At 45.7% G+C, this 288,358-nt stretch overlaps 1 protein-coding gene across 2 annotated transcripts; it reads right to left on the bottom strand.

The window, feature by feature from the left end:
* Nucleotides 1–96,127: 96,127 nt before the first annotated feature.
* On the bottom strand, nt 96,128–279,361 carry SLC68A1 (solute carrier family 68 member 1). 2 transcript variants are annotated; one of them, XM_086922687.1, is made up of 9 exons: nt 279,265–279,361; nt 224,975–225,242; nt 213,586–213,665; nt 202,573–203,022; nt 191,834–191,951; nt 163,187–163,283; nt 134,470–134,641; nt 119,444–119,637; nt 96,128–102,890 (listed from the first exon to the last, which is right to left on the bottom strand). In XM_086922687.1, exons 2-9 carry the CDS (start codon nt 225,137–225,139, stop codon nt 102,634–102,636), a joined length of 1,533 nt encoding a protein of 510 aa, XP_086778813.1. In that variant the 5' UTR covers nt 225,140–225,242; nt 279,265–279,361; the 3' UTR covers nt 96,128–102,633. The 2 variants fall into 2 exon arrangements, with proteins under 2 accessions (XP_086778813.1, XP_086778814.1); XM_086922688.1 differs by lacking the exon at nt 279,265–279,361 and having other exon boundaries at nt 224,975–225,411.
* Nucleotides 279,362–288,358: the final 8,997 nt, after the last annotated feature.

The raw sequence follows: 288,358 nt of genomic DNA, 5'->3' as shown, positions 1-288,358 counted from the left end.
TATGTTGGGGCCACGCTTCATTGATTAGATGAAGGACTTGTGTTTTTTTCTTCCTGGTACTCATTCGAAAAGTAGTTTCTGTTGATGATAAACTGGCTGCTGTGTTTAAGATGAGGTCATTAAAGCGAAGGAAGAAAGCAAAATCCTCGTTTCTGGTCCCGACTTAGAATCTGGGAATTTTTTTTAACACCTGAGAATGATGGCTCGCAGTGACGGATCCTGGTTTTGAGAACGTCTTTGTGAAGACAATCCACATTTAATATCTCAACATCAAAGAGGAGTATTTGCATATGCGGATGAACAAACCTTTGATTTATGGTAGGTGGCACACATTAACAATTCATTGTGTTGTCATTCAGGGTTTTGAAACCTCACCATAGGCTTTTATGAAATGTTTGGGAGTGTTGGCAATTCACTTAATCGGCAAATCCGTATATTGCCATATATAGTCACAAACTAGCATTTGCCCTCGGTGTGAAGACATCACATCGGTAACTGCAGCATGCACAAACCTTTCTTAGGTTCTCCTGGTAATAGAACCAAGTCAAAAACCTATTTCACAAAAGTATGTGTGTAAGCATTTGAGAGAAGAATTTTCCTGTACAAGGCATCTCAATCTCTGATAGTGAGAAAAGTCATTCATGTATTAGGAATGAAAGAGTTGTGCTGTTTCCCTCTGCAAGCCTATAGGTATGTCTATTACAACAGTATTCAGTGAGCCAGTGCTCTTGGGCCATACGACAACTGTAATACGTTTTCTGGACCTTCCAGAACATACCCTGGGAGAGGGTTGTTTAGACTTGGTCAATGTACCAACTTGAGACGGAGAACCTAATAGACTCAAACCTCCCCCAACCCATGAAATTTTTACATGACTGAGCTGTGTATTTCGTAGTGATCTTCCAATTTAATTTCACAGGAACAGTTTGTTCAACCCAAATCATCTTTCATCATGAGTAGATGCACTCAGAACACTAGGAAACTAGGAATGTATTTTCAAGATTTTTTTTAAATCAAAGGCATACCCTACTGCACACAAAATGAATAGTAGTTAGTGTAACATTAAGCATATTAACGGTAATGATATTGACTAGCAGGCAAAACCACAAAAAAGATTGTAGCATAATGAAGATATAGGACTTTCCTGCATTTTCCAGCTGCTTGTTTTCCATAGCTGACTAGCTGAACTTAATACTGAAAAGGGGTATATTCAAGTCTCATATATTGCTCACCCCACATACTTTTTTGAACAATGGAAGTAGTGTTCAATAAACAAGCAGCATTTATTGCGGTCATAAAATAACCAGGTATAAACCCTGCTTGATCTGTGAAAAGTGTAAAAGTGTGCCCGGCATGTAGCATGGCTACCAGTATTGATAAGAGAGAGTGGTGTGTACGAAGAGCATTAGGTGTGCTTGCTTGCCAGGCTCTAATAAGGTGCTTGTAGTTGCTTAGAGGAAGTTTGGAGTATCTCCACTTCACGTGCTTCTTCAAACATACTTAGGAAATGTGGTGCTGTCACTTCACCTTAATTCTACTGTGAGGCCATTTCTGTCTGGGGAGCTGCTCCCTGCAAGGGATCCTGTGGGTTCTTTTCATTTGTCTACATTAATTGGGAGCAGCAGTGGGTCTTTCCGATAGTTATCGAAACATGCCATTGTCATTTTCTACCAGGGTGTTTACATAGTGCAGTACTCACTGAATTCCCTGGTTGTGTCAATATGTCACAGCCCATTAGGCTTTCGGTGTCTGACTTTCAAGATATTATGTGATCTGAGTAATCTGGCGAGAGTCCTACCTGGGTCAACTCCCTCACAATAGTGTCTAGTTTGACTTGTATTTAATTTCACAATCCACTATTCTCTGAATTGCAACAGAAGTTTATTCAGGGCAGCTAGTGTTTCTGGTGAGCAGAAATACTAGCCTTCTAGATGGCAGATTCATTCCTGTAGTTGAGTCATAGTAGACCTTAATGGTTTCTGTACCACTGCTTGTTTGACACTATGAATGCCTCATATGTAGGCCCTAAATGTATCCCATGCAGTATTTGGACAGGGTACTGAGTCCAGGTTCACTTTAAAATATTCCCCTATCACTTGTCGAAGCTCGAGTACTGAGAAATAGGTGTACCTTCTTGTCGTTAGATTCCTCTGGAGCCAAACATCTATCTGATGATGGTGTGGGATAATGTTTAATATACCGGATGCCACTGACTGCAGTCTGAATGTGATGGTGGACGTATTCAGGGTTGTATCTAGTATTGCATTAAAATCAGTTTCCTAGATAAAGTGTGCCTCAATGTCAATCTGAATGTAAATTACCTTGTTGAAGAATGACCTGTATTGGGCCCATAAACATTAAGGGCTTCTGGGACCTCTCCAAGGAGACCGTCTGCCACCAGATATCTACTGCTGCACATGTATGTCTGACTGGTAGGTTCCTATGAATCAAAAAGACAACCCCCTCAATTCTGGATATGTATTATACAATGAGAAGTATCTGTGCGATCCAGAGATTTTTGTGAAATTCCTGTCTGTACCAGCAGCTGGTGTTTGTTTGAGCAAATAGCCTACACACTTTTCTGAGGGTATGTAGATCTCTAATATTCTAGGACATTAAACAGATTGAGTGAGTCTGATGACCGTAAGCTGCCATTAATCAGCACTATTGAACTAAACCTAGATCACTATTCACCCTCCATATCCTCCTTGTTGCCGGAGTGTGTTTATTGCCAGGCAATGCATATACATTATGTGCATACATTGTCATATATCAGTTACCATTGATATTCCTTCCTACACCAGTAAACCCAAACTGCTGTGATTATCACCTACTAAGATCTGGTAATCAGCAAAATGAACATTAAACTATTTTAGGGCCTGTTTTGGAGTTTGGCAGACAGGTTACTATGTCACGGTAAACAGACATAATGTTGAATCAAAAATATAGAATAGTCATGATATCGAAGTCAAAATATAGAATGGACAAAATATCGAATAGACAGAATATAGTGGCTAAAAATATAGAATTGAAGTTAGGTAATGTAATATCGATTTTTTTAAAATATAGAAAGTCAAAATATCGAAGTATATAATATAGGTATTAAAATATGTCGAATTTTTAATCTCGAATTTTTTTAAGTGTTTTTGTAATGTTATTTATTTTTTGTGTAATTTAATTCTGTAGCGGGTTGTGGGTTTATAGGGGAATATGGTGGGAAGTAATTTAATTGTAATTAATTAAATGTTAATTTATTGGTATTCATTTTGAATAAATTGTTAATTAATGTTTAATTGTTAATTAATTAATTTTTTATTTGTAATTCATTCATTTGTAATAGGTAATTAATTTGTATTAATTGATAATTATGTTAATTTTATTAATTTATTTTCCGTAGCAGGTTGTGGGTTTATAGGGGTACTAGCTTACCCGCCGCGCGTTGCTGCGATCTCAGAAGAAAGGAAACTTATGGTAACATTCAATTTACATTGTGTCATTTTTATTGAAACATATTCGTTTTAATATGAAAAACATTTTAAAGTGTTGTTTTAATTCTGTTTATTTATTAGAGTGCTTGTGGATGCACAGTATTTTTTGTTTTTGTGTCTGGTGCGTATACGAATAAATCAGAAGGTTTTCCGACGCGTGAGCTGGCCACGTACAGTTGTCAATGTGAGAAGCACGGATTTTCCAAATCTAGTCCATACACTTGCAGCGATTGTCCTTGTACTTTGTTGATGCAAAAGCGAGTTGCACCGGAAACTGTAAACGTTCAGTATTGGAAAGATTATAAGGGCCCTGTAGGGTCCGGGGAGCCGATATTTAACAAATGTTTCTTTTTTAAAAAATGGTTTTGTTTTTTTTGCCAGAAACCTTTGCGGGAGTGTACTCAACAACTTCCCAAAGTTTCATGCCGATCGGATGAATGGTATATTAATGCATAAAGGACAAACAGATATACTTTCGTTTTTATATATATAAAATAGATAGGGTGGGAAGTAATTTAATTGTAATTAATTAAATGTTAATGTATTTATTGGTATTAATTTTGAATTAATTGGTAATTAATTTTTAATTGGTAATGAATTAATTTTGAATTGGTAATTAATTTTTATTCATTGATAATTATGTTACTTTTATTAATTTATTTTTTGTAGCAGGTTGTGGGTTTATAGGGGAATAGGGTGGGAAGTAATTTAATTGTAATTAATTAAATATGTTAATTTATTTATTGGTATTCATTTTGAATTAATTGGTAATTAATGTTTAATTGGTAATTCATTAATTTTTAATTGGTAATTATTTTTTATTAATTGATAATTGTTACTTTTTATTTTCTGTAGCTGGTTGTGGGTTTATAAGGGAATAGGGTGGGAAGTAATTTAATTGTAATTAATTAAATATGTTAATGTATTTATTGGTATTCATTTTGAATTAATTGATAATTAATTTTTAATTGGTAATTCATTAATTTTTAATTGGTAATTATTTTTTATTAATTGATAATTATGTTAATTTTATTAATATTTTTTCTGTAGTGGGTTGCGGGTTTATAGGGGAATAGGGTGGGAAGTAATTTAATTGTAATTAAGTAAATCATTTTTATTTATTTATTGGTATTGATTTTTAATTTATTGTTAATTTTTATTAATAGGTAATACATTTTAATAACTAATATTTATTTGTATTTCTAATTGATTAATTATTACATAGTATTAAATTGGTAATTTATTTTAATTATTTTTTTATTGGTATTGATATTTGATTTATTTTGTATTAATCTATTAAATATTTACGCTATCCAAAGCTTTCCCTACTGTTGCACTCTGTGGAGTGGGAATAGTAATTTTTACCCCTACGCTATCCAACACTTTCCCTACTGTTGCACTCTCTGGATTGGGAATAGTCATTTTTACCCCTACGCTTTCCAACGCTTTCCCTACTGTTGCACTCTCTGGAGTGGGAATAGTAATTTTTACCCCTACGCTATCCAACGCTTTCCCTACTGTTGCACTCTCTGGAGTGGGAATAGTAATTTTTACCCCTGCACTATCCAACGCTTTCTCTTCTGTTGCACTCACTGGAGTGGGAATAGTAATTGTTACCCTCTCGCTATCCAACGCTTTCTCTACTGTTGCATTCACTGGAGAGGGAATAGTAATTTTTACCCCTACGCTATCCAAAGACTTCCCTACTGTTGCACTCACTGAAGTGCGAATAGTAATTTTTACCCAACCACTTTCCAGCGCTTTCCCTACTGTTGCACTCTCTGGAGTGGGAATAGTAATTTTTACGCCTACACTATCCAACGCTTTCTCTACTGTTGCACTCACTGGAGTGGGAATAGTAATTTTTACCCCTAAGCTATCCAACGTTTACCCTACTGTTGCATTCACTGGAGTGGTAATAGTAAATTTTACCCTCCTGCTATCCTACTGTAAAAATATTGTATATTTTTTATTAATATTATGTTGATATATATATGTGTTTTAAAAAAATTATGTTTATTTTTTAACTTTAATTATTTAATAATTGTAAGGTTATTTAAGTATTTTTAAGTATGTTTTAGTTAATTATATTTATTATTTCATTCATTTTAAATTACTTTTAAGACATTTAAAAAAATTATATTTTGACAATTTTTTTTAACTATATTGTTGATTCAATATTTTTGTACTTACCTGTTTGTAGATAGTAATTCGATATGTTTGCATTCTATATTTAGGGTATTCTATATTATTGTATTCGATATTATGTCAGTGATTCGTCACAAACATGCTAAATATCCCGTCCTCTGTATTTCAAGTTCATTATATCCAGTGGAACTTGTAATATGGGGGCTGGGATATCAGTCACGTTTGGACTGGAGTAACCTAAGTGCCAAGCTCTAAATCAGGCTCATAATCCAAACAATTGTGATGCATGCATGCATGTGACAGAGCCATCTAACCCTCCTTAAGTCTGTACAACTGAAGGGGCAGCACCTTGTCTACATAGTAGCATGAGATATGAATCCTCATAACAAGCAAGTTTGGGTTTCATACCAGGGATATGAACCGCCATATATAGTTTAGAATTAGATATGTCACTCTACATCCTTTGCTCATGCATGAAATCAAGACAATTCCTGGGTAGGACTATCAATCAATATATGGGAGCAGCTGTACCAATATGTTGCCTACCATATCATCCCCCACCTAGAGGCTTTAGTATAGTTCCTTTGTAGAAAGGGATGCCATCTGTCCTATTCCTTTAGCGGGGTCATGCAAACAGACTGTAGTCCAATGACCACATATATATCTAAGGCACGTCTTAAGTCGCCACCACACCATCTGACACACAAACAGCAAGTGGAAACAAAGCATATAAACAGATAGAAAAAATGCATATTACATCACCAAGTGAGGCATCTGAAACTGTTCATCGTCCATGAACCCTGTGATGACTTGCCAGTTCTGACATTGTATTTAATGAATTTGGATAGGATCTGAAAAGATGCAAGTTTTACCTTGTACTTGTTTCTGAACTTGCTGGGTAAAACACTGCATAGAATATCTGTAATTGCTGTAAACTACTACTTCACTCCCACAAAGGTTTCCTTGCCACATACATTGATGTTGTGATTGGTAAAGACTTTCATCCATATTGAAGGTTTCATCTCTACTGTGCTAGGCCTACGATTACACCTCTGTCTCTGTAATTGAATGGACATGCCACTGTTGGACAAAGCTGTGGCCCTGTTCTGTGCACTAGGTTCAGCATTTTTTCAGCATTCAGCTCCATTCTTCCGGTGTTAGTGGACTCGGGCAGGCAGGTTAAGCATACGTTGTTTTGGCTGGTGTGGTCCTCTAAGTCCTATTTTTTTATTTTAGCATGTTTGACATCAGGAAGGATTATTTCCCCTTCATTTTCAGGAGTTTTTACCCCACTTCCATCATCTTCAATATCAGATGTATGCCTCTCAGCGAAGGAGGGTCGGAGAACGCGAGAGAGGGTCGGATAAACCGATGGATGGTCGGAGACAGCGAGAGAGGGTCGGAGACAGCGATAGAGGGTCGGAGACAGGGAAAGAGGGTTGGAAAAACCAAGAGGGTCGGAGACAGCAGAGAGGGTCGCAGAAACCTACGGAGGGTCGGAGAAACTGAGGGCTGGTCGGAGACAGAAAGAGAGTGTAGGAGAAACCGAGGGAGGGTCGGAGACTGGGAGAGAGAGAGTCGGAGAAACCGAGGTGAAAGATAGGGTCCGTTCATCTCGTCGTTGATGCTTTTCCTTCCTGCTACTTGCAGTTTGATTTTTCCATTACAAATGCAGAAGTGTCACAACGCAAGTAAAGACCATGGCACAACAAGCCTCGGCAGGACCAGGTTGACTGTAAAGAGAACTTATCTCACATATTTGAGTCTAGCAATTAGGGGGGGTTGGATCAGGATTAAAAAATAAAAACAGCATTCCTTAGTGGTTTCCGTGGGCAGGAGAAAGGAATCCGAAGGGGGAATGGAAGTGAGACAGAAGAGGAAGAGGAGGAGTGTGGACTCAGAGGGAGCAGATTCAGAGGAGTGAATATTCAGGGGGGAGGTCAAAGAAAGGGGAAAATCAAGGTGGGAAAAGAAAGCAGATCAAGCAACGAGAAAAGGGGAGAGGATGGGAGGAGTAAGAGGAAAAGGGGAGCTAGGAATGAGCAAGGAGAAGGGAAAGGGGGAATGAGTAAGAAGGAAAAAAGGATACGAAAGAATATACAAAGAGAAGTAAAAGAGGGTGAAGAAGAGAGAGTCAAGATAAGAAGCAAAGAGAGGGAGAATGGGTCATTAGGAAAAAGGAGGGGGCAGGAAAGGATGCAGTAAGAAGGAAGGTGTTTCCACTCCCCTGTTGGCGCTCATCCCCCCCCCCCCACATATACCCGATCTGCCTTTTGCCTGCTATTTGTGGTCCTGCTGCTGCTTAGCTCCCTTTTCTTTTGTTACTTAGAGGAATGTAACTTGCTTGTTGTACAACAACACGCCCTGCTGAGTTGGGTGAATTGGTATGTTGTTGCTTTGACTTCCTCCGGTGGCTGGACATCAGATGGGCAAAAGTTATAGAAAAAAGGAGGAGACACCCAGCTCATTAGTGATGGTTTAACTATTTCAGTACCCTTCTCAATGGATTATGGGATATATGTACATTTTGACACCTGTCTTGTACTATGTTTTTTTGTAATAAAAACATGTTAAAAAAAGAAGGAAGGAGTCAATGGGGAAACCTAGTCCCGGTGCAGCATGCAAGATCAGTAAGGCATAATGAGATATGTACAATCTGAATAAATACCTTTTAGGAGTTTGTTGAAAGATAGTAGCATAAGTTAAGTTCTTAAGTCTGCAGGAAGCATTCTAAAGAAGGGAGGGTGCTTCTGAGAATGACTGGGATGATCCCTGCATCTCGCTCTAGCATGGAGTATGGAGTGTGTACTTCTCACACTTCTATTTGAGCGATATCTCACACTTTATGTGATAAACATATTTATATCTCAAACATGTACATTATGTATGGTACATGCACCCAGTACCGTAGTACGTCAATAACATACGTTCCACTAACGTGCACATAATTTCTGGCATTGTTCTATGTATATATGCAAGGTAACACTCCCAGGCATACACCTAAAGTAATGGCACAATAGACTAAGCAAACAAACTAGTTCAGTTTAGAAAATATACATTTTTAATTTGATTAAAAAAGAATAACAAAAATCAGTACATTGATCAAAATTGATAAAATGACATTATATTGATACATGTGTATTCACAAAAGGTTAAAAAGAGATTAATGGTATCCTGTCGACGCGTTTCGACTATGCCTTCATCAGGACTTTTACCATCGAGTTTCTGTAAAAAAGATCATAAAATATTTTACTTATTTAGTTTCCTCATCGTGAAACAATGTAACAGAACTAGTTTAGTGTTTGCCACAACATTCTATTGCCAATTAATTATCAGAAACATGATATATCGCTTTATATTTAGAAAACTTATGTCAGACACCTATGTATATTATAGTCAAAACCACTGATACAGATAAGAACATAATAATCTGTGTTTTGCATTTACAGGAAATAAAATACGATGCAATAAACTTCTTTATGTTACCAAAAAACAACATGAAATTCCTTCATCTTCTTTTTGTCAGTTGCACAAAAAACCTTTTTTATATATATTGCCATAGACAAAGAATACTTTCATGGTCATATTACCAGTTGTATTATTCGGTACAGAGGTTATTTCTTATTTTTCTTATTACATACTTTCATCATTAACCATAGATCATCATGACTTGAATTACAACATTAGCTTATAAGTTTAAAAGTTTAAAGTATTTCATCATGTTCTAACGTAAAACCTACAAGAGATTAATTGAGATAAGAAAAGTAGAAAAATAGAAAGAAAAGGGAGATAGTATTGAGATTGCCCTTCTGATACTTTATAAATTTATTTGCTAATGACCGTTTTTTAGAAAGATTATAGTACCTCTATAGTCCATTTGAAAAAGCGTTTTTAATTTTCAATTTCTCTGTTGATTATGTACTTATTCCAAAGAAAACAACGTGTGAATTTCTAAATCATCCAATATTTCATTTGCGAAAAAACCCATATCTTATTTTTGACCATTTTATGCTCTTACCTAGCTGTACTCATGTGCAACGGCAGTACGGCTCTCATGCAACACGGCTGTACCGCCTGGTATCTAGCTGGATACTCTTATTTAAATTTTCTATAAAACGAGATTAATATTTTATAAGGATTCAGGTAATTGACCTATACTCTGTTTAGTTTCAACATTTACGTTTATGGTACCACTAAATACGTGACGTATTGGTTCTCACCTTACGTAGATAGTTCTATATCTGTTGTAACTTTCAATTATAATATTCAAATCACGGGGTTATTTAGGTCCATTAGACGACAATTACCTATAGGCAAAAGAACATCCTTTTATTAGTGACTTTTTTACTGTTAACTGTTTTAGAAAAATTCGCACAATGGATAGAATCCGTCTTACCCCAAAAACTTGGGACACTGTCTTTCTCTGGGTTCCTGCTACGTGAAAAACCGTCACAGCGGTATCCTGATTTTAAAAAGGGACTCTAACATATGAAAATAGAACAAGCAGGTATTATAAACTAAACTCCATGTGGATTATCAGTCAAGTGCGGTTATTTTATAGTTTTGCGCTTACCTAAAACAACAGGGCGTTGTTTAATAATAGTCCAAATGCTTCCTCGTGGCTTGATTTAAACGTATGCGGCGGCGGCGTGTCGTTTTTTTGATATTTTATATTCTCTTTTGAAGCCGTGCGCACGCTACATCTAATAAAAAGTACAAAACCCTTTATATTAGTATATTAGTTACCCTTGTCTAACTTTATTTAGATGGGAAAAACAAAAGCGGTCTCTTACCGACAAAAGTACACGAGGGTTTAACGATTCAGGATACACTGCTGGCGGGTCGGTTTTCAAATCTAACAACCTCGCGCTGCAGTTCAATGATCCATATATAAGGGCAATTTCTATTGGTTTAACGGACAGCCTAATTTCTTAAAGATAAATACCCTATTTTCAAGTAACACGCTTTTAAGGGAAGGACAACCATTTACTTATTTCCGTGTAGCAACCTAATTTCTTAAAGAGAAATACCCTATTTTTAAGAAACACGCTTTTAAGGGAAGGACAACCATTTACTTATTTCCGTGTTACAGATCTATCAATGTTTTGCTGTTTATATTTAGGAAATGAATCAAGGATTCATATTTTTCATGTAAATCCTATTTTATATTTTATTTCTAGATAAAACGAACTTATTAATTATAAGTGGCATCTTATTACATTTTAATTCAGATATTTTAGGTTACCTCATAGGATCGCATTTTCCCATGGCAATTCATTGTTCAAGCCATGGCTGAAGGTCTTTAAAGAAAAAATCCAAAAAACTTCTCGTTTTTTTCTTATTTTCTCACCTCCCTTGGTACTGGGTATATGGATCTTTTCCAATATGCGCCATCTGATGTCTGATGGAGCATGTTGGAAATCTATGAAATGTGCGACCAGTGGGGCTGCCAGTTTCTTTGTTTTAATAGCTGATCTGTGTTCGGTTAAACGAACTTTAATTGCTCTAGAAGTGTCACCCACATATCCCATATTACATGGGCATACGAGCAAATAGATTACATTACAGGTATTGCATGTCCAAAGATCATTTGCTTCAATATTATATCCATTAAATTTGAAAGTTTGTCCTGATATAATGCCATCACAAGAGTGGCAAGAACCACATTTTGAGGTGCCTTTTACAGGGTTCACTCCCTGTATAGATTTTTGCATAAAGGGAGGTTTTGCAGAGGTGCCAGTATATCTTGATCTCACCACTAAGTCTTTTAGGTTTTTATTTCTCCGATGTGCATACATCGGTTTCTTAAGCTTAGGTTTAGATGGTTCTATGTTTAGTAAGTGCCAGTTGGCATTCACTATCTGTCTAATTGTTGCATTTAGTGTAGAATGTCTTGTGACACAGACTAATTTTGGTTCCTGGACTTCTTTTTTTGATCTTAAAAGTGCATCCCGATCATAATATCGAGCCCTTTTATATGCCTCACGAACAAGACGGTGAGGGTATCCTCTATCGAGGAATTTCTGCTTCATTTTTACAGACTGGGTATCGTAGTCCTTGATATTAGTGCAGTTTCTTCTCACCCTAAGAAACTGCGAAAAGGGGATGCCATCCTTTTGATTTCTGGGGTGATAACTCGAAAAATGGAGCAAAGTATTCCTAGATGTGGGCTTCGAATATAGGTCCACTTCCAACTTGTTACTTTCATTCTTAATATATATGTCCAAAAACTCAACTTGAGTAGCATTGATATGGGCAGTGAAATGAAGATTTTCATCCGCAAGGTTGATCCACTCTAAAAATTCTCCCAGAGTCTGTTCCCCACTAGTCCAGATGAAGAAAATGTCATCAATGAACCTGTACCAGTGGGAAACAGACTCGTAGAATGGGGCCATCTCATTATGTATGTTACGTGATTCAAAAAGGGCCATGTATATATTAGCTATGGACGGAGCCATGGCTGCCCCCATGCTCACGCCCTTTATCTGTTGGTACATGTGGTCTCCGAACTGGAAGACATTTTCCTGCAATACTATTGAAAGGCTGCCATCATTCCATTAGGATTACGTGTTAGGAATATCCCGGGTCTATTTGTAGACATAAAATCATTTCTACACAAATGGAGCATGATAGCCAGCAGGTGCTCCAGGGACCTAATGATCCTCATTATAGCGACATCCAAGGAGTTAGCTTCAGATATAAAGAAAGAAATAGAGGAACTAGAAAATAAAATAAAAACATCTACAGTAATAATAGAGGCGGACAAGCAACTTGAAGCCCTGAATAATGATATTTTATCCTTTGCGGAATATCTTACCAAAAGAAAACAAGAAAAATTCACAAAGGATAAAAGATTTTATACTTTAGAACGCACATAACCCCGTGATTTGAATATTATAATTGAAAGTTACAACAGATATAGAACTATCTACGTAAGGTGAGAACCAATACGTCACGTATTTAGTGGTACCATAAACGTAAATGTTGAAACTAAACAGAGTATAGGTCAATTACCTGAATCCTTATAAAATATTAATCTCGTTTTTTAGAAAATTTAAATAAGAGTATCCAGCTAGATACCAGGCGGTACAGCCGTGTTGCATGAGAGCCGTACTGCCCTTGCACATGAGTACAGCTAGGTAAGAGCATAAAATGGTCAAAAATAAGATATGGGTTTTTTCGCAAATGAAATATTGGATGATTTAGAAATTCACACGTTGTTTTCTTTGGAATAAGTACATAATCAACAGAGAAATTGAAAATTAAAAACGCTTTTTCAAATGGACTATAGAGGTACTATAATCTTTCTAAAAAACGGTCATTAGCGAATAAATTTATAAAGTATCAGAAGGGCAATCTCAATACTATCCCCCTTTTCTTTCTATTTTTCTACTTTTCTTATCTCAATTAATCTCTTGTAGGTTTTACGTTAGAACATGATGAAATACTTTAAACTTTTAAACTTATAAGCTAATGTTGTAATTCAAGTCATGATGATCTATGGTTAATGATGAAAGTATGTAATAAGAAAAATAAGAAATAACCTCTGTACCGAATAATACAACTGGTAATATGACCATGAAAGTATTCTTTGTCTATGGCAATATATATAAAAAAGGTTTTTTGTGCAACTGACAAAAAGAAGATGAAGGAATTTTATGTTGTTTTTTGGTAACAAAGAAGTTTATTGCATCGTATTATATTTCCTGTAAATGCAAAACACAGATTATTATGTTCTTATCTGTATCAGTGGTTTTGACTATAATATACATAGGTGTCTGACATAAGTTTTCTAAATATAAAGCGGTATATCATGTTTCTGATAATTAATTGGCAATAGAATGTTGTGGCAAACACTAAACTAGTTCTGTTACATTGTTTCACGATGAGGAAACTAAATAAGTAAAATATTTTATGATCTTTTTTACAGAAACTCGATGGTAAAAGTCCTGATGAAGGCATAGTCTTTATGTCGAAACGCGTCGACAGGATACCATCTAATCTCTTTTTACCCTTTTGTGAATACACATGTATCAATATAATGTCATGTTATCAATTTTGATCAATGTACTGATTTTTATTATTCTTTTTTAATCAAATTAAAAATGTATATTTTCTAAACTGAACTAGTTTGTTTGCTTAGTCTATTGTGCCATTACTTTAGGTGTATGCCTGGGAGTGTTACCTTGCATATATTGTTTACCCTGTCCCAGGATAAACAATATATGTTATGTTTCTGGGATATGAGACCAAGCCTGGTCTCATATCCCAGAAACATAGGTGAACCAGTCTATGCCACCCCAAAAGAAAAAAGGCCAAAATTAAATCCTAATGAGCCACTAACCTGTCCGGCGTTGTCTCATTGCAGGACCCGAGCTTCGTGGGAGGCAAAAATGGCTGCCCACAGGAAGCTTATAAAGGAGATAGGGGCGGAGTATCACGTACTCTCGCGGGATTCGATTGAACTACAGAGTGATGTCACAATCCACTGTGTTGTAGTTCACCCAAGAACTACAAGATGACCAATTGAGAACACTTGATCTACATACCTATTTGACGGGAATCCAACACATCTCTGTACAGGTCTTACCAACAATCTCAGTAGGTCCTTCGACAGGTTTGTCCTGGCACACATTCTAATATAGAGACTTCTATAGCTCTATTAGCGCTTCTTAACTCACTTATGTAGGAGTTTTGCAGCAGCTCGGAGTACTTGAAGCTCTGTTATAGACCCCCGGTTCTTTTGTTGTTAGGATTACAGTTAGGGGGATACGAACTGGGCAGGTCTTTAAATTTCCCTCAGACCCTTCTTCAATTGTTTGTGTTTTCATGTTTTGGCTTTGCCTCAGCTGGCGTGTTTTTGACACGCCGTTGTGCTTGCTCTTCAGAGCCGGCAGTATTGCCTGCTCTGAGCCGGAGGCAGCACTGGTGGTTTCGGCTGTGAGACGGGAGGAGCGATGCCCTTCTGCCACCTGCTGACAATTGTGCCAGGAGGTGTGAAGCACAGGGGAGTCTGAGCACGGGCTGGAGGTCCCCTCAGTGCCCCAAAGGACCCTGTGGCCACCAAGCATGGCTAATACGAGGTGTAATCCCCTGTAACTGTTCTTCCAATAGTAAAGTAATTAATGCGTGGGATGATCCCTGCATCTCGCTCTAGCATGTAGTATGGAGTGTGTACTTCTCACACTTATATTTGAGCGATACCTAACACTTTATGTGATAAACATATTCATATCTCAAACATGTAGATAATGTATGGTACATGCACCCAGTACCGTAGTACGTCAATAACATACCTTCCACTAACGTGCACATAATTTCTGGCATTGTTCTATGTATATAAATATCATGTACACCAACACACAGATAACGACTGAAATCTGCACCATCTACATTAATATATTCAGAATGCATAGGATCTATACCAGCATGTTGCCGATGCGTGGGATCTCTCCCGATGCCTCGCGCAGGCTCGCGTGGCCAGGCCACTCAAGAGAACTGTGCAACACTCTAAACAGAAACGCAATGCTGCTTTGAACCTGCACTTTCAGAAGATTTCTATTTGTTTCACGCAGAAAAGGTTACTCGAGCCTTCCTCCTTTCGGCTGAACGGTCCACGAACCCCTGGCATTCGTGTCTGAGAAGCCAATTACGCTGCACCCTATGGAATTGGGGGTGACCCGGTCACCTTTTCCACGACACAAGCACGCACAAACCAACGTTCTGCTTGCGTACATTCCCAAGTGCACACAGGCTGGGAACGCTGCTGTTAAATATATCAGTAAAGCTCTGTCTATGTGTGAGTTTTCAAAGGTTCTGCCAGGGGCGGCTCTAGGCTCATGGTGGCCCTGGGCAGGGAGCGTAGGTAGGGGGCCCCGGAAGAGGGGGTTCGGGTGGGGCGGAGCACGGAGGCCAGTGAAGGGGTGGGGGGGGTAGTGTCAGGGTGTTTGGAAGTGGAACAGAGCCGGTGACCGCAAAATCCCTGCCAGGTGCCGCCACGCAAATATGTATCCATCCTCAGAGGATTATTATATTAAGGATATATATTGGCGTGGTGGCCCCTGGGGTTTGGTGGCCCTGTACAGGTGCACAGCTTGCACATGCCTAAGGCAGCCCCTGGTTCTGCGATACCTAACCCTTTTCCCATCCCCTGCTAGGGCAGGTGGGACGCTTACCAGGCATCTGCAGGTTTGATTCTCTCATTTTTGAGCAGTGTGTAATTTGCTGTGTTTGGGCCGGGAGGACTGGGGCAGCAGCACTGTGGCAGGGTGCAAGGCATGTTTGGGGACTGGTCGCTTGCGCAGGGGTGTTAGCGCGCAGCAGCAACCATTGAGCCTCACACGCAGTGCCAGTCGGAAGTGACGTGCCCGAGTGCACGCCTTCCATTTATTCAGCCCCGCAGGCCACGCCTGGCCTGCGGATGTAGGGATGCGTGCGACATGCGTCAACTAGAGTGCTAACAGCACTACATCCCTATCCAACTATATAAACTTTTGCAGAATGTCCAGACCTTGGATGTCCATTACATACAACAACTTTTAATAAGGTGCTCTGTACTTGCGTGTCCCTTTGATGACGGCTTCAGGGTCTCAGCTGACAGGCGTAGTCTTTTAGTTTCTGACTTGGGGGTGGATTGGGCCGCAGGTTGTACCTCGGGATGTTATCCGGGCCGTGCTCTCTGTTGCGGGATGGATTCCTGATGGGTGTGGACATGGTTGGGGATCCACACTCTGACTCAGGCACTAGCTCTCGGGTCCCTGCCGGTGAGTTGCCTCCATCCTCTTGTGTCACGGCCCGGGGTGGCTCGCTGATTCCGTCCGCATCTCCTGTGTTTGTCCTCGGCCCAGGGGATACCACATTGAACCAGGATGTGTTCCTCAACACTTCCTCCACCTCTTTTCTAGCGGTCACCATGGTCCCTTTCGTGGCAGTTACAGTCCATGGGCCTGGTTCGTAGAAGGTCTGGAATTTTCCTCCGGGGCGTCTGTTTCGTATGACTACCTGATCTCCTTGGCACAGCCGCAGTGGTGCTGCTCTACGCCGCTGGCTCGCTCTCTGATTGTTTTGTCGTCTCCGTTCCTGAATCTCCTTCATGTTATCCGGAACCGGCACTGGCTCCGGGGCAGCAGGACGGAGGTCTCGGCGTCGGCCTTGGAACATGAGGGACCACGGGCTCTTCTGGGTGGTACAATGAGGAGTCCCTCTGTATTCCCTTAGGAAATCATGTAGTCTTTGTTCAGGATCGGCCTCCTCTACCACCGCTATCCGGAACATCTTGTTGAGGGTCCGCATGAATCTTTCTGCTTCCCCGTTAGCTTGCGGCCATTGGGGTGTGATGCGCCGGTGCGTGATGACTCGGGCCTTCAAGAACGTGGCGAACTCCACTCCCTGGAACGGTGGTCCATTATCGCTCTTTATCTCCTCAGGGTAACCAAACATTGAGAACAGTCTTTCTAGCGCCGGCCCCACATGCGTAAATGCCGTGGAGTGCACTCTCTCAACTAGGGGGTACTTGGAGTACGAGTCAATAGCTACCAATGTGTGTCCCTCTCCTGGGAAGCTGCCGAAGTCCAAACTGACTTTGGTCCAGGGTGTCGTGCATGCTTCGTCAGTGATTATCGGGGCCGGCCTCTCGGGATCACTCGTCAGTTGGCAGGACATGCAATTCTTCACATAATCCTCCACCATAGCTTCCAGCTCAGGGAACCACACTTTCTCTCGCATGCGTGCCTTCATCTTCATGGTGCCTTGGTGGCCACCATGAGCAAGTTGCGTGGCTCGGTACCTAAGGCGTTGTGGTATCACCAGGCGTGTTCCTCTTAGCAGCACACCTTCTTCCGTAGCGCTGAGTTCATGGCGAACGTGCCAGAACTTCGTGAGGGCCTCTTTGTCTGCTGCTGTCCAGGTGTTAGGAGGATGTAGGTAGTTAGTCCAGGATCCTTCTTGTACGGCTTGTAGCGACCTCATGTACGGGTTATCATCAGCGGCCGCTTCCTTGATCTCCTCAATGGTCATGCATTGGGGGCAGGATGTGAGTGCTACCCACTGAGCGTACTCCTCACAGTCATCATCAATGGGCACTGGCTCTTGAGGCAGCGGGTGGCGCGACAGATAGTCAGCTGGATTTTTGGCTCCTGGTCTATACACCACTTCCATGCCATATGCTTGAAGCTGAATCACCCACCTCTCAATGCGTGGCGGTGGATGTGGGGCGGTGCCCTTGAAAAGAGGTACTAGGGGCTGATGATCTGTAACCATGACGAATGAATGTCCTTGTAGGTATAGGTGAAAATGACTGCAGGCCCACTTGATTGCCAGGGCCTCCCGCTCGATCTGAGCGTATCTGGTCTCAGTTGGGGTCAGCGCCTTGCTGGCAAAGGCTAAGGCCGTCCATTGGCCAGGCTCGTGCTCTTGAGTCAGAACTGCACCTAGGCCCACCGGGCTGGCGTCAACAATCACCTCGGTCCGTTTGGCGGGGTCAAAGTAGGATAGTGTTGCATTCTCCAGGAGAGCATCCTTTATCCCCTGGAAGGCTTCATTTTCTTTCGGGCCCCACTGCCACTTGGCGTCTGTTTTCGTTAACGCTCGTAGGGGTTCACTGCGGTTTGCCAGGCCTGGTATGAAACGGCCGCAGTAAGTGGCCATCCCGAGGAAACTCCTCACCTCCGTCGGTAATTTCGGCGCTGGAGCATCCTTTATGGACTTGGATTTCCTTGGGTCAATTTGAACTCCTTCTTGGTTAAAAACGGAACCAAAGAACTCAATTGAGGATTGAAAGAATTGGCATTTGTCTCTGTGGAGTGTCGCTCCGTGTGTGCTCAGTCTCTTCAAGACATCTCGCAGATGTTTCTAGTGTTCGGACGCGGTGGCAGAGTGAATTAAGATGTCATCACTGACATTAATTACCCCCGGCAATCCCGACAGAAGCTCCCTTATTGTGTTTTGGAACACCTCCACTGCCGAAGATATTCCAAAGTTGAGGCGTTTGTATCGCCGGAGGCCAAGATGAGTACTGAACGTAGTGATGAAACGGCTCTCCTCTGCGAGGGGTAGTTGATGGTAGCCTGCATTGAAATCGATTTTCGAGAACCATCTCGAGCCATTTACATCGGCCACTATGTCGTGCATTGTGGGCGTCAAATGTCTTTCTCTCCTGATGGCGGTGTTCGGCAACCGCATGTTGATACACAGGCGGATCTCGCCTGGCTGTTTGGGCTTCTCGACTATGACCATGGGAGAAACCCATGGGGTGGGTCCTGTTACCTTTTCAATAACTCCAAGGTTCTCAAGTTTTTCGAGTTCTTTCTCCACTAACGGCCGGAGGTGGAATGGTATCCGCCGGTGGCGTAAGGCTGTGGGGGTGACAGATTTGTCTATATGGAGTTTGATGGGGGCGCACTTTATGCAGCCTAATCCTTTGAACAGTTCAGGGAAGCGCTCTAGCAGTTCATCCACTTGGTGGGCTCTGATACGGTTAGCAAACGCTATCAGTTTTAGGTCCTCAGCCGTGTGGCTGCTTAGCAAGGTGTCGGCTTCCGGATCGATTATGTGAACTGTTGCCATTATTTCCGCCTCATCCGCCCGGATGAGTATCACAATTTTCCCCTTGAGAGGTAATGGTGTATCCGCTCCATAGGCGAAGATTCTTGTTTTTGATCGTAAGACCTCAGGCCGAGGGAGTAGTATGTTAAATTGTTGTAGCCCCATGACATTGACGGTGGCGCCCGTGTCGATGATGGCTTTTACCTCATTCTTCCCCATTTGTACCACGCATGTCGGTTGTGGCCGTCGTCTCTGCTTCAGTTCCCGGGCAAAAGAGACTACATATGCTTCCTCGTCTTCCGAGTCCGAATCGTCATAGATTGTAGGTAGGTGTTTTTCAGTCCTCTCCGGGGGTGGGTCAGTTAGTGATAGCTGGCGGACGGCTTTTGTGGGCGTCCATGACTTCTTGGGATTCCTGGGTTGGTTCTTCCTACGGCAGACTGACGCAAAGTGGTTTGGGATTCCACAATTCCCACAGGTTTGTCCTTGGGCCGGGCAGTCTTTAGCCACATGGGGTTCATGTCCACAGTACCCGCAGCGGGCTTGAGGTGATTCCCTCCGGTATCCTTTCTGTGCTTGGCTAAGTGTCCGGGGTCGCACCGCGTCTGCACGTTCTACTTTGATGGTTTCGGTCTTAATTTATTTATTTTTTTTAAATATATTTTTATTGCAGGAATTAGCCAAAATCACATAATAGACCAGACACATAACTTCAAGGGAAAAGAAAAACATCAGATCCCCCGTGAGGGAATACTTCTCGTACACAGCCATTCAGCCCACAACCCAAGGGTCGGGCGGCGTCTGCGGTAAGGTCGCATATGGGGATCTGTTAGTTTGCTGGGGTCGATCTGAATAAACGAGCGATCTTCGTCTGCTTTTCTAAATCATCCTAAAAAAACTCCCCCTAACACCCACCCAACCCAACTTCCCCCGGAGGAACGGGGACTGACCACGTAAATGTAAATGTAAATGTGTTTCGATTTATATAGCGCACTTTAACCCAGGGGTCCCAAGGCGCTTGCTTAGGGAACCCGTCCTGGTATTCCCCTGTGAGATATCCCAGCCGGGTATCCACAAGGTGAAAGCCAGGCATCCCGCCGCGAGGGGCCGTAGTGGAGATTAAGCAAGCTATTGCCCAGAGTCGCAGAGTGTGACCCCGTGAGTCGAGTAGGCACCGGAGTGAGAATTGTCGACTCCGTGGAATTTTTGAGCCCGAGACCCGCCGAGGCGGGGAATCGAACCCTGGTCCACGGCCGATCTCAGCTTCCGGGTCTGCCGCCTCTAACCACTGAGCCACGCTTCTCCACGTAGTATGAAAAGGACCTAGAATGGTAGTGAAGTGAAATGAAAATGATCTACGCTCCCCTCTACCTCCATCCACCCCCCTCCCCTCGCCAAACCCCGCCATCAGTGTGTTGTGTGTGTGAGAAGAGCTTGTGGAGAGAAACCTTTATCTACTGTGTAGAAACCAGTTGTATTTATGTCTAACGGGACTCAGGTTGTGCTGCGTCATCACTCTCGGAATCGCTGGAAGCGATGTAATCTCGCAAGACCTGCACCAATGTCTCCCATTCCTGTGTAGCTTCTAGCGCCCTCTCATTCTGTTGTCGCCTCGCCAGTTGGTATCGCAAAGTGCTCTCCCCCGTAGCCCATTTCAGAAGTTCATTGTGCCATTTAGCGCCTGTTGGACCAACCCGTGCCTTCCAAAGCCTGGTTATCTCTCTCTTTGCCAGAATGAGCCCTAGGTCAATGAACTTACTAGAGATTTTGTTTTTAGGGGTATGAGGGAACCAATGTAGGATCCCCACCGCCGCGTCAAAGGTCAAGGATCTCCCAGTGACCCCCCTGAGGGTGTCCCCTATCAGGAACCAGTATGAGGACAGCGCTGGGCAGGACCACAGCATATGTATGAGGTCCGCCGCAAGTGATCGGCATCTGGGGCAAGCCGCTGTGTCTGAGGCGAAGTATTGTTGAATTTTCGCTGGAGTAAGGTAGGCCCGGTGGAGTACGAAAAAGTGAACCAATTGAAACCGGGCGTGGCGCATGCCTTTCCAGGCACGACGCATTAGTTGTGCCCACGCCGTTTCCGGAATATCTTTCCCAATGTCGGCCTCCCATCGGTTCCGTAGTACGTCGAGCGGGGGCAGTCCCTCACTGATCAATCTAGTATATAAACACGTCACCGCCTTGACCGTCCCCGAGGACATCATGACATACTGGCACACCGGTGATGTTGGTGGTTCCTCTACACCCTTCTTCCAGTGCGTCTGAATTGCCCGAGTAACTGCTGTGTGAAGGAGGAAGTCGCCTCGGGGAACGTCAAAGCGGTCAAGAATCTCCTGGAAGGGCAGTAACACTCCATCTTCATAGAGGTCTCCCACCAATTGCAACCCTGCATCTTCCCAGTGCCTTAAGCGCGACCAGTCTCCACCGTGCGGCAAGGCAGTGATCATCCCCAACGGAATCTCCGGAGCGTACGGGAGTTTCAACTCCCCCCGGCCATGTGCCCGGTTCCAGCACAGACGTATAGTACGTTCCTCGAGCGTAAGGTCTTTCAGGGCTAAACGCTGGCGTAACGCAATGTAGGAGATAATGTGTCGGGGCATACCCCTGCCCCTCCTCTCCTCCTGGCCTCGTAACTCTCTCGCTATCTCTTGAGAAAAGGTTTGCAATTGAGCCTCTAGATAGTACTTTTCGAAGTCCGGCACCGCTAGGCCGCCCTCCGATTTTGGTCTCATCAGGGTTTTGAGCGCCACCCTACGGCGGCCCGATCCCCAGAGGAACCCCTCAAACATGGATCTCAAGAGCCGGAAGGTGGCCGGCGGAATCCAAATCGGGAGCGCTCGGAAATAATATAACAGCCGAGGGAGTGCCACCATTTTCAGCAGTGCTATACGCCCAGCCACTGATAACGGCAGGGTTGCCCAGAAGTCCATACTGCCTCGTAGCGCACGAATACAGCGGGTTTATTTTGCCGTCTAGGAGGTCGGCAGGGTCATGGTACACATACACTCCCAGGTACTTGAGGCAGCTAGATTCCCATCTGATCTCTCTAGCGGTGTCGGGTCTGGACTCCCCTTTGCGAACCGGAAATAGGCAAGTTTTGGCCCAATTTACCTTGAGGCCCGAGATCTCTCCGAATGTCGTGAGGGCCGTATCAGCCCCAACCAGGGCATTGCTCGAATCCTCGAGGAAGAGCAGCAGATCATCGGCATAAAGAGAGATGTATTGTTGTCCCGATAAAGTCTGCAGCCCCCGGAAGTAGGTTCCAGTCCGGATCGCTAACGCTAGCGGTTCTACCGCGAGCGCAAAGAGCAGGGGGGATAACGAGCAACCTTGTCTCATGCCTCGTTCCACTGGGTATTGTTGGGAGACCAGCGGGCCCGTTCTCACTCTGGCCGTCGCCGAGGCATATAGTACCATGGTCCATCTGACAAATCCCTCTCCCAGACCGAAGCGCACTAACACTCTACGTAAATATTCCCATTCCAGGCTGTCGAAGGCCTTTTCCAGGTCAATCGAAAGGATTAAGGGGCACGGGGCCTCTGTGTGGGATTCCTCCAGTAAACGGAATAAGCGACGAATGTTCATAGTCGTATTGCGTTTAGGGATGAATCCTGCCTGGTCTTCATGTACTAAGGAACTCATGTGACCCAACAGTCTCGACGCCAATATGCTGCTCAGAATTTTATAATCAACCGTTAGCATCGATAACGGTCGATAAGACGCTGGGTCATCGGACTCCCTACCAGGTTTGAGGAGGGGGACTACCAAGGCTTCACACATCGAGCCGGGGAGGCGTCCCAGGTGTTTCGCTTCCCTATACACCACTAACAGTCGGGGAGCCAAGAGGTCCACATAGGCGGAGTAGAATTCCACCGGGAGCCCATCGAGGCCCGGGGTCTTCTTCCTCGCCATCCCCTTTATGGCGCTACGGATTTCTCCAATCTCTATGTCTTTGCCCAAGTCCTTCGCTATTTCGGGTTCCAGTGCGGGGATCTGTAAGGGTTGTAAGTAGTCATCAATCAGGGCAGGGTCATGAGTCAGTCTACTACGATATAGCCTTTCGTAATACCTCAGATAGCAGTTGAGTATCCCCGGTTGAGTGTGTACCTCAGTTCCCTCCGCGGTGCGCATGGACACCGTCGGGATGGTTCGTCTCATGGGGTTGGCTAGCCAGTCTAGGAGTGTGCCCGATCTATCCCCTTCTGTGAGTGATCTGGTGACATAGGCCTTATAGTCGAAACACCGCAATCGTTCGACCTCCACCGCCACCGCCTCCCTCGCTGCGGAAGTTCGTTCCTGAAGTTCTGGGTGGCCGGTCTGCGTTGGCTAGGTCGTCGCGGATGACCCTTCGCATTCCCACCTTCTTGGATATACAATAGCCTCTGACCACCACTTTGAAAGCATCCCACTCTGAGGCCCTCGACCCAGCTGTGCCCTCATTCGTCGTAAAATAGTAAACAATTTTATCCTCTAGGTCCGCCTTGAACACTATATCTTCCAATATCTCGGGGCGCAGTTTCCATGTGGGTACACTAGGGACCCCTGGAAACCATCCGAAATCCACTAACATGGGGTTGTGGTCAGAGATGGTTCTAGTCAAGTATTCAGACCGCACAGTCGCGGACACTAGTTCCGCCGACCCCAGAAACCCATCTAGTCTCACATGCAGTTCATGCATACCAGAAAAGTATGAGTAATCCCTAGCACAGGGGTGCTGCGCTCGCCAAATGTCTGTCAGCCCCCATTGAGTCTGCCATTCCTTCCTGCCTTTAGCCACCCGTCGGACTGGGGAATCCGGAAGGGGGGGGGGGGGGTGTGAACGATCGATGTTGACATCCAACACCGAGTTAAAATCCCCTCCCATCAGGAGGGTCCCCGATAGGAAATGGGCCAAGGAGCCCGATAACGCGGTCAGGAAGGCGAGTTGGTCCACGTTAGGCGCATAAATGCAACAAATATTCAGAGCCCTACCCCCCAACGCGCCAGAAATTGCCACGTATCGTCCCTCCGGATCCACCACAGATTTGGAAACTTGCAGGGGCACCCCAGCCCGTACCCAGATCAACACCCCTCTCTCGTAAGCTGAATATGTGGTGTAGTATACCTGCCCTCTCCATCTACGCTGTAGCGCCACCCCTTCCGCTTTAGTAAGATGTGTCTCCTGTAGCAGCGCTATCTGCACCCCTCTACGCACCAGATAAGCGTGAATTTTGTGCCGTCTGGACATGGTGTGAAGGCCTCGCACATTCCAAGTGACGCATTTCAGATTAGTGAACTCAACCATTGTCCCAAATTGTCTCATCCAGGTTCCCCCAACAATGCTCAGTTATGGATCGTTTTACAGTCAACTCAACACCAATGGCGACCTCCCCACCCAAGAACAACAGAACTTCCCCCTGGAACAAACTCCCTTCCACCCACCCCAGAATAGGTCCCAAATATTGCCATCTAGTTCCCATCCAAACCATATCCTCAGCAAACCCCCCTTTCCCAACTAACCCTACGGTAGCCACCGCAGGCATGCCTTAAGGGCCGAGTGGGGGTCGGGCGCCAGCAATGGGTCACCGAGTCTCAGGCTACCGAGACTAGACTGAGCCCCAGATCATGAGTACCAGGCACAACGAGCCACCCCAACCCCTCCTGTGATCCATGGCCCAGCAGCGACTTCCGTAGACCTTTCACCCCCCGCCATATTCCCCCACCCAAATGGAGTCAGCTCACCCGAGTTCATCCCTGCCCATCTAGCAGGGCCTCTGCCAAGTCCGGAGTTACCACAGGTAAATTAACACTGTCCGTTTCCGAGTCCTCAGTGTCTGATTGGACCCCATCTCCGCCGGGCTCCGAATCTTCGACGATGGGTTCGCCCTGGGAGCCAGATAAGTTAGAAACCATTTCCAGCACTCCGCGTCGCTCGGCCATAGTCTCTAACATCGAGGGTTTGCCGGGTTTACCGCGGCGGCTACGAAGTCGTTTGGATCTCCGTTGCTGTCCAGTCTCCGATGTCGCTTGGGAGGAGGAACCAAAGCCATCTTTACCAGCTCTGTACAGTTCAAGCCAATTGCAAACGTCCTCCGGAGAGTCGAAGAATTTGGTCGTATCATCAAGGATGATGCGGAGCTTCGCTGGGAAGAGCATGGAGTACTGTATGCCCTCACTCCGCAGTTCTCGTTTGACCGCTAGGAAAGAGGTCCGCTTACGCTGGGTCTCATACGTATAGTCAGGGAAAATGTTCACTTGACTGTTCTCCACCTGGTACGGGCCGTTGTGTCTGGCGGCATTGAGGAGAAGATCTCTGTCCCGGAAATGTAATAGTCGCGCCACTACCGGGCGTGGGGAATGGCCTTGTTGAGGAGGTCTGGCCGGTACCCTGTGTGCTCGCTCCAGGGTATAGAAGGAGGAGAGACCTTCCGGTGCCACTATAGTCCGGAGCCAACTCTCTAGATAGGTCACCATGTCGCCATTTTCAATCTTTTCCGGTAGGCCCACCACACGAATATTGTTTCTCCTATTACGCCCTTCAGCGTCCTCTGCCCGTCTCTCCAGTTCACCGATCCGGGTCAGGGCATCTTTTATCGTAGCGGCCAGGGTCTTTTGCGCTGGTTCTAGGACCTTCACCGAGCTCTCCACTTCTTTGACTCTGTCCGAGAGCTTACCGTGGTCCGCTCTAAGAAGGCCCAAACTTGTTGCAACTTGGGCAATGTCTTGCTGTATGGCCGATCGTGTGTCTGCGATTGCCTCTAGGATCCTATCAAATTGCTGCTGTAGGTGAGGGCTTCCAGATCTCTCCGTGTCATGTCGATCATCTTTATCTGGAGCCTCCGTGTCTGAGGCGGCTGGAGTGGTCCCTTTAGGACCCCTCGGTTTCCCCATGGCGGCCGTGCTCTGTAGTAGGAGGCTCGACAGACGACCCGCCAGGAAGGGGCTTCAGCTGCTGATCTTCCGGTGAGCGGCCGTAATGATACGAGCCTTCTACCGTACCCAGCGTAGTGGTGTAGGGTTCTTCCACTGATCAGACCTCTCGGATGAGCCACAGCCGAGTCCCCGGAAGCAACTAGGGGGGAAGTAGGGGCGATCACCGCCAGATTACGTAGTCTCGTCGGACCGAGTGAGGCCTCGGTCTTCTGCCACCGTTGAAACCGGATCTCCGACAGGGCAATCAAGTGTTAAATTGTCGCTTGCAAAGGTCCTGTGGGTCCGAAGGGGTCGGATTCACGGCGTCGGGCACCCTCACCAATAGTTACAGGATCTCGGCGGAGTAAAGTCAACCGTCTCGGGCGGCTCGGCGTCTCCGGCCACCAGGGTCCATCCAACGCCGAAAAGTCGACTAGCAATCTTCCGGGAAGAACTTCGGTGTTCGGAAACTCCCGGGTCGTCGGATGGGCTGCCGTTTCTCCGAGAGAGGAGACGTGGAGAAGGCAAGCACAGAGCCGGCAGCCTCTTCCGGGCCGGGGTTCTCGCCAGTTCTATCGAGCTGGACCGGGCGGGTTTCGGTCTTGATGGGGGTTTTTTGTAGGGCCTGTTCCATAGCCGTCGCTCTGGCATCTGAGAGTTCGTAAGACCTAGCAAGGATGAGGATGTCTTCCAGGGAGATCCCCGGTTTGCGCAGGATTTGGCCTCTTAGCGTTTTGTCTCGGCACCCCTGGATCAGCTGTCTTCTTATGGCCCTTGGCTGATCCTCATCGGTGGAACTAGCCAACTCCCTCACTCGGGTGTGGAACTGGTCCATGGATTCCCCTTCCCGTTGGTGGGCTTGCCCTAGCTTGAATACTTCAAAGTCTACGTTTAGCTGGGGATCAAAGTGGTTGTTGAGGGCGGTGACCGCGGCGGCATAAGTGGTGGGAAGATGTTTGAAAAGTCTGAAGATCTCGTCCCCTGCGTAGTGGAGAAGTAGGGACCTTTTAACTGCGTCATCCGTCTCCCTTGTGACCACAAAGTAGTTTTCTAATCTCTCCAGCCAAATTTTCCATCGAGGCGAGGCTGTGGATGGGCCACTCGCTTCGCTGAATGGTGGTAGTACCCCAGCTGTAGCGTGCTGGAATGGAATGTTAATGACAGGCGCCACAGCATCTCCATCCCCCATGGCGGCGACTCCCAAGTATAGTTAGGGTAAGCCTCCAGTTCATACAAGTCCCCACGTGAGGTCGCGGCAGCGTGTGTACCTGTGCAGGTAGTCGCTCAGCTTGTCCTCCTTGCGCTGTGTTTGCCGCCAAAAACCACGTGCCTCGTGGCCGGTGAGGGAAGGGACGGTCAGGGCTGCTCCAGGGTTCCTTTTCCAGGCCACCAGCGTCTGCAGTGTCTTCTCCAGGTGCCACCAGGCTTCCCCAGGTCTCAGCAGGCCAGAAACACGTTGCACACGGTATGTGTGAGGTTCTACCGGGCGTTTTTTCCGCTTCTCACGCGAGAAGCGTGAGAAATGGCAGGGTGCGGTGGCCTCTCGTACCACGCAAGATGCGTGGCAAACAGCACTCGGTCGCTGAGTGTGTTTCGGCGGTGACATACGCTCCCTCCACGGAGCAGTATGGTGATAGACAGGCACTATTCAGCAGGTGGGAGGCTGGCAGGGAGGAGCACGCCGGCTCCTGTGAAGGAGGTGGGACCGCCGGGTCATACGCTGTATGCACCGCGGGAACAAGCAGACCACTCTGCCAGGTCTAAGGTGTACGGGCGAGGGTTGGGCCCCCTCCGCTCGTCGCCAATGTTGTGTGGCAGGGTGCAAGGCCTGTTTGGGGACTGGTCGCTTGCGCAGGGGTGTTAGCGCGCAGCAGCAACCATTGAGCCTCACACGCAGTGCCAGTCGGAAGTGACGTGCCCGAGTGCACGCCTTCCATTTATTCAGCCCCGCAGGCCACGCCTGGCCTGCGGATGTAGGGATGCGTGCGACGTGCGTCAACTAGAGTGCTAACAGCACTACACTCTGAGGATTATTATATTAAGGATATATATTGGCGTGGTGGCCCCTGGGGTTTGGTGGCCCTGTACAGGTGCACAGCTTGCACATGCCTAACCCTTTTCCCATCCGCTTACCAGGCATCTGCAGGTTTTATTCTCTCATTTTTGAGCAGTGTGTAATTTGCTGTGTTTGGGCCTGGAGGACTGGGGCAGCAGCACTGAGCAGTCATTAAACAAATGTGTGTCATTACCACACGGATGTGAGCTGTATCAAAGCCAAAGGTTTCACATACGTCACTTCCTTGGCTGCTCAACTGGTGCTTGAAAACAGGGAGACACAAAGTGACGGAAACCACTAAGGAATGCTGTTTTTATTTTTTAATCCTGATCCAACCCCCCCTAATTGCTAGACTCAAATATGTGAAATAAGTTCTCTTTACAGTCACCCTGGTCCTGCCGAGGCTTGTTGTGCCATTGTCTTTACTTGCGTTGTGACACTTCTGCATTTGTAATGGAAAAATCAAACTGCAAGTAGCAGGAAGGAAAGGCCTCAAGGACGAGATGAACGGACCCTCTCTTTCACATCGGTTTCTGCGACTGTCTCTCTCTCCCTGTCTCCGACCCTCCCTCGGTTTCTCCGACCCTCCGTAGGTTTCTGCGACCCTCTCTGCTGTCTCCGAGCCTCTCTTGGTTTTTCCAACCCTCTTTCGCTGTCTCGACCCTCTCTCGGTTTTTCTGACCCTCTCTCGCTGTCTCCGAACCTCTCTTGCTGTCTCCGACCCTCCGTCAGTTTCTCCGGCCCTCTCTGGCTGTCTCCGACCCTCTTTCGCTGTCTCTGACCCTCTCTCGGTTTTTCCGACCATCTCTCGCTGTCTCCGACCCTCCTTCGGTTTCTCCGACCCTCTCTCGCTGTCTCCGACCTTCCCTCGGTTTCTCCGACCCTCACTCGGTTTCTCGACCCTCTCTGCAAAGGGGTTTACCTATTCTTTGTGAATAGGGAAATGCATTGAAACATAAGGGCCTTGATGTTTATGGCTATGTAATGGCATTGAGCTATATGGAGGCCTAGAAAGCGTTCATTGTGATCAGCATGTCAGGAAGTGCCCGATCCAGAGTGCCCTCGTCCAGATGTATCGTCCGTGTTGTATCTGAGGAAATCTGATTTTGCGTGTAATAAACTACTGGCCTGTTCAGTATAAGTTAGCATTGCTCCTAGAATGCCTTCTTGTAGAGCCCCTGTTTAATGTTCAGATGGACTCTGCGTGCAGGTGGGAACTGAGGCAGGGCTTAACTCATTGCACCGTGCTCTGGTCGTACCGAAGGGAACTCTATATGTATGAAGTGGCTTGGCCATCTATGCAGCGCCAAGTGAAGACTTCAGTGAGCTGAGCGGGTGGAAGGAGTTAACTCTGCGGGTTGTGGGGTGAGTAACACATCCGGATCATACTTTTGAAAAGCAGGTAAGGCAGTGACGGAGAAAACTTATGTTGACTGAGAACTATAGCGCTTAGAAAGCATAGTCCCTATGCTCTTGATTACATGCAGAAAATACAATTTGGGAAAATTAAACCTCGTGGAGCAACAACGAAAAAAAATGTCCAGCCCGGGGGAATAAACAGTTTGGACAGATCAAAAAATCACGGGGGCAAAGAGTAGCCAACAGCTTAAAATAGAGAAAAAAGCGAAACTGACAATGTTAAAAGAAAACTTAACTAAACTAGATAGCAAATGGTAAAGCAAAGAGATAAATGCCCTGATTTTGAGGCGGTAGGAGTTTTCTTCCGACGCCGGTGTATACTCCTGTTTGTGCAGTCAAAGTTATATTTGCACATTTGCTTTCACTTTTTTTATCTTGTTCCTGTCTTTATGTTGTTTGGGCATGTTTTGACTTTGTCTCATCTGGCGTGTTTTTTGCACCATCTAAATTATTGTATTCAGAATGCATAGGATCTATACCAGCATGTAGCCGATGTGTGGGATCTCTCCAAATGCCTCGCGCAGGCTCGTGTGGCCAGGCCACTCAAGAGAACTGTGCAACACTCCAAACAGAAACGCAATGCTGCTTTGAACCTGCACTTTCAGAAGATTTCCATTTATTTCACGCAGAAAAGGGGCAGAAAGCACTAAGGAATGATGTTTTTATTTTTTAATCTTGATCCAACCCCCCCCCCCCCCCATATGTTAGACTCAAATATGTGAAATAAGTTCTCTTTACAGTCAACCTGGTCCTGCCAAGGCTTGTTGCACCATGTCCTTTACTTGCGTTGTGACACTTCTGCATTTGTAATGGAAAAATCAAACTGCAAGTAGCAGGAAGAAAAGACATCAACGACGAGATGAACGGGCCCTATCTTTCACCGCTGTTTCTCCGACCCTCTCTCCCTGTCTCCGAACTTCTCTCGCTGTCTCCGACCCTCCGTTGCTGTCTCCGACCCTCTCTCGCTGTCCTCTTACCTCCCTCAGTTTCTGCGACCCTCTCTGGCTGTCCCCGACCCTCTCTCGCTGTCCTCGAACCTCCCTCAGTTTCTGCGACCCTCTCTGGCTGTCTCCGACCATCCCTCAGTTTTTCCAACCCTACCTGGGTTTTTCCGACCCTCTCTCGCTGTCTCTGACCCTCCCTTGGTTTCTCTGACCCTCTCTCGCTGTCTCTGACCCTCTCTCGGTTTTTCAGACCCTCCCTCACTGTCTCCGACTCTCTCTCGGTTTCTCCGACCCTCCTTCGGTTTCTCCGACCCTCTCTCGCTGTCTCCGACTCTCTCTCGGGTTTTCCGACCCTCTCTCGCTGTCTCTGACCCTGTCTCAGTTTCTCCGACACTCCCTCGGTTTCTCGACCCTCTCTGCAAAGAGGTTTACCTATTCTTTGTGAATAGGGAAATGCATTGAAACATAAGGGCCTTGATGTTTATGGCTATGTAATGGCATTCAGCTATGTGTAGGCCTAGAAAGCATGCCAGGAGGTGCCCGATCCAGAGTGCCCTCATCCAGATGTGTAGGGCAAGTGAATGTTTATGCTCCTTGGAGCTGTGTGCTGACGAGCTTGGGACCCCGCACCTGTGCGCCTTTGTGTGGTGCTATACCTGGTAATATTTGGCAGCCACGCAGCAACCCCAGCAGATAGCCTAATCCCTGCTGATGAGGGGTACATACCCCGAAACACGTGTACAGGGATGGCGAAGATTCTGAAGATTCGCGAGAACTCGAAAGAAGATGCATCGCAGAAAACGGAAATACAACTACCATGGTCCTTAGGGGCGTTCCCGCTGGTGTGTTAGCAGTGTGCGACCCCATTGGCAGATCTGTAGGGCAGACGTAATAGTCAATGTTGTATCTGAGGAAATCTGATTTTGCGTGTAATAAACTACTGGCGTGTTCAGAATAAGTTAGCATTGCTCCTAGAATGCCTTCTTGTAGCGCCCCTGTTCAATATTCAGATGGACTGCGCATGCAGGTGTTGGGAACTGAGACAGGGATTAACTCATTGCACTGTGCTCTAGTCGTACCGAAAGGAACTCTATGGGACCGATTCCGATCTCGGTCGGTAGGGTACTGAATCGGGTTCAGAATCAGCGGATCCGATTCGGATGCTGAATTTCCAAACGATTCGTACACGCGTCCGGGCGCTGTAGTACGATGCGAACAAACGCAAGATCTCCGTCTGAATCTTCTCCGAGTCCGAGCCGCTCTGACCAACTCAGTCGCAAACACACCGTGACGCGCAATGGAGATGAATCTCGACCGAGCCAGTACGATGCTCGAATCGGACAGCTGGATCGAGTTGAAGCCTCCGGCTCGCAATAGCTCCCAGGGGCTGACTTTGGGGGTCCGCTTCGGACCCCTGCGACCCGCAGCATTATGACTCAGACACAGGGGGAGACCCATGGGTCTCCCCTACATAGGCATGTACGGTGTGGATGGCACTAACACGTACTCACTGTAGGGGGCGCACTTTTTCGCGACGTACCCATTCAGTCAATGGCAGCCCATTTACGCATTGTACGACCAGCTCCCTTTGACTTCTATGGGAGTCCGACCGAACCGAGTCTGACAGCATCCGGCCGCATGGTACTCGCTTGGTCGGACTGCGGGAGTCCAGATCGGTCGGAAATCACTCCCAGATCGGAATCGGCCCCTATATGTATAAAATGGCTTTGGCCATCTATTTGGCGCCAAGTGAAGACTTCAGTGAGCTGGGAGGCTGAAGGAATTATCCCTGCGGGAGTAACACATCTGGTTCATGCTTTTGAAAAGCAGGTAAGGCAGTGACGGAGAAACCTTATGTTGACTGAGAACTATAGCGCCTAGAAAGCATAGACTCTATGCCAATGATTACATGCAGAAATTAACATTTTGGGAAATTAAACCTCCTAGAGCAACAACAAAAATAATTGTCCAGCCCGAGGGAAAAACTGTTCCACAGAACAAATAACAGCAGGACCAAGAGGAGCCAAAGGCTTCAAATAGAAAGAAAAGCAAAACTGATAATGTAAAAAAATAATCAAACTAGGTAGCGAACGGTAAAGCAAAGAGATAAATGCCCTGATTTGGAATCGGTAGGAATTTTCTACCGACGCCAGCGCATACTCCTGTTTGCGCAGTCAAAGTTATATTTGCACATTTATTTTCAGTTATTTATTCTGTTCCTGTCTTTATGTAGTTTGGGCATGTTTTGGCTTTGTCTCATCTGGTGTGTTTTTGACACGCTGTTGTGCTTGCTCGTCAGAGCAGGCAATATTGCCTGCTCTTAGCTGGAGGCAGCACTGGTGGTTTCGGCTGTGAGACAGGAGGAGCGAAGCCCTTCTGCCACCTGCTGGCAGTTGTGCCAGGAGGTGTGACGCACAGGGGTGGCTGGGCACGGGCTGGAGGGGACCCCTCAGTGCCCCAAAGGACCCTCTGGTCTCCAAGCATGGCTAATAGGAGGTGTAAACCCCTCTAACCAACTGTTCTTCCAATAGTAAAGTAATTAATGCATGGGTTGGTAGGATCCATGCGTCTCGCTCTAGCATGTTAAAAGTGCAACACTCTAAACAGAAACGCAATGCTGCTTTGAACCGGCACTCTCAGAAAATTTCCATTTGTTTCACACAGAAAAGGTTACTCGAGCCTTCCTCCTTTCGTTTCAACTGTCCACGGACCCCTGGCATTCGTGTCTGAGAAGCTGATTACGCTAAACCCTATGGAATCAGGTTGATCCTGTCAACTTTTGCACGACACAAGCACACTTACACCAACTTTCTGCTTGAGTACATTACCAAGTGCACACGGGCTGGGAACGCTGCTGTTAAATAAAGGCAGTAAAGCTCTGACTATGTGCGAGTTTTCAAAGGTTCTGCAATACCTAACCCTTTTCCCATCCTCTGCCAGGGCAGGTGGGACCCTTACCAGGCATCAGCAGTTTTTATTCTCTCACTTTTAGGTCTCACCTGATCCAGCGCATGCGCTGGCCTGGCCGAGACATTTAGTAGCTGCTTTTAAAAGTGCTACCAAAGCGGCCAACAGCTTACTGTCATGCGCACAAACGTTCGTGCGCAACCCTAGAGTGCTTTAGCACGTCATCGCAATCACTTTCACTTTCAGAGTGATCGCAATGACTTTCGCTTTTACTGCTGCACGGCCAATGCTTGTTGTTTGCTCAGCATCTGCTACAGTTCTGGCCATGGCGCGAGAGAGTCCTCGTTCAGCCACAGTGTTTCTCAATCCTAACAATTAACTTCCGTGGGCAGGCATGCCGCCAACTCCATCCAGACTCACAGTAGGGAAAAGCCCTTCAGGTAAATAGTGTGATAAGCTAAACTGCAGAAACTAGACAATGTTTTAGACTATGAGGCAGTTGTTATGGAGACAGTTGCTAATTAACTGCATTCAACGAAAGAGAACAAAGAGCTTAAAGGCAGACAGGACGCTGTATCTTCGAGTGAGCTATGCCTAACATCTTATGCAATCTGCACATCGTTCATATCTGGAATACCGGAGTCTGGGCTGCAAAATAACTCCGGGAAAGACAACACTGCACACAATTCATTCTTATCGGGCGAATCTTGTAAGTCGACAGCTCACCCGTGCGAAAAACAACAAACAAACTTGTGTTTTAGACGCTGGATATTAAATGAAAACGTCCGATGACATGCCAGGTGCAGTGACAAAGACACGTTTTTATAACAGCATCTTTTTCTGTGCAGTCCACCTGAAATGAGGTATTATTTAGATGTCTGTATGGGTGCCGTTTGTAAATAATACGACCATTGCCTGAGCTTGCATACTGGCTCCAACCACCCTTTGGAACACAGGTAATACAAAAACTGCACAGCCATGTCATACAGGACTTCAGGACCAACATGACATATACACATATGTGCATGCTACAGAGTGCAACAAACCATGAAATCGGTTTTGCTTTGGTACATGCCACGGCATGCAGCGAATGCAATAAGCGGCAGCCACAACCCAACTTTATTCTGTAGTTCACAACCAGTATGTATTTACATTTATCCCACGGTACAGATCACACACTCACTCTGAAAATATAGGCTGGGTATACTGCTTTTAATGATGTTTGTGAATGCATTACAAAACAGAGAAATTAATTGCTGGTGAATGTGGCGGAAACATATTTTGCATTAGCGATAAGTACCCTCAGGCACATTTGCTAAACAATTCCATTCACTCTCCATGCGATGCAAATAGAAACAAATAGCCAATAGGTCTCTCTTTTGGGACTTTATAAGTATTAACTTATGCAGCCAATATTCTTGGTGCAACAACACCAACTGTTGCATGGCTAAACACTTATAAGGTACAAGGTTTAGCCATGCAACAGCTGATGTTGTTTCACCTAGGATATTGTGCTGCAAAGCAAAATACTTATAAGCTCCCAAAAGCGAGACATATTGGCTATGCCAATGCTTGTTTTATTATCAACCCAGCTCAGCAACCGCGCTGCTGTACAACATGACTAAAGCACATTGTCAAAACCAAATACTAGAGCTATTTGGCTTTGTCATAGTTTTTTATCCATATTTTACACCAGGGTGGCTGTTGTCCAGCCTTGTTGAAATAAAACAATGCTACAATGTGGCCAACGTTGACCATATCATAGCTGTGTTTCTTTTTTACAGTCAGCCTCGCTGCTGTCCTATATGGCTAGAAAAAAAAAAAATTTACAAATCTAATAGGAATCAAGTTGGCGAGGCATGTTGGCTTTGCCAATGCTTGTTTCATTTTCATTCTGCACTCTATGAGAGTGCTTTTTGTGCTGCTTCATCCCTCAAATGCACGCCGCGCCTCCCAGCTGCTCAGTACAAGCACAGCAACAGGGATAATTGTTCCGGGATACAGCTGAAAAAACAGACTTTAAGGGGTGGTTGGTTTTGTTTAATCTTCTATTGCATTAAAGCGCAGGCTTTGATGCACAAAGGCTTTTGTGGCGCTAGCCCATGGACCATCTCCTGCCGTCCCTTAGCTGATGTTCTGGAGGTCAATAAATCTGCTCCCTGGGCTAGTGCAAAGGAGCAAATTGCTGGATTCTGTGAAAAGGAAATTCGATGTTGAGAAAGCAAGGGAACAAGGCGGGGGTACACGCGGGTAGACAGCTTCCACCCACTATTTTCACCGACAACAAGTTGAGCCTCAGTAACATAGACTAAACTTGTCCCAGTGTAATTTTCCGACACAGAGACACATTCAGCAGTGCCAGCATGTTCTCTGCTTTCCTTTCAGAGCAGCAATGTCCAGGCAGCAGGGATTTTGCATTTTAGATTCCAGATGGGCAGCTGGCTGGGCCCAAAACAAAGGCCTACGTTAAAGGGCAATCAGCCCTCCGTCTGTACCAGTATGATCTTGGCTAGGAGCTATATAAGCCTCACACACACATATATGCTAATGCAATGGAGGGGAAACAAAGGAGCACAGCTTATCACTGAATCTCTTCTCAGGTACTTAAGATAAACAATGATTTGGCAGCAAGCTTTGGACTTTGTTTAACCGCTGCGTATAAGAGATAGGCATGCACTGTAAGAATGTCAGCTGTATCAGTCTGTATGAGTAATTTGTGTATTTCTTTTATAATGCTACACATCCCATTGAGGGGTGTCAGAGCACTTTACATCATGCACACACATTTGCCATTGATAATCATACAAGCGTGTAAATAAATGAACAGGAAATGTTATAAGGTTTAGGAATCACATTATATTAGAAAGATTGCAATTTATGATCTGCAAGTAGCAAAGGATCTTCGTGCCAAAAGCAGTAACCCACCTACCTATTTACATAAAATAAAAATCTTTCATCTAGATGTTACACGAAGTGCTTTGCAGGAGACACAATAACCCTTTATACTATTTTGAGTCGAAACTGTGACTAGACCAACACAGTTCTCGGCAGCAAATGCATTAACCACCAGAGTTATCGAACCATTATTTTCTATTCCCTACAATTTACTGAGCACACAAAGAACAAAGATCTCTGCAGCAGGTGCTTTAACCCCATAAGATATCTTACAATGCAGCCTTTGCACCCAGTTAAGCCAGAACAGATTTACTGTCATGTTCCTTCATGTCAATTTTTTTGAGACAGAGTTAAAAAAAAAAGTATAAATTGAGGCCTAGATTTACTAAGATTGTGCATCTGGGTTGTGTCACTTTTTGGTCACCACCTGGATGCAAAATCTTTTTGGGGATTTACATTGCCACGTAAATTCCCGATTTGTTTGACGTTGGAAATAAAGAAGTAAGGCAACGCAGTGTACAGCTTGTGTTCTCTTGCGTCAAGTAGGCATCACATGGGTGGTGCATTGGCGTTCCCGTGTTTCCACCCATGCATTTTGACATAAACCCATATTTACAAAGACTTTTAAACATGGGTTTAAACAAGGCTGGCATAACTAGGAAAAAACTCTTTATTTCTCATTGTTATTTCCACTTTGCAAGTGTGCTGCATAGTCTCAAATAAATGCTTTATGCAGGAAAGTAGTCCTACCTTCGGATTCTGTCTACCTGGTCGCTGTTACTGTTCCTGATTGCTTCACAGGACTCAGCCTTTCAACCTCTACTGGAAGGCGGGCTGCAAGTTTTTACGAGGGAGTGGAACCAGCAGGGCTGCGAGCACGTTGCTGGCGCAGGACTACCTGTCCCAGGAGCGCCAGCAACCACCCCCAATTGGGACCAGCTGGGGCGCTCTCCCTGCCGGCTCCTCCCTCGCTCTAGGCGCACTGAAAAACTCTTTGCCTCAGCCTACCTTCGGATTCTGTCTACCTGGTCGCTGTTGCTGTTCCTGATTGCTTCACAGGACTCAGCCTTTCAACCTCTACTGGAAGGCGGACTGCAAGTTTTTACGAGGGAGTGGAACCAGCAGGGCTGCGAGCACGTTGCTGGCGCAGGACTACCTGTCCCAGGAGCGCCAGCAACCACCCCCAATTGGGACCAGCTGGGGCGCTCTCCCTGCCGGCTCCTCCCTCGCTCTAGGCGCACTGAAAAACTCTTTGCCTCAGCCTACCTTCGGATTCTGTCTACCTGGTCGCTGTTGCTGTTCCTGATTGCTTCACAGGACTCAGCCTTTCAACCTCTACTGGAAGGCGGACTGCAAGTTTTTACGAGGGAGTGGAACCAGCAGGGCTGCGAGCACGTTGCTGGCGCAGGACTACCTGTCCCAGGAGCGCCAGCAACCACCCCCAATTGGGACCAGCTGGGGCGCTCTCCCTGCCGGCTCCTCCCTCGCTCTAGGCGCACTGAAAAACTCTTTGCCTCAGCCTACCTTCGGATTCTGTCTACCTGGTCGCTGTTGCTGTTCCTGATTGCTTCACAGGACTCAGCCTTTCAACCTCTACTGGAAGGCGGACTGCAAGTTTTTACGAGGGAGTGGAACCAGCAGGGCTGCGAGCACGTTGCTGGCGCAGGACTACCTGTCCCAGGAGCGCCAGCAACCACCCCCAATTGGGACCAGCTGGGGCGCTCTCCCTGCCGGCTCCTCCCTCGCTCTAGGCGCACTGAAAATCTCTTTGCCTCAGCCTACCTTCGGATTCTGTCTACCTGGTCGCTGTTACTGTTCCTGATTGCTTCACAGGACTCAGCCTTTCAACCTCTACTGGAAGGCGGACTGCAAGTTTTTACGAGGGAGTGGAACCAGCAGGGCTGCGAGCACGTTGCTGGCGCAGGACTACCTGTCCCAGGAGCGCCAGCAACCACCCCCAATTGGGACCAGCTGGGGCGCTCTCCCTGCCGGCTCCTCCCTCGCTCTAGGCGCACTGAAAAACTCTTTGCCTCAGCCTACCTTCGGATTCTGTCTACCTGGTCGCTGTTGCTGTTCCTGATTGCTTCACAGGACTCAGCCTTTCAACCTCTACTGGAAGGCGGACTGCAAGTTTTTACGAGGGAGTGGAACCAGCAGGGCTGCGAGCACGTTGCTGGCGCAGGACTACCTGTCCCAGGAGCGCCAGCAACCACCCCCAATTGGGACCAGCTGGGGCGCTCTCCCTGCCGGCTCCTCCCTCGCTCTAGGCGCACTGAAAAACTCTTTGCCTCAGCCTACCTTCGGATTCTGTCTACCTGGTCGCTGTTGCTGTTCCTGATTGCTTCACAGGACTCAGCCTTTCAACCTCTACTGGAAGGCGGACTGCAAGTTTTTACGAGGGAGTGGAACCAGCAGGGCTGCGAGCACGTTGCTGGCGCAGGACTACCTGTCCCAGGAGCGCCAGCAACCACCCCCAATTGGGACCAGCTGGGGCGCTCTCCCTGCCGGCTCCTCCCTCGCTCTAGGCGCACTGAAAATCTCTTTGCCTCAGCCTACCTGGTCGCTGTTACTGTTCCTGATTGCTTCACAGGACTCAGCCTTTCAACCTCTACTGGAAGGCGGACTGCAAGTTTTTACGAGGGAGTGGAACCAGCAGGGCTGCGAGCACGTTGCTGGCGCAGGACTACCTGTCCCAGGAGCGCCAGCAACCACCCCCAATTGGGACCAGCTGGGGCGCTCTCCCTGCCGGCTCCTCCCTCGCTCTAGGCGCACTGAAAATCTCTTTGCCTCAGCCTACCTTCGGATTCTGTCTACCTGGTCGCTGTTACTGTTCCTGATTGCTTCACAGGACTCAGCCTTTCAACCTCTACTGGAAGGCGGACTGCAAGTTTTTACGAGGGAGTGGAACCAGCAGGGCTGCGAGCACGTTGCTGGCGCAGGACTACCTGTCCCAGGAGCGCCAGCAACCACCCCCAATTGGGACCAGCTGGGGCGCTCTCCCTGCCGGCTCCTCCCTCGCTCTAGGCGCACTGAAAATCTCTTTGCCTCAGCCTACCTTCGGATTCTGTCTACCTGGTCGCTGTTACTGTTCCTGATTGCTTCACAGGACTCAGCCTTTCAACCTCTACTGGAAGGCGGACTGCAAGTTTTTACGAGGGAGTGGAACCAGCAGGGCTGCGAGCACGTTGCTGGCGCAGGACTACCTGTCCCAGGAGCGCCAGCAACCACCCCCAATTGGGACCAGCTGGGGCGCTCTCCCTGCCGGCTCCTCCCTCCTCCCCCTACAGTTCAGTTGGCTTATCTATAATTGAAGAGCCCCGCTACGCGGGAGCACGCGGGAGGGCGCCGGGAGAAGCCCGGGACAAGGGCGGGACCGACTGTGACCGACAGAGACAGATAGAGGCTGGGCTGGGCCACATCCCTTTAGTTTCTCATTTGTCCAGATTGCGGTAGTATCCAGTATCTCTTTTATTGTTGTTAATTCATTGGACTCTATCGTGATCCACAGTTGTCCACTCCCCTCTCTTACAAAATGACTACTAAGAAATTAAGATCCGGGCGAGTGGTAGTTGGTAGAGCTTGTACTAAAACAAAATCCAACCCTTTGCGAAATAGAAATGGCCCAGCTCTACAAGTAAAGAGTACATGCCAATTATATTCTTTATGGGATAAGGGTAAAGATAAAGTGGATCGAGAAGAGGTCCTTATCGAGGATACTATTATTAGCACTAAAGAACAGATCCAAGATCCCCATATTAATAGAAGAGATAGTGCTTTACTGGGTGTTACCGCCCCTCTTCATTCCGATGTTTTAATTCATAAGAACCAAGAACATGATACAGTTTTCATTCCTGAAGCCCAAAATACGGCAACAAAAGTGGTAGATCAAGGTTCCCCAGTAATAGCTATAGTTCATAACTCCTCCCTCGTTTTAAACAATGATCAAAAAAGGTGTCCTAGTTCGTCTACCCCACTGCATATCCCTCTAGAGGACTATACCCTCCCTGATCTTGAGCCCCAGAGAGTATTAATTCAGAATCTTATCTCTCGACAGGATACTATGGCCACTCCTGTGTTACATCTCTTTAGTAGCACACCCTCAAAAAATTCTGACTTTTCCACCCCTGAAATGAACTTTCTCGTTAGCCCTTCCCAAAATCAACTCCAAGATAATGAACGTCAAAATTTATATGTACGAGAAAATAATGTAATCTCTGATTCTTTAACTACTCTAGAGCGCCTTATTTCATCTATATTAACGCTTTTGGAAAAACTAGTCAATGGGTCAGATAACGTATTTGATACGGTAACCTTGATCCTAAAGGCCCTCTTGAGTAATCATACAGGATTAAAAGATACTTCTTACCCAAAAATAATAACTTCTCCAAAAAATTTAACTAAGGAAGAACATAATGAAATAAAGGATAAAATAACTAGTGATCTATCTACCAAGTCCGCTCCCATGTATAAGATAAATACGGACTATATAGTTCCGATTCCATCTCTCACCCAAGGGAACGAGATCCCAATTAAAAACAATTGTGCTGTTCCTATTAGTCAAGAGATCAAGTTATCTCCATCCATGGAGTCTAATACCTTACCCCCCATTTTTCCCATTTTTTTCCCCCAAACTATTAAAGAAACACCAAATCAACCGGCTTTATCGGATAAAGTTTCTCTATTAGAAGAGAACAAATCCGAAATAATAGTATCAAAAAAACAACGATGTAAAAAAAGAAAACCAAATCGTAGATTTTACAAAAAGAGGCAACGGAAAATTATTTTTGAAAATGATAAAGATTCTCCAGTGAATGATTCCAATCTTGTGGATTTGGATCCTAACTTATCTCATGAACAAGTGGTAAGTCCAAAGGTGATTTCCACAGTAGTACAACAAGAATTATTTTGCCATATAAATCAGCAATATCCTGATGCTCAGCGTACTTCTTTTCATGATCAAAATTTAATACCCGCCCTTGATTTAATTCCAAGAGTGACTCTTAATCCCTTGGCTATCCCATTTTCACAAGTAGTTGCAACTGAAACCACATCTAACACAGGCACCAAGACAAGTGAAAATGTAGATACTCTCTTTCTTGATTTTATTCCCATCTTTGATCCAGATCTTATTTTAAATAGATCCGCTTTAGTTAAGTGTTTTCAGGAAATAGAGAGTTTAAAACTGATACAATCGGTAGACATAGATGTTGTAACACTAATAAATTCGAAAAATGGAAAGATAGCACGTGTAAAATTCTACTCTAAATTGGTACTAAATCACATTTTACAGTGGGTAGAAGAATTTCAAATAAGAGGAATCGATGTCGATCCTTTTATACCTGTCAAAATAGACGGCCAAAATTGCCAAAGGTTGTTAACTAATCAGGGTCCAAATGCATATCTCTCAGGCAGTCTCCCAGTTAAGACTGAAGAGTTGAAAATACGTATATTAAAAAATAAGCGGCAGGTGACAGTTAATAACCCGCTTCCGATAAAACAAGTTAGGGTAAAAGACGCAGATTTCGAGTGGAGTTGGCTACCCGCTATTCTCTCAGATAAATCTGGTCTTACATCTAGAATAAATTCAGATTTTTAGCGATAACCTAAAAATAATATCATGGAACATTGCTGGATTAACCCAGAGTTCGGAAAAGCTGTTATTTTTAAACTCTTTAGATGCAGATATCATCTGCTTACAGGAAACCTGGATGATAGGGACTTTGCCGGCTGTGAAAGACTATTATGTGTTGGACAGTAATGCCACTCCTTCTGTAAGAGGTCGAGCGAAAGGTGGGTTAGCTTGTTTGTTATCAAACAAAGTTAAATGGAACTATACCCACTTTATTGATCCGAATAAACTATTTCAGGCGATCACCTTAACAAATCTTGTTAATGATGGCTCCAATAAATCAGTCATAATAATAAATGCTTATGTACCGCCTGACCTAAGTCACAATAGCGGAATTAGAAAGATCTGTTCCTTTATACTCAATTCACAGGAATCCAGTCCCCCCCCTATATTATTTTGGTGGGTGACTTAAATGGTAAAATATCCAACGGAGCATTAGAGTTATTTAGAAATAAAGTAAAGGAGGAAATGTTCCAGATACCTAAGGCTATATTCCCAAAGAATATAAAAACAAATAAAAGAGGGAAATTAATCCTGGAGAGTTTAATCGAGGCAGATTGTATCATAGCCAATGGAAGGTTTCCTTCAGATAGCCCTGCCCACCTAACACATAAATCAGGGAATGGTGGTTCAATTTTGGACTATGTAATAGTCGATAGCACTTTTTTTAGCTCTCTGAAGGATTTGGCAGTATTAGTTACAGATCTTAGTGATCATAATGTTTTAATGGTAAAATTAAACGTATCATCTTCTCAAAGAGATTTATGGAAGATTGGGGATGATCTTTTGAATTTCAATATTAAAAAAAGGAAGTGTCACTGGAACTCCGGGACTATTAAAAACCTGATCAATTTATTAGAACATACGGTAGATAACATAACCGTATGGGAAGGCAGAGAGCTACGTTGCTTTATGTCATTCCTGCAAACCTTAAAACTAAAAGCCCGAAAGCCTTTTTCTGTTAAGAAAACGCCCAAAATTCCCTTTGATCTTCGTAATCTAAATAGAGAAATAAACAAACTGGTCAGGGCCCAATATCTTTTCCCCACTTTAGACCGTAGACAAAAAATTTTACTTCTGAGGCGAAGAAGAAATCGGTTGAAGGTTAGACTAAAACGTGAGAAAGAAGATGCGCTTTGGTGTAAACTTCGTGAAGCAGTTAAGAGTGGCCAATCTAAGACCTTTTGGTCACTGATCGGGGAGGGATGTGGGGTAAGATCCAGACCTTCCCCTATATCAATAAATGAGCAAACCTGGGTAGATTTTGTTCAGAGTTTATACAGCAGTAATGGTGAGGAGTTTGACTCTAATAAATTGCAGGAAGACTTATTCCCTTACGATCCTCCTTCTGAATTAGAAATTGCTGATGCAATTAAAACTCTTCGCTCGTCTGGTGCACTAGGACCAGATGAAATACCAATTTCAGTATTGAAAGCCCATAGTACCCTATGGGGAAAAATTTTATATCCAGTCTTTAAAGCTTGCTATACCAATGGCATCGTCCCATATTCTTGGAAAGGGAGTTTGTTAATCCCTATTTACAAAAAGGGCGTTAGGGATTTACCCCAAAATTATAGACAAATAGCACTCCTAGATGCCATAGGCAAGGTTTTCACCAAATGTTTATTGAACTCCATAAATGACTGGGTGACTATGTTCGCAATTCTCCCACTAGAGCAGACCGGTTTCAGAAAACAACACGGTACCCTGGATAATCTTACCGCTCTACAAATTTTGGTTGAAAAATACGTCACAGTCCGTAGAGGAGGTATTTATGGAGCTTTTATCGACTTCTCTACGGCCTTTGACAAAGTGGACAGAGTTTTGCTTTGGAGTAAGTTAACAAAGTTAGGGATGCCCCCCAGCTTACTGAAATTAGTTATCGCTCTTCACACAGACACCTGGTGCAGAGTTTTAATGGGTGGTGAGAGAGGACTTTCTAGGATAATACCTACAAATAATGGGCTTAAACAGGGCTGCCTATTGGCGCCCCTTTTATTCTCCTTATACATTGCTGATCTTCCCAAAGTCATATTATCCATTAGCAATGGTATTGCACCTTTATTAGGGGGATCACCCATCGCATGCTTAATGTATGCTGATGATATCTTAATTCTGGATCTCACCCCAAAGGGATTGAATCATCGTCTAAAAGCTTTGAACTCCTACTCAGAATCTCATTTTTTAAAAATTAATAGTTCAAAAAGCAAAATAATGTGCTTCTGTGGAAGGAGAAAACCTAAATACGATGATTATTACTGGTCCGTTGGGGGTGAAAGACTAGAAGTAGTTAAATCCTATCCCTTTCTCGGGAAGATAGTCACGAGCAATCTATCCGAAAAATCCCACATTGAGAACAGTAGTAGGAAAGCTCTTGCTCAGGGGAAGAGTCTCATTTCTTTATATAAAGCAACAGGTAGGAGGCACTTCTCTATATTGCTCGAGGTTTATCGGGCAAAAATTCCCGCATCCCTAATCTACGGATTGGAAATAGTGGATATGGCGTGCTGGAAATTTTTAGATTCTATTGAGGGAAGCATTTTACGTAATCTAGCCTCAGTAAATACTGCAAGTTCTACGTCTTCGTTAAGACAAGAATTTGGCCTGCGCAGTGCATGGTCTCAGGCAGTCGCGAGTGTGGCGCGTTGGGTTTTTAATATAGCTGAAGGAAAGCCAGGCACTCTGAGGTTCCAAATAAAGAATGAGTTACTGGGCACCTATAATGTCCATTTCTCCATCGTAAGGAACTTCAGACAGGCAATCATTCTATTACAGTTAGATGAACAAAGTTTTTTCTCATCATCAACTGCCCAATTAAAGTTATCCTTAAAGACCACGTCTTGGGAGTTGAGCTTTAGAGTAGATAGTAGGACTCGTAAAGACAAGCGAGGAATGTTTCCTTATGGCAACTTGTGTGAAATTAAAAAACTTCAGCCATACTTAGGTTGGAATCTTCCCCATGCAGTTAGGCGATTTATTCTTTTGTTAAGATATGATTTACTTCCATTGAACTGCCTTTTGTCAAAATGGCATGGCGGTATTGATATTTGTGATTTTTGTAATCTAAATTCCCAGGATTTATACCATGTTGTTTTTGTTTGTCCAGCCCTTATGGTATACAGGCGCAAATGGTTAAAACCTATGTGTTTTCAGTTGGGAATTTTCACCGCGTATGATTTTATTGTAGCCATGTTTGATCCCCCAAATGAAATGTTTTGTTTTAAATTGTTTTCTTTCTTTAAATGTTTTTTAACATTGTATTAATATTTACATCCATTTATGTAACTATAGCCGTTTTTCTTTTCTGATAAACTGTTATGTGGATCTCTTAAGAGTTCCGTCATCATAAATAAATAAACTTGAAACTTGAAACTAGTCCTTACTGCACAAAACCTAACTGACTCCCCCACACCAGCATCCTTGCACCATGACACAAGGGTGCCTATACTGGTGCTAGGCAGCTACAATTTCACGCATTGCAGCAACTTCACTTGCTGCACTGCGTGAAATCTTTGTAAATCTGGGGCCCAAATCGCAGATTCTTTTTTACTACTCTACCCCTTGTGACTCCACCCCCTTTTCGTTGCCACACCCTAGCCCCTAATTTAGGGGCTCCACGAGTAAAGTCTTTCCAATTCTTCCACTGCTAAAAGGTGGAAAAACATTTCAAGCATCTGCCCTTCGCTTATTTGTTTCAAAATAATTTTATTTACATTTTTCCTCAGAGAGTGCAACAAAAGCATTACAAATGCGACACATTTCAGAAGTATCATCCGCACAGATATACATATCGTTCAGAAGAGCTTCAGTTTTCCCCTCATGTCCAAACAAATGAAGTTTAATACATGACACATTTTCAACAGGACAGGTCGCAAACCCAGTAATGTAAACTGATAACCATCTACCCTCCCATGAGAGTAACATGAAAAGGAAATTTAATTATACTTAAGAAAAAAGAAAAGAAAAAGGAATAAATCGAACTAAGATGTCATGGTGCAAATGAAAAGAGTAGAAAAATGGGCGCGAGGGTTGGGGAATCGAAGTCTACACCCGGATGTTCAACGCAACAGTCCTAGCCCTCTACAATGGTGAATAATTCGATTAGGAATAGATGGAGGGCCCTAAGCATTGGATTACAAGCTGTCAAGGGAAGCCCCTCTGATAGGTATCTGACCAGTGGAGACCATATGTAATCAAAACCTTTCCTGGTGTCCTCAACAATATCAGTCATACGCTCCAAAGCCCACCACAGTCGAGCATGCCACTGGGTTAGGGATGGGGCCTCCAGCTTCTTCCAAGCCGCGGCTACTGCCAATTTCGTGCCCCCAAAGCAGAGCCATTCTATGGATTTGTCACTCTGTGTCGGTCTACTTAGAAGTGGGTTCCAAACCCCCAGCAAGACATGTTCTATAGAGTCGGGAATGGGGTAGCCTAAGATAAGTTTTATTTGGGACAGGATCTCCTTCCAAAAAGCTTGATGACAGGACAATCCCACAAAATATGTCTGAAATCGCCTAAGAGCCCATACCCCCTCCAGCACCTATCAGAGGTTCCCAGAAAAATCGTATGTAGCTTCTGAGTGTACAGGTACCCATCGTACATAATTTTATAGTGTGCTTCCCTGAGATACATGGAACGATTGAATTTCGCTATATCCCTACCCAAGTGTTCCCACTGCTTGTCTTCCAACGGGGCATCCATTAAATTGTTCCAAAAATGTTTCAAGCGCAGCATAGCCCTGGGGCTCAACATTTGGATAAGAGCATACACGACGGAGATACACCCCTTGGAAGAAGACCCCGATCGCGCGAACTTCTCAATAGGGAGCAACTCCCTGGTAGCGGCCTGCTTCACCAGGGGCTGCTGCACCCAAGGTTTCAGCTGCAAGTAGTGGTATTCTTCTTTATTAGTTAATGCATACTCTGTGCCTTGCATTCCTAGAACGTGAGGAATTCTCCCCTATCAAACAAGTTGGAAATCATAAGGCAACCCCCTCCCGCCACTCATCAAAGGGACCATCCTGTAAAGCAGGGGAGAACGCAGCGTTAAAGTATTTAGGTGTGGGAGGGGATGGAAAGGTCATAAGCTGAAGTTTGGAAGTGAGAGCGTCCCATACCCTAAGTGTTATGGAGGTAGGAGTGCTAATATAAGCATTAAGTGGCCTATCTCTCTTGGGTTTCAAGAGGAGAACCCAAATTGTGCGCTCAGTTATCTGTCTATCTACGTGAAGCCAATGCTTCTCCGATTCACTCAATGACCATTTTGTGATCACGCGCATTTGTGCTGCTCTATAGTAGGATTGAAAGTCCGGTAGCGATAGGCCGCCCTCCTTGCGCGGTCTGATGAGCAATTTATATGGAAGTCTAGCCCTCTTCCCCTGCCAGATAAATTTGGTCAGCATGGTTCGCAATTCCCGAATAAGCCCACCTTCAACTGAGATAGGAAGCCCTTGGAAAAGATAAAGTAGATAGGGAGAACATTCCTCTTTATGGCATTGATCCTGCCTAGCCAGGTGATGTAAGCCGTACGCAAACAAGAAATAGGGGGGAGAAGGAGGTTAAACCAAACTAGGTCGGCCTCCAGTCAGTATCAGAAATAAAGGAACCCACTTTGAAGGGTTCAGAGACCTAGTTGGTGTGTATGGTTACTGTCAATTATGTCAGTGTGTACCAAGAATGAGAAAGAAAAATTTCTTTCTAGAGTCCCCTCACTCACCGGGGTTTCCCCACGGTGACATGCTTCATCATTGGGGCCATCCCAGTTCTCTACGAAAAGGGGCGTGCTGCGACTAGCGGACTACGCAGGAGCACTTTTTTTGTGAAATGACTATGTGTGGTGTAAAGTGTGGTGATGGTGGAGTGGGTGTGTGATTAAAAATACCGTGCTAGTGGGCCTCAACTATTTATTCTGCTCCTAGTTTGGTATATTAAAATGGGGTAACACTGTATTCTAACCTTAAATTTGGGCTAGATCAGTGTTATGGTCGACATGTTTCAAGCTCCCCAAGCTTTTCATCAGGACCATACAGGGTCCAGCCCTGTATTTTCCACTCCTATATTTCAATAAATAGGTTTTATAAAAATAGTTGTTGTACTATGCGCTGTTAATGATTAAACATGCGTTTTTTATACATACGATTTGTATCCTACTCGTATTTCTGTAAAAGAGAATGACACTTGATTAGTGGCAAACATCCCCCCTCAAAAGAGCAAGGGGATCACACATGCAGCTCACTTCGTTTAGGGCGTGGGTGTGCCTTGGGCACCATATTGGTGCGTGCAGGCTTTCAAAACCAGTGCAAATATAAAAGAACTGTGAAAAAAGTGGTTTCGTGATTTCACACAAATAAATGACACAGGACTTAACGTGACTATAGACATGACACACAATACATATACATAGAATATTGTCATGGCAAATGGTATATTTACATTTGCAAGTGCTAAGTAACACTTCATGGTCTCAGGCGAGGGCAGGATCGCCTCGTGGAAACATTGCTGTAAAGTTTTGAGATGATAGTTACATTTCTTTTCATCCACAATTGCGCGTTTTCATCTTAAAGAGTTCAAACCCTCTAAAAGGCTTGAAACCTCTGTATTGTTTTGCGATGTTTTACTTACTTCCTATCGGCAAACCCGCTCGGTACTACCTGTTCAATCCTCACCCGATCGCATATTGATGCTGGAAGGGTACGCCGGTGTATTTAGAATCACCGCGCTTCCGGGTTCAGAGCGTCTGTGAATGCTAGACCGTTCCATATGCGGCGGCCATCTTGGGTGTATGTCGGTGAAGTCGACACGAGTGTGTGATAAAGTCATTTGTAGAATTCTTATTTGGCCAGGTTTTGGGAAAAGGAGTTTTTTAGAGTGATGCCCCAATGTTGAGCTTTCATTTTGTACAATTTAGAGCCTAGATTTAGAAAAATTAATCAGTCAATATTTATTAAAACAGAAAAGCAAAACCATCTAGTGGCAAAGGAATGTAAAATTCCACTATCACAGAACCCAAAACTTAACTAAACTTAGGCAGTTGGGTCCAACTGTTTTTCAGATCTACTTTCCGAAATAAATATTGACTGATTCATTTTTCTAAATCTAGGCTCTAAATTTTACAAAATGAAAGCTCAACATTGGGGCATCACTCTAAAAAACTCCTTTTCCCAAAACCTGGCCAAATAAGAATTCTACAAATGACTTTATCACACACTCGTGTCGACTTCACCGACATACACCCAAGATGGCCGCCACATATGGAACGGTCTAGCATTCACAGACGCTCTGAACCCGGAAGCGCTGTGATTCTAAATACACCGGCGTACCCTTCCAGCATCAATATGCGGTCGGGTGAGGATTGAACAGGTAGTACCGAGCGGGTTTGCCGATAGGAAGTAAGTAAAACATCGCGAAACAATACAGAGGTTTCAAGCCTTTTAGAGGGTTTGAACTCTTTAAGATGGAAACGCACAATTGTGGATGAAAAAAAATGTAACTATCATCTCAAAACTTTACAGCAATGTTTCCACGAGGCGATCCTGCCCTCGCCTGAGACGATGAAGTGTTACTTAGCACTTGCATATGTAAATATACCATTTGCCATGACAATATTCTATGTATATGTGTTGTGTGTCATGTCTATAGTCACGTTAAGTCCTGTGTCATTTATTTGTGTGAAATCACGAAACCACTTTTTTCACAGTTCTTTTATATTTGCACTGGTTTTGAAAGCCTGCACGCACCAATATGGTGCCCAAGGCACACCCACGCCCTAGACGAAGTGAGCTGCATGTGTGATCCCCTTGCTCTTTTGAGGGGGGATGTTTGCCACTAATCAAGTGTCATTCTCTTTTACAGAAATACGAGTAGGATACAAATCGTATGTATAAAAAACGCATGTTTAATCATTAACAGCGCATAGTACAACAACTATTTTTATAAAACCTATTTATTGAAATATAGGAGTGGAAAATACAGGGCTGGACCCTGTATGGTCCTGACGAAAAGCTTGGGGAGCTTGAAACATGTCAACCATAACACTGATCTAGCCCAAATTTAAGGTTAGAATACAGTGTTACCCCATTTTAATATACCAAACTAGGAGCAGAATAAATAGTTGAGGCCCACTAGCACGGTATTTTTAATCACACACCCACTCCACCATCACCACACTTTACACCACACATAGTCATTTCACAAAAAAAGTGCTCCTGCGTAGTCCGCTAGTCGCAGCACGCCCCTTTTCGTAGAGAACTGGGATGGCCCCAATGATGAAGCATGTCACCGTGGGGAAACCCCGGTGAGTGAGGGGACTCTAGAAAGAAATTTTTCTTCCTCATTCTTGGTACACACTGACATAATTGACAGTAACCATACACACCAACTAGGTCTCTGAACCCTTCAAAGTGGGTTCCTTTATTTCTGATGTAAGCCGTACTCCATTTGCCCAAATCATTCTTCAGTTGACGCAGGAGGGGAGAGAAATTAGCCTGATACAGGTCTTGCACCTGAGGGGTAAGCTTAACTCCCAAATAGCTAATTTCCTCGAGGTGCAACGAAAAGGTGACATCCTTTCGGTCCTCCGCCATTCGTCTTTGGGTATTGTCAGGTTCAGTAGGAAGGACTTTGTCAGGTTAACCTTAAAGCCTGCCACCTGTTCAAACGATTTCAGCTCCGCTTGAATGGCCGGGAGGGAAACCTGGGGTTCCGTCACCGGGAGGAGCATGTCATGGACTAATAACGATATCTTATGATCATCCGTGCCAAACCTCATCCCCCGAATCTCCTCATTACCCCTGATCCTATGCGCCAAAGGTTCAATGCTCAAGGCAAAGAGAAGGGGAGATCGGGGACAACCCTGTCTCGTCCCTTGCGTCAGGGGAAAGGGGGAGGGCGCCACTCCGTTGACAATGACCCGAGACCTAGGAGAGTGATAGCGTGAATCATTCCAATGAAAGTTTTGCTGAAGCCAAAGCGCTGAAGCACTTTGAATAAAGAGGACCATTCCATGCAATCAAAAGCTTTCTCCGCGTCTAGCGAGGGAAGCGCTGCAGGAATATTCTTCTTGCGGGCCTTTTCAATTATATGAATGATGAGCCTCAAGTTGTCATGAGTTTGCCTCCCCTTAATAAAACTGGATTGATCCGGATCCACGAGAGCAGGTAAGATAGTTTCTAGATGTGTAGCTAGGATTTTGGAATACATTTTGGCATCAAGGTTCAGCAGAGCAATCGGGCGACAGGAGGAGCAGTATGCTGGATCCTTGCCAGGTTTGGGAAGTACTGCCACTATTGCTTCTCCCATGGAGGGAGTAACCTTATGTGTAGACGCGATGAAGTTAAATAGTGTAGTCAAGAAGGGAACAAGCTCCGGTACGAAAGTACAATAGAAGTGGGATGAGAAGCCATCCGGACCGGGAGCTTTATGGAGTTTAAGGGAAGTGATCACCTTTTTCACTTCTTCGGAGGAGATAGGTTGCGACAACTCTTCATTGGTACGCGCTCCTACCTGAGGGAGGTCTAGTGCTCCAAGTAGCCCGAGGGGTCGTACGTCCCTGAGGACTCCGAGGTATATAGGGCTCTGTAAAAATCTTCAAAAGCTCCAGCCTTACCCTCTTCCAATCTGTGAGAGATGCCTATTCCACATACTATGTGTTTGATGTACTCACGTTCCTGTTTGGCCCGTAATTGGCATGCCAACAAAGTGCCCACCTTATTCCCGCTCTCATGTCCCCTGGCTTGTAACCGTAAGATAGATTTTTCAGCTCTATTAGTGTAAATTGCCTGTAGTTTCCCCTTTAGGGCTGTAACCTTCCGAAGCCTCAGAGCTGACGGCTGTGTCTATGTGACTGTTCAGCGGACTTAAGTTCACTTTCGAGTTGGAGACGCTCCGCACATTGTTTAGAATGCAAGGTAGTGGCCATTTCAATGCACTTACCCCGGATTACTGCCTTAAGTGCATCCCAAGTATTAGAGTGAGAGGTTTCCTCAGGATCGTTCATCTCAAGGTACCCCTTAATAGCCTTCCTAAGTTCATCTCTGAGGAGTCTGTCCCTGTATAAAATGTTGGGAAAGTACCATCGGGCATGTTTAGGGCGCATGTTTGGCCAAGTGATCGTCATCTCTAAGGGGGTATGATCCGAAATGCAGATGGGGTGAAACTGTGATTGTAAAACAGATGGCAGCAGGGATTGACTCATAAAAATGTAATCAATACAGGAATATGTTCTATGGGAATGCGAGAAGAATGAGCAGTCTCTCGTAGTGGGATTGGCATCCCTCCAAAAATCCCCCAACCCCAAGTGCTGAAGTTGTGAGCGCAGCGCCCTACCAAATGCCTCCCCTGGAGCACTGTGTAAATGTGATGTCTCTCTGTCCAGATCACAGACTAAGTTGAAGTCCCCCAGAAGCAGTATACCCCCCCCCCCCCCGGGCAACATTTTCTAAAGTCATAAGGAAGGAAAGGATTAAATTCTGTTGACCCGAGTTAGGTGCATAGATAACCATGATGTTCCTTTCGCTTTGGTCCGCTTTAGTGTCTTCAGCCTGAAAAGGAACCCCTGCATGGAACACCATTGCCACCCCATTTTGTTTTGAGGAATGCGAGGACCGGAATATGTGGCTGTAAGCCTTATGGCGTAGCCTCTAATCTTCTGATTATTTGAGGTGTGTTTCCTGAAGAGCTAAGATTTGAACATTGTGGTCTAGCATGTACTTCCAGAATCGCTGGCGCTTGTTTGGGGAATTCAACCCCCTAGCGTTCCAAGAAACTACCCTAACTGCCATGCTAATGTGAGGAAGATAGTTGCCCAAGAGATGACCCCCTGGCATCCCCTCCTCCCCGACCAAAACCAATAAAAATAATGGCACCATGACATCTAAACAAAATTAAAAATCGCAACCAACATGTAAAATGAGTGTGGGGTGTCCCCCTCCTAGAGGGGAATCCCAAAACTAAGATGGACTCTAGGGACATTACCATTTCCCATCCCCCAGCCCTGGTCAAATAAAAAATCAAGGCATTCCTTGCAAAGTGAAACAATACCCCCCTGTCCCCCTCCAGACCGAGTATTCATAAACTAAGACATTTTGAACTGTGCAGTGAGTAAACATGACATTGTCCTTAGGGTACAACGCCAACTTGAAGTATTGAACAGGACCTGGCAACTATGACCCTTCCTCCCAATGCCTCCCCCCTCCATGTGTATGTAAGTCACTCTCTGACCTGACTTCTCAATGACATTGAGCTCACGCGTTGTCCATTTCAGGCGCCAGAAGAAAAGTCTCAGGTGGCCTCCGGGATCCCATAACCCACCCAAATGCGGAAGATGCAAGTCCTCCAATCCATCCAAATCCCCAGAAATCCAAGCCTGACCGACCTGTGGGCGCATGAGAGAGGCGAGTGAAAACAACCTTCTCAAGAAAACCATAATTTCCTTCAAAGGGGTGTCTGGTCATCAATCGACCATACCATGTGCTAGCAATCTTCCTGCTCTCTTAATCTGGTGACTCATGCTGGAGCTGTTGTTTTTTTCCTACCCATTCTGCGCCATTGTCTGCCGTTGCGACGATCCGGTTGGCCTTCTCCATTGTGATCCGATGAAGTTTTGGGTAGTTCCAAGCCCAGCAAGATCGCCGCATCCGAACGTTCCACGCAATATTGCTGCTTGTTTTGCCACAGGAAGGTTATTCCAAAGTGGTATGTACATAGATACCTGACGTTCTTCTCTCTGAGATGCTCAGTGACCGGACGGAACTGCTGTCGACGCCGAAGAGTGGCCTGGACCAAACCTTAATAGAGAGTACACGTGGTGTTTTGGAAGGATATTGAATCGGAGGCCTAGCCTTTTGCAGGACTAGTTCTTTTATCTTGAAAGAACTAAATTTGGCAAAAACGTCCCTTGGGCAACGGTTCTCCCCTGGTAGGCGTGGGCCCACTCTATGAACACTTTCCAGACTCACCTCCGGACCATCCTCTCCGAGGGCAGAGGAGAACATGAACACCTCCAAGTCTGGTCCCTCGCAATCCTCCTCCAGGCCCCAGACTCTTATATTATCGCAGCAAGAGCGATTTTCCAAATCTTAGCATTTGAGTGGTGATTCTCAAAGTTGCTCGCGTAGGTCGGTTGTGCTTTCTTCCAGAGTTGAAATCCTCGCCACCACCCCCTGTTGCACTTCCAGATGAAGCGTACGTGTGCCCACGGAATCTATATCTACTTGGACAGTCACTACTTTTTTGCACATCTCCGTGCAGAAGGTTTCGAAGGAGGCCTCCATGTCCGCCTTAATGTCTGCCCGTAGTTCGGTGCGTAGTTCTTGTTTGAAGTCGTGTAGGGAGGACAAGAGATCTTCTTGTGTCAACGCTATGGATGCTCCCTCTTCCGCTGTCCCCCTTCCAGGTGATGTGAAATTGTTGGAAACCCTTTTATTGGGGTTCTTCTTGGGTGGCATAAGGGGCTCTCCGCTCGGTCAGCTCTCAGCTGCACCTCAGGTTTGTGAAATCTGCGCCTTCCCAGTACTCGCTCTCAGGGACTCCCTAACTCACTCCACCACCCTTGGAGTCTCACTGCACCACCGCTTCCGGTGCCTAGCCAAGTCCACCTTCAGCACCCCTTCCGGCATCTCACGAAATACAGCCTGGTCAAGAATTGATGTCACCCAATAACCACCACTGAGCACTCAGTCAGCTCTCCCAACTGGGTAATTTTTCTTCACCGCCAGGCGCCTCTCAGGAATCCAGCCAGAAAGGACCTCCTGTCAGCCATGTTAGGGTCAGGCACCCCTCCTATGTGCAGCCTCTGCGTGGTTCATATGTCCCCCTCTGATGGCTTCTTGGACTCGTTTCAACCCTTAGTGGACTCAGCCTCGGGGAGAGAAAAGCGTGCAACTCCTTTAAGTATAGTCAAGTCAAGTCAAGTCAAGAGATTTATATAGCGCGCTACATACCCATAGGGTCTCAAGGCGCTTGAGGAAGGGTGGAGAATTACTTGTCGAATATCCAAGTTTTAAGTTGCTTTCTGAATGCTAGGTGGTTCTGAGTAAGGCGAAGGTGAGTGGGAAGAGAGTTCCAAGTTTTAGCTGCCAGGTAGGAGAAGGATCTACCTCCCATCGTGGTTTTGTTGATGCGTGGTACGGTGGCAAGGGCTTGGTTGGAGGATCGTAGCTGACGGGAGGGGGTGTAGAAGGACATTCGTGTGTTGAGGCATTCTGGTCCAAGTTCGTAAAGTGCTTTGTGTGCGTGGGTTAGGAGATGGAAAGTAATCCTCTTATTTACGGGGAGCCAGTGGAGGTTTTTCAGGTGACCAGAGATGTGTTCTTTACGCGGGATGTCTAGTATGAGCCCGGCGGAAGCGTTCTGGATGCGTTGGAGTTTTTTCTGGAGTTTTGCGGTGGTACCGGCGTATAGGCTGTTTCCGTAGTCAAGGCGGCTCGTGACCAGTGCGTGGGTGACCGTTTTACGAGTTTCGGTGGGGATCCAGCGAAATGTTTTTTTGAGCATGCGAAGAATGTTGAAGCAAGATGATGAAACGGCGTTGACTTGTCTGTTCATCGAGAGTGAGGAGTCCAGGATGACGCCCAGGTTCCGTGCGTGGTCTGTCGGGATGGGTGCTTTTCCAAGGGCCTCTGGCCACCAAGAGTCATCCCAGGCGGAGGGGGAGGTGCCTAAGATGAGGACTTCTGTTTTGTCTGAGTTCAGTTTCAGACGGCTGTGCTTCATCCACTCGGCTACTTCTTTCATTCCTTCGTGTAAGTTGGTTTTGGCGGTGTTAGGGTCTTTGGTGAGTGAGAGGATCAGTTGAGTGTCGTCAGCGTAGGAGATGATGTTGAGGTTATGTTGGCGTGCGATGGTCGCGAGGGGGCTCATGTATACGTTGAAGAGGGTGGGGCTGAGTGAAGATCCTTGTGGCACGCCGCAGATTACTTCAGAGGCCTCTGACTTGAAAGGTGGGAGGCGGACTCTCTGGGTTCTTCTGGTGAGTAACGAGGTGATCCATTCCAGTGCTTTTCCTTGGATTCCGACGTTTCTGAGGCGCTGTAGAAGGGTGCTATGACAGACTGTGTCGAAGGCAGCAGAGAGGTCGAGGAGGATGAGGGCGACTGTGTCTCCGTTGTCTAGTAGAGTTCGAATGTCGTCTGTTGCTGCGATGAGTGCGGTCTCAGTGATGTGTTTGGCTCGGAATCCGGACTGTGAGGAGTCGAGGGATTTGTTGGTTTCAAGGAAGGCGGCGAGCTGGTTGTTGACAGCTTTCTCGATGACTTTGGCCGGGAATGGAAGAAGCGAGATGGGGCGGTAGTTTTTGAGTTTGGTGGGGTCAGCTGTGGGTTTTTTCAGAAGGGCGCTGAGTTCTGCGTGTTTCCAGCTTTCCGGGAAGGTGGCGGAGTTGAGGGAGCAGTTGATGACATCTCGGAGGTGTGGTGCTATGATGGAGTCTGCCTTGTTGAAGATGTGGTGAGGGCATGGGTCAGTTGGGGATCCTGAGTGGATGGAGTTCATCAGGCGGATGGTGTCCTCAGTGGAGATTGGGTTCCAGCTATTAAGGATGTTCAATGGGGGTGAAGGTCCTGCAGAAGGTTGGGTGGGTTGGTCTCCGGGTCGGTTGTCGAAGCTGTTGTGGATGTCTGCGATTTTGTTGTGGAAGAAGGAAGCTAGGGAGTCGCAGAGGGCTTGGGAGGGGGTGATGTCGTTGGAGTTGGCTGATGGGTTGGTAAATTCTTTGACGATGTTGAATAATTCCTTGCTGTTGTGGGCGTTGTTGTCTAGTCGGTCTTTGAAAGCGGCTTTCTTGGCAGACCGGATTAGTTGGTGGTGTATGCGGGTGGCGTTTTTGAAGGCGTCCTTGGTGCTGGTGTTTGGGTCTTTTTTCCAGGTTTTCTCGAGGGAGCGACAGAGTTTCTTCGATTTCTTAAGATCATCGTTGAACCAGGAGGCGATTTTGCTGCCTAGTTTGATTTGGCGTTTTTTCAACGGTGCTAGGATGTCGGTGCTGTTGGATAGCCATTGGGTGAGGTTAATGGCTGCTTGGTCGGGTTTAGAGGAGAGGGCGGGGGGGTTTAGAAGAAGCGATGAGGAGATCTGGTCGATGGTGATTTTGTTCCAATTTCTTCGCAGGGTGGGTTGAGGATGGTTGTGGATTGTGGTCTTATTGTAGATAAAGTGAACGCAGCTGTGGTCTGTCCAATGAAGAGCTGTGGTGTGACTGAATGAGACATGTTTGCTGGAGGTGAAGATAGGGTCGAGTGTGTGACCTGCAATGTGGGTGGGGGTAGTGACAAGTTGTTTGAGTCCGAGGTCGGCGAGATTGTCCAGAAGGGTGGTGGCGCTGCTGTCATTGCTCTTTTCCAGGTGAAAATTGAGGTCTCCCAATAGAATGTAGTCCTTCGAGGGGAGGGTGTGTGGGGTGATAAAGTCAATGATGTCGTCACTGAATTGTGTACGGGGTCCTGGGGGCCGGTAGAGGAGGGTGCCTCTGAGTGTGGTCTTGGGGTCGGTGTGGATCTGGAAGTGGAGTTGTTCGGTGCTGGCAAGCTTGACGTCTGAGCTGGTTGAGATGCGGATGGAGTTCTTATGGATGATAGCGATGCCTCCTCCTGTTTGCTCGATGCGGTCCTTACGGATGATCTTGTATCCTTCCGGGATGGCTATGGTGATGTCTGGGGCTGATGAGGCGTTCATCCATGTTTCTGTTAGGAAGGCGACGTCCGGAGAGATGGTGTGTAGTAGATTCCAGAGGTCGATGGCGTGTCTGTGGACCGAGCGGGTGTTGAGCAGGATGCATTTTAGGTGGTTGGTGTCAGGTCTCTGTTCGGTGTTGGTGGATAAGGAGTTGGTTTTGGTGCCGTCGAACTTGCAGGAGTTGCAAGAGAAGGGTCCATGGGTGTGTCCAGGAGCGGCTCGGGCGCAGTTGGGAGAGCGGCCGGGGTTAAGGGCTAGGAGGGTGGTGGCATCGTAAGTGATGCGAGTGTGCTGGACATTGCGGGAACCAGGGGGTCTGGCGCTAGGCGCGGTCCAGGCGCGGCACCTTCGGCGCGGCCGTAGCGCGTGGACGCTGCGCGTGGGACCATTTGACATAAATGGAGAGTGGAGGGGGCGGAGCGTGGGAGGGGCAGCAGGGAGGCGGTAGTGTGGATGAGGGGCGGGCCAGGGGATACCAACAACAAAATGGAGGGTCAAAGGGAAAGGGCAGACAGGGGCAGCAATTACAAATGCTTCGAGTGAGCAGTACAATCAAAACAAAAGCACAGACACAAGAAAGATTAGCATAACAGCCTGAGCGAGGTCGCGCTATTTGTGCCAAATATTATCAGCGGCGCTATGCGTGTAAAAGCGCTATAATGCTATGGAGCTCGGTAAACAAACAGTGCTGAATTAATCACAAGGAGCGATACGAGGGATGCGTTATCACGGAGCCTTTCAGCCAAATACTAACAGCGGCGCTATGCGTGTAAAAGCGCTATAATGCTATGGAGCTCGGTAGACAAACAGTGCTGTATTAATCACAAGGGGCGATACGAGGGATGCGTTATCACGGAACCTTTCAGCCAAATACTAACAGCGGCGCTATGCGTGTAAAACGCTAAAATACTATGGAGCTCGGTAAACAAACAGTGCTGCAGTAATCACAAGGAACGATACCAGGGATGCGTTATCACGGAGAGTTTCAGCTGCAGATGAGGAGGAGCGTGAGGGAAAAATGCACTCACTCGGATTGTGATGGGACAGTCACGTCGGGCCTCAGCTCCACTTGGCAATCAATCATTGAGGATGCAGGAGGGGCATTGCTTCCATGAACAGGGCTGCTGAGACTGATGAAATTGCCAAAACTCGCCAATCGCAGTCTGCGTGTCTCCGCAGCCCGCCCTTTTGAGAGACTCTCCTTCAGGACCCCGGCAGACCCGCCTTCCTCCGCAGATCATCACCGGGGGCTCCCGGAGAGCTAAGAGTCGCAGGAACGCTCCCCGGCGAGCCCCACCGGCAAGGTGTCCCAGGGATCAGCCACTGCAAACCGACCGCTGTGGGGGCCCCTCAACTCCGCACTCCCGTCCGCCGAGCCCAGGAGTCCACCATTTTCTTTTCGTGCGCCGCCTGCCACTCCTCCGGCTACAACCCAGCATTCGCCGGATCCTCAGACGCTACAGGATGTACCACCAAGCAAGACCACTGACTCATTGTCAGTGAAATTGCTCTCCCACCCTCGCAGCTCCACCATTAAGTGAGGTGCCCCTGCCCCTGCACTCTTGAGTGCTAGTGATCGAGGCCCTCCTCCACCGCAGGTTTCCCTGCGCCTCATCCCTGGTGGTCCAGTGGACCTCTGTCTCCTTTCTCTCACTCTGCTCCTTCACTCGTTTTTCTACCCTTTCACCTTTCTGCACCTTTCTACATCTCTGCTCTTTTGTGCCTTATTTCTGCCCATTTTCCCTTTCTCTCCCTCTGCTCCTTCACTCGTTTTTCTACCCTTTCTATCTTTCACCTTTCTGCACCTCTGCTCTTCTGTGCCTTATTTCTGCCCATTTTCCCTTTTTCTCCCTCTGCTCCTTCACTCGTTTTCACTCGTTTTTCTACCCTTTCCATCTTTCACCTTTCTGCCCTTTTCTGCATCTCTGCTCTTTTGTGACTTATTTCTGCTTATTTTCCCTTTTTTCTTTATCCCTTCTTTCCTCCCTTTACCTTTCCCCGCCGCTGCTGCCCCTGCGGCCCCTCCCCCCCCAGCGCGACCGGCCCAATCCAGCTCCTCTCCCTGCCTCCCAGCTGTCCAGCCCTCCCCGACCCCTACTTAATGGCGGCCACTGCGCGGCCGCGCCGCTGGTGCACCGAAGGCGCGTCAAAGGCAAGCAGGTCTGCGCCCATCCGTTAACCCGTCCGCGACCAGCACCAGGAACCCTGGACCTCCGCCCCGCCAACGCTACGACCCAGCAGCACTCCACACACTCAACCCAGGCTGCAACAACAACTGCAAGCTAGCATCACCAGCCGACACCCATGGACCCTTCAGCTGTCACCGCTGCCGGCTCACCTGCAGCACCGCCAAGAACACGATGCAGCACAACCCGCCCACAAGAACACAACCGAACCGAAGACCCTGAAATGCATCCTCCTCAACGTACGATCCCTCCACAAACATGCCACAGAAATCTGGGACCTCCTCGACAGCACCACCCCGGACGTAGCATTCTTCACCGAAACCTGGACCAACGCCACCTCAGGACCGGACATCGCCATCGCCATCCCCCAAGGATACAAGATCTACAGGAAGGACCGCCCCACCCACCCAGGAGGGGGAATCACCATCGTCCACCAATCCAGCCTCCGCCTGTGCACACTCCCTGATGAGTCCACAGAACTGATGGAACACCTTCCCTTCAAGATACTGGCCAGCCCCACTGCCGCCCTCCGAGGAACCCTCATCTACCGACCCCCTGGACCCCGCGGACCCTTCGCCATCTCCATCACGGACATTATCTCCCCGCAGGCCATTGCATCCACCAACTACACCCTGCTGGGAGACCTCAACCTCCACCTCGACAATCAACTGGACCACAACACCACATGCCTCCTGGGCAACCTCCACAACATTAGACTCTGCCAGATCGTGACCGAGCCCACGCACTCAGCAGGACACACCCTCGACCCCCTCTTCACTCCAGGAAACTCCATCACCTTCAGCCACACCACCGAACTCCCATGGACCGACCATCGTTGCGTCCACTTCACCTTCAGAACACCCACCATCCACAGACACCAGCACCTGCTTCCACAAAGAAACTGGACCAAAATCACTGACGACCAGCTCATCTCCTCACTAAACAACTCTACCCCAACCATCGCGGAAAACGACTACCCCAACACCGCAGCCCGAACCCTGCATAGATGGATCTCGGACAGCATCAACACCATTGCCCCCTCAAGAAAAACAACAATACCCGTGCCAAGAAAGCCAGATGGTTTACCACCGAACTTCGAGAGTCCAGGCGCACATGCCGCCACCTTGAAAAGGCCTGGAGAAACACCAAATCCACAGAAGCCCACAACAACTTCAGAGCCGCCACCAACGCTCACCATCAACTCATCAGAGAAACAAGGAAAAAAGCAATTGAAGACAGAATCTCCACCCACGCACACAACAGCAAGGAACTCTTCAGCATCATCAAGGAGTTCGCCCAACCCACCAGCGAGTCTTCCGACATCCCTCCCTCACAAGACCTCTGCGACAAACTCAGCACCTTTTCCACCACAAAATCAAGAGCATCTACGACAACTTCGACGAAGACAACCAACACACTGAACCCTCACCAACCAACCTCGACACCCGGAAACCAGCGATTGATGACTGGACAGCCCTCACCACCAAAGACACACTGAAGACAATGAAGTCAATCCACTCAGGGGCCCCCACGGACCCCTGCCCCCACCACATCTTCAATAGAGCCGCTGACACCATCGCACCCATGCTCTGCCACACCATCAACCGCTCCCTGGCGACCGCCTCGTTCCCCGACGACTGGAAACACGCCGAGGTCAACCCCCTCCTGAAGAAACCCTCAGCGGACCCCACCGACCTCAAAAACTACAGACCCATCTCCCTGCTCCCTTTCCCAGCGAAAGTCATTGAGAAAGCCATCAACAGCCAACTCGCCACATTCATTGAAGAACACAACATCCTCGACTCCTCCCAATCCGGCTTCAGAAAAAACCACAGTACGGAAACCGCCCTCCTCTCCGCAACAGCCGACATCCGCATCCTACTGGACAAAGGAGAAACAGTAGCCCTCATCCTCCTAGACCTATCAGCGGCGTTCGACACAGTCTCCCACCGCACCCTAATACGCAGACTCTACGACGCAGGAATCCAGGACAAGGCCCTCGACTGGATCTGCTCCTTCCTCTCCGGCAGGACACAACGGGTCAGACTCCCCCCTTTCCTCTCAGACCCCACACCTACCACCTGCGGAGTCCCCCAGGGCTCCTCCCTCAGCCCGACGCTCTTCAAAGTCTACATGGCTCCACTTGCCCCCATCATCAGAATCTACAGACTCAACATCGTGTCATACGAAGACGACACCCAGCTCATCCTCTCCCTATCCAACGAGCCCAACACCGCCAGACGCAACTTTCGAGAAGGCATGGAAGCCGTCGCCAAATGGATGAAAAACAGCTGCTACAACTAAACACCAAAAAAACAGAAGTACTCATCATGGGCCCAAACCTCGACGCCTGGAGCGACACCTGGTGGCCCACCGCCCTCGGAAACCCGCCAACCCCCACAGACCACGCACGCAACCTGGGAATCATCCTGGACTCCGAGCTCAAAATGGACCGCCAGATCAACTCTGTCTCATCTTCCTGCTTCCACACCCTCTGCCTCCTTCGTAAGACCTTCAAATGGATCCCCCTCGAACACCGAAAGACAGTCACTCACGCCCTGGTCACCAGCAGACTCGACTACGGCAACGCACTCTACGCCGGAATAAACAAAAACCTCATCCGCAAGCTACAGAACATCCAGAACGCCGCCGCAAGACTGGTCCTCAACCTGCCAAAACACTGCCACATCTCCCAGCACCTGCGCACACTCCACTGGCTCCCCGTCGAGGCGAGAATCACCTTTAAGATGCTCACCCACGCACACAAGGCTCCCACGGCACCGGACCAGCATACCTGAACAGCCGGCTCAAATTCCACGCACCCCAAAAGACCCTACGATCAGCCCAGCTCTCCTACGCTGAGGTCCCCTGCACCAGAAAGACCAGATCGGGAGGCCGCTCCTTCTCCTTCCTCGCGGCCAAAGCATGGAACGCCCTTCCGCTCCACCTCAGACAGACAACATCGCCCCCCATCTTCGCAAGAAACCTCAAAACCTGGCTCTTCGACAGACCCCCTCTTTGATGGAATGGAACCTGCACCCCCCCCACCCCTAGCGCCTTGAGACCCTTACTGGTGAGTAGTTGCGCTTTAACAAACAAACTCCTACTCCTGAGCATTGCCCCCGCTTCACGAATCGGCACCCGCCAAGCCGGTAAGTGGCCTTGTTGCTTCGTATTCAGCAGGGCCTGGGAAGGAGCTGATCAGATTCACGTCCGATCGGCCATATTGGTTGGACACGCCTCCCTGCCATTGCTTTTTTCCAGCATTTCCAGCACCACAGGCCCGGAACAAAATCAGCAGATTTGGGTTGCTAATTCCTTCAAATGGGTAACTCAAGTCACAGGTTTAAGTACTGATCAGCTTTCATTTGTTAAAACTCATAATGTGCTAAAATGTATTCATGGTAGACCTGCTGAAGGTCTTAATATCTGAGGCACAGGGTCAAGACTGATTTGCATATAGCTGGGTCTGTTCTGAGGTGGCGAAGTGAGCTAAAGAATGATGATGGATTCAACCCAGATCTGTGACTGGGGGTCAGGTGTCTGAAAATTTTCAGCGCTCCGTTCATTTTCTCCTTGTGTTTGCTTTGTTTGCCCTAAGTTGGAATGGTATTCTCAGACGTGGGTCTCTTGCTCACTTTGCCATTGGATTCAAGCTAGCCTGGCTGATGGAGGGTGTTACCCAGAAACCGGTCCCAGGATGCTTGTTTCCGGTTCAGGGAAGACCTGGCTTGGCAGTTCGGGCTGGACTGTTCCCATGAGGCACAGGGTCAAGACTGATTTGCATATAGCTGGGTCTGTTCTGAGGTGGCAAAGTGAGCTAAATAATGATGATGGATTCAAGCCAGATCTGTGATTGGGGGTGAGTGTCTGAAAAGTTTCAGGGCTCCTTCCATTATCTCCTTGTGTTTGCCTTAATATCTGATGTCACTTCCTGTGAGGTCCTGGGTCTTGATGCCACTTCCTGTGATGCCAAATGCCTTTTCAGGCTCCATGAGGTCACCTGCATACTGTCTAACTAGGTTAGTCCCTCCCATTTCTGTTTTTTTAAGACTCGCGCTCTTTGGGAAGAGTTTCTCTTTATATTAAGACATTTCCATATTCTTTTTTAATTCACTTCAGATTTGAGTGAAACATTGAGATATCATTAAGATATATATTTGATTTTCCTTCAGACTTTAATTTTTTCTTTTACAGTTTTAAAACAATGCTTTACAGACATTGTAATATCCAACAGCTTGATACACACATTTTAAATTTGAGACCTACTGGCTTTGCCAACGCGTGTTGCGCACTCTCACTGGAGTTTCTGCGAACATGATACAGGGTCTCCTACCTCTGAGAGTTACGGATATGTAAGTATATGTGGTGTGGCGTGTACATCCCAGTTTCTAGTGACGATAACCACTGGCCCCTCAGCACCACCTCTCGAAGTTTTAGTTTCTTGTTGCTCCTGCTTTCACTGCCTATAAACCTTTGGTTAGCATTTTTGCTGAACCGCCCCATACAGGAACCCACCTACCATATAACCCATGCAGTTTACTTTGCTTTGGGTAAATGCATTTTGGTGTTCTGGCACCTTACTCAATTAACATTAGCCTGCTTTCCAGACCGGGTAGATCCTCTTTCCATTTTGGGCTTCTCTGTACATGGAGGGTCTTTCTATTGGTTGCCATTACACATTTTGTTTTAAGGCACTTAGCGCCAGGCTTTCCATACAGATTGTGTTTTTGTAATACGGTATACAACTTTGGATACCGGCACATTGTTTGGCATATTTTAGACGAGTAACTACTTTAGAATATGTGCCTCCTTTAGGTTGGTTAACACACATTCCTTGTTATATGGGAGTGGGGAAATGGTCCCTGGCAGAAAGGGTGCACCGCACAACCCCCAGCGACTCTGTGCTCACCCCCTTACCTCTTTTTGCAACCATTATGAAAGGCTGGTTGCTTACTGACTCTCCATGCAAAGTCAAGTGGTTCTGGAGGAATTTCATACTTGACAAAAGTACTCAAGGTACAGATATGCATCAGATGTCTGTTCCCCAAAATATGAGGAACCGAGGTTATGGGAGTAAGCTGCTGCAAATGCAGCTGGCCAGGTCGCACGCATCGTCGTCGGGGACATCATCCTATTGTTGTCCCTTTGCTAGGGTAGCAGCTTGGCATATGGGGCCACCGTAGGTGGAGATCGCTGGTCACCCCTCCGTTTAATTGCCCTGGCCATCAGGAGGTGCCGAGCAAGGCCAAGGGGCCTTAATAGGGGTTATCTGGCAGGACCGGGCCTATTTGGCAATCAGGGTTAACCACACACCCTTCCAGTTACTTCCACACACAAAAAAATACTATTTCAGAGGTTCCAATCATTGTCACAAGTTGAAATTACAGGGCAATCTCAAAGCTTTAAACGGCTAAAAAGGCCTCAAAATAATTGTTCTTAGAGCCAAAAAGAAATGCATCAGGTCATGGAGAGCCTTAGGGCGGGGCCTGGGATGACATAACAGCATTCCTTAATACATAAAAAGGGACAGTAGAAATCCTGTGCAACTGTGGACACTGGCGGAGGTCTTGCTCGGACTTCTCAGGAGCATGACACGAAAGTAAAGAGTAGGGTGACAACCCTCTTTAAATGAACGAGTTGAAAAGTATCTAAGCGTGTTGGTGGTAAAAAAAAACAAGACAACTCTAGATTTCTCAGGATGGGTGTTGGCTGTTCAAGGAACTAACGGTCGACACCTGGATCCGCCCATCAGCTAACCCAACCTTTGTAATCAATAAACTTGAAAATAATGTTATCCACAGTGTCACTGTCATTTATTTATTTAAAAGTTTTAAATATATACCCAGGGGTATCAGAGCGCTTTACAAGAGTATGAATATAGTACAGAAGTAGCACAAGGGTTCATAACATGGAAATCAAACCGGGTTAGAGTAAAAAGGGCAAACAGAATAAATACAATTTACATATGTCAGAAGGCTATCTACATAAATGAAATGGATACAAGTAAACATATTTTGTACAGTAACACAAGAAGGGGGTAAGCATAATGGCGGGAGGAGTAGAACAAGTGGGAAATAGAAAGGATTATGGACCCCAATATTTGGTGAGAAGGTGCAGTTTGAGGTCATTTTTATTAATGCTGATGTAGGAGGGGTTACAACCCAGGTCTTTTGGGAGGACATTCCAGATGTTAGGGGCGTTTCCTGAGAAGGAGATTGTGTGGTTTTCTTTTTTAACAGAGGTAGGATGAGAGCATTGGTGCTTCTCAGAGGTCTGGAAAGCAAAAGACACACAGTTGATGGACGGAATGCAGAACAAATCAAAACATTCTCCCCCAGTCAAAAGATCTGGGTTAAATCCATCATTCTTATGCCCACTACGCCACCACAGTTTGGACCCAGCCATATGCAAATCAGTCTTGACCCTGTGCCTCATGGGAACAGTCCAGCCCGAACTGCCAAGCCAGGTCCTCCCAAGACTGGAAACAAGCATCCAAGGACCGGTTTCTGGGTTTCACCCCTCTTCAGCCAGGATAGCTTGATTCCAGTGGCACAGTGAGCCCAGGACCCACGTCTGTGATACAATAAAGTAAATGATGCCTAGGAATTATTAATCAATGAATTAAAGGAAAGATCAATGAATTATCCCTTCCTGCCCTAATTAATTAGTACCAAAACATTTTTTGCTCTCTTCTATTTGTCTGCAACCAAGGGAGATCAATAGATGGTTACAAAGAACAAGCTAATTGATTGTTTTTGCCATTTTTTTGAAATATGAAAACAGGGATGCAAGTCACAGCCTGACAACGATCTTAATGCTTCGTACTCCTTCATTCTCAGTGGTTGACTGTGACTTCCGCTTGGTGCAGGAGGTGGTAAAGAGGGAAATGGCCGTCAATTTGTTGATAACCACTGGTATGAACATGCCATAGGAAAAGGGCTTGCAATCTTCTTGCTAACCTACAGTGGTGACTAGCCCAACTGAGAGGGTGATAACCTATTCTTAACTGTTTGCATGGACAAAGGAGCATGTGCCCCCACCTTTTTCTCTGTCCAGAATTCAGTTGCATGCAACAGATGGAAAGGCTCTGATTTCAGAGCTGAATTCGTGCCACATTAGTAGACCACCATAAATCTCAGGGCATCTCCATGGATGGCTAACATTTTCTGATGGATACATTGGCCTGTGGATCTCTCACCTTTTGAATTACCCCTTGCGCAGCTTCCACAGAAACTTTTTTCAAAGTTCTCCCACGCCGACGAGGACGTCACAATAGCGCGACTCCGCGAGACATCCTGAAAGCCATTAGAAGACCTCATAGGCGTGTTAACAGTTTTCTAGGGCTCTCCATTTCTTTGTAGTTGACATTGTTGCAGTTATCTGTAATCTGGTTCTGTGCTATGGCTACTTTGAAGAAGCCTGGCTTTAAACCCTGTAGGGAATGTGGGGGCAATATGTCAGTCACAGACCCCCACAAAGATTTTATCGTCGGACCATGACGTCGAAGGATATTCTTCGTGCCGCCGGATGAATCCTAAGGCACTTAAAGAAGGAGAGGCAAAGTTGTTCATGGCCCGGGCAAGAAAGGAGAAGATAGGTCGGGAGAGGACTAAGACAAGGTCTAAGTCGCCGACTCCACACTCTTCAAAAAACATGAGAAGAAGGGGCGTCATGGGTCCAGGCGTTACTCTTTGGTGTCCCCGGTCCTGCAGCGCCATAGGAAGGATGACGTCTCGCCTTCTCCTTCCCTGCAGGTGACTCCGGTGCAGTCTCCAACGCAGAGAGACTCTCCGGCGCCTAGGGAGGCGTCTTCTGTGCCTCAGGTGTCTCTGATCCAGTGTCTCCAGCGCTGCAATAAGAATCGCTTCCAGTCCTCGACCTATATTGGACCTGGCAGTTCCGGAGCCATACCTGCCTTTCCCGGCTCCAGGTATGGATCCATTGCATATTATTAATGCGATGTATGGCATGTTTGCTAGGACTGTTAACCCTTCCGGCATGCCTGGTGGTCCTTTGGGACCGGTTTCTTACAATTTGGGCGTTGCTGATGCCTCCATCTTGGCCTCTCTTGGCGCAGAGGTTCTCGACGCCGATTCCATCCCAGGAGGGAAGCATGGACTACTCTCCGTGCCGTTGGGCTCCGGTACAGAGCCATCGGGCTTCGATACGGTGCCATCTCAGCTTCGTACAGCACCACTGGGCACTCCTGTGCTGCTTCCCTCAACGCCAGCTCAGATATCACTGACGTCGCGTTTGGCACCGCTTACGCAGATTCCTAAATTGCGATCAAGGAGGGAGGCTCAGAGGCTTCTGGAAGAGGAGGAATCCCAGTAACAGCAGGAGCAAGCTGAAGAGGGGGAGATTCTTGAGTCAGTGGATGACTTTGAGGGTCTTCAGGAGGCCAGTGGGCTCGACACTTCACCGGAGTGGGAGCTGTCTTCTCCCAAAGCTCTTCCTTCTCAGGAAGGTGCTCCTTACCAATCCATTATAAGGAAGTCTGCGGACCTTCTCTGAAGTAAAATATCTGGGGATACACATCACTGCAGACTGCGAGGAACTGATGCGGCTAAATTACGGGCGAACGATGGATCATATTACTGGCTGCATAACTAGTTGGAATGCACTCCACCTCACTATGGCAGGTCGTATCTCCCTTATTAAAATGGTGGTCCTCCCCAAATTTTTGTATCTATTCTTAAACCTCCCATATGATCCAGGATGGCATTTTTTCTCCTCCCTTAGAGCAGAGCAGATTAGATCAGTATGGGGTGGTAAACAACCGCGCATACAGTGGGACACGCTCCTGCGGCCATACTCCCAGGGGGGCTTGATGTTCCTAATTTTGACTTGTATTACATATGTGCCCAAGCACATTATGCTCACTACTGGTTCCACCCTCCCAGATATACAGCTCATGTTGCGACTGAGCATTGGCTTGCAGACCCAATCTCGCTGGATGGTGTCATATTGTCCACAGTCACACCGCGTGAGCCCCGCCCGTCCTCCGTAGATTGCATGATTAAAGCATGGAATCGCATTGCAGGCCGCCTATAGGCACCCTTTTTATACTCCCCACTACTCCCACTTACCTATCATCCGAAGATGCCATTACCGTAAGAAGGTGTGTTTAAAAGAGTCACAAATACACGCAAACTCCAATGTTGGGGCTACCTATACTTAAACAGCAAATTTCATACTCTCCAACAAATATATCCAGACCCCCCACCCTCTGCCATGGAGACTTTTCTGTATGTCCGATTACGTCATGGGCTAAAAGATTGCACCCGTGTACCCATTGGAACCCTCGTTGGTAGCCCCTTTGCACTACATACGACTACGGCTTCTCAACTGGTGTCTACACTTTATCATAACCTATATACCGACGCCGAGTATCCTCTTTGTGCAGCTCGGGATAAATGGGCGGCAGAACTAGTACAAGACATCACAGATTCACAATGGGCGTTCTGTTGTGAACAAACTTAACAGGTCTCCTCCAGTAGCTGACTACACATCACTCACTACAAATTCCTACATTGTAGTTATTACACCCCGGTTAAGTTACACAAATTTGGTTTACGTGACACAAAATGATGCGACAGATGTAAGACAGAAGCTGCTGACTTTCTCCATCTAGCTTGGGGGTGTCTCACCGTTCACAATTATTGGCAGCAAGTTTTCACAGCGTTAGATCACATGTCCATCTCAAATTCTCCTCTTTTGGCTTTACTTGGTTATACTGAGCAGGTACCGGCAAAGTATTGTAAACTTGTTTAATTTAGCCTAGCATTGCCTAGAAGGCGGGTGGCCTGTAGGTGGGGTCGAGGAAGGGCACCCAAGTTCAAGGAATGGATTGAGACATGACACTATGGCAGGATCAAACATGTACATACGCTGAGCTCCTCCCGGTCTCCTCATGTCCCTGAGATATCTGGGGCCCACTTCAGTCATCTCCTAGATCATCCTGCAGACATGGTTCACGATTCCTGAAATCCACCCTAATTATTATGTATTAAGGCCTAAACACTACGTACTATGGCATATTGCTCATGCTCCTGTGTATATTGCTTCTTTATAACGACACACTGGTATATGGTGTTCCTAACATGTGACGTTCATGTAAGATGATACTGATACGAAAAACTATTATAGACATTTGCCTTATGTACGTTTATGGATTTGATGTCGCTGTGCTGCATGCCGATTGCCCAAAGCTATCCAGATAATGCTGATTGTCTAACGCATCTTCTGTATTCTGTTTATGTGAAACATCAATAAAAAAAGTTTTAAAAAAAATAAAAAAGACCTTCTGGATCTGCAGTTGCCCACTGCGGAAGTCAGATCTAACATTCAGACGGAGGTTCTGCACTCCCCATCATCAACAATGGAGCCTTGGATTCCGTTCAATGAGGCCTTAACTGAACCAATTTTGGAGGTCTGGCAGAAGCCATTGACTACCCCTGCAGTATTCACGATGATGGTAGCAAGGAGTTATAATACTGCACAGGGGGATCCGGCATTTTTAATTTTCCTCCCTTTTAAATTTTTTTTTTTTTTTAGAGTTTTATATAGCGCGAACTAGACCCAAGAAATCGGGTATCAGAGCGCTTTACATGAGCACCAGTTTTGTTACAGAAGGACACATTCATTTTTGTTAGGCACGGGTAGATTAAGTGATTTGCCCAGAATCACAGGATGTTGAACATCGTTGCCGAGAATCGAACCGTGTTCCCCAGCTTTGAGGTCGACCGCTCTAGCCAAACGGCTACATCCTCATCCTTCACCTGAAAGCTTGGTGGTTCAATTTTCATGTTCTACTAGGCAGTCGGCAGGTTCCTTCTCCACTACTCCGGGGGATAAGGGTTCCAAAAAGCTGAATCAGTCAGCAAAAAAAGTGTTTTTGTCAGCAAGCATGGCTTTGAAATCTACTTTTCCCACACACCTGTTAGGAAGGTATACACATGCTTTGATGGACACAGCTAAGGAGATGGCTCTTAAGCTGCCTGAAGATGTGAGGTCACTTAATGGAGGTGCTGACAGATACCGAGGCGGCGGCCTGTCAGGTGATCCAGTCAGGTCTTTATATGGTAAATTCAGTTGCCAGGGTTATGGGCTCTTCGGTGGCAACCAGGAGACACACCTCGTTGAGAGGATCGGGTTTCTCTCCGGATGTTCAAACCATGTATTGGATCTTCCTTACGATGGTTCCACACTCTATGGGACAAAGGCAGACTCAGCTCTACAACATTTAAAAGATAGCAGGGCTACCACTAGATCCTTAAGCTTACAGACCCAGCCATGAGGTTTTGGATACAGGAGATTTTGTGGTTTTGGAAAAGCAGCTTTGCTTCGAGGCGTACAGCAGCAGCAGAACCCTCTGTATAAGTCTTACAGAAGAAAGGGAAGAGGCCGTCTGCGAGGGGGTGCTCTCCAACAGGTCGTCTCCTCCTCCTCTTCCCTGTCCCCACCAGTGGCTCCGAAGAGAAGCAGCCCTAGATCCCCCATCCTGGAGACTGTTGGACCTTTAGGAGGCCGAGTGTCCCATTTTCTACAGAATTGAAAATCTGTTACATCAGATCTTTGGGTTTTATATCTTGTAGAAAATGGGTATGCCCTTCCTTTCCAGGAGTTTCCCCCTCATTTCCCTCATCAGGGCTGGTGTTCGGAGGACTAATGCAACTGAGGTTCTTTCCTTGTTACAGAAAAGTGCGATAGGGGAGGTTCCAGAGCAGGAAAAGGGTCAGGGGTGCTACTCCCAGTATTTCCTGATTCCCAAAAAGGACTGTCATTTAAGGTCGATCCTAGATCTCAGGATCTTGAATTTTCATCTTAAACAGGAGAAGTTAAAGATGTTAACCCTGGCTCAGGTTCTTCTGGCGCTGCAATAGGAAGACTGGATGGTTTTGATCGTATGTTTACATTCCTATCCTGAAGTCGCATCGGACGTAGCTCTGTTTTACGGCGGGGTCTCAGCACTATCAGTTTGCGGTCCTTCCGTTCGGTCTTACATTCACACCTCGAGTCTTCACAAAGAGGAAGGCTGGGGTTGTTGTGATGGCGCAAGGTGGCAAAGCAAAATTTTGTGTACCCCTCGTGAAATCAATGTTCCATAACGTTAACATTTACTAATGGTGCTTCGTGATGAAATAATAAATGATAGTATAAGATGTACACATATGCACACATGGGAATACTAATTTTGCCAGCATGTTATTTTGATGTGAATTAATGCATAGCTTAAATATAAATAAACGCAGTATGAATGTGATTATTGTAGACGTTTTGTGCTAGAAAGTCGTCAGATATGTAAGTATTAAGGTTGGGCGTAGTGGGGCTTCGCAAAGCTACGCGAAGTGGGCAAAAGACTACGTCCACCCACGCACTTCGCGTAGCCCCACTACGCGCCACCCGCCTCCCTCCCGCCCTCACTAAATGCTTAAATTAGCTTAAAAATGAATTGTATAAAACCACTTACCTTGTCCGCTGCGTCCCCGGGGCTGCCTCTCGCTGCCGCCGTCTGTGATACTAATGCGCATGCGTGGCGGCCGCGCATGCGCATTAGTATCAAAGGCGGCGGCGGCGCGATGACGAGAGGCAGCCCCGGGGACGCAGCGGACAAGGTAAGTGGTTTTATAATTCATTTTTAACTAATTTAAGCATTTAGTGAGGGCGGGAGGGAGGCGGGTGGTGGGCAACTTCGCTACGCCCAAGGAGTGGGCGTAGTGTTGCCTGCTTCGCCTACTTTGCAGAGGGCGAAGTAGGTAACACTACGCCCACTTCGTTGGCGTAGCGAAGTTGCCCGCCCAGGGTTAGTAAGTATAAAACGCATTTATGTGGCTTATCTGCTAGGTACTAACTAATGGGGAAACAGTAAGGTGGGAGGTAAACAGAAGGGCTTTAGTTCTATATTTAACATGAATTTGTGTTTGTTTCTACGATAGTTCCAAAAGAGGCCTCTGAAGCCTAGTGAAAACATGGCTGTTCTGGTAAACTGCGAGTGAGTGCCGGACTGCGCATGTGCGCCCAAAGCATAAAAAAGAGAGAGTGAGCTGCCTGTGCTCGGATGGGAAGTTCAAGGCCGCTGTACCCTGGAAGTCAGGATGGTTACCAAAACATGGAAACTCGAGTGTTCCGAACGTGAGAAACTATGGCAAAGTTGCCAGTTGAGGATGTGCCTAGGCCAAAGACTTTCCTAAACAATGCGCTTTTTAATAATTTGCTGATTCACCGTGAACTCGATGTTGTAATGGTGAGGAGATGCTCACCCACCCCAAATTTGTCCAATCAAGACCCGAGTTGGTGATGCTAGATACTTTTTAGATAGATTAAGTTAGAGAATTAGGGTATAAAACCCCCCTGATTTTGCTTCAAAGTATGCCTCCTTTCGATTTCATCTCGAAGTGCTGTCGGATTGCAGATCGATTCCTGGACGTAAGACTCTTTGAAATATTTCTTGTTTTTCTTTTCAGGATTGAAGGATAAGATGAGGGAGTTAGTTATGAATGTTAGGAGAGAATGAATTTTGGACTATCTGTTCTTTGCTGATCTTCTCATTCAACTTTGAAATAAATATCTATTTTCTGAGCTTTAAAATAAAATGATCATTTTGAAATAAAGTTTAAGATTTTTGAATAAAGAATTAATAAATACCTAAATGTCAGATATGCTAAAGTTTGCTTTAATAAAAATTAGCTAAATGGAAAATTAAAGCCTATTCTCTTACTAAGCAGATCCATTACCACTATGGTGGTGTGTCTGAATAAAGATGACATTTGTTGAGTAACCATGGTAAAATCGTTTTAAAACTGCAGGTGTAAATAATAAATAGTCAAAATAGGTTCAGACACTCCGCCAATGTTGCAGCATTATTTCTCTGTGTTTCACCAATCCCTGAAATAGAGTTAGAGTGATTAGAGAAAAGTGTGCAGTGTTATGAGCCCCACTGGTGAATGAATGTGTGACTGGATATTTCAGGGAAACTGTGATGCTGGTTTGGAAATTATTTCTAGAGTTCCGCTCAACAGTTATTTCTTGGTAGCAGAGCATTGGTTGCTATAGAAATAGCTAGGATCATGTATATAACTATATAAGGATTTATGTACAGAATTATGACTAACATCTGTTTAGTTTGTATTGCGTTATATGTAGTCCTGAAAAGGCTTCAGAGTATTGCGTGAAGCTGGTGACTCTGTCTGCAGGCAGAGAAAGTATGGCAAGTGAAGTGGCACACTGCATTAGTCTGTTTCAAAGGGTAGTATCGTCGCACACTACAGTGGTATCTGCGTATATCACAGGTGTTGTTGTTGCACATCACTGGTTTAGGGACCTTAGGTGTGAAAGTATAAATGTATAGCAAGGGCAGTCTATGAAATCTTAGCTTTCGAGTATAGGGATCAGGCGTGTCCCGTGTTAAGACTCACTGTTGGGAGAATAGTAGGGCTTAACCTGAGCTTGTTTGAAGGGTAAAGAAGTTGCGTCTACTTTACTAACGAAAGAGGAATTCTGTGGTGGGCTAGAGGTAAGCGCTGCCTACTGGAGATACAGAGTTCCTGTGTATATGAGTAGGTATTTCTGTATGAACGCGTGTAAATGAAATTGCAATATGCATTCTGGTGAAACTCTGGGATTGTCTCTAAGGAGGTGAAAAATATCTCTGTATGTGCTTTCCTGGAGAAACGAGTTTGTTATTGCCTGATAGAAGGGTAAGGTAGAGGGTTGTGCTACTTTATCGGCAAGTGAAAGATCCTTTGGAGATCAGCGTCGTCTACTTCACATGTGGGATATCTGCACGATCAAAAGTCTGTCACTATAATTTAGCGAAACAGACGAATGGAGTTGTTTTATGTCTGTATCTAACGGATTTCGTTGAATATCTTGTAAATACGGCTTTTCGAAACCCTTTTGTAAGGGAGGGGTCAATCGGCGCTGCAGAAGCCGGAGCGCTGGTGACGTCAAAAGTGTCGCGCAAGGATTGGTCCTCGTGACCAAGAGAGTAAAGGGCTGATTGGTGCATTGTGAAAAGCAGCGAGGCTATTGGGTAAGCACTAGAGAGACGTATTCTGTTCTGATTGGTGTGTTAGTATGAACCGCGCTGTGATAGGTTGGTGTTACGGAACAGTAACAAGGAGGTACGCGATTTTTAGAAAGACAGAAAGTTCACAGAAAAATGGATTATTATTACTACGGGTAGGAGAAAAAGAAACCTTCATGGTTAAAGAAATTGAAAAATGCATTTGTCAAGGATAAGGTGATAGTGATGAGAGAGGGAAAATTGCTTCCTCCGCCAAAAACGCCTGCGTCCTACATGTCATCAAAATATGGTTATCATATGTGTGTTTGGTTAGAGAATTGGGTGAGTTATACCCAAGAGGGTGGTGTATTAGCTTTCCCCAAAGAAGGATCTTTTAATGTGGCTGTGTTAAAAAAATCTGAGAAAAAGAATGATGAATCTTGAACCGAGACCCAGACCGACTCAATTTGAGGCTTTAGTTGAGTGGGAAGATGAGATGCATGAGATAGAACGAGAAGGATCGGTTGTATCTTATGGTCCAAAAGGTAGACCGTACGGATTTTGGGGAGAAACACATGAGTCTAGGATGCGCAAATGGAGGAATGCTGACATGTGTGATGGCATGTATCCTGTTAGACTGGTTGATGAATATGAAGGACGAAAATGCACAGAAAAGAAGAAGAATTTAGAAACATTTCAGGGTGACAGTGAAACAGAGGATGCTGTATTGGAGGAGATATTAAATAGGAGACCGCCTCCATACCAGCCTAGTTCTTCATGGACAACGCCAAATGCCCCATTACAAGAAGACAGAATTAGTGAAACCCCAAGACGATATTCAGATCTCAGAGAAGTACCAGATAGAGTAGAAGTGAGATATTCGCCAAACGCTTCAATGTCAGAACCGAGACATGCACTTACTCCTAAACAAAATGAGGAGAGGAGAAGTGTGAGTGAGAGTAGAGTAATCAGGCAAGATGAAGAACAAGCTCATACTGCTGAAAGTAGTAGAATAAACAGATGAGATGAGGGACAAATTACTACTGCCGAGAATGATAAAAGAAACAGACGAGATGAAGAGCAAGCTAGTACGGCTGCATATATAAGATCAACCATTGAACTGACCGAAAAGATTCAGGAGCTTACTAAAAATATGGCAGCTGTCACATTCCCAGTAACAATCGGACCTGTAATTCCAGTGTTTGAAAATCAGAAAATAAAAGAGCAGAGTTTAACAATCCCGTTACAGCAGAGTTCTCAAAGAGTAAAAGAGAATATTTATCCAGATGTGTCAGAAATCCGACGGACAAGTAATATGACTCCGCCTGAGTTAACCTATAATCAGGGTATGCCTTTCGGATATGCAATGGGAGCAGAATCAGGTTCAGTGGCTCCAGAAAGAAATTTAGATAGGATAGATACAATTCAGACCCCAATTGGTGCGTCAGAACAAGAAATAGGTGATTGGATAAGGACCATAAAATTAAAAGAAAGTGAACCTAAAGTGTTAGATGTGGCTAGATTAAAAGTTGACATGGAAGAGCTGATCATTGGTACAATTGGGACAGACAAACTAAAATCTTACCAGGATGATAAGTTAATGTTTATATGTAAAAGCATTATGTGGAGAACAAAATCTCTGCATGATCAATTGGAAGCTTGTGCGAGTGAAATGGATGTGGATTTCACAAAGTTTAAATCATTGCAAAAATCGTACAGAGTAGATTTTAATGAGAAAGACATTGGGAACATGAACACAGCTGCAAGGATAACTCAGATAAAAGACTTCATTTTGCTGTTGAGAAAATGGGGAGATGTGAATAAATGGAGGGTGAAATGGTCAAAGAAAAGGGGAGAGAACAGCAATAAATCTACTTTGGCATTTCCAGTTAGCGAAAAAGAGACAGTAGCTGAGGAGTTTCCAATGAGAGAAATACCTGGAGGTGGATATGTGCATGTTCCATGGAGCAGACGGGACATATTGTCATTTACAAATGATTTCCCCAGATTGAGAGAGAAACCAGTAGAATGGTATCGGCAGGTAGATAGATTTGTAAAAGTGTCAAAAGATTTATGGATTGATTTGGATGGATTGTTTGACATAGTTGTGCCAGCAGATTTATGGACAGAATACAAAATAGCTGTAGAATGGCAGAGGGAAGAGTACCCACAAAATAAGGTGACAGGTGCTCCATCTGTTGATGTGATGCGAAAGTACGAACAAGTGATAGTGTGGCTGAAAAATAAGATACCTCCAAAAGAAATTGATTGGGTAAAGACAAACAGGACCACACAAGAGCCAAAAGAATCTGTTCACTCATTTTATGAGAGATTGCGGTTGGTCTTTAAGCAGTATAGCGGTTATGAGGAACTAAATGAAAAGGCTATGAGCCACTTTGTATATAGATTTGTGTATGGCTTGAGACCAGAAATTTCAGACATGATCACACACAGCATGATAGGATGGCAGTCGAGCTCAGTTGGCAAAGTATTGAGACAGGCAGAATATTGCAGTGAAGAGATTGATGCGAAGCAGAAAAAGCTGAAAGAGAAATCCATGTGGGCACAACTGAAAGTAGTGGAACAACAAGTGGCGCAAATGGAAGGTAAGAATGCAGGGAATGAAGGAAATACTAAGGGTAAACAAAAATTGGTAGGGAATATTGAAGATCTCAAAAAGAAGTATCCGTGTCATAATTGCGGTAGGATGGGACACTGGAAGAACGAGTGTAAGTATCCACCAAAGGTTAATTCCGAAAATGCTCCATTGAATCGGCAGGTGCAGACTGAGGTAATTCAGCAGCAGCAGCAGCAGCAGCAGCAGGTAGTTACTCAGCACATTCAGGTGCCACAACCACCACTCCCATACTGTGTAAATCAGCAGAAATACAGTGCAGAGACAGGATTCTGCGGAGGTGAACAGGTAAATAAAGCGCCTAGAGTGAGTACGAGTTCGCAGTATTGGTTGCAAGACGAAGTTGGGAGTGAGACGGACAAAGGTTTGTGCCTGAGAGAGGAGGAAGAGTGTGTACTTGGAGCCACTCTTGAGGTAGATCAGTCTGGTCTGGTCCATTTGTCAGCGGAAAAGTAAATGATGTAGAAATAACTTTCCTAGTGGACACTGGTGCTACCCGTTCTACTGTTAGATCAGTGGAAATTCAAAATCTTCCTCTCTCTGGTGATCATATCCAGGTTGTAGGTGTAGCAAATAGGCAGATTAAAACCTCCTTGACACAGCCAGTTGAAGTGGAAATTTTATGCAAGATGAATTGTGCCATATACTGTTCACCAGATGGCTTTTAACTGCAGACCCCGGATGAAGATAGCTTGTATAAAATGACAATGCTCATGATTGAGGCAGAACAGAGCAAGCTGTTTCTTGTTTTTGACCGAGAAAAGATTCCTGTTGAACTAAAAGAGGTAGTGAAAGAAGTGGTGTAGGATTTCACTGGAAAAGATATAGGATTGATGAAAGGTGTTGATCCTGTAAAAGTTACTATAAAAGATGGTGCAAAATACCCGAACATTCCCCAATACAAAATGACTGCAGAAATAATTGAAGGAATAACCCCTCTGATTGATAAAATGTTTGAAAAAGGCATTCTGAAAGAAATAGAGAGTAGTCCTTGTAATTCACCGATCATGGGATTGAAAAAGCCTAATGAAACACTTAGAATTGTGCAAGACCTTAGAAAGGTTAATAAAATTGGTGTCCCATGTTGCCCGATTGTTCCGAATCCAGCAGTAATTCTGTACCAGATTCCCCACGGCGCAGAATGGTATACTGTGATTGACCTGTGTAATGCATTCTTTACTGTTCCATTGCACCCAGAAAGCCAACAAATGTTTGCGTTCCGATTCCAGAATCTTATTTTAGCATGGTGTAGAATTCCACAAGGGTACACTGAAAGTCCATCGATTTTTAATCAGCTGCTAAAGAAATCATTAGAAAGTTTGAACATGCCTGGAGAGTCTGTGTTGGTACAATACATTGATGATCTTTTGCTTGCATTGAAAACAAAGGATGCATGTGTAACCTACACCGTAGCATTGTTGAATCTTTTGGCAGAGGAGGGACATAAAGTGTGAAAATGTGAAAATAATTTTGGGAGCTGAAAATGTGACAATTACCAGATGTGTAAACGTTAATCCTTCCACATTACTACCTGACACCATTGAAGCAGAAGTGAAAGGTGAGCTTGATCACAAATGTTTGGATGTTCTTGAATACTGCACCAAACCCAGACCAGATATCAGAGATGAACCTTTGCTTGAATCAGATTTTGTGATGTTTGTGGATGGATCATGCCTGAGAACGGAGAGTGGTATTCTAAGTGCTGCCTACGCCGTTTGTACTGTGGCAGAAGTGTTGGAAGCAACTTGTCTAAAAGGAATTCGTTCTGCTCAAGTAGCAGAGCGGATTTCTTTGATACGAGCCTGTGAATTGGGAAAAGAGGTGAAGGTAACCATAGTGACTGATAGTCAATATGGCTACGAAGTTGTTCATGATTATGGACAGCTTTGGTCCCAAAGAGGTTATTTGACTTCTGGAGGAACACCTATTCGGAATGCTGAATTTGTGAAAATGTTAATAGATGCAATTAATTTGCCTGAGAAAATAGCTGTTGTAAAATGTTCAGCTCATAAAAGAGGTGAGGATGACATTTCCTGTGGAACAATTATGTGGATCCAATTGCAAAGCATTGTGCAAAGAATCAAATTTCAATGAATCGAGAAAAGCGTAAAGAACATATCCCAAGTCCTTTAATGCTAACCACTGTAGTTGAGACTTGGCAGGAAGTGAAACAGATGCAGGAAGAGGCAGAAGCAGAAGAAAAAGATGTTTGGCTAAAAGCATGATGAAGACAGAGAGAGGAAGATGAAATTTGGGTTTACAAAGATGAAAGACCAGTAATGCCCGATAGCATGATCTCAAACATGGCCCGAATGTTCCATGGTCAGGCCCACATTGGTAGAGATGCCATGATTCGTCTCTTTAGACAGACTTGGTACAATCCCAAGTTCAGGATGATTGCTGAAAGCCTGTGCCAAAAGTTGTTTGGTATGTCAGCATCAATCCAAACAGGAGAACTGTTGCAAGTTTGGGACCCATAGGACGGGAGGGTGGTCCATTTACAAGGGTTCAGATGGATTTTGTGGAGTTGCCCCCATGTAATAGGCTTAGGTATATTCTTGTAATAATCTGTGTGTTCTCCCGATGGGTGGAAGCTTTCCCCACGAGGAGGAATGATGGGTTGACTGTTGCCAAACTGCTTTTACATGAGATAATACCGCATTTCGGTTTACCAGTGACGATCGAGACAGATCGTGGACCTCATTTCCAAAACGAGCTTATGCAAATGATCTGTGAAGCTCAGGACATTCACCAGAAGCTACATTGTGCTTACAGACCGGAGGCTTCAGGGGTAGTTGAACAGGTGAATGGAACAATTAAGAACAGAATTGCAAAAAGGTGTTTGGCAACAGGACTCAAGTGGCCAGATGCCTTACCGCTTGTTTTGATGAAATTGAGAAGCATTCCTGATAGAAAAACTGGGCTAAGTCCACGCGAGATTTTGATGGGCAGGGTGATGAGGCAGGCCTATGTACCTGTTGATAAGTTGTTGAAAATTAATGATGACATCATAGTGGATTACTGCAAAAATCTGTCTGATGTGGTAACTTCTGTGCTCCACCAGGTGGGAACTGAGTAAAATTCCAAAGAGAAAAATCCAGCTCATGATCTAGTCCCTGGAGACTGGGTTCGAGTGAAAGTACATCGCAGAAGAAACTGCCTGGTGCCTCGGTGGCAGAAACCACGGCAGGTTATTTTGGTCAGTACCACTGCAGTCAAGTGTGCTGGACTGAAGTGGTGGGTGAATGCGATTCGTGTGCCTGCACCTGAATGCCCGCACGACTGTGAAAGTACAACGGACTCTGATTCTGAAGCTGAACCAGAAAGAACTCCAGATACTGAAGATCGACAGGAGCGTCGACATCTGGAAGTATCACAAGCCAGTTCTGCATCTGAAGGTGAAGGTGAAAGGGAGGTTGTGGGGATGCCAGATTCTGAAGATCAATCTGAAGATCGAGAATTGGTAAAGACTGACACCAATAAAGACGCAAAAGAAAGTGAAGACAAGGTTGTTGAAGAGGAGAAAACTGAAGAGCAGTCTGAGAACTCTGAAAGCAGGAACGGAAATGCTGAGACTGGGGAAGAGGAAGTAACTTACGATAAGGATGAGATTCCAAGTACCTGTTATGAAGGTGTTCCTAACAGAGTAACAGATAAAAAAAACGAACTTGATGAAGGAAAAGACATTGTGAAAATTATAATCAATGACACAGTTGAAGACACTGAAAGTGAGACTGATGACAGTGCAGATGAAACTGCATTAAGAAAGAGTCCAAGGAAAAGAGCTTGGAGAGTGGAGAAAAACACAGTAGAGCCAAAGACTAAGAAAGTTTGTAAGGAAGATAATTAGCCTAGAGAAACGGATGGACTGAGATTCAAATTTGTGAACAAAGCAAAAGAGCCAGAAGAGCATGTGAATGAGATCACTAGCCAGAAAGAATCACTGGGAAAGAAAATAGAATTTTTCCAAAGGCCAAAAAGAGTAAGACGGCCGAACCAGAAGTATAAATCACCTGAGTGTACATACATTGTCCTACCGCCCATTATTGAAGTCAATAGCAGCCAAGAAAACCTCTACTGCCCAAAGATGATTGGATAAAGTGAGTAAAGAAGTCAACTTAGAAAAAAAAATGATAGGTGCTCAAAGTATATGATATGAAGTAAAAAGCCTGAAGTCCTGTGAGACGGATATTGTAAATATAGGAGAGGTCGGAGTTGACATAAGGTCGAAGAAAACTTGTTAGAAAAACTAACCATAGTGTAATTTGGAATAGAATTGACATAAGGTCGAAGAAAATCCGTTAGAGAATCGTTTGTTGTGTAACTCATAGGTGACGCTAGGTCGAAGAAATTGCGTTAGAGAAAATGGCTACTAGTAATCATAAGACAAAATGCTCTATTTTTAGAAAATGGTGTAGATCCTGCTCTATATCTATGGGATTATTGATAATATTATGGGGGGTTTTAGCTATTGTTATTCCTTTCCAAGACAGTTTAACGAAGTTGAAGCCAAATGTGAGTTTAAGTAAACAAAGTGAGAAAGTGGAATTTCATGAGACCTATGTGTATAAACCAGAGGTACATCAGGATAAGTCTATCAGTGACTTTACGAAGAACACATTTTCAAAATTATTATTGGAGTATCTTAAAACTATGAATGTCGATGATTGTTATGTTTGTGTAAAATTGCCTGCATCAGTGTCAGAAGGGGTGACTTATCACCACCTTCCTCTCACATATGGAGTGACTTATAGTGTAATTGCAAGCTTGTTTTATCAGACTGGGAAATTGGAATATCACTATTCCAATGTGGATGAAATCTTTGCTAAACTAAAAATTGATAGTGCATTGAACCAAAACAAACCTGCAAAAGTGATGGGAGAGTATTTCTTAGAAATGGATGAGCTGACACACGAGTATGCCTTTAATAACAATTTGACATGTAAAATGAGAATTGAGGAGAGAACCTTCTTGAATATGGTTGAAGAAAGGAGGGTTGCCTACAAACGAAGTGAGAAAGTAAAACATGCGAAATCTAAATACTGGTCATTTAATGATGAGAATCTTGATGATAGAAATGTGAATGTGGCTGTGGCTATAAACATAGATACTCCAATGTATGACAATTATTTTGTGAGTGCGAGTGAATGTAAAGACACCTATAGAATTATAGGGGGTTGGGGATTTAAAGGAGGAGAGGATCCAGTTTTTGCGGGTATCTATTTCATCTGTGGGAACAGAGCTTACTGTAGGTTACCTAACCATTGGTATGGGACCTGTTACGTGGGCTTGGTCTTTCCTAAATATTTTCATGTAGAGGTACTAATGGAAAGCATGAGATAGGCAAAACCTTAAGTCGTAAAAGGAGAGAGAGTGTGATGGAAATAATAGGTGATGTTTTCGGAGCACTGATACCAGTAGTGGGAATTTCGTTTAATGGCAATAGAATTAGAAAATTGTCCACAATAGTTGATCGTCTGTCAACAGACACTGCAGGAGGTTTCCTGATGGTTGATACTGAAAAGGTTGCCATGAGAGCTATGGTAATGCAAAATCTACTTGCTCTTGATATAATTTTAGCAAAAGAGGGAGGAGTCTGTGGAATTTTGAAAGTGCAACATTGTTGTACTTATATTCCAGATAAAAGTCAAAATCTTGAGAAGTATATTACGAATATTACAGATTTACATAGAGAAATTGAACACTGGAGGCTGAAGGTGTTCTCGAAAAGTTGGGTAGAAGTTTTTCAGCAGTTAAGCATTGGTTCCAAGAAATAGGTAGTTCAATTATAGGTAAGATACTAATTCCAATAACAGTTTTAGTGATAATTATTTTCTTTTTTTTTTTTTAATTTTTGAAAACCTTTATTTGTGTAGATGGTCGCATACAAATACAGGCCTACAACCCAGAGGCCGGCCACAGAACAAGGTGGAAAGCACCAACATCAATAAAAATTACGGAGTGGTTACACAATACTATACAATGCTGCGAGTCCGCAGTGCCAACTGAATGGAACCACTCAGCACAGGGTCAGAGAAGGTTAATTTTTATATTAAGAGATTAAAGGATCGGTTGTATAAAAGGCGTCCTGGCGCACATGGCGGGGAACAAAACCAACAACATTTCAATAGGGAATCCGTAAGTCTATCATCAGAAAAGTCCAAAGCGTGCAGGCCATAGATGCCCTTGCAAGTATTCTTCAGTAGTGTCCACCCGTAACCTCATGTGTCCAAGGACAAACAGAACATCACTCTCATCACAGTAAAAACCATCAGAGAGACGGATAAAATTGCAATCACTATACAACCCAACCCAAAAAATAAAAGAAATCAAAGGAAACTAGAAGAAAGGAGAAGGGGGACTCGAAGTTACTGTACCCGCCCCGCGGCGATACTGGCGATCAACAATCCAGACAGCAAACATTCTTAGGGGCGGGGCGGTTAGGTCAGGATAAGCAGAACCTGAAAGTACCTTAGTATGTAGGAATACCCAATCCTTCCCCCCCCCAGTCACTCACCCCACGGGAATCACGCACAGACATGGAGACCCAAGAAAAGGACACAAAAGAGCCATAGAAACAAATAACTATCTAATAGACCCCCTCCCACCCACCCCACCCTGCACCCCTGCAGAAGGCTAGCCTACCCCCCCGGCAGCGTGCCTGTCGCCCTAAACATGAACCCGAAATATAGAATGAGATAATATAGGGAAAAAGAAAGAGGACAGATAAAAAGTGAAAAAGGAAAAACCAGGGGGGAGGATACCATGTAACAGAGCGCACGGCCCCCACCCCCCCGCCCATACAAACAATTAGTGCAGCCCAAAACGAAGCTAGCAAGTTTTCAGGTAGCCATACATGTTAAGGATTCGACAAATTATCACAATTTGAGGCAGTCCAGAACTCCGTGCTCCGAGCAGCAGTCCTCCAGATTAAGAACCAGGCTCACCCCAGTCCTTTCTTAGCTATCGCCACGATGTATTTCGAAGTAGCGGGCATAAAACAAAGCGGTGAGAAAGGGCCGTGGAACAGCCGCTGAACAGCCAATGGAAGCAACCCATGAGATCTCATCCGCCGATGATAATACAAAGATTGTGCACGGCACTCATGTACACCCGTGTCAAAGATCTCCAGCAAATCTTCCCGCCTGCAAACCAAGACATCGCTTCCCCCACCAAAATGCGGGAAACAAACAGCAACCACCTCGGGCACATCCGCGTCTCTGAGGGACGGCCTGGGAGTAATGGCGGGCACCACAGTGTCTTGCAAACAGGATTCTCGGGCCAAGGTCACGTGCCAAATCTTCAGCGCTCGTAGGACGTCGCCAATCGTGGGTTCGTGCCCTCCAGTGCAGGCTCCAGGACAGAGCAGAGGTACGGCATCGACATCCCGGGGCGTTCCACGGCATACGCCCTCAGCCGCCATTTTGAGCGTTCAGCGCCGTCCCTTCGGAACAAACTCCTGGGGTGGGCTCACAGGCAGGGCCCCCGCGGGGTCCCCCTCAATCACCAAAACAGCACCCTCGATGCAGAAATGAGAACCACCAAAAGAGGAGGGATCCGCCGGCGCCACCGCTCCGCCGGAGCAACTCTCCGCCACCGAGCGATGGGATTCGGAATGGCCGGGCAAGGCAACAAAGGGGGGAGCCTCCAACACGGCGTCCCCCACACACAACTTGCCACACCTCACCTCTGGAACACCGGACGGTAGTCCCAGGCGTGTTCAGTTGCCTCCGGCCCTTTCGCACAACGGCTTCTTCCGGCCGGCCTCCATCCTCCACCCGTGGCCGCCACCAGCAACGTCTCGCCGGCCACTCGCTGAAGGCAAGGCCCCGGTCTCCACCCCACGGAGGCCGCACTTCCCGAGAGGATGCTGCTGCGGAACCACCGAACGCCGGATCCACCAGGGCGGGTGGTAAGTGTCAGCAGACCTTCATCTGTAAAATGTTATCGTTTCTGGGCAGGATGGGCAGCAGGATAGATGAGTTTGGGCAGGGAGGCCGGCGGAGCCGAGCTACCGTGCGGCCATCACGATGTCGAGCTTGGCTCCTCCCCCGATAATTATTTTCTTGATAAGGTTATGCTGTATATACAAAGGTAGAAGAGATTTTAGAAAGGCAATAAAGAAGACAATTCAAGAACGAAATGCAAGGGAAAGAGTAAAGAATGAAATAGAAATGGAAGAAATTAGAGAAAAGATTTTCAAAGAAACAAAGGAGAAAGATACTAGAGTGTAGATTGTACTAATATGAAGGATTCGAAACACGTTCTGCTAAATTTTACAAAATTTTGAGAGATGGTCGGTGATAGAATCACCAGATGAGGGAATTGATGGAGCAAGGTGGCAAAGCAAAATTTTGTGTACCCCTCGTGAAGTCAATGTTCCATAACATTAACATTTACTAATGGTGTTTCGTGATGAAATAATCAATGATAGTATAAGATGCACACATATGCACACGTGGGAATACTAATTTTGCCTGCATGAAGAAACAAAATTAACTAATTTGTATTGTTATTGTGATGTGAACTAATGCATATCTTAAATATAAATAAACACAGTATGAATGTGCTTATTGTACACGTTTTTGTGCTAGAAAGTCGTCAGATATGCAAGTATAAAACGCATTTATGTGGCTTATCTGCTAGGTAATGACTAAGGGGGAAACATTAGTAAGGTGGGAGGTAAACAGAAGGGCTTTAGTTCTATATATAACATGAATTTGTGTTTGGTTCTACGATAGTTCCAAAAGAGGCCTATGAGGCTTAGTGAAAACATGGCTGTTCTGGTAAACTGCGAGTGAGTGCTGGACTGCGCATGTGCGCCCAAAGCCTACAAGAGAGAGTGAGCTGCCTGTGCTCGGATGGGAAGTTCAAGGCCACTGTACCCTGGAAGTCAATATGGTTGCCAAAACATGGACACTCGAGTGTTCCGAACGTGAGAAACTATGGCATAGTTGCCAGTTGAGGATGTGCCTAGGCCAAAGACTTTCCTAAACAATGCTCTTTTTAATAATTTGCTGATTCACCATGAACCCGATGTTGTAATGGTGAGGAGATACTCACTCACCCCAAATTTGTCCAATCAAGACCTGAGTTGGTGATGTTAGATACTTTTTAGATAGATTAAGTTAGAGAATTAGGGTATAAAAACCCCTGATTTTGCTTCGAAGTATGCCTCCTTTCGATTTCATCTCGAAGTGCTGTCGGATTGCAGATCGATTCCTGGATGTAAGACTCTTTGAAATATTTCTTGTTTTTCTTTTCAGGATTGAAGGATAAGATGAGGGCTTTAGTTAGGGATGTTAGGAGAGAATGAATTTGGGACTATCTGTTCTTTGCTAATCTTCTCATTCAACTTCGAAATAAATATCTATTTTCCGAGCTTTAAAATAAAATTATCATTTTGAAATAAAGTTTCTTAAGATTTTTGAATAAAGAATGAATAAATACCTAAATGTCAGACATGCTAAAGTTTGGTTTAATACAAATTAGATAAATGGAAAATTAAAGCTGGTCTTCTATTTTCCTACGCCTATTCTCTTACTAAGCAGATCCATTACCACTTTGGTGGTGTGTCTGAATAAAGATGACATTTGTTGAGAAACCATGGTAAAATCGTTTTAAAACTGCAGGTGTAAATAATAATTAGTCAAAATAGGTTTAGACACTTCGCTAATTTTGCAGCATTATTTCTCTGTGTTTCACAATCCCTGAAATAGAGTTAGAGTGATTAGAGAAAAGTGTGCAGTGTTATGGGCCCCACTAGTGAATTAATGTGTGACTGGATATTTCAAGGAAACGGTGATGCTGGTTTCGAAATTATTTCTAGAGTTCCGCTGCAACAGTTGCACATCTCAGGAGTTCAGGGATTCTGATTTTCCCCTATCTGGACGACTGGCTGCTCTAAGCGAGGTCACCAAAGATGGTGCTTCATCATCTGCAAGTAACAACTCAGCTGTTGTTCGACTTGGGTTTTTCGATAAATGTACCCAAATCTCACCTGGTGCCCTCTCAGCGCAACCTGTTCAGAGGGGCAATTCTGGATACTGTGGTGAGTAGTACCCTCCCACCTACTAATTGAATTCTGGACATACAGGTTATGATTTCACCATTTCAAAATGAGGCAGAAGTGCCAGTCCTGAAGGTGCTACGTCTGCTCGCTTCCTGCATACTGTTGGTCAACCATGCACACTACAGTGGTGCCTCCACAGGCAGTGATATCAACACAATGGAGACCTCAGGGAGACTATCAGAATCTCTAGGGAGACTGCAGCGGAACTCTCTTGGTGGAGTGTTCCGGGCAACCTGTCTCAAGGGAAGCCTGTTCAACCTCCGTCTCCGGTGGCCACAGTGATAACGCCTCCACTCTAGGGTGGGGTGCTCATCTGGGGGATCTGGAGGTCAAGGGCCTTTAGTCTCCAGAGGAAAGATTGCTTCACATCAATCTTCTGGATCTGCGGGCAATACATTTGGCTCTCAGACCTTTCTTCCCTCCCTTCGCGGTCAGTCGGTTCAGGTCTTGACTGACAACACTACTACGATGTGGTACATCAACAAACAGTGAGGAGTAGGGTTGTATCATCTCTGTAGAGAGGCTCTGCGACTCTGGTCCTGGGCTCAGGACCACCAGATTTGCTTAATTGCAAATCACTTGACTAGGGTGCTGAATGTGCTTGCGGACAATCTCACTTGGCAATACTAGGCCCATCGCGAGTGGCGTCTTCACTCGGAGGTGGTTCACTGCATTTTAGGAATGTGGGGGTTTCCTCAGGTGGACCTTTTGCGACTCACAAGAAAGCACACTGCCCGTCGTTCTGCAGTATCCAGTATCCGATGCAGGGAGCATTGGGGTATGCGTTTCTAGATTGGAGTCTTAGGCTTCTTTATGTGCTTCCTCCCATACCCTTAATTCCTTGAGTTCTGAGGAAGATTCCCAAGACCGGGCCCAAGTCATATTGATCGCTCCGGATTGGCCAAGAAGGGTGTGGTACACGGATCTCCTTCACCTCTCTGCAGGCCGCAAATGATTTCTGCACAAAAGGTAGCAGAGAAATAATGTTAAAGATTTGAGCTTTCATGTGCAAATGAGAAGAGACTTATTTTCTTTATATACTTTAGAAGTTGCACAAAAACATGAAGAGTGCAAAGCAAATGAAATGCGTTTTTTTAAAAAGAGCTTTACGGGAATGATGTTCTTTACATAGACTACATGAGAGTATTAAAACAGAGTATAGAAATGTTTGATAATATTTGCATCTATATTAGAATAACAGAAGACTAAAATGAATAATGCAATGGAACATTTCATGTAAACAATTGATAAAAATCTGTTTTTATTTTCCTAAAGAAATGGCAAACTTTACACAGAAGGCCTCAAACTACTGTTAGAATTATTTAGCTTTAAAACATAGGCTGCAAAAGAATTTTATTTTGTCCTTCACTACGAACGTCTTATTATTTCTTGTCGACGGCTATGTAGAAGAGATATCAGCTGAACTTTCTTACTGTCTGGTGAAATTGTTTAGTTTTGTGGCTAGCGGTTCTAGTAAAACGTTGCGAGTGTTTTGAAAATGTGCGTGAGCATCGGAAGCAGAATATCGTGATTTCCTCTGCTGAAGGACGATGACGAAAGCCTGGCTCTAACAAAGAACTTTTGAAAACTAGGTGTGATAGAAGTTGTGTGACTTAGGGATGGACTTTAACGTTTAGGGTATAACTACTAGTGTTAGAATTTATTCTGTTAGGAGTTTTCTTAATGGAAACAGCTGTGTTGCTGTTTCCATTAAGCTTCTCTATTTGGCTGTCTGATCCTGACTCTTTAACTTTGCTCCTCATACCTTTGTGAGGTTGCCCCAGCTATTGCCTTCCAGCTAGAGGGTTAGCTCTTCTGACTATTAGCACGCTGAGCAATAGTTATCCTTAGGTTTGTATGATACTCTGTAATTGCATTGATCTTATTCCAATGCTCTTTTGTCTCTTCTCCTATCCACTCACATATGCTCGTTAAATGAGATGTTATTGTGAATTGCTTACTTTGACTGGTGAAATAATCTGTGAATCGAAGCTGTATCATTTGATTGACCATTCATATACTAAGAAATAGATAAAAGCAGATTGATAAGTAATCAGTTTGTTGTTATTGATTACTGTTAATGTATTGTGAATATTGTGTTAGTGATGATCTGTTCGAAGAATATTCCCTTTGTTGTAGGTCCTCATAAGGGGGACATTATCCGTCTTGACAATAGTCACTCCCTATCAACTCTACTTAAAAGTTTAATCTGAGGACCTAGTATAAAGGTATGGATCAAATTTAGTTTATGCAGGGAAAAGACAGGTGGTTATTGAAATTAGTCATTCTAGTAAAATTACACCCGCTTCCGCTGCATCACTCCCATAGTCATGAGATTAATTAAGGGTCTCACTAATAGATTTTCTCCCACTCCTTTTATTATGCCTCAGTGGGATTTAAATGCGGTTCTTACTTTCCGGATGGGTCTCTTTTCAAGCCTCTTCATAGTTGTCCGCTGAGGCTTCTCTCTTTCAAAACAATTTTTCTGGTTGCTATTACCTCGGCCAGGAGGGTAAGTGAGCTTCAGGCTCTTACTTCTAAACCTCCTTTTACCACTATCCATGCAGATAAGATAGTTCTCAGGACCACGGCTGCTTTCCTGCCTAAAGTGGTTACTCCTTTTCATCTAGAGCAGTCTATAACCTTACCTACTTTCTATCCTCCCTCTCCCTTCCAAGGAAAAGGAGAGACTTCACCACCTGGACCCTGAGAGAGCGGTCAGCTTCCACCTTGACGGAACCAAGGACTTAAGTTGGATGACCAGCTCTTCATTGGTTATGTGGGAAGAATGAAGGGCAAAGCGAACGCTTTCCAGGTGGATCATCCTGTGCATCAAGATTTGCTATGCCTTGGCCAAGAAGGAGCCGTCTAAAGGTATTCAAGCTCATTCTACTAGAGTGAAATCTTCTTTGGCTAGAGGTTTTCCTGTTGTAGAAATCTGCAAGAATGCAACTTGGGCATCCCTCTTCACTTTCGCCAATCATTATTGCTTGGATTCAGAGGTGGTATAGGTAGGTGGACACCCTCCTCCGGGAGCAGGACTGCTTGGGGATTCAATTAAAAAGGTGAGGAATCCACAGGCAGATGTATCCATCGGAAGAACAAGTTACTTACCTTTGTAACGCTTTTTCTGGTGAATACTGTATCAGCCTGTAGATTCCTCACTGACCCACCTGCCTCCCTGTTGTCTACCTACTTATACAGAAAAGATTTTTGGACAAGATTTTTTTGTATTTCATTATCATTTGCACGGATATAATGCTCGTCACAAGGAAATGTCTATATTTGAGAATTTCTATTTTTCTTCCTTGAAAACATATACTATGTGTATATATTGTATACTTGCAAAATGTTGTCGGTTCACCCGTTCGCCTCGAAGGCACGGGAAAAATGGAAGGAACTGACGTCAGCACGCAGACGAGGTATTCTTATGGCTCCGATGACGTTACACGGAGTCGCGTTTGGAGCTGTTCCATTTTGACGTCCTCGTGGGAGAGATATGAAAAAGGTTTCTGTGGAATGCTGCACAAGGGGTAATTCAAAAGGTGAGAAATCCACAGGCAGATACTGTATCAACCAGAAAAAGCGTTACCGAAGGTAGATAACTTGTTCTTCTAGATCAGAGGCCAGTTGTAAACTGTGACAGAATTCGGCCTTTCAGATAGGGGTAGAGCAATGAAACGTCTTCCAAACTAAACAAGCATTGACAAAGCCAATAGGTCTTGCCTATATGAGAACTGTTGGCTTTGGCAATGTGGTTTAGCCATGTTGTATATTAGTGTGGATGCTGGTCAGCATGGCTAAACGTTAGTGGTGTGGGGGAGATTGGAGTGGGCTACATTGGGGTAGATTGGAGCAGCATGGAGTGGGTAGACTGAGGTAGCATGGGGTAGGTTGGTTTAGAGTGGGGTGGGGGTAGACTGTAGTGGTGTAGATTAAGTGGATTAGAGTGAGGTAGAGAGGAGAGGGGTAGATTGAAGTCGGGTAGATAGGAGTAGATTTGGGTGGATTGTGGTAAATAGGAGTTTGGTAGATTGGGGTGTAGGGAGGTATACTGGGGTACATTGGAATGGAATGCGTGGATTGGGGCAGTGGGGTATATTGGATGGATTATCGTAGGGTAGATTGGAATGAAGTGGGATAGATCGAAGTGGAGCGGGGTATATGGAGTGATGTAGATTGGGTGGATTAGAGTAGGGTAGATTGGAATGAAGTGTGGTAGAGTATAATGGGGTTGATTGGAGTAGGGTAGTTTTAAGTGGAGTATGGTAGAGTTGGGTGGGGTAAAGTGAAGCGTGGCAGATTGAAGTTAAGTAGATTGTAAGGGAGTAGACTGACCTAGAGTGAGTTAGATTTGAGTGCAATAGATTGGAGCGGAGTGTGGTAGATTGGGGGTAGAGTGAAGTGGGCTAACTTGGAGTGGGGTGGATTGGAGTGGAGTAGGGTAGATGGTTTGGGGTAAAGTGCAGTGGGACAAAGTTGAGTAGGGTACATTGGCTATGGTGGGTGGATTGGGCCAGAGTGGACTGGGGTAGATTGGGTGGATGACAGTTGGGTAGTTTGGAATGGAGTGGGGTAGTTTGAAGTGGGGTAGGGTACAGTGAAGTGCAGCAGATTGAAGTAAAGTAGATTGTAGTGGAGTAGAGTGGATTAGATTGTAGTGGGATAGATTGAAGTAGAGTGGAGTGAAGGGTGGTAGATCGGGGTAGGGTGGAGTGGGGTTGATTGGATGGATTGGTGTAGGGTATAGTGGAGTGGGGAAGATTCAGGTAGAGATGAGTGGGTACATTGAGTAGAGTGGGAGTAGATTGGGTGGATTAGAGTATGGTAGAGTGGTGTGGGGGTAGACTAGTGGGGTGGGGTAGATTGTGGTGGGGTTGAGTGGAGTGAGGTCGATTATGTTGGGGTAAATTGGAATGGAGCAAGGGTAGAGTGAAGATGGGGTAGATTGGAGTAGGGTAGTTGTAAGTGGAGTAGGGTAGAGTTGGGTGGGGTAGGGTGAAGTGTAGCAAATTGAAGTTAAGTAGATTGTAATGGAGTAGATTGACCTAGAGTGGGTTAGATTGGAGTGCAATAGATTGGAGCGGAGTGTGGTAGATTGGGGTAGAGTGCAGTGGGCTAACTTGGAGTGGGGTGGATTGGAGTGGAGTAGGGTAGATTGGATGATTTGTTGTAGGGTAGAGTGCAGTGGGGGAAGAGTTGAGTAGGGTACATTGGCTACGGTGGGTGGATTGGGCCAGAGTGGACTGGGGTAGATTGGTGGATTACAGTTGGGTAGATTGGAGTAGAGTGGAATAGGGTATATTGGAGTGGGGTAGTTTGAAGTGGGGTAGGGTACAGTGAAGTGCAGCAGATTGAAGTAAAGTAGATTGTAGTGGAGTAGGGTGGATTAGATTGGAGTGGGATAGATTGAAGTAGAGTGGAGTGAAGGGTGGTAGATGGGGTTAGTGTGGAGTAAAGTGGGGTAGATTGGGTTGACTGGAGTAGGGTGGAGTGAGGTAGATTGGATGGATTGGTGTAGGGTATAGTGGAGTGGGGAAGATTGGGGTAGAGATGAGTGGGTACATTGGAGTGAAGTAGAGTGTGAGTCGATTAGGTTGGAGTAGAGTATGGTACAGTGGTGTGGGGGTAGACTAGTGGCGGGGGGTAGATTGTGGTGGGGTTGAGTGGAGTGAGGTAGATTGAGTTAGGGTACATTGGAATGGAGCAGGGGTAGAGTGGAGATGGAGTAGAAGGGAGTGGAGGGATGTAGAGTGGAGTGGCGAGCAGTGTTTTAAGTGTCTTACAGTGGAGTGGAGTGGCATGGCGTAGAGTGGCTTGGCATAGAGTGGAGCAGAGTGTTATAGAGGGAAGTAGAGAGGAGTGTTGTAAAGTGGAGTGGCATAGTGTGGAGTATACATAGTGTGAAAGTGCCCTGCTATTACAGGCAACACATTTCCAATTTAAAATGGCCATTACATGTGCACAGCCATACAGTTTTACTGTGCACAAATGATAATGTGTGGAAATGTCATCACTAAGTGCATTGATTTGTTTTGATCATATTAAAATATTTGTTGTCCTCCACACTTATCTGAAATATCATCACAGTTCTTTTTTTGTGTGCTAGAAAAGATAACATCCTACAGCCTGTCCTCTCGCAAGGGTACTCAGCAGGATGGATTTTCACAGAAGTAATCTGACTTTGAAGTCAGCGACAGAAAAGTAAACACCAAGTTCCCTCGGAATACAAAGCCTGACATTTGACTTCTGTCCTGAAATTCACAGAAAATGAGACAAGCTAAGAACAAGATTTAAAGATAGCGGGTACTCACAAGAGAGACTAAGTCAAGCCGGACAGCCTAAAACAACAAGCAACCGACAGAGCCAGCTAGGAAAGAAGCACTCTGTAAAGTTGCGCAACAAAACGATAAAATTGTGCGAGCAGTGTAAGGACATAAGTACATGGGCCATGCTCTATGGGAGGATCACAAGCAAGAAGAGGGACATGCCGACCACAGAACTGACCAGCAGGAAGCAATAATTGTGAGTTGCCTTGAAGCCCACCAATGGTAAGTAATGGGAAGGCTCCAAGCCCATTAACAGTAAACAAAATGTCTTAACCCCTTAGCTGCGGCGGCTATTCTGCCGCAGCGCTAGGGGGAGGGGGGGGGCCGCGCGGTGCTCCCGTACTCGTGACGGAACCGCTCAGTCACGAGCCTCGGGTGGGCTGTGCTTGTGACGGAGCGGTTCCGTCACGGCCACGCCGCTTAATAGAACGCACGCGCAGGTGCGGCGAGCCGGCCGTGACGGAACTGCTCCGTCACCAGCACAGCCCACCCGAGGCTCGTGACGGAACGGTTCAGTCACGAGCACGGAACGGGTTAAAGAGACTGAAGACGCACCGTCTATGAGAGACCTAAACACAGCACCGTAAGTCACAAATTTACTGAAATTCATGTAAAACAAAATGAAAATCTCTGTGTTGCACGAAGGGGAAAATGTGCTTTGCTGTATTTACAAAAGGTTACTTACGTATTATGTAATTGGGAGCACTCAATAAGCGTTATACTGCAGTGCACAGGTGAGTTAATGGTGTCTTGCATGAGATTTGTACATGCCCTGCAGTAAAAATGTCTATGTATAGGTAACGCTCATTGTAAAATGCACAATAGGGATGTATGATGTTACCACACGATCAAAATGATCGCGGTACATCACAACGCAGTTTTTACAATGCAAGTCGTTACCACGACTTGCGCTGTAGGGTGCTGGACTTAGGAATAGTATAATTTACTATTCCAACTCCAGCCTACGTACAGTAGGGAAGGTGTTGGAATAGTAAATCTACTATTCCTTAGTCTAGAGCACCCTCCTGTGCAAGTCGTGGTAACGGCTTGCGTTCTAAAAGCTGCGTTGTAATGGTACTGCCGTGTTTTGACCACGTCGTAAAGGTTGTTTACCGTCACATACATTACCAGTGTTCCGCATAGGAAAACAAGGAGAATTTGTTTTTACCCATTGTTTCCACCTGGTTTTTATTTAGCATTAGGATGTCATACAGACCCATGTCACAGTCCATTAGTCATTTTGGCTGTGGAATTCTAGGGGGCTTAATGCTGTCCCCTCCCCGTTACTAACAATTTGGTTTTCATTAAAAGAGGTTTGGTTCTATAGGAGGTTTGGTTCTATATTGCAAGGGCCATCTCATTATACACTCACCTAAGATTTTCAGCATATAAAGCTAGCTCTTTGTACTCATTCTCTTTCCAAGGCGACTTTAAACTTCTACAAAAATCAGGCAATGCATTTCTAAACAGTCCAGCTTGAGCTAAGCAGTCTTCACAAGACTAGATGTAAAGTACTCTAATAAACTTGATGTTTCTACTGTAACATAAGGCACAGAAGCTCCTGTGTTTAAAGAATCTAACGCCCTATGAATAGCATAATGAAAATGCTAATGTTATTAAAGTGCAAACTGCCCTCCTCGAGGTAAGTCTTCAAGGTGGACGCGAAAAGCCGAAGCATTATTGTGGATAATTGCTATTGCAGATAGTTATTTCACTTCCACTTGGAGATCAGTGATTTATTTTTAATTGTGAAGCCATGTGCCTTCCCAAGGAAGGCAGAAACACCTCAAGGATCAGTTTTATTAGTCATTCAAGCTTTCTTCTACCCTCCCAAACGCCTTTTTTTCAGCCTCTTACTTGCTATCCTATTGTGGTGGTTATGAATTAAGATGAAGAGCATATGGCAAGGATGGAAAAGTACAATTCGCCTACGCTGTCTCTATTGGCGAAGATCCAAGACTCATTTGGATATAGATGATCACCGGTTTGAAAAGCTAAAACAAAAATGAAATGCACCCACAGTTATTACCAGTGGTTAAAGATCTAGGGAGGCATTGAGAACTGAAAGCCTGGGAGAGGCAATATCTCTGTTCTGGGTGCATCCTATCCCTAGGTGCTTTACAAAACACTTTCAATATTTTTTTATTTAATTAGAAATACAATTTCGCAAACTGTTCAGAAATTCTAAAGGGCCCGTAAGTTTATAATAGCGGTAAGGAATACCCAAGACTGAGAATTGCATTTTGCAAACAAAACACTATTTTTCAGACAACAAACAACTATAAAAGACAACATGAGTACAATCTCCGAAAAATATGTCTTTATGAAATATGAACATAAGAACAGACAATGTGAATTCACAAATGCATGGTTTGAATTTTATACTTGGACATGGCGGTAAGAACTGTAATAAAAGGTTTGGTCCATTCATGATGTGTAGTTAGGTACATCCTGAGATTAATAAAAAGTATTCTGGTATGATATTTGATCATATACATGTCATCTTATTTTGTCTTTTCAAACAGTTCTTAAAAGATATAAACAGAAAACTCTGCAGACTTGTCACAACAGGAACGCTACAAAGGCAGTCAGACATGTCCTCATAGCGAGTAGTAAATATTGTACATTTAATGCAAATCTTGATTATAAGAAATGTTTCCCTGGACGGCATTCCCATCATCACCAAAGTTATAAGAGAAATGAAGATACATTGCCTGATGTATCAAAGGATTTCTGTGTCAATGGGGAAATGCATTGATACATAAGGGACACAACTTAATATTAACCATTGCTGAAGGTAAGTGGGTAGTAACACTTCTGAATTTGCTAATACAAAAGAGCATTTCTAAATTTCCACTCATTCTCTGATTAGCACAAAATCTAAAAAAGACAGAGAACATAAACACATTTGGGGGGTCGTCTTGCAGGTGCACGCCTGATTCAAAAGGACCTCTTCACCTTGTAGAAACTCATTTTAAATCAGCAGTGCCCCTGAGGGCCATGAACACTTGGATTTGTATATATATTTACGACAAGGCAAGTATTTGACTTCTAAAAACACTTAACATTAATACATCATGTTTTATTTCTATGCACTTTAAATCCTGCTGTATTCTGAGCACATTACACTGTTCTAAAGACAAATCCTTGCCAAGCTCGTGTTTCCTATTACACTGCCATCTCAACAAAAAACCAAGTCCTGGTAGTCATTCCTGTAGTACAGATGTGGGTGGTAAAAGAAAGACAATACATAGACTGTGCAAATTGATAAAGGGATATACAACAAATTCTAAACATAATGCCATGATTTATAACAATAGTTTTGTCACTAATTACATTGTTTTTAACATAATACAAATATATCCTTTGCAAATCAGATGACACATCAAAACAGGTTAATAAACGACAGTTTGGGCAAACACAGAGGCACTTAACATAATTTTACTTTGATTTATGTAGAATTAATTGCAATCTCTGTAGGCGTCTATGTGTTGGCAGTGGCAGAGAGGTCGCTCAGGGTAAAGTGATAACTCCGTTTGTTTCACTGCAAGTAGTTCAAAAATAAATCAGATGAGATGTTTGCAAGGCGACCTACCAGTGCAGTACAATACTCATCAAATAAATAAAATAGGTTTTCAAATCCTCAATAAGCAGCAAAGGGTTTCATAATGGCAATTTATTTTCCAAAATGGCACACTAAAAATATATATCCATTCGCACCATTTATGGGATGATGAGATGGACTCAGCCAATCATAATTCTTAGAATGTTGGCATTAGCTACTGTATGCTTGGATTCCAGGATTAGTGTGTTTAGCCTGTGCTGGGTGAGACTCAGGGGACTGGTGCCCATAATATGCCCACACACTTTTGGGCATTAAAGAATATTAATTGTCTTTTCCCTTATTACATGCCTTCCTCTCAAGTCCATAATTCGGGGATGGGCAACTAACAGGAGGTAACACCATCAACAGAAGGCAGTAACCCCACTTAGTATGTTGAGCAGAGAGCAAACATGCTTTATTTAACAACCTAATGGTAACCCTTTGTAAAATGCAATACATGGGCCCCATTACCCACCAAAATCAGCAGGGAAATCTTCACAGTATGAAAGTCTGAAAAAGTAGAAACAGTAGAGTATGGCACAAGGACGCATCAGTTTTCCCTTTAGAAGCAAGACTTGATTTTAAAATCGGATGTAAAAGTATGACAGGAACATGCACAGCACTACGTAGCCATTTCAAAGTTTTTCATATACATATATATGTCATCAAACGCACAGATATAAAATGCATTTTATCCCTGGCAGTGTAAATGTTAAACAGTACATGTCTGAGAAGGGTAGGGAAATTGGGACTGAGGTGGTGTCATTCAGAACAAGCCTTGATACACAAGGAACCTGAATGCCAGATGATCAACACACCACTGAAACCTCTATCCAAGCAGCTCAATAAATACAATGTGTTGGCCATAGAGGTTTTGGCATAACACAGTTTGGCATGATGTACATTTTGAAACTGAAGCTCAACCGGGTGAGAATACAAAAATGAAGAACACATGAATTGCAGTTTTCTCACTCTTCAAACATGTGCCCGTACAATAGAAAAAGACTATAAATGAAGGTTTCTTTTCATTCAGATTATTTTCTTCACAGCTCTTTGAATATCTAATTTTTTGGGAAAGGAACAAGCACTGTAATACACAATTCTCGGACTTTCCTGTTGTTAAATAAATAGAAAAACACGTCATTTAAAACTTGCATACAGTGTACAAGAAATTAATTAGAACATGCCATATAGTTGACCAAGTGCTTTAAGGAATGCAAATGTGAAACAGAAAAAAACCATGGACCATGCAAGATTATACTGCTACAATTGGGTACTGCTTTTCTACAAATAGAAAAAATGTAAATCAAATACTACACTCAAAATAAATAAAAATAAAAAAGGTTTCTGGTACCCTGTAAGCTTCAATTCATTATAATCTGAGGAATGGAGGTACAAAAATACACACCGTATCCTCCCAACTTTCCGCTGCATAGATTTACTTCCCGGCTATACAGTGAAAGTTCATGTGTATGAGCCTCTTCTGACCTCTAGGCCATTTGGAAATACTGTAGCGCATTGCTACTCAGGTAGAGTACCTGTACTCCATTGCTAAAGCTGCTAGAAATCCATTTTAGAGGCTACAGCTCGTATTGTTATGATTCCTCCTGTGTGCCCAATCTCTTTCTTTGTTAATGGTTCTTCCTTCCCTTGGTCGACAGTATCACTTGGTTGCTCCTCTGCTCCCCGCTTGTATTTTACCTTTCCACTTAAAGTACCAGAGCAGACGTTTAGATAATGGGAGGAAAGGTTAAAGGCTTCTTCCTGTGGCATCTTCTCATTTTGGACCTGAAAAGGGCCAAGAGTTAGAAAAAAACCTTACTCTCAACGAGAAGCACTACTCCTGGGGTAAGTGGGGCTAACACCATTCCTTCATTTATCTCAAAGACAGCTAACGCGGAGTTGGTACAGACACTCTGGACTTTACCCCCCACAGTCAAATGAGAAGGCTGGTCTAACTCTTAGCTTTACTCAGACAAATGAAGGAGGGTTGGAACAGCTGTTCATGGTCAATTGAACATGTTTTGTTAATTGCTTCTAGGTTTACCCCAGACAACTTAAACTGGGTTGGGATGGTACTTCCCCAGTTCACCTCACAATTAACTTATAATCTGCAGTTTGAGCTATATACGCTAGGCTGGAAAGGTGTCCCAGGACTTACCACCACCCCCACCCCGAGATTCTTCAAATTCACTTCTCTGATCATTTAGAGACACAAGAGGTTGATATAAATTTGCCCTGGACTCACTCCAATAATATTAACTATATCATCCTTTGCCCTTTACAATGGATGAACCCCGGTGTAAACGCCATGGTTGTACATAATATCTAACTTAGCAAAAGCTAAAAAGCAACAAGAAGAGACAACATCCAAGTAACCTCGCTGTCTAATCAGTGCAGGCTAGATGACAGTTATAGGCTATTCCCAGTCCTGGTACCGCCTCAACAGACTTTCCATAAGATATATTTGTGTGGTCAAAAAGCCACCATCAACCTAAACCAAACCACGCAATACCAAAGAGAACAATCAGACAATGCATGAAGGGATCTGGCTGGCATCCTGGTGGACTTTAATATAGTTTACCCCTGCATGTCCTCATTTTATTCAAAACTGAACACCCTAAAGCATTACTTTTACTGCAGATGTCTGTGATGCAGATCATTCAGTCGGACTTTTGTCCTTGATCTCTGCCCTAGTTCATTAAAGCTGGTACAAACTGCTACAGCTCAAAACGTTAACGGGAGACCCTTCTGTCTTTTAAAAAGACTCCATCTTGCTTTGCATGTTAGTTAATTTGCATTAAATTTGCTTGTGGGAGTCTAGATTATTCAGTGTATACTTTAGAGGAAAGGGTGAACCTGAGGTCGAAGGCAGAGGGCAATTTAGAAAGGAAATCTTTACCACAGCTAAATCTGTCCAAAAGAACCTTTTGTTCAGGTTGACAGGTAGAAGATACTGGCTTTATATTTCGATACGTCATTTCACTATTCAGGTCTTGGGTATTGATCTGCCAATTGAAGAAACCACTACGAGGATCGTAAGGTAAGCAATGATCTGGTGGTCGAGGAGGAGAATGTAGGAAAATAGGAAACTAATGCTTTTAAAACCTTAATCCACACATCCTAAACATTACAAATCCTAACATAAAGATGACTGCCAGAAAGTTACATCCAATTATACATGTTCAACCTACAGCTAATAAATGGCACTGGCAAAAAGATGGTTCTCCATTGTCAACACTGCGTAAGAATCGGGCCTGAATCTCTTATAGGACTACACAAATAACACAAAGGAGGAACAAGTGGTTAGTTTCAACTTTGACTTTCTGTTGTTGGTTTTATTGTTGGAAGGGTGCGAGTTGTGAGAGATTCAGTGGATGCTGGGTGGGGCAGAACTATTCCCTAGCGATGGAGAACTCTTTATGCAGTTGTTAACTCATTGGACAGACTCTTGACCAGCTTCTTTCTTTACTACTTAAAAAAACATTCCGAACAAGTCCCTCTGATTTGAACAAGTATCCTCAAAGTGGCAGAAAGAAAGGAAGCAACCATTCACTTCTAAACATCATGCATGTGCTGTCAATTTGAGTGTGATCACCACAACCGAAGTACAACAGTGCTGTTCTTTGGTGCATGAAAACAATGTCCACCATCTTTTGGTGGCAGAGACTCTTTCTGGTAGCATATGGAGGAAACCTCAATCGAAGCAATGTAGGCATTCTATGCTAGCCTCAATAACGGGACTGTGTTTCCAAGTGTGCTCTCCTTCAAGGATGGTATGCTAACTCTTCATTCTCAAAAGTCCCTAGAACGGATAAGATTAAGAAAAAAGCTCTTTTCAGTGTGATGGTAGAAAATTACTGTGTTGAAGACAACAGTCCACTTAAGGGAGCAAATAAATAAAAAAAGAAACGCCGAACATCTGACAGTTTGGTACGGCAGAACCGCAAAGGAGTCCGGGCGCACAGGAAAGGCAAGTATGTATAAGTGCCCTGGCACATGCAGTTATTATGGAGGAACATACAAGATTTTGGTGATCTCCACTTGCTCAATATCCACATTAGTTGGGGTGTGAGAAGGATCTCTATAAGACTAATTATGGCATATGTCACACACAAAAATAATAGTTTTACAAGTCTTGGGATTTTGCCAAACATTTTTATAAAGTTACCAATTTATCATAAACCTATTTCTGGAAACCTTTTAAAATATTAGATGTTCATTTGTATGCCTAACGCTGAATTGGACCGTTAGTGTTTTTACCAAACAAATGCGCCATAACATTTCTTTTTCTCATGCTGGAAAATACTTTTTCTTGTGAAGAAACCCCTTTCTCCTGTAACCCGATTCAAAATGAAGAGGCACTTCAAAACTTTTGCCACACAATTTGCATTCTTACTCAATCTTGTGCAACTTATCTTTGATCTGCAAATTCACTGGCCATTTTGGTCAATGTGAATACCACATGCTTACATATTTTGTGGGTTATCAACACATTCCCAAAACTCAACTGCTTACCTTTCCCACTGAAATAACCATGTTCCTACCGCAAATCTTCACATGGCAGATGTGTAAATACAGTCACACTGAGGGACTTTCTGTAGTCATAAGTGCTATCTACAAACGCAAATGCCTGAAGACCAACATTCTGGAAATCAGGATCTTAGGTCTGCAATGGCACTTTAGAATGACTAAGTAGAACTTAAATGTGCATAACGTTTTGTGAATCAGACCCTATTATTAATTTAGGATATCGAAAACTGGGTTTGTGTACAGATGTCATGTACATTTGGCATAATTTTTAGGGGCTCAGCTATGTGTTTTAAAGGTAGTAAACGTGCACAAAGCTTGGCCCTTGTGTACTAGACCCAGAAAGCAAGCTACCAGATGTATAAGAACTCCCAAATTAATCAGATATGCTTGCATACATTTTAAAACAAAATTATTATACACAATTTTTCCATATTCTGTGATACTGTTTACATGGGAAATCCCTTTTCACTAAATGTCTTTCCATAAAAACTTGATTAAATATGTAGGGATGTATCCCTTGTGTTAGAAATATTTAAGTGCTTGGCGTGCGTATTTGAGCTTTCACTCCCTTTACCCAGTCCGTGCTGAAATGATAATGAAGTGAATATACATTTGATCCAAAGGCTCACATTCACAGCAGATTCTGCAATTCTCAATCAGTTGGTCTTGATTTGTTAAATGGTCTTAATGTCCTGAGGCGGCCTGTTCTGGGATGCAGCTTGGCGATGGGCCTTCACTGTCTGGAGGCGTTTTCCGTGTAAGCTGAATTGGGACCACATGAAGAGCTGCAATAATGCACATGTGATTGGAACGTAGACGAGAAGGTAGAAGCACCCCTGACGGAGAGTTGTAGTCCATACTGCGCTGGGTTCGAGCTGTGGCTGGGCACTTACAACATTATTCATGGCGTCCCGCTGAAAAATGTCATGTCCTGAAATAAAATAGTGTGCGTATCAGAAACAGAACGGTACAAAGAACAACATTCTACTCTTTACTTTTTTTTGTACACTAAAGGGAACAGTACAGGCATGGATTGCCAAACACAAATGTTTTGGTTCACACTACTACTGCAGTAATTTCCCAACTTTCTAGCATGAGTGGAAAGATTTTATGAGGTAAAATTGCCATCAGTTTACGGTTGAGCACTTGACTGAGGTTAAGATAACTGTCTTTGAAGAGGCCTTCATGAAGTTCAGGATTAAATGGAGGAAACCAAAGCAAATTTGAAAATCCAGTTGGTGGCACTATCAGTTGCAGAAAAAAATATATTGGCAGAAAATATATATATTTTTAAATGTCACAACAAGAACACTAAACTGGCGTTTGTATAATCTATGATCATATTTGAATCATAGAAGAATGGTCTAAATAGAATTTATCTTGTTTGAGCATTTCAAGATTACAGTAATTGTAGACAAGCATTGGCAAAGCCAATATGTCACGCCTATGCAAGAGCAATTGGCTTTGCTAATGTGTTTTAGCCATGTTGTACACCAGCCTGGCGGCTGTTCAGCATGGCTAAAAGTTAGTGGGGTAGAGGAGAGTGTTGCAGAGTGGAGTGGCACTGAGTGTTGGGTATTGGAGAGGCAAAGAGTGGAGTTGCATGGTGTATAGTGGAGTATCGAATGGACTGATGTGGAGTGCATTGGCATAGAGTGTTGCAGACTGCAGTGGCGTAGAGGGCAGTGGTTCTATCTATTCAAGCTAGGCATTGTGCTTAATAAGCATAGCGAGAGTGCTTGTCATCACAACAGTTTCATCAGAGGCACTGCCTCTTGCCAGCTTGGAGAGGTATAGAGATGCCTACCTGATACTTAAGCATCCCATGAGGCCATCACTTAAACCTCTGAGGCTTGCAGCTTTCAGACAAAGGCAGCTGGTCTAAAACACCCCGACTGCCCTGACAGACATTTAACATGTCCTCAGACATCCCAAGTCAAAGCCCTCATCCATGCCCAAGAGACCAAAGAACAGATAGAAAATTAATTGCCTCGTACTCCGAATCACAATTCTCATAGCACTGAGCAGATGAGCTGGAACATTCCTGGAATGTTGAGAGGTGGTGTCCAGGTTTCTCCCTAAGAACAGTCTAGGTTTCTCCCTGAGAACATTAAAAAATACAATTAGGCCAAATGGTGCTTTTCACATCTCAGCTTTTTAAAAAAAACAAATTTGTTAAAAAACTAAACATTTTCAAGGCGGTCCTTAGAAGATTCTAATAAAATAAACCAAAATATTAAAGTAGTGCTTACTGAGATTGATTTTTCCCAGGGGTGTTAAGGCAACCCACTCCCAAAGATCATGTTAAAAATGGTCCAAATGGGGCAGTTCTACATAAACTGCTAAATAAAATAAGCTTTAAAAGATGATCTGAAAAGCAACAATGACAAATTGCAACACTTTCATAGTGTGCCAGGCACGTCTGATACTTTTTTGGTGTGAGGATTTCCTTCACCCAACAATCTAACACTAAGAAAACATAGCAAAACTGAGTTTTTTTCTGTTCGGTTACCTCCAAAAGTGGTTTAAATGTTATAGCTTGTATAGGCAGTTCACGTAATCCTGTTATGAAATGTGACATGGCTTTCTATCATTTATAAAGGTGTTTATAGTATATCTTTCTTCAATGTGCTACATCCTTGCATTATCCCCCATGCCATCAGTCAACAGTCAGCTGGGCCGTAAAGGTTTAAACAATAAAGCTCAGGTTTTACAGGTTCAAGCAGTAGACACATCTATAAACTAGCACCAATGGTACACTCTCTGGGTGTATTGGTTTGTATGATGTTTTAAAAGCTTTCTTAATATAAATGATGTAATGTTTCCATTTGTACTATAAAGCCATAAACAGGGTAACGTGCTCCCTGACTCCAAGAAAAGGGCATCAGCAATGTGTTAAAAGTAAGCATTAATTACATTCAAACAGAAAATATTAACACAAGGTGGAAATACAATGTGTCCCCTTACATTAGACTTGCAAAAAACACAGTTGATGGACAGAATGTAGAACAATGTCATACATTCACCCCAGTACAAGGATCTGGGCCTAAATCCATCGTTTTTTTGCACTCCACATCACCCTGGGTTAGACACTGGCTATATGCAAATCAGCTCTGACCCTGTGCCTCATGGGAACAGTCCAGTCCGAACTATGACATTGTTCCACATTCTGTTCATCAACTGTGTTTTTTGCAATTTTCACCCCGAGTGTGCTGGGTATACTCAGACGTGAGTCCCAGGCTCTCCACACCACTGGAGTCAAGCTATCCACGCTGAATGAAGGCTGATAGCCAGAAACCGGTCCTTGGATGCTTGATTCCGGTCTGGGAAAGACATGGCTTGGTAGTTCGGACTGGACTGTTCCCATGGGGCGCAGGGTCAGAGCTGATTTGCATATAGCCAGTGTCTGACCCAGGGTGGTGTGGAGTGCAAAAAAACGATGGATTTAGGCCCAGATCCTTGTACTGGGGTGAATGTATGACATTGTTCCACATTCTGTTCATCAACTGTGTTTTTTGCCCTTATATTAGACTGACATAACATAAATAACAATATTTTGTTCCGAGAGGCCAGATTTTAATTTTAGGTGAAGAAGCCAACAATTCAGACAAAAACTAGCATGTATAAAAAATATAACAAACAGCCTTAATACCAGCTTTTCATTTGTAGTAAATGCATGAGTATGGCTAATACCAGCTAGTCTTTACATCCGGTACTTAGCTGTACTACTGCCCCACATTTACAGAAACTGCTTTACATGCTCATGTATCACAATCACATCCTGATAAGCTAATGATAACCATCAATCTCAGGACTGCTCGCCTTATGTTAAGATGCTCATTAAATGCATCAGTGTCACCTTATGCCAGGGATAGCCATCAGTATGCGTGGATGGCCAACATAATACCTAGAATAATGACAATATGCAAATAGTGGCCACATTGTGCTATGCATCATTATAACAGTAATGCTCAGATTCATACCTAGGATGCCCACAATATCCCGATGAAGGACATCTTATGCCAGATCCTACATAATGGCTGAAATGCCCACAATATTTCAAAACAGCAACCTTATTGCATGACTATCATAAAGCACTGAATGGCCACAAAATGCAAATAATTACTTCAGTATACCAATCTCTACATTATCTTCAAGGCCCTAAGTAAACCAAATAAGGCAACCTTGTGAAAGAGCAACCATCACACACCGAATAGCAATAAAATGCCAAGGATCATAATATTATCAGTGGCATTGTCACCTTTCAGTTTTCCTTTACATGTTTACCTCTCATATTAGATAAACTTCAATTTCTCAGCGTCTCCTTCCCCAGAACTACCACCTCTTACATCTTTGTCTGTTTCACTCTGGCATACTGCTCATCCCCCTTCTTCATATGCTTCTAATCAGTTTGCTATTTCAGCCTTTCTACCATTCCTTTCCATTTACCTACTCATCTCTTCAGTTTCTTTACTCTCACTTTGTCCTTCACCTCTCCTATCCTTTATCAATTCATCCTTTTTACCTATTTGTTTGCCCTTTTGTATACTATGAATTCTATTCCAAGTTCTTTCGGATTTCCTTTTTCTGTATGTTGCTTCAAGTCTTTTCTGCTTTACTCTTTCCTTACCCTTCGCTTTTTTATCCTTTTCTGCTTTACTCTTTCCTTACCCTTCGCTTTTTTATTACTACTAGGTTTTCCTGATTGTTTTTTTTTCATTTCATTTTACATCCACACTTCTTATCTACTCCTTCTATTCCTATCGTTTAAACAATGTTCCTGATATTTCTAAGTTTCTTGCTTCATTTTTCTAAATTCCCTTTTCCCTCTTCTTCCGAATGTTTAAATGTTTGTAACTTTACATTTCATTCTCTTTATTTCTCGCGCCTCCCATTTTATTCATTCTGTTTTTTGGTCTTTTTTCTTCCTTTACTTTCTCTCATCCTTTCTTTACTTTACCTCTCTTTGCATTCTTTTATTCTTCCATTTTTATTTTTTCTTTCTTCACCCAGCCCCTTTTGCCTCTTTCACACCTTTCCTTTTTTTCTCCCTTTTCTATTTCTTTCTTCTCCTCGCTTTCCACTGTCCTCGCTGCCTTTTTCAGTTTTCTTCCTCTTGCTATATATTAGTTATTTCTTCCATTCAATTTCTTTTCCTCTCTGTAGTCGCCCTTTTCTTCTCTTTGTGTTTCTTTCTCACTTTTTTGACGTTCTTTCTTTCCTTCCTACCTTCCTTTTTTTCATTGCCTTCTTACATTCACACTTTTCCCATTCTCTTTTGCTCTTTTTTAACATGGTTTCTCCCACTTGTCAATTCTTCTTTGTCCCTTTACTCTTTTTTCCTACTATTCCATTCTCCTTTCCATTTACTCGTTTTCCTTTTTGCTTGCTTACTTTCTTTCCTTCTTTACCCTCTTATTTTTACTTGTTACCTATTTTATTTCTTTGTTACCTTTGTTCCCTTTTCATCTCTCCTTACCGTCTATCAATTCCTTTGCTCTCAATCATTTTATTTGGATACTGGTACTGTTGTACATGGCAAAAATGGCCATAGGGGGGGGGGGGGGCGTGGCTGACAGCCGAGCAAGATGGGGGGGGGGGGGGGCGTGGCTGACAGCCGAGCAAGATGGCTGCCTAACCGAAGAGCTCCGAGGACGGCGTAGTCCTTTCCAACAATCCGGCCAGAAATCCGACATATGAAGGTGTTCCAGGGGCCTCTGCTGAGGTCTAGGACCAGGCGGCAATGAGCGGTGTAAAGCGGCGGCAGCTTCGACGTCGAGGAACGACAGAAACCGGGCGAACACACGGCGGCCTATGACCTAAACTGAGACCAGGGCCTCGATTAATCCGGGAAGCCCGTGAACGAAAAACGCATCCGATCGGAACGGGACGTGCGGAAAGCAAAGACACCCCGAGAGACCCAGCAGTAAGCCGAGTGGCCGGCGAGGAGGCGGCGGAAGCGACAAAGGGCGCGGAGAGGCCTGCGAACCACACGGCAACCAGGAGCTCGATTAATTGCAGGCAATGAATGTGAGCGGCCGGGAGTGGGTGCGGGCGTAGAACCCTAAAGCAGCTGGAGCAGTATTTTTTACGCTTTGTGGCGCCCATCGGATACCGGCCTTCTCCCCCTCGCCCCCCCGTTGGGTGAGAGCGCTCAGATGCAAAAGCGAGTCCGGGGCCCACGCATGACCCCAGTAGCCCCAACGAATATTAACAGCAAAGCGGGGTAAAACGCCACCAAGAAGGACACAAAAGGTGCAGGCACGGGCTCAAGATTAGAGACAACAAAGACGCAAACCCGGGGATCTGGGGGCCAGGTCGCAGTGGCGCATCCACCCATCCAAGCCTCGCTGGCTGTATACAAAATCGGTGTGGGGCCCCACTTTTGGCGTCTGGAAGGGCCCACATTCCAGGGAGGCAAAAAACACACCACTGTGCGACATCTAGCGTGCTAGCGAAGACACCATGGTGGGAAGAGGCCCACGGAATCAAAGTATGTAGGCCAAGTTGGACACATTTACTTACGGTAAAAGCTCCCTGCCACTACCGGAGGGGCGCGCCTCATCGGGCAAAGGATCAGAGGGCGATGGGGCAAAAAAGATTACATTGGAAGACATTAAGACAGCCCTTTTGAATGTTCAAACCACAGCGGAGACTATATCGACGGATGTCAATCTACTCCGTGCAGACTTCCAGAAAATGGCAGACGGAGTCAAGGAGGTGGTGATAGTCACGAAATCTTTAGGGGTCGGATGCAGGGGAACTACAAACAGCCCTATACAGACTCGAAGCAGAAAACAAGCAACTAGCGGAGAAGCTCGATGATCAGGAGGGGCGCTCACGCAGGAACAACGTCCGCATTCTTGTTATTCCAGAAAGCGAAGGAACTCAAGCTATGGACTATATGTGGAAGAGTTGGTGAAAATGAGACTGCAACCGAAGGGTCTCTCCAGTTTTTTCTCTGTAGAAAGAGCCCATAGGGTCCCAGGCGGTAGGCCTAAACCGGGAGCTCCCCCCAGACCAGTCGCCCCGCCAAATTCGAATCCATAATTAGACTGTTCCCGGATTACACAGTGGCGGTCTCCCGGCGGCGGCGCAGTTTCTTGGAGGTCAAAAAAGTGACCGACACAGGAAGCCAAGAAACACGACGTCCTGATCCGAAATCGATCACCAAGATCGGAGGCAGATGAAGCAGTTCAAGAATAACTGTTTCCACGATCACCTGGGAGGTCGTTTTTCTTCCACAACGAACACGGTCCTGTCGTCTTGGACACTGGACTAAAGCAGGCCCTGGAGGAGAAGAAGGACTGTAGCTTCCTTGGACTCTTTACCCCTGTCAAGCAAGTACAATGGTTGGGATTGGGAAGAAGCGCTCTGCTGAGTTGGGGTAGCGGGTAGTTCTAAGTCCGTTAAGCAGGGAGGCAGGGTGGGTGGGAGGGACAGAGGGGGGAACGTTCAGAATTTTTGTAGTTATGTTCTGATTTGTGATGATCCTGACGGTACAGCAGAGATTCAAATAGTCGGCGGATCTTTAACTGTGAGGGTTAGGCAGCAATTCCCGATGTGTACATATGGCATCCATGACAAGAGGTTCACAACCTGACGATACCCAGACGGTAGTTCAGGACACCCGAGTCACCGCATTAAAGGTAGTAACGTGGAACGTCCGAGGTCTGGGCGATAGATAAAGAGGGGTTTGGTACTACAGGCACTGAAACGCGACTGCCCCATGTTAGCTTTACTGCAGGAGACGCACCTTATGGGGACGGCATGTAAAGCATTGGGACATATGGGGGTATAAAATGGCAGTACATTCTGAGTTCTCGTCGGGATCTAGAGGGACAGGCATACTAGTGAAGAAAAAAACTCTTCCTTTATGGTGCTCCAAACTAAAACAGATGAACAGGGGCGGTTTGCAGCAGTGCAGGGTCAATGGGAAGGCAGACTCCTTAATGTGGTATCAGTTTACATCCCACCAGCGCTACACGCAGTGGCACTTCCAGCACTTAGTGAATTCCTCCTGGCCCTGCCGGAGGGTGACCTTATCATCGGAGGGGACTTCAACGCTATAATGGACCACACCATAGACAAATACCCGCCCAAAACCCCACCACTTGGTACCTCTCGACTCCAGGGTTTCACAGAGGCAATGGGACTCATGGACGTCTGGAGGCACACACACCCCACAACATGCCAATACACATATCACTCAGCCGTGCATAATAGTCTATCCAGGATAGATTATTTTCTGTTGTTAGACACAAACCTACCAAACGTCAAAGAGGTAAACATTAAACCCAGAGGTATCTCTGATCACTCCCCGGTCATAGTGACTTTTTCCTATCATCGAACAGCGAACCGGAGGACTTACCCTATCTACCCCGGGTATCTTCACATTCCCCGCATAAAGAAGGAACTCCGTGCAGCCACAAAGTATTTCTTTGAAGAAAATATAGCATCACTCAGTTAGCCATCAATAGTATGGGAAGCACATAAGACCGTCCTTAGGGGGCAAGCCATAGCTTCTATTACAGGACATAAGCGAAAACAGCAGAGAGAACTCACAGATCTTGAAATAGCACTACAGGCAGCAGACAAGGAACACTCAGCAAATCAGACACCAGACACAGCACACGCCCTACACCTCAGGCAACAACAACATAGAGAGCACCACCGAGGCAAGACAGAGGCAGGTATAGTCACAAAATATACGATGTAGGGGATAAAGCCAGAAAACTATTGGCGTGGCTAGATAAGCGAGTGACTGGCACTAGGGAAATATGGCACATACGAAAGAAGGGGGGCCATCCTACGACGGACCTAGAAGATATAGTGAACACATTGGCTGGTCATTTCCGGGAGGTTTACACACCGACATCTGAGGTAACAGGGGCGGAGATAGTAGAGTTCCTACGACATATAGAAATGCCGACATTAACGCATGAGGCAGCCCAGGACTTAGAGACGGACTTTACGATTTAAGAGTTGCAATTAGCTATTAGGTCAATACAGTCAGGCAAAGCACTGGGACCAAACGGGATCCCGATAGAATGGTACAAACAAATGGCGGGAACCGTGAGCGCGACTTTACTGGCAATGTATAAAGAAAGCTTAGAAAAGGGCGAGCTACCGCCAGACCAGAGAATAGCAACAATAGTAGCAATCCCGAAGCCTGGTAAGCCCCGTCTGACTGTACCTCCTACCGCCCTATATCGCTGCTGAATACAGAAGCAAAGATTTTAGCTAAACTATTGGCTAATAGATTGATGACTCACTTACCCCACTTGATCCACCCAGACCAATCGGGCTTCATGCCTAATAGGAACACAGCACTCAATCTCCGGCGCCTACATGGGGCGCTGGCGAAGGCACCATCACTAGTAGAACCGGCAGTGATAGTATCACTAGATGCAAAGATGGCCTTCGATATGGTAGAGTGGAAATACCTCTTTGCGATCCTGCCCCGTCTGGGATTTGGCACTCTGTTTTGTGCATGGGTAAGGCTCCTATACACGAACCCTTTGGCTCGTGTGGCAGCTAACGGACATATATCAGGTGAGATACAGTTACGGAGAGGGACGCGCCAGGGGTGCCCCCTGTCACCGCTCCTATTCGCGCTGGTCCTGGAGCCCCTGGCGACACTGATCAGAAAAACTCCATTATTGAAAGGGATTCAGTGGAAGGAAGGGTGGGAGGATCGTCTCTCTCTTTATGTAGACGACATACTAGTGTACCTCACAGACCCGAAATGCTCTAAAACAAAACTCCTTACCATATGTGATACTTTCGGGATGATGTTAGGGTACATGATAAATTGGTCTAAATCAGGCCTCTTTATCTTAAAAGAACCAGCGCCACTTCTCCCTCCCGAATGTCTACTGGTAGTTACCAGTGAATCCTTCAAATACCTGGGGATATACATTACTAAAGATCCAGCAGAGTTTTTTTCCAAGAATCTGGCACCCCCTCTGGAGCGCTTACGAAGTGATACATCACACTGGGCATCCCTACGCCTCACGCTGCTGGGTAAGGCGGCGTTATACAAGAGGATAGCCCTACCCCAGTTTCTTTATGCACTAGATAACACATCGTTCCTAGTCCCACCCCGGTATTTTAAACAGATAGCTGCACAGGTCTCTACGCTCTTATGGGGCCACCGTCCTGCACGCATAGCACAAGCAAAACTGCATAAAAGTTGGTATGACGGCGGGATATCATTCCCCGACATACAATCATATTATTGGGCAGCACAGCTTAAGGTCATCAATCAGTGGATTCACGCGCCTCAGGATGACCCAGCTTATAGGGCGGATAGAGCCAAACTGGGCACCAATAACATGCTGGCGGTCTTATACAACAGAGAGCGAACATTGAAACTAGAAGGCCCTACGAGGGATGTATGACGGTACAACGCGTACCGTTACAACGCGTCGCTTTACGACGCAGTTTTAACAACGCAAGTCGTTACAACGACTTGCGTTGGGGGGCGCTGATAGTGATTAGTTTAATTTACTATTCCAACACCAGTCCCCGTGGATAGTAGGGAAGGTGTTGGATAGTAAATTAAACTATCCCCTATCCTAGAGCGCCCTCCAGCAAAAGTCGTTGTAACGACTTTCGTTGTTAAAGCTGCGTCGTAACGGTACCGCTTTGTACCAGTTACGTTGTAAAGGATGTTTCCCCCCTACGAGGCATACGGTGGCATTAAGGCACACAGCACAGGCACGGCTGTGGTGGAGAGCGGTTATCACTAAACTTACTCCGCTTTGGGACACCAAAAAACTAGGACATCTGCGCAACAGCAAAGGATTTGAACAATGGGACAATATAGGCATCTCCACGGTGGGCGATTTGTGGGACAAGGGGACGGTAATACCTTTCACCCAGCTTCAGCTACATTGCAACTTAGGCTCAACTGAGACTTACAGATACACGCAAATAAGGCATGCATTGCTGGCGGTCCTACCGCCAGATACCGAGGTCCCATAGGTGGCCCCGTTGGAAGAAAGACTGCTAAATGATTTTATGCAAAAGCGCGCCACGTCCCTCACGTATAGAAAACTAATCAACAACCTACCAGACCCGACGGTCTCCTTACGGAACAAGTGGGTGGCAGAAGTGGAAGAAGTAGATGACTCAGAGTGGCAGGAGGCCCTGGCGTCACCCAAAGAGGTGGGAATCTCTGCTAGACTTCGGTTAGTGCAGCTTAAAATCTTGCACCGAGTATACTACACTAGGACCACATTACATAAAATACAAAGGGCACAACATCCATATTGCCTGAGAGGATGCGGAGAGGAGGGGTCGTTTATACACACACTGTGGGAATGTGCAGTTATAGCAGAGCATTGGCGAAAGATACTGCGTACAATATCACAGACAATGGGGGTATCACTTTTACCGGAGCCACGTAGGTGCCTACTCAATATATGGGAGCCCAATGACCTCACACGCCACGGACAAACATGGCTCACGTTGGGGCTCATGGTAGCGAAGCGAAATATTGCACAGAAATGGGGTGCAGTGGAAGTACCTTCACTGGCGAGCTGGTGCAGAGACATGGATTTGATTATGGTAACGGAACGGACAGTATATACCAATCGGAAGAGCCCCCGAAAATGGACTAAAATCTGGTCAGCCTGGAATGCATATAGAGGGGACATCTGTGATCCAATAACAGAATCGGACGGAGATAGTTCAGATGATGAGTAGGGAGAGGGTCGGGGGGCCTGGCAGGGACTGTGTTACCGATGGAGAATGTGCAAAAACTATGAATTGCTATCGATTTCATAATGGCAAAGAATTTGAATGTTTGTAAACTACCCAAGCTATGTGTTTCTCTGTATGCTGTCACTATTACTGGTATGTTAAGTAACTACAATAAAAACATTTAATTTTTTTTTTTAAATGGCCATAGGTTACAGGAGGTTGGAGGAATGAACAGATGAGATAAGGGGGGGGGGTATTATATGCAATAGAGATCCTGGTATGATAGATGGGATGTAGTGAGCAGGGGCATTATGGCTATGGCAAAGGTAAGAGCAATGCAGAGCCCTGTGGTTATTGGATAAAAAGGTAGAGACAGCATGCAAGGCGTAAAGAAATGGTGAGCGCCAAGAGAACCAAACAGTGGATTGAGTATTCCATTTATGTGGTTAGTGAGTCAGTTAGATGTGGTGTTGTTATACCCAAGGACTGCAATCTGTAGGGCATGGGATGTGACTTGCGATAGAGTTCTGAAGGTTGGCACAGGACTAGGAGAGAGAGTTTTCAAGGAGTTACATACCCTGGCAGAGAGGAGTGGGGGGAATTTGTCTGGGAAAAGATCTTAGGGGCTTCTCCTACCCTGGAGAGGTCTGTAGAGGCTGAGGTTTATGTAAGAAAATAGAGGCCTTGAAATTAAAAATGCATGTATTGCGAGGTGCCCTAGAAAGTAATCTGTCTGTGTGGCGATTGCCCTGCAATATCACAGAGAAGGTACTGGCACACAAGAAGGTATCTACTGTCCTAAGGCATCAAACTGGAATTTCCCTTGATGTAGTGGGAACTACTTCTTCTGTGCTTTTGCTGCAATGAGGCCTGCTCCCAGAGTAAAGACTCTGCAAAAACAGTGAAGTGCAATATCACTACTGCAACAACAACTCACAGAAGATGTAACCTTAAAATAGGGCAGACAGCCAAACATACAATGAGGGGTGAAAGGAACCTACGGGGATACCTTCGCTGGTTACCTATTTTAAAAATGTAGTAACTTTTCCTTCTCCTGCAAAGGGGAATAGAATAATAACTTCAGCACAATCCAACCACTGGCAGGTAAGTTTAAGAAAAAAGATTCCTAAGGTACAGTTCAGTTGAGTATCATGGGTGAGAGTACAAACAACAATCCGTGCAAAAAGTGGTTACTGATTTCCAACAGCTTCACCAATATCTAAGAGAGGGATGTTGCAAAAAGGGTTGAAGCCATTGCCTTGTCTTCTGGAATGAGCTCAAACACGTCCTGGAAAAACCACATTTCCCTCCCGATATGGAAAATGGATGCATTCTATAGTGCATGTGGAGATTACCTGCTTATTGAGAAGTTCTCTAAATTGCCTTGAGCACAGGAAACCAAGAACTGTCGGGATCTGTAGAAATCCCTTATCCTCTCTGCCTAATAATTCACAGCTGAATATCTAATATATGCAAGGCATGATCTTTAGGCATCTCTGGATTATAAAATAGACCACCAAATGTTTCAAGTAAATTATGTAGAAATCAGAAACCAGTTCAAGAAAAAAAAGAAATAACTATCTCATTTCAATGAAAAATGAATAGGTTTGTTCAGAAGTGAATGGTATCTTTGAAGCTACTTTCGTAGATCATGTCAACTCTGTGCAAGAGGGATCCTGGAAGTTTCAGTAAGGAGACCTCAAGCTCCAAAAAGTGACTGGGGAGATCTGTTGAAAATATACAACATTTTCAGACACTCTAGAAAGCATTGGTGCAGTGGGACCTTAAAGTAAAAACTCTTTTTCAGGATACTTTCTACACTCCGAACCACAATGAAGACCACATTTCACTAGGCTTAACAAGTATAGTGAAACAAACTCTTCGATGAGAGAGTGGGTTGTGCGTGGGTAAAATGCATCAAAGACAAAAGCTCATCCACTTCTTCAAGTAAGGTTTGGTGGACTGAGGTTTGGCTCCCATATAATTTGCATCAATCTCAAGCTTCAGTGGCCTGTACTCGGAAGACACGCTACCAAGCTGAGAAAGCTCAAGTTGTGAGAGAATCTTTTGCTTTTCCTATTGAACAATGGGGCATCTCAGCAAGGATGTCTGATGGATGGGTGATGTGAGAAAAAATCTCAACAAGTACAGATATACTTCCACCAAAAATAAACTGTCCAGATTCTGGTACTTTATAATTTCACTTTACTCAAATGGAAACTGCCATAGTAGACACCACTATCAAAATTACTGTGCTGGCCTGGGCAAGGAGGCATTGGCCACAAATCTCAGTAGTAGCCGATGTTTCAGCAGTTTCACATATAAATGACTCCGGCAGCATGCATTGAACAACTGCTGCGTACAATTTCACTTGCCGCAGTATTCATTACTTCATCAAATGACAGAGTATTACCTGAAGGTGATTTCTTATTTGGAAAGATTATCTTCTGATGGGCACCAATAAAGTTCAGCCAAATTGTCCCCAGTGAACCCTTTTTCTCACAAGCAGGCAGCATAACTTGAGGATGAGGATCTATGAAGTCATAGTCTCTGTCCTTTTCTAAAGCTGGCTCAATATCCCTTCTGGCCTAAAACATCTCCATCTGATCATTATCTCAGGAACAAACCACTTGGTTCTGAAATCTCCCCCTTCCCCCTGCCCATTTTGGACTTGTCTGATAGTGCTAGATAGGTCGGTCAGCTGTGAAGCATTCCATGGCACACTCCCAAGAACACTGCCGAGTGGTCCCTCTAAGCAAAGACGCAACATGAAAAAGTGAGGGTGGGTGGATGGCACAACAGGTTACTACCCGAGAGAGGTGGGGATGCATATAAAGTGAGATACATGGGCATGTCCTCTGTCTTCTTTAAGTGGGGAGAATCTCTCCTATGTCTAGTTTCGACTGGGCAAAAAGGCTTTGTGGTCTTAGAATGCTGTGTAGGGAACAGCTTCGAATGTATCTTTCTGCTGACTGTGGGTCTCATTTTAAAAAAGTGTGCAGAAGCAAAAATGTCATGGTAAGGAGGAAGGCAGTATAGACACTTGCAGCATCCGCCTTGAACTTTTATCGCACCTGTCATCTCGACATCTTATTACAGTAACTAAATGAGTCCTTTTTTACCCCGTGGGAGGCAAAGGCCAATGTTAACTGAAGAGATAGACACAAGGTCTAGCATAGGTGTGACGTCCTGGGGAAACCATCAATGGAGAAAGAAGTCACGCCTTGGGAATGTATAAACAGTGTGAGAAAACATCAAAGGTGATCCTTGTTTGCGCTCTGTTGGGTCCGTTAAAAAAACGGATCCAAAATGGTTGGAAAAGAAGAAATTACTTATGTACAATGCTGGTTCATCAACTCCATTAACAAACTCATGAACACAGATTATATCCCGTGAAAAGAGGGATTGAAGAAAACATTAAGCAAGAAGAACAACTATTACAAAAACAAGCATTTGCAATGCAATAGATCTCGCATTAGGAAAGTGTGAGCTATTGGTATTGTAAATGACAATTTTTTTTAAATATGTGTTGGCTTTGAAAATATATAAATTAATAGCATTGTTATTCACAAAGCAATAGCTTACACTTTCCTAATGCGAGTCCTATTGGCTATGGCAATGCTTGTTGGTAGCAAGCAAGGACAGTGCTGTTGTGGTGCTGAGTGATGATGTGGTTGGGCTGAGTGATGAGGTGGTGTCCCTGAGTGATGTGGTGGTGTCCCTGAGTGATGTGGTGGTGTCCCTGAGTGATGTGGTGGTGTCCCTGAGTGATGTGGTGGTGTCCCTGAGTGATGTGGTGGTGTCCCCGAGTGATGTGGTGGTGTCCCCGAGTGATGTGGTGGTGTCCCCGAGTGATGTGGTGGTGTCCCCGAGTGATGTGGTGGTGTCCCCGAGTGATGTGGTGGTGTCCCCGAGTGATGTGGTGGTGTCCCCGAGTGTTGTGGTGGTGTCCCCGAGTGTTGTGGTGGTGTCCCCGAGTGATGTGGTGGTGTCCCCTAGTGTTGTGGAGGTGTCCCCGAGTGTTGTGGTGGTGTCCCCGAGTGTTGTGGTTGTGTCCCCGAGTGATGTGGTGGTGCCCCCGAGCGATGTGGTGTTGTTCCTGGGCGATGAGGTGGTGTCCCTGGGCGATGTGGTGGTGCCCCTGGGCGATGTGGTGGTGCCCCTGAGCGATGTGGTGGTGCCCCTGAGTGATGTGGTGGTGCCCCTGAGTGATGTGGTGGTGCCCCTGAGTGATGTGGTGGTGCCCCTGAGTGATGTGGTGGTGCCCCTGAGTGATGTGGTGGTGCCCCTGAGTGATGTGGTGGTGCCCCTGAGGGATGTGGTGGTGTCCCTGAGGGATGTGGTGGTGTCCCTGAGGGATGTGGTGGTGTTCCTGAGGGATGTGGTGGTGTTCCTGACGGATGTGGTGGTGTTCCTGACGGATGTGGTGGTGTTCCTGACGGATGTGGTGGTGTTCCTGAGGGATGTGGTGTGTGAGGGTGAGGGGTGTGAGGTTATGAGGGTGAGTGAGGGCGTGCGAGGTTGGGTGAGGGTGTGAGTGTGAGTGTGACGGGGGTGAAGGTGATGGGGGTGTGGGTGTGTGAGGGTTAGGGTGAGGAGGTGTGAGGATGAGGGTCCGAAGTAAATGGTGGCAGGGCAGACATCATAAGACAGAGAGAAAAGACTGCGTGGTGACTGCGTTGGTCAGTTTCAGGATCAGGAGGGGCAGAGTCAGCACAGTCTACGAGGGATCAACATGCCTAGAGGCAAAGCATAGCGAATGTAGCATGGCAGCTAGCAAGTCGAGTGTTTTCAAGCCGAGTGTCCCTAGAGAGATGGCCACACAGCAACAGCATTTGAGGAGCAATACAGCAACAGCATTTGAGGAGCAAGGCTACTGTAAACAAGCACGGTAGGCTTTCACTTTCGTCCAGAAACAAGCTCTCAGCATTGCTGTGGTGGGAGAGGGGGGGGGGGAGCGGCAGCCTTTGAAGTCTGATGCCGAGGCACAGACAAATGGTGGTGTGTAATGTGGCTGGTGATGGTGTGCACGCGCATAGATCACATGAACTGTACGCGATCCGCAGCCGTTTTGGTACACTTTTCATTTCCGCTTACTATAATCTCGCCGGAGCAATGCGCAAGCACATTGGCTCAGGTGAGACCTAATGAGTATGACTATCTAAAGTCAAATTATATCTTTCATTTTTTAACAACACCAATTTTCAATTATAAGCTAACACAAACAGAGCTTTTAAACTCCAATTATCAAGGCTGCATCTTGTCAACAAAACAAGATGGAAAGAGAATTGGCTAATAGGTAGTAGTCGGAGTGTGTAGTTAAAACTCAGGACTATGCCTTTTTCATTCCAGGCTGTTCCCTTCTCTCCCAGGCAGCTCACCATAACCAGATAGGTAATTGTAGCACAAGTGTAAAAATCAGCTTTAAGAGCTGAACAAGTACCAGATATGAGAAAAGGTTTGGATAGTGACAACCATCAGTAAACAAATTGCAGAATAAAATACAGTCTTCCGATTGCCAGGGGAACAAAAGAAGACTTGGTTGTGTGACCAAATCTATCTCCAGAATTTGCAGCACAGAGAGGAGTTAAATCTAATGATGCACTGTTGGAAATACTGAGTATTAGGAGCAACAAAGAGGGCCAAACCATGCTCAGAAAAGCTGTTTAAGTAGGAGATAATGGTCATCTTAATTGCATCGCTGATTACTACTCAAAGAAAGACCAATAATATTCAGTGATCTGCTCAACAGATGAAAGATAACCTGCAACTTACCTGTGTAAACACATAATAGCCAGGTCCCAATCAGAGGGGCAAAGGTCTGGCCTGGTTTAGTTACCAACGCAACCATTCCAAATAACAGAGCAGAGGCAGCTTGCTTCCTGCGATTCAACACAAAATCTTCATCAACAAGGTCAGTTATGACAAGGTTCAGAAGCTTGCATGTCCCCTCTGTGAACACTCGGTTACTGTGTTGGTAAAAAACAAATAAAGGAGTGTTAAGTGACAAAATGAAGAGTTCTTAATTCAATGCCAACACTCTTACTTATCAAACATCCTGGTTTTATACAACATGCACAATGGATGAGGACTGGCTATTGACACAGCAAGTTACTCAGTACAATTGCATATGTTCTTTTAGTTTGTAGGATCCAATGATCATGGAATACAATGACAACATGAAGTCTGCTTCAGAGAAGTACCAGTACAGCACACATGCAGTCTATTTCTAGGCATATCTAGGTAACAGAAAATGCACATCATCGACAAATGCAGTTAAATATTATGTACTATATTTAAGTCAGTACATTTGTGAAATGGGGGCAGACTTGGGTTGAGGCAAACAGGATTCAGAGAAGAAATAGGCATTCAGAGAACAACGTTAGCAAAAAGTGGATACCAACAAGGAGATCTCAAAATTGGTATGGAATACCATGGCATGCTTGGATTCTGGAGGAATGAACCATGACCTCTTATGTGAAGGTCTTTTCTGGCATGTAAAAACTCTGTGCAAGACAAACGATAACCATACTCAGAAAGCGTAGTTATAGTAACCTCAGCTTATTGAACTCTCATTACAAATAGTTTGGAGCTAATGGACTTTAATATGATTACCATTATTAATATAGAAGTTGAAATTCCTTTTTAAGCAAAGTTATACAATATTTCTTCAGAAGTGCTTGTAGTATATAGGGACAAGAAGATAACTATCCTTCTCAAATGGCATTTTTCTTTAAAAAAAAAAAAAGTGTGTATATTGAACAATCTCATCCTTCAGCAGCACTGACTAAGCACTATGCTAATCCCCTTTATTCATCATGACAGGCCAGGTGCTCAAAGGAATAGACTGCACAAACAATTCAGAATTTTCAGCTAACAGTAAAATCAGTGGCTCACTCTGGGAATCTACACATTTTGACATCGCTATGAGGGTGAAGTACTGTAATAATAAAGTTGAATGAGGCAAGCGGAATGTTTTTGGCAAGTTAAAGCTACTGCAAAAAAAAATATTGCAAACGAATCACAAATATTTCTTAAGGCTCCTCCAAAGCTGCGGAAACACAAACGCACATTAAAAGATTCCGGGGACATGGTACTAGTGGTAGTGGTTTGCCACCAATTATAGAAATGCACCAATTTTAGACAGTATAAGTTATGCCTGACTTCATGATAGTTCGGTCATAAGAGTAAGAGAACTGTTCTCGTCAGAGTTCGCGGTGGAGAGTGGAACCAGGCAGGGGTGTCCGCTGTCACCCCTCATATTCGCCTTAGTGGTCGAACCCCTAGCAATCCGCCTGCGACGAGAGGGCGAGGAATGGGGATTTCCCCTGGCAGGCACGAGGCACTGTGTGTCCTTATACGCGGACGACCTCTTAATATATGTTCGGGACGCCACCAGCGACCTGACATGTATCTGGAGAGCACTGGAGGACTTCGCGGACATCTCGGGCCTCAAGGTCAACTGGGAGAAATCCTCGCTGTACCCGCTAAGCCCCCGTCTGGCCCATTCAAGGCCCGAATAGGCACCCAATCGCTGGCGTGGAATGCGGAGGTCCCCGTTATCAGGGGATGCGCTTATATCACACCCCAGAAGGTCTCTACGAGGGAAACCATCGTAACACCCTGACAGGGCTACGATCAGCAGTGGGCTTTCGGAAAACGCTACCTTTGGCACCCATAGGTCGAGTGGCCCTGGCAAAAATGATAATGGTCCCCAGACTACTGTATCATTTCGTTAACCTCCCAATGATTCCGCCACAATCGTTTTTTAGAGAGCTGGACAGTCTCCTCACGGAGCTGGTGTTGGGCGGGGACGACGACGAGTCGCGTTGTCAACACTTTACCTGCCTTCAACGGAGGGAGGATTGGGAGCGCCGGCTTTTGAAGCATACTTCTTAGTGGCTCAGCTCCAATGGCTGTCATATTGGACAGCGGGGCGACACATAGGAGAAACCATTACTAAAGACTGCCACAACCAGCAATCCACAGAATGCTGTTACCAGGTACTAAACCCATACGTACTCGGCCACTGCAGCTGTCCATAGCCCGCACCTGTATAATGCGTATCCACCGCATGTCCAAAACACGACCGCCATACTCACTCTTGCTCCCACTGGTGTGCTTCCCACGAGGGGACACGTACTACACGCAGGGAACGCTTCAGACCTGGACAGATTTGGCAGTCACAGAGGTAGAACCGCTCTTCGAAGAGGGGCAGCTGAAGACATACGACCAGATGATGGAGCAGTATGATCTCCCCCCCCGGGCAATTCTTGCTCCACAGGCAATTAATAGATAGCAGTCGTAGATACTGGAATCCTAACGCAGTGGAGCCCACACCTCACCCACTGATACACACTATCTTACACATGGGAGTGGGGCGACACCTGGTCACCTGGCTTTACAAGGCAGTACGTACACTGATCCTCCCATCCCTTCAACCCCTGCGTCACGAGTGGGAGACGGACATAGGCAGAGTGGTCCACTACAAAGAATGGAGTACGGCCCTAGAATACCCAAAAAAGTATCCAGGAATGCATGATTCCGTAACATACATAGAGCCTTCCTCGCGCCCCGCCGACTGCATCACTTCTTTCCAGATACAGACACTTTGCCAGCCCCCGCTGTCAAACCCCGGAAGCAGATTTTAAACATATGTTCTGGGACTGCCCCATACTCCAGGGGTTCTGGGACAAGGTCCATCGGACCCTTGAAGAGGTAACTGCCATCACAACCATGTCTACATGGGAAGCATGTGCGCTCCGGATCTTCCGCAGGCGGAAAACCGAGAAAGTGCAGTATCGTTTTCTATCACTAGCCATTCTCTTGGCAAAGCGAGGAATAGCCATGCATTGGAGAGCCCCCACGGGACCACCAGAAGCAGCCTGGATAGGCGCCATGCATAAATGGGGAAAAGCGGAGGAAGAGATACTCCGGGAGGAGGAAGTGAAGGGGCACCGCAAACACCCTATATCCCCAGGATGGGCCCAGTTAATGCACAGATTCACACAAGCAACGAACTAACAAGAGACACCAGTAATCTTGCAGTCCCCGACCCGTACAGCCACTCCGGACCCTACACCCCAATGATACAGTCACAAAACCACCTGAACACCACATAGCCTTGCACCCTGTGATCCCCGCCATCCAGCACACGCTGCTGACTCCCCGCACACCACCGTACTATGTTTATGTTTATGTTTTGGCAACTTGTATAGCGCGCAATTACCATGGGGTGTCTCGGCGCTTAGTGATTCTGAGGATAGACAAGTGGAGCGCAGTTAATGTGTAAACAGCCAGGTTTTTAGTTGCTTCCTGAAGGTAATTAGGGTGGGACTGGCTTTGAATATGAGAGGGAGAGAATTCCACAGTTTGGCTGTGGAAATGACAAAACACCTGTCGCCCCAGTTAGCTTTTTTTGTTTGTTGGACGTTAAGGAGGTGAGCTGAAGCTGAACGGAGTGTCCTGGATGATACAAGTGGGCGGAAGGCATGTTTGAGGAAGTGCGGGCCAGAGTTGTTAATGGCTTTGTAGGCGATGCACAGTGCCTTGAACTTAGTCCGGCTCTTGACAGGAAGCCAATGGAGCCGACGGATGAAAGGGGAAATGGAACTGGATTTTGGGATACCTAGGAGAATTCTCACTGAGGCGTTCTGTACCAGTTTGAGCTTGTTTGGGACTTTTTCCTGTGCGTTGAGGAGGAGGGCATTACAATAGTCGGTTCTGCAGAAGATTAGGGTAGTGATCAGAGTTTGGTTTTTTTACACTCAAGGATCATTGCAACCCTACACCAGCACAGCTGATAACCTCCCGCTCCCCCCTTGGACCCCCCGACCCCAACAGGTTTACCCCAAAGGTTAAAAAAGTTTAGACTGGAAGGGGTATTCCCCCTTGCCGGTGGTTTATTGGTAAAGCCTATAGACAAGGACGACATGACAACACATGCAGACACGTATCATCCCGGCCCCTGTAGGCAATACCTGAGACGACTAAGTGAAGGTCAACATAACACAGGGCCGGTACCACGTTCAGAATGATAGATCGCTTGCCACAGACAGTCTCGGCTTTCCTCAGGGGTCAACTACTGACATCGCAGGTGACTATTTCATAAACATTAATGGACCGAACAGATTTGAATGGTTGATTAACACAAGATTACTGTATAGGAATCCCCAATCGGCTCTTACTGATATCGTGTACTTACAGTAATGTACCACTGTCCTGCATAATCACTGACACTCTGAATGTAAACTGCAAACAAAAACCCGATAAACAAATTTAAACAAAAAAAAAGAATAAGACAACTGTAGAGCTTTAAGGCCTAGACTCTTGAACAACGTTGCCGGGGTGTACCTATAATGCTCCTGACAGGTAAAAAAACATTCTCCCGCTTTCCTCTTCAACAATGTTGGCATGTATGAATCATCTTTGCTTTTTAATGAACTGCATTCCAAAATGTATTTGAAACAATGGATTTCAACTGTAGGATTGTGGTAACGACATAGTTAACTGATTAAGTACAGAAACTCGATTATCAATATTGGGCTGCTTAAGAATTGCTTATCAATTTAGTTTATGTTTGATTTCCCATTCTCGAGAACTATGAAAACGTCTTCATTGTGTCAATGATAGATGGGGGTCTGAATACTGCCTTCAGTACTTGATCTGGCAGCTTGCAATGCCACTATACACACACAAAAAGAAAGGGGGAGGGAGGTACTTCCCTTCCTTTCGTCTCACCCAAGTAAAAGGAAGGGGAATGAAATACTCAGAAGACGCCTAACTACCACATGGTATAAAAACTGCCCTCACACACTCAATCGTGTCATGCTTCATCACAGGGTACGCAGACCAGTGTTCAGAGTGAGCGAGAAAAAAAAAATACTTTTTAGAGCTGGAAAATTGCTCATCAAAAACTAGGATCCACCAAACACTAAAAATCTAAACTACCTTGGTAGGATTAAAAAAAATTATTTTCAGAAGTGTACTTTGGATGATTATAGTACCCTTCCCCCCTATGAACTGTGTTCATCAACATGTTTCGGCCCCTCAGTCGCCCCTTGGGGTCGTCGGCCTTTGTCATGATAAGAATCTCACTATTTTGTACCCTGTTTCTTCCCCCACTTTTCTGAATTTCCAAGGGTGCGGGATAGAGAATCATATTATGGCCATACTTTCCTCAGGAACAATCAGAATTTTATCAAAGTTTGACCAAAGTAGGGGTGGGAGTGCCACCCTGTAATTGCATGGTCGTCAAGAGTGTAAATCTGCCTTTCAGCCACTCGCTTCCCTTCAATGCCAAACACAGGAGTGGGAAATCAGACTAAATGAACAGTGCAGAAAGGCAAAGTGGGTTAAAAAAAACTACTTATTGATGTGATTAAGGCACTAAAAAAAATAACACAAAGGGTTTGTAGGCAAGATGTACAAAACTCTGGTTCTAAATACCAGCTGCAATTTGCGACCAGAGGCTATTTTGTGAACAGACAAATGTATTAATCTGTTGTTTAAAAAAGTACGGATTTCTAGTGTCTCGTAAATCGGTCTACCTCATGAAGAGTAATGAGGCTAGTCGCAATTTTTGAGGCCCACTAGGAATCTCAGCCGTTGCAGGGATGGTGGGCTGCTTGGGTCATCAGACCACTAGGTCTGTGATTGCTTTTAAATAATGATTTTTATTCAAGGCAACACGTTTTCCTTAATGGAAAACCGGATTTAATTTTTTTTTTTTAAATGAAACGTTTAACTTGTATTGTTTAAGAATAGCAGTGGTTTGTGGATCCATTTCCTATTCTTAAAAAATATATTTTTTAACATTCTCGAATGGGAACCTTGGGGACCCCTTCCTGTTTGCGAATGCATTACCATTGCACCTCTGTAGTCGGTAAAGTATTAATGTTTTGTTACCGGATTGCGGTCGCAAAACAAATACATACCATTCTGATTCAGTATTTGGAAGGGACACCCTAAACACATATTTAACCAAATACCAAATTAGGTCGCAAACCCAAATTGCAATTCGATAACTTGTTACTGAATCTCAATTTTGTATTTGTACCTAAGTAAAAGCATTATTACCATCACAAACAACCCAATTTTGTGATTTGGGCCATCTGCAACTGCAAAAATGCTTTGTGTATCTGGCCCTGTGAGCTAACTAATTTTCCTCATATTACATGAAGAAGAAAATAAAAAACTCCATGATCACTTCTCCCCAATGTAGTCACTTAATGTAGTTTAATCCCATACAGGCTTTTTAAGGACGTAGGTGGCCTTATTATTAGAGATTATACACCTTCAAAGGAAAGATTTTGGGTGTTTTGTTCCACATTCACATTCCGCATTTCAACTATTTCCTCTAATCTATAACCCTCTACAATACTGGCTAAATATTCCATGTGTGAGAGAGAATTGAAGCAATATTAATATTCGAAATAAATATTTTGAATCAAGCGGATGGCAATCTTTAGAAGGTTCACAAAGCTCAAAGCTTGTTTTTTTGTAAACCTCTTTCTAATGTCTATGAATTGTCATTCGTACAAAATGTGTTCACTGTGTAGATTTTGTACATGCATATATCAATTTACACATACATGAAAGGAACCATATTGTTGAGAATCATTTATGAAGGACAATCAAACTATAACAAAAACAACGTCATACATTGGTCGTACGGTGTGTTAATCATGCATTGTGGTTGATCACTGCACAAGCCATTGCAGAGCTAAAGGAATATTTTGCTAGGACCGCCAAAGATGGCACCGATAAGGCTTATATAGAGTTATCAGCATTGGGGATCTCCACCCTGGTCGGTTATGGTAGTCAAGAAAGATTTGGAGCACCTCCCTTCATAAGTCGGACAAGGGCCTCCTGCGAATTCCACTTGCTTTTTCTCTTAGGAATACTTCTTTCCTACCTCTACCTCAGTATTCTACCTTTGCTTTCCATCTCAGGTGAGATGGATTCTTTTTGGATTTCCATGTCCTAGTAACCAGTTTTCTGGCAAGAGCCAGAGCAAGGCTCTACAGGTTGTTAGCAGATTTTTTGGACTGCTGTGTTAGCCCCCCCCACACTACCCCACCCAAGCAGGCAGTTCTCTGGTGTCATCTTGATTTCCCTAATGAGGGTCTTCCTTAAGTGTGTGATGATAGTCTGACAGTACGCCTGTAGGTTAGGGCAGCTCCACACCATATGCAGGAAATTGGCAGACTAGGTAGACATCTGGGGCAAAGTTTTGGGTCGCCGCTGTATATATCCTCAATTCTCTTGGGGGCGAGTATGTTTTGTGTAGGAAATTAAACTGGGTATACTTCAGCCAACTGGCGCAGGACACCCTCTATGTATAATTTAATATCCTGTCCCATTCCCTGTCTTCTAAGGTGTGGCCCAAGTCTTCTTCCCATCGTCATCTAGCTTTTAGTGGGCCTACCTGCACCACTCCATTGAGTGCCTCATAGAGCAATGTAAGCAAGTGTCTCCCATTTACCAACTTCAAAAGCAGGTGAAGGACTGCGTGCTGTGAAGGCTCTTCTGGTCTCTCATCCCAGAATTGTGTGAATGCGTGTATGAGCACCCCACACGTCAAATGGGGTCCGGGGGCAAGGTCATAGTCATGCTATCATCTGATCCAGAGACATAACTGACCTATTCAGATAACAGTCCTCCACTGTGAGGAGGCCAAGCTCCATCCAGTGTGCCAGATGGTGAGCTTTAGGCAACAATGGAGTATCCCCTCCACTGCAAACTCACAAGAGGTGTTGCAGAGGTCTATAGGCTGAGGTGTTCAGTCAGTTTGTCACACCTCCTCCAGCATTTCAAGGCTATGGTTATTAAGATCGTCTTTTTCTGTGCAGGTGTTGCCCTCTTAAGGAGGAGGGCTATCAGAGCTCCCTAATTAGGTTTCCTCCTGATATGTCCCATTTTTTCTATCCCTACTCCATCTAACCAATACGAAATCCACTGTAGTTGTGCTGCTATGAAATATAGCTCTAAATCATGAACACTGAGGGCCCCCACAGTGACTGGATACTTAAGTGTGTCTAGGGCAACTCCTTTTATTCAAGTGTCCCTGATCAAATCCCATAATATGGAACCCAGTTGCCGGGCCGAATTCCGTGGGACCAACACAGGCAAATTAACAAAGAACTAGAGCAGCTTAGGCGGGATGGTCATTTTCGTTAGGGCCATTCTTGCTATAACTGGGAGCCGTAATGATATCCAAAATGGCACTGAGCCTTCGAGTGCCTGAAACACAACCCCAAACTCCAATCTGTCACATGAGCAGGGATGTGGTATAGGTTCACCCCCAGGTACTTAAAGGTAAGAGGGGACCAACTCATTCCCAAAGTTTTCAGTTTGGGTGCCTATTGACACTAGTATTTCGGGAAAGGGATGAGTTTTGGAGTTGCCAGTTTTCATACCCGAGACTTTCCGAAATCTCTACGTAGCAGTTGGGTTTGCGTCAAGTCAGGTTCTTAGTAACCTACGTACTGCGTATAAGGAAATTACATGGGTATCGTCCCATAGTGGAATAACTCAATCCCTGCCCTCCGCTCTAGCCACTGCTGCTAGAGATTTCATTGCTATGGCGAATAGCAGCCGGGAGAGTGGGCAGCCCTGTCTGGTGCCATGATGTATCAGGTACTGTGAAGAGATGCGTAGACCTGTTTGCACCCTTGCCTTTCGATTAGAATACAGTATCCCAATCCATCGTGCTCCCAGATCCATATGAGCTCCCACAAAACCCCAGTGCACCGTATCAAACTCTTTCTTCAGATCCATGGACACCACCAGTGACTGGGGAAAGCATTCCCATCGGTCTCATCCAACACCTGATACAGTCTCCTTAAAAAATGTGACGTGCTACGCATCGGTATAAATCTGCTCTGATCCCCTTGCATCACTGTCAGCATGTGATTATAGAGGCATGTTGCCAGTATCTTGTTAAGAAGTTTAAAGTCAAGGTTAAGCATGGAGAGCGGGTGGTAGGAGCTAACCATGCCTGTGGGCTTGCCTGGCTTTGGTAAGGGTATCACTAGTGCCTCATGTATCATGTCAGGACGCTCTCTCTTCTCCAATGCATCAGATACATCTCGGCTAACTGAGGAATTAGGAGGTCGGAGTATATGCCGTAAAATTCAACCTGTAGCCCATTCAGTCCTGGTCTCTTTCGTCTGACGACTTTAATTGCCCCATGTATTTCATTCTGTATTATCGGGCCTTTCAAAGCCTCCCTATCCCTCTGCCCAAAGGCGGTGAGCAGAGTCCTGTCTAGGAATGCTTCAAAATGCCTCACTGTTAATCTCTGCTAGGAGACCATATAATTTCTCATAGTAGTGTAAGAAGGTATCATTGGTTTGTCCCTGTTCATACACCATGGTGCCGCTGGTTCTCTGGATGTCTAGTACTGGAAAGCCTCTTCAATCCGGTCGACACCCATTGCCAGGAGACTCAGATATGTTGGCAGGTAAGCTTATCAATAAGTTGTGTGTATTCTCTTTTACTATCATCAATCCTCTGTTTGGCTTCTAGGTTGTTTGTCCCATTCAGCTTTAACTCATGTATAGTCTTCTATAGCTTCACTAGCTCGGTGTTTAGTTCCTTGCGTATTCCCACCGTCTCGCCCACAGTGTCCCCTCACTACCACCTTAACCGCATCGCTGCGGCGTCTTTTCTCGCTGTGTGCGGCAAATTTGAAAAAGCTGCGTTACATGACAAGCTCAGCTCGTCATCCGCACACGACCACCGTGACTGATGACGAGCTGAGCTCGTCATCAGCAGCGAAGAGGTTAAAGGCCTTGATCAATAAGTAGGGATATTGTTGTCCAAAGGGATTTATGGAAGGGAAGGCAGTGTCAGTCAGGCACTATGCTGCAGTTTCCAGGTGGGCACCAGTGGGAGGGGTCGCCCCGCCCACCACCATGCCACTGTGAAGTGGGGGGTTATGGTCCGAGATTGTTCTCTCCAGTAATTCTGACCTTACCAGGGAACGGCCTAGCCATCTCGAGCATAACACTTCGTCAAGGTTCACATGGATATTGTGTAAGCTAGAATTATATGAAAAATCCTTTGTTTCACCATGGTGTTGGCTTCAGAAATCTAGCAGCTCCCATCTGCACATCCTGCTGACAAACCTATTTGCCACTGCAATGCATTGCGCCAAGTTGAATTGAGAGACCTAAAAGAATCTCCTGACCATCCAACCTGCCTGCTACAAGAACAAATCTTCCCTCTTTATCTATCCTATTTTGAGTGGGTGAGAACAGGACTATGTCTAATCTACATAAGGACAACATTTGGGTATGCCGAGTAGGAAGTCACAAATAATTGCCCCATCCATCTCCTTCATGGGTGTGCAATCATTCGACGCCTCTTTGCCATCAAACCCAGCCTTCAAACATTCCAAGAGATGAGGGTGCAACTATGGTCCTTTCCATGAGGTCTCCCAATAAATCTTTATTCCTCTCGACCCATCTACGATGCTGCCACCCAGTGTAACCCTAAGAACCTCCTATGTGCACATATAACTCCAATTCCCGATCCCCAGGACAGTCAAGCAACGACCTGCTGTCCAAACCATGCAACTGCAAACCAACTTTCTGAAGAGTTAAGCCCCATGAACCCTTGGGTCAAACTAAGGGGCCAGGTACTTTTACTCAAGCAGGGCTATCAGGGCTTGGGCCCCCATTGCCCCATGATGCCTCGGATATTCAGCAAGTGCTGGAACCATGAAGAATACAGAAACCTGCAGGGGGAGTCCGAGGCTTGACTCAGAGTTGCGGCAGACGCTATATAGCACAGCTAAGGAATCTCAGTTTTACTAGATCTTTGCCTCTGGAGAATGGTACTTGAGGTATTTCGCACCACCTGTCAGTCGCTCCAGTACATTGGATCAGAGGTCTTCCACCATTTGGGGGTAATCTGGGGATGGCTGTCCACTCTCTGTGATGTCACTCCAAATTCGGGAGTCTGAAGACTGCCTCTTGGAAACCCTTGTGCTATCTTGCTCAGATAGTTGTCTGAGTCCTATCTCTGCAGCCACAAGCATTGCATGTTTCCAGCTGTGGTCTTGCAGTCTTACAGGTGCTCGCCAGGGTGCACCTTTTCTGGTGCTTTGACCTCTTAAGCATCCGTGGATGGGATGTCTGTGTCGGCGGTACACCCTCACCAGCCTTATGTAGTTGCAACCAGTTACAGGCGCCATGGAGAATAGGGATTCGCTGTCAATCAAAACTTTGAGTTTAGCTTGGAACATTGAGGACTGTTGTACATTAGCCTCCCTAAGTGCCCTTTTCACTGCAAAAAAGAAAGCCCTTTTAGTTTACACTGCCATCGTGTAGTATGGAAAAAAGGTGATAACTATTTTTCAATGTGTATGGACCGAGCTTCTTGGCCTTTTGCAGCAAGAGGTCTCTGTACTGATAATGAAGGAGCTTGGCCACCTCTGTTCCCGGAGCGGGGGTAAGGGGGAGACGGGGGGGATTTCCCCGAAGGGAGTTTCCAGCAAGGCACCCTGTGAGCACGCTCAAGCACAAAGAACTGTGTAAATCCAACAGGTACCACCTCAGATAACATCCATTTTTCAAAATAGATGACCATATTTATGCCTTCAACCGCCTCCGGAACACCCACTATAGACATGTTATTTCTCCCCTGTCTCCCTTTTGCATTACCTGCTCTTCTTTCCAATTAGGAAAGGCGGTCTGTGAGGGCCTGAGCTCGTTGAGGCCTTCCTCATTAGCATTCACCATTGCCACCAGTTATTAGTAATCCGCTCTGAGTACCCCCACTTCCAGTGTTACTGTGTCAATTATGGTCTCCGAAGGTTGTCTGGAGGCATTTATGGCAGTTAGTATCTTGTCCAAGTGCAGTTGTTGATAGTCCAGTAATGTATCTTGTGCTTGTGGGGTGTTCCTCCCTATCTCGGTTAAGTCTACGTCCTCTCTAGCCACTGCCTGGGGGTCAGTGTCTTTTGGCTGCTGTGATTTCCCAATGGAGTGCGACGGATAGCAGTGCTGCATGGACATGTCCAAGGGTCGCATGCCAGCATGCCATCAGTTGCCCTTTGTTGTACCCAGGAATTCTCAGATGTCCGGCCTACAATATATTGGTCTCTGGAGCATGGTCGATTCCCATTATTCACAGGGTAATAGCAATTTACTCCCGCTCTTCCCTCAGGGATTTTTCACTTTCCTTCTCTCGAGCGCCCCACGGCCCATCGGGAGGGGATGCAGATCCTCCGGTCGCTGTGTCCCGGGCCGCCCATCAGCATGAGAAACTCGAGGCATACTACAGCCGCCCTGTTCAAGCCTCCCCCCCCCCCCGCGGCCCTGTTCAACCCCCCAGCGTGTGGAAGGTCTCAAGGAAAAGGAAAAACAGGTGCTGGTGCATCCATTTCGGCCCTATGCCTTGTCCCTTAGTGTCTGATCTGGGCATTACCTTCACCCGGTGGGCTTCAATTTGCTATTCCCTCACGCAGCAGTTAGTGTAGCATGCGACTTCCAGACAGGTCTAGCTAGGGCTGCAGCGGATGCCGCAATCTTACTGCTTCTATGGCGGTTCTTAGCAGCACCAGACTATATCTCTGTGCTGTTTAAACCCTGCTCTGGCCTCCGGAGCCATCTGAGACATGTGGAAGACTTCCCCCTTCTGTTAATGGGTGCACTTCGCAGGGATAAGGAACATAAGCCGGCGGCCCTGGAGCTGAAGCCTGTGCCTCCTTCCTCATGCGTGGTTACTAACAAAGCTTCTGCTAGATTTACTCAAACTTTGATAAGTTTTAGTAACTTGATTCTGAAAGACTTGCAGACTTGAGGTGCATGAACTTGCCTTGCATCACCACGTTAATTTCAAGAAGGATTCTACCACTAGTCTGACGCCTCTAGACTAGTGCTAAGAATTGGTGGCTCATATCATCATACCATTGTTAGACCAGATGGTAATTGGTCTGCTGAGATCATTGGTGGAATCAACTTGCTATTGTGAGACTAATGAAATTCTAATCAATCTCTCCAAAACCAAGATTGTCATCTTGGGATGCAAATTAAATAAAAAGGCTGCTTTGTTCCTGAATAAGGAAAAACGGGAAAGGGTGCTAGCCGTATATATTATGGGGTTTGGCTGGATGAAAGAGGACAAACAGCCCACCATGTGAAAGTACCCAAGAGCTCAGCGCAAACCCTTATCATGGTCGTTCCAATAATACATAATAATTTGGCCTGTCCAGACACTGCCACGCTAATGAAGGTAATTGATTGCAAATGAATGCCAATGATGGCATTTGGGTCGATGGCCTACAAAAAAAACCCTTCATACTTCGCTGGATAACGCACAATATAACTGCTTTTGACAACTATTCTACTTATCCAATTGCACCAGTCCATTGCAACTCCGATAAGAATTTAATCTCACAAGACAACCATTGCTATTGAATGCAAGGTTCTTGTCTTACAGTGTTAAAGAGGGCTCCAATCCTTTCCCTGAAATTTTATCAGTGGCAAATGATCACATAGAAAAAATCACAATTGAAACAATACTTTAACACCTCATTAGCCAACTAAGCGTCACATGAAATTTGGTGGGGATCAGTCTTCCACCAAAACATGTGTCAAGAATCACGCTGAAACTATCAAACATCATCTCATTGATTCAGGCTTTAAGTACCTTGAGAAAAATAAAAGCTTGGTAAATAGGCAGTTCCTCTTTACGAACTTATGACAGTGCCAATTTACAACCATTAACATGGGATAAGAAGCAGAAACTGTTAAGATTAGATTTTGGCTGATCCCTCTGAAAGCCTATTGGTATGGGAGACTGAGTGGTAGTTCTGATAGCAGCTGCAGAGTATGTGGCTTATCCTCAGAATGATTGTGTCAGAGAGTATTTGCAAGAAACAAATACCTCTCCGAAAATATTGTCCGTCTCTCATCTTCAAATTGATTTTCCTCTATCCTGGCGGTTTCTGTAAATAAATATTCTCTAATGCACTTTGACATTTTTGTATATATCCTTATGAATATCTTATTCCACCCTAGAACTCACTTACTGAGTCAATCTTTTCTTTTTTGACTGTGTTTTTGATATGCCAATTTGCATCTTGCTTAATAAAACTGAGATTTAAAACAGTCCCTGATCCATCCACCCATGGTTGTGCTATTGAGGTGTCTTATGGGGTGTACGATTTTAGAAGTACACCGCATCCACACTATTTGCAGTTATCAACTATCTATACATTTATCTGTCAAATTATATGTTGGAGCCATAACCACATCTGTAAGCAATAGAAGCTGGTATTTAATTTACCAGGCATTTACCCAGTTAAGTGTGCAGCACTAGTAAGTGTATGGTAGGCATCAATATCTATGATTCAAAGAAACAGAACAACAACTACATTGGCCCATCAGAAATAATGTCCAATCATCAAAATGGTTGCAGCTTCTCAAAAGAGCTTTCTTTCAGTTGTACAAAGGCTGGGGCATTTGTTTCAGACCACAAAGTAAACTTAACTAATGCCCACTCAAGATTCAGCTGGTTAGTTAAGCAATGCAACTGAATGAAAGGTTTAAGACGTCAGATCGATTAAATAATAAAAAAAGGTTTCACACATTGATAATCACATGAATTGTCAATCAAAGGCTATTATCAATACTTTAAGTGTCTTCCAATCTTATTCTCATTAAATCTAATATTTGTACCCGAAAAAAACCCATACAATTGCATGCGTGTAGTCAGCAGTTCTATTTAATTATAGGAATAAGTAGAATGCGTATTTATATTAACATGTTGATATACAGAATGCTTACCTAGCAATAAAAAAACAAAGTAAATAGATCTGGTCAGGTCCAGCAAACAGCATTACCACGCTAAGAGTCAACTTCAGTATAAACAACCATCGGATAACGACATAAACACCATGTTTTTGACACAAAGACAGGAAGTAGAGATTGTTCAGGTGCGGGGCAATGTAGGCCACACCTGTGAACACAAAAGTAAATAGATATGCATTAAAACTTGTAATCTGACTTTTGTATTAGTAGCATGCAAGCCACACTTTGCTTCCTTGTTCAAATTGGTTGTCCACTCACAGACAGAAAAACATTCTTTGACTATATCATGTACAACAATGCTTAAAATTACAAAGATCTTGTTTGAACACGAAGGCAAAACTAAACAAAAACCCACATGGGCTGGTTCACAAGGCATTTTGGATTATGTGAAGTAGTACCCCTGTAGTGTTCTTTTACATACTCTTAAATGACTTTGTGAGTAACCCCAAAATATGTTAAACGGGAAAATTCAAATACAGTTGTACCAATAGAAAGGGCCGTGCCCACAGCACCTTTAATAATAGAAGTTAGAGATTTCGGGGCAGATTCACAAAGGCATGTAAGAGTACAAAAAAGAAATCACAAAAATAACAGCTAAGGGAACACCATGCACACCAATAGCGGTTCTACTGCGTATACTAATAGTGCACTGAAGGTAATGAGGCGGCATGTTGCCATGGCCTGTATGCTTTCCAATAAGAGAGTAGCAAAGCACTGAGGCAGGAGTAGGGTACCACAGACAGAGGACCGAATCAAAAATATGATAGTTTGCAACGGTAACTCTGAAATCTATTCCAGTACGACCCCGCATAGATGACGTTCAAGGAATATATGGGCACTCTCCGACCATACTTGTAGGATACAGGATACAAATGGGGAAAATGCAGAAAATAAAGACTTGCGAGATTCATCGATTTTGGAGGTAAGACTGACTGATAAAATATTAGGATTATTGGGTCCATTTGACAGGTTAAGTAGTCAATCTCTGACTCCGAGTTAGGCTAGTTACCCAAGCTAGTTTTCTACTAAATAATGTTAAGAGTTTGGGGTAGGAAATAAGGGCGAAAGGACTAAATTCTAGAAAACAATTACACAATCTTTATGGCCTTGCTGCATTTGCCAGTGATAAGAGACTGTGATTGATGAGTTTTCTGGAGCCTCCACACCGATAAGTAGCGATGTACAGATATAATTATCATGTATTGCACATTTATGTAAAAAAATACATCTTTGTTGACATTTGTTATTTGCAGACAGGATTCAATATGGGAATGAGCAGAATGCTGCGTACAGTGATCCCAGAATAAAAGAAAGGCCAACGTCCATACTATAGGGTGTTGCAACAACAGGGACCAGGGTCAGGAGAAAATATTCCAATAATGGCACAATCAATTGGTCAAACATCTCAATGAATTGCACTGTTAAAGTTACTGTTGTAATTAATAAAAATGTAATTAAATCTAAAAAAAGGAGTACTTACTCCCTGAGTACTACTTCCCATACTTCTTAAAGCTTTTATAATTTGATCCCACAGTGTCTAACTCCCAAGGTGTTATAACTTGCTTTAGTCCAACAAAGGCCAACATCCTAATTCAAAACAATGTTACACGATCAACACAAACTTGCAGCTGTTCCCTATGCTCCTTTATGACACATATTTACGTCAATCGGGCCGTCAATGGGTTTAGAACATTTACCCTAGTAAAAGGATCAGATAGTTTACAGTTATGTTTATTAAGGTGGACATTAACATGCATTCAGTATGAATGCATTCTGTCTAAACTTTCCTTTGTAGCATTCTCGCAGTTAACTGGGTGATTTGAGTTCAAGTGTGGGGCCATTCGAGGTGCAACAGAGATTTGCAGTCATACAGAAGAGAAACAGAAACTTCCAAACAGTTCAGACATTTTCAGTCTTTTACCATAGGGTGTTAGGCCGTTTGTGGCTGTTTCCAGTGGTTCGACCCCTGGATCTGTTCCTGTTCCCTAGATGTGAGTAGCGTAACGTTTTGCTTTATCATAACATTTTCTATAATAATTTTCATGCTACACAGTCCCAGACACCCATTTATTAGAGCATTCCACTAAGGAAAACAACAGCCAAAAGTTGAAGCTATTTGAACATTCTCGGGCTGTGACAGGTGTAAACTACCATGGAGAATGTGGATGTATCTTTTCTACTGACATACATTTATGCTAAACCTATTTTTTGTAATTTTGTGCGGAATACATTAAAAAAAACTGCCCACTATCTTATTATAACACCAAGAATCAGCGCTGACACTAGTTAAGGCTTAGCAAATTAGTTCAGTTTCACACGGTTCTAAGAGTATCCTGATAGTAAAAAGTTATATTGTGACTCCTCCTCTATTATTCAAAGGATGGTTGCTTTGCCTTTATTTAGCTGCATACCTTTGCAGTAAATGAGAATCCAAATAGTCTCATCCAGGTGGGCATTGGTGACTTGCCCTGGTTTGACCATTAGTGTGGCAAGTGATCGGCTATGCTACGTCCTTTCTTGTGGAATCTATGACATGTTTTGCAGAGCAGTGTGAATCATCTTCATGAGAAAACTACTGATCGATATTCCTCGTAGACCATCAAAAATGTTAACGTTTCTTCAAATTCTTTGCTCAGTCATTGAGCTGGTCGAACATATTTGGCCTATTAGTTGTGCAACTCAATTTAGGGAAGAATTGTTCTTTCAACAAAAAAGAGCTTAAGGTGCATGCTTTTAAGCACATATATGTAAATTGGGGTGAAATATTTTTGTCAACTACAACTTTAAAAACAAATAAAAGCTTTCTTTCGACTGATTTTATAACCACTATTTAAGTTACAGCCAGTCCTATTTTTGACAGTAGCAAAACATCCCTGTGATCACACGTGTTTCCTGAGCTCTAACTTCTATTCTGCATCTCTGATGGGAGTAGGTTCACATTAATAGTGAGTGCGTTTCCCCTATTGACATCCATTTACAGTTCCTTAATTTATCATATAGCATTAACTTCAAACTCTGCTGCAGCATATTCCAAGCAATGTGTACAAACTCAATTGTTTTATTTACCAGGGAAACTACAAGGTGTCAGTCACTGGAATTGGGGTGAGCAGGATAAAGAATATAAGATGGTTTGGCATGCTACAGTTTTGCTGCACTAACTTCTCGAATCAAGCAGTGTCATCTGATGCTGAATGGTTGAGGAACTCTTTGGTTATCCACGTTTGTACATTTGCCTTTCTCCAGCACATTCAATACAATCCTTGGCAATGTCAATAGATCTGGCTTTTTGTATTAAATCTTTTATTGAGCAAAGATAAGCATCATGCACCTCACATCATCATTCGGGCCGGCGCCGACCTGGGGAAGCCAAAGTCCAGAGCCCCATAGTCGCCTACCGCATTTCAGCGGGGTACACCGTTCGTTAACACAGCAAGCCGCCTACAACCCAACCGGGCCGGCCGCGTCAAAAGAGGTGCCATAGAGGTGCAGGCTGAGCAACAATAGTGCAAGAACGCAGAACTTTAAAGAACCCCCCCCCTACCCTTCCCAACCCTCCCCTCCCCTCTCCTTGTCCAGTATTGGGCCAAGTGGCAGGCCACTGTTGTCTCTATAGGTCAGATGTCACTGCGCGTGTCGGGACTTTGCGCTTGTGAGTGCGTGTCTTGTGTTCCGGGAGCGGGATCTCAGCGAGTCGCAGCAGACGCAGGTAACGGGGACAGCTCACCTCCCGGAATTCCCCCGTCAATAGGGTGAGGAAGGGCCGCCAAAGCTCTGCAAAGTCTGACCCCCTCCCTACCGCTGCCAATGACAGTTTCTCCATCCCCAGGATCGCCCAGAGCCGGTGTAGCCAACCCAGTTGCTGCGGAGCCTGGACGGCCCTCCAATGGGCCACAATATTCTGGACTGCTGCCCCCAGAGCCAGCGCAATCAGCCGCCCTCGCCAGGATTTCAAGGGGTACATGAGCTCGTTCGGGAGGCCTAATATGATGTAGGCTGGGAAGCGAGGCAGCTGCGTGTCTAGGTGTGAGTCAATGAGATCCAGGATAGGGGTCCAATAGGAGCGAAGCGCCTCACAGCCCCAAAGCAAGTGTTCCAGTGTGCCTAGTTCCCCGCACCCCCTCCAACATCTATCGCTAACCCGGGCATCCCATTGGTGTAATCTCTCGGGCGTGTGGTACCAGTATGTGGCAACTTTGGTTAGTGTCTCGGTGAGTCCGGTGTGGTGTGCTGAATGTCGGGCTCTGTGGTACACCCCTTCCCATTCTTTCCTCGTGAGCTGTCGCCCCAGATCCCTCTCCCATCTAACCTGCCCTGCGTTGTATGTGTGGACCTGAGTGAGGAGCAACTGTTGATAGAGGTCCGAGATCAGTTTTTTGTCGGACGTGCGCGTTAGCAACCACTTTTCGTAAGGCGTAAGGTGTCGTTGGGCACCCGGCTGGATCGAGGGGTGAAGCACCCAATGTCGCACTTGTAGGTACTGTAGGCGTTCTGTCTCGGCGATGCCGTAGTCCGCCTTAACCTGATGGAACGGGAGGATTCCTTTGAAGTCGAACATGTGGCCCGCAGCTCTGCAGGGCGTCGTACGCCAAGTCGAGAAAGCTCTGGCGTCCAGACCGGGCGTGAAGTCCGGATTTTCGAAGATGGGGGTCATAGGTGAGGGAAAGGAGGTCAATCCCTCGACCACCGCCACTCTGTCCCATGCCTCCAGGGTGGTGCTGGTGACTTCTGAGGCGTAGAGGTTGGGGGGTCTATGCCGGCGCGGCAGGAAGGGCACTCCCTGCAGGGTACGGCCGGCCACTGCCTGGTCCTGGAAGAGCCAGTGTTTGCCTGACTCCAGTTGGTACCACTCTACGAGTGTACGTAGTTGTGCCGCCTGAAAATACAGGGTGAGGTCAGGCACCTCAACCCCCCCATGGGCAGGAGGCAAAGTGGCGAGGGTATGCTTAAACCGCGGCCGTCGGCCATTCCAGATGAATCGCAATAGCTCCGATTGTGTCTGTTGAAGCCACCCAGCCGGGGGCTTCAAGGGAAGCGTCTGGAACAGATACAAGATCTGCGGCAGCAACGTCATTTTGACTGCGGCAATTCTGCCCAGCCATGATAGCGTAAGTGGTTTCCAATGCCTCAGCTGCTCTCGAAGTTTTTTCGTGAGCGCCTCATAATTGACCCGTGCTGTACTCCGCACTGTCGGGGCCAGAAGGACACCCAGGTAAGAGACGGAGGGGTCCGACCATTGCATTTTGAACTCCGCTTTGACCTCGGCTAGCACGTCAGGTTGCAGTGAGATGTTTAGGGCCTCTGATTTCGCTTCATTGATTTTAAAGCCCGAGGCCAGGGCGAAGGCATGGAGCTCCACGAAGAGCGCCCGCAGGGACTGCATCGGGTTGGTTAGGGACAGTAAAATGTCGTCCGCGTAAAGACTGATTTTGTGTGTCCCCGCACCGAACCGGATGCCAGAGATGAGCACGTGGTGCCGCACCCTCTGTGCCATCGGCTCCATGTAGAGCGCGAATAAGAGCGGCGAGAGTGGGCAGCCCTGGCGGGTGCCTCTGCCAATGTCGAATCCCGGGGAAGTGTGGCCGTTCACCCGCACTGCTGCGTTGGGCCGGCGGTAGCAATTGAAGATGCGATGGCGGAGTTTCTCCCCGAACCCGAAGTGGCCCAGCACTTGATCAAGATAGGGCCAGTGTACCCTATGAAATGCCTTCTCAGCATCGATGGTGAGGAGCATACAACCCGGCCTGGTACGGGACCCGGCCTCAATGAGGTGCAGTACCCGCCGTGTATTGTCACTGGTCTGCCGTTGGGGGATAAAGCCTGACTGATCAGGGTCTATCAGCTGCTGCATGTACGGCGCTATGCGACCTGCGAGTATGCCGGTGTAGAGCTTCAGGTCTACGTTCAGCAACGATATAGGCCTGTAAGAGCCGCAATTAGTCGGGTCTCGACCGGGCTTAGGGATCACAGAGATGGACGCCTCCAGCAGATCTGGGTGTATGGCTCATGGCTGATCGAAGATGTTAAACAGGTCGCGCAGGAGGGGGGGCAATCTGCGGGCAGAAGGTCTTGTAGAAGGCCGCAGTATAGCCGTCAGGTCCCGGGGACTTCCCTACCTTGAGTCGGGATATCGCTGAGATGACCTCCTCCAGGCCAATAGGCCGCTCTAGGAAGTCCGCTTGGGCCTGGTTAAGGGTGGGGAGCGCAGCGCCTCGCAGGTAGGCCGGGCCGGCGTCGGGATCAAGGTGATCCGCATCATAAAGTGCGGCGTAGAAGTTGCCGAAGGCCGCTGCAATAGCTGCGTCCTCCGTGATCTGGGTGCCACTAGCAGATTGGAGGGAGCGCACCTGCTGTCGCTGGGTCTGCGCCCGTAGTCTGCTCGCCAGGAGCCTCCCGCAGCGGTCGCCCCCGGTGTAGTACGCGTGCTTGAGGCGCATGGCCGCGTATTCCGCCACGTCCTGGTCCAAGGCAGCCAGCATTTTCCGCTCGGTGCATAACTGTCGCCATGCCCGCGCTGCCCCCGTGCGTTGGTGCATCTGTTCCAGTTCCGCCACCCGTTGTGTAAGTTCGGCCCGTTTCAGGGCTCTCTCCTTGTTGTTGGCGGTGGCGATGGAAATAAGCTCCCCACGCAGGACCGCCTTGAGTGCTGCCCACTGCGTGGCCTTAGTGGTGTCGTCGTTGGCGTTATGTTCCAGGAAACGGGCGATCGCGGTTTTAAGCCGTTCCTGGGTGTCAGGCAGTTGCAGAAGGCCATCTCTCAGCCTCCAGTGTCGTCGGGGCGCCGGCGTGGGCCCTACTCGGAATGTCGCCACGACTGGGGAATGATCTGACAGCGCAGCCGGGAGTATCACTACGTCCTCGACCTGTGGCACCAGTTGGGATGAGCACAAGAAGTAGTCCAGCCTCGCATAGGACTTGCGCGCCGCCGAGTAATATGTGTAGGTCGTCGTTTGCGGGTGTGTATGTCTCCACAGGTCGATGAGGCCCAGATCTGCTAAGTGTGCATGCCCTGCGGAGGTGAGCGCCCCCATTTGCCCGAACCTCTGACCTGAGCGATTTGCCGTGTTGTGGAACACAAGGTTGAGGTCCCCACCGAGTAGTAAGTGCGTATGTGTGGTAGATGTGGCGGCTTCTAGTGCTGTGTGTAAGAATTTTTCTTGTCCCTCGTTCGGGGCATAGACCGAACCCACCAGGAGAGTGCCACCCGCGACCTGGAAGCTGTAGAGTAAAAGGCGCCCTTTGAGTTCAGCCTCTTTCTGAAGGACCCTACCCTCGAACGATTTGGCCACTAAAATTGCTACCCCGGCTACCTTTTTCTGGGAGGAGGAGAAGAACTGCCAGGGAAAGGCGCGTGATTTAAGCCTGTGGTGATCGTTAGTGACAAGGTGTGTTTCCTGGAGGAGGCAGATGTCCGCTTTCGATCGCTCCAAGAAGGACAGTATCGCTTTGCGCTTGATTGGGCTGTTAAGACCCCGCACATTAAGCGAAAGTATCGTCAGGTGACGTGTCATGTCGGGAGTAACAGGAGAGATGCTAGGTCCCACCCGCGGGCGGTGGGCATGTGCCGACAGACCACGTCAGGCAAAGCGTGGTGAAGTCCACTGACTCCGTCAGGAAAGTTAGAACCCCTTGGACAAGGAGAGCCCCCCCGCCCCACCCCCCCTTCCCCCAACTCCCCCCGAGCCCCAACCCCAACCCAAACTAGTGCAACTCCCCCCTCCCGGATCCCCCCCTCCCCGTAGTCCCAACGTTGAAAAGGATTCGAGCAAACATAGTCCCAGGTCCAGGTGGAAGTCCGCTGGACCCGTGGTAGGTTAGTCTCTTGGTAAGCAGGCAATGGCAGCGGTATTGGTGGACGAGTCACGGACCCGGCCGCCCTTGTGGGCAGAGTGGGACCGGGACAACAAAGAAAGGGTGGCGGGTCGGATGCCGCCACCCCCGCCGCCGGCGCGCGCCATCCCGGCCTTATCAAAGCTGACGCGGTCTGTGCAGCTCACGTGGGAGTCAGCCACTGTCCGGCTTCGCTAGGCCCTGCGCGACAGTCTCTACAGCTGCCCGCCGACCCTCTTCTATCTCCTTGGTGGCGGGGCGCCGCAGTTTGTGACGGTGCCGTTGCTGCTTCCATCTCCCGGTTGCGTCCTCGCTGGTGGTGCCCCCGCCCGGGGTGTCTCCGTCCAACGTCGGCTCGTCGATGCCCAGGAGGGTGCAAGCCTCCCTGAGGGAGCGCAGTTGGTGGAGGTTGTTGCCCATTCTGAACACCAGTCTGAAAGGGTGGCCCCAACTGTAAGAGATGTTGCGTTTACGCAGCTCAGCCGTGACCGGCCGGAAGATGCGGCGTTTCTCCAGGGTAAGGGCTGCAAGGTCTTGGTACAAGGTCGGTGTGTGTGCGCCGAAGGTGAGTGACGCCATCTGGCGCGCCTTGTTGAGGATCTCCTCTTTGGTTCGGAAGTCTTGCACGCATACCAGTATGTCCGCTGGTTGTGCTGTGTTAGCCCTGGGTGGGCCCGTCCGGTGTACTCTGTCAAGAACTAGGGGGGCGTCTGCTGGGCGGCCCAGTATGTGATTAAACAGGCCCTGCGTGAAGTGAAAAAGGTCCTCCGTGTCCGGGGAGTGTTTCACGCCCCGAATCCTAATGTTGTGCCGCCTGGGGCGATTCTCCAGGTCTTCGGCGTGGGTCTGTAGGTCCACTTGTTGATCGTGGACACGAACCAGTTCCTGGCGCAGCGCCTCGAGCTCCGTATCGCGTGTGTCGCATTTCGCCTCCAAATCAGCCACTCTCTCCCCAATGGCGTCGGTGTCACGGCGCACCTCCTTTATTTCTTCCTGAAGCTCCTTCTTCAGGGCGTGGATGTCCTCGCGCAGGCTGGCAAAGAGCGACTCCAGGAAGGAGCGTGTGACTGGGGCCTCAGGATCCGTCTTTCCCATGGACGGAGAGTCCGGGGCCTTCTTCTCTGGGCCCGCTCGTTGGCTAGTTGACGCGATGTCTGTTCGCTTCCCCATTGTGCCAGGGGTAAAAAGCTCCGTGATAGTGCGGGTCTTCCGGGTCTTCCCGTTGGACATGACCCAACGAGGCTTCCCCTAGCGAGCTGTGCTACTGCCCCTAGCTCCAGTGGTCTCGGGCCCCCAGTGGTCGGTTACCCCACGTGTCCGTGGGCGCCGTAGTGGTTGTGTCGCTTTAGTCCAACGCCCCACGCGCAGATTGGGGGGGCGCCCGGTCCCTCAGTCACGGCCACCTGATGGGGAGGCACAGGCCGACTGTCCTCGTGCTCCGGTGCGTGGTGCTAGGCCTCGCAAGATGGCGGCCTGTCTCGTTGCTCGGCCCTGGCCGGGCGAGGGAAAAGCTGGACGCTCCGCAGGAGGGGGGGGGGCCCACTGTCGCCGTCTCACCCCCCCCCGACTTCTCTACTCAAGTGCCGCTGTTGCGTCGCGGGTGTGGGCCCGCTGTGCACCCCTTGCTCCTCACCTCTGGCTTCTCTGGTGGCCTCTCGGCGCTGCAATGCAGACCGCTGCTACCCACCGGTAATCGTCCGGGCAGGGGCGGCTCTGGTGTCTGGGCTGGGGCTGGGGCTGGGGCTGCAGGTCCGCAGAAGCCTCCGTGGGTGGTTACGGGAGGCCTCGCGCGGGCCGGACCTGCCGCCGCCCGCCTGTGAAGTCACTGAGGCGGCCTACAGGCTCCGCCCACCGCAGCCTCGATGTCGCCGCTTTGTACCCTCCAGGCCCCAACGGCCGCGGTGGACGCTCGGGTCAAGGCTGGGGTCTCTCCGCCGTCCTCACCACTGCAGGCCCCCTCGCCGCTGCACCGCTGGTTTTAGGCGCCGTGTGGGAGCCTTTTGGCTGGGATGGCTGCTGTGTTGGTGCTGTAAGACGGCGTCCGGCGGCGGGAGCTCAGCCAGGTACGTCCGCTCACACCGCCATCTTAGCCACGCCTAGATCTGGCTTTAAAGGAATGTCACATGCATGGGAATTAATGTATCTTTGTGTGGAAGCAAAGAACTGTAGAATAATATTGGTGTAGGTTAAAAGATCAGGTGACAGCTACACTGTCAAGCCAGACCTAAAAATCCATGTAGGTTAATGACTGCCCTCCTTCCATCTGTGGTGCTGACAGCAGAAAAAAACCCATAAAGTATCTAGTTATATAAGACACTTTAATAGCATTCGAATGGCATGTGTGTGCCTTGTTAGTTCAAGCTTAGGCAGCTGGATAAACAAAATGATCACAGCTGCGTGGAGGGCAAGATCCCCCTTTTTAGGTCTCGCTGAGGCAACGTGTATGCGTTGCTCTGTGAGAGTTAAGTAGGGACTTTCAAAAATGCTCCCAAAGTCTGCAGGTGGATCGGGTACAGTGCATGTGTGCTGGGCGCGCGCACTATTTGTCCGCATGCAGCCTTTGGGAACCCTTTTGCAGCCGCTTTGATGTTCTCAGTGAGCCGCGTGGCCACTGAACATCAAAGCGGCCGCAAAAGTGCTCACCATTTGCCATCCCCTCTCTTATCCCACTTCCTGCTTGTTTTTTTTCTTTATGTTTTCTGTTCTGGCTCAAGCCCGAAAATTCTTCCACTGACTGAGTTGATTCGTTTGCATGGGGTTTTCGCCTAAGCCTCATAGTGAAGCAAATGCGTGTGTTTCCCACCTCAGCATAGCTGAGAGGACATTATGCGTCTCCACTGAGCAGATGTTAATGATTTCAAGTCAGTGCTATCATACGAATCTTAATTGCTATTATTTAATTGGCAGTGGTGCACAGTTTGCCATTGCTTCAGCAAATATATGTTGTTCTGCCAATATGTGCCGAAGACGGTTTTACCTGGGCTTCACAGTCTCGTTTTCTTCCTTTCATTCCTCACCCAGCACCCGCCACCCACCCAGCACCACACCATCCCATGTTGTCGCAATTAAATGCTCTTAAATGGTTTATTTAGAAGATGTGCTTTTGTTTCTGTTTCTTGTTGTGTAGTGCGGTTAGCAACACGATTTATAGATCAAACTCCAACTGTTTGAGATTGGAATTAAAGCAATCAAGGTCCATAATCTCCGCCCCATTTGCGAACTGATTCCAGGAGTACGTGGAACAAAAGTGTAATATGGCTTTTGCATCATCTTTTTTTAAAGCCTATTGCTATAAAAACACACGGATTTAGAGGAAAGAGAAGATATATAAATTGTGTGTCTATATATCTATATCCGTATTGTGTGAGCTAGTGTATTTCAATTACAATTCAACATCACAATGTTGAACTGGGAACCTGCGGAAATATTACAATGTGTTTTCAAACAATGACGCCAGGAGTAATGCATTTTCCATATTTACGAATGCTTGCAAATATCCACGTCTTCTGATTGGCGCGCACATGCGCACACGCACACATATACATATACATGTATTTTAAACAATGGCTATCTCCAAAGCCATTATTTGGCCATGTGGAAGAGAAAGCCATATTTTCTCTTTACCGGGACAGGAACCCGTATGCCGAAGGGTTTTTACGATCCCTTTCCTCTGTGGTACAAAGCAAGGATAATCAATGGTGGCCATAAAACTCACCGAAAAGGAAATGCCGTCAGAATGATAGTTTATTCATCCTTTTTTGCACCAAGACTTCCTTTTGCCCGTTACCAGGCAAAACAAAGTCGAAGAATTCTCACCCCTTTGAAGCCCTCCAACCCCCAACAATAGCACCATACCTTTTTTGATCCAAAGAATTGATTCTTTTAGGGGAAAGTAACCAGTGGGTAAAAAATGTGAGGTTTGTTTTTACAGGAACAAGGTCTGTTGTGCTTTGCTTAAGTGAGAAAAGAACCTTGTAATGTCCACCGTACACCGATAAAGTAAATACATGTGCAACTACCCAACGCTGCATTGCTGTGGGCAGACTCTTCATGTTACATGTGTGTCACAGATAGTCTTCACATGCTCATGCATGAGCCCATTACTCATAATCTCAAGTTGTCAACGTAAGGGACACGTTGCTGAAAGCATGTTCTCACCAAATATTGTTAAAGCTCTTAGTTCAAAGGAAATTTGAATTGTCAAGGGCCCCCTGCATATCACACCATCACTAGATGTTGAACAAGTATCAATGGTTGGCTACTAAAAGGCTCTCCTTAATTTGCTTTCATAATTAAGCTATGTCCCGCAGACAATAGCAGCCTACAATGTCAGTTCTTTTTAAATAGTTTAAGATTGCACTTTCGCTTCTGCTAGCTTACATACGTCTCTGTACAATAGGAGCTTGTGTGTGCCTCTGATAGGCTCAGTCAAATTCCTGTCTTTTCTAATTAGCAGTTACTCGAGTTTTTGCTCTGAGTTGAGGTGTTGCACAACGAGTGGCTTGTATGGGGGATTATAGTGTGTGAAGCAGTCAGGAAAGTTCAGTGTTTTATTGCAGCTCTAAACAGGGGGCAACGCTTAAAGATCTGTTCGATTTATGGTGAGCAGTGCACAGCTGCTGCAAGTAAGGCGGGGCAACACAGAAAGGCGCTATTAATATTAGGGAACACTTTGATGAAATAGAAAGAAAAAACCTCAATCCAAGCGTAGTCTTAACACCTTCAATGCTACAGCAATTCATCCCGGATGCTGCACTTCCTTGAGTCCCATAGTTCATGACGAGCTCAGCTTGTCATGAGCACACGAGCAGTGTACTGCATGACGAGCTGAGCTTGTCATGAGCATGTAAGGTGTTAAACTGTACAATCAATGTCACATTATATAGTTGTGGTGCATAAAGCATGGAAGCATGCAAACTTAAGGAAAATAGCGAGGATCTATAAACGGGCTGTATTTTGTACAGTTTTTGGTGTGTAATTTTCAATTTGTTGGAGAGGTTGAGAATAATCTGTTTGACATTTGCTTACAGTTACATTTGCAGACAGGACGTATACATGCCCTGAAGCAATTTGTTTCACTGGCTCCAACGCAGGCCTTTCATGCTTATCTATCTCACCATCTCTTAGACAACAGGAATTAGCAGCTAAAAGCTACCCGTTCTGGACTGACTTTCAGCCACATGCTGTGACTATTACACTTTCCTATCAACTTGTAAGTCGACCTTTCCTCTCTGGGAATTGTACCCCGAGGTTGTTTTTTTTCGGTACTGCGTCTGAAGGGGTAACTACCGCCGCCGTTTCTGGATCCCGGGACTGTATTTTCATGGCATGGTCCCGAGGCGATTATTAATCGGCAAATATGTTAACAGTGTGTTATGTGCTAGTTCACTCTTGCTAAAGTTTCAATTTCTTGCCCCCATCAGTCTTCTTGGTGCTGCTCTCGTAGTACATCTTAAGTGTAATTCTACATTGTAATCAAAGTTTACACATCAGCACCAGCTTTCTTTATTCAGTTTCCAATGAAACTGGCAGATGTTTAAAGACTGACGCCATCTAGCGTAATTTGCTAAAATTGCACTTTTAGCAAATTCACGCCCTGTGGACTTTTCAAAACTTCTGGTGATCGACTGTATGTGAGAGTTATTGGCTTTGTTAATGTCTTTTACCCATGCCAGCCAAGAGCACACAATTTAAGCAGGTAACCTGTGATTTATCCTTTTTTTCTGAGTTTCAGAGGCAGAACTGTGAATGTTTCAAACCAAATCCTTTTCCTACCTGCCCCCCCTAGGAGTGATCTCAATGCGAGCAGCAAGCACCGGTATAATAAATAATTGCTAAATGCTGCAGTCATATGGCAAAATGTAACAGTCCTTGTTTAAAAGGGATCTCAAAAGTGCTACCCAGTGTTTGCTTGCTGGCTACAAGCATGAGTGCACGTGCGCGTGCATGCGTGGCCATCTGCTTTTCCTGCAATCTGCTTTTCTTGCATCCTTTGCTGTCATGGCTCCTCTCACACCTGCCCCTCCCTCTCCCTCTCCCTCTCCCCCACCACAAAGAAGCCTCAGGCTCAAATTCCTGAATGCCTCACATACGAGACTTAATTTGGGGGTACACAGAGGGTGGGGTACCATAACGAAAGGTCAGATCACCAGTGGAAAGCGAAGCACTAAGAGGAGCCTGTACCGAAAGGCCAATGCCTTCCGATTCCACAAGGGAGCTTGCTGTCCTGGGTTTTACAACTCGTGCACCTGTGCACGGACAACAATACGAAGTCCTGGTCTCCATCCCGTCCCACACTGCGAAAACTAGCATGACGTGGGCAGTACTGGCACATTGCCTAGGGGTATAAAACGTCCACTTTACATAGGAATCCCCCACTCCGCCTCTCTGACACACAACCACACACACACAGCCACAGTCACACACACACACACACACGCAACCACACACACACAACCACAGCCACACACACAGCCACACACACAACCACACACACACACACAACCGCACAACCACACACACACACAGCCGCACACACAACAACCACACAACTACACACACAACCACACAAACACACCCAACCACAAACACACAACCACACACAAACACACCCAAAACCACAACCGCACACAACCCCACCCAACCACACACACATAACCACAAGCACCCACACAACCACAAGCACCCACACAACCACAACCACACACACAACCACACACACACAATCACAAACAAAACACACACAACCACACACACAACCACAACCATACACACACACACACACAACCACACCGTCAGTGCACACTTTCACCAGACACAATCAGTCGTCAGGGCACGCTTTCATCGGGCACAAACACCACCAGCCGTCAGTGCATGCTTCCACCTGGCACACACCACCAGCCGTCAGTGCACACTTTCACCAGGCACACACACACCACCAGCCATCAGTGCACGCTTTCACCAGGCACACACACACACACCACCAGCCGTCAGTGCACGCTTTCACCAGGCACACACACACACACACACCACCAGCCGTCAGTGCATGCTTTCACCAGGCACACACCACCAGCCATCAGTGCACGCTTTCACCAGGCACACACCACCAGCCGGCAGTGCACACTTCCACCAGGCACACACACCACCAGCCATCAGTGCACACATCATTTGTTAATGCATCCACAATTAACTATTGTAGCAATAGCAGTGTGGCACACTTTACTTTTAAACATGTTCATCTAAAGCGCAGCATGCCACCATTGCTACAAAAATAAATACACTTTTTTCTGGCCTACAATTTATAGACTTTTGTTGCAATTGGTGTTGTAATATTTAGCAATGCCAATAGCTCAAACTTAATTAACCCCTTCCATGCGGCCGCGATTCCCCTGGTGTGCTGTAAACAGCACGAACAGGGGCGGGCCGTGACGAACCTCAGCCGTCATCAGCACACGAGCACCGTAGTGCATGACGGCTGGGGTTCGTCATCAGCATGGAGGGGTTAATGTGAGACCTATTGCATTGCAAATGCTTGTTGGGAAGCAAACAAACTCTGTCCAAACATGTACTCATGGCTCCCAACATTTGGGCAGAGCCAAAGCCTTTCTATAGTGATGATCACATAATTGTCTGGCGACAGCAGTGCTGTCCAGCCAGACAATAAAAACTTCAACACACATTGGCTTCTTGTTATACAAGTCTTGAGTTGGTCTCTTCACAACTACAATATTCACCACTTTGCTCCTGCTAATTTATGTAACATTTCTTACCCACTTTTGTCATTCTAATATCATACCTGCCTCTTTATCATGGTTCTTCGATGTTCTTATTTTATTTTCATTGCATTGTTTAATTATTCATTCTTAAAAGACTAGGTTTGGCCCTCTGATATGAAAACTGCAGTTTACTAGGCGGAGATATTGCCTTAAAAATCCGTTTGCCAAAGTGCAAGATTTAATACTTCTACTAGCTTTCCCAACCCATGTTTGGATACAAACTGCTCATACATTGTGATGTATATGGCTATAAGCGGAGTAAGCAGTTTGAATTATATATCAATTTCCAAAACATAACCAGGATTTGATATAAATCACATCAAATATTTCAATGGGTCTCCTGAGTAAGTAATGAAAGAATTGTGTAAGGGATCTACCATCAGCGACCTATATTTGGACAGTTCAGGCATGTGATGGGGGTGTGCGAGCCGAGTCGCAGTGAATGGTGGCACTGTATTTCCATTATTTTGCACAAAGTCTTAAGTTCCTCACTTTAATTGGTAGTTGCCTTATCCACGCCTCACTAATTTACTTTCTCGTATCAAACCACTTCTGGATTGCATGGATTATGACAAGGTGGTCAATTTTGGACTCTGAACAGGGGCACTGAATGTGGTGTCCATCGTTGTGAAACTTGTCTTCTTTGCTATTTTGCACAATGATCAAAAACGATTCCTCCTTCCGAGGCCACTTTCTTCTCTATTTCGCAGCAAAGCATTCACACTTTGTTATTGTCCCAATATTTAAGTGATGGTTTGATCTGCATATTTATTAGCAATTACGTTTGGTTTGTGAGACCTACCCAGAAACACCATTGTCGTATGATTTTATCTTTTATTTTTGTGTATATGTTGTCATGGCTTACTGCAGAAAACAATACGATGATGATGGGACTTCCATATTAGAGCCTTGAACTGGTTTCCAGCAAAGTCACAGAACAACAGAGAACACAACTTTGTCACTACGAAAAATTACAGCAACTTTTAAGAAAAAAAATTAATTCAATACACAAAATGCAAATTCACAGTCCAGACGTAAATGTATAGGAAATACAAGTGTTAAACATTCTTTCAACGTGATTCTCAATAACTAAAGAGTGTAGGTGGGATAGAATTTCTTAGTAAAGGTGCCAAATAACTAGAAGAACGCTGGGTTTAGCTCCTGTTTTCAATGTTCAGCTTCCAAAGAGAAACGCATCTGCCCACCAGAGACCGAAGTTACATTCTTCTATTTGAGTGCTGAAGGGTTAGTATGGCAAATTGTGGATAGTGCTAGCTGGAGTTTTTTAAGTGGTTTCTATTAATTTAAGGACTTTTTGGCATTTGGTACTGTACTCTTTTGTTCCTATGTGGCTTGAAACTAGACTTGCTTCAATGTTAAAACTTAAATAAATACAAAATGACTGTTTTCTGGCAAAATCTTTAAGCAGTGGATTGCTGAAATACCACTCATGGCACAATAGAAAAGGGGAAGCATTTAAACTCCCAAGCAAAGTACTGCACCTTTCTGGATTAAAAATGACCATCTAAACATGCACGAAAGAGGGGAATCGCAACTCAGACACGTTTCACTCGTCAGAATTTAACGGAGTCGATGTTAATTCCAAACTTGAGCAAAGCATCAAGTACAAGTAAAACCAACCACCACCACCAGAAGTTTCTAATATTGCATAAATCATACAAAACAGAAAAAGACGACAACAATGAAAACAACTGATAGTGTAAAAAAGCAAACGTAGCACAAAGTAATGAGCGACATTGAAGACAGGCAGGCAGAACATAATGAGTGGGCAAGCCGCTGAAGACACAGACCACTAAAATGTAGTATCCCAGGGAAAACCAATGCAATACAGCAAGAAAAGGAACAATCAGGGCAGTCCAGGAAAGATCAAACAGAATACATACAGACGGCATGGAAAAGGATGAGCTAATACTGGAAGAACAGTGTTGGGACAGAAATGTCCCCTGCACGGTGAATTGGAATATTCAACTGTATATGAAACTGGTAGCCTCACTTATTTTGGCCCAGACGTCATAGTAATCTGATGAGCATGCAAAGGCCCCGGCTTGTCTTGACAGTACGCGATCCCTGCCAATTTGTGCCCAGGAGAGGCGCATCAAGCAAGTCCACAGAGTAAAAGTCAACTATTGTCTCTGTCCTGGGTGAAACACATAAGGTGGTGGTAGTGTAGTGTCTCTAGTGAATCTTAAGTGTGACAAGACCTTATTAATCTATGCTAGAGGTATCAGTGTGGCCTACTGATGTCCATTATGTAAACTTCTGCTCTTTTTTGAAATTATGCTGGCAATGTGGTCATCAGCGTGATATTTTAATAATTCACAATCAAGGCAGCAAACGCGTTTCGGAGAAACAGGCTCCTTGTACACGGATCAAGTTATGGTCACTTTCCCATCGTATAAGTACACCCATGTAATTAATTACATATTGACATTCAAAAAGGACCCTCCTGCCGAACCTGGGTTGGGGTAAACAATTGACCATTTTAACCCAGTGTTTGGGCATTAAATCAATGTTTTAATACTTCATGTTGGGGCATAAAATTACCAAATATTATATTCATATGGTTATATTTTTAAAATTTTTGCTTACTGAACGTTCCTGTGCCAGCGGGCTGCCCCTTGCTTAAAATTGCAAAGCACTCTTTGAAACCACACATTGCATGTAAAAATTGAAATGGCCCTCATTGCGAACCCCGTGCTGCAGACTGCCCCAGATAAGAACAAACAATATTTTACATATGTTGCATAGCTCGCAACTGCAGGTATCTAGAGAAAATTTCTTACCTGGGGGAAATATTGCATACTAACCAATACCATTATTTTGATATTCTTGTGGTAACTTATTTTGTTTTACATACATTCAAAATATAATGTACTCACTTTCCCTAATCGAGCCCTAGTGGTCTAATTCACCCTCTATATGTTAATTCTATTGTGTAGTCACTTATTCTGTGTACATGTATTCAATAATACCATGCTATACTCATCAATCCAGCCCAAATGGCTAGTTCATCATCTCATTATAACACTAAAGGGGCTTCTCCCGCTAATAATTTAATAGAATCATTCACCATACCATATTCAAAGTCAACAGAGACAAGCTGTGCCCCATACTTAGATAGATATATTTGACTCTGGTGAGTTTCACACTAGGGTTCCGAGAGAGTAACAGGAGATCCTAAACGGTCGCCAGTAGATAGTTATAGTTAGTACTTCGTTTCCATAGGAAGAGCATTTGTTGTTTTGCTAATAACTTTGGAGCCGCTTCACAATGTTTCAAAACTTACACTTTAGTCGGTTCAACTGCTGTGTTGAAGGTTTACCGGGGATCCATCCAGAGAGGTCCGAGAAAAAAGGGGGTCCCAAAACGAGTTTTCACCATGCATTTTCCCATAGGGATTTTGAACACAACAGCCCGAACTGCTGAACGGAATTACACCAAATTTGCCAGAAAGCTAGATGTTGGTCCAGAAAGTGTGCTTTTTGTGATTTGTTGCAAATCTGTTCAGTAGTTTTAGAGATGTTAAAGGTTAAAAAATACAGTTATCTAGAGACACGGAACCTAGCAGTGGACTTGAAGATCCACAGGCTCCGTGCTGAAATCTGATTGGCTGCCAACACTTCAACCAGGATGTGTTGGCAACCATCTCAGGATTCGACTTGAAGTTTAGTCGCACACAAAATGCTAGAGCTTAAAAAGATTTTTTTTTCTTCAAATTCGCCACAAATTCACAGTTGGATCAATAGATCCGCCGCAAAATTAGAAAAAGAAGGCGGGCTCCCACACTTCTTTTCAAGGAAGCCTCTGGGGGGGCCAAATCCTGGGGCATTACTTCTGTACTTTAGTGCACATTGGATGGAGTTGTTGGTGATGGCCTGACCTTCAGTGACAATTTGTTGTCCCCTTTTTCAGTGTTTTTCATGGAGGTACTGTAGCAGTTCCCCCATTTCATCGCAATGGGCACTGTCATAACAGTTCAGAAGGGGTTGAGAATTGATAATACGCTAATGATTAGCTGCCTGTGCAGCAACTCCTTCCCCGCAGCATCTATCCACGTACTTTCTTTTCAGGTGGTGGCGTGTCTCCAGTAGCCTGGCTATTAGCTCTTTTACAAGCTGTTGTGGCAACTATTTAGTCAGGTGGGACTAGATCACTGATGAAAAATGGGTCAGAAGGGGCTGATTTGAATCTTTTGGCCACCCATGGGGTGATAACTCAGGCACCAACTGGCTCCTTAAAAATGTCATCTGCATGCCTCATCATGCCAAGAAGCATGGGTAAATATTGTGTATCCCCATGTGTGGAAGTTAGGGTGTCAAACAAAAAATCCTGTTCCAATGAATCTTCGTGAATCTCAATAGTGTGAAATGTAGCTGCCCTGGCAATGACCTGTTGGTACTAAGTGGCATCTTTTGGAGGTGAGGGATGAGCAGGATATAAAATTGGGACGTTAAGGGTAAGGGGATCAGTGGCATATATATCCCATGTGTCAGGATCTCCTGATGGACCTTGTTACCTCCCCATCATCTGTACCTCGTGACCCTGGAAGAGTAGCATCAAGTAGGTCATGTGCTGGAGACGTAGGAGGTGAAGGATGGGGTGGAGATGGTGGTGGACAAGGAGGAGGAGGCTGATGTGTAAGATTGGTTGCTTTGTCCTTCATGTTCCTCTTTTGGGGATAGGGCTGTCCAGTGCTTCTTAGGACAGCTTCCTTTTTGGTGGAGCAGAATAAAGGATCCGTCCTGTACTTTCCTAGAGCTGGATTTTCTGTTGTCCAATGTCCATTTGCTCGAGAATGGGTTCAACCGGAGACATAGAAGCCGATGAAGTCTTGGAAGGTTTCGGCTCCATAGTTTTCGGACCCACGGGTTTTGGCGTGGAACCGAGTTTTTGGGTCGGCACAGAGGTTGATGTGGTCAGTTCTCGGCTCGGTCCTGAAGGTCTCTCTTGGTCCGAAGAGCTCAATGCTGAAGGTTTGGTCTTGGTATCAGACTTTGGTGACCGGCCCAAGTCCCGGGCGACCGATGCTGCGACCTCTTTGAGTGTTTGTAAGCATGCTTGGGTGTTGGAGCGGAGTCAGGAACAACAGTACTCATGAGCTGACCTGATGTAAGGCTATGCATTTCCATATCAATCTCCATGTCGGAGCTTCCATCAGGGCAGAAGACCCCTTGTTCTTCCTCCGAAGCTGGCTACTACTGGGCATGTTACTCTGTGAAAATGTCAGAGGTAGCATTTCCGCTTCTGGGAGACAGTTCCAATCGACGCACCTTTTAATCCCAAAGGGTCTTTCTGGACCGCAAAGACTTGTAAGTCACAGGCGGCCTCCTGATGGTCCAAAGAAAAACGCAAGTTGCACACGAGGAGTAGTCAGTAGTCAGTGAATGGATACTTCGCCTGGCAACGCAGGCAAAACCTAAGGGTGTGTGTGTTCCATCAGAAAGGCACCCTTGATGGAAAACGAGTGCACGCAGGAGTAGGCCAAAGATAGGCGGCACCCTGAAGTGCGGTCAGTCAAAGCTCGAACCAACTACATTTTTGAGCAGTGCAGAAGTGGAAAGCGCAATCGAAACAATACTGACAAAGACCTTAAAAAAGAAGTGAAGAGTTGTACCGAACAGAGTCGGCACGCGGAGCAGAGGCACACACATCTGAACCAGACTGCGGAGAGAAAACAAACCAACTATGTAGTCAATGCCCATGCGCAGTATTACCAAAAGGAGGAGTCACACAACCTTATGAATTGAAAGACTTCTTTAAAGAAACACAACTGGCACAACTCCGGACACAACAGAAGACATTTGGAGCAGGGCCGGACCGGGAACAGAAACGAATGTATGACGTTACTTAGCATGCTATTACTTAGCATGCCTTTACTATGAAATTTTTACTTCGCAAATGCCTTTACTTAGCAGTTTTTTATTACGCATACCTTTACTTTGCAAAATCATTAAAAAGCATTAAATAGGCATTACTTAGCAGTACTTTACTTCTTAGGATTTCACTACGCATAAAGATTTTTATTTTTATTTTTTTCCCTACACAGCAACACTACCCTCCACGCCCCGTACACTTCCCAAAACACTAAAACACTACCCTACACTAACACTACACCACTACCCTAAACCCTAAAACACTACGCCCTACACTACAACACTACCCTAAACCCTAAAACACTACCCCCTACACTACACATGCACTACTACACTACCATAACTACACTGCACCACTTACCTCTCTCTGCCCGTGGTCCACTCTTCTCCTGCGAAGTAACGGCATATGCTAAGTAAAGGCATATACGAAGTAAAAGCATGCGAACTAAAAGACAATGCTAAGTAAAAGATGCTAAGTAAAAGAAGTGAGAAGTAAAAGATGCGAAGTAATGGTTGTTTACCACAGAAACTAGCCCTGGCAAACTGCTCTGCCGGCACCCCTGGGGAGGGTGCAGCCGAGCTGTTTGTTAGGGCCGGTTTTGCCCGATTTTGTTACAGGGGCCGATATTGCCGATCCCCGGTAACAAAGACGCTCCACAGGTGCCTAAAACCGGCCCCCACCCTGGCGGCCCACCGTGGTAACGCCCGGTGCCTGCTACGGCCAGTCCGGCCCCGAGTAGGTGTATGCAGAGCATGTGCATCTACAGCCACACATGCCATCAAGCATTATCATTTTGTATTGTTTAACAACAGACATGCATGTTGCATGTCTGAATTTGTAAATCATGTATATAGGCTTCATGTTTATCTTTATTTTTGTTCAGATATATTAAACAATTGATTATCCTTGAACATTCAGCTTGCGCATATTTTAACATTTCAATATCGATGCTGTTGTTATTAGCTAAACAACTCCATTTATTTGGTTGTTCGTTGTTTATGCAGTTCATAGTACAGAAACCTTAAATGAATTTAACACTTCATTTATTTGTCCAAGTAACTTAAGAGTGGAATACAATTTGTTGACTCTGCTGACAGTCACACTCTGAACTACTCCCAATAAATGTATAACAACAGGTTGATTAGGTCTGATCTCACCCCTAGTATGAAATCATGGCCAGTTCTGGATATCTCCACTTTTTCTACCATCCTACAGTCAATTAAATCTGGCTCTCCACTGGATCCCTTATCACCTTCGACGCTCTACCTTTTGGATCAGGATACCGGTGGTGATGAATCTTCTTAACTCCTCTTTACGTGAGGGCTATGTCCTCCAAGCTGGACGCATGCTATGGTGCTTTCGCTCTTAAAAAACCCTATCTTGATTCGACTAATTGGTCGAATTTTCAACCAATTTCTTTGTTGCATAGTTCATCCGTAATTTTGGAGAAACATGTGAAGGCGTGGCTTACAACTTATGTGGAGGCCCACAAAATTTTACATCCTTCACAGTCGGGTTTCAGGCTGGGCACAGTCATGAATCCATCCTTCTAGGAGTCACGGATCAGCTAGGTTAACTCCTGGATGGTGGCGGACTGCAGCTCTTATTTTTTTAGATCTTAGCGTAACCTTGGATACTGTGTTCCGCTCCATCTTACTCGCAAGATTGGCATCGCTGAGTCTCAGAGGAACAGCCTTAGCCTGGTTAACATCATTCCTAAAGGACCGGTTGTTTCAAGTTTTTTCAGGCATAGTCAGATCTGAGTCGTAGGCTTTAACTTCTGGAGCACCTCAGGGTTCAGTGTTAAACCAAATGTTATTCAACATCTATGTCCGTCCATTGGCAGACATAGTGGAGAGTTGTGGTGTGACTCTATTCTCTTACACAGATAACACCCAAATAACTTTCTCTTTGTCACCTGCACAGGATCATGGACAGTCTGATCTTAACCTGGGCTTGAGTCGGAACAACAATTCTCTCAAGCTCAATGTTGATATGATGGAGGTCATGATTCTTAGTAAGAATCCCCAACTCTGGGGCCTCAACATTGGCCGGAATCCCTAGGGTCTCTTCCTGAACTGTCTCCCAAGGTTAAGAATTTGGGTTTTGTTTTCAACGAGAATCTCTCAATGAAACCTCAGGTAGTAAAGGTGATCCCCACTTGTTTCACTGTGCTCAAGTGGGTAAAAAGAGCTGGATGATTCCCCAATCAGCCCAAAAGATAATGATCCAGCTGTAGTATTATCTAGGCTGGACTATGGTAACATCTTATACCTGGGAATAGATATGGCATCCCTTCGCCATCTACAGATCTAGAACTCAGTGGCTAGAATGCTGTTTCGGCTCCCAAATCACACTGTAGTTTAAAATCTTCTCCAAGAGCTTCATTGGCTTACAGTTACTAAGCATATTCAATCAAAGCCTCAGTGCTACATGGTAAAGGCCAGAGTTGGTCCATGCTACATTCAGGATCTGGTGGTGCCCCATCAGCCCTCTCTTACGCTGTGATCTTTGAACCAGGCCTTATGCACTGAACCTAAGTTTCGCTTTGCCTATATGGGTGGGCGCTCTTTTGAAGTCTTGGGTCCGAAACTATGGAAATTCCTTCCAGAGCCTTTAAGAGATTGCCATTCTTTACTCACTTTTCATAAAGGGCTGAAAGACTTGGCTTTTTTAAACTGTTATTGTGGATTTTATTTTTCCTCTGCTCATCGCTGGGAAAGCCTTTTAGGGTAGCTGGGCGCTTTAAAAGATTATGTTATTATTATAATAATAATAAAAATAATAACAACAACAACAACAACAACAACAACAACACTGACGGAAAGTGAGAAAGGCTTTAGTTGAAGCACGTTGGGTGGGTTGCCATCTGTGGATGAAATCACCTTTTTGCAGATATCACAAAATTCTGTGGTTTTCCTTCAGTATTTGAGTATTTGTGAAGAACTGCATCTGATATATCGATATATATATATATATATATATATATATATATATATATATATACACACATGTATAGCTGAGCCAACTATAACTCTCATATTACATCACTTATGACATGGAGAGATATATATATATATATATATATATATATATATATATATATATATATATATATATATATATATTCCACTGCACACAGTTCGCTTCAGCTCAAGCCACTTGCGACGGCGGGCCGTGGAGGGTCAGCGACGCCCAATAATCCACAACTCTGTTGGAATCCTATGTGACCAAGGGCACTAGTTGCTCGAAACGCGTAACCAGAGAGGTTTTCAATAAAATCTCCTTTACTGCAGCCATTGGGTCCGTGTCTTCGTTTCCACAGCAGGAGTGTGGTGTTCTTGAAGACTGTTTCGTTCATATATATATATATATATATATATATATTCCACTGCACACAGTTCGCTTCAGCTCAAGCCACTTGCGACGGCGGGCCGTGGAGGGTCAGCGACGCCCAATAATCCACAACTCTGTTGGAATCCTATTTCCATGCACAAAACAACGGTCCACGGCACCACAACTGCTTTCACGAAAAGTTTATTCAGATGGCAAACTCTCTACGTGTTTCGGAAACCACGTTTCCTTGTTCACGACCGGTGGGTCTCAAAATTAGTGCAATTTCCCAAAGGGATTTTAGACACGACTACAACCCAAACCACTGAACATATTTACACCAAATTTGGCAGAAAGCTAGACCTTGGTCAGAAAGCTAGATCTTGGTTGAAAAAGAGTGTTTTTTGAAGTTTAGTGTAAACCTGTTCTGTAGTTTTGGTGTTACTGAAGTAAAAATATTTATGTATATCTAGAGACACAGATCTGCGGATCCATATGTCTAAAGCAATGCAGTGATTCACTGGTCGTAACCTTTTGTGCATCAGGACTCTGTTTCCTTGCGGGCGGAGGGGGGGGGGGTGATACAATTTAAAAGTGATAGAAGAGGTCAGGGCAGAGGTACCATGACTCCATGGGACTGATGGAGGGATCTGTGAGAGACCTCCTCATGGGCAAGAAATTGTCCAAAAACGTTTATTTTGTGCGCAAGGATCTGTGGATCCACCGCGGCATTCAGGGTAACCCTGTGTGATCCGCCGTGGATCAAGACCCCAAATAAAAAACATGTACCCCCGAAGACACTCGTACCTACACACACCCGCAGAGCCCAATCACCGACGTACTTACACAGCCAACCTCTCGCCATTACAGCCACACACACTCATAAAACCACTCGCACACCCACTCACACAGTCACTCACAAACCTACAAAACCACTCACACAAGCATGCAAACCATTCACATCCACACAGCCAACAAGCAGCCAACGCGTCAGGGATTCGATAAATGTAATTGATAGGGGAGGTGCAGATTTTTGAATAAATGTTCTGTTGAACTCTCTTCTGGTGGAGTGGCGTCCTTAAAGTTATGGGGCAACTTGGATGGATGTTTAAACACGGCGGCTCCGGCCGTGGAGGATTGCACCGTCTGGCTGAATGTTTTCCAGGACTTGTTGACTGGGAGCCAGTGAAGTTGTCAGAGGTGTTGAGTGATGTGGCTGCGGCGGGGGATGCAGAGTACCAGTCCGGTTGCAGCATTTTGGATGTTCTGTAGTTTCCGGAGCTGTTTCTGGGAGATGTCGGCATAGAGTGCGTTGCTGTACCTGGGTCTGCTGGTGATGAGTGCGTGGGTGACCGTCTTTCTGGATCCTGTGAGAATCTATCTGAATGTCCTTCGGAGCAGGCAGAGCGTGTGGAAATAGGATGAGTATAAGGCGTTGATCTGATAGTTCACTGTGAGTGAGGAGTCCAGTATGACGCCAAGGTTGCTTGTGTGTTGTGTGGGGGTGGGAGGGGTTCCCAGAGTGGTGAGTCAAGAGGAGTCGTCCCAGGCTGTGGGAGCGGGTCCCAGGATGAGTACTTCTGTCTTGCCCGAGTTGAGCTTGAGGCAACTATCTCTTTTATCTAGGTGGCCATAGCCACCATCCTGCTGTGGAAGTTGGCTCTGGTGGCTGCAGGTTCATTGGTGAGGGAGGATCAGCTGGGTGTCGTTGGCATAGGAGACGATGTTGAGTTCATGGTTTCTGGTGATGGCTGAGAGGGGGCCATGTAGATGTTGAAGAGGGTGGGGCTCACAGAGGATTCCTGGGGGACTTCGCAGCTGATCTCTTTTGGCTCTGAGAGGAATGAAGGTAGTCTGGCTTGCTGTGTTCGGCCTGTAAGGAAGGAGTGTGTCCAGTCCAGGGTCTTGTTGCGGATGCTGTCATCATGGAGTCTCGTGATTGGGGTACGGTGGGAGATGGTATCGAAGGTGGGCGAGAGGTCCAGTAGTATGAGGGCTGAGGTTTCACCGTGGTCCAGGAGGGAGTGAATGACATTTGTGGTGGCGAGGAGTGCAGTCTCAGTGCTGTGTTTGCTTCGGAAGCTGGATTTAGAGATGTCCTGGACATGGTTCTCTTCGATGAACTCTGAGAACTGGATGTGATGGCCTTCTCGATGACCTTAGATGGGAAGGGGAGGAGAGAGATGGGTCTGAAGCTCTTGAGGTCTGTCGGGTCGGCGGATGGCTTCTTCAGCAGGGGGTTGATCTCGACGTGTTTCCAGTCGTCAGGGAAGGTAGCAGTTGATGGTGCAGTGAAGCTCTGGGGCGATAGAGGTGGCTGCTCTACGGAACATGTGATATGGGCAAGGGTCGGATGGTGCTCCGAAGTGGAAGCTCTTAATGGTCTTGAGTGTGTAGTCCGTGGTAAGCGGTGTCCAGTTAAGCAGGACCTGTTGGGGTGCGGCGTGGTTGCATGTTGTGGTAACGGGCGTTGTGGCAAGTTCTTGGGTGTCGAAGCTGTCGTAGATGTGCCTGATCTTGTGGTGGAAGAAGCTGCCGAGTTTGTAGCAGAGGTCTTGGGAGGGTGAGAGGTCTGTGGTCTCGCTGTTGGGCCTGGCGAACTCCTTGACGATGGCGAAGAGTTCTTTGCTGTTGTGTGCGTTGGCATTTGTATGTGTTGAAGGGCCATTTTCTTTGTGGTTTTAAGGAGGAGATGGTGTGCGTTGGATTTCTGGGGTTTTGTGGTTCCTCCATCTCTTCTCGAGTCGTCTGCAGGTGCGTCTGGACTCGTGGAGGGCGGGAGTGAACCAGCTGGCTTTCTTGGAGTGTTGCCTGGTACCTTCTTGAGGGGTGTCAGAGCGTTGGTGCAGCTGGAGATCAATCGGTGAAAGTTGCTTGCTGAAGTGTTGATGAGGGAGAGAGGGAGAGGTAGAGGGAGGGGAGAGGTAGAGGGAGGGGAGAAGGAGAGGAGGGGGAAAGAGAGGGGAGAGAGAGAGGAGGAGGGGGAGGGGGGAAGAGAGAGAGAGAGAGAGAGAGAGACAGAGGCAGTCAAGCAGGAGAGCAGTAATGCTCTACCACTATACCACCAGTGATGAGGCGCAGGCAGGAGGGGCCTGAGGGAGCAGGAGGGCCTCAAAGTCCTGACCAGATGGTCAGCACCAGTGACGGGGGCAGCAGCAGCTACCAGGCAGATCATTGCAGTTAAGGTAGCAGTCCACCAGAAGGTCAGTGAACTGCACAATCACTGTGCAGCGGCCACCATTAAGTAGTGTGCAGAGGGGCTGGACAGCTAGGAGGCAGGAAACGCAGGAAGGGTCACTGGAAGGGGTCGGGCCACGGGGGATTGCAGAGGCAAGGGCAACGAAGAGAGCAAAAAACAGAAAAAGGAAAGAAAAGCAGAAAAAGGCAGAAGAGGCAGAGAAAAGCAGAAAAAGAGAGACAGAAGGGCAGTCAAGCAAACAGAGCAGTGACGCTCTACCACTAGACCACCATGGATGAGGCGCAGGCAGGAGCCTCCGTGTGGAGGAGGGCCTCTAACTCCTGACCAGAGGGTCAGCAGGAGCGACGGGGGCAGCAGCAGCTACCAGGTGGAGCTGTGCAGTGAAGGGAGAAGTCCACTAGAAGGTCACTATAAATTAAAAGTATGATTTGTGATTTAGCATGAATGTTTCTCTCTTGATAAAGACGTTTTCTTAAATCATTTAATTGTATTGAATTTTAACAGTGGGATTCACATCTTTAAAGATTCTGTAATTTGAGGGTGACACTTTTTCATAATTGTTTTAGGAGCATATACGATTTTATTCAGTCAATCAAAACATGTGTTCACTCTAAAGGTAATGAAAGACACATGTTTATTGCTAATGTTTATTTATCATGCTTACCAAGTAAAAATGATCCCGTAGACAATGAAATTCTGTCTGATAGTAAGTGTTCCAAGAAGAGGGGAAAGAAATTGTTGTTAAAGTGACAGTGAAAAACCTAAGGGGAAAATAGAAAACAAATATGTCAGAAGGGTACAAGTTTAAATTGTAATTAAGTGACAAAACTAAGAAAATATATTTATATAGAAAGACAGACATAGCTTTGGTTAATGAAAGTAGGTATATGTTCACAAGTTCGGTTTTTGGAATTAAATGTCATCTATTGATTATTCCCGCCATGTCACTATATTTCATAAGAATACTTTTTATTAACTTTACAGGAAACTTAATGCAATGTTATTAACTCTTTAGGTAACTTCTTTCATTTCCTACAACATCAAAAATCCATGACATAATTGAATCTAAAACACAGCAGTTCTGCAACCTGCCAAGAATGTCACATGTTGTAAAATACAACTAACTTCTGATGCTTACTAGGAAACCCTTAAAAGTACTATGCTCAAAAGGATTGTGATCATGTGGGAAATTGTTTCCTATGTAGATTTCATCTACCAAACTAATGGTTTTGATGGGGCATTAATAAGTATTAGCTATCTGTATCACTATTTCTACAGCAAGATATCCTTAATAAATTTACATACTTGCATTTTGCTAGCATGTTGGATTTGTAACAATTTTTTTTAGCAAGAATATTGTGTGGACACTATCAGTACAAGTGTTAGGCTGTAATCACCTTGACATTATACTAAAAACAAGCTTTTTCAACCCACACATCTTTCAACCAATTCATAACCTTGTTACTCAGTAGGTTCAATCTACCGATCACTCAATTCCCGCTAAATTCAGCCTATTTTCCCTTTTGCTAATTCAAATTCTACTTCCACCAATCAGCATTCATTCTGTTTTTTTTAAACAGGTTTCAAGCCTGGCTGGAGGACAGGAGGACCAGAGAGGTTATGGATTGGTTGAAAGATGTGTGGACCAGAAATGGAGCACACTGGAGACTTTGAATGAACACGGATTGGTGAAAGTGGAGTATAAGAGAGCAGGTTAAAAACCAGTTTGAACAAGACGGTTTAAGAAAGGAGGAGAGTGTTGGAGACACGCTAAAAGGAATTGTGGGACGTAATCGATGAGTGCACTGGGGTTTTTTGAGGAAATGTTCATAGAGACAGAGGACATAAATAGAGATGAATTGATATGGGGCAGTCCAAAAACAAGGAGTTATTTAGTGTCATGCTACTGACTTTGAAGACTATTAACAGGTAGTGAATGGTGGGTATATTCGTTGTGGACAGAATGGAGGTTATTGAGACACAGCAGGACCATGGGAAGTTGGGAATAGGTGATAATGTGGCCTCAGGGTTGTCTTGCATAGCAGACTTGGACTAGCATTACATATGCTGGAGCAACTCGGTGTTTTCTCTCATATTCAAGACGTTTGCAATAAAAAAAAGATTGATACTAGAAGATGGATGGGCGCACAACATGGAATTTAAAGTCCTATGATTATCATGATATTAGAGGGTAACACAATATTATTCATTGTAGGGTGCAGAATTGAAGAAATGTAGTAATGTAGAGGGTCTAAAACATATAATTTGTATATGATGTAAAATCGATAAAGCAATTATAATGGTCAAAATGGGGACACTGGATTCTAGGTTTTGGAACTAGCAACTGTATTGTGGAGGGATAGATCGCCTTGCCAGGAAGTGTTTCTACCCACTTCCGGTTTGCACTCAGGTTAGCAGTCTAGCTGCTCACCTATTACGTTATAAAATTCCCATGACCCCACTGACACGCAGGAGACGTGCGCAGCGGGCGTGTGCGCCGAAGGAGCGCCTAAGGCAAGCTCGTCTGCGCCCGTCCGCGCCTGGACCGCGCCTAGGGCCCTCCCCCCTGGTCTAATCGATCTACAGACCGGAAGCCCCATATTACGCTATTCATCACTGCTGCTCAAAGAATTAAACATGCATGCCACTTCTCCTCAGTGCAAAACGCTGCCACTTGCCTCTTCCCTTCCTTCTTCATCACTACTATGCCCTTATTGTCCGTTTTTCTCCCGACCGACCTCTCTGTCACTGCCTGCACCCCCACTACCCCCAAGCTTCACTACAGGGTGGCGTTAATCAACGCACGGTCCCTCCCGAAACACAGCCTAGAAATCATGGAGCTGATTGCCAGACATAAGCTCGACATCCTCTTCATCACAGAAACATGGGGCGATCTTGCCTCAGGGCGCAGCTATACCTGACGGTTTCTATGTGACGAGGCAGGACAGGCTGACTGGCAAAGGAGGCGGCCTAGCGATCATTTATAAATCCCCTTATCATATAAAAACAGAATCAGTCTACTCTATGGACTGTGAGGCCGTAACCTTTGCCATCACCCTCAATAATAACCAATCTTTTAAAGGAACTGTCGTTTATCATCCCCCGGGCCCGCGCAACAGGTTCCTCTCAGCCCTCAATGATCTCATTGAACCTTCTGTAGGATTTCCGTACAATAACTTTCTGGGCGACTTCAATTTCTATCTTGAAGCCACCAGCGATAAGGATACTAACCAGCTTATTGCCGACTTACATGCCATATGTATACAACAGTTAGTCGTAGGCCCTACCCATTCAGCGGGCCACACCCTCGATGGGCTGTTTACCAACAATCCTTATATCACGCCTCCCACGGTCCTTCCCCTTATACGGTCCGATCATGCAGCAGTCATGTTTACTTTGAACTCACATACCCCTAACCCTCCCCAATTCAGAGCGCACGTACCCAAGATCACTCGAGCCTGGAACAGAGTAGACCCACTAGGCCTATCTAACGTGCTGGCTAGCTCTCGCTATGAGAGTTCAACCGACCCTTCCCTTCTTTCTGACAGGTACCTCAACTGGGTACAAGATGCAGTTAATACGGTAGCCCCGAGTAAGTCTATTTTTCCCAACCGGAATACTCCATCTGCACAATGGTTTTCAGAGGACCTCAGACTCCAGAGGCAGCATTGTAGGAACCTCGAATGCCATTGGCGCAAACACTACAACACTCACGAGAAACACACTTATAAAGCGGCGCTAGCAATCTACAAGCGCTCCATAGTTGCGCAAAAAAGCTCCTTCTACCAATCTCAAATCGAGTCCGCCAGCAATTCCGCAAATAAACAGTTTCAAGTAGTCAACTCCCTGGCCAACCCTCCATCCTGCCCGGCCACTGAGCCTTCCCAGGAGCTATGTAATTCCGTAGCTAATTTCTTTTCCTCCAAAGTGATGAACATATACTCAGCATTCACCTCTCAGCATCACCCAGAGGATCCTCATTTAGACTCCCCACTGCCGATTCTGTGACCTATTCTCTCCAACTTCCGCACAGTATCCATGGAACATATTAGCAAACTGGTCACCTCTATCAGGTCAGGGTCTCCTTTAGACCCGTGCCCGCCCACCATACTTAAATCCATCAATGAGGAGATCACGCCCCCCCTCACGGACATCTGCAATTCCATGTTCCAAACAGGTTCCTACCCGGATATTTGGAAAAAGGCAGTTATTAGGCCGCTGTTAAAAAAAAAAAACCTCCCTGGATCCTCTAGACCCTGCAAGCTACAGACCTATTGACTGACTCCCCTTTCCATCTAAAATATTCGAATCCATCATGAATCAGCAGCTTTCAGAATTCATTGATCAGGAACACCGCCTGGACGACACGCAATTTGGGTTCCGCAGGAGTCATGGCACCAGAAACGGCCCTAATAAAGGCTTCTGATAAAATCAGGGCCATCCTGGATCGGGGGGGGGGGGGGGGGGGGGGGGGCGTCTCTGGTCCTGTTGGATTTGTCCGCTGCCTTCGACACGGTCGATCATTCCATCCTGATCGAACGTGTCGCAACCCTGGGGATCAACCATCTGCAAAGGAGCTTGTTGCATCCTTCCTGGCCAACCGCACTCAATCAGTGAAACTGGGTGAATACTATTCACCCATCTTCACCCTTCCGTGCGGAGTGCCCCAGGGATCATCACTAAGTCTGACACTATTTAATATGTATGTGTCGGTCTTGGCATGGGTGATTAAACATCGCGGACTGAGCCTAACCACCTATGCTGATGACACCCAGATTGTGGTGGAAGTGCATAAGGACGGGCCAGCCGTGGCATCCAGATTTCAGGAGGGGATGCTTGCCATCGGCTCCTGGATGGCGAGCAATTGCCTAAAGTTAAACTTGGACAAGACCGAGGTCATGACCTTTGGAAACCTTTTGCCTAGATGGTCCCCCACCTGGTGGCCAAGCAAAATAGGCCCACCACCAGTCCCAGATACCAAGGTCAGAAACCTCGAGATTATGTTTGACGACAAGTTGCTGTACATATAACATGTGGATTTGGTGGTATCTGCATCCTTTCACATGCCAAGAAAAATCAAGAAACTACTGCCATACCTCTCTCCATCTGCAGGAAAAACGCTGATCTCCACCCTGGTTTTCTCTAAACTGGATTATGGCAATGCCCTGTTCCTTAATGCTCAGGAACAGGTTCTCCACAAACTACAAACAATTCAAAATGCGGCAGCGAAGTTCTGCTTGGCATCCCTAAGCGCCAATCCACCTCAGCAGCCATACGTCAACTGCACTGGCTAAGGGTCAGAAGCAGGATCAAATTCAAGGCGCTCTGCATCACCTACAAGGCAATGCACAACGTAGGACCACAGTTTTTGAGGAATGCATTTCACATCTATGCCCCCAGCAGATCGTTGCGATCATCCTCGTCATGTCTTCTTTCAGTTCCCCGCAATAGAACCTCCACATGGGGAGACAGACGTTTTCTGGTGGCAGCTCCCAAGCTCTGGAATTCGCTTCCTTTGCCCATCAGATACAGCCCCACGCTCACCAGCTTCCGCAGATTGCTCAAGACGTGGTTATTTGATCAGTGATTCTCTCAGCGTGCTCTGCCATAAGAAACACACGCGCTGAGACACCTCCGGGTATTTGCGCGCAATACAAATCACAAAAACATAAACAAACAAACATATTGCATTTAACTCATGAATGAGCATGTCTTTTTGTTTTTAGATTGGATATAGGTAGGGAGTCTGAACTAATATATTCATAGTGACTGATTTCAAATTTATGTTATGGTGAAGTGTGAATATGTAAGTGAAAAAATGATTGACTGCCTTGTTTTCAATTTACATCCCTGATGATGTCCGCTCAGGGCGAAACGCGTTGGCTGAATAAATTGGATAATGTATCTTTGTGTTCAAAAATTGAATTGAATAATAAATTCGGAATTGGTTTTCCAATTAAACAAGTCTCCCTTGGGATTTTCTTGATTGGATACACAGAGAATGGACGATATATGAGCACACTGCTTGAAACGCTATCATTATTTGGATGAATCACACGCTCCTTTTGCATAGATTGTAGTTATTGTTGGTGGCCATTGGCGGTGGGACCACATAAAGTACAGCGTGATCAGAACTTTGAGTACAAGTATCCCAAAACAGACACCTGTGCGCACTTTGCTTGCCACCCTCACCGACACTTTGTGTACTATTGGTCTTGTTATAGAATTGAGTTATGGATCTTGCTGCTTGCACTACACCTGAACCCACCTGGCTAAATCTGATTTGAAAAAGTATCTTCTTTGTACAATTGTGTAAAAGCTAGAGAAAGTTACCTTGTTTTGCAGAATGTTTTTGTGAGACCATGTGCTACACATCACAACTATGTAAATGAGTTAGTAAGAGATACTTTGCTAGAAATTATGTATTTGTGAGGAAGATAGTAATAGTATGTTTAATTGATAGGAAAAGGAAAAAATATTTTTGCTAAGTAATTGAGGGTGTGTACCCTCTGTTTACTTATAGCTACTGATTCTCTGAAGCAATTATTTCCACTAGACTCACTTCGACAACAGCTTCTTAGGGACGCATGTGTGCACGTGTTGGAAAGAAAGATACATTCATAAACCTAGTTCGTGCCACCATGGCTCATGTAGGGAAAAAGTATCTTTAAACCTTCCAATAGTCCATGGAGTCTAAATATATAAGTGTTCACTCTCTTGTAAATAAGCTGCATCGATCGCTACATGTTTATGTACTGACATGCAGGCTAACCCCTATCACTTGAATATCAACAAATATTGTAGTTGGTTCAGCGCTGTCGCTTGCGAGGGACTAACGCCGTTTGATAACTATTGTGATAGAACACGGGCATAAATAACTGTATTAGCCAAATTCTATAACTTTAGGTGCTATCTCTCCAAGTTCAGTGACTTGGGATCTGGATGCAAATTCCTCCCTTGTTTGCTGAGAAGATTGGTCAGAGGCATGCAATTTCCGTTAGCATCCAGTTCCTGTTTATGTCAAGACAAGTCCATGTTGCAGAAAATAGGATCCTCACTATGTGAGGCTGTAGCAACAGTGGGGGGTAAAGGACATTCAAATATCATGTATCTACACTGAATTCCCTCTGAACCGCATCAATGTGTACTAGGATGCATAATGTAGGCATGTGGCAACAGTCCAATCTCCCAAAACGGAAGCATGTTAGTATGATCGGTGTATAGATTTTCCCATTTGAGTCTACTGATATTCCATTTCAACGAGGTCACTGTTGATTCCCAACACATCTTGAGAACAGGTGTAGGTGCTTTGCTAATTTCAAATACCACATCTGTGTGGAATAAAATGTGTGATAGTGTTTCGCACCATGCTGCTGCCAAACATTTCTACGAATGAAAATATGGCCTAAGTAAATTGTGCAACAGCAAGTGCTGTTTAAGTACATGTTTCTGCAGCTGCCACCCAATTCTATGAGGGATTATATATTTTTTTTAAACACTTGACTACAGGCTTCAAATGGAGGACAGGATTAAGGCTACTGACCTGCAAAGGTATGTGTAGACCACCATACTAAACAGTTTTTAAGACTTGAGGGATTGAAATATTACACATTTTCCGCTTAGCAGGTTCAACTTTTGTGCAATACACTTTATGATTCCACTGGCTCCACCCACAGAAGAGATACCAATTCAAGCAGCTGACCCGCGCACACAAGGCTCTAGACAACCAACTGCATATATTAACCACCGCCTGAACTTGCACCAAACGTTGAGTTTATGCTTCGCCTCCCTATCAATTGCCCACACTCCCCACATCTACCAAAGCAGAAGTGGAGGACACTCCTTCTCCTACATTGGAGCAAAGACCTGGAACAGCCTCCCCACCCAGCTTTGGACCATCACCTCACTTCCGGAATTCCAAAGGACACATAAGACATGCCTGTTCAAATGATCTTCTGGGACCTGCAAGCACCTGAATACCCTAACGGGTGGTTAGCAGTGCTATATAACTCCTGATTGATAGATAAACAATGGTATATCAGTCTAAATAGCTTTTTTTGATGTGATATTCTCTTTCACACAATTCATGTAGTAATATAAATCCCTTTGAATAACCAGAATTTGAGCAAGTGCAGCCCTTGTAATTCTGAAAAAGCATAGAGAATAGGCAATAAAGGTTTTTGTGGCACTTCCAATAGGATGCCAATCAAAAGATCTGAAAGCTATGACTACCTGGCTCCTTTTAAAAGCTAGAATTGGTTCACCAATGCACAAATATGCTCATTGATACTTCAGTCAGACGTAATAGGCACTGTGAGGAAAAAGAATCCCAAATTACATACAGGAATACATTTTGGACATCTCGCTACTTAACCCCTTCAACACTGATGACGAGCTGGGCTCGTCACGGCGTAGCCTCCTCGCACGCTGATGACGAGCCCAGCTCGTCACGTAAAGTGCGTTTTAAAAAATCTCAGCGTACGAGCGGAATTCCGCTCGCACGCATGAGGTTAAGGCTGTTTCGCAATAGCTAAACAGGATACTGCCTTGTTTGGAAATAATTTCATGACTGAGATAGAGTGAGAGGAGTGGTATGGATACAGTGTCCACTGAGCAAGTTTGTTACATTCGTATTTCTCAAAAATACCCTCCCTTGTAGGCTTAAATAATTTACTGAGTAGCCGTAAATTACCAAATCTAATGTTCACGATTTTAGGAATCAATTAAGAAAATAGAGAGACTTTGAAATTTGATGTATGGTCTTGTCTGTCATCATTAAGATCAAACTTGTTTTTCACAGCAACGTCTTGAGCTGACACATTCATTTGGAGAAGATCAAGATTAGCAAATCCCTTCGGGTAGAATGATGATTATAGTCACAAAAGTGTGCAATAGTTTATGAATTAAGTAGCTCAACAGTGGAAGCACACACTGCATCTGGTTTAAGTAAAGAACATAGTTGCATCCAAATTCGAAGCAAGGATTTTGTACTATTTAATTTGACAAAAATATCTCTTAAAGAAGTACCACATTTCTTGACAATTCTTTGCAGAACTTATTGATACCAAATAATGTAAATGGCACAATGCAAGACTGTGAAGCAAAATTTCTTCTTTTTATGGAAGGTTCTACATCAACAAAAGCACTTGGTTTTAAATTGGGAAAACCAAAAGCTCACAATCCTCAGCAGAGGTAACTTGAGTGCGTTACACCACTGCTTTTTTGTGCAAAAGTACATCATAGTATGTACTTACTCTCCAATAATACCACCTTGCCGGGAACCAGTGAACTAAACAAAGGAATGACAAAGTGCCAGAGATCACCACCAAAGGACTGATCTCATATTTTGTTGCCTGAAGCAATACTGTGTCTATTTGCAAAAAAGTAGTCTGAATGGGGCTGCCAAAGCTGCATCTCCAACAGAAAGTTAAACCTGACTACCACCATACAGAGTTTGCAGTTACCAGCACCACCTTCATTTAACCTTCCCATTTCCTTACAGCTTGTGTCTATTAATCTTCACATTATCCCTACAGTGTTCACATTCACAGTTTGAAAATTGGGACAGAAATACAGGAGACCATCATAATTAAAGGTCTTCAAAATCCGTGAAGAATGCTGCTGCCTGTATGAGACTGGCTCATGAGAGAGGGATCATGGCTCCCATATAATTGATTGAGTGTGTCTTGTTGTAATCATTAGTGATTGTTTATTGGGGTATGCATAGCTCTGCTACCTTCTTTTTGGCTGAAAAATCACAATATCCAGACTCCGTAAGGTGTTCTGCTCTTTGGTGGGCAATTTCTGGTCGGGGTTAGGAACGCCTCCTTTGGAGGTCCGGGTGTGCTTGATGGCAGTAGCTTGGGAATGGAATAAACTATCCACTGAAATGTGCGTACTCCCTTCTCGCCTGATGTTTTGGAAAAACTATCGCTAAGCTTTATTAGAAAGCAAGCCTCTTCAAAAAATACTCCATGACAGAAAGAACCACCCTTGTTCATACAAACTACATCCCAATGGGAGCTAACACTAGCAGAAAAGCATTAAACTGAAATTAACTTGATATCCATGGTAGAAGGTGCCATTTAAGAGGAAAGGAATACATTTCAGTGTGAGAAGTCAAAGAAAATAAAGACTGGCATAAAAATGAACTTCCAAAGTTTAGTTTACGAATACTGGGTTGCCATTCTTTTTTTAGAATATCAGGCATATCAAGTATTAGGTACTCTGGTTGGGAAGTAAGTAGTTCATCAATTAAACAGAGGCAATCGAGTGTGCTTACCTGGTGGAAGTGGAATGGATATGGAAACCTGGCAGCCCCTTTCATTTAACGTAGCCATTGAGTGCATGTCTGTACTTTTTTCCATAGTAGGAGAGTCTGAGAACATTGCGGGCACCGGTGTTGAAAGACCTTTGTTGGTTTAATTATGCTATTTATTGAGATTAAAACTAGTGATAAAGAAGCAGCTGGTGACAAACTCCTTGACCTGGGTAACATGGTGACCTCATAACAAGGTATTCCCAATTCAGCCGATACCAACGTTATAGGCCGAATTATAATTACAAGTTTCACTGGAAACCCCACAGCCCATGTTATAGGAAACAATGGTGCCTTAAAGGGGAAATGTGAACCTCAACTTCCACTGTAACCTAGTTAATAACCATCAATTAATTGCGTTGCTAGAAAGAATTCATTTTATTTGATTAATCAACACTTGGAATCTTATTAAAACCAACTAACTCAATCAGCTCTGTTAACATATACATTCGGAATTAAAGAGGTGTTCCTAAATGACACAACGACGCAGTGAACGTGAGGTAGGTGAGTAAAAGGTTCACTTGTGCTATACAATATTTACATAAATATGACACACAGAGACACATTATCCTATGCAGAAGACTACATAGATTGCATCCTTAAAGATCTGTCTTTTCTTAGGAAGACTCCAATCATGTTTGTGGGTGCCTTACAAGAACAAATTGGCAAACTAGAGAGACTGAAAACGAAACATATCCGAACCCAGTTACACAGGCATATGAAGAAACAGTATCCCCAGGTCAATATTATTCTTATTTATCTACAAGTCCGAAACTAACCAGCTATTTTTGTCGAGAACCCTAAATTCCACAACAATGTAAGCTTTCTTGCCAACCAATGTTCACATAGCTGAATTGTTCTAGGCATAGACACTGCTCTTGAACGTATTTCTAAACTAGAACAGGAAACTGAAGATCTAACAAGGGGATCCTTGATGACACTGCACTTAATAATGCCAAGGAAGCATTGGAAGCCCTAGAGAAATAAGTCGCAGAGTTTAATTTGGTTACTCAACAAAGTAAACTTGATAAGCTTGCAAAAGATATAGCGAAATACGACAAACAACAGACATAATGGTCTGGGAGATACATCAACAGAGGTAGGGGCAGGTACAGAGGCTACATTAAATTCTCCGACACCTCTGTTTCGGAGGGTTCAGACAGCGAGGCTACACCAGGTCCAAGCACTGCAACAAATCAAGAAGGCCCCAGCAATCAAGACACACAAATGTTTTTGGTCAGAGGCCAGTGGGAGAGGTTGATGGTTATTCCCTAGGTTACCGTGAACGTTGAGGTTCACACTTCACCCGTAAGGGGCCATTGGTTTCTATTATATTATACTACCTAGGTCCCAAGGTTAATAGGTTGCCCCTTCTTTTAATAATTATTTCCTCAATCACATTTTGTCCAGTAAAACATGGCTTAACATGAATAAGGTAAACTGTGGTAATAAGGAAGTAAACACTATTTCCCACAGCTATTCCCCATTTTGAGATATAAAATCCATAATCAGGAGGAATTCCCGCACCCAAGAATTATCGGACCGGATGACATCTTGATTCATGGGTGCTGGAATTCTGTCAAGATTGTTGCAGCACTCATAACGAGTGCCTAAGTGGAGACAGTTAGAAGGTGATATAACCTCTTTCAAAGGCCACTCAAAAACGGAGCAAATCAGTAGCCTGTGTTTTCAAAAATAGTGTAGGTTTTGTTTATGCCTTAAAGAGCCAGACTGCAGATTCTGAGGAGGCTTGTAGTATCCCTATTAGCTGGTAGTGGAATGTTGAAGGTGGGTATGATCTAACAGAATGGTGTGGTGGTGGTATTCAGGGAAAAACAGTTGGGAGTTGTCTGAGAGAAGTTGTACGGGTGGTTTTTTTCTCCCGTGCTGTAATGGATTTGAGATTTAAGGATCATAAACCTTGCAAAAGGAGTCTGTTATCATTACAGGGCTGATGGGTTGCTTGGCATGTAGCAAGGGGCTTCTTGAGTTAGGATCCTCTTAGCCCTGGATGCCGAAAAGGCCTTCGACTCCCTGGAATGGCCCTATCTGATGTCCATGCTTAGTAAGATGGGCATTGGGCCATATTTTTTATCCTGGGCTGGTCTGTTGCATACAGACCCCGTGGTGAGAGTCCACGTTACTGGGGTGATCTCTGACAGCTTTGGGCTATCCAAGGGCACCAGGCAGGGCTGACCGCTCTCGCCCCTATGTGTGGTGGTACTTGAACCGCTAGAATCGTGGCTTCGGCTGGATGCACAAATTCAGGGCCTCCTATGGGACCCGCGATGGGAGGATGTTGTCTCATCGTACACTGATGATGTCCTCCAGTATCTTGCCCCGCCCTGAGCTCTGTGTCTTGAGTCTTGCATATCCTGGAGACCTGGTTTGCCGCATTAACTGGTACAAGTCATTGGAATTTCCGGTGCAAGAGGGGGATTCGGAGCTGGGCTCGGAACATCCCTTACCGGAGGGTTGTGTTATTTGGGTATCTCTGTTACCCAGGATCAGGATTATTTTTTCCAGGAAACCAAGACAAAACTCCTGGAGGCCTATTGTCCCGATGTGGAGAGGTGGAGGAAACTCCTTCTGTCTCTCCTGGGCAGTGGCCCTCTACAAAATGATCTACTCACCTAACTTTTTGTAAATTGTGCAGAACACACACTTCCTGTCCCCAGACAACTTCTACAATATGGTGGCCGGAGTCACAAGAGTACTGCTGTTGGACGTTGGGGTCCTCAGGATTGCCCTCTTGCTTCTGACAAAACACCTAATTCCCCTCCCGAATCTCTGGCTCTATTATTGAGCCTTGCAGTTCTTTGTTGCCAACGACTGGGCGTTTTCATCCCAGCAGGAACCGTCCCTTAGAGCTGACCGTCCCGCTATGGGCCTGGAGGACTACCTCCGTCAACTCCACGGAGGGAAGACGCTGCCCCTCTACCCTTCCCTACCGAAACAGTGGTCAATATATGAAAGAGGGTGACATGTACATTGGTATGGTGAGGGAATTTGACCCTAGAGATTCCACTCTGGGATTCTGATCTCTTGAGTGGTCTGCCTGAGGTAGAGGGACACAGGAAGTGGGACCTCTTGGGGATCTCCAAATTGGGTGAGGTGTGGAAGGAGGGTGCAGTGATCTTGTTCGCGGACTTGCAGATTAAATACAAGCTATCAGGGAGTCTGATATTGAGATACCAGCAGAGGAGATGTATACTGAGCAAATGTGAGACGCTACGGAGAAGGTAGAGGAGGAATCGCCATTGAAATACAGGGTATTGGGTGCCCCCGACTCATCATGCAGTCTCTTGCCTCTACTCTACGCCCATTCTGCACAGGTGACGCGACTCCCACGTGACCGCACCCGGAAGCAGCCTTTCGTTATTACTGGCTCCGCTTTGCACGGCATTCATAGCCGAGCAGCGGAAGGTAGACGTAGGTTATGGGCCTCTCGCCACGCCAGTAAACTAAGTAAAACCTCCTTTTTCCCACAGAATCCTGATACGAACAGATGCAAGGCCACGCACCTGTTCCGATGTGGCCACACTTTACCACACCCCGGCATTTATCGAAATTCTTTACCTTATCACGGGTACAATATTTCTTCACTTAGAATACGTTGTACCGCGTGATGCACCTACCCCCTGCCCGCCGAAGTATAATAGGAAATTACCACAAGTAAGCCTGCCTTGTGCCATGCAGCATCTGTGACCATCTCCATGTTACATGTTTGTGAGTCCTGTATGTCTTATGATGACGTAATAACCACGGAGGGCTACCATAACGTGGCCCCTGCCTTATAATAATGCGCATCTGAATATAACTGCGACATAACCTTGCAATTCTGCATACTACTGAAATATGACAATAAACATAGCATTATTGCATGCAAAGTTGCACGCACCTATAGACTTTGATACAATACCATCCTAGCCTTAATGATAAGCGCTCACGTTCACAATATGATCACGCTCTTCGTCTCTTGAAGTTTTTCCAAACACCACTGTGGCATGCAGTATGTATGCACTGAGAGTCTGCACGACGTAACAGGCTAGTAAGGATAATTTGCGCCTGACGCCCGTTTATTTTCTCTCCCCACAGATTTTTTGTTTAACCTCTATATTTTTGTGAGCACTCCAACTTTGGTACACTTTACCACTGGTTCTTTAAGGATTTAGGATAGGGTGAGTGTTTTAGGGGGCTCATACCGTCCATCTCCTTGGTCCTGATGAATACCGGGAACCTTCCCTAACGGTAGAAACATGTTGACCAACGCACTATGAACACATATTGAGATACGTAGGCCGTAACTCCCCTTCCAGTATCTCACTCTTTATTATTTTATTATTGTCCAGTTGCTTTTCATTAAAATTCACTCTTATAAAGTTAAACCAGGACAATTTTTAACACTTTTTTTGCACCTACATCTCACAACCTGCTCCACTGTATTACAGGTGTCAAAGCACACCCTGGTGACGCTAGGCCACCAGGGTGGACCCCGATGATGAAGTATGTCACCACTAGGTGGTGAGTGAGGGTTTTTTTAGAAAAGGAATAATTATTCCACTTTTGGAAAACCTTCAGCCTATACATCGGGTGATACTCCTCCATTAGTTTTTCAATAAAGGCTTAAGGACAATGACAGGGGGGCAGGCATGTGGTTACCCTAGCATGGTCGCCATTAGGGTGAGATTTCAGTTGATCCCGTTAAAAATCCTGCACAGGGCACACTATACACGTACTCGTCTGTTCTGTATGGGATGAGAGACTGACGACTACTGCTTGTGGGGCTGTCAGATGAAGAGCACCCTGCAGCATACTCTGTGGGAATGCCCAAGAAAGCGGGTGGGTAACAGATTATCAGAAGTCCTAGGCTACGAGGTGAGACTCACTCCCCAACTGATTGCATTAGGCATCTGGGGTGAGCAATCTATGGACCGATATGCCTTACTTTTTAGTAATGGGGCGCTAATGGTAGCATGTAGGGATTTACTGAAATACTGGATGGGGGGGGGGGGAAGGGGAGGGGGGTGGCTGGTGCATGAGGCGGAGAAATTGAAGTACCAAGCGCGCTAGGCTGCTCCTGCAAATTTGAGTAGGTCTGAGGTCCCTAGGTCCCTAGATGGAGGCGAGAGAAACAATCTATGAGGGGCGGTCCGATGCTGCTGGGTCACACGATAAATATTCTGGCTACTGGGATATGATGTGAACCAGTCCGAATTTCAGGAAGCACTATGCAATGACTTATGCAATGACTGCTATTTTTTTCAGGCTCGGGGAAAAATAATTACCAGCACTCACGGGAACAGTTACATCCCAGATTTTATTGGCAAAACGAATAGTGTCGGGCGCCGATTAGAGGCAGCATTTAAACAGCTCTTTCATAAACATCAACATAGGACATTGGACTTTCTTCAGTCCAGCGGTGTCGGACATTTTTTAACATGCAAATTGACACAATGAAATGAATATTTTACAACCGGCAAATCCAATCCAAAGCCTGTTTCCTAGACGATCTTGCCCTGAATTGGCACTCTCCACTGTTTTGGAAAAGAACATTAACAATTGCCACATTGTTACCTAAATGCGGGAACCGGACCGGACATCAGACGGGCGCAAGCAAACGGATGGGCGGAAGCGCATTTAAGGTTAGCAAGCGTTCAGTTCCGGACCCGGGCTTACGGGATAATAAGCCTCTGAAATTCCTCCTCCTGAATACCTGCTCTATAAAAAAACATGAAGCCTAATTGCACGACTTATTACTTGAGTCCGACCCTGATGTTATGTTTGTAACTGAAACCTGGTTGAATGAGGCCTCAAACCCTACGATAGCAGGGGATATCCAGCCTGGCTATCAGTTCATAAGGAAGGATAGGCCTGCAGGAAGAGGGAGTGGAGTTGGTATAATTTTTAAATCTTCACTGTCTTGCTCTATTCTTCCTGCGCATGATACTGTGGAGGCTGAAAGCCTCAGTTTCATGCTCATTGTCTCGGATCATGAATCTATTGCGGGCATTCTGGTTTATAGGCCACCAGATCAGGGTGGCAAGTTTATTGAGTCACTCACTGAAGCCATCTCTCCTATTTCCATTACATATAGGCACTGCCTTTTGTTAGGAGACTTTCATATCCATATGGATGATCTCTGACTCCGATGCTATTCGGCCTTTGGAATCTTTAGCGATCTTCGGACTGTCCCCTTATATTAATCTTCCCACCCATGAAAAGGGTCATACGTTAGACCAATTATTCTCCAGCGTTAGTATGGAAACTGATACTCCTCAACTATTGGTATGGTTGGATCACTTTCTCTTGAGTTTTTAAAATCCCTAGGTCTTTATCCCATGCTCAACCTGGGGATAAGCTCCGTTCTTGCACCTTGCACCTTCAGACCCATTAATCAGGTTACGCATGGAGATCGTTCTGGGTAAGCACCCGATTCCCTTTAGTGGTAACCCAGAAACCGATGTCCCTATCCTAGGGAAGTGTCTTGAAGAACAGGTCGCGGTGTCGGGGCCCTCCTCAACGCGTAAAGCCACAATTGGCCGCGCCTCTGTGCCATGGTTTACAGAGACTCTCAGGAAAAGCAGGAGTGCCTGCAAACGATTAGAAAGAGTGTGGCGAACCAAGTTTGACTTTAAGGATAAAGCCATCTACAAGCAAGCCTTGAAAGCTTATTTTAACGATGTGTGCGCTGAAAAGAAACATTTCTTTACCTTAAAAATAAAAGGGGCTGCTAATAACAGCAAAGAGATTTTTAAAATTGTTAAGGATTTCTCATCCCCAGTGCTGTAAGCAAGGCATGTACTCCCACCTTCAGTTGGGTTCATCAGATGGCTGGTTTCTTTCATGACAAAATCTACTTTCATTCAACAGTCATTTGCTCCTATGCGCACAGCCGAAACTGATGAGACATTGAGTGCCCAGCCCTCGGAGGTTATTTACGCACTTACCCAACTTCCCCCTATTTCCTTAGAAAAATCCTTGGACATCATTGTAACTCTGAAGTCGGGCTCTCCTTCTGACCACTGTCCAGCAAAATTCCTGAAGAAAATTGCGGAACCTTTAAATTCTGCAGTCAATTCAGTTCTTAACTCTTTACTTGGACAGGGAACGGTACCTAGTTGCTGGAAAAAGCCAAAAATCATCCCCCTCCTGAAGAAACCTACAGCGGACCCTGCGGTCGCATCCAATTATAGGCCTATTTCCCTGCTGCCCTTCTTTTCAAAGGTCCTGGAGAAGTACGTTAATTCCGTGCTAACAGATTATATAGAAGGAAACCATGTGCTTCATGTCAGCCAGTCTGACGTTAGAACCAATCTAAGCACAGAAACAGCCCTATTGGAGGTTTCAGAAACCATTAAAATTCAGATGGACAAAGGGGGCAGTGCTGTGCTGATACTGCTGAATTTATCAGCAGCCTTTGACACCCTGCCCCATGACCAGCTCCTGCGCAGGTTAGTGGAGTGTGGTGTCGGGGCACGGTGTACAATTGGTTTGCTTCCTTCCTTACTGAGCGGCAGGCGGTGGTCCCCGCCCTTTACAGCTGCCATTCCTCCAATGCAAGTGGGGGTCCCGCAGGGCTCTATTTTCAGCCCCACACGTTTTAATATTTATATGGCCCCACTTGCACGTCTGGCAGAACTACACGGAGCAAAATTTATTTCCTATGCCGACGATACTAAACTCCTGTTCACTTGTGACAAAGGTGCGAGTTTTCGTGGAAGGGAGATAAATAAATGCTTAACTGAGGTATTTTCTTGGATGAGACTTAACCAACTCAAGAGTAATCCAGAAAAATCCGAAATCATCTTTTCTGCCCCCCTTGTGCTGACTGGAATTTATGGTGGCCCGGCTGCATGTCCCCTCCTTTGGCCCCAGTCAGCACGATTAAAAACCTGGGAGTCAAGTTGGACACTAGTCTAGCGATGAAGTCCCAAATTCAAGCTGTCGCTGGTACTTGCTTCGGCTTGATAAGAATGGTAAAAAGCTTTCTTCCCCTTTTCCCGGTGGAATCCCGCAAGATCGCAGTGCAAGCCTTAATTACATCAAGGTTGGACTACGTAAATATCTTGTATCTGGGGCTGCCAGAGTATTTGCTCAATCGGCTGCAGGTTGTCCAGATCGCTGCAGCTAGAACTATTCTTATGGTAAACCCCAGACGCGAATGTCGCCCCACCTGAAGGCGTTGCACTGGCTCCTGGTGAGAAAGAGGGACCCGTTTAAGGCCCTAGTGCTCGCTTATCGTGCCTTCCATGATACGGGTACTGTTAACTGAGAAATAGGATCCAACGTTACCAGCCTCAAAGGGTCCGAAGATTCTCTAAACAATCCCTCATGGTGATTCCCAAGATCACGAAATCTCGGATAGAAGGACGGTCATTTCAGTTTCAAGCTGCTAGTCTGTGGAACAAATTGCCCTCTTACCTTAGACTGACACACGACTTGCTGTCTTGTAGGAAACAAGTTAAAATGTGGCTGTTCGAACAATAACACTATGGTGTCGGTCGGGCCTCTTTCTGTTTCAGTTTTTTTGATTAGTGCCGGGACACTCTCTGTGAGTATCCGTGCGCTTTATTAATACCCAATTTAATTTAATTTAATTTCATATTCACAGAGGTGGTAACTAATGAATTGATAGAGTTACGTCACATTAACAACAAAAGAAGAATGAGAACTAATATCAGGGAGGAACAGAGGAAAGCAATTAAAAGCTTGCAGAGTGACGGTACCATTGTCTGCAAACGGTCTGATAATGGCGGCAATGTGGTACTATTAAAAGAGGAGTTTGATAAAAAGGGAGACCTTACAACAACTCAATGATCAGTCGAGTTATGCGAACCTTTCCGTGGGCGGCCTGGGCGGAGAGAAATGTGGAATGGACCTGTAGGGTCATGAGCTGAAACAGATACATTGATGATTTATTTATTATCTTTAAGGGAACAGAACAATCAGCTAGGGAGTACTTGGAAGTGCTAAACATGAATGACCTAAACCTCAAGTTTCAGGTGAGATAAGTAGAGAATCAGTGAACTTTCTCGATCCCACGGTATTCCCTGCTGAGGGCCGACTGTGTACTAGATTGCACAGGAAACCAACAGCAGGGAATTCTGTGCTGCAAGCGAGTATGCCATTTGGGGAAAACAATAACTAGCATCCCCTAGGGCGAGCTTCTGAGGATAAAAAGGAATTGCACACATGATTGCGATTTTCAAGCAGCAGATAGAGAGAGTATACAAAGGTTTGAGGCATGGGGATATTACAAAGATACTCTAACACAAGCCAAAACAAAGGTGGATGCCAATTCGAGACTTGAGGTACTCAGTGACCATCCAATAGCTGAGAGAAGAAAGGGGGCAGACGTCCAGAATAGCTTTAGGATGATCACAGAGTATTCCAGTGATTCAAATGACATCAGAAGAGCCTTTAGAAAGAACTGGCACATCTTGAAATCTGACCCAGTAATTGGGGGGGGATCTGCCAAAAGTGCCTCTAATGACATTTAGGAGAGAGAAAACACTGAGAGACAGTTTAGTCCAAAGTAATTTTCCCTCAGAAACCAGACCACCTGCTTTTGAGGAAATTGTTGGCTTCTTTCCCTGCTCAAAATGTAGGGCATGCAAAAACAGTAATAAAGGTAAGACGTATGATGTGCCTGGACTAGATGAACCAAAAAGGATAAAGAAATTCATGAACTGTAACACAAGCCAAACTGTATACTGTTTAGTATGCCCGTGTGGCTCGAAGTACATCGGTAGCACCATACACCAAACAAAAGTGCGTATTTTAGAACATCTTATAGCCATTACGAACAGAGATGTCACATATCCGGTGGCTCAACACTTTTAGCCACATCACCAAAGCAACAGGGATCTGTTGCGATTCTTTTGTATGGATCATGTTCCCCCTAACATGAGAGGAGGGGATAGACAACTATATTTGCGTAGATTGGAGTCTAGGCACATTATCAACAATCAGACAAAAATGCTGAGGGGTCTTAACAGTGGAGAGGAGATGGCGATCCACTTATAAGGACTGTATTATGGTGTGTACTCGCTGAGATAAAGAGAAGGGGGATTGCGTGTTAAAGGTGGCCTCCTGTCATGCAATTAACTTGACGTAATTGTGAACAAGACTGATTATGACCTAGATACTTTTGTATGATACTCCATCCAAGGAGTATATTTAGTGCCCACAATTGTGCAAATGTTACTAGAAACATAGATTAAAGTGTTGTGGGTTCTGATGATGAAATGTAATATGCCCATCCTGGGCGATATATTATGGCGGCAAAGATATGATGTCAGGTCCGGTTCCCGCATTTAGGTAACAATGTGGCAATTGTGAAAGTTATTTTCCAAAACAGTGGAGAGTGCCCATTCAGGGCGAAATAGTTTAGGAAACAGGCTTTGGATTGGATTTGCCGGTTGTAAAATATTCATTTCATTGTGTCAATTTGCATGTTAAGAAATGACTGACACCGTTGGACTGATGGAAGTCCAGTGTCCTATGTTGATGTTTATGAAAGAGATGTTTAAATGCTGCCTCTAATCGGCGCCCGCCACTATCGATAAAGGCGGTTGCCGAAACTCGTCTTGTTGGGTTCGTTTTCATTTTCCCAATAAAATCTGGGATGGAACTGTTCCAGTGAGTGCTGGTAATTATTTTACCACAAGCCTGAATTTATGTGCGGTGCCCGTCACCGCGCTGAACAGCACCTGACCGTGAGTGAAGGGAGGAAGTCGGAATTTGGAGTGTGATATATATATATATTTGGCATAAACACGTCTCAGCAGTCCTGCTTAAATGACGAGGAGAACCCAAATTGGGTGCGTGTTATTTTATTTTGCTCAACACCACCTCACGACTTCCTCCCTTCACTCACGGTCGGGTGCTGTTCAGCGCGGTGACGGGCACCGCACATAAATTCAGGCTCGTGGTAAAATAATTACCAGCACTCACTGGAACAGTTCCATCCCAGATTTTATTGGGAAAATGAAAACGAACACAACAAGACGAGTTTCGGCAACCGCCTTTATCGATAGTGGCGGGCGCCGATTAGAGGCAGCATTTAAACATCTCTTTCATAAACATCAACATAGGACACTGGACTTCCATCAGTCCAACGGTGTCAGTCATTTCTTAACATGCAAATTGACACAATGAAATGAATGAATATATATATATATATATATATATATATATTCCAAACGCTGTCCCCTGCACCTCCTTCCGGCGAGCACAAAGAACGCGAATCAAGCGCTTCTGGCACGCAATTTTTATTTCATGGAGCCGCTAAATCGGACGGGTTTCGGTCATCCGCCCTTGTTCACAGATGTCTATATATACAACAAAACAAATAACGCTCTCTCAGAAATGGGTGAAACAAACGTCTGTGATTTATTGTTTCAACTGATGATGCTTTATAGCCACAGAGGGCCTTGATCACAAGACAGATTTGAATGATAATTATTTGGGCCATGAATTTACATGTTTAATGAGTAGAGAACAAGTGAATTTCCTAGATGTAACAGAATGACACATCAACAGTACAAGATGGACAAATAGAAACTACGCTTTATAGAAAAGCTACTGCAACTGGTGTTCTCCATGGTGCAAGGTTTCATCAGAAATCCTTAATAAGTAGCATGCCATATGGTGAATTTATAGGGATGAGTAGAAATTGATCTAATGAGAAGGATGCACAAGAGAAATATGGCGAGGTTATCAAAAGATTCAAAGAGGTTACAAATGAAGAGATCTGAAAAACAGTCTAGAAAAAGTGAGAGATCAAATTCACATTTAAAAACTCTGATCACTAAGAATTAGCAGGGCACAGATAATGTTCAAATGCAGTTGCAGCAAAGAGTCAGGTAATTCTAATAATATTACATCTGTTCACGTTTGATGAATAGACCCCAAAACACCATTACGCAAAGATATATTAGTGAGAAATCACTTTTCAGAGAAAGTCATCACAAATTGTTTGGATGATCTGCAATCTGGCTTTACCAAATGTAATCGCTACAAAGCCTACAGAATTATGGGAAAAACAGAAAGATTATTGTATATAGAAGCAATCAATCAATTAAAATCAAACAAAATCACATTTAACTCCCAATTTTGGTCTATGTTATTCAATGTGATTGCGGTCTCAAATATGTTCGCAGGACTACATGCATGCTTAAGAAGAGAATATTGGAACACATTTGAGCTGTAAAACACACAATGATCTGACTTATGCAGTAGTGAAACGTAATGCCCAGTCCTGAAAATGATTGGAGAACATTAAAATATTTCAACATTGATAGGGTGCCAAACCATGAATGTGGAGATAATCGCACTAAGATATCACACCCAAAGAGCCAAGTGGTTGTCATGGGACAGCCGGCTCTACCTACTGGAGGCCAAGGTGACTCAGCTGGAACTGACCCTAACCGCGACAGAGGGAGAAGGTGAGAGCTGACAGCTTGAGCTGTTGAGAGAAGAAATAACACACTTATCGCTTGAATCTGCAAAATTACCATGGAGGTCCTACGTAGACCTCGTGTATGGCTGGGGGGACAAGAATGGCAAGCTACTCCATTGGTTGGCTACGCAGCCCCTGACGAGTTAAATAGTTAAATAGTTCTGGAGATTCCTGACCAGGAAGGCTGTACCCACTGCACGCCTTCCTCTATTTCCCAAGCCTTTGCCGAATACTACTACGGCTCTATTCCGCTGACCAGTCTGAAGAGACAGCCCACACGTCGATGTGACTAGACTTCACCGTACTTCCCCAACCGACAGACAAAGAAACGGCACAGTTAGATCTGAACATCACAAAGGAAGAAATTGGAGCGGCCATGTCCTTGGTTGTTATGGGGAAGACACCCGGGCCAGAAGGGTTCCCCCTAGAATATTATGTGGCATACTGGGACATCCTGATACCCAACCTTCACGCTCTATTAAGAGACAATCCTTGACACACGCCTCAAACCAGTCCTTAACAGCCTTATCCATCCAGACCAATGCGGCTTCATGCCGCTCCGCAATAACTCAGCACGGTTTGCGGCACCCCCACTCGTCACTGGCCCACCACCCACTGCTCACGCACTACCCAGCCCTTCTTTTCATAGTCTTCGAAAAAGCCTTCAACACGGTTGACTGGTGCTATCTAGAGGTGCACGCATTGTGCAACACTTCTGTAACTTAGTGCATGTGCTATACTCCAAACCCTCTGCAAGGGTGCTCATCAATGGAGCCCTTTTGGAAGTCTTCGCAATACAAAGAGGGACGAGACGGGACTGTCCCCGGTCACCCCTCCTCTTCGCCCTATTGACAGAACCGCTATCCTGTCACATCCGAGCTGACACACAGATCCAGGGATGGCATTGGCGGGGCACTCACGAAGATCGCATCGCACTATACGTGAACGATATTCTGCTCGTCCTCACAGACCCAGTCTTCTCAGGCCCCAGGTGGCTCCAAATTCTCCAATCCTTCAAAATGGCCTCAGGCTTGCGCCTGACTCCCACTAAATCAACATTGGTGCCTTTTTGCGCATGAAGGAAATACATAGACTTGCAGTCAACTATTCCTATAATTCGCCTTTACTATAAATACCTGGGTATTTGGGACGCGCTACTCTGGATCTCGCATGGTCACTTCACGTTAGTCCATTAGTCAAGAAAACCAAAAGGACTTTCACAAGTGGCAAACTCTTCCACTCAACCCTAAGGGGATAATTTCCTTATTTAAGATGATGGTTCTCTATCGGTTCCTGTACATCATCCAGAATATCCCACTCCACCTCCCTCGCGGATGGTTCTGTGAGCTAGACAGCATGGCCACGGCATTCCTTTGGGGTAGCTCGAGACCATGTATGGCCTACATACATTGCCATAAAGCCCGTAACACGGAGGAATGGGCATGACCAACCTCTACTTATACTACTTGGCTACTCGCCTCCAAGTGGTGCATGACTGGTTCACTGGCGGTTGGTCTGACCCGGCTTACTCAGTGGAACAGGAGAGCCTAGGATTCTCTCGAAACCAGGCAATGATTTATGGAGCCCAGCTCTCCCACACACTTCCCGCTGAGACTCGAACGGTCTAGCTCGCCTGGCGCTCTGCGACACATACATTGGGAGACTATGGTTACACTGTAGTCCCCCCTGTGGCACGGCACCTGGCTTCGCTGGGTGGGGGCGCTAGAGGGGTTTTGGAAATGGGATCTAATTGGAATAACACAACTAGGAGACGTGTGGAGGGTCTACCACCTATGCTCCTTCCAAGACCTACAGACTGTATACTCATTGTACTCCTCCCAATTCTACAAATACGTGCAACTCCGAAACGCTCTCACCTCATACACAGGTACCACATTCCCAGAATTTTGTCCCCTAGAGGCCAAAATCCTGATGGGCAATCTTGGGAGGGGAGGGGTATCTAAGGTTTACAGTTCATTGGTTAACAACTCCCCATCCTCTCTACACCCCTTAGAAGTGGATGGGAAACATGGTTAGGCCCTTTGGAGGACAAAGATTGGAAAGACGGCCAGATGGGTGTGATCACTATTTCTGCCAGGTTCCGACTGATCAAACTGTACTACCTTCTCTGTGCATACCTCACCCCAGTTTGCTTACACTAGCAGGGTTCTTGGCCATTCCCACCTGCCCGCATTGCAAAACAGAGCCCGCAGACTTTTTCCACATTGTCTGGGCTTGCACCCACCTCACCCCATACTGATCAACACTAGTGTCTGAGTTGAGCAACCCTTTGGGCTGCGAGGTCCAGCTTAACCCCCTAACCCTACTCTTGAGAGTCATGGACGGCTTAGATGGGTCCCGGATGGACAAGATCTTCCGGAGGACGTCTATTATGGTAGCCAAACGCAACATTGCGGCTGCATGGAAGGACCCTACCCTACCCCGCCCCGCCCCACGGCATAGTTAGATGGCGCAGAGGGGTGGACTGGTGCTCTGCAAAAGAAAAGCCTGTCTATGAGGCAAGAAGCTGTCCCACCAAGCATGGCCGCGTGCAGGACAAATGGTTAGGACTTTTACTATAGGATGCAAGAGATGGCGTTACACGATGGGCTGGATTTGATCAAGATAAGTCACAAGTTTACAGTGAGATAAAGCATGGTGGCCTATGCCAGTTTTTGATGTTCTGAATGTAGAAACGGTCAGTGCTGCTGTTATATGTCATGAAAACCAATAAAATGTGTTTATTAAAAAAGAAAGACGACGACTGGAATCTAAATATAGAATTCGATTGAGAACCAAGTCCCCTTGGCTTAAACAATGATGAAGAACTTTTTGCACATTTATAAAAAATATTACTTAAGATACAGTGCTTGCTTAGTTCACTCTTGGTTTATGTAATTCAGTAATAATTTGTGGCCATAATGGAGGTTATGGTTAAAGATGATACTAGAACCGTAAATTTATATGTACTATATACAACACCTTGATTTATAGGAATATTTCATGTTTTGATTGACATAACCACTGTAGTCATCTTTAGTACTAAGAGGGAGCCTCGGAACCATAGGAGCCAGTGCATGAATGAATTTTCTTGTTTAATAAGCATCATACTGAGGCCTTACATTCAAGATTAGGCAGTATACAGAACAACAGTATAATATAAAAGGGGCTCCAGGCCACAACCATGGCGATTGAGATGGTTTGCTTCTAGTGTCCCTCTGCAAACTGGGCCAAGTCTTTTCAGCACTCAGCTCTCAAGGTAGCAGGGATGAGCACTTAAAGGCTTCTCGGGGAAGCACAAAGACAGAACTTAGTTAAACAACAGACACAATAACTCACTGTCAGCCCAGTGATTTTATTAATAAAAAGAGAAGTACTTCAATATAACAGCAAAATGAGATGTTATACACAAATGTAGATTCAGCTAGGGCTCTATGATCCCCTCTATGAGCTTGTCAAGTTTCACACCCGCTATTAGTGGTCTACCCCAGGTCCTTTGTTTCCCCCAAAATCTACGCTCTTGTAGAAGACAAAAAAAGTCCTAGGCAATAAAGAGGTGCAGGTGAAAGCTTACTCTCAGGCTATGCAAACAACTACCATGGTGGGCAACCTATAGGTAAGCTCATTCAGATATCGAGGAAACTACTTCAAACTGGCAACTGTTATTCCATCAGCAGGCTTACTTTTGCAGGTTCAAGATATAGCCTCTCCGTAGTTTTATCTCATGCCCTGTGCTACTTGTTCACTTGGTAGTGGCTCGGTTGAGATTGGTGATGCACTCTGCTCAGTTGCATCGTCAGCTGTAAAGGATCACAAGCAACTACCTTGTCATGTCAACTACTATTCTCATGTGGGCCATTGGGAATGAACAGCACTGCAGTCCTGGTTAATGGATACTCGTCTTTGGCAGTTGAAGGTTTAAGCCATGAGACAGGTTCTCTGCTATAGTGGTGTCTTTGATTATGGCTGACTACACTGCCTTTCAAGGTAGCACAAGTCCCACGGCAAAGATGCAGGATGGCACGCTGTTACTCAAGTTGCTAGTTACTCTGAGCAGATCGCCACATGAACTACGCAAGGAGGTTGGATGACCCCTCACAGCTCAGGTAAGCACCAGACGCTCCTGAACAAATCAGCTTCATCTGGGTGCTTAACGTGCAGGGAATATGGATTTGCTTTTCCTCCTGGAAAGTCTTGCCTTCAGTACTTTTGATACTTTTTGCACACATAGGCAGGCTTCTAGCGCTAGGCATACAAACAACTTCTCCAGCAAGATCTGGATCATAGAATCCCATTATGACACTTTTAGGAGCACTCCCTTCCTTGGTCAAGAAAAATGGAACAAATTGGGATGGTGGGGATCTCACCTTTCCAGACAGGGGTTGTTCCACTGTCTACAGCAGCGGAACCAGTGTGGGATGCTCCCTTACAAATGCCATTTTCTGGCTGTAGTGAAGGTGATGACTTTCACAGTAGCTAGTGATGATTCTGGCTCACAGCAGTAGTGCCACAAAACATGAGCACAATGAAGTTTGAAGACTCTGAACCTGGCTGTCATCAGTTTTTCTGTAGTAGCAACCAGGTAAAGACTAAAGGGCACGCCCTACCTAGAAACGTCACCACTTTTAACAGAATCTGCTGCCTCATCGCCTCTCCCCTAAAATCAATCAAATAGCTGTACTCGGGAAGGATTAATCAGCAATTCCCTGTATAAAAGATCCTGGTGGAACTGTATCCATTACCCCTAACTTCCGTGTGTGGGTGTCCTCCTTTCAGCTCCAGTTATGCAGGCAATACACTTTCACTGTTTAGGGAAACAGTATCACATCCTCTATCTAGTCCCACGTCAAACCAGGGGCTATCCAAAATGGATCCTACTGGTTCCAGATATCATCCTCTCACATCACTGATTTTTTTATGCCATCCACACGGTACATACATGCACACAATGTCAGTGCAAGGGTCTGGATGTCACATCTAAGCTAATCTTTATGCAAATGGAGCTGGTATGCACCAACTGCTCCCGAATTAGAAAAAAGGTCTGTTCAGATCTAGCAATCCACAAAAAGAGGTATGCTGCCACTATTTCTTCCCGTCAGCAACCTAGGAAATGACAGTAATCCCATGTCAGTAAAGAGGGCACACTTGGAAGAGGCTAAACCCCCTGTATCCTAGGTTTTGAATATACACAAGACTATTCACCTGGAAATGGTTGAGTAGTTTTTGCCCTTTTGTTGAATAGGTAAGACCACAATAGGTGATGAAAAGATGTACTCGAAGCCTGTTCGCTAGTGTTCGAGGCAAGAGCTTGGGTTTCAACAGGTCATCCGTTATTGCAAGTCCTCGAGTTCTGAGACTGTGAATAGAAACTTGTAAATGCTCTTGAGAGTTTACTATTCAAATGAGTATTTGAGGGACCAGAACGAACCAAGAAATGAAATTGGCATCATCCCAAGTCCAGAGTCCTCCTCATCCAGATACAGTGGGTAGCATCCTGTTAAACATTAAAATGTTTTGCCGTACTGCTCTTACCTTCATTGTGGCAGAAGTCTTAACCCAAGCGGATTCTTGCACAATATGGTGAAAAGTTTGTCTAATGTAAATTAACCAGCAGGATGGTAAACATTGTTTACCCCGAATGCGTTACAGCGCATGCAGTTACAAAGACCGCGTTGTAACAACGCATGCCATTACTCCGCAAGCGAGGGGTCAGAAGGTGTTGGATTAAAAATCCAACACCTTCCCTACTGTTGCACAGACTGGAGTTGGAATAGTAAATTATACTATTCCAACATCCAGCGCCCCCTCTAGAGCAAGCCGCAGTTCTGATTTGTGGAGTAATGGCATGCGTTGTTACAACGCAGTTGTTGTAATGACTGCGTTGTAATTGCATGCGGAAAAAAAGCATGCATGGTAAGGTGGCATATTCAAGCAGGATACTTACGATTGTGATGGTCAGTTGCCGATAAGAAACCACCACTTAGTATTGCTACTTGAAGATGATCTTCAGTCAAATAAAGTGGTAACAATATCTTTTATTCATGGAAACAGAAAACAGCTAAAACAAAGGTAATGAATAAAAATGCAGTGTAAGGCGCGGTTATTTCCTGTGCTAGGACGATAAGTGTAACTAATATGAACAGACCTTAGACAAAAATGGTGCAGGACTAGAAGACCAGATCTGCACTTGGAAAGGAAGCAGACACTGGGATGCCACGCAAACAGTTTAAATTCTCAGTCTTTTTTAGAAGCTGTTTTTCTGGATTTGCTACAGTGTAGGCAGTTTCCAACTAGTTGTGAAGAGGGGAAAAATAGAACTGAGTAATATGTATTAACACTTGAGAGATCTTGGATTGGCCCAATAGATTTTTTTCTTTTAATACACAAATGCAATATCTGTATACAACAATGCTACATTGGCAAGTTGTAGCCATCCATATTTTGAAAGGCTCTCCTTCTTACAAAGGCCTAAGACCAATTTGTACTTAACAGGTGAGAAAGTCAATTTTACAGAGTCTTTACAGTACCTGAAGTAGGTTCATACAGACAAACCAGACGAAATTACGCTGTTTGGATAATTGTTTGAGGTACTCTGCTAGTGTTATTCTTTCGTTTTGAAGAATCGATGTTTGGTCAATATATAAGCTGGAAATAGATTTAAAAAAAGACAATTATTTTAAGAAGCAGAGTGGCACACATAGATAATGTAGTATATTCTTTGTGAATTTTGTTTATAATGGCCTATGATGCACATTTCTTTTCTATACCTCCGGATGACACTTTCTCCTCTATTGTCACATTTTTTGATCTATTATATTACATATCCTTCACCAAAGGATCATGTCTTGTTTCAGAACAGATAAGGCGAATTGTAAATTATACTGATTAATAAGAATTGTACGACGGAACAACCCATGCAACTACCATGCATGCCTTTACAACGTCATCAGTACAACGCATGAATTTACAACACACATTTTTACAACGCATATACCTTTACCACAAAAATGTTGTTGTAAAGACATGGTTGGTAAAGATATATGCGTGGTAAAAATGTGATGCATAAGTATAATCCCCTTATCCACTTCATACATACACCCCTAATACAAGAAACACACCCACAAACATGTCCACCGGCTTCAAATACTAACCTACATCGCCTTTTTTAAACTAACAAACCACAGACACCTATCTATGCGCATATTTACATGCACCAACACAACAACCACCAACCCACAAAATCACATGCACAACAGGTCAACACACATCCCTTTGCCTAACAGCAAACACATTACACAAATCACAATATGCCAATCACCTCAAACTATGGAACATTAACAAAAGCCCACACAATCACTCACAGCTGAACATACACAAACAAGCAAAAACATATAAACTGCCTTATGGCAACACATTCAATCATGCACAAACACTGGTTACACCGACATATAACTGGCTACAAACATAGACTTCGTCACAACCAAATCCAAAAGGTGTGTCTGCGTCTGTCTGGTCACCCATTTTTTCACATGCACAATTGCACCTCCTAAAGGCATTCCTGGTCTGAGAGCCGGTTGTTTTATCACTTTTGTTGCACAATTACATAGGTACATGCCATTGCATTTCTCACATGCTTTTGTAATTTCCAGCATGGTGCTGCAGCTTTGGCTACCTTAAACTTTATGCCTATTCCATTCATGTTGTTACAAAAAACACGCATATGCCTGTCCCACTCATGCCTTTAGAGCAAAATTCGTGGCTATGACCACATTGTAATGACTGTTTCCCATTAATAAGTGTGCTGTGCAAATTTGCCCACCCTTTACACATCACAGAATTTGTAACAGATGCTTAACCGATATTTAACAAAAGTGCACTTGGCACATGTTTCTTGTATGGTTTAACAAACTAATGTAAGTGTTGCACTTAACATCATTATTGAAGTGTGTATTCACTGTAGGATTAGAGAACTTACTTAATGTGGTTTACCATAACTGATTATCGTATTAATTAAAGTCTTAATGAATTTAAAGCCATCCTCATATAGAAGGTAATGTACTCACCAAGAAATGAGATGTAATGTGTGCACTAATGTTACATGTATATGCATTTAAATGTAGGTCTTAGTCATACTTGCATTTGATTTATTTTAATGCTTTACTGAATGTTACATGTAATGAAAACCCAATACATTCGAACCATATTCATTTGTGTTTAAATGTGCACACACATTAAATGCATACCACTGAATTGATACTTTAAATTATCTTATGTATGCCCGTATTTAACCATGCTGCATAAATGCTCATTGTATTCTCTTCTAACTCGACATTTCTTGCTGGTATTCACATACATTGTTAGTTGTAGAAAAGATACATTACTGTACTGGAGATAGAGAGAAACAGCCTGAGAAGAAGAGCTAAGAACCAGAGAATCAGCTGAAAGCCCTAGTGATAAAATGTTTCCATCTCATGTGTACGTGAGAAACTGATATCGTTCCCATGTCCAGCGTGTGATGATCTTTTGACGTAGATGTTTTCTACCTGAAAACCAGACTGAAACAAAGGACCCCTGATGATGCGTACAAAGGGGGTGGTACTTCACTAACTGTGTGTGTTATAATCTAGTGCTCACTCTGTGAAAATTCAGAGATTCCCTTCCAGCAATCTTAGGAGTCGGTCCCTTTCCTGTCTTGGAGCCTTCCAGACCCCTCTTTGCGGACTTTGAACTTTATGAGGTTTAGACCTCAATGACTTTTTGATCCCTTCTTAACACCTTCGCTGCTAAGGCAATTCCCCTCCTGTGCTGGAAATTGCTATTTTCATTGTTTTATGACGAGCTGGGCTCGTCATCAGCACACGACCACTGTGCACCATGACGAGCCCAGCTCGTCATCAGCATCGAAAGGGTTAAGAGTGACTTTGACTAACACTTTCTGACCCACTGAAGACTCTTGATCGAGCTCCCGATATGATGGCACTTTCTAGACTATTGTTTTCCTTGCTGGATTCTGATTCCTTTATAGGATTTCCTGATTAGGAGTCTCCTAGTTTAACTGAACCATTCTTTTATTTTGGACTTTGTGTCTCTGGATTTACCCATGCGTAGACAACAAAACGTGACACGTTTGTCTGAGCACCATCTCCTTTTATTAATATTCTGTATAGCAGTGACCGAATCTCCTGTAGCTTAATTCGGAGATACCTAAACTTCTTCAGGAGGATGGGTTTCCCAGTTGTTATTCTGCATCTTTATAGCATGGAGTTGATAGTTGTTTATTTAAACTTGATTTGAATTTGTAATAAATCTTCCTAACCCAAGTTACTGATTCCTGGTCCTCATTGTGTACCCAAATGGGTTGCACTGTTATCTGAATTTTGTTAGATATTAAAGCCAACTCCCTTCACCTCTCAATTGGCTAGAAAGGTCTGTTGGGGGACCTCCTCGCTGTCCTTCTGAAGACTGTGAAACGAACCCCCCCCCCAACCAATTTCAGACGCTGCTCTCATGCGGTCAGTCAACATGAGAGCAGCACTAGGATTGGATGGAGCGGGTTAGCCTAACGCTCCTTCAGGCCCTGGAGGCCTGCGCTTGGTCTACACCCAGCTTCAAAGTGCACATGTTGTTTTGGCCGGCGCAATACCGCCAGCCAAAGTGACATGTGCACTTTGAAGTGTGTGCCCAAGACTACGTCAGTTCTCCTACTGCCAACTGGTAGCAGAGGACACGCTTTCCTGACTCGGAGGTAAACTGGTGGCTGCAGTGCGACAAATAAAATGGCAATGAAATAATTTCATTGCCATTTTATTTTAAACACTTTGGGCATCTTGCGGACGGTGAGGGCAAACTCCCCGCCCTCATATGGAAACCGCCGCTGGCTCAGACTTAAAACTCAGATTCAGGGCTTTCAACAATCAGTATAGGTCTTGGCAGCAAGCTATAATATGCTGGTTTATGATATCGCAAAATGCAATGAATCAATAATCACCTGGCTCTTTAAGACCCGAGAGTAAAACGTCATACTGCAAAATGAACTCTTAAAAAGATTTCTATTTTTTAAGCACCATTGTCTTTACTGATCGCAACTGTCTCACTGCAGGGCTTAAAAGAAAGAAGGTCTCTTTATACACCTTAATATCTTAGACACCTTTAAACAAAATATCTAATGGACGTTTCATGTCCTGACTTTGTTTTTAGCGTGGCATGCAGCGGGTTTACAAACACTAGGGTACCTGTATCATGATGGCATACATGTACCATATGAGACACTGACACAGGAGGAGGGGCTACCATGGGTCACTTCCTTAATCATACCTCTTGGATTGGCACATAACAGCGACTCTGGGGGGATGCCACACAGGAACAACGGACTCCTCTCACACTACAATATCTACATGTCATGGGAGAGGGGTGCATCTCACCCAGTGGATGGTTACGCCACGGCTACAAACTGCCACACCATTGTCTTCATTGTGGCACCTATGGGAGACAGACATGTCCTGTCCTTGGACTTCTAAGGAATAGGATATAATTCTGGAGGGCCCCAGATATGTCCCTCGCAATGCCAAGTTCCGGCTGATACAATTTTACATACTACACAGGGCACATTTTACCATAAGAAGATCAATATGTATTTATTAATAGACTGGACCCAAGATGCCCCTTCTTATGACAGTACTAGGGTGGGGTCACCCAACATCTCTCGACTTGTAACGAGCGACAGTTTGAGTGCACATGGGAGGTCTCTATACTGGGCATCCTCCCAAGAAATTATTAAAAGATAGAGCATCTACGCACTTCCTGGACCTTGGCGTCATAACAGCCTGGTCACACTCCATTCCAATATGGGCCCGGGAAAAGAGCGTTTCTCTTTGCAGGGAGGATAGTTTAGGACTACGAAAATACCCCATCTTATCCAAATTGAACGTAATCCTGACTGCCCTCCAGGCTGCACTAAGTCCTATGGAGGATGTCGGTGCCACCACTATAACTTAAATCACATATGAACAAATGTGCCCACATAGGCTAATATACCACTGTCAATGATGTTCCAATGTATATACACAACGGGATGTGTACCGCACGACATAGGACTATCGCAGAGAAGAAGACAACTCACCCTGGGCAAACTTGGAACTGCACTGAGAGTTAGCAAACCTTTTTCTGTTCTCCCCTTGCCCCCAAATCCAATACTCCAACCCCTTACCCATGATGTTCATCTCTTCTCTATTGTTCAAATATGATTGATGCTATTACCATGGAATGTGGTGGTCCACAAGACTGCATACTGATTATTTACTTTGGAGGGAGCCTTACAGCCTTGTGCTGTGCCGTATATATCACCACATTCTAGATCTGAGGGGAGACATGTACCAGACCAGTTGCAAAGTATGTTCCGACAAGTCTCCTGAAGAACGATTAGTCAGCTAATAATACCTTTGTACTTTTATTGTGCCTGCACTTGCTATGTAACTGTACCATGAAAAACTTAGTAAACAGATCAAACAAGAGGAGATTTCAGGTGACAGATAACAAAATGTGTATGTACAATACTTCAAAGCTGGTTGGAACCAATAGTTCACAGTCTAAGGTACCTGTGGATGTTTATGCAGGATTCCTGAAAATCAACTCGTTCTTTGACTCCAGATACAAAATTTGGACCACTTCTCTGCTGCAAACCATTCAACCTTCTTTTTTTCTATCCTGTGTTGCGCCCTCCCTGAAAAAGCCCCTCTCCAGTCTTTGGTTTGCTTTGACTGTATGCTAGTCTTTTCTTTTCAGGTCGAAGCCTAATAGACAGCACAGCTGTCTGGTTTGCAAAGACATCTTGGGGACATTCTGAAAGCTTCCCTGGGAATAGATTTTTCCAATTGCTTACCATTGGCCTTGTAGTTTATAATTCACATTTGCTTGCTTTCTATTAGATCCTTTTTATTTGTTTTAGGCATGTTTTGTCCCTCCCGTGGAGCATTGCCTGTTTACCATCGCTCCTTGTATTCTTCCACAAGTGCTGCTTTCTGTAAACAGGTCTGTAAATGTTCTTCTTATCTCGTCACATTTGCTGTGCATTCAAAGACGGAGGTCAAAACTCAGGCTCAGTCTCCCAAGGAAGACTGGTGTTTACTTTTCTTTCTATGAGTTCAAAGTCAGGACCTATGTGACAATCCTGCTGGGTAGCCTTACGAGAGGAGAGGCTGTAAGATGTAATTTTTACTAGCACGCAACATTTATACGTCTGTTGCACTGAACTGTGCAAATATTTCCAAATATATTAGAATTTGGAAAGCACAAATGAAGCACGTTTTTGTAATTCTGAAGTATGGTGGAAACAAATTTTAAAATGCGAACAAAACAAATCAATACGCTTGGTAATGCCATTTCCACACATTATCGTTTGTGCGCTGTATCATTTTAATCAGTAAAACTGTATGTTTGTGCAAATGTAATGGTCATGTCATTTGAAAATGTGTTGTCTGTAAAGGCAAAGTGCTACCAGACCACGCATCCTCAACTCTACAACACTCTACTCTACTTTATGCCAGTCCACAGTACAGAACTCTACTCCACAACACTCCATTCTGTGACACTCTTCTCTATGTTGCTCAACTCTAGGCCATTCTACAACACTCCACCCTGGCAAACCACTCTATGCCACTTTACTCCAATCTAAGCCACTCCACAACACTTTCACATGGCACTCCACCCTACTCTATGACACTCTACTACACTCTATGCTTTACCACTCCACTCTATGCCATTCTACTCCACTTTACTCTAGGCCACTCCACTCTGCTGTGGGACACTCAACTCCATTCCACTTTAGAAGACTCTATGACACTCCACTCTAAGCCACCACACTCTACAACACCGTACTCAATGCAACTCTACGCCACTTTACTCGACTCCACGCTACTCCACTCTATGACAATTTACTGCACTCCACTCTATGACACTCCAATCTAAAACACTTTACTCCACTCTATGCTATGCCACTCTAAGCTCCTCCACTCAACTCCACAATACTACACTCTACCCCCGGCACTCCACTCTACAACACTAAGTCCCCTCTGTGCTAAACCACTGCAGGCTACACCATTCTACATCATTCTGCTCTACGTCACTCTCTATAGCCCACTCTACGCCACTCCACTCCACTCTGACACACCCCTTTACGCCACTTTACTCCACTCAACATCCTACTCCATGGCACTCCACTTTACTCCACTCTATGCTTCACTACTCTACTCCACTCTATGCCACTCTACTCCACTTTATGCTAGGCCATTCCAACCTACGACACTCTACTGTAGGACACTTCTCCATTCTTTTCTACAAGACTCTACGGCACTCCACTCTATGCTAAGCCCCCACACTTTACAACACCACCTTATCTACGCAACTACGCCACTTTACTCCACTCTACGCCACTCCACTCCACGGCACCCCAATTTATGACATGTTACTCCACTCCATGCTATGCCACTCTACCCCTTTCCACAACACTTCACTCTACACACTGGCACTCCACTGTACAACTATCTAAGACTCTCTATTGCACTCCACTATAAGCCTCTCCACTCTACACCACAGCACTCAATGCACCTCTACTCAACTATATGCTTTTCCACTCAGCGCTCGTCTACTCCACTCCCCTCTAATCCACAACATATCACTCTACGACACTCCAATCTAGGCAAGACCTATTGGCTTTGCCAAGGAATGATTGCTACTGAGTTTAACATTGTATTTATAGAGTCCTTACTAGCCCGGACTAGGCTTTGAAGAGCTTTAAGGCGAGTAGCACATGTTCCAATTACTTTCATATTACCTCGACAGTGCACATTTACCTTTTTAGACTGCATTAAAAAATGTCTACTTTAATTGGTAACCTCGGACATTTAAAGGTCAGCTTAAATAAACAGCTAATGAAACCTCTTGATCTTTTTAAAGTAATTTTCGTACCTTTCACAATGTCCTACTAAAAAATGCAAAAACGTTCTACTAAATATTTGGCTTTCGATACAATTGTAATGAAATGCTTTTGGGATCATCGGGCGACATGGAGCAGATAGGGCAGCTGGGTGCACGAAGGAGCCATTCAGCTGTCCAGGAGGGAGGTAGGGAAAACGAGAAGCTGCTCCGCGTTGTCTTGTCTTTTAACATCTTGGCCATCGTAGTTTAGATATTTCGTAATAAGAGGTCTTTGCGGCAGCCTGACAGAGCCTGGCTGCAGGAGGGGAAGGCAGCTCAGCGGGGTCATGCAGCTAGTATAGGGAGTTTGTGCAGGCTGCATGGCAGAGATTTACAAATCGCCACCTCCTATTGTACCTTGCATTCTTCTGGATGGCGACAGTTGTGACGTGAGCACGCTGGAGGTTAAGGTTAAGTGAAAAAGAGAGGAGTTCAATAGCTTGGTTGTGATGCTTATCTCTTCAATCTTCTGTGTGGTTTGTGGAGTATTTTTCCACTCCTGCTCTCCGTCTTTTCATTTGTCCTTTTTTTCCCCTCTGGCTTTCATTCCCAAGTAATGCCGAACTTAGTCTTGCCGTTAACGAATGGTCAAATAAAGTGTAAATTGTATGTGCTCACCACATTTAGCACCGTTCTAAGATCAGACTGTTGTTAGAATAAATCAAGGCACTCATATTCTACTCTAATGAGAATAGCAAACTGATTTTGCTACTTCTGTTCAAATCTTGAAACAATTTGTGTGTATGAGGAGGCTCCAGAGCTGTCAATTGAAAATAATCCATAGTACAGAGATTAGTAGATGCAGAGACGGCCGTTTCTCGGATAGCGCCCTAGGCGGTAAGAAACGTGGTACTACATTAACAACACGGTGGGTGGGGGCCCTAAAGAAATGTTTTAAGACCAGGTATAGACATACTCCCTATGAATATTGTAACAAACACACAAATGTCTACGGGTCTAAGTGAAACAAAACCTTATGCCTTGTATGATGCAATATGAGCAACTAAACAGAATAAAGTCACCACTCCACACAATTTCCCCTGCACAATAGGTAAGCAGGTGATTTATTACATCTAAGTGATAATATTATACGTGATGTAAAAACAATACATTATAACTGAGTATTATGCCACTTTCATCAAACAATTTTAGTGTTTGTCAGGATATTGATATTTTTGCAATACTTGATTAATTTACTTTTAACCTTTATGATGCAGAGTATTCTTTTCAATTTTTGTTCTTTATCCACCAGCGATAAAATCTGTCCATGTGACCACGTTCTTTTTTCTTTTCACTGTATACTCACCATTTTGCACACTGCAGTAGCACAAACATATTGGTCCTGAAGAAGGCAAGGACTATTAGGTCCCCTTTATTGCCGAAACATGTCGACATATATACCATCTGAGTGGTCATTTGTTGAAAACTGCTCCTTGCTACTTTGTTTTTGATATTGGAGGATCGAGTAAAAATAAAAATGTGTGTTACTCCTTCACCCAATTTTAACACACTTTCTTTCACATTCACATGCACTGCAATCTTGTCACCCATGAGTTGAGATGATAAGTTAATATCACAAGGACCACACAGTGGGCTATTTGTTGATGGAGGTTATTCCATTCAGTCCTCATTCATCACTCATAACCCACAGAGAGGAAGGTCCATACGGAGTTCCAAATTATGAAGGGCGGTATCGAGTGGTGACTGATGGGTATCCTTATTCTCCAGGGATACGTAAGGGTTAGTTAATTTAATTTATTTTTTCTGTTCTTAATTCTGTTTAGTTGATCATATTGCACCATACAAGGCATAAGGTTTTGTTTCACTTAGACCCGTAGACATTTGTGCGTTTGGTAAGAAACGTGGTGGCCTCTCTGCTGCTGGTGAAGAAAACGAGGCAGTACAGGGCCTACTTTGTGTTCTCAGGTCAGTCCGTGGCTAATTACATCACAAAAGTCTTTAATCATCCCATTCCTGTCAGGGTTTCAGACTGTTTATGTGTGACATTTTCATAATTTCAGTGCAATTAGGAGTGACTTTCAATGACTATCTTTTATGGTTTTAACTGAACCGAAATAAAGAAATTTTTTGAATTTCAACGACTATAAGTGACACTTTCTCGCAACCAAAATCAAGCAATGAAGAAATGCCTAGAACAACCTGTGTAGACTCCAATCCACATCAACTGTCAGATAACAAGAGTGAGTAGGAACCTAGTACATCCTGCCTAGAGCTCTGGCAATTTTGCTTAGAGGCTGTGACAATACTGGTGGAAATTACAGGTCAACCTGTGTGTAGACCCCCTACTGTGTTTACTGGGAAGATTACCTCGCTCATCTCAGAACAGGTACATCATCATCTAGCATATGTCCTGCTCAAACACCATATAGCAATCGTGTGACAATCACCACCTATACGACCTGTCCAAGGGGGCCACTGTTTAAATAACTTGGAGCTCACTTCCAATATGACATGAAACGCCACCCCAGCAGGAAGAGTTGGACACATATTTGGACAAACAGGCTACCAAAGGGATGATAGTCCCCCAACCCCCGCGTGTGACCATACACTCCCCATCACCCCAGATATATCTCCCATACAACATAGGATGCATCACACCAGTGTAGACTCATACATCACCCAGCCCCATGTGATTAAGTAGATGAGCAGTTCCTCCCATGGGCTGCACTTGCAGGCCCCACCCACTAAACGACAACATACTGCATAGGGACACTACGGTCCATCAGCAACTTATGCACGTTTGTTTTTCACAAAACGTTGCAGCAGCTAAGCCACTGTTGGACATTATTATTTCCTTGCTGTCACAATATGTATATGTGGATATCAAGAATTGAATATAACATGGCAACTTAACCTACACATTAGGTATTGCACCAATGGTGGTAATTGCAAAATGCTCAGAATTGCTTGTGTGATCGTGAAAACGCCCACATCCAACCCCACAGCGGTGTATACACCGTATTTGCTGTATAGTTTAGCTGTCATAATATATATACTCGTTCCATTATGTACATGTTTAATGAAAGATCTACTGGGAGAAAAAACTAGAGTGGGGGCTAGAACATGCAAGCATGGCTGCACATAGCTCCTGTTTTCAACAGTTTCAGAACCAGTTTTTGGTTCAATAATGGTAAATGGGATAGAACTGGATGAAAACGGAAATATACATTTTCACACTCCACAAATCTAAACAAAAACAGCAGGCTTAGACATATTTGCAGGGCGGTTTGTGTTGCTTAATTGGCAAAAGACAACAATAACTATTTATACTCACTCTTTTAATATTGCTTCTTCATTTTGTCTTGTTTTCACTTCAGCTTCAAATCGTTGTCTTAAAAGCCACGTTGGCAATGTAAATCCAATAACAGAACAAAGAGCCAACACCACACAAAATATTCGAAATGAGAAAAAGTCTTCCTTGTTCCACACTGCATAGGACAAAAAAACAGAGAGGGAACCTATTGCACTAAAAAGAGAACAGTAAAAATTTAGCCTAGTTCTCTCTTTTGCAGAAACTGCAAGGTCAGCTAGCAAGGCATTGTGGTTAAGATCCACCATGGTGAGAAAGCTGTCATACAGGCAGAGACAGATGAGGAACTGTAAACCGGGGTGGGCCCACGACACCCAAAACGTCAAGAAGGAAATGGCAAAGAGGGGGCCATTTCTGCTTAAGGCCTTTAGTCTCTTCAGTACAACTTCGGGAGAAGAGATCTCTACACCAGACCTGTAAGAGAAGAAAATAAATGTGTCAGGAAGCTGAATTTACAGAATTGAAGATTAACTAAGAAGATTAGACTTCCATTACACAATGAGAAGACAATACATGGGTCTTCACTGTTAACCATCCTCAACAATGGGGCTCACGCAAAAGGTTACTTGCGGGTGCAAAGCCTGTGATTCACAAAAACAGCGTTTGCAAACGCAAAACAGCTTTTTAAAATTTATCAAGGCCTTTTACGAGTCGGACTATTTTTTCTGAACCATAAAAGGGATTTTGTATTCCATAAAGCATTGGCTAAAGGAGAAGGCGTCAAAGAGGTGTCCTAGCCATATTTGGGATTTACTAAGGAATGTATTATGTATCAATGGTTTGGAACAGCAATCGCAGTTCTGATCAGTTCATGACCCCCGAGGTGGTGTACAGATTCACAAAGGGGGAAGTTTTCCCAGTGGGACAGACTGGCCTTTGAATTTGTTTTGGGGCCTCAGGAAGAGCACATAGTTGTCCCCGAAGTGTTCCCAACTGCGAAACATTGTTTCTTTAAAAGCTGCACCAGTTTCCAATATACAATATATTACTGTCCTGGAATACCTACACATGCATGGAAGTCTGCTGTCCCTTGCATGCCTCCATCCAGACATTCACAGCCAAGCACAGAGTCTCAAAATGCAAACTGTATTTTTTTAACATTAATTAGTGAATGGACAATTCATTATGTAACCAATTAGCACAAACGTCGCATTGCAAACTCCATTCCATTCCATTCTAAGACCAGTTGGTGTTCAAATTGCACCTCTCTGGTTTATGAATGGGAATAATACATTAAAACGATGGATTTAGGCCCAGATCTCTGTTCTGGAGTAAATGTATGACATTGTTCTGCATTCTGTCCATCAATTGTTGTTTTAGCATTTGTCGACTCGAGTGGGACAGATATGCCCAGATGTGGGTCCCCTGCGCTCCATGCCACTGGAGTCAAGCGGTCACAGGATGCTTGTTTCCACTCCAGGGAGGACCTGGCCTGGCAGTTAGGGCTAGACTGTTCCCATTGGGAACAGGGTCAAGACTGATTTGCATATAGCTGGGTTTAAACTGGAATGTCATGGTGAGCACAAAGACGATTGATTTAGGCCCAGATCTCTGCACTGGGGTGAATGTATGATATTGTTCTGCATTCTGTCCATCAATTGTTGTTTTTGCATTTGTTACCCAGAGTGGGACGGGTATACCCAGACGTGGGTCCCTTGCTCACTTTACCACTGGATTCAAGCTAGCCTGGCTGATATGGGGTGTTACCCCGAAACCGGTCTCAGTATGCTTGTTTCCGGTAAAGGGAAGACCTGGCTTGGCAGGTCTGGCTGGACTGTTCCCATGAGGCACAGGGTCAAGACTGATTTGCATATAGCTGGTTCTGAACTGGGGTGGCGAAGTGAGATAAGGAACAATGATGGATGCAACGCAGATCTGTAAAAGTTTCAGCATCCTGCCCACCATCTCTTTGTGTTTGCATAAGTCTTTGAAGTCCACACATTTTAACAGAATGGCTTTTTTGACAAGGTGGCTAGTCTACTATACTTCCCAAAGATTACATCGGATGATTCCCACAGTTCCAGATCAGAGTTTTTGTTGTAAGCTGGATGGAGCAGGGGACTGGAGGCATTTTTTTTCACATGCCCCGCACTTCATGATTTTTAGGAGAGTATTTTACAGATGCGTACAAATATTACACACATTCCCTGAACTCTGGACCCTATGCTAGCAGTATTTGGTTCCTCGCATGCCACTTAAAGGGTCCGCAAGAGCGCACAGTGTCGGCTGAATATTGGCATTACTGCAGCTCGTAGCCTAATATTGCAGAAGTGGAGAACGGAGGAAATCGAGGAGGCATTTGGCGGGCTGCTGAGGCGCGCCGCTGCTCAAAATTCACTGCAATATGGGCCTGTCTGCAGTTTGAAAAAGCATAATAATTGTGATAAAGGGTAAATATTGCAGTTACAAACTACATAATTGATGATTTGATCTGCTGTTTTTTTTTGCAGTAGACTAGACAGTCTTCCAGGATACATAGGTTTATGTAGACTTGTTCTAAGCTAATTTTTTTTGCTGGATGTTTACTTGATTCAGAACATAAGTTAAAATTCTAAAATTGTCTCTCTTCAGCTGTTACCATATAAATCTTCACTATAAAGTGCACATGGCACTTTTATGTTAGCACGTTATATTGAATGTATGGAATATGTGATGTGAATCATCGAATATTTTCTTTGTATTGGTATCAACTATTAGCCTCTTTTTTTTAAAATCATTTTCATATTATGGCTATAAACTACTCAATAAAAAAACTAAAAAAACAAAACAAGGGTATAATGGCATGATTTACTTTTTTTGCTTGACCATCCAGGACTAAGACAGCATCATCAAAACCTGAAGGGACTAGTGTGTTAAATGCCAGGCATAATTGCATGAATTTCACATTACAAAGACGCCAGAAAAAAAGCACTGATAAAGAGGATAACTCCGCGGCATATTAAAACTAGCAAGCGATCTAACAATAGGTCAATCTAGGGGGCACTCAAGTCGGAAAGAGGACAGAGGAGCTATACAAGTTTTTGTTTCTCACATTCTTTGGAATTAATAGAACTTCTGTGAGCGGGGTCCCAGAGAGGGGGTGTAGTTCATAAAGCCCCACTTCTTCCTTGTTGCCAATCTGAACCAAATCAAAAATAAAATCTGAGCTGTGATCTATGAGAATATCTTGTTGGATACTGCATTCAAAGTTTGAAGCTTTTGCATGAAGTGTTCCTAGTTTGTGACTGATCTGGCTTTCCTCAGTTTCAGCAAAAAGGCGGTAACGATTTCTTTAATTTCTGTATGGTATCCGGATTTCTTTCAGAATTAACAATGCTTTGAAGGGTTAAAGGATATTGGGGTGACAATCACTTTGCAGCTATTCTTCCCATTAAAACAAGGCTGTATTTTCCTTGAATGAAATTCTCTCTTATTCTTTGCTCCACATCCATGTTAGTTCACACAAAAGATGCTTTATATTGTGAGGATGATTTGTACTCCAAAATATCTAACTGCCTAAACATTGCATTTGAAATGGTATTTTCTCTAACATGTCTTTAACTTGCTCTTGGGCACCGATGAGATTCAGCTCAGATTCGCTCAGGTTGAATTTTAAACCCACTACCTTCTGTCAGACCTCAAACATCGCTGCATATTCCACATTATCCCCAAACAGATCTTAGGCAAATCACACTGGAATAAATTGCTGCTACACAGTCATTATCAGGTACAGAGGATTAAAAGGCAGGGCACCCGCAACAACTTTTTTAGCTTCCACATACACACCTCTTTTGAAATGCACCTTTATATTGTGCACTGTTCCTTATCGTCAGAGGCTCCGTAATCAATGAAAAACGCAATTATTAAATCTTAATTAGTCTCCTCGCCAGCTTTGCTCAAACACAGTTTAATAATATCCTGAGACAATATATGTGCCAAATCATGGAATGCAGTGACACTCCCACATCTGCATACAAAATATACATGGATTTCTGTAAAAGAGATATAGGCTACCACACCCATGAAGATGGCATTTGGTTATTTGGAGAGTCAGGGACAGACATGGCAATGAGGACAAGTAACTTCCAAGCCATCAGAGATGGATTAATTAGAACGGCTTGCCCTCAGAATCGGAACAAACACTGGCCAAACTAAGGTCTTGCCAACAAGAGAGCAATTGCCTTTGCTAGTGTTTTTTTTTGTCATTTTGCACAGCGGTTCGGTAAAAAAAAGCTAAGTGGAAAAAAAGTGCTATGTGTACTTCTTTACAACATGACTCAAACCTAAAAAAAAGTCAATAGTCGTCTCGTGGGGGAAACCTATTGGTTTGCCAACGCTTGTTGTGAAAAGCGACAATATCAACTTTGCTCGGATTACTGCGCATGACATAATGAAGTGGCTGCCTGAAGAGCACCACAAGTCCCGCCTCAGCTGTTGAACGCCGACTGGCCTCTGATGTGTGTACCTCTCAGCAATTGCTGTTTAGTGGTGTGCAGCCAACACACAAAGCCGGTCGTTACTTGGATACATTGTCAGATCTTCTGTTACGTCTTGTATTATATTCCTTCCCCTTTAATGGCATGAGACCTGTTTGCTCTTTGTTCTAGTTCTGTGTTCTTCACAGAACTTTCCTGATGATGCATTCTGCATCTTTGAGTCAGTTGCATCTGGACTCTGAAGCCTTATGTTATGATGCTGTGCTGCTGAATAAAGCTCTTTGATTTTAACCTGTTTCCTGCATTACTACAAATTTTGGCGACGAGGACTCCAGCCATCTACAGCACAGGAGCGGAGTGAACCCAATTTTATTCCATTTGGGACTTATTTGGATTTTTAAGAAGATTTTGCCCTTTAATCTTCTGGAGAAAATACTTATATTGGATCTGTGGCTTCCTGGATTTGTCCCTCTGTTTCTCCCACTGCTTGGGAGAATTTACAGCTTACTTTTATGTAATTTACATTGGATTTGGAGTTGTGCATCTTTCAAGTTTCTTGTACCCGTTATCAACGTACAAGGTTCCCTCTACTGAAGATTCCAGTCTGCTGCCTGGTTACCAAGACGCTTTCCGAGGTGTGGAACTCGGCGTGTGAAGCGCAACAGTGCATCGAGGCATCGAGGCTTCTTGTCTACGTCATTGTTTTCCTACTACTGTGTCACGTAGCAACCAACGTGTGAAGCGCCTCAGCGCATTGCGATCTCATCGCGTTCCTGCCACTGTAACACGCAGCATTCACGTAACGTCCTACGTGTCGACGCTGCGTGCAACGTCCCGCCATTTTGTTTCCGGAAGCATTTCGCTGCCTAGCAACGACCTTTTCGCCCGCAAATCTTTGTCCTCTGCCTGTTTCTCCACAAAGATGCCGCTTTATCTATTCTTTTGAGCAGCGCTTTCATCGTTTTTAAATTACCAGTGGTTTTTTTTTCCGTTTTGTGACATTTGAGCTGACTTACATCGCATTTTTGAACTGCCAAACCCACGAAGGTACTTTCTTCTTCTGCAATCACATGGAGGAACTTGGATATGTTACTTTTATTAGCACAGAGACCCTTTTCAGTGTGCTTGCCACAATATTTTACATTTAAGTGCATTTTATTTTCCTAGTGCCACATATATATATTTTTTTATTATTTTATTTTTATATATTTGGACAATCTTCATACATTATATCTGCTTATAGCTTGTCTATACTTTGGAGTGCATTTTGGAAATTTCTTGGTGTATTGATACTGTTCCTTTTACTTGTGTTGCACTTGTGTTATTAAAATATTCTATTTGACCCTCCTGCAAATTTTTTACAAATCAAGGGTGACCCTCCTTTGCCTTGGGCAAGATGGAAGGAGGAATTCTTCAATTATATGAGGGCCATCGATGGAGAACGTATGGGTGCGGAGAGGAAAAAGGATTATATTATTACATTGCTTAGGTTCAGAGGGGCAAGAAATGTTTAGAACTTTGCCTCAAGTTACCGCTCCTCCTGGAAGTGGTGATAACCTTAATGTTTATTCTGAAGCTCTTGCCAGATTGGAAAAGAGATTTAAACCTACTGCCAATATTGTGCTTAATCGTTTTAAATTTTACACCAGGGCGCAGAAACAGGATGAATCATTCGATGATTTCCTCACTTCTTTAAGAGCGTTAACTTTACGTTGTAACTTCGGGGGCATGGCTGATGAAATGATACGTGACCAAATCATTGTTCACGTTAAAAATAAGAAGGTCCAAGATAAGTTGTGGTGCTTAGGTGATCCTAGTTTAGAGGAAAGCATTGCTATTACTAAGTCCACAGAGATGTCTGAAAAGTGGATGAATATTGTAGAGAAACAGAGTACTAATAGCAACAAAGCTAATATTGAGGAAGAAGTATGCTTAGTTAAGCCCAAAAATGAAGGGAAAAATTTCACTAAGACACATTTGGGTACTAAAAATGTTGCAAGTGGTAATTACAGGAAACCTGATTTTAACAGTAATTCTGTGTCTTGTTTTAGATGCGGTAACAATTCGCACATTGCCTCGTTCCAAGGTTGTCCTGCTCTGAATAGAACTTGCAATGTATGTGGTAGAATGGGACACTTTAGCAATGTCTGCAGAGAAAAACGTTTTAATACACAATGGCGAGCGGGACAATCACGTTCTATTTCTAATTATCCTACTTCTGCTAAAGTTTCTTCTGTTAATGACTCTGAGATCACATCACAGGAAGTTACAAGGGGCTATGTTGTTTCCATCATTCAAAGTGGTTCTGTTGTTTTGACCAGTAGGAAATCACCTAAGTGTATATTTCACATTTTTGAGATTGATATTGAGCTGATGGTAGATTCTGGGTCTCCATGGACCATTATTACAAAGCAATACTTTGATGAGAAATAACAGGGTGTGTGTGATTTTTTAAAGTTACCGCCATCTGACATTTTAGCTGAGAGTTTTAATGGGAACATTATCTCTATTGAAGGATTTTTGAATGTTCTTTAACTTTTAGAGGTAGGCTGGCTCACATCAAGTTATATATTGCTATCAAGGGTGTTAATGTTCTGGGGTGGCATGATCAATGGGAACTTGGTATCAAATTGAATCCACGTGCTAAGGATCCCATTAAACTAAGCCGGTCGTTCCTTGGATACATTGTCAGATCTTCACAAGGAGATTAAACAAACCGATCGCGCACATAGCTCAACAACTGTGATGGTAAAAGTATTGTTGATGTGTGTTCTTGAGTACATGATGAAACAATGCACATGTTGGTGTAATGCAACAGCAGCTACACTGGCAAATCCCTCACTAGAACAATTTTTGGGATCCTGTTCAAATAACCTACTTCCCTGTGCTTCAATTTCATTATCTGTCAAGCCCTGTGTTTTTTCTGGGAGTAGGTGTGCCTTGCTCTTACAATAGGCAATACTTACAGTTGAAGTCTAGGACTATCTAAGACACAAAAAAGTTTTGTAAATCGGGTTCCATTCAGAGCAATATGAGCTCATTTCAAGTACTTTATAGCTGCACCTCTGCTATATTTATGCTTGTACCCCAAAGTCAGAGTGAACCTGTTAGCACCATAAAGCACAACCTAGTTTTTCTACAGTGAAATGATTGTCAAAGGACACATCCCTGAACAGTTTATGCCCTGTTGGTAAGTGCCAGTGGAGACACCGCAAGAGGTCATTCAAAAGAGCTTTCCTTCATCCAGCTGCATGGGAAAGGGGGCATAACTGCTTAGGGGAAAACAGAACAGGGACAGGGAATGAAAGACATGACAGGGAATGGAGAAAGAGTGGATAGGAGTGAGAGTAGTCATTGGGGCCACGTCATAGTGCTTTTTCTTTTTATTGCTGGGGGGAGGGAAGTCTGAGGTAACCAGGGGAAAGGGTGGAAGGATGTGTGAGGAAGGCAAAATGGACAATGGAGGGGGTGTTAAAAAAGTGCTATGACGTGTCCAACGAAGGATGAGTTATGGTGCTTTTTTAGGTCGAAGCATAGAGCTGCGCACATGCGCAGTCTCGCTGTCGAGATTTAGTGTTATCAGGAGATTTCAGTAACGGGCTTTGAGCACCGCCCCTCTTTCCATTGGCCGTCGACAACGTTTATGCTAAACGATGGCCAGCCATTGGGAAAGAGCTTTATGTGACGTATTATTTTCTCCCTTTGAGCCGTCCCACTTGGACTTACTCCCGTCGCAAAAGGATTCTTATCTTTATGGGGCCATGTGTTTCAAACAAATGACCCCATAAAAATAAGCTCCGGCGCGATCCTCTCTTTTTTTTCGTTTTTGGGAAGTGCTTGTTTGCTCTATGCTGTGGTCTGGTTCCTTCACGGCAGAGGTGAGGTTTCATTCCTTTGTGTCCAGGAGCACACAAGGTAAACGGTGGGGGCCGTAGCCTGGTCTTCGGAGATAGCTCTTTAGCATACCCTGCACAGCTCACTGCACCCATCAATAACTCATACCCACTCCGATTGACGCAGTCTGTTGTGTTCAAGAGGAGGAGGAGGCGAGTAGGGACATGGTTGAGGTGTAAGGCACTGAATGGAGAACGCAGGGTCTGCCCAAGGTCACACATGACAAAAGGAAGAGGGATGAGTTTGCGCCGTTCGCCATAGTCAGCACTTCTATCTCCTCTTAACGTCACAGCTCCTGCACACCCCACAATATCTCTCCCCCCCATCCATAGCCAGCAGCACACTTACACCATCACAAAGTGCAGCGCGCAGCACCCTCTCTCACAGCTGGCACCCTACAGCACCCACCACTCTCACCACACCCCACATCAAGTCCCCCCATCACCCGCAGCACTCTCACACCGTCATCCGAGTGTAGCGCCCAACACCGTAGCGCTGACAGCCCCGTGTCCTCAGGGCATGCCTTACATGCTTGCACCCTGTTGTGTTCAAGAAAAGGAGGAGGCGAGCAGGGACATGGCTGAGGTGCGAGGCACTGAATGGAGAACGCAGGGTCTGCCCAAGGTCACGAATGACAAAAGGAAGAGGGATTTCAAACTTACAAGATCTTGCCAGCAAATAAAGTCCTTTGTGCCAAGCTAAATTAGCTGTCTTGTCAGTCCCTTACCTTTCAAAAACTGCCAAAGCACAGTTCACAGCTATGAAGTATGAAGAGAGAAGGAACTGTTCCCTAAATGCAACACATTTTTCATATGATACTTATTTAGCAGCAATCAATCCTAAGTGCAAATCTGCTGAAAATAGAGAAATTAGCAGCCATCTCTAAAACAAGCATTTAAAATGCAATAGGTCTATCATTTCATTAAGTTAAAGCCATTTGCTTTGCTATATAATACCATTAGCAAAGCAAATGGCTTTAACAAAGGCGCGATCTATTGCATTTTCAATGCTTGTTTTGGGTTAATTGCGGGGCAGGGGGCAACAGATTGGGAGGAAGAAAACACAACGGGGGAGGCAATACAGAAGAAAGGGTGAGTCTGGGAGCAACACAGACATCAAAGGAAGGGAGGGAGGAGCTGGGCACAAGGATACGGACAACAGATGGTGGAGGGAGAAGGTGGGCACAAGCAGTAACACTAACAAGAACAGAAGGAGGGTGGGTTGGAATGGAATCATTTGGGACACACTAGCGGGAGAAGCACACAAGGCAGCCGGTGGAAAAAGACACACTCTTGTGCAGTGCTTAAACAAAACAAAACAAAGAAGTGGGTAAAAAAAGGAGCAGTGGAGGAACACAATTAATGTATCAATGCACCAGAGAAAAGGCAAACATGAGAAGGAAAGAAGATTGAGGGAGCTAACAGACAGCGCACGCCTGTGCAAGACTTAATAAAGGTAGGTAAAGCTTGCAAGCTAGCATGAACCAAGCTTGGAGCTGCCCCTTCTTTCGTCCTACAAGAAAATGATCATTCTTCAATGATACCGACTAATCAGGTCAAATCTTTACAACTAATTTCAACTGAAGTTTAACCATGAAAAACATATCAACAGAATAGCAAGCACTGCTCGGCAAGCTCCAGCTGTCAATGGAGATGAGAGCTACAATACAAAGGATATTATATGTCCCACGATTGAGTACTGAAGCATCCTCTTTGAAGGACAGCAGGCTGCAAGAGCTCTGGTAATTGGGTACTTGGTATATCATCATCATGGTTCACAATGTCCTTTGATAGGCAATCTTGACACAGTGTTGCTTTTGGACCTCTCTACATGGAACTTGGATTGTCCTTGCCCAGAGCCATTATATTTTTTTAGGTTTGTTTTGATGGACACTGGAAATGTGGCGAAAAAATAAGGCTTCTTAGATTGGACATTTTTGAATATGTATTGTACATGACATTACAAGGCAGTAGAGTTCTAGTATGAACAAACAAATAACTATCATAGTAAAAAAGAGTTTCTTGATATTGCTTAGGTATACCCAGTTACAGATGCAGTTTGAACCCTTAATAACAATTTACTTAAGATGTCTCTTTGCCTTGCAAAGATCCACTACATCCTGTAGACCTCCTAAATCAAAGGCAGTGATGAGGTAGAGAGGTGGTCTCTATTTTCTCTCTTATCCCATTTTCTTTTCCATGTTTTTATCACTGCCCCTCATATTTTTGTGTGAGAGTGGTCACTGGTAGGACTGGTGACAGTAGAAGGGCGTCACCTGCTTTGGTTCCTGGGCACAAGGTTAGCTCAAACTGACAGTACCAGGCTTAAAGAATTAATTGTTTGAGGAAACCATACACGGTATAAGCTAACCAAAACATATAATCTTTTGATACCCCAAAGAATTGAGTATGATATGAAATAAATAAATGAATTATTGGGCCTGTCACACATTCTTTAACTACATGAAACAATTGTTTATTTGTTTCAATAGGAGTTTGGAGTGTTTAAATAATGTAATCAATTTCCTTTGTAGCCTATGAAGGCAATGACCCACAAAATGACAGATTTGCGAGTCAACCATTTATTTCATATTAAACTATTATGTAGTTCCTAGAACAAAAACATTACACAATTTGGACAAACATGAATTTCAAAAAACAGTACTTACTGCTGTGTGCTGAGGAAAACACGATCACTCATCCAGCCAAATAGAGGGTCATTGAGGCTGTTCCAAACAAGAAATATCGTCTAAAAGAAACACATTTATTTGTCAGACTCCATAACGGTTACAAGTTTACATCAAAAAAACAAACTGTCCCCGGCAGAAGTAATGACACTTCCTACTGCTCGTTAAATTGGACATGGAATTTGACCACAACAGAAACAAGTTATTTGATGCACTTTGCACTTCTAGCAAGATTAGTGTCTAGCTGGATATCCCACTATAAAATATGTAATCTTGGTGTGGTAATATGTAAATGTGTGTAGTGGACATGTGAACGGAAGTGGAGTTAGAGTCGTGTGGGAGAGTGCTGAATATATGGAGGATGAAAGGTATTTAAGTTCAGGAATTCAAGAGGAGTGTTTGGGAAAATGCCGGAAAAGGATTTAGCTTGCAGCACCTCTGAAGTGGAATTTGTATGTCTTGTATATCTCATCAATCAGCAGCCCCCGGCACAGTGTTTGCATGTAGTGGAGATTGCAAGACCAATGTCAAGTACACTATCCAGGCAAGAATGAAGTGAAGAGGGTAGGACCGTGTAAGTCAGGTGGAAATACAAAAGGACAGCAGATACGCATGTACACGCAAGTCTTGCATAATCAATTACAGAGCATGGAGATGAGCGAAGTGTGCACAAGCAGAGTATCTTCAGGAGAAAGTGCACAGACAGTGAGCTCATAAGCCTCACCACGCTACCAGTGAGAGACGTAGTTCACCTACAGTCATCACTTGGAATATAGCTGCACCAAGTTTATGTTGTCCAAGAAGGGCTATTATGTAACAAAAGACTACTTCTTACCATAGGATGGAGGATAAAATAGCAACAGCAATAAAGAAAAAACAGACAACAAATGCACTACAGTTTACATCAATGAAAGTAAGTTACACTAGTGTTGCCACGTTTCTGAGACAAAAATACCATCAATTTGATCGGTTTGAGATTCTGGAAAGGAAGGGAATTGGCATGGTCTTTAAAATCTCTTTTGGTCTCAGTTTTATCATTTTCCACTAGTTTAGTTGACTCTAATACATAAAAATACATACAATTAATTATTGTGCTATCTAGCAAGCACATGGCATGACTGACAAGGAAGCCAATCAATGATAGGCAATGGACTGATCAAAATACTAGGTTTTGGTATCGTACAAAAGAGGTCTTAAACAAAAGCTAGAAAAATGTTGGGAGATTCATTATCCTGAATATCAGATGTATGATCCATGAGGGAGCAAAATCTAGGAGCAGAGACGTTATTCTATAGGTACGGTTCTCTAACGGACAGGAACAGCATTGCTGATATGGTTTCAGGAGGTGGCCCGGGGACTGGGGATCATGGATTAGGGAAGTTAAATATAAAACCGTAGTCAAACCAGATAAAACTTTATGAGGTCCTAATATGTAAACGTTGATAAGCGCATGCAAAAAGCCCAAAGAGTGCACTAGCACCTCAAAAAATGAACAAGTAAAGCAGGAAAAACACAGAAATGTTGTATGCACACTGCACATACAAACAATCGAGGCAATGCCTAGAATAGATACTTTGCAGAACCTGGACTACATGTAGTGGCCTGAATGATGGATATGATGCAGTCTTTTTTTTAACCTGTTTTTATTTATTTTTCACAAACAGCTGCCGCACAGTATACAGTAAGAGGAACATAGGCTGAATAATTACAGAGATCAATACAGCAGCATGTAACTAAAACAGAACAGAGTAACATAGCAGGTGGGCACAATAAAAGGAAAAGAAAAGAAGAAAAAGAAAAAAGGATGATGGAACATGCATCGTAGTTAGCTGGCAAGTACATCACTTACCACAATTACAATGGAGCCTGAACACCTCAGTAGGCTGAGATATGGAATAACAGATAAACTGACGAGCGCAAGAGGATGTAAATCAAGTCCAGGGTCAAGTGGGGTGAGGCGGTAACCATGGCGTCATAGCTGCATGGGTCAGGTTTCAATATGTCTCTTCATAGCATTCCCTAGATCCCAGTCCTCCCCCAGTTCTGGGTTCATGCCGGGACCAGAACGGTCAGCATCAATGAGTTAGCTCAGGATGAAGCACTAGATAGGAGTGAAGTGGTTGCTAGTTGTTTTTGGGCCTGGAAGTAAGGGGTAGCAGCGTTGCATACACATCGCTAGTGGTGTCATGATACATTAGTTCCCCTATGCAGGCTTTAACTGTCAGTGTTGTAGAGCTGCCCCAATACACTGAGATTTGCCTCTTAGCCAGTAATAAGAAAATGGCTGCAAGTGTCAAATCCCAGCCCCCAGTCGCTGAACATAACCAAGCAGCGCAAGCAATGGGGAGTTCAGCCTCAATCATTAGTGTGAGATGTCGGAAAACTGCCTCCTAGTACGGCAAGATGGGGGGACAGTTCCACGCTAAGTGTATGAAGTCGGTGGGGTCAGCCGCACATCTGGGACAGCTATGGGGCCTGGAAGGGTCCATTCTGGAAAGGAGTTTTGGGGTAATATAAGCACTATCTAGGTATTTAAAATGGAGAAGTTTGTGTCTGTAGTTATTTGAGATTTGCGAATCTATTTGCAGCAGTTTGCCAATACTTTATATTTATCCGATAATGAGTGGGCCAAGTCTTTCTCCCATGCCGCCCGGGACCCTCACCCCACAACCAGTCCAAGCATAAGGGCTAGGTGATATAGGCAGGAAACAAGGAGAGTATTGTCGGGCGATATAATGACTGTGGAGAGTAGGGAGAACTCCTCTGGCTCAGTCGTTGAAGGCTGCAGAGCGGCGACTATGGAGGTTCGTGTTCTATGTAGGAGGAATCTGTCCAGCAAGGACACATCATGTCCTGCGGCAAGATCAAAGACAGCACAGCTGGGCGCCACAAAACAGGTCCCCTATGGTGTGAAGTCCACATCGAGATAGTGTTTGTTTTGTCAATGTTTTAGTAGTCAGGTTAGCCATGGATTGTTTAGTAACGGCAAGTGCGGAGAATAATGGCGGTCCCCTTCCAGAAGCAGTGAAGTCTTTCCCAGGCCCAACATGTGGTATGCAACATTTGTATCTCAGTAGGTGATTGCATGAGGCCAAGAGGGAGAACGACAGAGAGGACCGGGCGAGCCTGTGACCACTCAGGTTTCAGGTATTGTAGGCGCGTGTCTGGATGATACCAAAAGTATGTATAGTGTACTTGTGCTACCAGGCAATATAGGTAAAAATCTGGTACTCTGAAACCCTTCTGTGCAAAGAGCAACGTGAGGGTCTGCCAGCTTACATGGCCTTGTCCACTGGCACAGACCAGTCTGATTAGTATGCTTCGAAGGGTCTCGAAGAATTTAGACATGAGTGAAATGGGGATGTTTAAAAAAAGATATATAAAACGGGCCAGCACAACCATCTTGATAATTGATATCCTACCGGCAACTGATAATGGGAGCGTTATCAACTGGTCTATTTGCGCTGATAGTCCGTCAACAGCGGGGCCGTAATTTAGGTGGATAACTCCTGATGCTGTGCGGTACAGTATAACACCATGATACCAAGGGGGGTAGTCGCACCAGTGCAGGGGAAAATCCAATGTAAAGGGAAGTGTGGCGTCTGTCACCAGACTATCTCGGACTTGGTCCAGTTGATAACTAGGCAAGAGAAGACTCTGAATCGTACCACTTCCCGAAAGGGCGGTGAAAGGTTAGTTTCAGGCTCGCAGACAAATAAGAGAATGTCACCTGCATACAGGGAGGCCAGAAGAGGGCCCAGGTGGAATCTGAGAACCCGTTGAAGGTGCCGCTCCTGCAGATGTCGCACTAGTGGTTCCATAGCAATAATAAACAGTAGGGGTGAAAGGGGGCAGGTTGTCTGGTACTTCTTGATAAGTTGAATTGGTTCATGGGTTCTCCGTTCACTCTGAGCCGGGCTACTGGATTGGAGTGGAGGAGGCGAATGAGATTACAGAAGCCACAAGGGAAGCCCAGTTTATTGAGCGCAGCATATAGAAAAGGCCACTCTAAGCAATCAAATGCCTTTTCAGCGTACTGCAGTCGCAGGGAGATCCAGGTCGATTTGATTAAGGACTGCAAATATGGTACGCAGATTGACAGACGTTGATTGGTTCAGGACAACGCCTATCTGAAGACGAGAGATAATCTGGTCTTCTGAAAGTGAAATACGCGCCACGAGAACCATAGCCAGGATTTTATAGTCTTGGTTGAGTAGTGATAGGGGGCTGTAAGAGGCACACCAATTGGGTGGTTTACCCGGCTTGAGAAGTAGGGAGATGACCGCTTCATGCCTTATGGGAGGGAGTGTCCCTGATTCAAGTGCCTCCGTGTAACCTTCCAAAAGATGAGGGGCTTATATGTCTTGTAGAATATGCCTGTGAGCCCATCCGTGCCGGGGCACGGGCCCCATTAAGGTCGTCAATGGCCTGGGACACTTCATCAACATCTATAGGCGAGGCCAGGAATTGGTGCTGGCGCGCCTCAATACAGACTACTGCCACCTGCGCCTCGTAGGGGCCGCACTTGAAATGAAGCAAATTGGGGGGCCGGGGGAAGCGGCGCAGGCTGCGGGGTAGGTGGAAGCGACGCGGGGTAGGGGGAAGCGAAGCGGGCCGAGGGGTATGGGGAAGCGACGCGGGCCGTGGGGCAGGGGGGAGCGACGCGGGGCAGGGGGGTAGGGTGAAGCAACAGGGGGCTGCGGGGGCTAGGGGAAGTGAAGCGGGGCCGGGGGAAGTGACATGGGGCTGCGGGGGGTAGGGGTAAGCGACGCGGGGCCGCGGGGTAGGGGGAAGCGACGCGGGGCCGCGGGGTAGGGGGAAGCGGCGCGGGGCCGCGGGGTAGGGGGAAGCGACGCGGGGCCGCGGGGTAGGGGGAAGCGACGCGGGGCCGCGGGGTAGGGGGAAGCGACGCGGGGCCGCGGGGTAGGGGGAAGCGACGCTGGGCCGCGGGGTAGGGGGAAGCGACGCTGGGCCGCGGGGTAGGGGGAAGCGACGCGGGGCCGCGGGGTAGGGGGAAGGGACGCGGGCCGCGGGGTAGGGGGAAGCGACGCGGGGCAGGGGGAAGCGACGCGGGGCAGGGGGAAGCGATGTGGGGCGGGGCAGGGGGAAGCAACGCGGGGCAGGGGGAAGCGGGGCAGGGGGAAGCGAAGCAGGGCAGGGGGAAGCGACGTGGGGCGGGGCAGGGGGAAGCGGGGCGGGGCAGGGGGAAGCGGCGCGGGGCAGGGGGAAGCGACGCGGGACGGGCGGGGGAAGCGACGCGGGACGGGCGGGGGAAGCGACGCGGGACGGGCGGGGGAAGCAACGCGGGGCAGGGGGAAGCGACACGGGCCGCGGGAAGCGACACTGGGCCGGGGGTAGGGGGAAGCGACGCGGGGCAGGGGGAAGCGACGCGGGGCCGCGGGGTCGGGGGAAGCGACGCGGGGCCGCGGGGTCGGGGGAAGCGACGCGGGGTCGGGGGAAGCGACGCGGGGTCGGGGGAAGCGACGCGGGGCCGCGGGGTCGGGGGAAGCGACACGGGGCCGCGGGGTAGGGGGAAGCGACGCGGGGCCGCGGGGTAGGGGGAAGCGACGCGGGGCCGCGGGGTAGGGGGAAGCGACGCGGGGTAGGGGGAACCGATGCGGGGCCGCGGGGTAGGGGGAACCGAAGCGGGGCCGCGGGGTAGGGGGAACCGACGCGGGGCCGCGGGGTAGGGGGAACCGACGCGGGGCCGCGGGGTAGGGGGAACCGACGCGGGGCCGCGGGGTAGGGGGAAGCGACGCGGGGCCGCGGGGTAGGGGGAAGGGGGAAGCGACGCGGGGCCGCGGGGAAGGGGGAAGCGACGCGGGGCCGCGGGGTAGGGGGAAGGGGGAAGCGACGCGGGGCCGCGGGGTAGGGGGATGGGGGAAGCGACGCGGGGCCACGGGGATGGGGGAAGCGACGCGGGGCCACAGGAAGCGACGCGGGCCGCGGGGTAGGGGGAAGCGACGCAGGGTAGGGGAAGCGACGCGGGGCCGCGGGGTATGGGGAAGCGACGCGGGGCAGGGGGAAGCGACGCGGGGCAGGGGGAAGCGACGCGGGGCAGGGGGAAGCGACGCTGGGCCGTTGGGTCGGGGGAAGCGACGCGGGGCCGCTGGGTCGGGGGAAGCGACGCTGGGCCGCTGGGTCGGGGGAAGCGACGCGGGGCCGCTGGGTCGGGGGAAGCGACGCGGGGCCGCTGGGTCGGGGGAAGCGACGCGGGGCCGCTGGGTCGGGGGAAGCGACGCGGGGCCGCTGGGTCGGGGGAAGCGACGCGGGGCCGCTGGGTCGGGGGAAGCGACGCGGGGCCGCTGGGTCGGGGGAAGCGACGCGGGGCCGCTGGGTCGGGGGAAGCGACGCGGGGCCGCTGGGTCGGGGGAAGCGACGCGGGGCCGCTGGGTCGGGGGAAGCGACGCGGGGCCGCTGGGTCGGGGGAAGCGACGCGGGGCCGCTGGGTCGGGGGAAGCGACGCGGGGCCGCGGGGTCGGGGGAAGCGACGCGGGGCCGCGGGGTCGGGGGAAGCGACGCGGGGCCGCGGGGTCGGGGGAAGCGACGCGGGGCCGCGGGAAGCAACATGGGGCAGCGAGGTCGGGGGAAGCGACGCGGGGCAGGGGGAAGCGACGCGGCGCGGCCGCGGGGTCGGGGGAAGGGGCGCGCAGCCGCGGGGTCGGGGGAAGCGACGCCCGGCCGCGGGGTCGGGGGAAGCGACGCCCGGCCGCGGGGTCGGGGGAAGCGACGCCCGGCCGCGGGGTCGGGGGAAGCGACGCCCGGCCGCGGGGTCGGGGGAAGCGACGCCCGGCCGCGGGGTCGGGGGAAGCGACGCCCGGCCGCGGGGTCGGGGGAAGGGACGCCCGGCCGCGGGGTCGGGGGAAGCGACGCCCGGCCGCGGGGTCGGGGGAAGCGACGCCCGGCCGCGGGGTCGGGGGAAGCGACGCCCGGCCGCGGGGTCGGGGGAAGCGACGCCCGGCCGCGGGGTCGGGGGAAGCGACGCCCGGCCGCGGGGTCGGGGGAAGCGACGCCCGGCCGCGGGGTCGGGGGAAGCGACGCCCGGCCGCGGGGTCGGGGGAAGCGACGCCCGGCCGCGGGGTCAGGGGAAGCGACGCGCGGGGTCGGGGGAAGCGACGCGCGGGGTCGGGGGAAGCGACGCGCGGGGTCGGGGGAAGCGACGCGCGGGGTCGGGGGAAGCGACGCGCGGGGTCGGGGGAAGCGACGCCCGGCCGCGGGGTCGGGGGAAGCGACGCCCGGCCGCGGGGTCGGGGGAAGCGACGCCCGGCCGCGGGGTCGGGGGAAGCGACGCCCGGCCGCGGGGTCGGGGGAAGCGACGCCCGGCCGCGGGGTCGGGGGAAGCGACGCGCGACGCGCGGGGTCGGGGGAAGCGACGCGCGGGGTCGGGGGAAGCGACGCGCGGGGTCGGGGGAAGCGACGCGCGGGGTCGGGGGAAGCGACGCGCGGGGTCGGGGGAAGCGACGCGCGGGGTCGGGGGAAGCGACGCGCGGGGTCGGGGGAAGCGACGCGCGGGGTCGGGGGAAGCGACGCGCGGGGTCGGGGGAAGCGACGCGCGGGGTCGGGGGAAGCGACGCGCGGGGTCGGGGGAAGCGACGCGCGGGGTCGGGGGAAGCGACGCCCGGTCGGGGGAAGCGACGCGCGGCCGCTGGTAGGGGGAAGCGACGCGCGGGGTCGGGGGAAGCGACGCCCGGTCGGGGGAAGCGACGCGCGGCCGCTGGTAGGGGGAAGCGACGTGCGGCCGCTGGTAGGGGGAAGCGACGCGCGGCAGAACCTAAAAAGTAACACTATTAAAAATAATTATGAAATGTACAATTTCATAATGTATATATTTGCCGCCTTGACCCACACCTGCTAAATATTGTGCAAGGTACCTTCAAGGTGATAGTGCTGGCACTCCGCTGAATTATTTTATGTATATTTGTTAGTAGAATGTAGCTGCAGAAGAAGTAGGAAGTGTGTAAGTGAATAAATTACAAAGCTCCAAGAAAGAACTTACAAGTACAAAGGCACAGCCGTGCTTTCTCACATTTCAGATAGACGTTGTGGTAGGGAGAACAACAAGAAGGATGTATCAAAAGAATTATCAAAACCGGCCAGAGACCGGACTTCAAAAACAAAACTTGAGTAGACCCCAAGATCATGGTCCTAAAGGGCCAGCCATGAGATACATTTTGCAGCCAATCCAGGGAATGTAAACAAGGAACGTTGTTAGCAATCTTTCTCAGTTTCAGGAGCATTTAGGTCATGATACTTTGGCAAATTAAGAGGTGCAATTGCATTACTGAGACCCAGATAAACCATATTGCCATCATTAAGACAATGGAAAAAAACGGTTTGTGTCTATAACTCAGTGCAGAAATGAAAGCAAGGGGAGGATTCAACACAATCAGTGTAGCTGACAGAAGAGGAATTCGGCAATTGTAGACCACTGGCGATTTAAAAACAAAAGAAAAGAAATGTGACTGACCAAAATACAGAGATGTCTTACTATTTATTTGGAAATAGGACTGATGCCCACAGACAACGAGCACAATTTGGAATCCCAGAAAGGTGAGTTGAAAGGGGTCAAACGACTGAGCGAGTAGGTGGATTTAAGCCTGAGGAAACATGGTATAAAGAATGTGCAGCTATCAACCACGAAAGCAGGACCTACATGGGTTTACTCAGCAGGAACTGTTCTTGCATCATGGTGTACTTTTGCTTCGGTTACTGCCGTGCTAGGTAGATGGAGCAGGCACTAAGCTGAGTTTTTTCCTGTGTCTTAAAGACACGTTGCACAGAGTTCAGTGCTGGAGAGTAATGCACCTAATAATCCAAAGATCAGGAGTGAGAAGAATGGAAGGGGGGGGGGGGAATTCCAGTTGCTAAAGTACAGCATCACGAACTGGATCAAGATGACGTCTATGTATACAACACAGGATATTGGTGTGGAGCAGAGCTATGATTTTGCTAAAACTCATATTTTCAACATTGCAACTGACACTTAATTTTGCTCACAAGCATACCATTTGCATCTAAGTCTGGGTTTTGGCATGGTTGCTGTTAACCAGACCTCTTGCTAAAAATGTAAATAGAGCGGACTCTGAATCTACCCCGTTCAACCACAGCTTTCACTGACTAGCTTTGCTCAACCATTGGCTTGAGACTTGTCAATCAAGTCTTGGTTTAGTCCAGTGGATTGATTATCTCTAACCTAATGCTATTAGCTGTGTCGGTGTATCGTTTCATCTCTGCTCAAATGTTTGCAGTGAACTGCATGGGGGACTACGTTATAACTATGGTCCATGTGTTAGCTCAATAAACCTAGAGTTGCTGGTTTAGACAGTGCTTGTCCACATTATTTTTCATGTCTTTCATGGCTCCCACTTCCTCATACTTACCCATTTCTGTACCAGCCCCTAAATGTTTGTAAACTGCTTGCACTTAAAAGTGTTTTGTCGTAAATCTCTAGTAAAGTACAGCAAATAAATAAAAGATGGGTACATAGTTTTCCCCGGATAAATTATAGATACAACAGAAAATTGAAACAAATGAATTGTAAACTATTGTAGAGTTCAGATTAAAGTTCAGTGTGACTTTGGTATGGTGTATAAATGGATGGATAATTTTATTGTCTTGACTAAATAAAAATCAACAATATACAAATTATAAATATACTACTTTAAAAGGTCCATAGGACATAAGAATAAAATGCATGATTTAGTTTAAGAACAACTTTATTCCTGTCAAACAGAAAATTGTGAATACTTGAGTAATTCTAAAGGTAAGCACACTTCAGGTAAAAAAAAATCTGATAAGGCATGCAACCATTCTAGCATTACTACCACTGAATACAAATCTCAGAGCTGAATTTAAGGTCCTTACAACATATTCATTAAATACTGAGCCTAAACATCGATTTTTTAAAAACTAGAGAAAACAGAACAAATGCAAAGCAAGTGTAAGAAAATGTCTTGTACAAGCTTTCATAGATGCCGAATCCCAGAGGTAATGTTGTAGTATTTCACCCAGAACTAAATTCATTAATGGTAAATGTCAGAAAGTGAAGACGTATGAATTTCCTTAATGTTGATCTTGACAAAAAGTGTGACATACAAACAGGAATGGCAAGTGTAATGCTGTTGCTCTCAGTACAAGTTGACCGTTTACTTTTAATAAAATCTTCCCAGTCACTAGGCCATAGCAATTTCATTTGTTTTTCTACATTTATTTCTTTTAAATCTACGTGAGGGTGGTAATGCCCAATGGTCACTAACTTTCAATACAGATAAAGATGTCAATAGAAAATCAGCACATGGATTAAATTAAGCAAAGCTCGCAATTTATATGGAAGCGAATTAGGGCTTTTAAGGAAACACAATCTGATATTATAATTTAAAAAAAGGTCTCCACGCACTTAAGTTTTGCTTTTCTAGATATAATTGCAACCTAATATTAGGTTCTACGTTAGACCGGGTAAGAATAAATAAAGTGTGTAATACAGGGCATTGTGTGATGTCCACCCAACACTGGGGACACCCAGGATACACTATATGGCAAAACATCAACACTGGCACCTGTTTGTCCGAAATAGATGCAAAAATGTTTTTATGGTGGGGGTCTGGAGTCTCAAATCCAATATTCTCAGAACGCTAAAGCAGGGAAGTAAGCCTATTATTTACGGAAGCCAGCTGTTTGGCACAAAGTAAATTATTTTTAAACTTTACTTCTCATTTTTCCCTTATGGCCCTTCCCCACCAACCCCCAACCCCCAACCGAATGCTGCAGACAGAAATGAGAAGTGCTAGTCTCCTGACACTGGAAGTAAGCACCAGTATTTACAGTCCCTACTCTTCTCTTAACCTGCTCCTAGTCACCAGTATTTACTGCAATATCCTTTTTAGGCCTGGGTGGTAAATTCCATTCCACCTGCGTAATTTGCGGAATTTCATATTCCGCGGAGATCGCGAAATTGCCCAAAATTCTGCCATCCGCGACTTCGCGAAATTTTTGGCTTGTTTGCGTTCTCAAAATGCGTGTTCGCAAGATATTTCTCACTGAGCACGCAAACAGCAAATGCGAACAGGAAAAAAGCATCGCGAACAAGCAATTCTGCGTGTTCGCGGAGATTGGCATAACGCGATTACGCAAATTCCTCCCATCCCTAATCCATTTATGCTGTTCGGGGTGGCTTCCACCCCAGAACAAAGTAAACTCCACCATAAGCCTTAGATAGTAGCAGGCAGAGAGCTGGCCTAACATCGATTAACCCTTACAGATAATTGCACTTTTGCACAGATATTTCTAAAGTTGTAAATGCTGTCACTAGTGGCTTCTGTGGGGTCACGTATATCACATTACAATGGTTTAAAAATATGTCAAATGTACGTACCTCTCCAATCCAAAAGGACATCTTATCGATCTTGTAGACTGACACAAAGGTGTCCACGTAGTACAGTAGAAACACATTGTGCAAAATGGAGACGAAGAGTGACAGGGACCCATAAAGCACCGCCGTCGGCAAGTGGAAACAGAACCCCAAGATCCTGAAGCCCATTTCAGCTCCTCCTTGGGCTTTCCCCAAATCGAGATCATCTCCAGTTCAGAAAGAGCATTTCCCGGAAGCTGCTAGCACTCCAGAGGGGTTGGTCCATTGATGGCTACAAGGAGGACAAAAAAGAACAAACATGTATTTTCCCTTTCGAAAATCGTATGCGACTAGCAGAAACAATGTTCGCCGTCTCAGCAGCTGAACTAAAACTATCTGCTCGGATCAGCTTTTTTTCCACTAGTGAGGCCACTTCCTGCTCAGCGATCCCACAGTGCGTCACTCGCCAATGCCAAGCAGCTGGTTTATGAGGAGGTTACAGGATGGCACTTTGGGCGGGACACATTTTAACTGCGTGTGAATCACCATAAACATTGACGTTTATGTTCCTTGCGTGCACTGCTCATAGGTCATCGTTTACAGGTAGTGTTAAACGCCTAGAGTAAGAGCATAAAGAGGTGCTCGCGTTATGGTTTGGTAGTAAAGTTTCAGAAGACAAAAATAGAAACGAGGCACAGCAACATCCTCCCCACATGCTTTCCTTTACTACGTCATCACCACCAGGTCTTTGTCAGGAGCAATGCAAAAAAAGGTTTAATTGTACCACTACACTGGCGTAGTAAAACCACATCACCATAGTGGTGGTGATTCTGATGAAGTTTGGTTGCCAACAGAAAAGATGTATTTTACTCGGTAAAGGCATTTCCCATTAAGCCGGGCAATGTATACGATGCCGTCAATATTCACGCATTTGTGCACATCAGATCTGAATGCCAAAACGACAACATTTCGAAAGCAATGGAAACTGAAACAGCAGTTTGAGTTCCGAAAAATACAAGACCATTCTTTTCTTGGAAAAAATAAACACTTTATTTTAACTTCACGCATCTAGAACGGAAGAAAGGAGTAATGCAGACATTCTAACATTTTTAACACATAAGATATTCCCACAGGCTCACATTGCGCGCTAAAAATAAAGGTATTTGCATGCAGTGGCCACGGAAGCAGGGGTGGGCCCCCTCCATCATATCATGAAGAAAGACCAGCGGTAAAGTGGAACATGCTCATAACACTGCTTCTTGTAGTGTTTTGGTTTCACCACTACTCCAAGCATATCATGGGCATTCCGTTGTCAGGTGTAACCAAATGTAAATAATGAAGAGTTTCATTACAAACATTGCACTTTTAAAACCTATGATGCTCAGCGCGCAAGACGTTTTAGTTATTATACCGACAGGGGTAAGTATTAGATCTATGTGACTTCATGAGACGTTATACATACTCATTGGTGAGTGGTCGAGATAGATCGAGTGACTGACGTGGCTGCTGGGTTTCTGTCTCCGTTTCTCACAGGCCTTAAGCCAGATGACGTCGTCCTGAGGCGATCCTTCTAATCAGCCTTGGTCGAAACGCCGTCCTCTTTTCCCTGGCTCACGTTTCTATTATGATTATATTTATAATGCAATATTGGCTAACATATTTTCTTTCGGATGAGCCTGGGTTGTACAGTGTCTTGTGTTTGCATTTTACATATTGTCACATTCACTTGAGCACTGCGTCGTTTGCACTTTGTATGTAATAAGTACACTGATGATTACGAAGGTTTGTTGCGAACACATCAGCAAAGGAAACCCTTGTCAGACCTCTTATTTTGTGTTAGAATATAGAGAACATTTCTCAATTATATCAGTAACTTCATTAAGTGCGGGAATCACTTATTGACGAGCTAGTCAAATACAGGACAAACAAACCAACACCTCAAAATAAAAGATGGTTTAACTCGGACTGTACAAAGGCCCTTTCGGCCTTAAAAGAAGCTCTTCGGCAGGAATCAAGAGACGCCCAACTAATTTCATCCCGGAGGAAAGTGTATAATGAAACAAGGAAAAATCGAAGGCGTCAGATTAAGAGAGACCTTTGGTGCCAATTACACGAGAGCGCACTAAAAAAGGACAGCACCACTTTTTGGCAGACCATTAGATCACCCTTCTTGGAAAATGATACTGACCCAAACCACCTCGATGTTGCAGTGACAGAGAACGAATGGGTCCTCCACTTCACAAATATTTTCGGCTTGGCATCCGACACACCCCGAACAGAATGCGAGGCCGAAGCAGAAACCCATTTTCTTCCAATTAACTTACGCTTCACAGTTACCGAGGTCAGAAAAGCAATCCAAGCGTCAAAAACTGGCAAGGCTCCCGGCCCAGATGGGGTACCCATGGACTTGTTCTTGCACAACAGTGACTACTGGTCGTTAATAATAACCCGGGTAATGACCGCAGTCGCTCAAGTCGGTCTCCTTCCATCATGGTCATCATCCACCCTCTTGCCAATATTTAAGAAAGGGGACCGCAACGACCCTGCGTGCTACCGGCCGATCTCCCTTCTGGATTCTACGGGTAAAATTGCAGGTCGACTACTCCTGGACCGCTTACAAACTTGGGCCAAGGTAAATAACATCTTCACTGACCTGCAATACGGCTTCCAGAAGGGGCTCGGTACGGTGGAGCAAGCCCTAAACCTGACCCTTCTGGCTGGGAAATACGCCCACGCAAAAGAAGGGAAGATCTATCTAGTCTACGTAGATCTGAGCGCGGCTTTTGACTGCGTTCAGCATTCAAAGCTGTGGGAAATCATGTCGAATCTCGGAGTAGATCCAGAGATACTGGCCTTTCTCAGGGGTCTATACACCAACGCAGAAGGCCGAGTGCGTTATGGCATCGGCGGCGACCTATCACGCCCTTTCAAAATCACACGAGGAGTAAGGCAGGGGTGCGTATTGGCTCCCTTCCTATTCAATCTATACACCAACGGGATTGAAAAAGCAATGTTGGCAGGGAGCCAGGACCTCCCACAAATAGCTCGCCGCCCCATACCCATCCTACTCTACGCCGACGACTCGGTCATCCTGGCCCGAACAGCCAACCAACTTCAGCGACAGCTGGCCAAATACGTGATGTTTATGGACTCATTGGGACTAAAAGTAAATACAAAGAAAACCTTTACAATGTCCATAGGATCCAAACCTGGGAACTCAAAATCCATATACATAAACAACACCAAGCTGGAAAAAACGTCAGTATATCCATATCTGGGTATACTTGTAGACGACTCAATGACCTGGCGAAAAGCCATAGAAGCCAGAAATCTTAATTTTCGTCGAGCAACATCTGCACTCTGTGCCTTCTCCAGAAAACTAGGCAAACCAGCTCCGTCAGAACTCTTAACCCTATACTACGCAAAATGCCACAGTGTGGCAAGTTACGGAGCAGGCATCTGGGGTTATGGGTGCATTAAGCAACTACAGGCAACGGAGAACGCCTTTATTAAATATGTATTGGCCCTTCCCCAAAGCTCCCCGATTTTAGCATCTCATCGAGAGCTAGGGATAGAATTTGTGACAGACACCATACGCTGCCAGCCCCTCATCCTATGGCATCGAATATGGTGCAATCCAGAAAGCCATGTATCACGCGCCCTCATCACAGATTGTCTTAGCCTAGCTCACTGGAGAAAAATCCCCTGGCTCAACTACGTTTTTAAATTCTTCCAAGATCTCAACCGTGAGCAATACTTTTCTGACCCACCTTCAATTGAAGATATATCCAAGAAACAGCTGAAAGAACTGTGTATAGGCCACCTGAGAGAACTTCGTAATCAAGCGGAGATAGTGAAAACACAAAACGAAAAAATCTCCAAACTGCAAACAGAGAAACTGATACAGCCTTACCTCACGTTCTTTCTCTCGAATCATGAAAAGTTCCTATTGACTAGACTCCGGTTTGATCTTTTCTTTCGCCTGGTCTCATTTCCAGAACAGAACAATTGGTCACGGAACATGATTTGTTGTCCTTGTGATGGGGCCTCCAAGCAGTCAACGGTCCATGTCACACTGTTCTGCAAATACTACAGTGTGGCCAGGAAAAAATGGATCCTTCCCCTTCTACGCTTAAGTGGCCATAGAAACACATATCCAGCGCTTGCTTATCTACAGTCACCGGCAAACCCGCATGAAGCCAAAATGACAGTGATCTTTTTAAAAACAGTAATAAGAATCCGACAGAACATTGTTTTATAAATTATAAATTGTAATATGTAAACTTCAGTACAAAAATGATGGTTCTTTTTTTAAATTGTACTTTTTATGATTATGCAAATTTTTATAATCGAATAAAAGTTTATGACTATGACAGTGTGATTCCCACCTACTAAATGATGCCCATGGCACGCAAGGTGAAAGGAAAAATACATGTAATAAACCTCTGCTTCTCACTTTATGAAAATCACACATTTTTTGAAAAGAGAGGCAATCAGTGGAGTCTAAGTTAACAATGTGACTTCTTAACACTACAGAATTTTATAGGGTGAAAATGAGCCAAGATAAGGTGACCTTGGCCCTCGGTAAGAGTGGTCCAGTGTTTGGCGAAATATTTATTGCATCTGATGAATACAATTATTGGAGGTCGTTATTTATTGTGTATGATAAATAGCACCTCTTGCGAGTTTTTTTCTGCTAAATGGGGAATAACTTGCAGATTTTGGGGTTTCTACACCAAAAACCACATGCTCCAGTATTTACTAGACCTTTTAAGCCGCAACATATTGGCAGGTTTGATCTGATAGGCAGTTTTAAATACAAAATTCATGATTTCATTAAGCGTGCAAAGACGAGTTACCACGCAAATCTGAATTTATCGGGCCAATCGTAGCGAGAGCCTTGGTATGATGCACAACAAGCTAGAACCGTTCTGATTTTTAGTGCCATTTCTTAAATAATTGACCTAATCAGAGGAAATTCACACTATTATATCACTAAATCAGTGCTAACCGTGGTATCATAAGAGGTCCAGTGTATATGGTATTTGTAAAATAATATGCTATGTTATGGTGTTTTAGCAGACTTCTGTCCCATTGATATTTTCACTCTTTTTTTAAGTATTGTTCGGTCTGCACAGCAGGTGCATGGATCCAAGAACTACCATAACATTCAAAATATTAAGTGGCTATTAGCAAATACCTGTCTCAAGCCTGACATTAAGTTAGAGAACATTATGAAATCTGTTTTTGAAATTATACTCGAGCAGGAAGCTCAAACACATCCTTTGAAGATAACTATACGCTATAATTGTATTACAGATAAACAGCTGAATATATCAGCATATTAGCATACATTTTGACCCCTCACATTTATACTTATATTGCGACTGGGGATGATAGGAAGATTCCCAGGATTAGGAAGGGTCAATGGCAGTTAAACCAGTCTTCTCATGCAAGTGGACTACATAAACGCCCCACATAACTAGGTATCTATTCTTACTAATGTTCAATGATGCAAGTCTGACCTGTCCTTGATGCGGTGCTAGCATAGCCAACAGCACAGACTGTGCAGAAAAGGGAAGCGAAGGAAAGCAAAGATCAAACAAGCATAGGCACAGCCAATAGGTCCCACCTATGCAAGAGCAACTGGCTTTGCCAATGTGCTTTAGCTATGTTGTACACCAGTAGGAATGCTGTTCAGCATGGCTTAAGGTTAGTGGCATAGAGGAAAGTGGTGTGGAGTGCAGTAGAGTGGAATGGCGCAGAGTGGAGAAGAGTGTCAAGTATTGGAGTGGCATAGAGTGGAGTGACGCAGAGTGGCGTACAGTGGAGTAGAGTGGACTGGTGGAGTACATTGGTGTACAGTTGCAGAGTGCAGTGGCGTAGAAAATAGAGTGGGTTAGAGTTCTGTGGCATACAGTGCAGTGTTATAGAGTAGAGTGGGGCAGAGTGCAGTGGTGTATAGTCGAGTGGGGTGCAGTGCAGTTGAGCTGAGTACAGTGGTGCAAAGTACAGTGCAGTGGCATAGAGGGAAGTACTGCAGAGTGCAGTGGCATGATGCAGAATAGAGTGTAGTAGAGTACAGTGGTGTAGAGTGCTGCTACGTGGAGTACAGTAGAGTAGAGTGCAGTGGCATAGAGAGAAGTGCTGCAGAGTACAGTGCTGTGGTGTGATGTGGCGTAGAGTGCAGTGGCGTAGTGCGTATTGGCATAGAATGCAGTATTGTAGAGTGGGGGTAGAGTTCAGTAGTGTAGAGTACAATAGTGTAGAGTAGGGTGTCAGAGTGGCTTAGAGAGCAGTGGCGTAGAGTTCAGTGGGCAGAGTAGAGAGGCAAAGAGTGCAGTGGCGTAAAATACAGTGGCATAAAGTGCAGTGGTGCGGCGTAGAGTGGCACAGAGTGAATAACATACACACCACTCGATGTACCTTCATATTTCACTATACTAATTCATCACTAATCCGTTATGGGTTACAGAGTCAAGTGCTACTCGTGGAAAAAGCGCTTTGACACCTAGTCAGCGGTAATAAGCGATATATAATTGCAATTAATATACAATACAATTACAATAGAGTGCAGGGGTGAAGAGTGCCGTGTTGTAGAATGTCAGAGTGAAGAACAGTATATTGGCATAGAGAGCAGTGGCATAGAGTGGCGTAGACTACAGTGGTGAAGAGTAGAGTGCGGTGGAGTAGAGTAGATGTTTCAGAGTAGAGTGTAGTGGTGTACACTGGAGTATTGCAGGGTAGAGTGGTGTTGAGTTCAGTGGCGGAGAGTGCAGTGTTGCAGAGTAGAGTTGTAGTGTAGAGTGGCCTAGAGTGCAGTGGCACAGAGTGGTGTAGGGAGCGGTGGTATAAACTACAGTGGTGCAGAGAAGAGTGGCGGGAGAAGAATTCAGTGGTGTAGAGTGCAGTGGCATAGAGTGCAACAGATCAGAGTAGCGTAGAGGTCAGTGGATTAGAGAGCAGTGGTACAAAGTAGAAAAGCATAGATTGCAGTGGTGTAAAGTTGTGCAGAGTAGAGTATAGAATTGAGGGCAGTGGCACAGAGTGGAGTGCTGCAGAGTGCAGTGGCGTAGAGTAAAGTGACAGAGTTCAGTGGCAAAGAGTGAAGTACTGCAGAGTACAAAGCTATAGGGTGCAGTTGTGTAGAGTGAGTGTATGGGCATAGAGTGCAGTGGCATAAAGTAGAGTGGCGTAGACTACAGTGGTGAAGAGTGGAATGCAGTCGTGTAGAGTGCAGGGGCATAGAGTAGATTCTTTCAGAGTAGAGGGAAGTTGTATAGAGTAGAGTGGTAAAGGGTAGAGTGGCGTTGAGTTCAGTGGTGGAGAGTTCAGTGTTGCAGAGTATAGTTGAGTATGGAGAGTTGGGGTGAAAGTTTAGCCAGTGGGGGACTTTGTTATTCAATTGGGTGAATGACTTAGTGGTATTTGTTGGTAAACCTGGTATATTAGATATTACTCCCACATAGGGACGCGCCTCAGAGGGGAATAGAGTACTACAGGAAGGGTGAGTGTTTAGAAATAACCCTCCCATCATCCCTGGATCCCTCGTTCTCTAGCCCCATCTCACTACTACCCCTCTTCAAACATAGCCGAGCGATCCCTGTGACTCATGTCCAGGTAATGGGGGGTAGTGTACATGGCCCCTATTTGAAAAATCACTCCTTATGCACTTACCATACCTGTCCTTTTTTTTACATATATATTTTTATTGGGATTGTGGTATAATAGAAGGACATAAAAATTCATACAATATTACAGAGATGATCATAGCTCACACAATAAAGTTAATATAATTTCACATGATCTGCAATAAAAACCTGAGCAGGGGCGGAATAAAAAGTTAGTGATAAAAAAACATTACAATAGAAAAACATTACAATAGAAAAAGCCCATCCAATCTTACAGCTGTAACTGGGTGGCAAAAAGTGCCCTGATTAAATTCGATTCAGAAAAGGGGGTGGTGATGAACAGAGTGTCTGAATAGAGCAGACCACTCTTACCCAGTCCAAAGATCAGGGCTTGATCCATCACCGTTTTTTAGCTCACTGCACCATCCCAGCTCAGAACCTGGCTACATGCAAATTAGTCTGACCCTGGCCCAGTGCATCATGGGAACAGGGCAGACCAAACTACCAAGCCAATTCTTATACTGGGAAGGAAACAAGCTTCTACTCTGTCCATCACCACCCCCTTTTCTGAATCGTTTTGTCCACCATAAGCGTGGAAGGGTAAGCTCAGACATGAGTCCCTTGATCATTGCACCATCAGGATTCAAGCAAGCCGGGCCGAAGACGGCTGTAATGCCAGAAACCGGTCCCCGGAAGCTTGTTTCCTTCCCAGTAAAAGAATTGGCTTGGTAGTTTGGTCTGCCCTGTTCCCATGATGCACTGGGCCAGGGACAGACTAATTTGCATGTAGCCAGGTTCTGAGCTGGGATGGTGCAGTGAGCTAAAAAAAACGGTGATGGATCAAACCCTGATCTGTTGACTGGGTACGAGTGTTCTGCTTAATTCAGATTCTCTGTCCATCACCACCCCCTTTTCTGAATCGTTTTGTCCACCATAAGCGTGGAAGGGTATGCTCAGACATGAGTCCCTTGCTCATTGCACCATCAGGATTCAAGCAAGCCGGGCCGAAGATGGCTGTAATGCCAGAAACCGGTCCCCGGAAGCTTGTTTCCTTCCCAGTAAAAGAATTGGCTTGGTAGTTTGGTCTGCCCTGTTCCCATGATGCACTGGGCCAGGGACAGACTAATTTGCATGTAGCCAGGTTCTGAGCTGGGATGGTGCAGTGAGCTAAAAAAACGGTGATGGATCAAGCCCTGATCTGTTGACTGGGTATGAGTGTTCTGCTTAATTCAGATACTCTGTCCATCACCACCCCCTTTTCTGAATAGTTTTGTCCACCATAAGCGTGGAAGGGTATGCTCAGACATGAGTCCCTTGCTCATTGCACCATCAGGATTCAAGCAAGCCGGGCCGAAGACGGCTGTAATGCCAGAAACCGGTCCCCGGAAGCTTGTTTCCTTCCCAGTAAAAGAATTGGCTTGGTAGTTTGGTCTGCCCTGTGCCCATGATGCACTGGGCCAGGGACAGACTAATTTGCATGTAGCCAGGTTCTGAGCTGGGATGGTGCAGTGAGATAAAAAAAAACGGTGATGGATCAAGCCCTGATCTGTTGCCTGGGTACGAGTGTTCTGCTTAATTCAGATACTCTGTCCATCACCACCCCATTTTCTGAATCGTTTTGTCCACCATAAGCGTGGAAGGGTATGCTCAGACATGAGTCCCTTGCTCATTGCACCATCAGGATTCAAGCAAGCCGGGCCGAAGACGGCTGTAATGCCAGAAACCGGTCCCCGGAAGCTTGTTTCCTTCCCAGTAAAAGAATTGGCTTGGTAGTTTGGTCTGCCCTGTTCCCATGATGCACTGGGCCAGGGACAGACTAATTTGCATGTAGCCAGGTTCTGAGCTGGGATGGTGCAGTGAGCTAAAAAAACGGTGATGGATCAAGCCCTGATCTGTTGACTGGGTACGAGTGTTCTGCTTAATTCAGATACTCTGTCCATCACCACCCCCTTTTCCGAACTGATTAAATTCGAGACACCTCATACTCTAGCCGCCCTCCAGTTTGTAACCGGAGCCCAGAGGCGTTCATCCATCTCACATTTCCTGATTCCTTTCAATTCATAGAGACATGACTCAATATTATGAATCCCCAACAGTCTGGAGAGCCACATCGGGAAGGACGGGGCAGCCGCATCCTTCCAACCTGCAGAAATCAGGATCCAAAGTACAGCTACTGATATAAAAACTAAAGCCTCTTCATCCTTCCCCAGGCTCAGCTTTGAATCTGTGCCGAGCAACATCAATGTAGGGGATAGATCGATGACATGACCTAGCAGCCCCTCCCAAAATTTCATTATCTCTCTCTTGATAGAATCCAGCCGATTGCAATGAGATAACATATGGACTATATCTGCTTGACCTTCGTTGCATCTGGGGCAGCTATAATTTTCTCTAAATCCCCAAGCAAATAGCTTTGCCGGTGTATGGTACAAATTAAATATTGTTTTAAAATGTTGCGCCCGAAGATTGGAAGCTCTAAATACCTGTTTATTCAATAAGAGTGCCAGGTCCAGATCCAGGACAGGATCCCCCAATTTTGAAGCACAGTTAGATTCCATCTTCTCAATGTCATCCTGAATTCTCTCAACTAAGCAATTATAAACAATCTTGATCTTCTTACAGCCTCTTGCTAATATTTCAACCAAGGGGAAATCGACCGTTGACGGCACCCTGGGTCTTAAAGCCCCCATAGTGCGAGCTATTTGGCCATATAAGAGCCAGTGGCTCCCTGGAATGCCAAATCTGTCCATCAATATCTTGAACCCCAATATCTTATCGCCCTCCAAGATGTCTCCCAAGGTATTGATCCCCATTCCCTTCCAAGCCTGAAAGTTTCTATTGGTTTTCAATTGGGGAAAAACATTGGAGTTGCACAAATGTAGGTAAGGGTTCAATTTTGGGACATTGATCAATCTCAGGATAGATTTCCAGGCCAGCCAATCGGCATACAAAGTCTTTAAACGTACTTTCTTATAGAATCGCCGTTCTATCTCACAAAGCAGAAGACCAGGTGCCTTGCCACCCAAAAACATCCTACAAATCGTGGGCGGGCTCTGTCCATCTACGGCCTCGGTCCCTATGTCGAAGTCAGACTGAACTAAAATAGACATTTGAATCAAGAGGCAGAACCAATGATATAATCTTAAGTTCGGGAGGGCCATCCCTCCCTTTTCCCTAGGAAGCGACATAAGGTCGGTAGAACGCCTAATCCTACCGTATTGCCAAACAAATCTAATAAAGATGGATTCCAACTTTTTCATTATTTTCTCCTCTATTAATGATGGAATGGCACAAAACAGATATAGCACTCTGGGAAACATTAGCATTTTTAGGGCGTTCACCCTTCCTACCAAGGAAAGATGCAACACATCTATTCTCTTGAGTTCTGTTTCAATAGCCTTTATAAGTGGGGGGTAATTCTCCTCAACTATTCTTTCCACCGATGCTTTGATCTTGACTCCTAAATACGTGGCAGAATCCACAAATCTATAATCAGATTTAACAATATTCTTCGAACATACGATCTGCATTTTGGTTTAATTTAATAGGTAACCCGATTCCAAGCCGAAAACTTTGGCTATCTGTCCCAAAATAGGGAGAGCCTGCTCTGGATTGGTGGTAATCACAGCAAGATCATCGGCGTACGCCATATTTTGTTAGAATAGCCGTTATATATCACCGGAGTTATCCCTGGGCATGCTAATATCTCCTGGATAAGAGGGTTGATGTACAGGGCAAAGAGAATAGGGGAGCAAGGGCAGCCCTGGCGCGTCCCTCTCTTGATGTTGATTACCCCCGATTTCTCACCCATAACCATTACCCTTGCTACCGGATCAACGTACATTGCCCTAAGAGCTCCAATAATTTTAGGGCCAAAACCTCTCCCAGCCAAAACATCCCAGAGAAAGCTCCAGGCGACGCGGTCAAAGGCTTTCTCTGCGTCAAGCAGGATCATGGCTATCTCTCCCCCCGCGGCAGCCTGGGCGTCAAATAATGCTACTACCCTATTTATATGGTCTGTTGTTCCCCGACCAGGGACAAACCCATGCTTCCACAGGGATACGAGACTGCCAATGACCCTGCTTAATCTTTTAGCCCAAATTTTGGAATATAGTTTTGTATCTGAATTTATCAGTGTTATAGGGCGGTAAGATCCTGGTTTTTCCATCGGTTCCCCTTCTTATGAAAAATTATAATGTTTGTTTCTTTCCAGGAATCCGGAACCACCCCTGAATACAAATCACCCTGTTAAATACTAAAAGTGGGGAAATTTCGGCTTCAATAGCTTTGTAGACTTCCAGGGGGATCCCGTGTGAGCCTGACGCCTTTCCCGGGGCTAATTCCCGCAATGCTGCTATGACCTCATTTGATGTAATATCATTATCTAATTCCTCTTTGATTGCTTCGTCCAATTGAGGGCCCCTATCTCGACATTCCTCCCACGGTTTTCTGCCTGGCGCTTCGTATTCATACAGCCTCTGGTAGAAATTCTCGAAAACCCTGATAATATCTTTCACTTCGGTGTACTCATTCCCATCTTCTTCAATACGGGCAATAACATTCTTGGCCTTTTCCTGCCTTAACCGGAGGGCAAGAGCTCTCCCTGCTTGCTCCCCGGTTTCATATCTTTTGGCCCTAGCGGTATGGAACTCCCCTATAGCTTTCTAGGTTACCTCCTTTTGGAGTGCTGCTTTCACTACTAAGAGTACATTTTGGCTCTCAATGCTCTCCCCTTCAGTGACTATATCCCTGACATGCTGTTCTTCCGCTCTCCCAATTTTCAACATTAAGGCATCCACCTCACCCCTATCTTCCCTTCTAAGCCTTGCAGAACAGCTGATGGTGTCCCCCCTTAAGGCCGCCTTGAATGTTTCCCATACCATGTTCCGAGAAGTGCTATATCTGTTTGCTGAAAAAAACTCTGTGACCCATTTTTTAAGGTGGTCAGTAAACCTTTTATCGGCAAGTAATTTTTTCCTCAAAGGACGAGGGATTTCTTTTCCTTTCCATACTACCACAATCATAACATACTATTAGAGGGTTATGATCTGAGACTAATCTAGGGAGTTTTATAATACACACTTTTAAAAATTTGGATGAAGAAATAAGGAAATAATCCAACTTTGTATATCTCTGGGCTGGGTTGGAAAAATATGTATAGCCATCATTCAGGGGTAGTTTAACCCCCCAAACGTCCTGCAAACCATGAGAGCACATAAGGGCCTGCACTGACCGAAAGACCTTAGGTTTCCGCCCACCATATGGTGTTGAATTACCCCAGTCAGCCGAGATATTAAAGTCCCCTGTTACTATTAGAGGAACGGCCCACCCAACTAGTTCTACTTCGAGAAAATCAAACATCTCAGGGTCGTCCTGGTTTGAGCCATAAATTACACAAAGTTTATTGCCCATCTTCCATTACTATCTGCTTTTACTTTCTTTGCCTTTCCCAAGGATGTTCGAATTAAAATTGTGACTCCCCGGATTGTTGAAGTCTGTGTCGAGCATGCAACTAATTCAAAATCACTAAAGAGAAGTAGCTTACGTTTGGCCCAAGGAAGGTGGGTCTCCTGTATACACAGGATGTCAATTCTCTCGTGCTTCACAAGATAGGCCAGTCTCTGCCTTTTCTTCCAGTCGTTCAGACCCCCCACCTTAATAGTACAGATTCTAATGTTTGCCATTACGTTGAGCTAAAGTGTCAAAAAATTGATCCTTAATCATCTTGTTTTTCATCATACAATTGCCTTGTCCTTCACTGTACCACTTCCCCCTTCCCCCTTTTTCCATCCACCCCACACCCCAATCACCACCCTCTCCCATCCCCCCAACCACTCTACCCCCGCCACCGTCCACCCCACCCCCCCCAGAGACTCCTCAACCCCCCCTTATTGAAACTGAAAAAATGCTAATTTCTTATCCTGCTTATGAACAAAATCATATATTTTGACATATTCTTTTGCCTGTATCGTCGCCCACAAACCACTCCCCCTAGAATCCCCCTACTGTACACAGCCCCCCGTTCCCCCCACCCCCTTGCCATCTAATGAGGCTACCTGGTTCCCGTGGGCCCAGGTTGTAGGCATCTCGGTGACCCACAGATAGCTGGCATCTCCGTGTCCTGACCCCTGTAGCTTTCAAGTGAGCAGGAACCTTAATATTCAGAAATATATTTCCCTTTATTCCCTACTCATAACCTTTGGATCTTTCCGTGCTGCCCCCCCTCTCCTTCGCCATTCTCAAAAAAGTCTATTTGTTTTATTTTTCCCCCCTTTTCTGAGTTTATCTTGATCTTTGCTAAGTTCAGTGATCTCATGCAAATATACTTGTGCTTGGACTTCGCTGGTGAAGCTTCTAGTGGTGCCTTTAAAGATGACCTTTAATCTGGCCGGATTTTGTAGGAAAACCGTTGCATCTATCTGTTCAAACGGGGTAAAAAATTGCCGCAGCCTCCATCTCCTTTCAACAGTCGCGTGGGCAAAATCAGGTCTAATAAAAAAACGCATACCCCTTGTATTCTCTTTTACGGGTTGGTCGTGCCAGAACGAAGATTGCTTCCCGTAAGAGAAAATTGCCAAAGTTAACCAACATCGCTCTAGGGTATTTCTATGATCCCTGTGATTGTTTATTCAGAGTGAAGGGAAAGCGATGGGCACGCTGGACCTCTTTATCCCAATCCCAAGCTGCTAACTCGGGGAATGCGTCTTTGAACATGGTTATCATATAGTTCCTCGAGTCGTTCCCCCCCACTCCCTCGGGGATTCCCAGTTTGCGTAGATTATTGCGCCGAGCCCGGTTCTGCTGATCTTCCGCTTTCATCATTAGATCTCGAATAATCCCATCCTGCTCTTTTCCTTGTTTCTGGAGAGTAGAGACATCGTTTTCCAAATTCTCAGTTCGCAACTCTACCGAGGCCATTCTGTCAGAAATTTCCAAACAAGTTTGGCCTACTTTATGGATTGCCCCTTGCAGTTTCTTGTTATCTGTTTTTGCCTCTTCCTGAAATTTCATGATTGAGTTAAATAAGTCCTCCAAGGATGGCTTAGGTTTCTCTCCTCTATCGCCCATTTGTTTGTGCTCAGCCTTTGGGTCAGACAAGGTCGTAGTACGAGAGGATAAATTCCTATGTCGATGATCAACCGATCAGTCCGATCTGCTTTGCATCCTTGGTCGGTGGTATCTTCTTTCATTAGTTTGTTTTGTCTCCTTTGTCTTCTTTTCTTCTTTTCTTGTTTTTTCTTTACACTATTATCTTTAGGAGAGTTGACCTTTTTTCGCGAATTGGAGTTTGTGTTAGAATCTGATAGTTCAAGAGAGTCAGTATTAATCTGTTCGTATCGCAGTCTCTGTGGTTCACTCGAGGTAGACATCCCAGTTTCATAAATTTCTGACTGACTCGGAAACACCTCCAGGCCTGTCTGATGGCTGGCTGATCCTGTTCAGGTTTTGATCAGGGTCTCATGTTTGATCTGAGTTTTCAAGTTCTGGGCTACTCGAGTTTATTGGCGATAAAATAGATAGTGCACGGCTATCTGAACCCGTTCTTCATCTTGTAAAACTTTCCTATGATTTCTATGATTTCTGTAGGTCCAATAGTCATAGTCGTAGTGCCACTCAAGCTGCTTGCGGATCCAGTCTTAATCTTCCCAATCATGGATCCCTGGTGCTTGCTCCTGTTCGATAGTTTTGTTATGTTGCTTCAATTATTGTCTATTTCTATTGGTGTCTTCTGGTCTGCTGACTCTTTAGAAACTGGACCAAAGATGGTTGAAATCCGGGGTTGCGTATCGTTTGATAGACCGCTGGTCTTGGCAGCTGACTTTAGGTTTTTGATTGCCTGTAATCGCTTTGCTTTTTCTGCCAGCAATTCCATTTGAGCCAATGTCTGTTGATTCTCTGGACCTGTTTCAGTATCAAAATCCTTCTTTGTTTTTACTTTTTTCCTTTATTTTGTCTTCGTCTTTTTGTCTCTCTTTTTCACTGTCCTTCTCCAGATTTTTGCCTTTTTCTTCTTTGTTTTTAGATCCCCTTGTCTCGACCCGATTTGTGGGGGTTACCTGGCCTTGTATAACAGGATCATCCAGCGTATTTACTGTCCCATGAGAGCTAGACCCGTCTTTCTCATTTTGAATGCATTGCAAACTCTGCTCACTCAGTGTGGACCCCTCAACACCGACCACACCAGCCATGGCAGCCTCTGCTTTCCGCCCCAACCCCCGTTTATGGGTGTAATGTCTTTGCTCCGGGCCAATCTTAAAGCGGCAGAAGAAAGAGGAGAAGAAATAAGAAGCGGTTTTTGCCACAGCCTTTACTGCCCTTCTATAGTTCTGTATGTAATTCCTAGGCCTTAACTGATGCCTAAGGTTATGCCGACACCAGGGAAGCCTCAGAGGTCCCCACAGGCTTTTGCAGGTCAATCGGGATACAGACCAGAGCAGTCTTATAAGAGCTACCACAATGGGGGCCAGATAACTGGAGATGCTAGTGATGCTAAGAGAATAGCCGCCTGTTATAGCAGACTGTACATTAAACCCGTTTTTTTAAGGGCTTTCCGGGCCGAGTCACACAGAGGTATTGCCGGCATCCGCTTCTCCTTGGCAATGGATGGCCGAGAGCCGCGAGCCACGGAGTTTCAAGCTTATCAAAGGCTTTTCAAAGAGCCGATTAACATAGTGGGACCGCAGCAGCGGTGTTCGCATTTGCGTTCATGCGCTTTTTCAGTAGTGATGCAAGATGCAGGATCCCCTCTGGGGTGAGATATCGAAGTTTAAACGTGGCAGCAGATCGGTGTAACAGAAGCACTGGCGCCGATGTCGGCATCAACACAGGTATGGCACCGCAACAGGATCAGGTGTGGCGGGCAGGCGTGGATGGGTCCCGATTTGTTCTTTTATTTCTCTTTACCTCATCTTGTCTTTGTTTTATCCCTCTCCCTCGGCGCCCCTGTTACCGCAGGCACTGGCGCTGGCACTATATCGCTCTTTCACTAGAAAAACGCTACATGTCAAATGACTTGCCTGGTTGTCTTGATGTTTCTTCCTGTCTCGGCTTACACTATTCCGCTGATCGGCCGCTCTGTTCGCAGGCACTGACACCAGCATCGGCTCAGTCTCTGGCTCTGGCTCCGGCTCCAGTCCCGGCTTCGGTTTTGCTTGAGTTGTTGCTCTGTCGGGTTATGAATGTTTGATTGTTTGATTGTTCTAGGACTGCTGCATCACATTTAGATTACATCCCAGTCTCTCCTGGATGCCATCAATCCTCGACACAATTGTTACATTTGAATAACCCAATGTCTTAAACCATACACTTTTGAAAGGAGACCGAAAAGCGACATTACCATATCATTAATCCAATCATTCAATAGTCTTTTCCATTAGTTAAAGAGGTGAGAGGCTGCGGAGACGTTGCTCAGAGAGTCAGGAGCTACACAGAGTACTGCCTACTCCTCCCGATCACACCGACGCCATCTTGCCTTAACATACCTGTCCATTGGCAAGGTTGGAACAACAGAACTGGCAACGTGGTCAACGGAGCGGTCATCGGGACAATCATATGAATCCTAGAGGTCCTCATTGGCAACCTAAGATTTACAAGTGCAGCTTGTATTACAGTTACTTGTTCATTTATTGGCCTTAGTTCGGCTTCTAGTTCACCCACAAACAAATCTCTCACAAAAGTTGCCCTACATATCCTCAATTTTGTACTTGGTTCATTCCTGTGTATCCTCTTGCAAGTTTTGAGATGTAATCTGTGGAAGTTTAGATTTATTGCATGCTTCAACTCTTTTTCTCTTCCCTCTAGTCTCATTACGGGTCGGGGCAGTTTCAACATGGGGCTCCAAGGATACACAATGCACCAAAGTTGAATTGGCTGGAGGGGAACTGATAATGTTTAAATCCGCTAGTGTGCTTGAGGCGTCCGCATCCGTACCAGAACACACATTGGGAGGAGCCAGGGGAGGCACATAAGAAGGTGAGAGCAAAGATAATCATTTCTCCACTGTATTAATTTGTTTATTGTGCCCACAGCACATTGCAGAAAGCCATCTAAAGTAGTATTGGCACTGGACTTGTTCATTTCGGTTAATATCCTACGCTTCATGGGCTGCACATTGGTAAAGTGGAGAAGTGTGGCTCACTGGTTAGAGGAGGCAGACCTGGAAGCAGAGGTCAGCCTGGGACCAGGGTTCAATTCCCGGCTCGGCGGGTCTTGAGTCCTAAAATGTCCACGGACTCGACAATTCTCGCTCCGGTGCCTACTCGATTCACGGGATCACACTCTGCGACTCTGGGCAATAGCTTGCTTAATCTCCACAACGGCCCCTCGCGGTGGGATGCCTGGCTTTCACCTTGTGGATACCCTGCCGGGGTTATCTCACAGGGGAATACCAGGACGGGTTCCCTAAGCAAGCGCTTAGATACCGGGTCGGTGATTTGCGCTATATAAATACATGTACAAAATCTAAAAGGGGGCAATTTGGCTCAATGAGTATCGTTAATTCAATTGCAAGATACCAGTTCCACGCCCCTCACTCCTGCACTTAGTAGATAATTGCATTGAGTGTCCACGAAGACATAGCATCGGAGAGTATCAGATGGGTGGACCGGCCGAGCATCCTACAGGCAACGACGGGCCCAAGCCGGGCCCGGGCTTTGTCCGCGCACGGCCCGTGCTGCAGGAGCTTTGCACACGCTATAGAGCACCACTAATAGAAGTCAGCTGTCCGTGCTTGAAAAGGCCTCCTCCCAGCCTTCGTTGCGATGCGAGACACAGAGTCCCCAGTTCAGATTGCAATGTGTGTAGTCCCGTGCTGAAGGAGCTCCCCTTGCGCTATATAGTGCCACATATAGAAGTTAGCTTGCCGTGCTTGTAAGGGCCTCCCCCAGCCCTCATTGCGATGTGGGACAAATAGTCTCCATCTCAGACTGCACCGTGTGTACAGGTGGAATGCATTTCCAGTGAAGTTATCGGAATGCCCACCAGATGTCTTTAGCACATCAGACAGCTGCGCTGTATGGTACGCTTCGACCTAAAAATGACAACCTTTGAGGTTAGCCATTCAGTACTTATTCACCATCTAGCTAGATTTATAAAAGACAATTTGAGGATTGTCTTCACACCTACTGCAGACTTGTCTGGAATGCCATCCTTGTACATCTGAGAACTGAAGGAGTCTTCCCGAGGCTCTGTAAAGGACTCAAAACTAATCTTAGCTCATCATGGTTTGGGTTCCCTACTTGGCATGAGTTCTCCCCATTTCAGCCTCACAGTCATTAGTAGCTTTTTTTGATCTTCCTCTAAACTGGACAGCTGGGTACCTAACTGGCCAGTCAGTGACTAACCTCTGTTGGGTGGCACTTGCCTTCCAAGACTTCAATATTAGTCCTCCCAGGAAGTCCCATGCAAGTCAAAGAAGAATGTCACCTCCTTGGTTCACCAAAGAACCTGTATAATTTGAGTGCACTATCTCCTTCAACAAAGACTAGTTACGTTTTAGCCCTATATATATGAATAGGAATGTATACGTTGTTGCGGAATCATCTGACACACAAGCCCAACCAAATCTAGTGAACCAGGCCTGGGACAAAAATAGTCATCCTGTCATAAATGACAATATATGAGTATAATTTCATTTCATATAATTGATTTTGCCAATCAAGCCAAGCCCAACAGAGTCCAGATATAGTGATTAACAGAGCTATCAAGGGGAGTTGCATAAGTATATCTGACAGTTATCAGGAGGAGGAGGTCACAGAGAACAGAACTCTGGGTGAATGAATCTGTGTCATCTTAGACAGACGAAAGCTAACTACGTTTTTTGACTTTTCAGGTGCAACTCCGTGATTCAATATGTTAACAAGAACACAGCTCCTAATGAGAAGTACATTATTAGGATTGGTACATTTAGTAACAGTTATTTTTAGCAATACATGCCAAACAGACCTTATTTTTTGCAATAGAAGCTCTTCTATATTAAACAACCATTGGCCATGTCACTTGGCCTTGCCTCCGAGTCCTCTTGGCAGTGCCAAAGCCTTTTGTCCAAACTGTACAGCACTGGCAAAAATGATGACGCTGCACAGCACAAACAATAGGGAGAAAGGGCACAATGACCTTGCAGTGGTCACATTGTTCTGAAGGCACGTGAGCATGCGCCATGACCTATCGGCATGACACAGGCACCATTTTTTCATGTACCGATCTGAGATAGATCTGCAGATACCAAAAACTTGTTGAAATAGCGCAATAGCACTTTTATTTAGAAAGAGGATATGTTGACAGCAATTTCTGACCCTCCCAAAAACCGTAACATTTTATAAAATAATAAGACTGAGGGGAGGTTGTGAGGCTATGGAGGAGTGGTTCAGGGTAGTGGGTCGGGAACAGGAAGGAAAGAGATGCACACAAGGGGGGAGCAGCAGCAAACAGGGTTGGGGAGACACACACAAAGGAGTGAGCAATACAGGTATGAATCGAGAAGCAAATGGGCAAGAGCAACGAGGAGCGCTGAGGAAGAGAAGTACATTGGCACTTGAGGGAGACTAGCATGATGTGCCTGTGACTTGGCCTTCATCTTCAACTCAACACTTCCTGTCGCTTGATTCTAGCAAGCACCTACCGATCTGCAGAGTTAAGCAGGCTCATGTCAACCTCTCAAGCTGTCTGGTTCAGAGTAGGAGTGTCTAATCCAGTCCAGATCTTTTTCTTTCAATTCTGGGACTTGCAGATCTGAATTTATAAAGGGGTACAGAGGACTACAAGCCGCAGAATCCAAAGCAAAAAACCTGGACTGGATAGTCTACTCGTGGATAGTCCTGGAACAATTAGAAGTTCAATAACTCTCTGTATCCTCCTCAAAGCGCACAGAAATGGCCCTCGAGAAGTGCCGAGCGCAATATAAAACGAAAAAATATCATAAGATCCCCCCCCCTTTTCTTTTTTTTGGAAGACAGAACCAAAAGCTTGTTTTTGTTGTAATAATTTATTAACCTTGTCAGAAGCTCTCTACTGTTATTCTTGTCTCGGAAAATCACGCACCGTGTGATTTTAGACATGCTGTGCATGCTTCTGCCGAATGAACCCAAATTATAATTTAGCTGTGATGGGTTTGGTGCTGCCAAACTGCAGCCTCATTCCTCTGAAGCTGTGAAAGTTTCACAATGTGCTGAGGAGCTCGGCTGTTCAGTTCCCAAACTAATTTCTTACGTTGAACCCATACTTTCCTTCTCAAGGGCACAAAAGGACAAGTATGAGGAGCTACGAGTACTTTAGTTACCACAGTATTTACCCCTACATTAATTTTAATGAAGGCCTATTAAATACTCTTTTAAGATAAATAGAATATATATATATATATATATATATATATATATATATATATATATATATATATATATACATACACATACTGGCAGTCGCCAGTAGGTATATATAGTTAGGACCTAGTTACCATAGGAAATTCCGAACATTCTATTGGGAATAACTTTGGCGCCGATTGAGGGATCTGCCTGTAATTTTCCTTAAATTTGCCTCGCTGCGCTCCGCTCCTTCCCTGAAAGTTTTGGGGGGATTCGTCAAGCGGGGGCCGAGAAAATAGGGTGGTCCCAAAACGTGTTTTCCCCATGTTCATTTCCATAGGGACATTCTGACACGGCTACAGCTCGAACACCTGAACGGAATTACACCAAATTTGGCAAAATGGTAGGGACTGGTATGTAGCAGTGCCTTTTGTATGTTTGGTGTAAATCCCTCCAGTAGTTTTTGAGAAAATTGAATTTGAAATTTTTCTAATGGCATTTTCTATGGGACCTTTAGACACGGCTACAGCCCGAACGGCTGAACGGAATTACACCAAACTTGGCAAAATGGTAGGGACAGATATGCAGTAGTGCCTTTTCTTTATTTGGTGAAAATCCCTCCAGTAGTTGTTGAGAAAATTGAATTTGAGCAAATTATATATCTATATGCGCTCATCATTCTATTGGGAATAACTTTGGCGCCGACTGAGGAATCTGGGTGTAATTTTCCAGAATTTTGGCCAGCTCCGCTCCGCCCCTTCCCTGAAAGTTTCGGGGGGATTCATCAAGCAGGGGCCGAAAGAGGGGTCCCAAAACCTGTTTTCCCCATGTTAATTTCCATAGGGACCTTTAGACACGGCTACAGCCCGAACGGCTGAATGGAATTACACCAAACTTGGCAAAATGGTAGGGCCTGGTATGCCCATGTGCCTTTGATAGGTTTGGTGAAAATCCCTCCAGTAGTTCTTGAGAAAATTGAATTTGAAATGTTTCAAATGGCATTTTCTATGGGACCTTTAGACACGGCTACAGCCCGAACGGCTGAACGGAATTACACCAAACTTGGCAAAATGGTAGGGACAGGTATGCAGTAGTGCCTTTTCTATATTTGGTGAAAATCCCTCCAGTAGTTGTTGAGAAAATTGAATTTGAGCAAATTATATATCTATATGCGCTCACCGTACGCGCACCGTACAGTACGCGTACCGTACGCGTACGTGCGCGTACCCTTACGTGCGTGAGCGAGTTTCTGATTGGCTGGCAGTCGACTATCAACATTCCAAACTGTCCAAACCAGGAAGTGTTGGCCACCATCTTGTTTTTCAGGAGAACTGAGGCACAAGAGAGCCCAAAACAAGAGTGGAAAACACGAAAAGGGGCAGGGTAGAGACCCCCCAACCCTCTAGCCCTTCTCAGGGGGTCCCAGAAGGACCCCAAGGGCAAAAGAAAATTTAAAAAAAAGAAAATTAAAAAAATAAAAAATCGAGGGGTACTCGTACCCCGCGATTTAAAAGAAAAAATATAGATTTTTTTGCACTTGGTGGTCCTTCTGGGACCCCCTGAGAAGGGCTAGGGGGTCAGGGGGTCTCTACCCTGCCCCCTTTTCGCGTTTTCCACTCTTGTTTTGGGCTCTCTTGTGCCTCACTTCTCCTGAGAAACAAGATGGCTGCTCAGGTGGTCCCAGAAGGATAATAACATATATAAACGTTATCCGCTAATAGAATTAGCATTTACAAAACCTTTGAAATTTATTGAAAAAAAATATAGGTTTCACGCCTGATATAGTTAGGAATTAGCATTTAGAAAACCTTGCAAATTCATTGAAAAAACCATAGGTTTCAGGCCTTATATAGTTAGGAATTAGCATTTTAAAAACCTTACAAATTCACTTAAAAAACCATAGGTTTCAGGCCTTATATAGTTAGGAATTAGCATTTAAAAAACCATTGAAATTGCTCCTATATAGTTAGTTGTACTAACTATATTTCGCGCACCCGCAATCCACTGCTGATGATGTCACATATTACATAATTCATGACATGGTCAGTGACATCACTGATGACATCTCAAATGGCATCACTGATGACATCACTGGTGACATCTCATTTGACATCACTGATCACATCAATGATGATATCATTCATGTGATAATACGATGCACCTCCTCAAACTCTAATATAACCTTTGATACACCCAGTGTTAAATACAGACTACCATTCTTGAAACTATTGACACACCAATACCAGTTACTACATACGCACTCACTGATTCCTAGGTCTACACACACATTCACTCATTCACCCATAGAATCACTCATACATACAGTCACTCATCAATACAACACTATCATATGCACTCATACACCTTTACAGACACTCACACGCTGCCACTCATCCATGGAGTTACTCACACACCTAGGCAGTCATGCAAAGAATCAATCACACTTCCATTTCCTCAACTATACAGTTATACACACAACACCTTACTTATTCAAACACCTTACTTATTCAAACATATACTAACACATACTTACTCTCTTATACAATCACTGATACAAGTACACAATGTTCCATACAGCCACTCGCACATTCACTGGCTCTCATGTATAGTCATTTATATATGCCAACTCTCACATGCACTGTGTTTTACATATGTACTTACTTGGACATGTAGCACTGAGATATCCATTCACTCACCAACACACCCATGCACACAGTCAACCCCCCATATAGCTGTTTCCAAATGCACTCTTGAACTCATACACCTAGTGAATCAACTGCTCACACATCTATGCACAGAGTCACACACCTCCCAGCCACCCACACAGACACTCAGTCTCCCATTGAAATACTTGGGCAACCAATCAAAACCCAAACAGCCACTCATATAGCTACTGATCAACACATGCAGCAGCTTACACAACAACAGACATACTGATGCACACTTTCAGACAGTTTAGTCACTAACCCATGCATTCAGTAAGACACATTTAATCACTCACTCATACAGTCAGTCACGCACCTACTAAATCCTTCATCCAGACACTTATACATCCACTCATTCTTCAATATGTAAAACATATTTTAACTTTACAGAAACACACAGTCACTGGATGATGTCATCAGCAGGGGCGGTGGGTGACATTTGAAAGTGGTGGAGTGCTAAGTGATTTGCATACAGCACCGTAGCGAGCGAGCCCGAACCCCAAAAGGGGGGTTTGGGGGGGGGGGGGGGGGGGGGGGTTACCCCACCCATGAAGATTTTGAAAAAACAAAGAAGAAAAATCATGCATTTTCAAGCAAATTTGAGAAAGCAGGAAGGTTAATAAAGCAATTGTATGGTCGTGCCCGTATTGCATTGTCCAAGCTCACCCTTTCCTGGTATGATGGTGGTATTGCTTTGCCACATATTAGACGCTATTACTGGGCCTCACACCTGAGCGCTATTAATCATGCGACGTACTCGTCGGAACCCGCTCCCGCCTTTGCCTTGGATAAAATTTTATTGCCCGGTGGCAATTTTAATAGGGCTTTGTACTCAAAATCGCCCATCCGTCTCCTTACGGGTCCTACGAAGTGTGCAGTGCGGGCCTGGAGGGATGCAACTGTGGCTACGGGCTGGGGTGGTAAGCTGACGCGTATAACGCCACTGTATGATTCGGATCGATTGGGCAACCTGTGTAAGACGAAAGGGTTTGATAAGTGGGACATGATTGGGATAAGTAAGGTGGAGGATCTATGGGCACGGGGCGCTGTGAAGTCCTTTGCAGTCCTGAAACTGGAATACCGGCTCGATGACAAGGAGCACTTTCGATATATGCAGGTTCAACATGCCTTGTCCTCCGTCTTTCCCCCCGGTACTGATATTCCGCACTCCTCCCCCTTGGAGGACCGTGTCCTAGACGGCCCTGTCCCTGATAGCACGATTTCCTTAATATACAAGAAGCTCGTTAACAACAGGGCTGACCAGCTTGAGAAACTTCGTGCTTCTTGGACAGCTGACGGGCTTGAACTTGACGACGAGGACTGGCAATCCGCTGTGTCCTCCCCGAAGGAGGTGGCTATCCCGGCTCGACTTCGTTTTGTCCAGCTGAAGATCCTCCACCGTGTGTATGTGACCGGTATGCGTCTGGTGCGAATGGGATTAGTATCGGATGGACGATGCAGGCGTGGGTGCGGTATGGATGGTACTTTTCTCCATGTTTTGCGGGAATGCCCGATGGTCTCGGTTTTCTGGTCTAGAGTGCATGATGTTATGGGACGTGTTACCGGAGTCCCTCTCCTTCCCGAAGAACGACGTTGCCTACTCAATGTGTGGGAGCCTTCGGACTGTAATGCTGCTCAGACGCTTTGGGTCACTCTGGGCAACATGGTTGCGAAGAGAGATATAGCTCAGCTCTGGGGCTCCGCCAGACCACCGCTGCTCAGTGCCTGGAAGGAGAACATGGACTGGTGCATGTTTCGAGAAAAAACTGTGTATGAGGCACGGGGGCGTCCCAAGAAATGGTCCAGGGTCTGGGCTCAGTGGAATTCGTACCGCGGAGATATTTGCTCCCCTCCACTTGACTATGAGGCTTCTCTCCCCTCCTCCCCATGATTGACGTTCCGTTTCCTGTTTTCCGTATTATCTGTGTTTTTTCCCCTTCATGCTCCCCCCCTTGCCAGATGCGTTCCTTTATTTCCTTCTTCCTTTTCCCCTTTCCCCCCCTCCTATGACCCTTGCCAGTATGATACCATGTGTTTGTGAGTTGTTGTTTTTCTTCGACAAAATCACAAAATTAAACCTTTTTTATCCTTTTGATATGGTGCTATGATCCACACGATAATGTACGCTCAGAGATTGCTTTAACGGCGTACTGTCCCCTTATTTTCTTTTTATCCTTTCGTCATGTGTCATAGCGGCCGGCCCCGAGGGGTTGTAGGCAGACGCTGTGTACTGTGCATTTTACAAATAAAGGTTTAAAAAAAAAAAAAAAAAAAAAGCAATTGTGAAAGTGCAGTTATTACATTAATAGATGGCATAACATAGGTAGCTGCTTATTCGGTATAACGACAGAGCTTCATACATTCTGTCCTATTACGCTCAGGTGCTGAATTCAGACTAGAAGACTTTCACTCTATTTGTTGGAATCTACATGAGATCGTGTTAGTCCAGTCAGTGGCGAAGACCAGATCCACCATAGGGTTCGGACTCTTACACAATGTTACCTCATATCCACGCCACAGAATGAGACTCTTGCAAGGTGTCCCCTCATGGCCACTTCTTGGGATGTCAATCAATCAAAGATTTATAAAGTGTCTTACCTATAAATATGCCAGACCTTGTACAAGTTATCCACTTAGCTGTGACAATGTAATTGTAATAGACATAAAGATCCACAACAGGAGCCTCAGCAATACCAGCATAGCCTAGGAAAGAACTGCAACAGAAAGTGTTGCCTCACAGCCTCAATATTGCTGCTGCAGAGAGAAGCCCATAGACGATACGTCACCTCTTCCATTGGAGTGATAATCTTCCTCTGTTACAATCACAAAGAAGGAAATAGCTGTGGCGAAAACGTCACTTTGATGACACGTCACAGCCTCCACTTCAATGGAAACCTTTTATACATCCTACTTCAATTAAGAAAATGCCCCCCAGCATGAGCGCCACTACACACTTGCTTTTTGTGTGGACACACTTCTGATGCACTCAGTATGGGCAATGCCTCTCAGGAAGACTAGACCAGTCACACGATACACAATATGCTATACATCAACAATCCGATCATCTGTTGACCCCTGAATCTTAACACGACCAAAAGACCATAATGAAGATACACTAGGCTACTTGTTATAACACTCGCAGCTCAAAAGAACACCTGCAACTTGTCGTTTTTTGCACCATCTAGTGGCACCACCTTCAGAACGTCGACAGCCACCATGCATCACATATGGCTCTGTCCTAACATACGAACAGCAGCTAAACTCTAAACCTCACCTGTTGATGTTTACAACTAAATTCGTCAACTATCGAGAGACTGCTGAAAAACTTTAGTTTGCTGGAACATTAAATCATAGACCTGCAGAAACTACCCCACCTGGGATTTTCGGCCATATATGTTTATATATATGCACCAGTGAAGTAACTGACCGAGATTCATGCGCGCAACCAGAAATACATTTTTTTAAATTAGTGATAAGAAACAAAAAGGTAAATATAATAAGCACAATACATAAATGCTTTTTAATTTTGCATGGGTCGATCAGAAAGGCGTGACGAGTCAAGGTCCGACGAGCGATCGATTGCTGGCACTCCACACCTGCACAGGTGAAACGTTTTGAAAACACAACCAGCCATTGCTCTGGAACATTCTAGACTAGAGTATAAAGCTGCGCGAAAAAGACGGTGTGTCAGTGAGTTTATCCTACGCTTTCAGAGGTGCTAAAGTCCATCATCAGACACCTGCAATGAATCGTGCACCCACCTCGCAGCCAATTTCTGCCACAACCACCACTTACCCCTCCTTTCGCCCAGACAATAAAAAGGGCGAGGGATTCAGGCTAGGCACGTCGACGGTCGCGTCCTCTCAGCCCTTTGCAACGAGGGAGCCCCAGAGCCGGCGCCCCGTCCCTTTGTCTCCGCGCCACGGTCCCCGCAGAGCTGTAGTGTGTGGCATTACAGAACTTACATATACATTAGTGAGGCTGGGAATGGAAGTGGAACTTAATGTCAATTATTAAATATTTTAAACACATTTTAAATTAAATGAAAAACATGTTGTGCTCTCAACTTTGAACATCAAAATAGCAGTGGATAATATGTGGTGATTCGCGTCATCAATCGTGATGGAAAGACCCTTGGAAGCTTACATGGTAGTGCATAAAATATGCAATAAGAAACACATGTCAGAGCAGCTCTGTGTGATTTCCATTTCCATAATCGGATAAACTCTGCGTTTAAGGGGTTTTCTGGGGATGAACAGCCCACAGAAGACAGCCGTTTACTCAGTCGAGTGCTTCCAGGGATATTGTAAATGAGGTTTGTTTCCTCATGCTAAGACCCCGTCAGGGGCCTAACTCTCCCTTTTTTGGCAGGTCCTTCTTGGGGTGTAGTTTAAATCTCACCCCTTCCCTCTACTCTCTCCTCCTACCTCCGCTGCACAAATGCAACACCCAGGGAGAAAGGTGCAAAACCTGTTAGAAGCGCTCTCTTCCCACTCCCCATAATGAGACTATACTTTCCTGAAGAATCCCTCTTTCGACTGATCGCTCAACACCCTGTTGGCTCTGATTGTGGAAAGCACACCTTACAAGCACAAGATAACCGCCATGTAATAGATGGTGCGACAATTTACTTTGCAGCGTGTTTCGAGCTGCTAATTGATTGTTTCAGTCCAGGAATTATATGGAATAAATTATAGCCATCAAAAGAATATCACGGTTCATTTTGGGAAGCGGAGCCAGTGTCGCTTCTTGTTCATCAATGGAGCTTTGCACTGTCGCCTTGTTCTATTGGATTTTACCTGTGAGGGATGCGAGTCTGGAAGCGGCCAGTAGGCCGCTGTATTTGCAGACATCGAACATAAAACAGTAGTTGTGAAATGCTCTCGTTCCATTTCACAGTAAAATAGGACTTTCATGACAGTCTTATCCTTAAAATCAGCAGGGCCTTTATAGCAAGCCTGTCCAGAGTCAGACATGGCAAGGGCCACTTGAAAACCACCATCAATTTGTATGATAGCCGAAGTGATCTGGGACCGTGCCGTTTCACCCCTCAACATTTTAATTGAAAGATTTCAATTTATTTCACTGTCTTTTGTGTTGTTCCATAAAGCCTAGGTTATGCTGACAGCGAGTTCATTTTAATTTGATGTCCATGGTCGTAGAATAGAACGGCAACCATACATCAATTATAATATATTGTTTTAAAAAAATTGATTTAATGGTTAACCCAGGCTGTTCTCTTCCCCTTTCCTTGAGGTGTGGGGTGTAGCGTCAGACGCTGACCCGGAGACAGTAGGAACCTGAAGGACGGTGAATCACTTCATGTCTGTCCCAAAAGGTCCACCGACATGAAAAAAGCTTACTTTTCATAGGATGGCTTTGTAATAAGTATAGATCATATTTGAAAAACCTGGAAACTTTTCCAAAATAAAAAGAAAATGAACAAAAAACATTGGTCTGAAGTATAATATATTAAGATGGACAGGAAGTGCGTGAAAATGCAGATACTAAGCGTACAGTGAAGTGGAAAGTCTATCTGAAAAATACCGTGTGTCACACCTCATGCAGATAATCAAGTTTTAAAACGAAAACAGAAGGAGGAAGGTGGGCTATCATGAGGGATGGCTGGGAATTTACCACCTTGTCCGATTGAAGACAGCAGAAAAACATCAAAACACACACCATGCAGTAACGTGTTAATGCATGTTAATTGGCACTTAATGAGACTGGGCCCTTCCAAAGAATTCCATCACAAACACCAGGCACGTCTTTATTTGAGAGCCTGTCAGCCCGATGCTTGAAAAATGGGCAAAATGCATGCGGCAATGTAACAAAATCACTACAACGATCCACAAAAAAGCATGAACACATGGTATCAGGGTGATGGGGCCACTAACAACCATCACACTTAGAACCCCCACAACAAGTTTCCACATTCTATATTCCATAATATATCCACATTCTATGTTCTTTCCAATCTCTATCCCGCATTTTTAAACACCGTTTTCGAATACAGATAATAAAGATGGTTATTCTCGGCCGTCGGACTTACCCGAGCACAGTATTCGGGGAGATTTTTTAAATCCACCTGCAGAATGCTCCCAAAAAAGGTCAGGGACTCACGACCACGAGGAGGCGAGTCGACTGAACCGGATCCTCCAACGTCAGCAGCTGCGAAATGGCCAATCACTGCATGACTAAATTCAAGTCAGACACAGTGATTGGCCATTATGCAGTGCTGCCGAGCAGCAGTGCCTCACCCACGCGCGGCATCCAATATTGGACTGCTGCGTGGTGACCGGCCAATCCTGGCACTGCATGCAGCGCCAGGATTGGCTAGGGGGGGGGGGGGCACACTGTCTGCTCGCCCTCTGCCCTTCCTAACGATGGGGGCTGGCCTGCCCGGCTAAACCTGCACCACCCTGGTCATTCACTAGGAGGGGGAACTTACTGCGCATGCTTGGGCAAGTTTCAGCCCCAAGCTTCACATGCGCGCTAGGGGTACCTGACTGTCTCTGCTGCTACAGCGCTGGTGACGTCACACTGTCACTCTAGCTGTGCAGGACAGCCCCCCTGCGCTCAGCGGGTGCTGCCCGGATTCTAGGCTCGGCGGCGCAAAAACAAATTACTCCTGGTGGCGATTTATTTCTAAATAAAAGTTAAGTAGTTCAGCAATTCCAGCCGCGGGTCCATGTGGGCTAGTGGAGCTACGCCCATACTCCCCAATGGACGCCCCGCGGCTGGTCATCAGTGATGTCAAATGAGATGTCATCAGTGATGTCATTTGAGATGTCATCAGTGATGTCATTTGAGATGTCATCAGTGATGTCACTGGCCATGTCATGAATGATGTAATATGTGACGACATCAGCAGTGGATTGCGGGTGCGCGAAATATAGTTAGTAACTATATAGGAACAATTTCAATGGTTTTTTAAATGCTAATTCCTAACTATATAAGGCCTAAAACCTATGGTTTTTTAAGTGAATATATATATATATATTTATAGATACACACATGCATACACACACACATATATATATATATATACACACATACATACATATACACACACACATATATATACACATTACGAGTCTTTCAAAAACAAAGAGAATACAGATTAGGTAAACTGGTCATTATCTCAACCTTGCCAAAAGAGAAACGCAAAAATAACATTAGACTATTTAAGAACTTGCAACAATGAAGGCATCTAAAAATTATACACAGGTGAAACGATTTTATTAACCCATAGCACACTGCTCAAATACCCTTTACTCTAGGCGGTGTTCACTGGCTTAGATTTGCAGACAACTCTACCATCTCACAAGTGCTATCAACATCGTAAACAAGTTTCCTGGGATCACGACATAATAAAATAGGCCCGCACACCGACACTCAAAACGAAACATGACAACGGCCAAAGAGGAAACCGACATCTCCAAGTCGAAGATTTACCATATGCTGTGAGGTAGGCGAACTAAACAATTCACACCCGGAGGGCCCTTGCAGTCTTTTATTGTGGAGTAGGAGAAACCATGCTGGCAGGGATCCACACAAGCATAAGAAACAAGTTCAATTCCTCGGACCCCCATCTCAGCCCCTTCTCACACTTCCATTCCACCCCTCTAACTGAAGCTTCCAATATATGTAAACGCCTTCCCATTCTTGATCACTGTGGCAGTGTGCAGTGCATAAACAGGGAACAAAAAGGAGGAAAGGGTTAAGGGTGGATGCGCTGGGAGGGTGACTCACTGAGGGAAACGTAGATAAAAGTCCCAAAAAATACTGATCCTCTTTGAGACAGGATGTGGCATAACATCTCCGTACCTAAAAAAAAACACAAAAAAAAAACACAAGCGAGCGGCGAGTAGACTGTGGAAAGAAAAAGTAGTGCACTGAAACAAAAGAAAACCACTAGTGAAAGGATCCATGTAGCTAGGGCAGTCGCCAGGACAGTAACATAACAGCCACAAGACAGGACAAAGAAAAGCAATGGAATTTGTAAATGCAGGCCAAGCAACCAAATAAAAAGTGGGGAGTGTGTTCAAAGTTCCCAGAGGGATTACAGTAGGACTCCCAAAGCAGCACATGCACCAACTCTAGGCTCGCCCTAAAAAAAAAATGAACACATGAATAACACTGGGTGTTAATAACCGATGCCTAGGCAATTTGAGTTTCACTGGGAGCCAAGCAGTCAGTGAGTTTGTGTAATGTCAAAAATACAACTCTGGGTGACTCTAGATATTATGAAAAGCATATTGTGATCGTATTTGGGTATTACCAAAAAAAACTTCTAAATATATGGATCCATCCGTTACTATGAATTCTATGTAAAATTTGGGATGTTCCGGAGTAAGCATCGAGTAAATAGGTAAAGATGCTGACCACTATAATTGGTTGTTTCTGGGTCACTCAGGAATTATAGATGAGGGTTTTAGATGAATGTAGACGAGTGGTTCCTAACATTTTGACCTCTATGGAACCCCATTTAATTACTGGAACCTGGGGAAAACTACTGAATCATTACTGGATACCTGAGGTCCCCGACTGAGTGACTAACGGAGGCAAGGGACCCCAGCACAAGCTTTTTCGAAGATATGTAAGACATAATACACAAAAATACAGAAACAAGTGTTCATCCAACAAATGCATAAATGATAAAACATTTTATTTAATTCACAAGGAAATATAAAAAAAAAGTTACAATTTTAATGGGAAGGTTAGACATTTTCTAAATTCAATGAAGGCCACTCATTGTCCACTGTTTTATGCACTTGCACTGCTCTCACGAAACAATCTGAGGATATTCACCTAATATTTGGCCTCCAATTTTAAATTCCTTTACAGAACGTTTTACTTTATCTATATGCATTTTATTAATCTGTTAATATTATGTAATTTTTAAAGCAGTCACGGACCCCCTGAGTGGGCTGTGCGGTCCCCGGTCGATAGGTAAGGAACCACTGACAGAGGGCACAAAGCACACCTCTATGAAATGTTTATTATAAAGACTCAAAGCATTGTTTTTTTTTTTGATAATCAACTTTATTGGGTATTTAAAACAGCATAAAAAATTCATGGGTTGCAGCTCAATCAACACATACAGCAGAGTACAATCAGTAGTTTGTATAGGTCGGGTCATTCTTCTCCAGTCCATATAAACATCTTGTATTATTAGACATAGAGGCATAATTCGTGCAGTACATCTCGAATCACGGTGGAAGTAGATTAAACCATTTCCCCAAATCCTATGGAACAGTTCCGTTGCCCCCCGAGCTTCAAATAGGGCCTCTTGCTGGGTTCCGCACCAATCGACCCCCCTCCTCCATCCCGCCACAGTAGGCGGCGCGGCACGTGACCAGTATCTTGCTATGTCCTTTTTGGCCACTGCTATCGCCGTCCCCAGTAGGCGCTTGTCGGACCTGGATCCAGCCAGTCCGTCAAAGACCCCCAGCAGCATCCTCAATGGCTCGTGGGGAACCTCCCAGCCCAGGGCCCGCGTGAGCTCACGCTCCACTCCCATCCAGAACCTCCCCAGTTCGGGGCAGAGCCACACCATGTGGTAGAAATCCGCGGGTGCCGTGCCGCACCTCGGGCAGTCCAGGGAGGGTCGCAGGCGGGCGCGGAAGAGTCGTTCAGGGGAGAGATAGACCACATGCAGGTAATAGATTTGCACCAGACGCAGTTTGGCAGATGTGGTTAGGGTTCTAGGCGCCATAAGGGCATCCCTCCAGTCCGCCTCCTCCAGGGGTCCCACCCACCCCTACCAGGGAGCGCGCAGCGTGTCCAAGGACGCAGGGCCCTTATTAACTAGGGACGATAGATGCGGGACACCCCCACCTACCCAGGTTCCCCATCATCACTTGGGCTTCCAGCCGAATAAATTCCGGGAGGGGGGCCGGCAGTGGGAGATGTGTTTGGAGCGCGTGGCGCAGCTGCAGATAGCGAAAGTGCTGGGTATGGGAAAGAGCATGGTTCCGCTGTAGGTCCGCGAAGGCCCGGATATGGTCCCCTACCCAGACATCCCCCAGGACCGAGACGCCAACCAGATCCCAACGACGGAATCCTTCCAGGGCCGCCACCTCCCGGAGCCAGGTGCCATGCCATAGTGGCGTTTGTCTAGTGAGTTTATGATGTCATCTCGTGTGGCGCAGAGCTGCTCGCCAAGCCATGAAGACCGTTCTGGTAATAGGTGCCTTCGTTTGCGGCACAGGGCTGCCATATAAGAACGCTTGGATTCGGGGAAAATCCATCTACTCAAGTTCCACCCGGTATGCAGGGTCGGACCAGCCGCCCGCATACCAGTCGTGGACGACGATCAGCTTGGAGGCAAGATAATAAAGGAAGAGATGAGTCACCCCCAGTCCTCAGTCATAGGGAGAATACGGTTGTGCGCCAGGGATATGCGCGGGCGACCATTCCCCCATAGAAAACGGGTCAGAAGTCTGTCCAGTTCGCAGAACCAGGCGCGGTGGAGGAGGATGGAAGTGTTTTGCAAGACATAAAGAAAGCGTGGGAGGACAATCATTTTAAAGAGGGCGCTTCTCCCTAAGGGGTTGAGGGGGAGTGACTGTCACTTTTTAAGATCAGCCTTCATTCGGGCAGCCAATGGGGCGCTGTTCAGTGCCCATTCGAGCTCAGGCAGAAGGGTTACCCATATCCCTAGGTATTTGACCGATTGGCGTCTTAAAGGGATATCAGACTGCCAGTCGTAGCACTCCCTCAATGGATATAGTGGAACTAACGTGGATTTAGCTGCGTTGAGCCGGAGACTTTTTCGAAGGCCACAAGGGAAAGCAAGCTCCTGGGGCCCGAGGTCGCTGGGTCTGCTAGATACAGGACCACATCGTCGGCGTATAGGGCGATTTTATCTATGTGGCTCTCGTGAAACCATAGTTATTCGTCAAAAAGATCTATTGCATACACATGGTCACAACCCATCTGGAGTCTATTAATTTTGACCCACTTGATATGATGGTAAGCATTTTAAAATCCTACTATTGAAAATCAACTGCCATGATCCAATATTACTTTACTTGCTTACAGGTTAAAAGACGGCCAGGTGTGAATTATGATGGAAGTATTCAGATGACACTGTCCTATTTCAGCAGATAGCAATGAAGATCAATATATTCTACTCACCAGTCCTGAAATTCATTAGTACAGAATTATTTGAGTAGGGCCTGAGCAAGATATTATAACGGTCATTGCTCCAGGACACAACATTCGGGGGGCATTTTACCATTGCAAACGTGTGCTTTAACATCAGTATTCCTAGCTATGGTTAATCTTTGCACAAAAAGATATATTTTTCTAAAATTTTGAGCTGGAGGATGTTTCTGCTATTTTGGACCCATACACTTTTTGGACATAGTGTCTTGGAAATAAGAAATTAACATTTTCAGAGCCCGAAACAAACCATCAATGCATTATGAGGTTTTATCAAATATAGGGGGGCTTTGGGTTAGTGAGCCTATGCTTTAATGACTGCTTAAATTTTGGTGATTTCTTTAGCAGAACTTTCTGCAAGTTTTGCATTTTATCTGGTCCAATCGGAATGTGCTACCAAAACTTAGCATGTGTGTGTCTTGGGTATTATTACAAACATATGTGTGGTGTGTGCAGGCTACAGTGTTAGTATTTAGTTATTAGTTTTTATAACTGAGGATTCATTGAATGTGGGTATCAAGGACATATATCCGAGTGAAACAAAAGTGTTCATCGATACTTTCAACCAGAAAAGCAGTTTGATTTTCCTGTATCCAGAGGCCAAAAACATAGATAAGGACACGCTTCTCTCCACTAGGCCTGGGCGGTAAGTAAAGCCAGCGGAGTTTGGTAGAATGTTTCCCACTCCGCGCAGAGCATGCAGTTTAAAAAAAATTCTGAGTAGCGGCATAGTTTTTCCTCTCTCACGCAGATCGCCAATGCTACACCACCTCCCGGTGAGATTTCTCAAACAGAGGCGGTCGCTGCAGGTCGCTACTGCTCGGGTTGAAAAACCTGCTGGTTGTGTTGAGGAAGCTCCCCCTCGAGTAGAACATCTACTCCAGCAGCAGAAAGAAGGTGCGCTCTCTTGTGTTGAGCGTGTTGTCGTTTGCACTGATTTTACAGAGCAGGACAAACACCCGGCGCTAAAAATCTGCGCAACTTACCTCACTCCGCCGCTTGCGGAACACCAACAGAGTTTTTTTGTCACTTTGCTGAGTTGAACATAGCGGCACTTAACCCCTTGGGTGCTCATGACGAGGTCAGCTCGTCATGTGCTTCGGCGCTCCAGTGCTCATGACGAGCTGAGCTCATCATGACCTCGCCCGTTCCGTGGAACGCTCGCATGCTGGGCGGATTCCCCTGCTGTGCTGAACGTTCCATTGGAACGGGTGTGGCCATGACGAGCTCAGCTCGTCATGAGCACCGGAGCGCCGTAGCTAATGACGAGCTGACCTCGTCATGAGCACCGTGGCGCTGTACGCGACCCCCCAGCACAGCGGGGGAAACAGCCCCGCACAGAAGGGGTTAAACTCCATACAGGCCTACTCTCCACATAAAGTCACTCCATAACACACTGTATACACACAGGTTGGAAAATTTAGTTTAAAATGCACGACTGTTCCCCATATTTCTTCAAAAAATTTGTGCGGCAACAATAAGGAATTCTCCCACATAATATAGTGTGGGTAGTTCTAGTTTTAGTTGTTGTGTAGCATCAGTTGTTTAAAACTCATGTGACATGGTGGCTGGGATATGATTTTGGCTTATAGGGACACACTGGCCAGCACTCCCACTCTGAAAATTGTTTAATTGTATGTATATGTATATCACATATACATATTTTTTAGTTTTTTATAGCGTGAACGACCCGAAGCAGTAGTTGCGCTACAGATGGGCATATTAATTTGTGCTAGGCATGGGGAAATTAAGTGATTTGCCAAAAATTACAGGACGTTGAGTGTCCCAGCTTTGAGGTCGACCGCTCTAGCCGTTAGACCACATCCTCTCCCCTTTCCACTTATAATTTACAATGTGTATACATAGTTCTCATTTAATATGGAAAAGCATTTTTAGTTTTGTTGATACCATTAGTAAGGATTTAGTTCTCATGTAAATAGTTCCAATGCCCTGTCGAAGACAATGAATGCTAATAGCAGCTCCCTAAATACAAAACAACTTCAAGGCAAATAAGGGGGAGATCATGATAAATAAGGCAGGACCGGAAATTAAATTGTGAAAAGTTCTTATTAAAATTGCCTATACCAAAAAGAAAAAAGTAACTATGTGCAACTGAAGCTGAATTGCTCTAGAAACTAAAGTTCATGAGAAAAGCGTACACTTTTATGGTTGCCTTTGGCACTCAACGTCAAACAGCCAGTAAAACACGTTTAAATTACCATAAAATATCCACGTTCTTTCTATTCTTAGTATTGCACAGTCCTGTTTTTCAAAAATGTAAGATGAAGTCATGCTTTCAGTCGAAGGGCGACACTCTGAAGCAAGATCGTAAGTCTGGAGTTACTCCAATAAAATGACAAGTATTTGCAAAGCCAGTAGGTCTGTCTTTAATGTTATTGCAGTCATAGTACTCACAGTGTAAAGAGTGTGTGTGTGTGGGTGTGTGTGTGTGTGAAGCACCTTTATTTCAGAGCAGTTCACTTTGCGATCATTTCGCCTACAATGCATGAGTCCATTTCAGACACGCTTTTTTTGTTTTTTTAAAGGGACACATACATTTTTCGCATAATGGTTACAAACAATACATTACTGTGGTTGCACACTCCACAAAAGAGGCTGCAATTACCCATTCCTTATTCGGTTAAGTTTAGTGTGGCTGTCGCAGTGTTAAGAATGTTTTCAACCATCAGTTTCAGCATTATTTAGGATATTGTACAAAATATTTTTAGGGGGTATATTCTGCCCCAAGATTTGGCACCAGTCCCTGAACTCCTCTTCAAGCTTACCGTCTTGTGCATACCATGGCCATTCTTCTTTCTTCAGCAAAAGCGTATTCACTCGCACCTTTGAACTTTAGAGATGCCTTTCGTCCCCAGTGATGCGTTTAACATCTAAAGAGAACTACTGTAACTTGGGCAAGGGAGGGCATCCATAGTCTAGGTTATGCAAACTTTTTCCTAGCAGCTACTAGTAGAGGCAGGGGCAGACCTGCGGCAGTACTTTGTACATGGATTGGCGTGCATCTGGGTTGCACTGCAAAACAGGTTGAGACATCTTCACAGGATATACTCGGTGTCATTCTGACCTTTTTTCTACTAAAGGCAGAGTGGCTATAATTTGTGTCTATTCCCGCCCAGTCAGTTATGGCCAGGAGTCGCCAACCCTTGAGCAATTGTCCAGTTTCTTAAACACTATTCCAGAAAATACCCCGCTATTTCTCGCTGGAGATTTTAATTGCCAATATGAACCCCTGAAAGATTTAATTGGAGGGGATCCCAATGAATAAAACGGATATTGGGCTATACCAAAATTGAATGCTCCAGCCACTCAGGCCTGTACCCCATTGGTACTCCAAATGAATACCCTCACACGGACCCATTCTATTAGGGCTTGTAATGGTCGCACTAAATCGGACTCCCCGGCAAACCATACCTATAATAGACCAGGTTGTTCCTCCATTTTGGATTATATTCGGCTGGACACCAAAACCTGGTACTGGGTGATCAACTTTAATGTTGTCTCCTGTCCTGTCCTGTCTCCTGAGAAGTGTGGCTCACTGGTTAGAGGATACAGAAAAGGGGGTGGTGATGAACAGAGTGTCTGAATTAAGCAGACCACTCTTACCCAGTCCAAAGATCAGGGCTTGATCCATCACCGTTATTTATCTCACTGCACCATCCCAGCTCAGAACCTGGCTATATGCAAATCAGTCTGTCCTTGGCCCAGTGCATCATGGGAACAGGGCAGACTAAACTACCAAGCCAATTCTTCACCAGAAAGGAGACAAGCTACCGGGGAGCGGTTTCTGGCATTTCAGCCGTCTTCGGCCCGGCTTGCTTGAATCCTGATGGTGCAGTGAGAAAGGGACTCATGTCTGAGTATACCCTGCCACACCTATAGTGGCCAAAATCGATACAGAAAAGGGGGTGGTGATGAACAGAGTGTCTGAATTAAGCAGACCACTCTTACCCAGTCCAAAGATCAGGGCTTGATCCATCACCGTTATTTATCTCACTGCACCATCCCAGCTCAGAACCTGGTTATATGCAAATCAGTCTGTCCCTGGCCCAGTGCATCATGGGAACAGGGCAGACCAAACTACCAAGCCAATTCTTATACTGGGAAGGAAACAAGCTACCGGGGACCGGTTTCTGACATTTCAGCCGTCTTCGGCCCGGCTTGCTTGAATCCTGATGGTGCAATGAGCTAGGGACTCACATCTGAGTATACCCTTCCACGCTTATGGAAGACGGCTGTAATGCCAGAAACCGGTCCCCGGGAGCTTGTTTCCTTCCCAGTGTAAGAATTGGCTTTTGTAGTTTGGTTTGCCCTGTTCCCATCATGCACTGGGACAGGAACAGACTAATTTGCATACAGCCAGGTTCTGAAACTGGGATGGTGCAGTGAGCTAAAAAACGGTGTTGGATCTAGCCCTGATCTCTTGACTGGGTGAGAGCTTTCTGCTTAATTCAGAGACTCTGTCCCTCACCACCCCTTGTTGTAAATATTAATTTTAGAGATGGCATTGTTTTGTCCTATGGCCACTCTACAAATCAACATCTAACTAGACCTAGGTTATTTTTATCCAACTGGAGGAGAGTAAAATGGGGGGCATTTTGCAATTCACAGGAAAAGATCTCATCGTTTTATAAAACCATCATCCCTTATTTAGAGGTTGCTGATCAACTCAGTGATAATGTTGCCTGTGATATAGCCCGAACAGAAATTGGGAAGAACCATCAAGGCTTAGTGTGTGACTTGATTTGACACACATGCTGTGGAACTGTCCACGACTAAGGCACTACTGGGCGGCAGTCTGTGGGATACTAACAAATATAGCTCCGGTGAGGGATAATGACAGTCTGGAATACTGTTTGCTGGGGCTGGGCCCCAAAGGGAAGAAAGCTAGTCCGGTTACCAAATTTAATAACTTGGCGCTCATTCTGGCCAAACGTAATATTGCAATGGAATGGAAAGCTGCTAGGCCACCAGCACTGAAAGATTGGTATGACGAGGTGATGAGGTGGGGCAGGGCTGAAGGTGGGGAATTGAAAAGGGAGGAGCAGGGTGGATTGCATAAGACGCCTAAATCTATGGAATGGAATTTGTTGTTGGAGGAGCTTGGCGCTGTAGACATACTAGAGTATTGTCCCTAGAGTGCGATCTGCTGGGGATGGGCAGAAACTAGGGGGAGCTGGAGCTCTGTGGACCAAAAAATAAAACAGAAAAAAAACTGGTGGTTGCTGGAAGCCAGCATACTAATGTCTGTATATAGTACAGAGACAATATGCTGAACTGGACTATGTATAATAAGATTGTACAATTTCTTATTCGCTGATCCTACTGGGGGAGGGAGCGGGCGGGGAAGTTGATAGGATTTGTTTTTTTCTAAAAATCTCACGCTAGGTTACCTGTTGATGCAGTACTCTTTGGGCAGAGTCCCATATCTCAGGATGTATCTTGTCAGAGCTGTATGAAAATTAGACAGACAGAGGGGGATGTTTTTCCTTTTTATTTTCTTTCTTAAAAACAAAATGACAGAAGGAATTATACTGGGTATGTTTAAAAGGTATACAAATGGCTGGCTCTGGCGTTGGCCGGGTCGTTGGTGAGGGAGAGGATCAGCTACGGCACATGAAGGAATGAATGGGCATGCTGAAAACTCAAACAGTAGATACAGCAGGTCCTGAGAGACAGCTCATGCGCTGCCTAGGCAAGACCTAAAAAGTAGTTCCCTAAAAAGTGAGCAGTGGGAGGTTACAATTCAGCCTATCACAGAGATGATTAATAAACTAAAACAAATAAAGCAAGCAGATACAATGCAAGCAAATAGGAGGTTACAAAGCCAATAGTGATCAATAGGAGGAATGTAACCATAGGTCAACTTTCACTATTTTCCAAATATGTCTGGTAGGCTTTGACCTAAAAATAAAGTAGTCGAAACTGTGCCATAACCCGAACTCTTAACGGTTTCTTAGGTGCCTTTACCATAGCAGCGGCTGGAGCGTGCAGGGCCACGGGACCTGTAAAATAGACAGACTGTGGTGGCTTGGGTGGGCGCTGCATAGGGCAGAGGTGGTGGGGCCTGGCCCGGCAGCAATTTAACCTAGATGTAGTCATGGTCTTGAGTGGGGGACCCCTGCTATATTGGGGGGCCTGATCAGAGGACCCATTCCCCGACGGTCTACCCAGCCTGGAGGGGTACTTGGGGCCTGGTACATCTACACTAATTTCTCACGCAGAATTGGACTAGTTGATTGCCCACTAGTGCGGTCTGTAATTTCACTAGAAACTGCGGAGCGAGTGGGTTGTGCTTGATTTGACCAAGTAACTACTGGTGGGGACATCCCCATGCATCTCCAAGGATAAAAGGTGCCTACTTTGGAGAAACATACAACCCGCAAATCCCTTCTTGGGGGTTTTGCAGCCCAGAGCAGGGGCCTCATATGAAGCATACCACATAATGGAGTGCGATAGGCCCCTATCGTTGCAGGTGCAAACCAAAATGGATGGATTCATTGCGTTGGGGGTCACCAGGTGGAGAATCCCTGCCGACCTAGTCACCCGAAGGCCGAAGGAGGAAACACCAGTGGGATACTTCCGGCCATCCAGGATTCAAATTTTGTTTGAATCCAAGATAGGTGAGGTGGGGGTCGGTGTGGCTCTCTTGTGACAAGACCTTCGTAATGCAGTTGACAGAGTTTCGGAGGAGGGACAGATCTCAAAGTTGGAGGCCCTGGTACGAGAGTTCAAATCTGAAGTCTCTCACCTGGCAGGAACATCCAATTATCTAACAAACCGGGCAGAGGAGGCAGAGAATAGAGCGCACAGAAGTAACCTCTAATTTATTGGTTTCCCTGAAGGAGTGTATGACTTGGAATCTGAAACCTTCCTAGAGCAGTAGGTCCAATCATGAATGAAAGAAGACCGACTGTCAGTGTGCTTTATAGCTAAATGAGCGCACAGACCTTTAGCACAGAAGCTACCCAAGGTGCCCCACTGCATCCCATGATAGCTAAACTACTAAACTATCGGGATAGAGATGCAATCCAGCGAGTGGCACGGAACCTGCAGCAACTCTCATTCCAATCCAGCCGCATCATGAACTTTTCGGACTACATGCAGCAAGTGCAACAGTGGAAACCTTATAACCATATTAAGCAGAAACCCCATACTATAACAAGGGAGGGATATGGGGCATTTGTAGGTCCAGCATACGAGCCCCTAAGAACATGAAATGAGAAGATGAGGTATGCAATTCCTGTTGAGAAGGGGCGAGGAGGCTAGATCGGTCAACACCCCTTCCATAAGATGGAAACAGGGTGTCTCCCAATTTGGGAAGTGGGGCCCTCACACACCCGATTGGGTGTCATGCTTCATCATAGGGCTTGCTCCTCATCAGGCCGGTGCTGCAATGCCTGACAGGAACCTTAGGAGGGGCTCTTTGTCGGAGATCTTTTTCCCAAGCCGCTAGGGGCCCGATGTAGGAGCCCTAATACCGGTCGGAAACGGACGATTTCGGCCGTTTCCGACCGGTATTAGGGTTTTCTAATGTAGGAGCATGCTTTACAGAATTGGTATTTTACCGAATCTGTATTTACAGATTCTGTAAAATTACCGAATCGGTAAATACAGACTCGGTAAAAATACCGATTCTGTAAAAGCACATGTAGGTAGCACATCTTTGAGTGCCGCAGGCCTTTCAGATTCGGTATTTTACCACCCAATCCAATTGGGTGGTAAAATACCGAATCCAGGTGTGCATGCACATCTGTGCATGCACACCTGTGCAATGTGACACACAGACATGCCCTTAGGGCATGTCTGTGTGCCACATGGCACACAAGTCCGGAATTGGGGTGCCAGAGGGTGTCAAAGTGACACCCCCTGCACCCTTGCAAAAATCGGAATTTACCGAATCGGTAAATACCGATTCGGTATTCACCATTGATTCCTATGGGCTTCAAGGCCCATAGGAATCAATGGGGGATACCGATTCTGTATTTACCGAATCGGTAAATACCGAATCTTACAGATCGGTATTTACCGATTCTGAAATACCTACATGTGCCCCTTTCTATTTTACCACTTGTTAAATACCGAATCGGTAAAATTCGGTATTTTAGAAGTGGTAAATAGAATTACCTACATCTAGCCCTAGGTGAGGTGCTGGTGTGGGGCCTCGTAGTGTAGACGTGGAAAAAGTGTGTGTGAGATGGTATGTGGAGGGATAAAACGAGGCACAATGGTGCTCCAAAACTAATTTGATCTGTGGGCCCACTGGTCTTAATTTAAATAATCAATGGTGTCACCGCTGTTATAATGGTCAGAGGTGGCTAAGCATGAGTGGTCAACATGTTTCTCGCCTAATGTGTAGGTAATTAGGTGGCGACTCTTCAGGACCAGAAATACTACATTATCTACATAGTGGTTGGTTACTCCAAGTGAACCAAGCACTCTGAAACCTAACAATGGGGTACTGTTTAATATGTCTAGAATGGACCGACCTGAATTGGGTTACGGTCAGGCTCCATTGAGTTACAGGCAGAGGATGTACATTACCAAAGTTACTGTCAGTTCAGCTGGGAACCGGTGCCAGGAACCTACCCCTCACTCCACCTGCTCAGAAGAGCAGAAACTCCATGCCATGAAACTCGAATATATGCTTTTGTACCAAGCGAAGGTGCGTGTGATACACAAGTTAAAATCACTTTTTTTGCAACACCTGAGGTGGCTTGGAACTGGCTTACAGAGTAGCGATCGTTTAATTCAACCAGATCCTGCCATGGCCCGACTCCTCATCTGATGGACTGCAGAACTGGGGAGTGAGAAGCTTGCTGTTCACAGTGACTGCAAAAGGCGAGTTGGGCCCACCATTCGCAAGTCTCATCTGGCTCCGAGGGTGAATAGGAGGGATAAATTAATAACTGCGTCCTACAGACTCCTCCAGGTTCCCCTTCTCCTGAGGACAAAGAACAGTAATCCTAAAGGGATACACTGGACCACTCACAATGTTTCCTTAATTAATAGTATGCCTTCACCGCTGTATCCTGCCGATGTTACTTTGCACAAAGGGTGGGAGCGGAGGGGGCATAATTGTCACTTAGATTTCTTTAGTTTAGTGTTCTAGGACAACAGATGCTTCTTCTGGGATGGGGGAAGACTTAGAGTAGGTTAGAGATTAATTTTTCTTGTTCTCTTATTTTGTTTCTTACACATTTCATGTAGCACAAAGTGATTGTTATATTTCTTGATTGATGTCTCTAATGCGACTCAACTCATGGTCTATGGGCCAGGGCCTGCTGGCATCTAGAGGACGCGGATGCTGCAAGCAAAGTCCTCCATGCCTTATGGTATTAGCCAAGGTCCTTTTCCACATGCCCGCCCTCACAGTAATGACATGGAATGTTAACAGTCCGCTCAACTGGGTGAAGCAAGGCGCTGTCCTGCATTTTGCACAATGCCAGGCATCAGCAATGCTACTGCTCAAAGAGAACCATCTCCTAGACCCCAAATGTGCATTCCTAGAAAAATATGGATATGATAGAGTGTATCATCGAGGGCATTCCATGGGTTCCAGGAAATCGTGATTCTCCTTCATAAAAACTTGCCCGGGGAGATATGGGATTATTGAGGGCTCTTTTGATGGCACCCACTACAACATTCCAAGTGTTTACATTCCCCATACACTAAATACATTCACATTGGAAACCCTCAAGAGTCCCAATTGCATTACAATCATGTAGGGGGGGGGGGGGGCTTATATAATAACATGGGGTTTATTGACCATACCAGGATCCTGGGTTCAAAACAGAGGGAGGATAGATGCCTGACCTGGGGTGGAAGGTCTGGGAATTTTTGGCACATGGAGGGTCTGGAATCCATGGAAAGAAGGATTAACTCGCACTTCATCGGCTCATGAGTCGATGTCTTGCATCAACCTGCTGCTCCTTCATGCCCCCGATCTCCTCCACACGACAGCCTCCCACATCCTTCCTGTTAAATATACTGGACCATGCCCCAGTCATACTACATTTTGGTTCCCTCGGGCGAGAGACCAGTTTGGCACCTTAATGCACAGTTGCACAGTACTTGATGGATAACTAATTGCTCCTTTTATTACTGCAAAAACTATAAGCATTCCTTGAAATAAATCAAGGGACGATGAAGTCCACCAGGACGCGATGGGCAGCCAACAAGGCTACCACAAAGGTATTGCACGCTCATACATGAAAAGTAAAAAATGCAAGAAATATGCCCAAATTAATACACTTAAGACAGAGCCTTTAGCACTAGACAAGAAAATTGCGGGTATCAGACAGAGCACTGAGGCGCCGCCTTGCAATGGACACAGCGTCCCTGCGGCAGCTCTATTTAGAGAAGGCCTTCCACCAGGCAGGTTTATGAATGGGCGATAAATCAAGCAAACTAACCCACCGTCTGACTACCAAGGATGCGGAGAGGTGAGTAATTCCCTATTTTGTAGATGGGATCGTCATCGGTAGCATACTATTGCAACCACCTTCATAGACTACTAATAATCTCTATGCTCCAAAAAGACAATGACCCAGGTGTGGGTAGGATTCCCCTCTTGTAGCTGATCTTCCATTACCTCTGTTTAACCCTCTACGAACGAGACCTTGAGCAATCTCTCATGCTGGAAGAGATAAGCAATGCCCTCAGGGACATTAATCCCGGTAGGATATCAGAACCAGTTGGGTACTTCCGAAAAATCCATACTGGGATACTAACGCCTCTTCTGAAAATCAAAATTGAATCAAATGGTCCATCACTTGTGCATGCGACAAGAAATGGCCCAAAGCGTACCATAGGACTTCAAAATTATCGATCACAAACAGACTTGGTTTTGCGAGGGAGTCACCTGCGTTTTTGGTCCGGGGTTCGTGGGCATCTACCCATTCTGGATTCCCCTGGGTGTCTCGTGAACCGTCCAGGTTTGCTAGGTTTGCCTAGGTGCCAGCTGAGCTAGGTTCCAAAAACCACAGCTAGGACATTGCAAAACAAGCATTGGCATAGCCAATAGGTCTAGCCGTTGGGACCTTATAAGTGTTTAGCCATGCAACAGTTAATGTTGTTGCACCAAGGATATTGTGCTGCATAATTAAATATTTATAAGTTCCCAAAAGCGCGACCTACTGGCTATGCCAATGCTTGTTACTTTTTCTTCTTGGGGGGGAAACCGGGCTAGTGCCAGGAGGATCAAAGTTGAGTGCCAGGGAGGTGAGGAGTGAATGCCAGGAGGGACAAGGGTGACTGTCAGGCCAGGGGGACGGTGGGTGAGAGCCAGGGAGGTGAGGAGTGAGTGCCAGGGAGACGAGACGTAAGAGTCAGGAGGGTCAAGGGTGAGTGCTAGGGAGGGGACGGGTGAGTGCCAGAAAGGGGAAGTATGAGTGCCAGGGGTGAGGGGTTGGCTGCCAGGCATGGGGGGTGAAGGGCTAGTGCCATGGAGGTGAATGATGAGTGCCAGGTCAGGGGGATGAAGGCTGAGTGCTATGGAGGTGAGATGCAAAAGTCAGGAGGGTCAAGGGTGAGTGCCAGGGAGGGGAAGTAGGAATGCGAGGGGTGGCTGCCAGGCCAAGTGGGGTGAAGGGCTAGTGCTATAGAGGTGAAGGGTGAGTGCCAAGGAGGCGAGTAGTGAGTGCCAGGAAGGACATGGGTGAGTGTCAGGGAGGTGAAGGATATGTGCCAGGGAGGGGAAGTATGAGTACCAAGAAGGTCACAGGTGAGTGTGAGGTTGAGTGTCAGGGAGGTGACAGTTGAGTGCCAAGGAGAGTCAAAGCTGAGTGCCAAAGAGGAAAAAGGGTGAGTGCCAGGGGCGAGGAGTGACAGCCAGGCCAGAGGGGTGAATGCCAGCACTAGGCTTTTCTCATGAAGTTTACAGACTTCAACTACCGTTCTTAAAATGCGCTACGAAACTAGCCCGTCTGGTCTATTCACATTCTTGCTGCTATGCTCGTGCTCTAATTTATCCTGAAATCTTTATGGCCTTTTCTTATTCAGCAGATGCTACTGTTAACATCTGCAGAGTGCAACTCGAGCATTCGGCACACTGTATTTCACAGCTATAATTTAATCTGTGTGGAAATACCTTACCTGTTTGATGACGTGCGCTGTTTAATAATTGTAAAAAATGCAAGCTACACGCACATTCTGAATCTTTTTTCCAGCAGAACCGCACGTCTTATCGCAAAATGAAAAAAACATTGAAAAAGAAATAAATGTTAAAAAAAATAATAATAATAATAAATCAACGGATCTGCCTGTATGGAGTATTGCAAAAGCAGAATACAACAAAATGAGCAGCTCTGGTGAGATTTAGACGAGAGAACATTTGACAGAGAATGTGTGTGAGTGACTGTGTGAGTGTGTGAGTGTGTGTGAGTGAAAGTGTGCGTGCATGAGTGTGTGCAAGAGAGAAAGAGCATGAGCGAACGGCAGAGATTTGTGCTTGTGCTAATGCCCTTAATATCAGCCGCTGGCAGGTACAAATGAATGAACAAAATGGAAAAAGTCAAAATGGAACCAAGCTCTATAATAACCCCCATCTTTAGAACAGTGAGTGAGCTCTATAATAACCCCCATCTTTAGAACAGCGCGTGACTGAAGATAACAAGTGATGCCACACGCAATCATCATCGCGATAGGCGGTCTTCGCTTTTGAAGCGCTGCACTCGTGATTGTGGCAGCATCCACCTTGCGGGAGGGAGCAGCGGCCATGTGTTGGTAATTAACATGGCCGCGCTGCTGCTCGCTCCCGCAAGATGGATGCAGCCACAAGCACGAGTGCAGTGCTTTAAAAGTAAAGACCGATGGCTAAAGACCCTCCTAGAGCAACGCGCTGCCTAGGCGAGACCTAAAAAGGGGGAGTTTCACTTGAAAAATTAATTGTCCCCACATTGCGTTTGGGCCGTTTCCTGTTGTGACAACTAGCTCTACCCGCACAAGTGAGGTGCCACTTTTACTGGGAGATTTAGGGGGACACAGAATAGTAGAATAATTGTTATTATCAATTGACTTTCTATGCATTTTTGCCAGACAGTGTGTAAAAACGAGAAGACATTTTCAAAAATCCTCTCTAATTTACATGCAAGTATGGGTAACCACAAATGCGGAGTGGTGCAATAACCACTGCTTCTAAATTCCGTATCTTGTTCCCATTTCGGAAATATATCGTTATTCTTGATACCTATTTTTGTCTCTTTATATTTTAGAAAGTGAATTGCTGTATACCCAGTACCCAATGAAAAACCATTGCAAGGGGCAGCTCAGTTATTGGCTCTGGGCACCTTAGGTTCTTGGATAACCTACAAGTCCTATATATACTCTCACAACCACAAGGGTCCAGTGGACGTAATGGTATGCTGATTTTAAACATCTGCCATACTAAGAACTTACAGTTGAAAACGCAGTCACAAATAGCATTTTTTTCCAAACTATTTTTATGTATTCTTTTTATTTCCCCTGTTACTTTCTATAGGATAACCTTGAAGGATCTACACAAATGACCCCTAGCTGAATTCAGGATTGTGTCTACTTTTCAGAGATGTATAGCTTTCTGGGATACATTATTGGTTTCACATCAATTTATACCACTAACTGGAAGGGGGTTGAAAGCACGCAAAAAGGGAAAAATAGGCTATGTACCACTAAAATACCAAAACTGTGAAGAAAGTGTTGCTTTTCTGAAAAAAGTCTGCCTGCCCCTCAAAGCTGGGAAGAAGGTAGTTTTAGCTCAGCAAACTCTTTGTTGATACCATTTGCAGGGGAAAAAACAGACACTTTCTTCTTCAGCACTTTTTTCCAACGTACCTTTAGAATCCCCAGTTTGTTGGAAAATGGATACCAATTTGGCGTGGGTAGCTAAGGTGAAAAAGAAGTTATGAAGACCTAAGCACAAACTACCCAAATAGCCAAAAAAAGAGCTCAGCACGGGGGGTTGGGGGGGAGGCCCACCAGTTAAAGGGGTTAGCCATTGCTCACTGTAACGGTCTCTTCGCTGTCATTTTCATTTTTTTATCTGCGTGTCTCCCTTGTTAACTTTGCTTTCTGTCTGTCTTTTCTCATTTACTATCTAACCTAATCTTTTCTGCCTACCTGGTTTGGTACTTGAGAACGCTGTCTCTTTTACAGTTCTGCCGATCTTTTTTCATTTTCGACGTACAAGCCTTCTTTCTTTTCTACTTCACCTGACTTTTTTCTAACACTCCAACTATCAGCCTCCTCACATTGATTTGCCTTTTCTACACGTTTCCATTTTTTACATTATATATTTATTTGTGTGTCTAATTCTCCCCTCTTGTTTTTGTGCCTTTCTCTATACCTTTGTGAAGTTATGCCATCTTGATCCCGAGCACTTTGGTACAATGCACACAGATGCTTAGCAAGTGCAAATTCAGCAGATATGCTTCTACAGTGGTTTGTTTACAATGACCACGTCATGGGTCAGACGGACCTGAAGACTGACAGACATTTCACGGTGCAATATGTGCTGACACAGTGTACCTCTTCACTTCCTGCAGCAAGAAGGTCACAGAGCCAGCAGGCTGTTGGTGGATACAGCAGATTCTAGAGAAGCAAGTGGTACCGATTGGGTCAATATATTATAAGCGCCTTCTCCTCCCAGCATCTTATGTATATAGTGCACACACTATTGTGGGTATGGACCATATTAGCTCAAGAAGCAGGTGGGATAACTCGGAACAGAAAATGGATCTGAAATAGTGGCAGTACGTGCTGTGGCGTGCAACAAAAGAGTGTCAAATTGGCTTTCACTTTCCCAATGATGTATATATTGAGACACATGCACACACACCGACTTTGTTACAATTTGCAGCCTTTGTTAATCATCCACTTGCTTGTTCATCCACCCTCTGTCCATTAAACCCCCACCTCCGCCCGTCCATGCACCCACTCATTGTCCTCCCAACAAACACCAAACCCCTTCTGTCCAGCCACCCTCCCACTGTTCTTCAAACACCCAACTCACTCCATTGGTCCACACACACACTGTCCTTCCAATAACCATCTACATCCGCCCATCCATTTACCCACCCACTGTCTTTCCAGCACCCACCTCCATCTATTTCCCATGAAGGTGTATAATATGCAAATATAGATATGTACCCAATGTATAATAAAGATAAATGACATGCATGCACTAGATTTGCTAGATAATATACATTTAAATACACACATCGACAATGTAACTAAACACACTCATACACAAGCAGGCAAGCACACGCGCATAGACATACAGTTGTGTTTAGTGCATACTGGAGCCAGCACGAGAACCTTTTCAGGCTTTGACATCAGCCTAATCTGATGTTGCTGTTTACTGAAGTCGGTATATCTTGGCAATGGCTTATCTTGACATCCGCATATTTTGATGTCAGCCTATCTAAACAACGGCATACCTTAATGTTGGTGTATATTGACATCAGCGTATCTTGCCATCTAACAGTATATATTGGTGTCTACACATCCTTACTGGGCTATTTATTCTGTGTAGCTCCCACACCCATCTATCCACCATGCCACATAATTCCACTACTAACAATTCCAATCCAACCCACATAATTCCACTCCACAACACATACATCCACTTCACCAAAACACATGGGTAAAAGTCATTGTCATTTACAATGCCAATAACTCTAACTCTCCCAAATGCAAGACCTATGGGCATTGCCAATGCTTTTTTGTGTTTGCAATTGTGTATACCAAATATTCACTGCCATCTGATGGTGCTCTTACAAACAAAGCACCTCATGCATTGCAATGGAAGCACTCCATAGTAGCAAAAGTTGCCCTTTCATTCAAGATATGAAGAGGATGTTGGCTAACCAAATCCCTTATTGGTTCTATCTGTGATGCTGATTCATGACCAAACGCCCATGGTCAACCTTTTAATTTAGTTTTAAAAAGTAGAAGGTTCACTCACAAAATCAATCTGATATTGAAGCATTTATAACCTCAATTCATGCATATTTTAAATTCCTCAGCTAAGTTCAATTGGACAATAATACATGTTTGATCAACTCTTCCTATTCAATAGCTAAATTAACAGACAAACAATACATTTTGATGGGTAGAACTTTATCAAGACATAATTTAGATTTTCACATAGTTGAGTGTGTATCATTTACCAAACTTTGGTTGCAGTGTTTCACAGCTTAAAAGTGTGTCCTTTGTTACACAGTTCAACTCTCCAAATTAAGTCACATTTAGAAAGATGCTTCCCAAATATTTTAAGCACAGGTTTTTTTAAAAGAAATTCCAAAAATATGTTTAAGGAAAATATACAAACAGTTTGCATATGTAGCAGTTGTGGCTGCTGCCGATACGAAGTGTTGGGGGTGGGGGGGGGGGGTTCCTAGGGTGGCAGCAAGGATATATATTTTTTTTAAAGTACACTTACCTTCCTGCTGCGGGATACCGCATCTATGTTCCCTTTTCCCCCACCCTCTCCTCTGTGCTCTTCTGCTCCAGGAACTACAGGTCCCATAAGCACATGCTCGCAGACTCCCCTAAGGACAATCCCAGCGCTTCTCGGCATTCGCTGGGATTGGCCTGAGCTGGCTTATTTTCCACTCCAAAAGAGTCTAGAAGCGTTCTCTCCACCTGGCAATGCAGCTCTGGTTGGAGAGATGTCAGTGCACATGTCGGTTTGGCCTTCCTGAGAGATTCGGCCAAACCAACATGCCACTGACAGCAGTGCCCACCACTTCTGCTGCTGATTGCCCCTCCCCCAAACTCGGCTCACAGCTCGTGCTCCAACAGATAAAACAAAATGAAAATAAAGTTGTTTTAATAATTATTATCATTTTGTTTTACGTTATGATATGCTGCTTCCAGTAGTGGGGTGACGCTTCTCCGCCATAACGGAGGAGCCGTCCCTGGGAGTAAGGAACTAAATTCAAGGGATATCACTAATCCATCACACAACCTTCTTCGTGCATTACTTTATCTGGCATGTGCTTTTTGAAAGTCACTGAAAGAAAAATGTCTCCTATAATTGGAACAGTAAATTCTTAACGTTCCTTTTGTGTTCACTTTTCTCATAATTTGGCCAATCTTCCTATAAACAAGGAAGTCATATGCTTAAGATAACGTTTTAGTTCCCAAACACACTACTTAGCAAACGCAGTCAGGACCCAGGACGGACAATGTTTCACCTAAGACACACACAAAACTGACTCAGAAGGATAATATGTATTTTGGACAACATGAATAAAAGCACCTGGATTATTCTGCTCCCCTCAGTGTGAATGCTAACTGCTACTACCAAGCATCTGGATAATAGCCCTCATTGATAGTTGTTTTCTGAAAGTGGCCCTGCACATTGAGACCAATGAATAATGCTAACATGTTTTAGTTCTCTCAGGACAGTACTAGAATCACCTGGATTAGAGGTACAGCGAAAGTGTATTCTCCACACATATTGGAGGGCAACTACTGTCCCCTCAACAGGCCATATCGAACCTGACAGCGAGTTTGAAATGGAGGGAATTTTACCACTAACTGTGGGAGAAGCATCTGCCAACTTCTTGGTAAAATATGTGCACTCTTGTCCAACTAGGAATTTTTACTAATTCCTCTTCCTGTAATGAATTATGGCAGCGGTGGAGCCCATCAGTTGTACAGATGGGGTCGTCTGCAAGGCCATAATAAATGTTGCAGAAGATAGTGTTTCCCGCCATTGCCTTCCGTTTTGGATAAAGAGCATCCATCTGGATTCAGTATTGTGCAATTGCATGGGCTTGGGAAGAAGTTCTGCAATTTCAGCTGAGATGACAATGTGCTTAAATAAAGCTTTCCCCAATGCTAGAACTAAGCCTACGAATGAGGGGTAAAGTATAAAGTGCTGCCCTTGCTTAAAGAAGAGGAGACGAGTTACCTGGTATGGCGAGTATCTACCCTTGAACAATAGGATGACAATGCAGAAGCTCATCTTTTTGTCACTAACTCATGTGTTAATTGTTTCCCAGCTCAAATCGACCATGTTATCAAGCTGCATTAATGAAAAAAATTCAACCTTCTAAAAATTTAATTTAGGCACATGATCCACTGAATTATTTTACCAGGTTTGGAATTTCTGACCTACGGTTTAAGCAATAACTTCTGCAATTAATTAACTCGTTGAGCTATATTATTAGCATACAACCCTGTGACACGCAGCTTACATCAGACTCCCTACAACACGAACATTAACCCTATATGCTTCTGAATGCCAATTCACACTAACATCTCAGGGGAGGATTCTGCATAACCCTCCTCTATCATAAAACAACTTCAGTTTGGTACGTCAATAAGTAAACCAGAAGAGTTCTGCTATGACGTTTCTCCTATATTTGTTAATTTCTCTGGTAGAAAAATGTGTACATATTACCCATGTGTACTGACAGCTCAAAACCTGTCACTGCCTCCATCCTACATTCAGGGTCAGCTTTAGCGTCAGAGGCGCCTGGCACTACAATTTTTAGTGCGCCCCCCCACCCTCATGATCTCCTACCTTCTCCACAGATTCCCTCACTACCGACTTCCAACAGTGCCACTCATTTTGCAACAGCCCCTCTCCCACAAGCTTTTCATTTTTTTATAGCGCTACTCATAACAAGCCTAGGATGTCAGAGCATTTTACATCACCCAACACGTTATCCAGAGGCAATAAACCGTATGTGTGGAAATCATTCTATATGAGATATAACACAAAACGACGAGAATTAATTACCGCTATGTGATCTGCCTGTACACCTTCTTTGCAGCAGGTATATTCATACTGAATAATATTCTAGGATGAGTCACAGCTGCCACTAGACAAAAAGTCCATCTCTCTCTAGCCGAAACATTAACCACCTAGTTATCTTGACATTTTTATTGCTGCCTGAAAACTGCCGGGCACGCAAGGAGACAGCAGGTGCTATTAAAACCGAAAGCTACTTCTGAACATGAACACAGCGCCTCTCCCGAGGTCAACGCCAGGTGCGGTTGTATGGGAAGCACCGTCCTAAAACCGACCCTCCCTACATTAGCTTTATCCTCCCAGCCACATTTCTAACGCTGTTCTCTAGAGATATTAGGCGGTGCTTCGCTGACATTAATACCTGGGGACATCATAGTGGTCGTTATGACTAAGCATGTAGGAGTTGAGAATCACTCCAATATAGAGGCTCCCTGGTCGCCGATCTAATGGCACTCAATACTTCAACAACAACGATCAATGCTTAACTTTATGCGCCCAACGATCCCTTAACGGAAGAGACAGGGGACTGCAGAAATATCAGCACACTCGCCACCACAATTCCACCCATTAAACCAGCACCTATTCGCCAACGACTTAATCATGAGCCTCAAATTAATACAGCGATATGGAGAAGATCACATATCCACGCTGAAACCAACGCAAAATTGGGGTACGGCACCTAATTGCCAGCACCTTTTAAACGACCGAGTTGCAAGCACTCGGGGTATCAGTCCTGCTGGTTTACCTGTAGGATGTGCTCCGACTGGCCGCTGTACCTCTCTCCCTTTCACTCCTCCACAGGCTCGTATGTGGATTGCCATCCTTCTAGGCATTTCCGGTTTGAATCGAAAGCCGAAGGCACGCACGCACGCAACCCAAACAAGGTGGATCGCCGAGCTATCGAGCGTCTTTCGCTGCAGAACTATCAAATCGCGAAGCTGGCGCGCGTTAGAACTTACTTGCAGAATCTATTTGCTGTGCTAAACGTCCTGCTAGACAAACAGCTCTAGAACCCGTCGCATCCCATATTCTCACGATGGTGATAAGAACTTTTTAGGAAACTATAATTTAGCTCGTGGTCAAAAGCAAGCACAGAAATATCATGGTAGTAGCGAGAGAAATAAAACACAGCCGCTTTGAGCTATATATATCATTCACTCTCCAAGAGTGAGCGAAACATGGGAGTCCTACATTTTTCATACGAATTGGGAAAGTCAATAGGTCTCGTCTATGCAAGACCCATTGGCTTTAGCAATGTGTTTTAGTCATGTTGTGGTTGCTGTCAGCATGGCTAAAAAGTTACTGTCATAGACTGGAGTGGTGGTGGTGGTGGGCGGGTATAGTGTGGTAGAGGGCAGTAGAGTTCAGTGGCAAAGAGTGTCGTAGAGTGCAGTGGGGTGCAAATGGGTGTAGTGGGTTGGATGCATTGAGGTTGTGGGGTGGATTGGAATAGAGTGGAGTGGGGTGGATTGAACTGGGGAGGGGTGAATTGTAGTGGGTGGATTAGATTGGGGTGGGTGGATTGGAGTGAATGGATTGGAGTGATTGGACACAAGTCAGGTGGATTGGATTGAGTGGGGTGGATTGGATTATAGGGGAGTGGTTTGGAGTGGATTGGGCAGGGTGGATTGGAGTGGGGTGGATTGGACTAGACTGCTGTGGGGTGGATTGGATTAGATTGCTGTGGGGTGGATTGGACTGGAGTGGGTGGGAAGGATTGGGTTGGGGTGGTGTGTATTGCACTGAGGTGGATTGGGCAGAGCAGGGTGGATTGGAGAGGGGTGGATTGGAGTGACGTGGATTGGAGTGGTGTGGATTGAACAGGGGTGGATGAATTGGAGTAAGGTGGATTTGACTGGAGTGTGTGGATTAGATTTGAGTGAGTGGGTGGATTGGATTGGTGTGGATTGGAGTTGTATGTATTAGAGTGGAGTTGGTTGATTGGAGCGGGGTAGATTGGGTTACAGTGGATTGGATAGGAGTGGGGTAGATTGGACTGGGTGGATTGTATTGGACTGGGGTGGAATAGATTGCAGTAGAAGAATTGGAGTGGGGTGGATTGGATTGATTTGGAGTGGGGTGGATTGGATTGAAGTGGGGTAGGTTGATTTGAATGGAGTGGATTGGAGTGGGTGGATTTGAGTAGAGTGGATTAGATTAGAGCAGGGTGGATTTAATTGCAGTGGGGTGGATTGGAGTATGGTGGATTTGGCTAGCGAGGGGTGGATTGGAGTGGGGTAGGGTGGATTGGATCCGGAGTGTGGTAGATTGGATTGGGGTGGATTGGGCTTTGGGGTGGATTGGGGAGTGGGTGGATTGTATTGGTGTGGGGTGGTATTGGATTGGGGTAGGGTGGAATGAATTGGACTAGGGTGGATTTAAGTTGGATGTATTGCATTGGGGCAGATTGGAGTGGGGCAAATTAGATTGGGGTAGATTGGTGTAAGCCGGGAGGATTGAGGTGAATGGCTTGGACTGAATTGGATTGGGGTGCAGTGGGATGGATTGGAGTGGGATGGATTCGTCTGGGGTGGTTTGTATTCAAGTGAGGTGGATTGGATTGGGGTGGATGTGTGTGGGCAGATTGCAGTGGGATGATTGGATTTGGGTGGATTGAAGTGTGGCGGGGTCGATTGTGATGAGGTGTTTGGATTTAATTGGAGTGGGGTGCAGTGGGTTTGATGGGCTGGACTGTGGGTTGGATTGGATTGGTTTGGGGTGGATTAGATTGTTCTCAGATGGATTGGATTGCTCTGGGGGATTGGATTGGATTAGTGTGGATTGGTGCAGGGTGGGGTGGATTGGTGTGGGGCTGATTGGGGTGTACTGCACGATTATATGTTACGGGATCATTTCCGGAATTACACATAAGAAAGAAACAATGTCACAACAAGTTAATTGTCATCTGTTGAGGATAGAGCGCATGATCAAAAACAAAACAAAACATGAGTACAAAGTAAGAAAAGAAGACTTGGCAAAATAAAAGAAAGTTCATTATAGAAAATAAGACTTTGCAATGTTGTTTGTCTCCTGGGTACATTTTCGCCAGTCACACACCTTCTGTTTGCAGGGCACTGGAAATAAAAAATAACGAAGCAGTGCCTCATTCACGTCAGGAGCTGCGGACGGGGACTGTTAGAAGGAGACCCGGAGGGTCGGCCGAGTACAGGGGGGAGAGGCCTCCGGCGGGGGCCCTCTCCGGTAATCGTACAGACAAGTAACTTCCCCCCCACAGATAGACACCACACAGAGATGAATTCTGCACACTTTTATATATATCTTTAGGCAAGGTGATGAGCGGTACAGTGGGACCAGGATACGAGGATCCCGTCAATTCCAGTCTCTTTGGGGAAAAGGGTAGCGGGACAGTCTGAATACCGGTCTGATACAGAAGCAGCAAAAGGTGGAGCTCACAATCCTCGAGCTGGAGGGTTCGCACGGATGGGCCGCGGCAGCGCCAGCAGGCCTGGTAGATGGTTCACGACTAGGAGGGCCGCGGCAGCGCCAGCAGGCCTTGAAGATGGTTCACGACGAGGAGGGCCGCGGCAGCGCCAGCAGGCTTCGAAGTTGGTTCACGACGGGGAGGGCCGCGGCAGCGCCAGCAGGCCTTGAAGACGGTTCACGACGAGGAGGGCCGCGGCAGCGCCAGCAGGCCTTGAAGATGGTTCACGACGATAAGGGCCGCGGCAGCGCCAGCAGGCTTCGAAGATGGTTCACGACGAGGAGGGCCGCGGCAGCGCCAGCAGGCCTTGAAGATGGTTCATGAAGAGGAGCCGCGGCAGCGCCAGCAGGCCTCCAAGGATGAGTTTGTCTCGGTGTCTCTCGACTCCAGGATACAACTGCCCTCCTGTTCTTGAGCTGCCCCAGTTATAGGTCTGGCCCCCTTTGATGTCCGGACCCTCGCACTTGGAGGTCGGGAGGTCCGGGATGAGGGAGTCCAGACACCCAGCAGGGGGGTGGAGCCAGCACCCGGGGAGGCTGGGGGCGATCGACACCTGGCAGAGGGGAGCCATCGACACTCCTTCTCCCATTGACCTGCCAAGTGGTCTCTTCACCCCCTGGGTGGATGGTGGTGCCTCGATGTCGGGGCCTGGCTGGGTCCGAGGCCGAGGCCACAAGGCCTGGTTGGGCAGTGTCCAAAATGGCGGCTGGGCCGGAGACCGGGGTTCTGGAAGGGAGCCGGGCCAGCCAATACTGTGGTGTTCAGGAGCCAGGGTTCTGTCGGGGAAGGGCCGTGGGTTGACCCGGCAGGTTGCAGGGGTGGTTCTTGTCCGAGAAGCAGGAGGTGCAGGGGTCCGTGTTCCACCATGCGGGGAGGGATCGGGCCTTCCACGTGGCCTGTCCAACATGCGTCCCCCCCAGCTGAAGGCAGGGAGAGTCACCCATCCTCTTGGGTACTCTCCTCGCCGAGGCGGAAGAAGCGGGACAGGCCGTCTGCGTTGGCGTGGTCTTGGCCGGGGGGATGTTCCACCGTGAAGTCCATCCCCTGCAGGGAGATGGACCAACGCAACAGCTTCAGGTTCTCTCCCCGCATCTGCATCAGCCATTGCAGGGGTCGGTGGTCTGTTTGTACCCGGAAGTGGGTACCGAAGAGATAGGGCCGGAGCTTCTTGAGGGCCCACACTACGGCGAAGGCCTCCCGCTCGATGGTGCTCCAGCGTTGTTCTCGGGCCAGCAGGCGTCGGCTGATGAAGGCCACTGGCTGATCGACCCCTTCGGTATTGATTTGGGAGAGGACGGCCCCCACGCCTTGATCTGAGGCGTCCGTCTGTACAATGAATTCCCGGCTGTAGTCGGGGGCCTGGAGCACGGGGGCGGTGCACATGGCGGACTTCAAGTTCTCAAATGCCGCCTGACATTCAGGAGTCCAGTTGACTCTCTTGGGGTTCTTTTTGGGCGTGAGTTCTGTGAGGGGCCCCACAATGCTGCCATAGTCCTTTACGAAGCGCTGGTAGTACCCGGTGAGCCCCAGGAAGGCTCGGACCTCTGTCTGGGTGACCGGGGGCTCCCAGGCCTGGATGGCGGCAATCTTGAGCTGGAGCGGGGCCACTAGGCCACTTCCCACCTGGTGTCCCAGGTAGGTCACGGACCCTTGGCCGATCTGGCACTTGCTGGCCTTGATGGTTAGTCCGGCCTGCCGTAGGGCGTTCAGGACTTCTCGGAGGTGATGGAGGTGTTCTGGCCAGTGGCGGCTGTACACAGCAATATCGTCCAGATAGGCAACGCTGAATTCCTCGAGCCCCGCCAGCACCTTGTTCACGAGTCTCTGGAAGGTGGCGGGTGCGTTTTTCATGCCGAATGGCATCACCTTGAAGTGGTAGTGGCCATCCGGGGTAGAGAAGGCGGATCGCTCCTGGGCACCTGGGGTGAGGCCGATCTGCCAATAGCCCGCTGTCAAATCGAAGATGCTCAGGTATCGGGCGGCCCCCATGCGGTCAATCAGTTCATCCGCCCGTGGGATGGGATGAGCGTCGGTCCTGGAGACGGCGTTCAGACCCCGGTAGTCTACACAGAACCTGAGCTCGGGGGCGACGCCCGGGGCGGCGGCCTTGGGGACCAGCACGACCGGGCTGGCCCAGGGGCTGTCGGATGGCTCGATCACTCCCAGCGCTAGCATCTTGGAGACTTCAGACTGGATGCAGGCGCGTACTCGATCAGGTACCCTGTACGCCCGGTGCCGGATAGGGGGCTATCCCCGATGTCAACGTCGTGGAGGCACCAGGGGGTGACCCCAGGGATGAGGGAGAATAGGTCGGCAAATTGTATTAGCAGTTCTTGGCAGTCTTGGCGTTGCGCTGGGGACAGGGCATCGGAGAGGTGGACTCCCTCCACGGAGCCGTCTTTCTCGAGTGTCTTTAGGAGATCGGGGAGGGGCTCGGAGTCCTCTTCAGCCCCACTGTCAGAAGCCATCAGGAGGCTGAGTTCCGAGCACACAAAGTGGGGCTTGAGTCTGCTGGCGTGGAGGACACGTAGGGGGTTTCGGGGCGACTCCATGTCTACCAGGTAGGTGACGGGGCCCTTGCGCTCTACCACTTTGAAGGGTCCCGTCCATTTGTCCTGGAGGGCGCAAGGTTCAACCGGGGACATCACCCAGACCTGTTGTCCCGGCTCGAACTCGATGGATGAGGCATTTTGATCATACCAGCGCTTCATGTCTTCTTGGCTGGCTTCGAGGTTGGCCTTGGCAAGTTCCCTGAACCGCCGGGTCTGGTTACGGAGGGTCAGGAGGTACTTGTATACATCAGGGGGAGTCTTCTGAGGGGCCACCTCCCACCCTTCTTTGACCAGGCTGAGGGGGCCCTGGACGGGGTGTCCATACAAGAGTTCGAACGGACTGAAGCCCAGGGATTTCTAGGGGACCTCCCTGTAAGCGAACAGGAGGCATGGGAGCAGCACGTCCCATTGGTGACGTTGGGGTTCCTCCAGGCCCATGATCATCCCCTTGAGGGTGCGGTTAAATCGTTCCACTAGTCCGTTCCCTTGCGGGTGATAGCGGGTCGTGAATTTGTAGGTGACCCCGCACTGTTGCCATAGGGACTTCATGTACTTGGAGATAAAGTTCGTGCCCCTGTCACTGACAACTTCTCGGGGGAAGCCCACCCGCGAGAAGATTCCCATCAAGGCTCGGCCCACCACAGGCGCCGTCACGGTCCGGAGCGGTATGGCCTCGGGATAGCGGGTGGCATGGTCCACCAGGACAAGGATGAACAGGTGTCCCTGTGCGGTCCGGGGCTCCAGGGGCCCCACAATGTCTATCCCCACCCGCTCAAAGGGAGTGGTGACGATGGGAAAGGGTTACAGGGGGACTTTCAGTTTTCGGCCGCTTTTTCCGCTGGCCTGGCAGGTGGGGTAGGCCCGGCAATGGTTCGCTACATCGTTCCGCAACTTCGGCCAATAGAAGTGGGTCACCAAGCGGCTGTAAGTTTTGTCCTGCCCCAGGTACCCGGCAAGAGGCACATCGTGGGCCAAGTTCAATAGGAAGTCTCTGAATCGGAGGGGGACCACCAGCACCCGACTGGCCCCCAGCTCGGCAATCTTTTGCTCACTGTAGAGCAGTTCGTTGTCCCAGTAGATCCAGTGGGCCCCTGAAGCATCTCCTGCGTTCTGGGCTATGGCTTGTTGTCGGAGTCCCTCGAGGGAGGGACACTCTCTCTGTTCCTGGCGGAACTGTTCCTGAGTGGGGCCACCTTCTTGGCGCCACTGGGCCAGCTCCGGGAGATCTTGGAGTTGATCCGGTTCTTCGTCGCCGGACACCGGAGGCCCAGGCTCAGGGGTGGCTTCTTCTGTGACGACTGGCGGAGGAGGTTCGGGCCAGTCCTGTTCTTCTGGGCTGGAGATGGCGCGGGCGGCCATGGATCGGGTCGTTACACAGACCCATTCAGGGAGACCAAGCATCCCCAGGTGCTCCTTCCACTCAACAGCTGCCCAGGGGGAGCTCTCGAGGTCGTTCCCCAGAAGGCAGTCCACCGGGGCATCGTCGCGGACAGTTACCTTTAGCATGCCGGACACCCCTCCCCACTCGAAGGGGACGCGGGCCATCTGGCACAGGCTTTCGGAGTTGTCTGCCGACCGCACTGGACAAAGTACATTGGGTAGGATCTGGTCTGGGGTCACCAGATGGCAGCGCACGCGGGTCACACTGGCCCCTGTGTCACGGAGGGCTTCAGCTCGACGTCCATTGATGGTGACCCACTGGCTGTATTTCTGCATGTTGGCAGGGATGGGAGCCCGCGGGACCATGTCCCTCTCCCCTAGACAGACCAGGGACATGGTGGCTGGTTCCCACTCGGGCTGGTACTGCTCGTATTCTTCGGCGTCTTCTTGGCCCAGGTCTTCTCCCAGGGCGACGGCGGTGATCTGACGGTTCATGGGGCTTTGATTTTTCGGGCAGTTCGGATCATTGGCGTAGTGGCCGGGTCGTTGGCATTTGTGGCAGGTAACGTTGGAGCGGAACCCTAGTCGCGTTGGAGGGCTTCCTCGTCCGGCCGGGGGCGGGGGGTTGCTAGTGGGGGGCACCGTGACGGTGTCCCTGCCCCGACCCTGGCCTCCTCCACCCCCCGTGGGCGGAGGGGCCCTTGGGAGGCTCTGTTCTGTTCGCTGGGCCAGCTCCGAGGGACTCAGGTGCTCTCCCATCGGTCTGCTTCGATGGCGAGTTTTCGAGGTTCGGTCAGCTTACTATCAAGGAGGTGCTGTCTTAGTTCGACGAAGCAATTATTGGAGAGGTGCTCCCATACCATGAGGTCGAATAATTGCTCGTAGGTGGTGACCTGGCTGCCCTTGATCCATCCCTCGAAGGCTCGGCTGAAAAAGTTCACGTATTCTACCCAGGTTGTCCCAGGGATTCGTTTGCAGTCTCAGAATCGCTGCCGGTACATTTCGGGCGTGAGCCCATAGCGAGTGAGGAGGGCGGCGTTCATGTGGTCGTAGGATGTCATCTGGTGGTCGGGGAGTTGCCGCAGGGCGTCTCTTCCTTCGTTGACGAATTTTCCCCATAACCCGGCTTCCCAGTCGATCCACGGGATTCGGTGGGAGGTCATCGCGACCTCGTAGGCTTTAAACCATTGCTGGATATCATCGTTCCGGTAGTATTCCCTGATGACGTCCTTGGGGATGTGGACCTTAGGGTCCGTGGGGGCAGTGGGGCTCTGGTGCCCGGAGACGCCGAGGTCTTTGTTCTGCCGTCGAATTTCTAGCTCCTTCAAGTTGCGCTCATGCTCGAATGCTAATTTTTTCTCTTCTAGCTCCCTCTGGCTCTTTTTCTCTTCTCGTTCTTCCCTGTGCCGTAAGTGTTCGAGAGTTATTTTTTGTTCTGCCAGTTTGAGTTCTCTATCTAAGCGGAGTCGAGCCAGCTCCAATTCGTGGAGCCGGCTTTTCTCCCGTTCTCGGGCCTCTTCGGACGAGAGGCCCGATCTTCTTTCGTCCCCAGGGGTGGTACTGGTTTCGGTGGTCTCGAGGCTTTGATTTTGGGGTGGGGATGTTTCCGTCTCCACCCAAGATTCTAAGGCGTGCTTGAGGTCATCTTTCGTGCTCAGTCCCGTGGTAGCAATGCCCAGTTCTATGCAGAATTATTTTAGCTCTTTGTGGCTGTACTCTTCCAGTTTCTCCATCAGGAATTTTTCTGTTGTTCCACTCTCTTTTGTCGTCATGGTGGCTGTGTGTCGTGGGGTGAGTTACTCTCTGTACGATTATGCGTCGGCTCGGATCGCGCCGCTGGCCACCAATGTTAGAAGGAGACCCGGAGGGTCGGCCGAGTACAGGGGGGAGAGGCCTCCGGTGGGGGCCCTCTCCGGTAATCGTACAGACAAGTAACTTCCCCCCCCACAGATAGACACCACACAGAGATGAATTCTGCACACTTTTATATATATCTTTAGGCAAGGTGATGAGCGGTACAGTGGGACCAGGATACGAGGATCCCGTCAATTCTAGTCTCTTTGGGGAAAAGGGTAGCGGGACAGTCTGAATACCGGTCTGATACAGAAGCAGCAAAAGGTGGAGCTCACAATCCTCGAGCTGGAGGGTTCGCACGGATGGGACGCGGCAGCGCCAGCAGGCCTGGTAGATGGTTCACGACGAGGAGGGCCGCGGCAGCGCCAGCAGGCCTTGAAGATGGTTCACGACGAGGAGGGCCGCGGCAGCGCCAGCAGGCTTTGAAGATGGTTCACGACGAGGAGGGCCGCGGCAGCGCCAGCAGGCCTTGAAGACGGTTCACGACGAGGAGGGCCGCGGCAGCGCCAGCAGGCCTTGAAGATGGTTCACGATGATAAGGGCCGCGGCAGCGCCAGCAGGCTTCGAAGATGGTTCACGACGAGGAGGGCCGCGGCAGCGCCAGCAGGCCT

This window comes from Lissotriton vulgaris, chromosome 5, assembly GCF_964263255.1.
Source record: "Lissotriton vulgaris chromosome 5, aLisVul1.2, whole genome shotgun sequence".
In the NCBI taxonomy this organism is placed as follows: Eukaryota; Metazoa; Chordata; class Amphibia; order Caudata; family Salamandridae; genus Lissotriton; species Lissotriton vulgaris.
This window is presented reverse-complemented; position numbering and strand designations above follow the sequence as displayed.

Coding starts and splice junctions, on each gene's coding strand:
- SLC68A1 (XM_086922687.1), bottom strand. CDS start 225,139: ATGGGCTTCAGGATCTTGGGGTTCTGTTTCCACTTGCCGACGGCGGTG. Junction 191,952..202,572: donor GAAGAAGCAATATTAAAAGA/GTGAGTATAAAT, acceptor ATCTATTTCCAG/CTTATATATTGACCAAACAT. Junction 119,638..134,469: donor CTTTGTTTTTTTATTGCTAG/GTAAGCATTCTG, acceptor TTACCAACACAG/TAACCGAGTGTTCACAGAGG.